Below are 288358 nucleotides of genomic sequence, written 5' to 3'. Positions count from 1 at the left end.
GCGCCTATCTGTTACATGTCACCAGACTACAGCTGATGGCAGTCAAAGTACCGAGCTCGGTTGTTGAACTGGCTCATAACAGCACCTCCTCTCCCTTGACCTCTACCTCAATAATTGCTCGCTCGCTGCACACCGATCCTGTTTACATTAACTTCAGCTCTGGGTCTAGTGGGAGGCCTATAATCTCTCCTAGCACTCTCTTCCTCTTTAGAAAGGTTCTCAACTATTTCCAAAAAGTGAACAAACGGGTCAACATCATCCCTAGGTGCAGAAATTATTTTGTTCCTCCAATACAGTGGCATCTTGTTTTCGATTCCCATAATTATTTGCTCCATTTCCTCTTTAGAATTGAAGTATCACAAAGTCTTAACCCACTTTTGTACAAATATTTTATCACTTTCCTTATTAGGATCATACTTCTCCCCTGACCAGAATTTATTCAAAACCTCCATTTGTTTTCTTTTTCCCCAATACTCATCAAAAAAAGCGTGTTTGAACTCCACTAATCGGTCATATTTATCTGAGGCCAAGCTTCCCCAAATTTTTGCCTCCCCCATAAAATGTGAAATAATGAATCCTACCTTTTGTTTATCATTCCAAGATTTAGGCAAAGAACCCTCAAAATCACTCCAAAATTCCTTTAGATGAACATTTTTACTAGGCTCAAATCTCAAAAATTGGCGATGTGTTACATAAGCTATTTCAGATAATTCTACTACACCATTAGCTACTACACAGCCACTATTGTTGTTCACATTTTGCTCTACTGGCATTAGTCTACCATCATGCTCACCCAATTGCTCATTCACACTGGCACTGAAGTGCTGGTATTAGTTTCTGTGTTAGTAATGTTACTAGCCACTTGCATACTAAACTTAGCACACACATCATGTCCATCTTTAACTTGACTTTCTAATGCAACATGGCTATCCTCACAGTGTTTTTCTATATTCTGAACCTGTACATGAACTTCATTTAGTTCTGAATTTACTTGCTCTTCCAATTGTTTGCTAACCTCAGCAACTTGCGTAATCTGAACAGTCAGTTCATCTTTTGCTGTTACAACAGCCTGGTTACATTCTTGTTTTATTTGATTAATCACATTTTTACTGAACAAAGTCATATCATTTTTCCAAAATATCATTGAAATTCGAAATTTTATCTTCCATACTGGCTTCCATTTCTATTGACAAGTTAGTAAACCCCTGATCAACTTCAGTATGTAACTCATTTATTTCAGAACTTAAGGAAGTTTTTATATCTGAACCCATTTTATTCATTTTGGTACCCATATCAATACCTAATTTGTTCATTTTGGTTTCCATATCAGTACCCAATGTATCAATTTTAGTGTCAACATTGGAACTTAATGATGTTTTAATTTCACTACCCATTTCCTTCAAATTAATATTCATCTGATTCATATTCTTTATAATATTTACTAACATATCTGAAACACTATCTCTTGGTTCACAAGCCACTGATACTGGTTCCTGCTCTTTCTTTTACAGTTACAGGTATGTATTTAGCATCGGCTTCCACCATGCTCAGTTCATTATCTACTTCATAGTTAGATGACCTTAACTCAGGTAAACCACTGTCCTCTGTTTGTGTTATATCAAAACTGAAATTACCAATCATGGAGTCATTTTCGTAATTTACATTACCTAAATGTAACTTCAGTTTCTCATCTATTGTCTCCTAATCATTTTCAGCCATTTTGCAAAGTTTCTTGGCACACACGCCCAAAACTCTTAGTAGAACACTACTTATCTTTTGCCTCGACCAGCTGACTGTACGGTGAGATGAAACAGCAGGTCCATACACCAGGCCCTGCTTCCATCGATCCAGTTTACGTGCCAGCCAGCTGCTGGCCAACTGTTCCATCCGCCCAGCTGCTACTGTAGAATGTCGCCTCTCAAAGTTCAGCAGTCGTAGACGTAGCCTGCCACCTCATTCCACTTATTGCCGTTTCCCGACGAAAGTTCATTTCACTCGCGCCTATTGTCTTACTATAGTTCCTTTACCCACATGTGTGAATACTTCCCGAGCTCACTTGACACTGCTGCCTTTATAAATTTCCTACACATCCGAACTGTTCTCCTGTTTTTTCCGGCCAATGCACCAATTGTGGCAAGGTGGGTTATAATAAAGTTGTTTGCTCATTCGTTGTACTGTTCACTGCAAATGTTCCACCTTCCTCAGTATGGCAACAGCTCCCCATCTCAGTTCTCTGCATATGTATGTACTGTTCAGACAGCGTAAAAGCCGCATTGATGAAAACGTCGCCGATACTTACATAGCAAAGTCTGCCTAACTCTAGTATCCAGCTATCCTGTGAATATCTTATAATAAATTTCGGGCGGAAGATGGTTGCTTCATTCTTTTAGTAAAATGTCAAAATTCTGATACAAGTCTTTTTATTTCCTTTAGCTCAAATGAAAAAAAATCTACCATCAAGTCCAAATGTACTTAACTAACAAAACCACTGTTCTCATTTTAACAGCTCATGAACCCAGATCACACGCAAAGTAGCAAGAAATATACATGAGTCCGACCTGGTTAATTACGCGATTTCACAGTTACAGTTCTGCTACTAATAGTGAGTTTCACTCTCAATCCTTTTCAGTGGATTTCTTTAACAGAAACTGCTCGCCAAATGTTATATATTTGAATACAAAACATGCCACATGAAATTTACACACAGGCCGAAAGTTCACACGTGGCTATTTTTCCAACAAAACAATTCCAACTTTCGCCAATCTCTCTGTAAATGCAACTGCTTTCATGGCAACAAAATCTGGATGTGGAAAACCAATTACTACTTCATTTCACACACAATGCAGACTGAAACGTTCAACATGAGCTGCATGTCCAGTAGCTAATTAGCAACTCCCCAGATACTGTCTCTTCCACAGCATATCTATCTAGCAGTGTGCGGGTACTGCTTAACTCTGATTGGCCGATCATTTTGGCTGGCCAATCAGAAGAATTGTTTGAGATCATTCTCGTGCCAAAACTGGTCTGCGCCAATCACTATTCACAGATGCATTTACATCATTCCAACATGCATACACTAATATAAGATTTAATAAAACCAAGAAAAAGAAAAGTAATCTTGAAATAAATTTAGAAATTGATTTTACTTTATACCAATATTCTGGCTGCTTCCTGTGAGGTAACAGGCGAGTTGTAGCACCCTGGAAATATTGTGTGTTTGGAGTTAGGGTTGCCGCACAGGACTCTTCACGGGCGCGGTCTGCTCAGCAGGCCGAACATGTGGTGCCGGATGTTGGCCGAAGCAAGAGGAGTCCAGCGGTCGCATGGCTGGCAATTCCATGTTGACACTTTGACGAGGACGGTGCTTTGTGTCGATGGAGGAGATTTCTATGCTAGGAGTGCCAAAGATAATGGACTTTGTGAAATCTTAATGGCAGGCATTTCACAGTTCGTATAGAAATTGATAGTAGCCAGAGGAATCATGATACCTCAAAAAGAAACATATACAATACCATTATTTGCATGATGATTCTGATGGTATAATCAGATTTTCAATATCTTTATTAGTTTAAAGTTATGTATATGACTGTAAATTAGACAAGGAACACCCAGCAACGAATTTCCAAAATGTAAACGCTTCATCCAATTTCGTCGATTGACATGTCTTTAGAAAGCTATTAGTGTAAACCTAAATTGGTATAAATTACAGGCATGTAACTTGAATAGTACACGAGTTATAAGAGGTCAAAGTGGCCGATTACTAACAATCGCATCAGGCCGTAAGTTCTCCACAGCTACACTAAAAAACAGTAGCAGCATGCTTATAAATATACTTACTCATCTGTGTCTATGTTTGTATCCTGTATATACTATTCATGAAGAAATTGGTTAAATATTTACTGTGTCTTACAAAGCACAGAGACATTAGGCTACTGGCCTACCTTTTGTTCTATTTCTTTGATATATGTTTATTTAATTTGTGTATGTATCTAATAATGTGTGTTAGAGCGTGTTTATGGTCCAGCCATAGGAATATTTATTTAATTTCGAGTTACTTAAATGTAACTCCAGTATTTTGTATGTTTCATTATGTTTGTGAGTGGCCGTTGGCTTGAAGACAGGGTGGGAGCGCTCTAGCCAATCACAGAAATCATCTCTGGGGAAGACAGAAGGTAGTTATGAGCAGTGCGGCAGTTCTGGAGAGGACGGGACAGGACACGGAAAGTGCTGGATGTGACGGTGCGACGGACGCTGGGTCGCGTCAGAGTCTTGGGGAGTGTGGAGTGGTTTGCGCATGGTCGCGCCATATAGAAATACTTTATAGTGCCAGCTTTCGCACTTGTGAGATTTCCGTGTCTTCTACAGTGAAGACGTAGTGTGCATTAGATGTGAATATCTCGCGAGCTGTGTTGTTATTCATAACTAATTATGTGAAGTAGGAATCTATTGTTTCCCTGTTATTCAACTTATATTTTATTTAGTTGCTGGAACATTGACACCAATAAGTGTTTTACAGTAAAAAAGGGCAGTCTTCAAGGTACTTCGGCTATCACATTCATCATTTAAAGTCGTTAAAATAGTACCTGCAGATTTTATTTAATTGCAATCTTTCATTTATAAATTTATATGTTGCATTCATAATTTGCAATTACCGAGTGATAGAAACCTTCGACCATTTGATTCATGTTTGTATTCTTATCGTTTACTGTAGACTCAGCAGTATTAGTTGTGTAATATGGCAACTATGTATCCCAGCCCCTAGACAACAAAACCAGCCAAAACTTTTAATATTTCAGCTCTGAGGCAGTGGGTACGTGGTTGAGGGCCACCATCATTTCATTTTATATTTTTGAAAGCCCACACTCCTTACAAAAGCAAGTACACTTAGACATATGTCATCAGCAATGTGGGTCAAACATCTTTCCCATGCTACGATTGCATAATGCATTACATAAAATTAATCTTGAAATTTAACATATGTTTCTCATACACACATTTACTTTCATTTATTCCCACAACAACATAAGACACAAATAATAATTTTATCTGATTTTTATATTACAAAAATGAAAAGTAGTTAGTTTTTAAATTAAAACCTAAATTAAATAATTCTGCCCATTGAGGGTTCTGGTTATGTTTTCAAATGAAAACAAAAGGTAAACTGTTATAATACCTAACTGAATTTAATTCCCTACATGTCATTTTTTGTCTTTTTAAGTGATGTTTTGTATCTCTGTTACTATGATAGTTAAAGGGTTGAAATTTTTATACAATCTTCTCCTGAATAACAAAAGATAGTGTACTGATTTTGCAAATGATTGAATAATATTTATTATAGTTTATGTAGGTTCATAGGTGGCATGAAAATACAGTCGCTTGCAGTGATGCAGATACCGTATCTCATGGCTAGCATTAGCGGCAGGTGCGAATGACTCATCGCTAAGACACAACTTGCTGTCTCCTTCACAGCCAATGGCTCCAATACTGCAAGCAGTACTGCAATGTAGCTTACTGCAATAATTGTTCACACACATTAACTTGCGATCCCACGTACGTTGCATATACTCCAAAAAATAATTCAAATAGAGTGAACCCAGTTGATGAATGCGGTGTGGCATTATATACAAAAGTGACAAAATGCAACCATTCATCCCAGTTTTCCTGTTTTGTTCCAACATAACAGAGTAGATATTCTGTTAGTGTTCAATGCAGTCTTTCGAATGCTCCATTTGTTTGCAGACGGTATGCATGTGATTGAGATGATCTAATCTTTAATCTGAGGGGTGGTCGAAAAGTTTCTAGCCCGATATAGGCACTGTGATGTCTCGCACAAACACCATCATCTACTTTTATGGTGACCCTTTTTGGGTATGCAAGTCAGATTTCTCAGCTCCAGCTTTGTTACTTTTGCTGCTAGGATGTGTTGTATACTGTAGTGTAAGCAAAATGGTGAATATCAGGAGAATCAAGAACTGTGCTGTGTTGAAGGGAATCATGCCGGAGGAAATTGCAGAGGACATGTGGAATACACTTAAGGACACTGCTCCATTTTATGCATCAGTGAAAAATTGTCTAACTTTGGAAGAATAAATGTGGAAGATGCACCAAGGAGCAGAAGGCCTGTCACCGTTGCCACTAATGAAACAATGACTGCAATTCACGATATGATTTGGCAGTATCATTGAACAACATTGCAGCACATTGAAACCACATTTGGAATCTCCCATCAGCGTGCTCATGACATTGTTGTGCATATGTTGGGAATGCGGAAAGTTTCATCTTGGTGGGGCGGAAAGACTTCAATACAGGTCAGAGACAGGAGCGTGAGCAGTGTTGTGAAGAAATCGTCCACCAATTTGAAGCGGATGAAGGCAGCTTTCTTGCAAGGTATGTGACAATGGATGAAACATGGGTTCACAACTTTGGTCCTGAGGCGAAACAGGTCATAACAGTGGAAAAAGCCTTCATCCCCTACCCAAAAAAAAATTCTGGATGCAAAAATCAGCCAGTAAGGTGGTGACATCAGTCTTCTGGGATGCAGAAGGGATAATTTTCGTGGATTACTTGCAAGGGGGCTAACTATCAATGCATCATACTATTGCAACCCCCCCTCCCCCTGCACCACTTGAGAGAAGTAGTACAGAAAGAAAGATGTGGAAAAGTGGCGCGCAGAGTTCTTCTGCATCAGGACAATGCACCAGCACACAAAGCCCTCACAACACTGGAAATTCTGCACAACTGTGGGTTCGAGTTATGTTATCCACCATAAGCTCCAGATTGGGCTCTATCAGACTTTTTTCTTTTCCCAAACTTAAAAAAAGATATAAGATTTGACAATGATGATCCCATGATTGATGGTGTGAATGCTTCGTAGGACTCGAATTCGAAGGAAGACCTTTTATTTGAATGGTTTTCAGAAGTTATCTGAGTGTGCCCGCAAAGGTATTATATTGAAAAAAATTGGTATTATGAAATTTGTGCCATTTTTCATTTGTTAGGCTAGAAACTTTTTGACCCTCACCCCTTGTAAATGACAAACTTCTCTTTAAGATGTTACTTAGGACATTATTGATCCTGGGTCACTCAATAGTAGTGATGTTATACCTAATTGCAAATTATTCTGGGTACTAAGAGGTGCACTATTGGCACCATCATATTGTACCATAATCTCTGCTACCACAAATTTTGTGAGGGCATCCAGAAATGTTAAGATGTATCTGTTCCATTTCTCTGTTATCTGAAGGACTCCAACTATGTCTATATCACAATGAGCAGATACCTGGTTAGGTATTTCAGTCAGCAATAAGTGTTCTTTACCTTATTGTGCATAATCTAGTTTTTCACACTTCTCTTGCAACTTCAAATGCACTCCACTATATCTTTCTTCAAACTTCATGTTCTGTACCCTTTAAGACAGTTGTATGCCTGGCTGATTCCTTGGTGTCCACCAATTTGCAGATTGTGAAATTTCTTAAGGATGGCTCATTTTTCCTCTTCAGTAATCACTCCATACTGGTCACTTTAAGGCCAGTTCACATGGGCTGTAATGTCATGTCTTGTCAAAAAATTCTGAGGTGGATTTCAAATCGCAGCATCCATTCTGGTCATCACAGCACTGTCAAGGTTTTTGAGGAAGAAAGTTTGGATGCTGACATCATCAACCATTGTTGATCACGTGACCTCAAAGCTCATTTCCTCCCAGCACACAGCCATGCACTCATCTCCATACTTCGTTTCGTCATGTTTTTCATGATTGATATCAGTGGTTATTCAAAGTCATTACTTTTGTTATATGTTATAAATTGTTTAATTTTGTTATTTCTTTTGTTAAAATTTATAAGTTCATACTGAATGACAGAAGATAAATTGAAGCAGTGAGGTAGCAATGTGAAATGTATGACATGGTCGTACCAAATTACTTGCTATTTCCTGGGTTGCATTTTTGTACATACCAGTACAATATTTAATGTTTTGTAATGAAATGGATTGCAGTATGGCTGCAACTTGAAGTTCAAAAGGCACTTTGTGTAGAATCAGATTTATTAGTAAGTGGAATTTATTTGTATGTTGTCAGGCCTTCGTAAAGTTTGATAAAAAATGGACTGAAACCTTTACACATTGCAACAATGGCAACATGCTTATTTGCGAAGTATGCATCAAATGATACATTACAGTTGTTTTCTTAAATATTTGTCTGTGGAAGGTTTATTCATTGTTAAGTAGCTCTCAGGATTGTGTGTGAAACAGTTTTGTAAGCATCAGTGGTCATCATTCACGCAGTTTCACTAATCAACCTATTACTTGAAGTGGTAAAAGCCAAATACAAGATGTAAAGGATATGCACAAATCTTGAAGGAAAAAGTATAGAGGGAGGTATGACTGTCACACAAAAATGTGCACTGGAGTGGCAACTGAACTTAGCCCTAAACAAACCAATTTCTCATAGGGTGTAATGGCAGCTCATATCAATGTGTTCCTTTTAGTAATTCTGGTTGCAGTTTGACATAACAACTGATAAAATTGGTGCCCAAATTTGAAAAATATTTATAAAATGCAGATTCTTCCTTGAGCTCATAGTGTTTACCATGTAATGACATTGTTTGGACCTAAACTTTTATTGCACCCAAACTTTTTTGCATCATGTTGCACTTCCGTCTTTCTTCTCTAATATACAAGCCAACCCTACAAGCTGCAAACTATGTGAGTCCACTAAATTTCATTTACGTACAAATGTGGACTCCATTATCAACATACATAAGTTAACGTGTTTTATATGTTCATTTCGCACATAAAATCAGTTAAGAATCATATTGCAAAAGAATCATCTTGCAAAGACTGCAATTCCCACCAAAAACAGTAGATGACAACTGTGAGAGTTAAGATCACATGTCTTGCGTTCAAGTGACGTGTCAGACAGTGTGAATCCACCTGTACATGATCATGCCATGAGGGCCAGTGTGAATTGGGCTTTATTCTTCCTCTCTCAATCTCTTCCACATTTCTAATGACTGCAGCTGGCTCTCCTTGTAAGCCTGACAATCCATCTGCTACTGTGTTGGGCAGTCCCCTTTTGTATATTATCACAATCATATTCTCCCAGTTTAATCCTGAATTTCATTAATCTTGATGACAGATCAGTTTATGCACCAGTCATTTCAAGGGTTTTTGATCAATACATACAGCAAATTTTCTCCCATACACATAATATTGGTACTGTTTTACTGCCCACACTGTGGCTAGGAGCTCTCGCTTGATTGTAATACATCCTCTCTCTGGCACACTTGAACATTCTGGACACAAAGGTAAATCCTTTCCTAAGTCTCTTTGACTCAGTAAGGCACAGTTCGATGCCTTGATAGTGTCTGTTATAATTAAAAACTGCCTCATAAAATTGGGTTACAGTAAGATCAGAAGGCTAACTATTTTCTCCTTTAGTTCACGGAAAGCTCGTTGTAGCTGAGTTGACCACTCATAGTTTACTTCTTTCTTCAGTAATTCATTTGACAGCTTCACTATATGACTGAAGTCCTTGATGAAACAATGATAAAATGACACATTCCTTAGAAAGCTCTTCAAGTACTTCTTGTTACTGGGTCTTGGATACTCTTTTATTGCACTCATCTTCTGTGGGTTAGGTTTTAATCCTGTCATAATTACGTGAGGTAAGTAAGTTACTATTTTCCATAGGAACTCATACTTGTCAACCTGTAACTTTAAATTCTGCAGTAAGAACCTCTCAAACACTTCTCCAAATCTGATATTATTTATGCTCTTCTAAAGTAGCTCCAGACATGACCACATCATCAAAATATACGACGATCTTGTGTACATGAAATCTGGTAGTACTGTGTTCACCAGTCTCAGAAAAGTGTCTGCACTCTCGGTTATTTCCATTGGTAATCTTTTGTATTTCACAATGTTCTTCTGTAGTGGAGGATGCTGCTTCCTCCCTTATCATCCTCATTCAACTGTAGCAGGTGGTATACCCTTGCACATTCTTAAGGGATGAAGTACTTGGCTTTTCCTAAGCTATCTAAAATCTCATCAATATGGGTTAGTGGAAATTCAGTGTTAATACAGATGTCATTTAGTATCTGGTCTGCAACATTTCTTAACTTTTGTTTACCTGAAATGTCTGTATGTCTTTGGGATAATCAATAACAGAAAATTCCACCCACTTGTGCTCAGCATAATATTATCCTCCCTATCATCACATCCATTTCATTTCAGAGGGCTTCCTTTTGGACCTCTCATAGTTTATACAACCAGATATTTATCATTTTTTCTTGCACCTCTGGTTTCAACTTAATTTTGTGCTTCACTGTTTCATTGTATGTTGATATATCTCCAGGCAGGTAAAATACTCCATGATACACAATACAGTATTCAATAATCAGAAAGTCCTGTCTTCTTTGTTTAAGTGATTCATGTGAACCATTTCCTTTACAGTACTAATCTGTGACCTTGTATCTTGATTGTGTAATCTGTGATTACTCTTAAACTCTTGCAGAAGTCTCTGATGAAGATTCCTTCATACAGGATGTCTAACTCGCCGTCCCCTGTATGACACTGATGACATCTTCATCTGTCGTCAGCATTTACATGATAGCTCTGTGTGTGTCTATTACCTCGTTTGCATCCTCAGTGTTAACGTCATGGGTCCATGTGTCTGTATTACTTCCTTAGTGATCCCTTTAACTTCTATCCTTTTGTCAGTGTTACTGCCCATCGTACTCTTCAATGCTGATTCCTTTATCACCCTCACCTGATCTGCAATGAAATATGCAATTCCCATGCTTTCCTGTGTGCGTCTTATATTTATGAAGTCACATTCAGTACAACTGTGTGGCACATGTCAGCTGCATACTTATTCTGTTCTTTCATTTGCCAGTTTCTAAATCTTCTTATTCGCTAGCTGGGCATCGATATCACACTGTCAAAGTAAGGGTCCCTGGTTCTTACTAACGTAACATAGCACAGATCATGGCTCTGGATGCCCTTGAAGATTGCATCGATGGCACATTCTCAGTCACATGCTTCCAGTTTCCTGTGATGACCTCTGCATATAGTTTCCTCTATCCTTCTCAGTGGTGACAGAGGATGGGATGGCTGTTTCTCTGCTCCTGTATGACTTGACTGCCTGGTGCCTATTTTCATGGCATGTTTCTTCATAATGCCAATCTTGCTTGATGGCCTCCTCTCTTACATAAAAAACAATAATTTCCCTGGCAGCAAGATCCACCAAACTTCTCTTTATGAAAGGCAGTGGTAGCTTCTGCTGTTAATGCTAGATCCTCTGCGTGTGCTGATGTTAAATTCTCTCCTTGTGCTCTCACAGCTGTTTTAACCATTTCATCTCCAATTCTGTATTTGAATACTGCTCTTGCCAGCTTCTCAGTTAGAGCATGGTTACCCAGGTTGTCTGTTCCTGGTCACTCTCAGGACGGCTTCTCAAAATTGGTGCTGCACTGTGTCAACATGGCTCTCCCATTCAGCCATACTTTCAACCTCGTTCTGCCTAGTAAAGAATAATAAACATGCATGGTACAAAGTCCATTTTGACTCTTAGTTCCCCAGTAAAATTCCTTTCAAATCTCCGCAAGTTGCTGTCAAATTGTGTAAGAGTAATTTACTTAGAGTTGCATCCATAATTCTAGTTTTAACAAATTTTAACAACACACTATTACTATGGCTTGGCATTAGTTTGAATGCTAGGTTACAGTTGCCCACGAATTCCAGAAGTTCATTTTTATTTCCATCAAAAACTCTCAGGGTTGACTTAAATGCATCAGATGAGACTATATAATGAGCCAGCATATCACTACCTTCCAGATTCATATTAGCTTTTTTTGTCCCCCGTTTCTTGCTGTTGTTGACCTTGAGTACATACTCTGTTGCGATCCACTTACTGCATTTTTCAGTCAGCTAGCGGAGCTGTTTTGGTGTCACATGCAGGTGTAAGATTGGAATCTGGTGTGATCAGAACACCTGGCCATGGATTTAGGAGTCGGTGGACCCGACCTCAGTTTTGTGACTACTGCGAAGACACCATGTGTTTTTTACTGCTGCTTGCTGCTCACTGCAGTCTCGTAATTCTTTGATACAAGATGGTGACTACTTCTTTTTCTTTTTTCTTTCCTGCTTCTCTCCTGCTGTACACTAAAATGGGTTGCACATCCTGTGCACTGTACCTGCTCTACCTTGAAATCTCAAGCCAGTTCATCGTAAGACAGGACTTGCTAGTTCTCCTAAAAGAAATTCCACTTTTCCATACTCTAAGGCACCTTACGACGTAGTAAATATAGTATCAAGTCCTGGACCCCACATCTGACTCCAGTTTTACATGTCGTAACCTGACATGGGACATGGCATACTTGGTTATAAACTCACACTCAGATCAGAGGTGAAATGGGATTTTTGGTCATCAATTTGGTGGTAAATGAGTGGCTGCATTTTTTTTTGTGTGTCTGTAGTTGAAGCCCCCCCACCCCAAAAAAAAAAAAAGAAGGAAAAAAAAGGAAAAAAAAACCACATGGACCTTGCTGTAGGTCGGGAGGCTTGCATGTCTCAGTGATACAGATAGCCATACCGTAAGTTCAACCACAATGGAGGGATATCTGTTGAGAGGCCATACAAATGTGTGGTTCCTGAAAAGTGGCAGCAGCCTTTTCCGTAGTTGCAGGAGCAACAGTCAGGATGATTGAAAGAGCTGGCCGTGTAACATCGACCATATCAGCATTGCTGCACTGGTATTGTGAATAGCTGAAAGCAAGGGGAAACTACAGCCACAGTTTTTCCCCAAGGCATGCAGCTTTACTGTACGGTTAAATGATGATTGCATTCTCTTCAGTAAAATATTCCGAAGGTAAAAAAAATCCCCAAGCATATCTCTGGCCAGAACCTACTCAGGAGGAAGTCGTCATCAGGAGAAACAAAACTGGCATTCCAGCGTGGTATGCCCGATCCCTTAATCGGGCAGGTAGGCTAGAAAATTTAAAAAGAGAAATGGATAAGTTAGTTAGATATAGCGGGAATTAGTGAAGTTCGGTGGCAGGAGGAACAAGACTTCTGTTCAGGTGAATGCAGGGCTAAAATACAAAATCAAATAGGATTAATGCAGGAGTAGGTTTAATAATGAATAAAAAGAATAGGAGCATGGATAAGTTACTACGAACAGCACATGGAACGCGTTACTGTAGCAAAGATAGACACGAAGCCCACACCTACCACAGCAGTAAAAGTGTACATGCCAACTAGCTCTGCAGATACTGAAAAGATAGAAGAACGATATGATGAAATAAAAGAAATTATTCAGACGGTTAGGGGAGACAAAAATGTAAGTCATGGGGAATGGAATTCAAAAGTAGGAAAACAAAAAGAAGGAAAAGTAGTCGATGAATGTGAACTGGGGGTAAGGAATGAAAGGGGAAGCTGCCTGGTGGAATTTTGCACAGAGCATAACTTAATCATAGCTAAAACTTGGTTTAAGCTGTATACATGGAAGAGAGCAGGAGACAACGGAAGGTTTCAGATCGATTATATAATCGTAAAACAGAGATTTATGAACCAGGTTTTAAATTTTAAGACATTCGCAGGGGCAGATGTGGACTCTGACCACAATTTATTGGTTACGAACTATAGATGAAAACTGAATAAACTGCAAAAAGATAGGAATTTAAGGAGGTGGGACCTAGATAAACTGAAAGAACCAGAGGTCCTAGAGAGTTCCAGAGTGAGAATTAGGGAGTGATTGACACGAACAGGGGAAGCGATACAGTAGAAGAAAAATGGGTAGCTCTGAGAGATGAAACAGTGAAGGCAGCAGGCGATAAGTTAGGTAAAAGGGCGACTGCTAGTAGAAATCCTTGGGTAACACAAGAGATGTTGAATTTAATCAATGATAGGACAAAATATAAAACTGCAGTAGATGAAGCAGGTGAAAAGGAATACAAACGTCTCAAAAATGAGATCGAGAGGAAGTGCAAAATGGCTAAGCAGGAATGGCTAGAGGACAAATGTAAAGATTCAGAAGTGTATAGCGCTAGGGGTAAGATAACTCCGTTGGAACTACTGGAAGCCATGGGAGAGAAGCCATGGCAAAACTCTTCCATGTGGTGAGCCAGATGTTTGAGACAGGTGAAATACCCTCATACTTCAAGAAGAATATAATAATTCCAATCCCAAAGAAAGCAGATGCTGAGAGGTGTGAAAATTACTGAACTATCAGTATAATAAGTCACAGTTGCAAAATACTAACACAAATTCTTTAGAAATAAAAGGAAAAACTGGTAGAAGCTGACCTCGGGGAAGATTAGTTGTTATTCCGTAGAAATGTAGGAACATGCAAGGCAGTACTTGACCCTACAACTTAACTTACAAGATAGGTCAAGGAAAGACTGACATATGTTTATAGCATTTGTAGACTTGGAGCAAGCTTTCGACAAAATCGACTGGAATACTCTTTCAAATTCTGAAGGTGGCAGGGGTAAAATACAGGGAGTGAAAGGCTATTTACAATTTGTACAGAAACCAGAGGGCAGGTATAAGAGTCGAGGGGCATGAAAGGGAAGCAGTGGTAGAGAAGGGAGTGAGACAGGGTTGTAGCATATCACCAATGTTATTCAATCTGTATATTGAGCAAACAGTTAAGGAAAGAAAAGTAAAATTTGGAGTAGGAATTAAAATCCATGGAGAAGGAATAAAAACTTTGAGTTTTGCCGATGACATTGTAATTTTGTCAGAGACAGCAAAGGACTTGGAATAACAGTTGAACAGAATGGACAGTGACTTGAAAGGAGGATATAACATGAACATCAACAAAAGCAAAACTAGGATAATAGAATGTAGTTGTATTAAATCAGGCCATGCTGAAGGAATTGGATTAGTAAATGAGACACTTAAAAGTAGTAGATAAGTTTTGCTGTTTAGGAAGCAAAATAATTGATGATGGTCAAAGTAGAGAGGATATAAAATTTAGACCATGGAAATATCAAGGAAAGGGTTTCTGAAGAAGAGAATTTTTAACGTCAAGTATAGATTTAAGTGTCAGGAAGTTTTTCTGAAAGTATTTATTTGGAGTGTAGCCATGTATGGAAGTGAAACATGGACAAAAAACAGTTTAGACAAGAAGAGAATAGAAGCATTTAAAATGTGGTACTACAGAAGTCTGCTGAAGATTATATGGGTATATGGTGTAACTAATGAGCAGCTACTGAACTGTTGCTAGGATACGTTCTGAGGCACCAAGGGATCACCAATTTAGTATTGCAGGGCAGCATGGAGGGTAAAAATCATAGAGGGAGACAAAGAGATGAATACACAAAGAAGATTCAGAAGGATGTAGTTATTCAGAGATGAAGAGGCATGCACAATATAGAGTAGCATGGAGAGCTGCGTGAAACCAGTCTTTAGACTGAAGACCACAACAACAACAACAACAACAGTTGAAGAAAGTACTGATAGATGTTAGGCTATAGAGGTGGGAATGGTGATGGTAGGGAAAGGATACTGTGAGTTGGTTTACTGGTGTGCTTTTTTAGTGCTTCTTCACGTGTTAACAAGCAGAAAAGCACAGGAACTGCTCTATAAAAACATAGATGAGGCTTACTAGATTCTCCAATAAATTTCTAGAATAAAAGGCCTCCCCAGCCTATAACTTTACTCAGATCTGCCTATACACAGTAATGTCATGTACTACAGACCAGGAACCATGGAAGTGCCAGATTCTGTTGCTCTAATCAAGCCCTTAGGTTTAAGTAATCATTGCAATACAAGTGACATACAGACATAGCTACATGTGGAAACTAATTACCCCAATCCAGAGGTACTTACAGGCAAGATCTGTTCGTCCTCAGTGTACAAAATTTATAGAGTTTAATACTCACTTGCACAGTATCTGGTGCAGAGTTGTTCATTTGAAGCTGTAGTCACTGGAACTCTTGACCTCAAACTCTGCCTTGATTGGCATTGAGGGCATCTGTACGTGGCATTTGGGACTGTTTGCTTACAGATGGGATGTGACTGCATCCCTTTTTATCTCCAACTGACCATTACTGAACATGAACATGAACGCATGAAATCGGCAGTTTCTCAGTGCGTATGATCTCTTAATGGACTGACAAATGGTACTTGCCCTGTATGCCTCTACCTAAGTTAAGCCTTACAGCTAATATTCATACTCCAGTGACCTTTTTTTTTTCTGGCAACCTTTCATGATTTGGTCATTACAGTCATCCTAGTTTAGAGTTCCTGTGCTTCCCTAAATATTTCAAAGAGAATCCTGGAATCATCCTTTAAACAGGCAACAGTTGATTTCCTACTCTATCCTCTGAGCTTTTGTCCAATTCTTAATGACCTGTTCGTTGACATGCCATTAAATCATAATGTTATTTCCTTTCGTATTTTTGCCCTTTACCTAAAAATCTGTGGGTGCACTTTCGGTGTTTGCCACTAGCCAAAGGGTGGTTTTAACAGTAGCCATGTTGCATAGTTTCCTGACCTTCCTCTCATAAGTTGATGCTAGTTGCCACATCAACAACATGTAAGCCATGAAATGATAAGGAGTCACACAGTCATAGTTAGTGTCAAACATGAACAGACCTGTGTGAACACTGCTCCCCAGCCACTGATGGTTCATGTGAAGCACTGTAAACAGAAATGATGGTGTTAGTGGTATGTTGCTGTAAAGCAGAATTGTATTTTTAGAATTTTATACAGGGCGAAGAAAAATTGTCATAAAATTTTAACCCTAGATAGCTGATGCCAGGGTAGGAACCAAGATTACTGATAATGTGTAAGCCAACAATGCACAATTTTTAAACTATGGAAACTTGGCACCACATGCTGAGGTTGGCCGTGGGGTGCCCTGTTGCTGGATGCTCTGGACAATGCACGACTGTGAATACTTTGCCTGCCAGAGATTGCGATGTATCCAAGGTGGCCCACACGCTCGGAGGCAGTATCCCAGCCTTCCATTCTGGGGGCCTGGGGACGAACCTGCCAGAGTCCCGACACATCCATCATTGTAGTTCCATCATGAGATTTACCAGGGACAAACCCATCAACAGCTGTTAGTTCGCATACAGAAAGTCTCTTATAAATTGTGTCGGCCCTGAAAAGGGCCTTTTTTGTAGCTAGGACACTGTTTACTTAAAGCAGGTGCTTGAACTGGTGACCCTCTTGATGTGACACAAGCTTGGTAACATCAAACGGTGTTTTGCCAAACTCTTTCAATGACTCCTGTCATTGCCCTGATGTGATTGGCGGCATGTTGAATGCGATCCATTAATTCCTCTTCATTTCTAGGTGGTTCGTATCCGGTTGGGTGAACTAGAACCTCGAAGAATCCCCACAGGAAAAAGTTCAATGGCGTGAGGTCTGGTGATCATGGGGGCCATTTTCTACGAGCACCTCTGCCAATTACCTAGCCATCGAAGAATTCATTTAAATATCTGTGCATAGCATGACCGTTAGGTGCAGGCACCCCATCATGCTGCAACCACATGCATAGCTGTATGTTCAGGGGAACGCCTTCCAGCAGGCCTTTTCTTGCAAAAAGTGAAGGTAATTTGTTCCAGTAAGTCGAGGAGGTAGGCAGACTGGCCCAATCAAATGATCATCCACAATGCCTGCCCAAATGTTGAGCGAAAATTGTTCCTGGTATCCGTGGACGTACGTGCCGTGAGGATTTCCCCTTGCTCAGTAATGAACATTTCAAGTGTTGTAAAGGCCACCCCGATCGAAGGTGCACTTTTTGGAAAACAACACAATGGTGCGGAAGTCGGGATCTTATGCAACACAATGCAGAAACCACTGACAAAATGCTAGCCTATGTTTGTAGTACACCATAGGATTTAGGTCTTTGACAGGGTGGAAACTAAATGGATGCTGGCCGTCATCCCTCAAAACCTCCAAGACTAACTGATGAGTGTCTCCCATGTCATGTCCAACCGCTCAAGTACTTGTCGCAGGTGCTTCCTCGAAGCACTCGAGAACAGTCTCTTCAAATGCAGCATCCCATCATGTTCGAGGTCTCCCAGCATCAAGATGATATCCCGCTAACAAACCTGTTTCACCAAGTCACTGTAAACATTTGGGGGTGTGGGTGACATCTTGCTGGGTACCGTTCCTCATACAACCATCGAACTTCATGTGCATTACCGTTGGCTACTCCATAAACAAAAACTGTCTCTCGTTGTTCTTCAAACGAAGGCTGTGCTGCCATGCTTACCGTATAACTAGATCGCAGGTGACGTGTGTATGCTAAGCAAAGCTTACCTGTGAATGCCTCTGATGTGAGGTGGAGACAAACAGCTAGACCTATTCGACACATGTGCATATCATGTTGGGGCCGTGACGGGGCGAGGGACGTTTGTATGTGTGAACCGACAACCATAGTGCTGCCTGTCAACCAACAAACAGCAACAGGCAATCCCATGGCCAATCAGAGCGCTTGGCACCGAGTTTCCATAGTTTAAAAATGGTGTGTTGTTGACCTACACAACATTAATAATTTTGGTGCCCTCTGGCATCAGCTATCCAGGGTTAAAATTTCAAGACAATTTTTCTCCACCCTGTATAGAGTGAAGTAATGTAATGAAGAGGAATACTTCGGTGTCATGTACCTAAAAATTGTGTGAAGAGTTTGGCAATTACTGATAAACTGTATGTTCATGTTCAGCTGGCAGGAGTCGTACAGAAAATTACCACACAAATAATTTGACACAAAGTCTATAGAACTACAGTGATTACTATGTCTTGCTTGTAGTGAGTAGTCTGTCACATGTATTTAATGTTAATGGCAATAGTGCTTTGTCAGTTGACAGTGGGGCAATGTCCGGGACAGTGGCGACTTGGGCTCAGAAGTAATACTGAAGCATTTGACTGATACTATTCCATATACGAGTCTTGTCAAAACAAACTTGCATGTAGCTTCAACTTCTGTCTTGGAGAATCTGAGTTTCTTAACTGCTACAACGAATACACTACCTCCATTTTGCTTTAGCCAGTTGCCTTGATACAGCTAGATTTACCCCAAAAATCTTCTGTTAGAGGCTTTCGCAAAACTGCAACCACATGTAGAAAACTAAAGAAGCAGTTTAGGATTGTCTTAAGCTTTACAGATGTTACATTTAGTCCTGCTATCTTAAGATGATATGTACATAACTCACACTATGCATGGATACAGACTTCTGCAGTAATAGTTACTTTGTAGATAAAAGCCCATGCTGATGCAGGTATTGACAGCAATAATTACATGGTGGCCAAAAGTTACCACTGTGTAAATATTATTGTTGGTGTCTATTTGCATTACATGCTCTCACTAATAATAATTATTGTCTTAAGCCACTGTTATTAGCAATTCAGGATGGAGTTCTATTATATTGGCTTGAATGTCTTGTTTCCTAGAGAGCATAAATGTATTATTGCCATGTGCTAGGGCTAAAAATGACGTTGTGCCAGCTACCCTATGTCTCATCATTTCGATTTAATTCATGGTAACAGAGATAGTTGACAAGGTGGGCAAAAATCTGCAGTTGTTTGCTGTGTTGTACGGGGTGGCGTCGAAGTTGAGTTACTGTAGGAAGACACAATTTCTAGTTCGTGTGATGAATGGCAGCTAACCTGAAATGCAGAAGAATGTAAGTTAATGTGGATGAGTAGGAAAAACGAACTCGTAATGTTTGGGTACAGCATTAGTTGTTTCCTGCTTCACACAGTCATCTAGTTTAAATATCTGGGTGCAATGCTGCAAAGCAGTGTGAAATGGAATGAGCGTGTGAGGACTGGTAGGGAAGGCACATGGTCAACTTTAATTTATTGGGAGAATTTTGGGAAAGTGTGGTTCATCTGTAAAGAAGACTGCGTATAGGACGCTAGTGCAAGCTATTTTTGAGCACTGCTAGAGTGTTTGGAATCCATATCATGTCGGATTAAAGGAAGACATTGAAGAAATTCACAGACTGGCTGCTAGATTTGTTGTTGTATGTCCAAACAAAACACAACTGTTATGGACATGCTTTGGCAACTCAAATGGGAATCCCTGGAGGGAAGGCAACATTCTTTTTGAGGAACATTATTGAGAAAATTTAGGGAACCAGCATTTGAAGCTGCCTGCAGAGTGATTCCACTGCCACCAACATACATTTTGCAAGAGAGTCACGAAGACAACATACAAGAAATTAGGGCTCATATGGAGGCATAATGTTAGTGGTTTTTCCCTTGCCCTATTTGCAAGTGGAAGAGGAAAGGAAATTAATAGTAGTGGTACAGGGTACCCTCTGTCATGCACCATGTGGTGGCTTGCAGAGTATTGATGTAGATTTAGATATAGATGACTTATGCTGTCATCAAAAACAATATGAAGGTTGTTCTAGGACGCTTCAGCCACTAAAATATTTCCTTCATGGTTTCAATCATTATTGTGTGTAACATACAAGAACAAAGTCTTGTATAAACTCAATAAATCTAACAAATCCTTAATGCATTGAGATGTGCAGCATGTTAACAAGACTGATTAATGTACATGATAGACAAGCACGGTTATTAACATCTTACTTTATGCAAGATGTGACAGTATCTCATAACACAATTTCATTTGACTGCCGAATGTTGCAGAAATGTTCCAAAGGAAACTATGTAAAATTTGTTTCAGTAATTACCACAAAAAGTTGTAACATGCAGGATGTATCAGAAATATAACAGGTGATAGTCTATTTATATGTGGTCATGATTGGGGTCTGCGTTGTTAGTCTGTGGAGTGTAAATTACGAGACCTGATTTTAGCAGACAAAACTTTAGTCCAGGCACAGGCCTATTGGCAGAGGTCTGGTGTGCATAGTGAATTGTTTTACAAAATCATAATATCCACAGATATGGCTAAATGACTTATGGGTAAGGGATTTGTGATGTGAATGTGCAGATCTGTATACAAAATCTTTTTCAGTTTGGATGTTGGATGATTGAAGACATACAAAATAGCTGACACAATATTTGTGACAGAAGAAAGAGTACTCTACATTTTACATGAAAAAGTAACATTGGAAAGGTTTTGTGAAACTTGAGTGCTATATCAGTTGAATGCTGATCAGAAGCTGGCGTTAAAACAAATATCTGTGTTGTGTGAACCATTGTAAATAGAATTCAATTGATTTTGTGTGTCCATTTGTTACTCTGAATCAAATTTGGATCTGCCTCTTCACACTGGAAGTGAAACAGCAAATGAAGCAGAGGATGGAAACCAATAACCCTGCACCACTGAAGGCTAAGTATTTTTCATCTGCCGGAAAAATTACAGCGAAAATTTTCTGGGATGCAGAATGGATTCTTGTTATTGAGTAATTTGCAAAGGGGAAAAAAATAAATGCAAGTTTCCTAGACCAACTGAAAAATACAAAAGAGGAGGTATAAGTAGAATGCGGAAGGAAAAAAAATCACGCTGAGCCACTCGCAGCATCATACTTTGCTGGACCCTATGTTATACATTTGCGTCCACCATTGTCGAAGCATGTCTGTGGCTGGAGTACTATAAACTTGTCCCTTTAAGTGTCTGCACAAATATAAATCTAGTGGATTAAGATCTGTGGAATATGGAGGGCAGATCATTGGACCTCCACAACCAATTCATTTTCCTATAAATGCTTCATTTATATAGCTAGGCACCTTCATTCTAAAGTGTGGTGGTCCACCGTCATGCTGAAACCATAGCTGTCGCCAAACACGAAGTGGAAGGCTTTCTAATTTGTCATGCAAAGTATTGCAAAGAAACATAAGATACAGGGATGCAGTGAACTTGCCCAGCAATTGGGAAGGGCCCAAAACACTCCTCCCACCATTCCAGCCCACAGATTTGTGCCAAAGCGTGCCTGAGAACCACATTCTCAGGTAAGATGTAGGTTGTGTTCCAGCCAACAATGGCTGTTGTGGAGGTTGAAAATGTTTTCACGAGTGAAGACAGATTTGTCAGTCTGTATAACTGTTTTCATAAAATGTTCATTGCCTTCCACTTGGTGCAAGAGCCGTTCACAAACTGTATTCATTGAATGCAGTCTTCTTGTCACTGGTGTTGAGTTAATGAGTAATATAATGGATGCAGTTCTTCATCGTACAACACTTCAACAGTGAGTCTTTGAGATATGTGGAAGTGCCTTGCAATATCATGGGTACTTCACTGAGGTGATTAGTGAATGATTTTAAGAAGTGCACCCTCTTTGTAGAGTAAATCTAGTCCTCTGATTACCTTTGTCAGTTACTTGTGGATGAAGATTACTGGTTTCCTGAAGACGTTGTTCCAGGCCATGAAAAAACATTCTCATTGGGATGATGCCTTTGAGGTACTGTGTAGCATATGCCCAAGTTGTAGCAGCAGCAGCTGCTGCTGCTTTGTTATTGATGTACTCAGCACCAAAAGCATATCGAGGTATTCACAATTTGTGTACTGCCCTACATAAAATTTACAGGACCAGTTATGGTTGTGCACTGCATTGTTAGTAGACACTTGCATGCAATTTAATGGATCCCACTGTCATGTGATAGGCTGTTGTCATGTGACAAAATGATGTCCTGCTTATAAATAATAAGAACTAAGGAACGGATGTCTAAAAAATAAAAAAATTAACCCAATGACAATTTGAAGCGTAGTTCCATGATGGATGTGGATTTGACGCCCCAACAGCGTACATAGTGAGCTGAGACTGCTGGTACAGTAATGTGAGTTGATACAGGAACCTTTGTACGTTCTGATACTATGCACGATGTGATTGTGTTGCCAGCTCCTCATTTTCATACCCGTGTTTCAAAATGCGCCCGATCTGATTTTGCTTGGTAAACTTTTGTCTTGAATCTGGATAACAATTTGCATGATGATGACCAAGTATGGCATGGCATTTTTTCTACATCCTGTGTTTTCTTCTAGGCATTTTGAGGTGATTGTTTTGCAGGTGTACTTGATTTTCAATATCAGCCAACAGTACCTTTCTGCAACAGCTTTCGGTTGAATAAAACTTGAATGTTAGCTAAAGCTCTTACTGATTAGCAGTCCATATTAATTTGTGTATAGCCATATTACACCTCAACAACAGTCACAAAAGGTGGAGTTACTTGTTTGTTGGTGTCACAATCAAGCTTTGTAGGTGGCCTCAGCTAAGTGTAATACTGATTGGAGATCTGGATTTGTGCATCAGTGAGCAATCCTCTTTCATTTGTGTATGGTGAGCATAATAGAGACCTGTCTCTAAATAAATAAAAAAATCCACTTTATTCCAGTTGTCAAATTCTGTTGTATGAGGTCTGCTGGAATGGCAGTTGCCAAAGATTATCGCTCTCTGTCCAAGGTAATGTACTGTGTGTCTTGCTTGACCACAGTGGAAGCCAACTGGTTTCTTGTCTGGATTCTTCATTTTTCCTCATTTTTCTGAGAGGTCAATTGAAGTCTCAAAGGATCTGCAATTTCATAGTAACAAGACACTGAGAAAACAAGTTCAGAAATCTGTGTCACCTCCTTCTGTTTACCTCTTCTCCTGTCTGCAGCCCCTTATCTTCTTTCTCTTTCCAAATATCTTCAGAATTGTTGCTAAATACAAAAACATCTCAGGAACTTGACTGGGTTCGCTGGATCTACTAACACCAGCTCAGCAAATGAAGTAATGGCTACAGTCCCTTTGACCAAACATCAATAACTAGAACAAGTTCCATATTGTAATGAGAAAAGAAATTGTTGGAAAAGCTGTCACTTTCTACATAATGAAAGCATTGTATAGATCCTCAGCTATTCAACACCCTCTACTGGATAAAGGTCTGCATTAGCCTCTTGCATGCAGGGTACAACAGGACCAGTTAAGCAGTTTTTAGGAGTTACAAAAAAAGAAATTGGGGTATATATAGAAAAAAAAATTTTGTATGTTGGAAGTTAATAGTTCATACCATTTTCTATTCACTCAGTGTTGAAAATAATGTCCTCAAGATGGCAGCCGTTAGCAGAAATACATTTTTGGAGATGATGTCTGATATTTTGAAACGCTCATTTACTTTTTTGCAGGGTATGGCATTTGCATCTTCAATAATCCATACCCATAGCTCTGTTAGGGTGTGAGGGCAGTGTTAAAACATCTTTTCCTTCAGATAATCCCAAAGAAAGAAGTCAAAAATGCTCAAATTTGGTGACGACACAGGCCACTCCACATCACCCTCAAGGAGATGAGACATCCTACAAACATCTCTCTCAAAGAATTAAATTTATTTTGGACTCTGTGCACTGTAATCCCATTATGTTGGAACCAAAAGTCACCTAATCCATGTTCAACAGCCTGTTCCATGCTGGGTTGCAGAAAATTTGGCAACATTTAAACGTAATGTCCAGAATTCATGGCCACACCTTCCTCCTGGAACAAGTACGGGTGTGTCACACCAAATTGTGATACTGTACACCTCACCACACTGTTAGTTTGGAGGAATGTCCCTTGTGAATAATTTTGGGATTATTTTCAGCCCAGTAGCAAAAATTTTGTATGTTCACTATTCCTCCAATGTGAAAATGTGCCTCATTGCCACTGAAGAAAGGTGCATCTGGAGGGATCTGTGCATGCATTTGCTCATACAAATTTCGGCAGTTGGTGTAGCCTGCTGAGCTCAAGTCTTGGACAGTGTTATTTTGAAGGAATGGAAATTCAAATTGAAATACTGAATCCTCTGCAAACTGTAGTCTGAAATCCACACTGCAAAGTCATGCCTTTGAGTAGAATGTTTTGGCAATTGCTCAACTAGTGCTCTCACCAGCTGCACATTTTCTGCTGTTCTGATGGATCTGCATAGGCCATATGTGTATCTTGTTAGTGTGCTACCAGTTTCCCCAGCTGCCAAACCTAGGGCTGATGTGTGTTTGCATTTGGAATGACACTGCTGTGCGGAATATTGAACTGTCACCAGAAAGCTCTTTGCTCACATTCACAGAATGGTTGTTTTCAAAATATACAGGCACGGCAAAGCCCTGATGTGTGCCGGTGCACATCCTATTGGCTACTGAAGTGGGATCACCAATGGATCAAAGGGAGACTAAGTGAGACTGCCTCCCCTTGCCATTGCCCAAGCAATTATCCCATGTAACTGCTTAGTTGGTTCTGCTGCATCCTGTAGATTATGGTTTTCAGTGATATGCATCCATGCTGCTCCTATATACACTCCTGGAAATTGAAATAAGAACACCGTGAATTCATTGTCCCAGGAAGGGGAAACTTTATTGACACATTCCTGGGGTCAGATACATCACATGATCACACTGACAGAACCACAGGCACATAGACACAGGCAACAGAGCATGCACAATGTCGGCACTAGTACAGTGTATATCCACCTTTCGCAGCAATGCAGGCTGCTATTCTCCCATGGAGATGATTGTAGAGATGCTGGATGTAGTCCTGTGGAACGGCTTGCCATGCCATTTCCACCTGGCGCCTCAGTTGGACCAGCGTTCGTGCTGGACGTGCAGACCGCGTGAGACGACGCTTCATCCAGTCCCAAACATGCTCAATGGGGGACAGATCCGGAGATCTTGCTGGCCAGGGTAGTTGACTTACACCTTCTAGAGCACGTTGGGTGGCACGGGATACATGCGGACGTGCATTGTCCTGTTGGAACAGCAAGTTCCCTTGCCGGTCTAGGAATGGTAGAACGATGGGTTCGATGACGGTTTGGATGTACCGTGCACTATTCAGTGTCCCTTCGACGATCACCAGTGGTGTAAGGCCAGTGTAGGAGATCGCTCCCCACACCATGATGCCGGGTGTTGGCCCTGTGTGCCTCGGTCGTATGCAGTCCTGATTGTGGCGCTCACCTGCACGGCGCCAAACACGCATACGACCATCATTGGCACCAAGGCAGAAGCGACTCTCATCGCTGAAGACGACACGTCTCCATTCGTCCCTCCATTCACGCCTGTCGCGACACCACTGGAGGCGGGCTGCACGATGATGGGGCGTGAGCGGAAGACGGCCTAACGGTGTGTGGGACCGTAGCCCAGCTTCATGGAGACGGTTGCGAATGGTCCTCGCCGATACCCCAGGAGCAACAGTGTCCCTAATTTGCTGGGAAGTGGCGGTGCGGTCCCCTACGGCACTGCGTAGGATCCTACGGTCTTGGCGTGCATCCGTGCGTCGCTGCGGTCCGGTCCCAGGTCGACGGGCACGTGCACCTTCCGCCGACCACTGGCGACAACATCGATGTACTGTGGAGACCTCACGCCCCACGTGTTGAGCAATTCGGCGGTACGTCCACCCGGCCTCCTGCATGCCCACTATATGCCCTCGCTCAAAGTCCATCAACTGCACATACGGTTCATGTCCACGCTGTCGCGGCATGCTACCAGTGTTAAAGACTGCGATGGAGCTCCGTATGCCACGGCAAACTGGCTGACACTGACAGCGGCGGTGCACAAATGCTGCGCAGCTAGCGCCATTCGGCGCCCAACACTGCGGTTCCTGGTGTGTCCGCTGTGCCGTGCGTGTGATCATTGCTTGTACAGCCCTCTCGGCGTGTCCGGAGCAAGTATGGTGGGTCTGACACACCGGTGTCAATGTGTTCTTTTTTCCATTTCCAGGAGTGTATTTTCTAAGCTCATCTACTCATTTTCTATTAGGTCTTTGTTCATCTTTGAACCCAACAAGAAACTCGCGTGTTCGATTTACAGTCCATTCAATCTTCTACATTTCTTGCTTATATTCATGTCATTCTCATTAAAGATATAATTACATTTCCACTTCAGCCTATCTCCAGTCCATTTGTTTTTGTGTCTATCATAGTAATTTCCACAAAACATCTCTCCAAGGCTTGATGAGTGACACTGTTTTTGAGTAGTTTTGTGATAGGAAGTCCACATCTTCCTGCCATAATCCAAAACTGGTAATACACGTTAATTGTTAAATTACAGTTTCAAACACACCAGAATCTTCATTCTGAAAACTATGTTCAGTTTACCATATGCAGTTCAGGTCTTTTTTACTCTTTGGCTTACTTATTTAATCCTTTTTCTATTGTACATTTCTAAATCTTCAGTACAATTAAAGATTAAAACTCATGAACTGACATCATTGTCAATTACTTCAAGGTATTTTAATGCCAATATTTTGTTACATCATGCTAGTGTGTAGGGAACAATCTGTTTCTATTGTATTGTGCTTTATTTCATTCTATCTGCATTGATTGTATCTTTATTGTTCCACGCAATCATTCTATGTACAGGAGTGTACAACATAATATGGGAAAAGTCAAACAGATAACATGAGAACACATGCACATACAACATTGTTTCACATGTATGCATCACACTGGAGGTATATTACTGATGTCTTCATAATAATGTAATTCTGAAAATTTTTGCCAAGCAGCCCATGAATCTGAAAACTCATGTACCCCTGAACACTCATGTGTTAACTTTAGAAGAAGCCAGCTTCAGCTGAGATTATCGGTGTATTTCAAGGAGGAAAAGATGGTACAGGAAAGTAAGGTGATCAATAGCAGATCATGTAGCAAAAAGAGACTTATGTGACAAAAGTTTTCTATCATACTTTGCTAGTTTGAACATAGTTTTTGTTCACTAGCACTGGTAGTAACGCAAAGACCAGCAGAAGAAAATAGGCGCTTCCTGAGGTCAGTGACAGTGGAGTTCATGAAGTGAACAGATAACCAAAACAAGTCCAGAGTGTAGCAAATTTGCCTTAATGATATAAAACAGTCCAAGGAGCAATCCAAATTACAACCACAAATCAGGCAAGGTTGAAACTCCACCATTCTATGACACTTAACTAAAGGCTTCAAAGACTAGCAGGAGACTGACTAGCCAGAGACAGGCCATGGTATTTAGTGGTAAACGCTCACCAGAGGGCGGCACCACCTGAGGTGAGGTGCTTGCTGCAGCTGCTACACCTCTCGCAGCCACACAATTAAGTTGTAGTCTTGAGCCTCAGTATCTCTGACTTATTCTCCCTATCGATACTTGGGCTAGACAGGGAATTTGAATCAGCATCAGGTACTGAACCCCCCTCCCCCCCATTTTAATTAACATATATGGCCGAAAATGACGCAGCCTGTATGTGCCGACTTCGCCAAGGAAATTGTGTGTGTGGGGGGGAGGGGGGTGTGGAGCATTGAACATGATAAAGTATAAATCACAGTTTGCGTGTAAAGAAAGACAACTTAAAAAAATCATTTGAATTGTCACCTGTTGGGATGATGTACTATAACTGTAAAACCAATCCATTCCATATTGTAGTGAGAGGTTGGAACTATGGTCCATGGAATATGCAACTAACCAACTCCCTGATGGTTGTGGTCCTTATCCAGCTGTCGATGGTCTGTATTTGTGTCAGTTGTGTTGTCTCTTCAGTTTGTCATGAGGTATTTGGTGTAATCCTATACAGCAGCAACATGAGACAGAACTGGAAACAAAGTTACCATTGTTGTTACTGGCTCTCAACGGTGGCTCAGGAAAAATGATGTGAAACCGCTGTGTGTTGCTTTGCTGTACTGAGTGCAAATGTCTCAAAAAACAGTATTGTATCCCATTACCTTTAACTGGTGTCAATGTACCTCAACAGAATGTCTGCCAATGTCTTATTAAAACATTGCTTGAGGGTGAAGTTACTTCAGAGACCTGTCTTGACAGAATTACTTTTCATTGATCAGGGGTCATTACTCGAAATGATCCATGCTTCAAAATTTTGTCTTCTACATGAAACTTGGTGATTTCAGAAGTTTCAGCAGTTGACAGAACATTGGGAACTGTGTAGCTGTGAAATAGTTGGTGCATTTTACAATACTTTTATTCCCATTTGTCATCTTTGGAAACCTCCGCAAGAGGTCCTTTCCAATCCAGTAATGTAAAGCAGCTGGAGGAGGAAATGGTTCGACCTGTCCTCAGGGTAATTGAAGCTCGTGCTTTCATCATTGATGTTATCTACTATAGCTTACATAATGTCTGTCAGAATGTTAGAGACCTCACCAATGATACCAGTTTTGACTCTGACAGATGAAGTAGGAGTGTCATGAAAATACTTCATTATGGCAGACTGTAAATGAACTAGGATGACAGGCAAGCATTTCTGTCCCCTTGGGTCTCAGTTTCTTTTACCCAGTTAAAACAATGTTCCATCTATTTGTCTCAATTCTCTTTTCGACTGCTTCTTGCTTACCTAAGGCCCGTTTGCTCTTCGGTAATGCTATATCCTTCTCTGTTCACTTACAGTGATCATTAGTGTAGTGGTGACTGGGATATCACCATCATCATCATAATCTTCTAATGGAGTCTACAAAAGACAGTTCCAAATCTTGTTTCTGTCAATTTTTGTGTACTACCCTAAAGCTTCAGTACCCGTGTGGTCAATCATCCTTATGGAGCCTTCAGGCTTGACAGCCAGCATAGAGAGTGATGATCAGTCACAGTGGTGAATGATGTGTCATATAAATATTTGTTCCCCAAAGGAGATGCTGTGTTGGAGCTTGCTTTGTATTGTTTTGGTCCTGATAGGGTTTGGGAATGATATTCAGTTCTGCTGTGACTTCTGCAGCTGTTCTATTATTTTTGGTCAGAATCTTCTTCAATGACCACTATCACTATCACTCAATACACACTTTCATCCACATTGTGACTTAGGAGAATGTTTTTCCACTTCCCCTCTATGCTGTATAGACCTTCGATACTCTGCCTCTTGAAGCACAAAACACTTTGGCTACCTTGGTTATGGGAGCACCCACCATGTGAGCACCAACAATTTGTCACTTATCTCCGATATAATGCACAGGCAACCGTGAAAAATGCTATTCTGACCATGAGTGACACTGGCATCATATTAAGGACATTGCACAGGTGCCATTCATGGTCAGATATAACAGTTCAACCTGCAATCTTGGGTAGCATTGATGTTTATTTTCAGACATGCATTTCTCATGGTGTTTCCATCTTGTTGTCCAACCCCCCGGCCTTGTCTGCTCTCCTGACTTACCTGCAACCTAAAATTGCTGTAGGACAGCTAATTGGTAGTTAGTAATTGCGACATGGCATATTGTCCATCTGGGGCATTTAGCTGATCTTTCTGGACTGGTTTGATCGTCCCTAAGCACATACTCTAAGGGAAGACTTTCCACTCTTAATGGTGGTTGGTGATCCAGAAATCTCCTTTTCAGCTTGCAATATTTATTGTCGTCACTGGCTCACAGATTTCTTATGTGAGGCTGAGTATCATTTTGAACTCAACTAAAGCTTCACAGTTTAATTAAACATCCAGATTGTTGATTTAAACTTGTGTTATGAATGACAGTAGGGTAAGTGTGTTTAGTGGTAGTAGAAGGCCCAGAGCAATTGTTGACTAAACTAGTTTGGCGTAGCTCCGACATTTTGGATCTCAAGTTTCCCTCAGTCTATGACTGCCTGCAATGCCTGAAAGAAGACCCATCAGGTGACACAATTATCCATGCATTCTATTAAATTGGCAAATTTGAAGAACTATATTCTGTTATTGATAGTTATTCTTACAATACAAGTATCTATGTCCTCGGAGTCTTTCGTGGTGGCATTACTGGATAAGATCTTTTTGGTTTCCAAGCCACGTCAGTTCCAATGAAATTCTCAAACTTTCGATGGTTAGCTCCACCATCATTGCAGGACTAAAACTAGGTATATAAGTGGGAAATAGTGCCAGTCCTGGCAGTCAGTAGTATTACTCCTGATGACAATAGCAGAGCTAGTCGTCGAAAGCTCAAGAATTTCATTGGCATTGACGCTGCCTGAAAACTCAGATTTTATCCAATACAAGTTCCTGTCGGCTGGGTGCATTTTTCATTGGCAAGCTTCAGCACAGTGGCCTTTGAATCTCCAAGCATAATATTCCTTTTGTGAAGACAATATTTATATGATATGATAGAAAATTAATGATGCAGAGTCAGCTAGTGCCTGAATGTGTTAGTCGTCGACTGTAACATTGATGTGGTTTCCTGACATGTTGGCACTGCTGTCCATGGAGGACATCTGTCTATGGGAGCTTGACTTCCATAGGTGGTCACCTCACTTAGTATTCCTGATTTGGTTACTGAGGAAGTGGCTGGAACCTCTGTATGGCAATGGGGAATGACAGTGGCATTTTGGAGAGCAACATTCAGAATTCTGCTATGTGCGTTGAACTGTAGGTTGGATGTAGTCATCTACAGCTGTGTGGTATGCACAGAAGTGCACTGTTGGTAGGAATCTTGCTGTGTGATAGTTGCTGAACATACTTCTTCATTACTTAGAGTAAGAGTAAGATGTGCACAGAGGGTCCACGGTGAAAATGTCAGCATGTCATCTTTGTTTTCTGTGTGGCAGATGAATTGTCAGGGGAGCCAACTGTACCTGTGTCATTAAGAACTTTGGATGTTGCCTGAAGGATGTGGTACATGTCCAGGGACTCGACATCTATTCTTTAGTGTTCGTGTATCTTGTAGACATGTATGCCAATAATTGATGAACCTCTTGTCGAATTATTAACAAATACTACCTCATCCTGGCCAAATTCAAAAGTCACAACTGCTCTGTCTGTCAGACTGAGCTCATCATACATCAAAATCTTCCAATCTTGCTATTTGGGAAGCCTAACATTGATTAAAATTATTTTCGAGCTTGTGCTTATTTATTGAGCAGAGTAGCTTCCCCCTGCACCACCCCTCCCCAACCCTCCTACCCCAGTGTGAGGTTGTGATGGTAATTTTCCACTGTTGTCATCAGTATAACATTTGGAAGTTTTTCGAATATCTTTTGTTGTATTCTTTTCTGGTGTATAGCATCAGTGTGCTGGCACCATCTGAAGCTGTCGTGCGATAACATTGATTGAAAGAAATGCTCAATTGCCAAACCTTTCATTACGTTGAAACACTGTTGGCTTTTGCCATATTTAGCCTTCAGGTTGTACTTATGTACGACTGTATCGTCTCCTCATGGCATTGGGCTTTGTTCTTCAGTTGTTCTTTGGCCATATAGCCATGCTGTTAGCTGTTATATGGACATGCTATTAGCTGTTTACTGAATTTTTTTTCCTGGTCTTAAGCATTCCTTTCTTGTTCTCAAATGACTGTTGTGCTCTACTATCCAAGTAAAAGTACACGTTGGTAAGACACATTATGTCATCTAAAATGTTGTGTTTAGTGACAGATGTGTCCCATAAATACTGCTGAATGTGTGATGTGCATTGACACATCTACACTGTTGTTTGCATTGGTATCTCGACAGTTTTGACTGGAGGAGGAATGTAAAAAATTTACTGTTGGAAGTCAGGTTCCTGCTCATGAAGGTGGCAGCTTCTATGTAGTCATAGTGGAGCCATGGGGATGTCACTGTCCAAGATACCCATCATCACCATAAAAGCATTTCACAAGGAATTTGGGAATGTGTACTGTTTATAACTGCAGAGTCATTAACAAGAAGTAACATTTCAAAATGAAAACAGATTTATTGACCACACAAAAGTACAGACAGATCTGTAATACATGCCTCAAAAATGTGTGCTCCTATTATTACATACACAGAGTTTTCTTGTGAAGTCCATTATTCCACAAATAAATTGTGAGAGCCTTCCAGAAATTACAAATGATAAATAATTATAGGCAGCAGAGATGAAAAGTGGTGACCTTCGCATGCCCAACCAGTCATTAAGTGCTACACTACAATGGATGCCATGCAGTGTCCACCTATATTGTACTTACAAAACAGAGAGATTTTCAATGCTATCAGAAATAATTTATACATTACCTAAAATTGTTTGTGAATTTAACAGGAACTGTTAATTATATGACAATTAGTGGCTGAAACAGTTAGTGGCTGCGTTGTCAGTCATTGACTCCATAGACTGAAGCTCTACCTATGATCCATCATGCTTGTTCCAGAATATATTAATTGAAGATTGTCATTGTATTATAGGCTACAATGCTAGTTTTAAGCAAGAACAACTTGCCTGCATTGTGGTTCTCCCTGATCGTGTCTTCAAGATTAATATATGTAGGCACATTTAGTTTCTGAAATTAAGTTGTTTACAAACTAATGTCCAGAACGTATGAGGCATTTTCAAGGAAGGATCCGCTGTTAATGCTGCAGTGCTTTCTCCACAGAGAAAGAAAAACGGATTCATAATAAAATTCAAGATGGCTTTTAAGCTGGCAAGGAAGCTTATATTGCACATGCTGTGCAACAATGTGCTGTCCCATGGGCCACCAGTAATTGCCACTAAGAACAGTAATGAATTTTTGAAATACTAAGTAAATAGAGATGATGAACAGTAAATTATGACTGACTGAAGCAGCTTTTTTGCTGCGGTGAGACAATTTCCTCCTTATTTGCTTGGAATAAATTATTCATTATTTCCATGTGCTGTGCAGCATACAGTATATCATAGTGCCTGGTGTTGTATGGTACAAAAATACACTTGTACAACAATGGGTTATTTTGTTTGCTCTTGGAGGAGACCGGATGGATACAGTAACACATAAGATATTATTAGTTCATTTTCCTACAATACAGATAAGAAGAATTTGTTAACTTTGTACAATCCATTTCCACAGCAATGCCATGAATATTTACAACTGCATCTAAACCTTAACATATCAGTTGATACAGACAAAATTCAAATCGCTCTCTCAGAGTACATTTATTTCACTAGTAGTTCTTTCTAAGGTATTGATGACACTGCTGGCCTACTAGATGATGATGATGATGATGATGATGATGATGATGATGACAGGACGGAGTGGTACTGTGTTCAGTCGTAAGTGGAAGATCCATTGCAGTGGTGTTAAGAAACATTTCTGGGTGGAGCTAGGCTGATGTTGATCATTTGTTGATGCAGCTTGCAGCCATTTATCCTTTTTTTTTTTTTGTGGTTGCATTATGAGGCACCAACCTTACTTCAGAACTTCACTCCTCAGGCAACACCTGCTCCCCCCCCACCCACCGGGGGGGGGGGGGGGCTCACTGCTCTTTGGCAGGTTCATGCTTGTCTACCACAGGTATAGGCCAGGCCAGGCCCAATGAGGGGTGATTGCCTGAATTGTTACCTTCCCAAATAGCCAACAATCACTTAAGGCAAGTGTGCCCCCCTCTGAGGCGGGTCCCCCCAGTTGGAAGGAGAACACTATCAGAGATGTTGTCAATCAAGGAGGATTTTCTTGCAATGTACCAGTCATCATTTTCATAGTCTACATCTACCAAACATAAATGGAATAAGGCTAACAATTCAAAGACCATCCCAGCTACACCTTTGTTCCTTGTAGTGTCATGTACTGAAGACAGTCAGTCCTTTGCTACAGTAAATCCATTATTGGTGTTGATGTAATGCTGGCCCTGTGGAATCCTGCTCTTGCTCATGCAAAGGCACTTCGCTTTTGGAGACTACTTCTGATTCTCAAGCACAACAACTCCTTGTAGCTTCGTTCCTCCCCAGCTACCCTGTTTGTGTCGAGGCCATCGAACACTGAATTCTTCACGAGGTGTTTATTTTTTTTTTCACTGGGCTCCTTGATGGTCTGTCCGAGGCAGAAATCCAGATGTACCTCTCTTATCAGGGCATCATTGCAATCCATCGGGTGGTGAAAAAGGCATATCCATCTTTACTGCACACACACACTCTTTTTTTTTCATGTATGATAGAGTAGTGCTTCCAGAAAAGTAGGTTATGAAGTTATCACAGTCCAATTGTACATTCCAAACCTGATGCGCTGCCACCAGTGTCATTTATACAACCACACTTTAATGTCCTGTTGACATCCAGCCAAACTTGTAACATGCGATAGTGGTGCTCACGAGGGGGTTGTCTGCCTCATTCTCCCGCTGTATCAATTGCAATGGTGATCATGCAGCCTCCTCCCAAGGTTGTCCCATGTATCTTGATGAGTGGGCCATCCGGGAGATCCAGGTGAAGGAAAAAGTGCTTTGCTGTGTCGCTCAGAAGTTGTTGGCTAGCCGGAAACCTGGATTTTACTATCCAGCACTTAAAGTTCTTGCTACAACTTGCTCTACCAAAGGCATGGCCACACAGACACGCACTGCGGTTGTAAAATTATCCAGTGTCATGGTAGTGTCTTTTCCTCCTCCTCCTCCTCCTCCTCCTCCTCCTCCTCCTCCTCCAGCTGTGCATAAAGCCACCAAACTTTTGCCTCACAGGTTGAGGTCATCTGCTACGCAACCGCCAGGCCGGAAAAGACAGGAGGACTACGTCCACAAAGACTTTTTATGTCCTCCTAGCCAGCAAACATCTGAACCGTCATCTGCCACCTGTAAAGGCTCCAAGAAATCAAAAGAAGGCAAACTATCTTCTCCTTCACCGACTTGATTCTCCTCAATGGTGTTACAACGTGATACGCTCACCCGGCCAACCACTGTGTCACCAGTGTGCACCACCAACTGTTTTTCTGCCCTGGACTCTGCAGACTGTCTGAGGGAGAATACCGACACTTCTGTAGATCTCATGGAGCAGGAACCTCCAGCCTTTGCACCCTGTAGCCAAGTGTCTTCAAAGGCTGGCACTCGGCAGCTGCTGAGGTGACACCCCTTCATTTTTTCCCTCCTCTTTTCTCATCATGACTCTCCTCCAATGGAATGTTCACGGACTTGGATTCAACAAAGAGGACTTAGGCTGCACTTGGAATCACAGCGTCCACATGATGTCTGTGTACAGGAAACGAAATTGCGTCCTCACCTCTCGTATTTCTTTCTGGTCCGCTTTGACCTTCCCCTGAGAACGGCATTCCATCTTGTAGGGGAGTCATGCTGCTCATCCTGTTTGACTTTCATAGTCAATCCTTCTCCGTGACTATACTGCTTCAAGCTGTTGCAGTCCGTGTTCTCGTTCCTCACTTCACCTCTTCCCTTTATACCGTTTTATGTTCCTCCATCAGAAATGAGTGGATGAGGCTTGGGTGATACCCCTCACTTCTCAGAATCATGAGTGCTACAATGCTACCTTTACAATGAGGGAGCTAGATCATGCTCTCACTTCATCCTGATCTTCTGCCCCAGGGCTGGATGATGTTCAAATTCAGATGTTGCAGAACCTTTCTCTTGCAGCAAGCACTTTTTCCTTCATATGTGCAATCGCATATGGGCAGTGTGCACATTTCCCAGATGCTGGTGTGGAACCACTGCCATACCCATACCTAAGCTTGGTAAGGACAAACACTTTCCTTCTAGCTGCAGCCCGATTTCTCTCACAAGCTGTGTTTGCCCCCCCAGGGGCTCGCCACCCTTTGGCGGGTTTATGCTTGGCTACCATGGGGCCTCAGCCTTTGCAGCATCTTTTTCTCTTCCGTGCTGCATGTCTATCCTCTTGTTGTTCTTTTTCCCCTCCCTTGGGGAACATGTATAGGGTGCTGTTGGGAATGTTCTGCATTGTCTGTCACTCCCATAAGAACAGTCTCACCACTGTCTCTTGTTTCCTTTTCCTGTCTTTGTTTCCCTTCTCCTCTTGTTCCTCTGCTTTAGCATTTGAGGTTCCTCTTTTCTTCTGCCTCCCTGTGCACTCCTGACGGCCAGCCCACGCGCCTGCCACATAACAGGTGACTGGGTAACACGTAATTTGCAGCGCTGGGTCGACAGGTAGGGTTTGCACGAACCCCCTGGTACACGCCAGGCCCAAGGAGGGGGGATTGCCCGAGCTGCTGAATTCCCAAATTGCTGATTCGTTCCTCTGTCGAGTGTTAGGCAAGTGTGACCTGAGGTTTGAACAATCACGTAAGGTGGTTGCGCCCCCTTGTGAAAGGGCCCTCCAATTGCAAGGAGTGCACCATTGGAGACACTGGAAATCATGGGGGATTTTCTCACAATGAGCCTATCATCTTCACAATCAACATCTACAAAACGTAAACAAAATGAGGCTAATGATTCAAAGACCATTCCAGCTGCACCACGGTTCTTTGTGGTTTCATGTACTGAAGACAGACAGTCCTTTGCAATGGTAAATACGTTTATTATTCAGAAAGATCTTGATGCCATTGCTGGCCGTGTTAAATCCTGCTCTTGTTTACGGAATGACACTTTGCTTTTGGAGACTATTTCTGATTCTCAAGCACAACAACTGCTTGCCGCCTCACTTCTCCACAGCTATCATGTTTGTGTCGAGGCCCATAGTACCCTGAATTCTTCCTGTTGTGTTATTTACACAAGGCTGATAGACAGTCTAACCAAGGCTGCAATCTAATCTTACCTCCCTGATCAGGATGTCATTGCTGTCCACTGGATGATGAAAAAGGTAGATTGCTCCTCAGTGCCCATCCACCCTTTTTTTCTCACCTTTGATAGAGTGGTGCTTCCGTCTAAGATCAAAGCAGGCTATGAAAATCACAGTCCGCTTATACATTCCGAACCTGATTCACTGCGTTGCTACGATTGTCATTGTTTCAACCATGCTAGTGCGTCTTGATGACACCCATCCAAATGTGTAACCTGTGGTAGGGATGTGCATGAGGGTGTTTGTCCGTCTCCTTCTCCCTGCTGTATCAACTGCAGTGGCACCGCCTCTCAGGATTGTCCCATGTATCTTGATGAGCAGGCTGTCCATGAGATCCGGGTCAAGGATAACTGCTTTACCCAGTTGCTCTCAAGTTATTGGCTAGTCACAAACCCTGCAATCTCCCATCTGGCACTTATAGTTCTGTTCTTGTTACCTTTTGCTTCATAAAGGACGTGGCCATGCAGACATACGACCTCAAATTCAGCTCTGAGGTTGTGAAATTCTCCACTGTCAAGGTAGCATTGCCATCCCTCCAGCCAGCTGTGCAACAAGCCATCAAGCTCTCGCATCAGGGGGCGAAGCCACCAGCTACACAACCAGTAGGTTGGATAGGATGGAAGGAGTACTCATGTGAAGACTTCCTACATCCCTCCAACCAAACAACTCCTGAGTCTTTCTCTACTAACTGGAAAGGCTCGAAGAAGTCCAACAAAGGCAAAGGGTCTTCTCCTTCACTGACTTAAAGATGCTGTTCGATGGTGTTGCCACATGATACATTAGCCCAGCCGGCCTCCATGTTACTGGTGTGCACCACCAACTGTTTTTCTGCATTGGACTCCACAGACTGAGAGCACAAGCAAGCCAATGCTTCTGTGGACCTCATGGAGCAGGATCCTCCTCCTTCTGTGCCCTGTAGCAGCGAGTCTTTGCAGGCTGCCACTTGGCAGCTGCTGAGGTGACATCCCATTCATTTCTTCCTCATCATGACACTTCCAATGGAACATGCACGGCCTTCGGTCCCACAAAGAGGATTTACGGCTGCTTTTAGCATTGCAGTGTCCCATTATATTCTACCTTCAGGAAACAAAATGGCATCCTCATGACCACTTTGAGCCTGAACATTTCTTCCCAGTTCATTTTGACCTTCCCCCTGCAGGCTTTCCAAAATAACTACGCACCCTCCGACTCAGAGTTGCGATATTAAAAGTTTTGGCTGGTTTCGTTGTCTAGGGGCTGGGATACGTAGTTGCCACATTACAGGCTAAATACTGCTGAGTCTACAGTATACAATAAGAATACACAGATGAATCGAATGGTCAAAGGTTTCTATCACTCGGCAATTGCGAATTAGGAAAGTAACACACAAATTTATAAATGAAAGATTTCAATTAAATAAAATCTGCAAGTACTATCTTAACGACTTTAAATGATGAGCACGATAGTAGAAGCACTTTTGAGAATGTGGTATATTTCTGCAAAAGACTTATTGGTGTCGATGTTCTAGCAATTAAATAAAAGTTGAATAACGGGGAAACAATAGATTCCTACTGCACATAATTAGTTATGAACAACAACATAGCTTGCGAGATATTCACTTCCAAATGCACACTACGTCTTCACTGTAGAAACCTCTGAAATCTCACAAGTTCACAAGTCTGCACCCTGAAGTATTTCTATCTCTCGCGACCACGCGCAAAGCACTCCACACGCCAAGTCTCTCTCGCGACCGTGCATCTGTCGCCCGTACCATCCCAGTACTTCCGTGTTGTGTGCCGTACTCCATCGAACTGTTGCACTGCTCATAACTATCTCGTTTCCTCCCCGGAGACGATTGCTGTGATTTGCTAGAGCGCTCCCGCCCTGTCTTCAAGCCAACACCCACTAACAAACATAATGAAACATACGAAATACTGGATTTACATTTAAGTAACTTGAAATTAAATAAATATTCCTACGGCTGGACCACAAACATGCTCTAACACACATCATTAGATACATAAACAAATTAAATAAACATATATCAAAGAAATAGAACAAAAGGCAGGCCAGTAGCATAATGTCTCTGTGCTTTCTAAAACACAGTAAATATTTAACCATTTTCATCTACATCTACATGACAACTCTGCAATTCACATTTAAGTGCTTGGCAGAGGGTTCATTGAACCATAATCATACTATCTCTCTACCAATCCACTCCCGAACAGCACGTGGGAAAAACTAACACCTAAACCTTTCTGTTCGAGCTCTGATTTCTCTTATTTTATTTTGATGATCATTCCTACCTATGTAGGTTGGGCTCAACAAAATATTTTCGCATTCGGAAGAGAAAGTTGGTGACTGAAATTTTGTAAATAGATCTCACTGCGACGAAAAAGTCTTTGTTTTAATGACTTCCATCCCAACTCGCATATCATATCTGCCATCTCTTTCCCCTATTACGTGATAATACAAAATGAGCTGCCCTTTTTTGCACCCTTTCAATGTCCTCCGTCAATCCCACCTGGTAAGGATCCCACACCGTGCAGCAATATTCTAACAGAGGACGAACGAGTGTAGTGTAAGCTGTCTCTTTAATGGACCTGTTGCATCTTCTAAGTGTCCTGCCAATGAAACGCAACCTTTGGCTTGCCTTCCCCACAATATTATCTATGTGGTCTTTCCTACTGAAGTTGTTCATAATTTTTACACCCAGGTAGTTAGTTGAATTGACAGCCTTGAGAATTGTACTATTTATTGAGTAATCGAATCCCAACGGATTTCTTTTGGAACTCATGTGGATCACCTCACACTTTTCGTTATTTAGCATTAACTGCCACTTGCCACACCATACAGCAATCTTTTCTAAATTGCTTTGCAACTGATACTGATCTTCGGATGACCTTACTAGACAGTAAATTACAGCATAATCTGCGAACAAGCTAAGGGAACTGCTCAGATTGTCACCCAGGTCATTTATATAGATCAGGAACAGCAGAGGTCCCAGGACGCTTCCCTGGGAACATCTGATATCACTTCAGTTTTACTCGATGATTTGCCATCTATTACTACAAACTGCGACCTTCCTGACAGGAAATCACGAATCCAGTCACACAACTGAGACGATACCCCATAGGCCCGCAGCTTGATTAGAAGTCGCTTGTGAGGAACGGTGTCAAAAGCTTTCCGGAATTCTAGAAATATGGAATCAACTTGAGATCCCCTGTCGATAGCGGCCATTACTTCGTGCGAATAAAGAGCTAGCTGCGTTGCACAAGAATGATGTTTTCTGAAACCATGCTGATTACGTATCAATAGATTGTTCCCTTTGAGGTGATCCATAATGTTTGAATACAGTATATGCTCCAAAACCCTACTGCAAACCGACGTCACAGGAGTACCCCTACTACTGCGCAATTTTCCAATCTGTAGGTACAGATCTATCGGGGAGTGAGCAGTTGTATATGATTGCTAAGTAGGGAGCTATTGTATCAGCGTAATCTGAAAGGAACCTAATCGGTATACAATCTGGACCTGAAGACTTGCCCGTATCAAGCGATTTGAGTTGCTTCGCAACCCCTAAGGTATCTTCTTCTAAGAAACTCATGCTAGCAGCTGTTCGTGTTTCAAATTCTGGAATATTCCATTCGTCTTCCCTGGTGAAGGAATTTCGGAAAACTGCGTTCAATAACTCCACTTTAGCGGCACAGTCGTCGGTAACAGTACCATCGGCACTGCGCAGCGAAGATATTGACTGGGTCTTGCCGCTTGTGTACTTTATATACGACCAGAATTTCTTCGGATTTTCTACTAAATTTTGAGACAGTGTTTCATTGTGGAACCTATTAAAGGCATCTCGCATTGTAGTCCGTGCCAAATTTCGCGCGTCTGTAAATTTTAGCCAATCTTTGGGATTTCGCGTTCTTCTGAACTTCGCATGCTTTTTCCGTTGCCTCTGCAACAGCGATCGGACCTGTTTTGTGTACCATGGGGGATCAGTTCCATCTCTTACCAATTTATGAGGTATGAATCTCTCAATTGCTGTTGCTACTATATCTTTGAATTTGAGCCACATCTCGTCTACATTTGCATAGTCAGTTCGGAAGGAATGGAGATTGTCTCTTAGGAAGGCTTCTACTGACACTTTATCAACTTTTTTAAATAAAATTATTTTTCGTTTGTTTCTGGTGGATTTGGAAGAAACGGTATTGAGCCTAGCTACAATGATATTGTGATCACTAATCCCTGTATCAGTCATGATGCTCTATTAGCTGTGGATTGTTTGTGGCTAAGACATCAAATGTGTTTTCACAACCATTTACAATTCGCGTGGGTTCATGGACTAACTGCTCGAAATAATTTTCGGAGAAAGCATTTAGGACAATCTCGGAAGATGTTTTCTGCCTACCACCGGTTTTGAACAAGTATTTTTGCCAACATATCGAGGGAAGGTTGAAGTCCCCACCAACTATAATCTTATGAGTGGGGTATTTATTTGTTATGAGAATCAAATTTTCTCTGAACTGTTCAGCAACTATATCATCGGAGTCTGGGAGTTGGTAGAAGGAGCTAATTATAAACTTAGATCGGCTGTTAATTATAACCTCCACCCATACCAATTCGCACGGAGTATCTACTTCGACTTCACTACAAGATAAACCACTACTGACAGACACAAACAGTCCACCACCAATTCTGCCTAATCTATCTTTCCTGAGCACCGTCTGAGACTTCGTGAAAATTTCTGCAGAACTTATTTCAGGCTTTAGCCAGCTTTCTGTACCTATAACGATTTCAGCTTCTGTGCTTTCTATTAGCGCTTGAAGCTCAGGGACTTTCCCAGCACAACTACAACAATTTACAACTACAGTTCCGACTGTTCCTTGATCCAAGCGTGTCCTGTATTTGCCATGCACCCTTTGAGATTGCAGCCCACCCCGTACTTTCTTGAGGCCTTCTAACCTAAAAAACCGCCCAGTCCACACCACACAGCCTCCGCTACCCGTGTAGCCGCCAGCTGAGTGTAGTGAACTCCTGACCTATTCAGCGGAACCCGAAACCCCACCACCCTATGGCGCAAGTCAAGGAATCTGCAGCCAACATGGTTATGAATAATATATATCGGATATAAACAAAGACATAGATGAATAAGTATATTTATAAGCATGCTGCTACCGTTTTTTTGTGTGACTGTGAAGTACTTGTGGCCTGATGCGATCGATAGTAATCGGCCACTTTGACCTCGTATAACTCATGTACTATTTAAATTACATGCCTGTAATTCATACCAATTTAGGTTTATACTAATAGCTTTCTAAAGACATGAAGATCGACGCAATCGGATGAAGCGTTTATATTTTAGAAATTCGTTGCTGGTGTTACTTGTATAATTTACCATCAGATACTAAACTTTAAACTAATAAAGATATTGAAAATCTGATTATACCATCAGAATTGTTGTGCAGATAATAGTAATGTACATGTTTCTATTTGAGGTATCACTATTCATCTGGCTACTATTAATTTCTATACGAACTGTGAAATGTCTGCCATTAAGGTTTCACAAAGTCCGCCATCTTTGGGACTCCCAGTGTGTCTCCTTCATCAACATAGTGTCACCATGGAATTCCCAGCCACGCAGTTGGACCCCTCTTGCTTCGGCCAGCGTCTGGCACCATGTGGTCGGCCTGCCAAGTGGCCTGCGCGCCAAGCGGCCCGTGCGGCCACCGCTTCCTCCGAACTTGGAATATTTTTTGTGCATTACGACTTGCCCATTACGTCACACCCCTGAGGTTGGCATTCCATCTCATGGGGGCATCATGCTGCTCATATGAGATGATGTTCATCATCAGTTCATCTCCTTCACTACCCATCTTCAAGCCGTTGCAGTTCGCCTTTTCCTACCTCACCTCAGTTTCTCTCTCTGTATCATTTATGTCCCTCTGTGATTCAATGTCACCAGGGCAGACTCTCTTCAGCTTATTGAGCAACTACCTCCCCCATTTCTGCTACTCGGTGACATTAATGTGCATCATCCCATTTGGGGCTCTCCCAGAACCTGTCAGAGAGGTGCCCTGTTGGCTGACCTTAATCATCGTAACCTTTTCTGTCTTAACACTGGAGCACCCACATTCCTTTCAAACTCCTCGCACACCTATTCCCATTTGGACCTGTCCTTCTGCCCTGCCCAGGTTGCCCACCATCTTGAGGGGTCTGTTCTTTCTGACACCTACTCGAGCGACCATTTCCCAAGTGCTATCCATTTTGTGACTCCTACTCCACCTGCGTGCACACCAAAATGGCAGCTTACTAAGGCTGGCTGACTGCTTTACCCCTCCCTGGCAGCCTTCGAAGAACAAGATTTCCCCAGTTGTAATGATCAGGTGGAATATCTCACAAACATTACCCTCACTTCTGCAGAACCTTCCATTCCTCGCACTTCCTCTTCACCACGCCATGTCCCTGTCTTTTGGTAGACTGAGGCTTGCTGCGACGTAATTTGCATGCGGAAAATTGCTCTCCAGATTTTCAACTGCTATCCTACAATGGCAAACTGCAATTATTATAAACAGATGCATGCAAAGTGTCGTCACATTCTATGGGATAGGAAAAAAGCTAGATGGATTTCATTCACCAGTTCTTTTAACAGTTCCACCTCTTCCTCTGTCATGTGGGCCGACCCCTTATGGCTCTCTGTGAACAAGATCCAGTCTCCAGTTTCCGTCCTGACAGTAGTAGATGATGTCATCATGGACCCTATTGCTATCTCCAACACCTTGGGCCGCCATTTTGCAGAAATTTTGTGAGCTCTTCCCACTATCGCCCTGCCTTCCTCCATTGGAAACAAGCGAAGGAAGCTCGGGTGATACCCTTCTCTTCTCAGACTCGTCAGTGCCACAATACCGCCTTTACTATGAGAGAGTTAGATTATGCTTGGTTCATCCTGATCCTTTGCCACAGGGCCAGACGCTGACCACATTCATATGTTGCAGCATCTTTCTCTTGTGGGCAAGCACTTTCTGCTTAATACATATAACCACATATGGGCGGAGGGCACATTTTCTGGGCGTTGGCATGAAGCCACCGTCATACCCGTACCTAAGCCCAGTAAGGGCAAAAACCTTCCTTCTAGCTACTGCCCCATCTCTCTCACCAGCTGTGTTTGCAAGGTGATGGAGTGTATGATTCATGCCCAGCTGGTATGGTGGTTCGAGTCTCGCAATTTACTAACAACTGCAATGTGTGGATTTTGAGCGTACCATTCTGCAGTTGACCATCTTGATACTTCGTCCACTCATGTCATGAATGGTTTTCTGCGGAAACCCCAGAATGTGGCTGTGTTTTTCAATTTGGGGAAGGCCTATGACACCTGTTTGAAAACTGATATCCTCCATTCTCTTTACGCATGGGATTTCTGTAGCAGCCTGCCTTGTTTCCTTCAGGAATTTTTAAAAGACCGAGTTTACAAGGTGTGTGTGGGTTCTGCCTTGTCAGACCTCTATCCAGGAAAACGATGTGCCTCAAGTGTCGTCCTCTTTGCTATGGCCATTAACCCTATAATGATCTGTCTACCACCAGGAATCCCCAGCTGCCTTTTTTGTTGATGATTTTGCCATCTATTGCAGTTCTCCTTGGACCTGTCTCGCTGAGTGGTGTCTTCAGCGATGTCTTGATCATCTTTACTGCTGGAGCATCAACAATGGCATTAGTTTTTCCACAGACAAAACCATCTGTAGGAATTCCTGGCAGCACAATGGGCTTCTCCCATCATCTTTACATCTTGGGCCTGTTGCTCTTCCATTCACTGAAACTACAAAATTGCTGAGGCTCATTCTCGATAGGAAACTCTCTTGGTCCTCCCTTTTGTCTTACCTGGCAACCTGCTGTACGTGCTCCCTCAGTGTCCTCAATGGTACTTACTGGCGTGCAGATCGAACCACCCTCCTCGGTTTGTACCGGTCCCTTGGTTGTTCGAAACTCTACTATGGGTGCTTTGTTTATGCATCTGCATGTCCGTTCCTCTTGCCCTCTCAACACTATCCACCATTGTGACATCCATTTGGCCACTAGTGCCTTTTACACTAGTCCGGTTGAGAGTCTGTATGCTGAAGCTGCTGAACTACCACTGTCCTACTGCCGTGACTTTCTCCTCAGCAGGTATGCGTATCGTTCGTCTGCCATGCGTGGCCACCCATCCTATGCCGCCTCCTTCGATGAGTCCTTTGATCACCAATATGGGGTGCATTCCTGTTCTCTGTTACCTCCTGTTATCTTCACACTACCTGCAACTTTCCCAGTGGCTGTGAACCATTCACTGCCTTGGCTTCGTGAAGCGGCCCATGTTAACCTTGGTCTTCATTTGCTTCATAAGGACACTACTCCAGCCTCACTCTATTGCCTTCAGTTTCACCACCTTTGCATGGAACTTTGCAATAGTACCTTCGTGTATGCTGATGGCTCTCAGACTGACGTTGGTATCAGGTGTGCGTTTGTTATTGGTGCCCACGTCTTTCAATATTGGATATTGGATACTGGCACACTGCTCAGTATTTGCAGCCAAGCTCTGCACCCTATATCAGGCCATGGAGCACATCCGGTGACACAGAGTTTTCAGTTGTGTCCTCTTCTCACTATCTCAGTGCCCTTCAAAGTCTGTGTGTGCTGTACATTGCCCGTCCCTTATGCAACGCGTCCAGGAAAACAGTCACTTGCTCACTCTTGGTGGAGCCACTTGTGATGTTCATGTGGGTTCCTGGTCATGTCGGTCTGCCAGGAAACAAGGTTGCTGACACAGTTGCCAAGGCTCCAGTCCTCATACCTCAGCCCACTAGTTCCTCATTCCCTCCAATGACCTCTGTGTTGCCGTCTGTCAGGAGGTGGTATCCCTTTGGCATTGCCATTGGTCATTGCTTCATGGGAGTAAGCTGCAGATTACTAAGCCTCTCTCAGCGGCTTGGACGACCTCCCCTCCCGCCCGGAGGAGGTAATTTTAACTAGTTTACATATTGGGCACTGCCTTTTTAGTCATTGTCATTTGATAAGTGGCACTCCGCACCACTTTGTACACATTGTGCCCAAATTTTAACTGTCTGCCACTTCCTGATGGAATTCCCATTTTTTAATCGTTTACGTTCCCACTTGGCTTTGCAGTCCGAGTTATCGGCCATTTTAGCAAATGATGTGCAGGTTATAGATGGCGTTTTACTTTTTATCTGTCAAAGCAATATGGCGAAGGCCATTTAATTTTTAGTTTTGGATCTCCATTTCTGTATGGTGTCTTTTGTAGGCCTTTCTCCGCGTCCCTGTTTTTAGTTACCTTCTCTTATATCAATTGGGACTTATGTGTAGTTGATTTTCAACTCCTATCTGTCTTCACGTTTTATAATTTTGACTTGGGCGCATATGACCACAGTTGTTTTTGTGCCCTAAAACAAAACAAAATAAGCTGTGTTTGCAAGGTGATGGAATATATGATGTATGCCTGGCTCATATGGTGGGTAGAGTCTCACAATTTACTAACCACTGCACAATTTGGATTTTGAGTGTGCCGTTCTGCAGTTGATGGTCTTGTCACTTTGTTGACCCATCTAATGAATGGTTTTCTATAGAAATAGCAGACTGTGGCTGTGTTTTTTGATTTGGAGAAAACCTGCGACACCTGCTGGAGGACTGGTATCCGCCATACTCTCTACATGTGGGTCTTCCAAGGGCACATACCCAATTTCCTTGAGTTTTGCCTTGTCGGACACCTTTATCCAGGAAAACAGTGTGCATCAGAGTTCGGTACTGAGCCGCATCCTCTTTGCTATCGCCAATAACCCTATTGTGGCCTGTCTACTGCATTGCATCTCCAGCTCCCTTTTCGTTAATGAATTTGCCATCTATTACAGTTTGCCATGGACTTGGCTCCTTGAGCGCTGTCTTCATTGTTGTCTTTACTTGTGGAGCATCAACAATGGCTTTCACTTTTCCATTGACAAGACTGTGTGTATGAATTTCTGGTGCGCAATTGGTTTTTTCCACCATCTTTACATATTGGATCTGTTGCTCTTCTGTTCATCAAAACCTCAAAATTCCTGGGGCTGATGCTCAGTAGGAAACTTTCTCGATCCTCCCGTATGTCTTACCTGGCCGTCCACTATACACAGTCCCTCATTGTTGTGCATGTTCTCAATGGTACTTCCTGGGGAGCGGCTCGGAGTACCCTCCTCTGTTTGTACCGGTCCCTTGTCCATTTGAAACTAGACTATGGATGTTTTGTTGATAATCCTGCTTTCGGATTTGGGCTCCAGTGTGGTTGTATTGTGATACTGTGTGATGGGGTACTTCAAAACATGTGCATCATTGTGGCTCCAATTTGGCAACATAAAAGCTGTCACCTATATGGACAGGTACTGAAATACAAGCAGTTCACCATTCCCAAGTTCTGTATGTTCAGGAGACCAATGGATTCCAAACTAGCAATCATTCATCTACACTTCAGGCATCCATCAGTGTCCTCCAGGTGTGCTGGCCAGGACCCAAGCAAATGGCAGAAAGGATTTGAATGAGTTGTCAAATACAATAGGTGGAATGACAACGTGTTAGGCTTATGTGTACTCTGAGCCCAGCAGTTGTCAGAGAACAACAAAGAGAAGCTTAATAGCTAGGACAAATTCCAGACTGAACTGAAGAAAACATTTGTTGAGAATCATCAGCCACTCCACTTAGCAGTAGAACAACTAAAGAATCAGACCCAACACCATGCTGATAAAGCACAGTCCTACATAAAGAACATTTTGGCTCTATGCCACATTGTGAATCCAAATGTCACAGAAGCTGACAAAATCTTGCACTTGAGAAGGGAGTTACTGAAGGCAGTTACCAATCTCTTCTGGTAAAGGATATCACGACTGAGGAATTCATCAAGTGAGGTAAGCACATTGAGGTAATACAACAGAAAAAGTCAGATGAAAGAAGTGTAACTGACTCCCAAAATTGGTTCCTATCACAGTTGTGGAAGACCATGACATCCTCTCATGTACACCAAATAGTGAGAAAAGAGGTATAGTACGTTACTGGCAACCATAACTGTCGAATTGAGTAAGCTGTGAATGTTGAGCCGATACATCAGTAGGCAATAGAGAATGTTGAAGGAAAGGTACATCAATCCTTAGCATCAATCTCAGCTGCCAGCCAAGTGCACCAGGAAGAATGGACTCGACCTACTCAAAGTTAAGCCACAGCTATCAACCAACCACCTAGCACCCAACACACACAGGTACAACCAGCCCATATGTCAAGTATTATGCTCCCAAAAAAAATGGACATTTGTAGGACAAAGGACAACATGCTAGTATGTTTCCGCTATGAAAGTCCTAGACACATTGTACACTACTGCAGAGAAAGCAAGCTAGTTTCTGATGACTACTGTGCTGCTAGACATCAACAGTCAAAACTGTTCTGTTCATGCCAGTCAACTGCTCATGATGATAAGCCTATTATTATGTCCTGGGTGAGGTCGCTCCCCAACATGCTTTAGCTGTTCCCAATTGACCTGCAGTAATACCAGCCACTCTCCTAGCTGATGGCTTCAGGTAAAGTAAGTTAGGTAACCATCTGTCTAGGCGAGGTTACCATGGATGCAAATCCTCCATGGACTACAGACCAAGCAGAGTAGCCCATTGGATTTGCATTCTGGAAAACGATGGTTCAAACCTGCATCAGACCTTCTTGATTCAGATTTTTTGTGGTTTCCCTAAATCGCTGTAGGCAAATTCTGGGATGGTTACTTTGAAAGGGTACGGCCGCTGTCCTATACCATACTTCCGTACTATGAGCTTGTGCTCCCTTCTCTAACGACCTTGTTGCGATGTTAAACACTGATCTCATCCTCCTCCATGGACTACAATCACCAAGACATCAAATCTCACTGGTGTTGTTATTGATGGCCCACGTGTCTGAGTGTTAGTCACCTCATACATTCTTTTCCATTATGTCAAATGCTTTTCTGCAATATGAAAGCAGTTGTGTTGAAAGTCACAAGTGGGAAATACCTCCAGCTAACAGGAACATGTATTTCAAGAATAGCTATGAAAAACAAAACAGTCATTTGAATTTGTCATTTTAATGGAATATAGTCATGGTGATATTATCAGGTGGGAGTTCTTGCAGGTATCAGAAGCTGTTATAGACTGTGGAAGATCAGAGTTCCAGATTGATGAAGCTGTTCCAATGATCACATATATCAAAGATTGCTCTATGTGTTCATTTGCAGTTGAAGATGATGTTGACCTGCCATTATTAAGATGGGCTTAGTCATCAGTCGAGATGCTCAGTTGACCTGTGAAGCTTTCCTTGATTGCAAAAAGCTACTCAGGAGCACAAAAGAAATGTACGTCAGTGAAGGTAATAAGCCTTGTAGGTGGTGAAGTAACTTTGGCTCAGTAATTATCTGGTACAGCCACAACTCATCGCTGAAGGTGCGTAGGGACAGCTGATCTGTTCAGGGAGGGCAGTTTTGTGTCACTGACAAAGAATTGTGCTCCACTGTTGATACAGCCAATGCAGGGGAGGAAACTGCTATCGAACTGCCTACAGGATCTTGCGTGACCCAGAAGCAACACTGATGAGTAGTAGCTATCAGTGTCAATTTTTGGATGTTTTCAAATCTAGAGTGGAGAAAAGACAGACCAAGTAGCCTGTGGTAAAACACTATATCCACACAGGCTGAATGATGGATAATCTGGGAGCAATTGGAGAAGGTGCTGCAAGATGACATCACTGAATATTCAGTGTCTCTTTGGTTCTCTCCTGTGGTTCTTGTGAAGGAGGAGGACAGCACATGACATTTCTGTGTCAACTGTCGATGGCTGAACAAAATCACAAAGAAAGAAAGAAAGAAAGGTGTCCATTGCCGAACTTTGATTGACTCCCTAAATTGCCTGAAAAGACCAAATTATTTCCCAACTATGGACATGCAGAGAGACTATGGAAAATCAGGGTTGACAAGGCTGACTGGGGAAAGACTGCATTCCTAACTTGTGATGGCCTCTAAGAGTTGAAAGCTATGCTCTTAGGACTGTGTAATGCTCCACCCATATTTGAACATATGATGGACAACCTGCTTCAACACTTTAAATGGACAACATGTCTTCGCTGTCTGGATGACTTTGTCATTTCTTTGAAGGCATGTGGAGAATATCTAATGCACCTGGCAATTGTGTTGAAGTGTGTTCAAATTGCATGCCCCTGCACAAATCCAAAAAAATGCCCCTTTGGTGCTCAACAAATGGAATATATATTGGGGCATCTAGCAAATGACGATGGAGTATATCCTGATAAAGAGAAATTAAGAGTAGTCACAGATTTCTCAACTCATCAACGCACTTGTGATAAGAGAAGTTTTCTCAGAATGGGCTCATACCACACCAGCAATTCATAAAGGACTTGGGTAGCAAGACATGTCTTCTGCAAGAAGAACTGCAAGGAAATGCTAAATTTTCCCAGAACTAGGTGCAAGAAGGATCTTTCCTTGTCCTTAAAGAGATGCTATCATCATCTTCAGTCCTAGCATTGTATGACAAGAATGCCGAGATGGAACTTCACACAGGCTCTAGCGGTTTTGGATAAGCACAATTCTAGTGCAAATTGAGGAGGGTTCTTATGCTTCCAAAGTACTCTCAAAGTCAGAGATGAACTGCTCTACTATTGAGGAAAAGGGCCTTGCAGTTATTTGGGCCATGAACAAGTTCTGGCCATATTTGTTTAGCAAATCATTCACTTTTGTGATGGACCACTATTCTCTATATTGGCTGACTAGCCTAAAGGATTCGTCACATTGAGTAGCAAGATAAGCACTGAGGTTTCAGAATGACATAACACTATACAAAAGTGGATGCAAATACAAGGATGGCATTTGCATTTCAAGGAATCCTTCGACAGAACACAGCAGTGTGGATGAAATTTGTCATCAGTGCATTAAATGATATTGCTGTTGAACAGGGGTAAGATCCAGCACTGCTGAAAGCCGTAGAAGCATTGGAGGAGGATGAACCAACTGAAGGAGAATTCCAATTATTAAACAAAACATTGTATAAGAGGAATTATGATCCAGTGGTGCAGAAATGTTTGCTTGTCATCCCCGCAAATCTGTGGCCAGCTGTCCTAAAGTATTTCCAAGAGGCTCCAACATGGTCACCTGGGATTCTGAAGACTCTGGACAGAATCAGACGAGGTTATCACAAGGTCAGGTCTCTACCAGTTCACTAGCAAGTGTCACAGTTACCTCCAGGACATCTGGTACCAATCCCTCTTGCAGCAGTGCCTTTCCACTGAATTGGAATCAACCTCTTGGGAGGTTCAAAAAGTCTAAAAACGAGAATTGATGGATAATATAGTCTGCACTGACTACCTCAGCCACTGTCCTGTCGCCAAAGCTGTGTTGACTGCTGAAGCTCCAGAAATTACAAAGTTCATGATAGAAGGCATCATTTTTAAGGTATGGAACACTCCATGTTACGATCTCTGCTTGTGGAAAGATTTTTCAGTTAGAAAAGTACCAGTTGTAACTTCACTTTTCAACGTCACCCACAGGATGAAAACTGCCAACCATCCTCAGATAATTGCCTCAATGATCTGTTTAATAAGATGTTGGGCAGAAATGTTCTTGATGTATACTGATGGGTATGATACTACCCGTCATGACATTCACATGCAACACGGTGATGCAAAACAACACAGGCTTCACACTGTTCTTTCTGCTCAGCAGTTGCAATGCTGAAACACCAATGGATACACTGTTCCCCTTCCAGCCAGATGATACTCAGGGGGTCTGCATGAAATACCTCATCACAAGGACTGAGGAAGCAAGGCAGTGGGCTCACATATAGACCCTGGACACCCCAAGAAAGACCGAGAGCACTGTAATGCCAAGCACCAGCCCATGAGATACAGCCCGGGTGACTTGGTATTAACTTTTACACCTGTGCAGAAAGTGGGACTACTGAAATAGTTACTAAAGTGCTGTTTTGGGCCATATCACATCCTTCATCACTTGGTTGGTGTAACATAGGAAGCTGAGGATTATGACCCTACATCAAGAAGACAAAAGTGCAGAGACGTCATCCATGTCCTCTGTATGAAGCCCTACTGCAGTTCAGAGCAGATCATTTAAGGGAGTTTAAAGGAAACTGAAGACCCACGTGATGAGAGGGTGTTAGCCAGATGATAATTTATAGCTGATCTTTCTTTTGTATTTTTCGAGTTGTTTGTAAGCTATGTTTATGTGAGGTCATATTCCTCTGGTATCTGAAGTAATTGTGTTTTATTGGCAGCTTCAATCTGCCCAAGTCTGAATGTGGGAAATGAATTCAATTTCAGTACCAGATAACTATTTTATGTTAAAATCTGTCACAATTCAGTATTCTTCTTTCTCCGTTGATTCTCATTGCTATGTCAATGAGCAGCAATCTCTTGTCAACTAACTTTCAATATGCTACTGGTATTTAATTGATACAGTAAGTCTTTTTAAATAGTCTATTTTGTCCATTGCTATACTGTAACTAACTGATATGTGTCCATTAAACTCACTTGAAGACTGGCATACCTGCAGGTGTAATTTCACTTCACAGGACATGTTACAGTGCACCTCTTCGTTGACAGTTACTGTCTCTGAGACACAATGTTATTCCCTCAGTAAAGTTTGTAAAATCATTAAATTGCCTTTTCTGTTATACACTGGCCTTAACTTATACAGTATCGTGAAATGTGTTTGATCATCTCGATTTTTGTGCAAACAATTGTAAAATGTAAACTTTGATAGTTGGATATGTCGTATTTAATAAAATGCTCTGGGCTATTATTCCATGGTTGAATGTATTTCACAATTAAATCCAACATTTTGTCCCCATCTGCAGATGAAATTTTCATGGGGGATCATGCTTCTTTTAGTGTCCAATTCACACTTTGGCTCCCTACTGACTGCAGCAAAATTCCATTTTGGCGTGCCTCCACTGAGTGGCACGACGTCACGTGTTTTGAATGTCCAAGCGCAATTGGTCTTTGTTGGTTATAACCCGGTGGCGGAAGAGTGGTACACATCATCTTCAGCACCTGAATGAAAGTGTCATTGAGTTTCACACTCTCCTCCTTTTGAAATTCATGGTGTGTTTTATAATCTCTATGGCGTTTCTGTATAGCATGTCATGCTGTCCACTTGTGGCTGCCAGTACACGAGTCCTTAAAATGAATGTGGTGGTCTCCTGGCTGCAAAGCACATTCCGCAATAGCTGATTGATGAGTCTCCCTTCTGTAATTGCCCTTGGGCTCTTCCAGTTTTTTATGACCATTCCTTTTGTTCCAGGTGGGTTTGTAGATTACCACGATGTTTCCAGTTTTCAAAGATTTTTCCAATGCAGTCAATAATGTTCTTAATGAAAGACAGGAAAATTTTCAATTTCACATGCACTTGTGCAGTGGTCTCAATGTTCTTTTTACCTCAGTGGATGAATAACCGCTCCTCTGCAATGCATTGATGATATTTTTAATTCTGTGTCAAGAAGCTGTGGTTTGCAGCTGTTCTTTCCTCTATTTGCCAATATTTTTATGAAGCCTCATTTCTGGTGTGGTGTTGGTTGGAATCCCAGTGTAGATAACAGTCTGTGTGCATTGGTTTATGGTAAACCATGTAGTCATAAGCTGCCATCCTCTTTCTTGAAAACTAGCACATTAAGAAACTTTAATCTTCAGCCTGCCTCTTACTTCGAGGTAAACTGAATTTTCGGATTGATACTGTTGATGTTTGTGAAAACAATCTAGTTCCTTTCTGCTATGCCTCCACAAAATGAAACATATCATTCACATAATGGAACCAAATATTCAGTGAGCCAAATATTCAGTTTCTTGTTGGCAGTTTTCAGTGCCTGCTCCTTGAATTTTTCCATAAAAAAATTCACTGTAACTGGGCCTAAGGGGCTTGTCTTAGGCACGCCATCCGTCTGTTCATTGAACTCTTTGCTCCATTTGAAATATGTGGTTGTGAGGCAAAATTTAATTAGTTCAGCAATATCGAGAGGAAAAATCCAATACAGCTGTAGCAACACCTTATTGAGTGGAACCATAGTAAATAGTGATACCACATCAAAATTAATATCTGGCTGAATCACTACGCCACTTAATTTACTGATAAAATGTGCTGAATTCTTCATATATGAATCCGAACAGTCTACATACAGACATAATTATATTGTCAAGAACTTGGCAATTGAATAGGTAGGTGAACAAAAAGCACTCACTGGAGGTCTTAGAGGAACATCATCTTTGTGCACCCTCAGCAACCTATATAGTCGTAGTGGTAGCACAACTGAATTTAACACTCTCTTCTGAATTCTGTGTTCCATAGAGGACTTTTTTTTTTTATCAACTGTGTAACCGCTCTAAGAAATGTGTCAGTGAGGTCTTTACTCGGTTTCCTGTACGTATGAGGATCTAATAAGTCCTTAATTTTACTATGATAGTCACATTCAAAACAGCTGTTGCATTTCCCTTGCAGTGGGGATAATGATAATACTGTCATTCTCATTCTGGCATTTTATGACATTTCTCTCACCCACAGTTAAATTACTTTTTGGAGGCTTTGTGCGATTACTTTATGGAGAATAATCACTAATTTTGCTCTAGTGTCTGTTATTTGACATCATGAGGATTTGGGGGATCAATAAACATTTATACACACTTGGAAAAGATACATGTAATAGTTGTAAACTACCTATCACCATACGTAATCACCAGTCTATGTGAAACACTTATGGTTGTCCAGCGCAATGTTTTTGTTTTCTATCAGATACTATATTCTTATTAGTTCCTGAGCCTCTTCTCAATGGAGTTGATCTCTCATCCTTCTCATAAATCTAGTTTTGTAATATATTCATGGCCATCAAGTATCATCATAAGTAATGTTCAAACATCCACTTGTTACAGCCCACATGCATATATCTCATTTTTGTTTCATATTACTAATGCTAGCCATGATATCCTATCAGTCTTGTGAATTCCTCTTTTTCCACTATTTAAGAATGTCTTCAGTCATTTATATAGCATACTTTAAGGGTATTGTGTTCTTAGAAATTATGATTTTACCAGTTTATTAACAGAAATACTGTCAGCCATTGTGGCTACAATACAGTCAGATCCTCCCTTTGTTATTAATCTTATGGACACTGAATTTCAATTAGTTTGCATCAAATAAAATAAAACCTATTCTTCCAATAAACTATATCTTAGCTGAGATTTATGTTTTTGCTTTACTTATACAAGAAGGAACGTTACATTCCACCTTTTAGTTAACTACCATACTAGAGTATTCTCTGTTGTCCATAGTCCCAATCCGAGAATATGCGTGATATTACATTCCTTTTTTTTAGAAGTGATCTTAAATACGCATTGAGTACTAGAGGCTGTTAGTAGAGGTCCACTACATCTGTAATTAACTTTGATGAGTTTTATAGACCTTTACTTAAAATCAGCTTAACAGTACTACTTTGGCAGTTTCAATTTCAACAATACAGCATGCCTCTTCTTGAATGGATTAGTGAACTCTGTTGTTAGTATGTTTAACTACATTATCTATAATGTCTTAGTGATGGGGGGAGGTGTTGCTGGGGGGGGGGGGGGGGGATGAAGACACCACGTGCATGGCACAGTCTGGATGCCATCTCCACTAACCAACTAGAGCTTGCTGATTTTGAAAGATTTAGCTGCATGTCCCACTATGTTTGATCTGATTGCTACTTACAGCTTTTTGGTGTATGCCTAGTAGTATTATTTTTTAATTGCACAGCAATATTATTAGTGACACAGCATTTAATTCATCTAAAATTCCTGTGGATGAATCAGAATACGCCACACTGTATACACCTTACTCCCCCCCCCCCCTCCCCCACACACTTTGCAAACATAATCTTAGTACCATTTCCTTTTCTAATAACTGTGCATTCTCACCCAAACAAAAAAAAAAAAATTTCGGCTCCTGCTAACACAAAAATCCTTTGTGGTTTCTCAGTATTTGCAAACACAATCCATCACAGTACAATTTCTTTAGTGGTAGCCAATAGTACTCTCTGTTTTAATTATGTTATAAACTTGGTTCTGGTTTTGTGTAACATTACTTAATATTTATATTCACATGACATTTATGTTTGTTGTCATCTGCTCTAAGTAGCCATCTTAGAGTCATGAACCTACTGTGATCAGCGCTAACTGACCACAAACATTTACTCAACTCCACCTTTTCCTCGTGGCAAAGGTCCGAAAAAAATAAAGTGTACATAAATCCCATATGAGGGTGGTTTCAAAAGTTCTCAGAATCACCATGAGAGGTCAGCGTTAGCACAACAAGTTGTTCACATGATATTCATTGGACTGCTGCCTGTAAACACATGCCATCTCAGTGCTCTTGGAAGAGAGCTGTGGCGGCGATGTGGCTCTGTTGTTCTTCCTGCATAGTGATATGTGGGGATGGAAAAAAAAAAAAAAAAAAAAAAAATCAAGATTCGAGCAGTGATTAAGTACTTCGTATGGAAGCAAAAGACATTCATGCTGATTTAAAGAATACACTGGGGGACTAGGCTCCTTCATATTCAACTGTTGCCAAGTGGACAAATGACAATTTAGTCAGGAGAGCTTACATGATGATCCATGCAGTCGGCCAAGATGTGTCACTACTCCAGAAATCACTGCAAAAGTGCCCAAAATGGTCATGGAAAATTGCTGATTGAAAGTGTGTGAAATTGTTCATGCTTGCCAGATGTCATCTGAAAGGGTATATCACATTTTAACTGAAGGGGTGCCACAACTCTTGACACTGGATCAAAAACACATGAGAATGGACAGATCAGAACAATGTTTGGCCCATTTTAGGAGAAACAAACAAATTTCTTGTGCCAGTTTGTGATAACAGATGAAACTTGGGTGCACTGCTATACCCAAGAGATAAAACAACAGTCAAAGCATTGGAAACATACCGATTCTCTGCCACCAGAGAAAGCAAAGACAATTGCTTCAGCAGGAAAGGTCATGGCATCAGTGTTCTGGGATTTGAAGGGGATTCTTTTTGTAGATTGCCCAGCGGGGAGATAAACAGTTACTGGAGATTTCTATGCTAACCTCCTGGACAAATTGCAACAAAAGATGTGAAAAAAAAAAAGGCCAGGTTTAGCAAGGAAGAAAGTCGTCTTCCATCAAGACAATGCGTGCCTGCACACGTGCCGTCACCATGGCAACATCACACGAGCTAAAATACGAATTTTTGCCACACCCACCTTAGTCACCTGATACGGCTCTGTCAGACTTCCAACTCTTCCCAAAACTGAAAATTTTTCTTGCTGGACAAAGATTCACTTCAAAAGAAGAGTTGATAGCCAGAGTTCACAACTATTTAGCAGGCCTGGAGGAAACTCATTTTTGAGATGGGAGAAAGGGACTGTAACATTGTTGGACCAAGTGCATTAATCTACAAGGGAGTACATTCAAAAATAAAAAAGTTTGCGATGTAAATAGTTTTTTCTATTCCATTCCGAGAACTTTTCAAACCACCCTCGTATGATAAACAGTGTAAAATTCTGCCTCACTAACCTTCCTAAGTTTTTGCAGTGGTAATATTTACTCATATGACTCACACATTTTTTATGCCGAAGTGTGGCCATAACCATGGTGAATATGAGAGATTAGCTGATCTATTGTTATCTGCCAAGAAACACACATTTTCCACCATTTTCCAAAACAACATACCATTAATTATTAAGCAAACATCAGATTTTTTGGTCATCACCTGTAACAATAGGGTACCTTCAGTGTGTGTTTTTAGTTTGTTCTTCCATATATTAAGTGTGAAGTATTTTATTTGCATTGTTATGAACCAAACCCTCGTGATATATCACTCTTACAATTTTATTCTGTTTCCTATAGTCTCAGTTACATAGCAATTATAGTTTGCCTTAAAACTTTCATTGTCCACAAAGACCAAAACACCAGTTGTCAGCACCAACCGAACTCGCCCATAGTGAACACTCTGAAGATAGTTCTCCGACTTTAGCCAATGCCGAACGTAACAGGACTGCACTAGTGAATTGGTACAGCAACTCACAGTGGGTAAAGGCAGCTTGCAGAGTTCCCTGTCTCAAACCCATGGTGGTGGAGAGACAGCATTTAGATGCAACTACCATGAACTCGAGGGAGTGCAACAGCTCATAACTGCGCTAGCTCCAATGTACATTGTAGGCAGCTGGTAGGGGGTTCAACACACTTGATCGGCTGTCTCGATCACCACCTGCACAAACAAAATTCCCTATTCCACAATCTTCACCTTCTTCTCTTCAGACTTCGTAGATTTCTTGCTCCTTGTCTCATCCAAATATCTTCTATCTTCTGGATGGAGTTTTCTTTAGAGATGACTGTATTCCAGTACTCTCATTCCTTCCCACACTGCTTGTCTTTCTTGACAGTCACCAAGTACACAGGGGTACATTCATTGACCAGTTAGTATAACTGTGTTAGTTAGTTAATAATTTGTTGCTGATCTGTCTTATTTTTCATGTTGCTTGCAAGATACATTTATGAGGTCATACACCTGCTGTATCTGAAGTTACTATGTATATTAGCAAACTTGATGTCTGTCTGCACAGACCTGAACTTGGGAAACAAATTCAATTACACTATCAGACAACTCTTGTATGTTCAAATCTGTTGCATCCATAATTATTTATTCTCCGATGATTTCCATTAGTATATCAACCGTCAGTGGTCTCGTCTCCACTAACTTCAAATGTGTTACTGCTTGATATTTAATTGATATAGTAAATCCTTTTAAATAGTCTATTTTGTTCATTGCTTTACCAAAACTAAGTGAGACATGTCCATTAAACTCGCATGAAAACTAAGTGGCTTAGTCACAGGTTTAATTCCACTTTAACAGATACGTTATAGCTTGCCTCTTTGTTAACAATTGCAATCTCTCAGATGCAATGTTATCCCTTCATTAGAGTTTAGAAAATCATTTAATTGTGCTTTTCTGTTACATATTGACTTTATTAGCATACAACATCTTTAAACATGTTTGATTGTCTCTATTTCTGTATAAATGATAGTACTGTTGCGGCGGCACGGTTCTTTCCGTCCCTTTTACGACGAACCTGCACCTACCTGTGAACATTGTCTCAGCAGATCCTCAGTAGAAAAGCCAAGTGAAACCTACTGTACTTAGACATGAACCAGGCTGCAATTAAAGTCACTAATCTACGTTTTGGGAGAAAGTTTTCACACGAAATGAAAGGTTGGAAATTTTGTCCTCAATTAATATTACCTGAAACTTAGGTCAACAAGTATCACTGCCAAGCCCGTGCTTGTCTTAACACAGTCACTCACAATCCCTTTCCCTCACGTTAGCAAGTTTATGGTGTTGCATTTCCCGAAACCGTAATAACTACAAAAATACTGATTGTTTTTGATTGAGAATGCTTGCCAAATATTAAGTCTATTGGTTCCAAATGCAGTCACAGATTTTAGCCACCGACCTGCTCAATACGCCATGCAGAATATATGTCTTTTCTTGTCACAAAATTCACTTAAAAATTCCGAAATTTCTACACGCCCATCTGAATAATTATGCTGTCACTTTACCACACTTTTCTACACCTACATCTACATCAATACTCCGCAAGCCACCTGATGGTGTGTGGCGGAGGGTACCTTGAGTACCTCTATCGGTTCTCCCTTCTATTCCAGTCTCGTATTGTTCATGGAAAGGAGGATTGTCGGTATGCTTCTGTGTGGGCTCGAATCTCTCTGATTTTATCCTCATGGTCTCTTCGCGAGATATACGTAGGAGGGAGCAATATACTGCTTGACTCTTCGGTGAAGGTATGTTCTCAAAACTTCAACAAAAGCCCGCAGGAGAGACACATACTCATCTAATGCATATTGTATGATGGTTTTGAACTTTGTCCACTGATCCTCAACACTATATGTACTTGAGACAAAACTTTTGTGTTGAGCCGTCAGGTACTCTGTAATCTGCTTTTTGTCACTTTTGCTAAACAGAAAAATCTTCCTACCTTTTTTAATATTTCTATTTACGGCTGAAATCTTCGATGCAGCAACCGCTTTATGATCGCTGATTCCCTGTTCTGCGTTAACTGTTTCAAATAGTTCGGGTCTGTTTGTCACCAGAAGGTCTAATATGTTACCGCCACGAGTCGGTTCTCTGTTTAACTGCTCAAAGTAGTTTTCAGATAAAGCACTTAAAAAGATTTCACTGGATTCTTTGTCCCTGCCACCCGTTATAAACGTTTGAGTCTCCCAGTCTATATCCGGCAAATTAAAATCTCCACCCAGAACTATAACATAGTGGGGAAATCTACTTGAAATATTTTCCAAATTATCCTTCAGGTGTTCAGCCACAACAGCTGCTGAGCCAGGTGGCCTATAGAGACATCCAATTACTATGTCTGAGCCTGCTTTAACCGTGACCTTCACCCAAATTATTTCACATTTCAGATCTCCGTCAATTTCCTTCGATACTATTACACTTCTTATCGCTATAAACACGCCTCCCCCTTCACTGTCCAGCCTGTCTCTGCAGTATACATTCCAATCTGAGTTTAGGATTTCATTACTGTTTACGTCTGGTTTCAGCCAACTTTCTGTCCCTAGTACTATATGGGCATTGTGACCGTTTATTAATGAGAGCAGTTCTGGGACCTTTCTATAGACGCTCCTGCAGTTTACTATTAGCACATTAATATTGTTATTCCCTGTTGCATTTTGCCTACTCCTACCTTGCCGCGTCTCATAAGGCGTCTTGTTGGGCCTAGGGAGGGAATTCTCTAACCTAAAAAACCCACATGTGCAGTCCACACGTACTCCGCTACCCTTGTAGCCGCTTCCGGCGTGTAGTGCACGCCTGACCTATTCAGGGGGACCCTACATTTCTCCACCCAATAGCGGAGGTCGAGAAATTTGCACCCCAGATCTCTGCAGAATCGTGTGAGCCTCTGGCTTAAGCCTTCTACTCGGCTCCAAACCAGAGGACCGCGATCGGTTCTGGGAACGATACTACAAATAGTTAGCTCAGATTCCACCCCGCGAGTGAGCTTTCCGCCTTCACCAATTCCAGCAACCGCCTGTACGAACTGAGGATGACCTCTGAACCCAGACGTCAGGAGCCATTGGTGCTGACATGAGCAACAATTTGCAGTCGGTTGCACCCAGTGCTCTCTATCGCCGCCGGCAGGGCCTCCTCCACATCTCGGATGAGACCCCCCGGCAAGCAGACAGAGTGAACACTGGCCTTCTTCCCCGACCTTTCCACTATTTCCCTAAGGGGCTCCATCACCCGCCTAACGTTGGAGCTCCCAATAACTAATAAACCCCTCCCCCCGTGTGCCTGCTCGGACCTTGCTGAAGGAACAGCCACATGTCCACTCACAGGTAGAGCGGGCGATGCCACATGGCCAGCTTCCACATTGACCCTCCGCCTCGTGCGCCGCGAACACCGCTGAACCCACCACTCCCCTTGGGGAGAGGGTGGCCCAACCGCACCCGGTACCCGCGAAGATGTCTTGACAGCAGGGACAGTGGGTGAAGCATGTAACACCTGGGGTGTACCATGCGACGCACCAGACTCCCCACTGCCGCTACACTCCGAGGCAGCAGCCTGAAAACGGCTGACCGCGGCCATCAACACGCTCAGCTGTTCTCGAACAGTGGCCAGCTGCTCCTGCGTCCGTACACAGCAGTCACACATCCTATCCATCCTAAGAAATCAATTTACTGTAGAGAGTTAATCAACTTTTAACTAGACTGCTAATTCACGAAAGGTAAACTGTGGTTACTAGACACTTCTTGTAGAAAACAATGAAAATAGCACTACCTGTCTCTGGACTGTATTGAGAACAAACACTAGCACTACTGGCACTATGGTTGACTAAAGGAACTCTCTTTGACTGTATTCAAAACAAACATGAAGTCTATGGAACACTATTACTAGCACTCAACAATTAAAGTTTCCTAAAAGCAAAAACACACGGAAGAAGTGACAAGTAAGAAAAATACACTTAATACTTATATTAACGTAGCTCGCTGCACGGCAGACGTGAAGCAGATGGTAGTTACGACAACACTGACACTACTGGCACTATGGCTGATGTATGAAACACTGCTAGATCGGGCAACTTATTGTTTCCATCAGAACTACAACTACACATGTCCGAACTGTTTCATGGCTAGTCTCCCACTCTTCTCTAGACTAGTCTAAGTCTTCTGTACCAGCAGGGAAAGGCGTGCGAAGAATATTACTTTACCATTGGTCAGTTTTCTCAACAGCCAATAGCAAAACAACATTCTCCCGCATCAGTCCGCGCTTTTCATCAATTACCAATCGCAAAATAGTAAACCTAATGACTGCACTTTTTACTGATGTAATTATCTAATATGCTGAAGTTTTGTTTATGCATAAAGTTATTTACTATTGTTATTTATACCTGAATGAACTTTCCCTTTACCATAAACTTACTTTACAAATCTATTCTACAAAAATCCCCTTTGTCCATATCCATACTACTTCGAAATGTTCCCACACTAAATCCCACTACATAACTCGTTAAACAATTATCTTCATATTAACCTTAAACCACACTCATGCATCATTCATACTGCTAAAACACATTTATAACATTTTACATACACAAAAAGACATTATAACACTTTATTAAAATACTAGAACAGTTTATGAAAAACATTCTATTACTTTAATGCATTGTAGTTGGCACAATCGAAACTAAAATCACAGCCCCCCTATCCAATATTGTCCTCTATCGGCTGATACATAAACTACGTCTGTGTCCAGTCTCACCTCACCATCTGTCAGTATCCAGCCCTGAGACACATCTCCCACTTAACCGCCTCCAAGGCAGGATCGGTATACGGCACTACGCCTCACACCCCCTATGATTATAAAATTTTATTCCAAAAAAATTTAAAATTATACTAATATCTATCCTGACTTAAAATTACAAAATATTTCACAAAACATTCTCATTCTTATAAACTAAAATCACAAATCTCTTACTTCGGACTTGGCAGTCTATAACTAACCTAGTCTAAAATCTTTAATTTCTTTTATAATAATCCTCTTACTTGAAAACATTCCTGACTGTTTTAATAACTTTTTACATTTACTTTTTGAATGTCTTTTTTCAGGCACTGCGGTTGGTGTCCTACTATTTAATAATAGTATTTTGTCCTACCTTAAAAGAACTGCACGTAACTATCACCTCTTTGTCGCACATTTTTCCGTGAGTCTTGAGTATGGCACCTTGAATTGTAGCGTTCATAACACACCTCTATTCTCCAATTATTGGTGCCTGCATGGTTTACATGCATTGCTGTCCCTGAAACCATACTTATGTTTAAGCCTACTTCCTTTATATTCATCCTAATATACAATTACTTATAGTATAGGAGATTATTTACATTTTTTACTATTTAGTTTAACTTGCATTCAAATGAAAGTAAATTAACAGATTATTGCTTACTCAAATCAGCAAGATCAAATCTATTCGAAAATCTTTTCTAAAATTTACTTCTTTTTCAAAAAACGTAATGAAAAAAAAACTAGTTGCTATTGCAAGCAAACGTTACATAAATTTTTTCTGTTTAACTTTAGCTCAACTTGAAAATATTTAATTGTAAAGAACACATTCCCTATAAAGTAATTATTTACAAACATTTTTATAGTACATAGTTACCACTTTTTATGTAGTGTCTCTTTTCATCACTTCTTCCTCATAGTTTCACCAATGTGTAACAGAAATCAAGAACTATATTTACAAAATATGCATATATTCTGCACATTCATTCATACTCCACTTGTAAAAAATATTCTTCACCTAGATCTCCTTTACTAACTGCCCTTGTCATGTCCGGTTATTCTCATATTTGTACATGTCACTCAGCTGTCAATCACAAACTGACCCCCCATCTCTCTCACCACAAAACTTACTTCATCTTAATTCCAGGACTCCATCTTACACCTACAATCACACCTTCCCTGATAGAGAAGAATATTACAGAACATAGATTCAGCTCAGAATGATTAGAAGAGGAAGACTGGCAATACGAAAAGAAAATGAAATAGCACTGCCAGTAACTTGAGCACGTGGTGTTCGTCAAACACCTAGCATTGCATAGGTAGCAATGCTCTCCTAGGCCTCCAAGCTTAACTCACATCTACCTCCTGACTAATGTATCTTTTTAAATCAATAATATTTCTTGAACCCAATGGTTTCCCTGACTTCCAGTACACTAATCTATATGCATTTGGGTGTGGTTTTTCAGTAATTCTAAATGGACCCATATATTCATCAGTGAACTTTTTCGTTTCTGCTGTAATCTTTTTTGATTTCTCCCTTGTTTTAACTAATACCAATTCTCCAATTAGGAAACTTGTCGGTGGAGCCTTAGCATCATGGCGTCTTTTATGTTCCAATGCTTTTTTCTTAATGTTTCATAATGTTTTCTCTAGCAATTTTTTCTTTTACGCTCAGTGCCACGTCTGCAATAACTGGAAACTCTACCAAGTAAACAGCAGATTGTCTGGTCTTACCCCCCACATCAATTCACACAGGGCGAACCCTGTAGCCTCATGCTTTATATTATTGATGACATTCTCAAAATATTCTATATACTGTGTCCCTGCCATATGTTTTCTATGGCAATAAGTACGACATAACCTTTTCAACTCCTTCATAATCCTTTCGCACGTTTCCGTGTGGAAAATATGCTGAAATCTTTATGTGCTCAATGTTCCTGCTTTCTAAACATTCCTTAAATTTGTTGAAGACAAACTGCGGACCATTGTCTGACAAGATAGCTTTTGGAACTCCTACCACCACAAAATACTCTTTCTGCAAACGATTTACTAGCACTTTCGCATTAGCCTTCTTAATTGGGTATAGTTTCACAAATTTTGTGAACCTATCCACCAACACAAAAACGTATTCACAGCCCCCTTGAGACACAGGCAAAGGACCAAACAAATCACAGGATACCAGGTCTAATTTATTCTGTGGCTCAACACTATACATGTCTCCTTGAACTATTTTGTTATTAGCTCTCACTTTTTGACATCTGTCACACATTTCAACCCTTGCTTTTACTCGTCTCCACATATTATTAAAAATTACAGTTTCACTGAGTTTAGTTACACACTTTCTGGCCCCATAATGCCCAAACTTCTTATGAATATAGTCAATTGATAAATTCACATGTTGGTCAGGAAAACAAACCTTCCATTGACTATCAGTATTTTTTCTCCGATGGAATAAAACCCCTTGATGCATTTTATAATATTCGGCAACTTTAGGATAAGCTGGATTACCTAAATAACTTTTTACTATTTTCAAATTGTCATCTTGGTTCTGTTCCCTTCTTAATTCTTTACACACTTTTTTCAACTGTCCCTCCTCCTCAATTTTCATCACAGTTGCAAATACATGAACCCCTTCTTTGTCTGTCAACATATTTCCATTATCCTCATTATCTTCTACCCCCCTGGATAACACATCAGCCACCACATTCTCAGATCCTTTTATGTACTTAATTTCCAGATCTTATTGTTGCAAGTATGAAGACCACCTAGTTAGCCTGGAGTGTTTTAATTTGCACGTCTGCAGATATGTCAATGCCCTATGGTCACTGTGTACAAATACTTTGTCCCAACAGGTATTGTTTAAAATTTTCTAATCCAAAGATAATTGCTAATGCCTCTTGTTCTGAAATGCACTAATTTTTCTCAGACTGTTGCAGTGATCTACTCACAAATGCTATGGTTTTATGAACCTCCTTATCTCCTCCTTCACACACTTGAAACAGCTCTACTGCAATCCCGTATCCACACGCATCTGCCATTAAGCAAAATGGTTTGGAAAAATCAGGATGATGAAGTATTTGGCTTTCACATTAGGTTTTCTTTAGTTCCTCAAATGCAATTTGACATTCATTGGTCCATTTGTATGGTACATCTTTTCTCAACAAATTTCTTAAACAGGTTGCATTAAATAATTGCCCTGGTACAAAATGCCAGTAAAATCCAAATAATAAAAACATCACTTTTAAACTCTTTCTACTATTCGGAGCTTTGTATTCCATAATAGCCTTCAATTTTTCTGGATCCGGCATTATTCCTGTCCCACTAATGATGTGACCTAAAAATTTTAATTCTTTCTTAGCAAAATCAGTTTTTTCCAATTTCAATTTCAATCCCCCTTTTTCAATAGCATCCAAAACCTTATTTAACAAAACACAATATTCTTCCCATGTGGCAGTTGAAATTAATATATCATCTACATAGACTGTTATTTTCTTAAGTAGTTCATCACCCAACACTTGTGACATGGCTCTGACAAAAGCACACACACTTGTATTTAATTCAAAGGGTACCACCTTATATTGATAACACCTGCCTTCAAACAAAAAAACAGTATATTTTCTGGATTCCTGGCCAGCGGCAGATTCCAGTAACCAGAGGTCACGTCCATAGATGTAAAATAATTAGATCCCTCAAATTTTTGCAGTAACTCATCAATGTTTTCTGGCCAGTCACTTTCTGGTAACACAACTTTATTGATGATGATGATGATGATGTTTGGTTTGTGGGGCGCTCAACTGCGTGGTTATCAGCGCCCGTACAATTTCCCAACCTTTGCTCAGTCCAATTTCGCCACTTTCCTGGATGATGAGGACAACACAAACACCCAGTCATCTCGAGGCAGGTGAAAATCCCTGACCCCGCCGGGAATCGAACCCGGGACCCCGTGCTCGGGAAGCGAGAACGCTACCGCGAGACCACGAGTGGCGGACCACAACTTTATTCAAAGCTCTGGTATCCAGCACTAGTCTTACAGATCCATCCTTCTTCGTAACCACAATGACCGGATTATATACACTCACAGCCTTTTCAACAATCCCCCATTTAATCATATTCTGTATAAGGTCCCTAACAGCTTCTCTGTGTCTTTCCGCGATAGCTATAGGTTTTTTGAAAAAAAAAAAAGGAGTGTCATCTTTTACATTTGAATAGCATTCATACCCCTTGACTAAGCCAGGTTTATCAGAAAAAACATTTTTATGATCTAGTAAGACTACTCTTAACCGGTCCCTTTGATCCTCCTCTAAATCTGGCACCTCTTTCACTTTTTGTTCTATTTTTTCTTGTACCACCCTCATTTCCTCAGGGTCCACCCCCACATCAACTCACTCATTGTAGTCTTCCAAATCCTCTGTCCTTCTACAATATCTAACTGGTATACTGGCTACTTCTTCATCGATCACATAATCTTATCTTTCCCATTTATTTAAAAAATTATCACACTTTCTTTAAAATTTAATCTCCCTTTGTAATGGTTAAAGAAATCTACAGCAATCAACATATTTATACACAGATCATGAATTATAAGGAAGTTATGGAATACTTCCACCCCATTTATTTTCACTGGCAACAGAACTTCATGTCTAACAGTTTTTTTCACTTTTCCAGTAGCTACAATAATCTGTACCCCCATTACAACCATAACTGCGAGATCATTCACTTTTTGCAATGATTCTAACCAACCTTTACTCACAGCACATAAATCACTACCTGTATCTGCTAAACACTGCACCTCATCATCACACACCTGCAGACTAATTATTGGTTGGCTCAATACTTCCTTTCCTTGCTAGTATCAGCACCCTCCTCCAACAAGTCGTTCACAATCTCTCTTCTATCGAAACCTTGCCTGTTTCCGGAAATTACACAGATTTTTGCAGAATCACTGTCACCACTTTTCTCCCCCATACTAAGTATTCTATTCACTTGTGACAACTCAAAACTCCCTTCTGGCACTTCGCCATTCTCCATTATAGCCTCTCTCTCTCTCTCTTTCTCTCTCTCTCTCTCTCTCTCTCTCTCTCTCTCTCTCTCTCTCTCTCTCTCTCTCTCTCTCTCTCTCTCTCTCCCCCTTTTCTCCGCTATTAACTGGTCGACCCCCATTTTAGTCACCATCCTCCTGCTTCTCCCTAATAGCCTCACAAATGTCTTCATTTATAGACGCTAATATTTCCTCCACATTGGCATCAGTAATTTCCTGTAATTCTGCAGCCTCTGTACTTTCACCTTTCTCAGAACATCAGTCGACTTCAGCTTGGTTGCTAACCACTTTCTTGCAATCGGATTTTGTCACATCTTCCACTAATACACCATTCCTCTCGTCTGCAATATAGTGCTTATCTTGTTTATGTCTATCCAAAAAAATCCTCTAAACCTCCATTAAACGTACAGATTTTTACGTAGCTCATTTTGTCTGTTGCTACTACCTTCACCTGTACCTCCGTTACAGTCCCAGTCTGGTTACTATTAACACATACAAAAGGTTTTGCAAACTACTACTTCCCACCTGGAAAATGCTAGCCCTTTCACTGACTGCATTTAGTTTGACAGATTCTGTAGTTCGGTATCCTTTCTTACGTTTACCCCTCTCTGCTGCTGCCTTTGCGCAACATCATTCTCTTGCACTGGAGAATATGATTGATAATCGTGCACCTGTTCCCCATTACTTCTTCTATCATTTGCTGGATAGCATCACCTCCCGGCACCTCTGCCCCTGCCATTTCCACGGAACACGCCAATTCTCTTAATGTTTACATTATGTCGCGGTCCTGCATCATTTGGTGGTCTGTCATTAAGATTTGCATATTCCTCCTCGTGCAATAACTTCTCAATCCTCTCCAAATGACTAATGAACTTACGTACAACATCCCTCAGTGCTGAAATAAGTTTGTTCTGCCAGTGCATAGGCAGTTTACCTTCCAAACCCATAACAATTTGCTCTGGCTCGATTTTGTTGTTTAAGTATGACAAATTTGTCATCCACTTTAACGTGAACTTTTTTGCACTTTCCCTTCTGGGATTAAACTTTTCCCCCACCCAGAAGCTAATTAATAGCTCCATCTGTTTTTGCTTACCCCAATATTCTTTCAAAAATGCCTCTTTAACTTTATCCAAAATATCGTACTGTTCAGTAGCAATAACCCCCCAAGTTCTGGCCTCTCCTAAGAATTTTGACGTAATAAAACCTATTTTTTGTGAGTTTGACCACAAACTAGGTACACACCTTCAAAATCATTCCAAAATTCTTTTGGATGCACATTTACTGTTGGATCAAAACTTAGAAACTGTCTGTTAGTGATGTGTGAAATTTCAGATGATTCTACCACAAAACTACACCCACTACTGTTAATTCCATGTTTGAGGTTAGTTTCAACTTGGCATAGTCTACTGTCATGCTCATCAAACCTACTTTCCACCTCTTCTACTTGGTTAGTTAGCTGAAGAACATTTTTATCAGACTCATCCACTCGTTCTGACACAGTTTTTACTTCATTCATACATTTGTCAGATTCAGAACTGATTTTTCTGGCTAACACTGTGTGATCAGTTTCACATACAGATTCTACAGCCGCTATTTTAACCTGTACGTTTTGTATACCTTCTTTAATTTCATCTACTCTTTGTTTGTTTTCAATAGCAACTCTTTTCAAAGCCTCTGTTAATTCACCTTTTACAATGCTAACAGATCTTTTGAAATTATTCTCAACTCGAGAAATTTTGTCATCTACTTTATTTTCTAATGACTTCAATTCATTTTCCCACATTTCTTTTAAAACAGCAGTCTGGTTTTCAAGTTTTTCATTAAAACCATTATTAAGTTTACTAATTTTTTCAGTAAAACAACTGTCAAGTTTTTCAAGTTTAATATTAATTCTTTCAGTTTGTCCTTGTATAGAGCCCATTAAAGCAACAAACATTTCCTGCATACTTCCTAGTTTCATTTTTGGCATCACTGTTTCTTGTTTACATTGTTCCACTGGCACTGTACCAAATTTGGTATCCACATTGGTACATTTGATTCAGTAACATTCCCAGCACTATCATCACACACCTGATCATTACTGAGTTCATGCTTAATGTCATTTTTTGAATTAGTATTATCCCCACTAGTTACTTTAACAGACATACTTGGAGCAGACTCAAATCAACTGTCTGTAAATAACATAGAAATGTCATCAAAAACATCCCCTTTTATTTTAACATCTACTCCTTCTCTCTGTTCAGGTGTGCTAGTGTGTGAAGCACTCACACTGAATGAAAGTACTCCCTCCTTCACCGTATTCACAAAATCTTTATCACTTGCCATGTTTCTCAGTCTTTCAGTGCACACACACGCAACAGATGTAACAAAGTTGACACAGCTTTTGTCGAATGCTGCAGCCTCGGCATGTTGAAATTGCGAGTCCGACCCCCTGCGGCTGCCGTAACAGTTTCCGGCCCCCCGCTCGTCGTGTAGGCTGGCTGTGCTGCCCCATTGTACTGCTCGCTGCCACCGCTAACATGCCATCTGCTGCTTCGCTGCACTCCCGTTGCTTCTGTAGCCGTTGCGGATCATCATCTTTCTTGCAGCTCCAGCAACTCAAAACGGGTTCCGTTCAAACTTCTGCTAGTACCGATTCACTAAATTCTTTCACTATCGTTCACTGATCGGTCCATCAAAATCTTTCTCTCAACCACGGATTCAAAATACTACGACTTTAGTGTTTCCCGGCACCGATGCATCACTTGCAGCGGTGCGGTTCTTTCCATCCCTTTTACGATGAACCTGCACCCACCTATGAACATTGTCTCAGCAGATCCTCAGTAGGGAAGCCAAGTGAAACTTTCGGTACTTCACTGTGAACCAGGCTGCAATTAAACTCACCAATCTATGTTTCGGGAGAAAGTTTTCACACGAAATGAAAGGTGGGAAATTTTGTCCTCAATTAATATATTCTGAAACTTATGTGAACAAGTATCACTGCCAAGCCCGTGCTAGTCTTAACACAGTCACTCACAATCCCATTCACTCACATTAGTAAGTTAAGGTGTTGCATTTCCCGAAAACTTAATAGCTACAAAAATACTGATTGTTTTTGATTGAGAATGCTCGCCAAATATTAAGTCTCTCGGTACCAAATGCAGTCACAGTTTTTAGCCACCAACCTGCTCAATATGCCACACAGAATATATGTCTTTTCTTGTCACAAAATTCCGAAATTTCTAAACGCCCATTGGAATAATTACGCCGTCACTTTACCACACTTTTGATGTATGAAACACTGCTAGATCGGGCAACTTATTGTTTCCATCAGGACTACTACTACACACGTCCGAACTGTTTCATGGCTAGGCTCCCACTCTTCTCTAGACTAGTCTAAGTCTTCTGTACCAGCAGGGAAAGGCGCGCGCAGAATATTGCTTTACCATTGGTCAGTTTTCTCAACAGCCAATAGCAAAAAAACATTCTCCCGCCTCAGTCCACGCTTTTCATCTATTACCAGTTGCAAAATAGTAAACCTAACGACTGCACTTTTTACCGATTTAATTATCTAATATGCTGAAGTTTTGTTTATGCATAAAGTTATTTACTATTGTTATTTATACCTGAATGAACTTTCCCTTTACCATAAACTTACTTTACAAATCTATTCTACAAAAATCCCCTTTGTCCATATCCATACTACTTCGAAATGTTCCTTTACTAAATCCCACTACATAACTCGTTAAACAATTATCTTCATATTAACCTTAAACCACACTCACGCATCATTCATACTGCTAGAACACATTTATAACATTTTACATACATAAAAAGACATAATAACACTTTATGAAAATTCTAGAACAGTTTATGAAAAACACTCTGGTGGGCACAATCTAAACTAAAATCGCAGTCCCCCTATCCAATATTGTCCTCTATTGGCTGATACATAAACTACGTTCGAGTCCAGTCTTTTGTCACCACTTAACCGCCTCCAAGGCAGGATCGGTATACAGCGCTACGCCTCACTGTCTCTTTATAGCAATTAATTTCTTCGCAAAAGAACTGCCATAAATCCAATGCACCAGAGATAATCACCATTTCATAGCCATTAAATCCTATCACCTCTGACCTCTGTAACCAAAATGTTAATTTAATGAGAAGTCACATTTATAACTGAATCTACTTCCCAAGAATGTAGTTACATTTATTGCCGTTCATCGTTCCCTTTTTAACTTTAACTTTAAATTTGCCTTCCACAAACTTAGTTGCTTCTCCCCAAAATAACCCTTTAATATTTAGTCACTAGACTGCAGATTATTCTATTGCCAAAGATCTTACACATTTTCAATCACCATGATTTAAACTTGAACTATAGTTCAATTTGGTGAGAAATTCCTGTGATATGATCTTTTCAAAATACTTTATAAATTACAATATTGATACTGATAAAAAAAATCTACTCACCAAGCGGTGGCAGGGAAACACACACACACACAAAAGGAACTTTTACAAGCTTTCGGAGCCAGTGGCTCCTTCTGGCAGAAGAGTTGAAGGGATAGGAAGAGGGCTGAAAGAAAAGTTCTGGAGAGGCTGAGGGAAAGGGGTACAGTTTAGAAGTTACCCAGAACTATGGGTCAGGAGAGATTTACTGGATGGGATGAGAAGGAAAGACTGATTGTTGGAACTGCACCAGACGAGATTTGAAAACCTCCAACAGTCTGTCTTTCCTTCTCATCCTGTCCCGTAAGTCTCCCCTGACCTGTGCTTCTTTTCTAAACTGTACCCCTTTCCCTAAACCTCTCCAGTCCTTTTCCTTCATCCCTCTTCCTTCCCCTTCAACTCTTCCACCGGAAGAAGGAGCCATTGGCTCCGAAAGCTTGTAAGTGTTACCCTTTTGTGTGTGTGTGTGTGTGTGTGTGTGTGTGTGTGTGTGTGTGTGTGTGTGTGTAATCCCTTGCTGCCGCTTGGTGAGTAGATTTTTTTATATGTCCATTTATATTATCAATAATTGATTATTTTTGTTGTTACAATATTGATATTGCCAGATTTCACAAAAACACTTTCTCATCGCAGTTTTATTGGCATAACACTATAGCATTTGTAATTTTTTTTTCTTGGTAGTGCTACCTGCAGAATTTGTTTGCTGGTTTGTTTGTTTTATTTCAACTAAAAACAATGTTACGTAATAGTGTATTATCACTACATTGTGAAACACACACAAGTTGTGTAAGAAGAGATTAACATTAATTATTTACAAAAAGAAGTCCATGATAAAATCAGTACAGTCATATTTCTTGATCTTAATATCAAGAGAACTTTCACTTAGATCCTAAACTCTATGTCTCGTCCTTAAGAGACCTGTCCAGGGTACTGTGCTTCATGAGCACTACGATGCCACAGACCTATCTACCAGCTACAACCTATGCCTCTTAATTCAACTCCATTACACTCCCTAACATATTCTTGTCAGAATTCCCTAATACCAAATGCATTCCCCCATTATGCCGTAAACTGGTTCTGACAGTTATCTTTGGTAGATTCTCTGCTATCATGCTGACTGAACCTCGAGGGACCAAGAATGGTATACCAATGATGGCGTAGCCAGTGACCCATCTCTTGTGGTATCTTTTATGCACATTAGCCAAACTTCTTGCTGTACTTGTTGTATGTCCATCACCATTAGAAATGTTGTTTGATTTACCTACACTGTATTTGGCGTTGTATGCATATAACTTTCATGAGTTACGTTTTTCTCAGCTACATTAAAAAATTGCTAAAAAGATCCATTGTATTGTTGGGAATTCAAGAATTTTCATTCAACTAAGTGTTATTAATATTCTTTCTGCTATTTTCTTTTTCTTATTTTATAATGTTTCAACTCTATTTTATTTTATTGTGTGAATTTCTTGTGAATCTGTCAGTTTCCAATATTGTGGCACTTTTTGCTATGCTCCACAGTCATGCATTATACTTTCTAAAAATCGATCAGTTGACAGGCTTTATTGCTCATTGTAGAAATAGACTCTCATTTCTAAGCACATGACCTCTTTTTACACTAAGAGTGTTTCAGTTGTTTATGTAGGTTATTTTTAAATTTCTATTTTTAAGTGGGAAAGCTACAAGGACAACCCCAGAAGTGAGGTCTCCTATTTTTAGGGGATATAGTGAAACTGATAATACGGTTGTTGGTGACATTCTTGAGTCCTGTTTCTTTCACTCCTAAACAGACATGCACTTCACTTGAATGTTACTTGTAATCTCAGTCTTGGCTTGACAGCCATTCAAAAGGGAGCTCTCATTGAATGCTACTATCAAATGAGATGTTAACAGTTATTCAATTTTTGAATGCAAAAAGCATTAAACTGGTTGAAATTTATCACTAGTCACTGCAAAATCCGTTTGCAGCTTTGAATTACAGTGCACCAGCTCAACAAACATTTTAAAAACATGCAATATGCAAAACAAGCTACTGCAGGAGCGGTAGGGTGTCAGTTTCCAAAGAGGCAGTCGTGAAGGCTGTAGAAACCATGCACAAAGGTCAGAGGATCACTCTGGATGCTCACTGAATTTTGGTTCCTGGGATTTTCTGAAGCATCATCCAAAGGCTTTTAACAGATAAATTGCAATATCTGAAGATGTGTGCAAGGTGGATACTGCATACCCTGACAGAAGACCACAATGGCAGTGAGTTGATTCTTCCTGCGCATTTCTTCACCGCAGTGAAGTCAAAAAGGTCAGCTCCTTGGACTCGATTGTCACATGTGATAAAAGTGGTCATTCCACTTCATGCCTGAGCTGAAACAATAGTCATGTGGTTTGTGGCATCTGGCATCCCTCTACACTCAAGCCATGAAAATTCAAACAAACAGTGTCTCCCAGTAAAGTCATGGCAACTGTGTTTAAGGATCAGAAGTGGGTACTGATGGCCGACATTCTGTCTGCTGGGACAACAGTGAATGGTGATAGGTACTGTGAAACACTGAAGAAACTCAAAAGGGCAATTCAGAACTGGAGAAGATGAATGTTGACCAAGGCCATAAGCATTCTCCATGAGAACGCCCACCTACAGTTCGCCTGTCAAACCGTCAGTCTCATGCAAAAACTTTGTCATCCACCCGCCATACAGTCCAGACATGGCACTCAGTGACTAACACCTATTCCAAAAGTTGAAGGAACATTTGTGTGAATGGTGGTTCTGCTCTGATGATAAGATGAAAGATGAGTTTCACCACCATGTCCTTCAGGAAGTGTTGAGCTTGTATGACATACGCATTGTGAATAGTGTATAAATGCTTCAACTCCCTTTTCACTGTAAAATCCAGTTGATCTAGTTCTGGGCGTGGTTGGTTTGCTGTTCTGTGATTAATTACTTTACAAGTGGAACCTTGTGGTTTGGCCATAGTAGTATTCTACCTCTGCCTTGAGTATATGTGTTTCTGATTTGTATTGATGCTGAAGGACATTAAGTATTATTTAATTGAAACTGGACTTCTGTGCAAGAAGTTCCTCATGTTTGGTAATGCAACTTGATTTCTAGGTTGTAAGAGATGAACAGATTCATTATCTCAGTTCTTGCACTCTGCGTTTTTTTACAGTCTATATTAAAGTACCTACAAATGAATAAGGTTTCGTCATCTTTTTCTTTTTTAATGTACATTGCCTGATACAAAGAATGTGGAGCACCCAGAAGTAGTAGTTGGATGTCAATAGAGCTTCCTACACTTGCACACGATTGTCAGGTATGTAAATTCTCCACGACAGGCAGAACTGCATTATTGTTGTTTGTGTTCAGTCTTTTTACCAGGTCTGGTAGGGTATATAAGGGGCATGAACAGCGTCAGATGTCGAGTGATCACTCTGGACTCCATGCAGTGTTCTGTTCCATGCTGCACCATTGGTGCAACAGCTGGACTAGGAAATTGCTGCACAATGCGTAGGTTGCTGTTAACATCACAACACAAACAATTGCATTTGGAGTGGTGCTATGACTGGGGAGCATGAACTACAGAGGCATTGCACTATATTCAGCAATGAATAGTGGTTCTCCACTATCCCAAATGATTATTGTTGGCAAGTATAGTATCAATCTTTGGAGAGGTCGTATTTTTCAAATGTTTTGAAGAGGCACAGCAGTATTATTGCAGGCATCATAGTGTGGGGAGCCATCGGGTATGACTGCAGGTGACTGACTGGTAGTGATTTAGGAATGCTAATGGTGCAACAGCATATCATGAACATCCTGCGTCCTGGTGTGTTACCTCCGGTACAACAGTATGGTAGTGTCATTTTTCAACACACAGTGCTCGTCCACACATGGCACATGTGCCTAGGAAGCTTCTGTAATGGTGAGGTACACCCCTGCCCAGGAAGATATCCAAATCTTCTGAGGCATCAAGGGATCACAAATTTAGCATTGGAGGGCAGCGTGGAGGGTAAAAATCATAGTGGGAGACCAAGAGATGAATACACTAAGCAGATTCAGATGGATGTAGGATGCAGTAAGTACTGGGAGATGAAGAAGCTTGGACTGGATAGGGTAGCATGGAAAGCTGCATCAAACCAGTCTCAGGACTGAAGACCACCACAACAACAACAATAACAATTCATAGGTCTCTAATTTACTGTCACTGATTCATCCTCCCTCAACAATTGCTCAATTAGACACTTGGCATAATCATTTATTAATTCAATTATAAGTATAATTTCAAATTAATTTATTGCATGGAGAATGAACATTTGATGGAAAAACATAGTAATGTATCATTTCTCAGTATTACATGGTTGAGCATTTACCAGTGTTTTTCTTTTGATTCACAATCTTTTTCATGTCATCTTCTTCTGTACGTAAGCCTACCACCATTTTTATGAAATTAGTGTTATGTGATACTTTTATATACCAAAGTTTTTCACTATGGGGTCATAAGGCGTATATTTGTCTTTTTCAGCCAGCACATCTGATTTTTCACTCCCATCAGACCATATTAGTTTCTGACTGTTTTGCGGATATGAGTAAACACCTTGAATATTACAGACACCAACCTAGTTAAATGCACACCATCTTCTTATAGGCACCTTAAATTTAGAAAATTATTCACATCTGTGAAGACTGCTCCAAGGTAACCACATTCACCCACTGATCTCCTTTTTGTGTTACTGCTTAATTATAAACCTTGATCATACATACAGGGTGTTACAAAAAGGTATGGCCAAACTTTCAGGAAACATTCCTCACACACAAATAAAGAAAAGATGTTATGTGGACATGTGTCCAGAAACGCTTAATTTCCATGTTAGAGCTCATTTTAGTTTCGTCAGTATGTACTGTACTTCCTCGATTCACCACCAGTAGGCCCAATTGAAGAAAGGTAATGTTGACTTTGGTGCAATCACGTCATCGACACAGATTTTCTGTGAACGTTTCGGCAGGCATTGTTGGTGATGTCTTGATTGGGCCCCATGTTCTTCCACCTACGCTCAATGGAGCACGTTATCATGATTTCATAAAGGGTACTCTACCTGTGCTGCTAGAACATGTGCCTTTACAAGTACGACACAACATGTGGTTCATGCACAATGGAGCTCCTGCACATTTCAGTCGAAGTGTTCGTACGCTTCTCAACAACAGATTCGGTGACCGATGGATTGGTAGAGGCGGACCAATTCCATGGCCTCCACGCTCTCCTGACCTCAACCCTCTTGACTTTCATTTATGGGGGCATTTGAAAACTCTTGTCTACGCAACCCTGGTACCAAATGTACAGACTCTTCGTGCTCGTATTGTGGACGGCTGTGATACAATACGCCATTCTCCAGGGCTGCATCAGCGCATCAGGGATTCCATGCGACGGAGGGGGGAGGCATGTATCCTCGCTAACGGAGGACATTTTGAACATTTCCTGTAACAAAGTGAAGTCAAGTTCGTACGTTCCTTTGCTGTGTGTTTCCATTCCATGATTAATGTGATTTGAAGAGAAGTAATAAAATGAGCTCTAACATGGAAAGTAAGCGTTTCCGGACACATGTCCACATAACATATTTTCTTTCTTTGTGTGTGAGGAATGTTTCCTGAAAGTTTGGCCGTACCTTTTTGTAACACCCTGTATACACTTCTGGTTTAATGAACCAGGTTTCTTGTCTCATGAATAATTTCGTCTTCACTGCTGCTTTTAGTGGATTTGTCCCAGTATGTATAACAACAAATTGAAGGCTGCTAACAAAGGTAGGAGCACATGGAGTACGTTTACAGAAATGTGTGTGGCTTGAAGACTTCGTAAGTAGTAGAACCCAGTAGTTGTCCTCAATGGCAAGTGTTCATCAGACAGGGATACTGTCAGGAATTCCACAGGTAAGTGTGATAGGACCATTGTTGTTCTCGGTATCCATAAATGCTTTGGCGAACAGAGTGGGCTGCAATCCGCTGCTGTTTGCTGATGATTGTGTGTTGGACAGTAAGGTGTCAAAGTTGAGTTAGTGTAAGAAGATACAAGGTGACTTAGACAAAATTCCCAGTTGATGTGATGAATGGCAGCTAGCTCTGAATGTGTAAACATGTAAGTTAATGCAGATGAGGAGAAAGAACAAACCTGTAATGGTCAGGTACATTATTACTTGTGACCAGCTTTACACGGTCAAGTTCTTTAAATATCTGGGCATAATGTAGCAGAGCAATATGAAATGGAACAAGTGTGTGTGAACTGTTGTAGGGAAGGCAAATGGCCAACTTCAGTTTATTGGGAGAACTTTAGGTAAGAGTGGTTTACCTGTAAAGGAGACTGCATATAGGATGCTGGTGTGACAGATTCTTGAGTAGTGCTAGAGTGTTTGGGATCCATTCTAGGTTGGATTGAAGGAAGAAATCAAAGCAGTTCAGAGGCAGGCTGCTAGATTTGTTAGCAGTAGGTTCAAACAACACTAGTGTTATAGAGCGACTTCAGGAACTCAAACAGAAATCCCTGGAGGGAAGATGTTCTTTTCGAGAAACACTATTGAGAACATATAGAAAACTGGCACTGACTGCCAAACTATTCTACTGCCACCAACATACATTGCTTGTAAAGACCATGAAGATAAGGTGTACAAAAAAATGAGGGCTCATATGGAGGCATATAGGCAGTCATTTTCCCCACACACTATTTGTGAGTGGAACAGCAAAGGAAATGACAAGTAGTGGTACAGGATACCCTCCACCATGCACCATACAGTGGCTTGTGGAATATCTGTATTGATGTAGGTGTAGAAAGACACAGCTGCAGTAACTTATTTTGCATTCTACATAATTTTGAAATGTTTGCTGAGCTGTTGCATTGTAATTCAAAGTTGCACATGCAGTTTGTAGTTGCAGTTTGGGGTGGTACCATTATTCGGAAGCAAAACAGAAATTTAATCATGCTTAACAAATCGTCCTCCATATTGACATGGAGGAACTTGCTTGTGATCTTAGTTGTCACATCCATAACAAACAAAACATAAAATTAAATCTCTACCCATAAAAAATATACTACACTAATAAATAAAAACCTGAAAAAGAATATTTTGCCCTTAACTGCCAATATCAAAATATGTCAATAACAGACAACCATAAACTCTTCAAATATTAGTATCACTAACAGCAGTCAGAGACTCCAGTGGCACTAACAACACCCACAAATGTTTCAGAAACACAAACATCCCTCACTAGTGTGTGCCATTGCATACTCCAACACACCCTCTGCAGACCCAACACCTTTCAAATATGCCACACCAGCAGGATATCACACAACACAGATATGTCATGGGTCAAAGCAGACAAGTGGTATCTAACACTTGAGTTGACTCTTGCTGCACTGTTATATTGGAAACATCTTAATGAAATTGTTACTATAGCTGTCTGTGTTTCTGTTGCTTACAGGTGCCTGGTGACAAGTAAACATGATCATCTATGTAACATCCACCACAGTTGACAGGGAGTGCAACTCAAAGCATTAGATAACCTGTAAAAGCAGTTTATCACTATGGATGCAGTAACTAAACACAAAGAAACACTGCTGTGAATATGAGGATGTCAGAAATCTATAAGTAATTTAGTAATGATCCAGTGTGATTCAGAAAGTGACAGTGATTGAAACATTAGTAAAATCTTTGTGCTACAGTAATTACACTTTGCAGTTAGAATGTGACTGGAATGTTCAAGTTAAAGTCAGTCTGATGTGTCCAATACAGATGATTTGCTCTCAACCAACTGACATGCTATACAGCTGTAAATATATACAGGGTGTTTCGCTAAATGTGTTTGTCTCTGTAAGTTACGAAGTAATAGGCAGTGGAAATATTTATTGCGGTAGGTCACCATAAGAAATATTACACTGTCTGCAGAGCTGTGAACATAGTTTATTGTGTTATTATCCAAAGAGTTACAGCAAAAATATACAATTTTTTAAATGGAACAATAGTTGTTTCTATCATGCACTGGAATCAGTAACATCAGCTGTATGTACATCAATTTAAATTACATTCCTATCACTTTTAATTTGGTAGCTACAACCCTTCAAAGTTTCAGGGGCAGATACCACACACACTGCGCGTAACGCAATGCACCTTCTACACGTGGTGTGGCCAAGTTGAAATGTCGCCAGTGTCACGGAGCGAGAAGCTTCCTCGATGTGCTGTTAGACTGCGGAGTGTCACCACACACGGCCCTATACCTGACAGTTTGAGCCACACAAACAAACGGGGATCAGTATACCACAGTTACTGGCATTGGATGAATATGGCATACACAAACAATGAGTACGTTTACATGTTGCTGATGCTCAGCGAGTGCCGACACGATGTCACTGAAGCAGCCATGGCATATGCTGTGAGATATCCTAGGCGAAGAGATCTGGCAGCCATTACATTCTTATGGAGTTGGTTTTAGCTGCAGTACACCATGATCCACATGTCAGCTTACTAGCCGTTGCTGCAGTTGCTGGTGTCAGTCTCGCATCTGTGTGGTGTATAGTACACGCCTACAGGTTTCACCCGTACTGCCTGTTACTGACCCATGAGCTGCATGGGAATGATTTCCATGCAAGAGTTACATTCTGTCAATAGGCCGTGCGTAATTTCACGCTGGAGTCCTTACAAGGTGTTAGTTCTCAGATGAGTCCACGTTCACAAATTATGGTGCAGTAAATCGCCATAACATGCACTACTGGGCCACAGACAATCCTCGGTGGGTACGACCTGTCGACTGTCAATGTAGGTGGTCTATTAACGTATGGTGTGGAATCGTGGGGATGAAATCATCGGTCGAGACTACTTCCCAGGTACACTGACAGGTGAATTATATTGCGCATTTATAGTCGACAGTTTGGGTGGTCTCCTTGAATGTGTGTGTCTACACACGAGAGTCCATATGTGGATGCAGCACTATGGTCACCCAGCCCATTCTGCGCATGCTGTTGTGGAAGAACTAAACAACAGGTTTGCGGGAAGGTGGTTGGGATGCCATGGTCCTCATTCATGGCCTGCAAGATCACCCGATTTAACACCATTAGATTTCTTTTTGTGGAGATATCTAAAGGATCGTGTTTATGTCACTGAGCCCACATCCCCAGATGATGTGAAACGGCACAGGATGCATGTTGCTCTGTGACACTGGCGATGTTACATCTCGTCCATAGATCCTTTAGAAAGTGCACTGCATTGTGCATTCAGGAACATGGACACACATTTGAACATCTCATTTAAATCAACTTCCCACCTCCAGAACATCCATCACCCACAACACAGCCATGTATTATGTGCAGCGTGTGGTATCTGTCCCTGAAACTTTGAAGGGTTGTAGCTCCCAAACTAAAAGTGATAGGAATGCAATTTAAATTGATGTATACACTGCTGGTGTTACTGATTCCAGTGCATGATAGAAACAACTATTATTCCATTTAAAGAATTGTATCTTTTTGCTGTAACTCTTTGGATAATAACACAATAAACTATGTTCATAGTTTCGCAGACAGTGTAATGTTTCTTATGGTGACCTATCACAATAAATATTTCTGTTGCCTATTGCTTCGTAACTTAAGGAGGCAAGCACATTTAGTGAAACACTCTGTATATATCAAGCTAACTGTTAATCTTGTGGCAATATTGAGCAACAACAGATTAACTTGTAAGTTATTTTGAATGAAGTGTAGGCAATGGTAGATACATCTAAATTGAATTGTATGGAGGTAGGATAATGCTGGATTACACATGATTGTTGACTGTATTGAATGGGAAGCTCGTACAGGGATTGCTAGGTTCCTGTGCTGGAAGTTGCTTTGTGTAACAAGTCCTCTCTTACTGTAAAGTTTGAGAATATTTGAGCATCTTCTATTTGTTGCAATAGTTCCATTTATTGAAGACCGGGATGTTGGAATAAGCATTAGTATTGTGAATTTGTTTGACCCCTCACCTCCCTCCGTAGCAAATGCCCAATTCCATTGGAAAACACTGTAGATGCTTCTGTAAATGGTAAAAAAAAAAATTTGTTATTAACTAGACAGCATAATGTTCACCCTTATGCTTATTTAATATCTCAGCCTGATAATTACATACACTCCTGGAAATGGAAAAAAGAACACATTGACACCGGTGTGTCAGACCCACCATACTTGCTCCGGACACTGCGAGAGGGCTGTACAAGCAATGATCACATGCACGGCACAGCGGACACACCAGGAACCGTGGTGTTGGCCATCGAATGGCGCTAGCTGCGCAGCATTTGTGCACCGCCGCCGTCAGTGCCAGCTAGTTTGCCGTGGCATACGGAGCTCCATCGCAGTCTTTAACACTGGTAGCATGCCGCGACAGCGTGGACGTGAACCGTATGTGCAGTTGACGGACTTTGAGTGAGGGTGTATAGTGGGCATGCGGGAGGCCGGGTGGACGTACCACCGAATTGCTCAACACGTGGGGCGTGAGGTCTCCACAGTACATCGATGTTGTCGCCAGTGGTCGGCGGAAGGTGCACGTGCCCGTCGACCTGGGACCGGACCGCAGCGACGCACGGATGCACGCCAAGACCGTAGGATCCTACGCAGTGCCGTAGGGGACCGCACCGCCACTTCCCAGCAAATTAGGGACACTGTTGCTCCTGGGGTATCGGCGAGGACCATTCACAACCGTCTCCATGAAGCTGGGCTACGGTCCCGCACACCGTTAGGCTGTCTTCTGCTCACGCCCCAACATCGTGCAGCCCGCCTCCAGTGGTGTCGTGACAGGTGTGAATGGAGGGACGAATGGAGACGTGTCGTCTTCAGCGATGAGAGTCGCTTCTGCCTTGGTGCCAATGATGGTCGTATGCGTGTTTGGCGCCGTGCAGGTGAGCGCCACAATCAGGACTGCATACGACCGAGGCACACAGGGCCAACACCCGGCATCATGGTGTGGGGAGCGATCTCCTACACTGGCCGTACACCACTAGTGATCGTCGAGGGGACACTGAATAGTGCACGGTACATCCAAACCGTCATCGAACCCGTCGTTCTACCATTCCTAGACCGGCAAGGGAACTTGCTGTTCCAACAGGACAATGCACGTCCGCATGTATCCCGTGCCACCCAACGTGCTCTAGAAGGTGTAAGTCAACTACCCTGGCCAGCAAGGTCTCCGGATCTGTCCCCCATTGAGCATGTTTGGGACTGGATGAAGCGTCGTCTCACGCGGTCTGCACGTCCAGCACGAACGCTGGTCCAACTGAGGCGCCAGGTGGAAATGGCATGGCAAGCCGTTCCACAGGACTACATCCAGCATCTCTACGATCGTCTCCATGGGAGAATAGCAGCCTGCATTGCTGCGAAAGGTGGATATACACTGTACTAGTGCCGACATTGTGCATGCTCTGTTGCCTGTGTCTATGTGCCTGTGGTTCTGTCAGTGTGATCATGTGATGTATCTGACCCCAGGAATGTGTCAATAAAGTTTCCCCTTCCTGGGACAATGAATTCACGGTGTTCTTATTTCAATTTCCAGGAGTGTATATGGCGGACCTGATAATTAAATATTGAAATTTTTCAAATGCCTGAGCTTGGGTCGTGCTGCTGTTGTGTGTTTAACCTACGTGTGGGGTTTATAACCTCCTAGCTCAAATAGGAGTGGAGATACGGACTCAAACGTGTTTTTTCCAGCCTATGATGTATAGGCCGCACTGCAAGACAGATTTGCTGTGTGGGAACAGAACCAGACTGCCAAATCCACCTGGTTTGCAGGTAAGTGTACATGTCAGGGGGCAAGAAACTGTTTTGTGGGCCTTACCATGTAAGCTAACCTGCATGACAGGTGTCTTATATTGTAGTATTGATCAGCTTTATTGACCTACTTTGCATGGCACCCTACTCATCAGGGGCAAATAATTAATTGAATGAAGCAGATGGGAGGTGTAGAGAGGTGGTGGGCAGGTGGAAGAGGAGGAGGCAGAGATGGAAAGAGGAAGGGGGAGAAGGATCCATTACAAAATATATTAAATGTATTCGCGACTGCATATAAGGGCAAGCATAAGCTGGAGAATGGAATGATGACAATGAAAATTCGTGCTGTACTGTGACTTGAACCCGGATTTCCTGCTTATCACGAGTGGTCTCATAATCAATAGGCTATCTGAGCAGGACTCTTGGCTATACCCTGTCAAAAGCATTCAAGATGTGAAGAATACAGTCTACTGTGATAATTTTGATAGGGATGTAACACAAGACACTAATAGTTAGTGGAGAATAAAGTAGCAACTGAGCCAAAGCTCCTCACAACAAATGGGAAAAGAATCAAATTTTCAGTCTGCCGTCACATTATGAAGACTGTTGCATGCAATTGGGTTAAGATGGAAAACACGTGCTAGCAACAGTAAAATTTTGATTGAATACCTGATTGTCACTTAGCAAGCAAAATACTTCAGTAGCATCAGAACTTTCCATTCATAAAACAAGAACATTGTTTTAGATGAGTCTTGGGTGAACAGTGGTATTACATGTAGTAAATGCATGCAGAGCAAAAGTATAATGGGTTCACTACAAATACCAGGAGCAAATTTGTCAGTGGAGCAGAACTGATTTTTATAGAGCCTGAAACCCTAGTGATGTTTATCACAGGTAAATGAATGATATAATTGTGATAAGTGGGTATAGGAACAATTCCTCCTCCATCTACTCATTGGTAGTATTATAATTTTTGGTCATACTACTTATTATAGTGCGGAAGAAACAAAACACCCACAAAATATGCTGTTGAAATCACTATGATTGATTAACAACAAAATAATTATGTACCATGTGGAGGAAAAATTAAGTTTGAACTGATGCAGAAGTTTGAAAGTCCTGTAAAGAGGTACTGATTTGACAAATTAGTGAAATGCCTTGGCTGCACAGTTTGAACTGATTCAGAAGTTTGAAAGTCCTGTAAAGAGGTACTGATTTGACAAATTAGTGAAATGCCTTGGCTGCACAGTTCTCATGTTAGCTCCATATGTGTGTGAACTGAATGCCACAGAGATAGTATGGGTGAAAATTGAAAAACATGTGTGGTACATTTCTGTAGAGAAGCTGTTAGAAGCTTGCAATTGCATCTGCTATTGTAGCTGATGCAGAAAATTTTGGTTAACATGTCATCAAAAGAGAGAATATGTTTTGGGAAAAGAACAGGTTAATAGATGGCACCATGTACGTAATACTCAAAAACTATGCTATAAAGATGTTACAAAAATTTAAAGTTTTGTACCTATTAACATTTTTATGTAATAAAATTTGTTTTAAACCAATAATTAAAAGAACTATTCCCTTTTACTGCCATAAACCCAGAAACCACACCCTTGATATGAAATATATGTGCAGTAAAATTTATTGTTTTTGGAACATAATAACTTCCTTATTGCAAAATCTGTGTTCCAAAAAGTTACAAATTTGTTTCAGATAAGGAGCTAAGACCTCCCAAAGATCACACCACAAGGCCCGCATCTCGTGGTCGTGCGGTAGCGTTCTCGCTTCCCACGCCCGGGTTCCCTGGTTCGGTTCCCGGCGGGGTCAGGGATTTTCTCTGCCTCGTGATGGCTGGGTGTTGTGTGCTGTCCTTAGGTTAGTTAGGTTTAAGTAGTTCTAAGTTCTAGGGGACTGATGACCATAGATGTTAAGTCCCATAGTGCTCAGAGCAAAAAAAAAAAAAAAAAAAGAAGAGAATGTGGTTAATACAGATCTGTAACAAAAAGATCTGTAATGTTGAAAGTGATTTTTATTTTTCTTCAAAATTTTTGACATACATGCTTAGTCCTCTCACTCCTGTTTTCTTTTGATAACTTGGTTGACATCACCTGCAGTTTTTCAGTTAATTAACCAAATACCATGTCCTACTCTATAAATGTTGGAGTCTTCATTGTCACCTTTTTTTTTTTTTTTTTTTTTTTTTTTTTTTTTTTTTTTTGTGTATGTTAAAGGTATAATTCACTTGTGCCTAGTGAAATGTGTGTTCATACACTGTGGACAGTCTGTTGACCTCATTTCAATCATCCTCAATCATTGGGTAGAGCTAGGTCTGTAGAGACATTGGTCAGAGTACTTGTCCACTACTGCAATAGTAACCTTTTCAGAGAAAATGCGGAGACTAATGGAAATAATGTAATTTTCGCAGCATCAGATCTTGTACAAACTGGTTGATATGGTAATGATACCACAGAATAACTTAGTATAGTAGAGACTGATGGTCGTGATAAAGGCAGCTAGCTTCACTTGTGAGATCTCTGCACAGTGATTGATTTGTGTGCACAGTGATTGATTTGTGTCCACTTTCCGAGGACTGATTATGCCCTCTGGAGAGTCTGAACCAGGGGCTTCACTGGTTCTGTTATGAGATAGTAAATGTCTTGACTGAGTTACACAGTGGAAACTTGTAAATCCTCCATTGATAGGTCAGGTGTGCACTGTACTTTGCCTGACAACTGCCTCAAACTACTAATATGACAACCTACACACAAAATAAATATTCTAGACATCTTAATAACAGAACCAATCATTTTGAAAGTGTCATCAATGGAGAAGGATTAGCAACAGTGTGCAGGAACAAGTCACTAAGGTAGCTTGGAAAGTATTTGTCTAAGACATCATCAATATATTTCAAAGACAAACTGAGAACATTTAATTCATGTCTGGCAAATATGGATTAATTGTGGTTAAAATTGAAATGTTTGAAGGTGACAAGGTAAGCACGTAGCAAGTAAGGTAATGAGATGGCAAAGACCCACCATGACTTAATGGTACCATTCATATAATGTTGCTCCAAGAAAAGCTGCTGTAATGGAGATAAAGAAAAATTAATAGCAACTCATGGGTATGTGAGATGGGCCGTGCTTGAAGCCTACGATATTCATGGTCAGGTCCTGAGAAAAGGTCCTGGTCAAACATAATGTCAGTGAACCTTTCATTCAGTTTCTCGTGAAGCCACCTAGTGTGCAGTCTGGAGACAGCAGACAGAAAACAGAAAATTTAAATTCTGCATATAAAAATGTGTCCACACAACACCAGTCTTCCACAGTCAAACAGGCCATCCAGTCTGTAGTTGTACATTGTTGCCTCCAGTTTGGTAGCCAAGGAGGACAAAATCTCAAAATGGTTTACAGTGCTTACTTGTTGATTTTTTCCAGTATTCCTCATACTGTCACACTATCAATCCCTTGTAGGAAACACAGTCATTTCACTTTGACCCTGTCTCGCAGAGTTGAACTTAGAGAATTTATCTCTTACACAGCTGTTAAATGCACCACACATTTCCATGTTTAACATAGTTTAGACTACATCTCCAAAAAATTGTTTGAACATAAAAGATTATTTTAGGATTTCTGATGGTGGTAACAAGAGCGTTTGAAATTTCAATTTTTGCCTTTTATTCCCTGCATAATATTGCTAAGGCAGTCTGCATCCTGGTTGTATGACAGCAACTCTCGCCCATATTCAAACAAAATTTTCTGTCTTTATTGGAGTCTGGTTAACAATTTCCACATGGTTTACAGGTGAAGCCACACTCATATTCTGGTTCAACAATTGAGATTTTCGGAGGTTTCCAATTATAATTTTAAGGTAATAGGGACCAGGACTACAACCTTCATGAGACCACCTCAGTTTTAGAAAATGACTGAACAGTTTACAACTGAAAATGCAGTATTATTCTTTAACTAACTATGGTTTCTGCTGCAGGTGGACTTTGGTGCAAGCAAAATATAGTGCAGATACTTGTTCCAACAGAATGCAGGGTAACCTCAAAGACTTAGAGAATGGTACTCAGGGAAATTTGTTTTTTGGAGGCGACACAGATCATAGAACATAGGAAATTAGCAGTTGTAGTTCGGGTAGGGGAAAGTAATATCAGTTACAGTTCCATTGAGTTAACATGTTAAGCATGTAGTGGTTAGATGTGGAGTGGCCAGGATGACCTGTCAAGCCCTCAGGACTACTGTCACCAGTGGGGTTGTAATGACATCAGTGAACATTGATTCCGAGTGTGAGAATGTGGGAACCAAAAAGTTGTTTGGTAATAACACTGAACTTCAGTCAGAGCTCATAACATGGATGTGGTATGATTTAACGCCATCCTGCGCTCCTTAGGCCCATATTTTAATGCAAACTCAGTCTCACAGGACTGCACTTCTGCCGAAGATGTAGCTATATGTGTCATGTGAACACAAGACTTTCTCATGGGATTTCTAAATTATTTCTGGCAAATGTCTGTGTGGTTCCTTTAACAAGGTGACTACCGGTACTGATTTATACCTTTTAATTACAGACAGTCCATGGAGAACTTAAGGTAGCTAAGCTGATTGACTAAATAATTACCCCCTGCTGACATTATTACATGTTAACATCAAGCTGTTACCATTGGTTAAAAGGTGACTGACATGCAAGTCTTGGGTACACAGTGTCCTGAGATCAGTTCCTGTCCCCGTCCAGAATTGCAGACCTTAGATTCCATTGCGTTATGTTATTGTATAAGGATGAGGCATTTTGTAAAGTTTGATATCAAGAGCACAGCTTGAAAAAATGAGATTCTTGGGTTTCTTGCTCAGATAAGCTTGAGCACCTAGGTGATTATTCTCTCGACATAGACGGAGCTACCTAAAGTTGGTGAACATATGTTAGTGGATAGAAAATCTATGGTGCTTTTGAATGGGATGAGTACGAGCTAGCGAGCTACTGACATTCAGAATCAGCAGGTCGCTGACGGACGAACCTTTCTTTGTATCATAGTCACATGACTTTTAAAGTAATTGAGGTATCTGAAGGTGAAGCTGAATTACATGCATTTACCGGCAGTCGCGATCAGAGTAGGGGGAAGTTGCCTATATTGTGACGTATCGTATTTTGTACCACCAAAGTAAGATTCGTACCTCTTGTACTGTCTGACATTCAGTGTCGTCAACATAAACCATGTGCTTCTAGGAGCCATGTTGTCAGCAATGAGTTCTGTGTCTTGAGGATGAGATCATCTGAAGACACCATTGATTTTGTTGTAATTTCGATCTAACTTTTTGTGCACCAATGGAAGACAGTTACTATTATAAGATAAATTTTAACATAATGTTTTACTTATGGGTGAGTTTACATGTAATAACTTTAGTTTTCAGACAATAATGAGTTTGTATTCGTTATGGTTCGTTTATAGGAAACTAAGAAAGAGGAAATGACGACGTAAGTTCTAGGGGACTGATGACCTCAGAAGTCAAGTCCGATAGTGCTCAGAGCCATTTGATCTATAATGAGATTTAAAAATTGAATTCAGTATTGTTAGTACAACATTATGTTTATAATGGTGTGCTGAATTTTTAATGTGTTCTTCATCCTAAGTAATTAAATAATTATTTTTTATTGCACTATCGCAACAGGAGGGCGTTACAGGAAGTGGGGGACAGATGGTAACGTTACAGCTGACTTCAATATCTTTAAATGGGGACCAGGGGTTAAATGAACATGCACACATATAAAATGTGCCTAAGCCAATGATTCAGAGGCTATTTCTGAAAATAGAAATGAAAATGTAAACGGGGATCGAAAATTTTTTGCTCGTGGTATAGTGTTTTCCAACTAAGTTGAAAACGAATTGGAACATATTCTTACATCTGAAGAGATGATGTTCGGTTTAATTATGTCAGATGTAAGAAAACTTACGTTCGACATTGCAGTACGAAACGGATTGCCCATAATTTCAGTGCAGAAGACTCCATAGCAGGCAAAAATTGGGCTACAGGTGTCCGTCCAAGAAATATCACCGAATCTGAGGGAATCGTGGAAGCTCCAAGCAGAACACGAAGGCCTAGCTAAGAAACCTCGGGGCGTGGTCTGCACAAGCTCTTTGTAGTTTTCTGGATGTATGTGGCATAAAGTGTTCACATGATTCCCGTAAATTGCAGGCGCAGAGCCGGCATCAAATAGCATCCCTCGGGTTCAGATCAGAAGAGTTTGGCTGGCAAGACATCAACATGAACGCTCATTAAATTACTATTGCATGATTCTGACTATGAACTACGGATAGTTAGCCAGTTGGAAGATGTCAAGCATGAAGTGGTGTGAAAATCGGGTTGGAGGTACTGAAACGAAAGCCTGTGGGAGTGACTCTAGGTACAACAGACTACGAAATGCATACACACAGTATGGTGCACACATACAGCGAATTTTACTAAAAATTTATGAAGTTTGTATTTCCTCTGTAACTGCAGTGTCACTGTATAGCTTTACGTAGAGAACTCGCAAAGTTGGTTGTTATCAATACGCACCTCTCTGGTCGATATGATGAAACCGAGGTTCTTGGCAGAAAAGACGGGAGTACAGCGGCGTTTGAGGTCTGAACTTAAAATAATGCTGCAGATACCGTATTAATGCTGCAAACAAGAACAGAATACTTGTTCACCCCGATCTGTCACAGCAACTAGCAAACAAGTGGCTAGAGAAACGTATGCATAACGTAGTACTGAGAGAATCTCACATTCTTCGTCAAAACTTCACACACAATTATATAGGTTGGGTAAAGTAATAAGTGGTATGAATAATCTCTCTTCTCTGGAGTGTAATATCTGAATACCTGTTAGACACATACTTGGTCGGTGGCCATCTGTAGGTGTCAGTGAATCTGCTGCTGATGGTGTTAATAAGCCAAAACATCAGACCTAAGACGCTGAACGAGGGCAAATTTCCAGTAAAATAGGAGATAATCGTCGCAAATATTTTAGAGGCATGTAGAGATATTGTATCCAGTGTTAAAGCAGCGTACATGGTTCATGGGGAAACATCATAAGCTACGTGTAATTTAGGAAGAATGACTAAATTTAGTTGTATGCTTAGGGCGGCACTAAAGAAGACTTCAGTCATTCTAGACTGTGGAGGTAACGGCTTGGCTTAATGTGTGCGTATAGAATCTTATCAACGAAAAGCCGAGACAGTAACTGAAGAGAACATATATCCGTAGTGTCATAGTGATGCTATTGTCAAATCTCGTATAAACCAGGCGAGTACAAAGAGAGTGCTTCAGCAGCGCTAGAAAGCCAGATCTTAGCATACCAACGAATGAAAACATGTCATGTTTGCCAGCGACTATTCCTTAGCACAAGCTGGATTTAGATGCTGCTTTAGACGACGGTTTATTCATTGCCGCAAGATTAACCCCCCTCCCCACGAAAGGATTAAATATTCAAACTCTTATAACCGAAAATATCTGAGACTGGTTTGACATCCGTGACGTTGAAATGTCCGTCTCCTCTGATTTGAAGAACTATCACATTTGAATATTAAAATGTCGTCGACGTGTGTAATTTAATAATAGTGACTGCCCTCATACTTATCCCAGCCAACTCTCAAGTAACTTGGATAGTTCCTTTGCAAGCAATGATAAAAGAGTATATATACGTCTAAGACATGTATGAATCGATCTCCAGGACACTGAGCTGTTCTGCCTATCAAAGGAGGTTCTACAGAATTTTGTGTGGGTGTTAATTTTGTCTTCTCCAACCATTGTGTAGCACTATGCCGTCTTTATAACACCAGACTGCCGTGTGTAATTTACAGTAAAACGAAGCTGATGTGCTAAAATAAAACGGCATAGTTATCTTTTATTCGTTACGTGATGATGATGAGGTCCCATACTCCGAGAAGCGGTAGGGGACGATGCGAGAGACCCGCACCGCCGTACTAGGCAAGGTCCTAGCGGAGGTAGTTCGCTATTGCCTTCCTCCGACCGTAATGGGGATGAATGATGATGATGAAGACGACACAACACCCAGTCATCTTGAGGCAGGAAAAATCCCTGACCCCGCCGGGAATCGAACCCGGGACGCCGTGCGCAGGAAGCGTACACAAAGAAAAATGTGCTTTAAATTCCACTCACAGAACACAACATTCCTGGCTGATCGCCCACCTCTAATAGTTATTGGCATTCCAATATGTCACAAATCATAACCACTACAATATTGTTATAGGGACAGTTATATAAAGAGAGTAAACACATCTAAATTATTATCGCTAAGCAGCATATCATTTTCGATGTAGTGCATATTACCAATATCAGTAACAAGACTGTCGATTTTTTCCAGTAACTCTACCCCATATTCTAGTGGAATTTGCGTACAGGATTTAAAATTTTTACCACTTTAGCAAACAAATGGCGGTTAAATACGTAAGAGGACGATCAAAAAGTTTCCGTTCGAAGGGCTGCACATCGTCGTCCGGCAGGAATCATCGACCCTTTAAGGCCTTTTTGAAGGGACAGAAGTCGTGATAATCGCATGGGGAGCGAACAGGACGATAGGGCGGGTGCTCGAGTGCCTCCCACTTGATTTAGCTCCAATTCTGCTTTACGACATTTGCGATATGGGGTTTGCGTTATCACGAAGCGGCAGCACCCTTTGTCGCAGTTTTCCCTGACGTTTCGTCTTAATTGCTGTCCCATACACATTCTTCGTTCTCCGATGGATGTCTACTGGTGTTTATACTTCGGCAGCCAGGAAAAGAATAACAGCATGTTGATCCTGTTAGGGCACATTTGGTACTGCGTATGCGCTGTAGCAACGCCCTCAAGCTAAAACTTTTTGATTGCCCCCTACAGTTATTCCACCAGTTCAAAACACTGTGAATGGCTTTTCCGTTGTCAGATGCACGATGTCGAGACAATCACATTTAGGTACAATGTAACCGTCCTTTTTCAAGCAGGGCCATATGGGAATGGTAGTTTATGAACATTTTTCGTAATGTAGTATACGTCATTCGATGCATTGTTTTTCCATGATGACTGCAATATATTGTTGCTTCCTGACGAAACAGGCCTATGAAACTAAACACAATGATGTTACGCATCAGTTGGTTGTGATGATACGTGTGTTATGAAGTTGAAACTACGTTGGTGCACTCCAGATTCACCCCCAGATATAACCGAAAACATTTAGAGTAAACCCCAGTGTGCTAGTATGAATGTTCCCCAGCCAAATCCTCAGCTTCGGAGGATACTTTAGTCACTGTATAATTGTTTGGGAATATTTCCTTCTTGTAAGTGATGGGTGTGACAAAACATCCTGCGAAATATTTCTAAAACACTATGCAAACTGCCTAGAGCAGGTAGTTTGGAAGACTGCTCATGACAGATCTAGTGGCAACAGATAGACCTGAACTCTTTGAGGCTTTGTGTTTTGAACCTGGCATCATCAGCCACAAGACAGTTTTAGCAGCACACATCCAGAGGAACAGATACCAAACATTCACAACGTTCAGTGTGAGTGCATATTTATGTTAGACTTCGAGCTGGAATCTAAAATAAGCGAGTATGGAGGACATGGACGGGGACTGCAGAATGTGGCACTAGGTGGGAGTGTGAGTCGACCAGGGACTGTACCATGATAGTCCGCGCATTTGCAATAAACAATGTGTCCGGGTGGTGCAGTGGTTAACCCAACTGCCTAGTAAGTAGGAGATCACTGGTTCGCGTCCTGGTCTGGGACACATTTTCACTCATCGCCGCTGATTCCGCATATTAAGTCCCAATGGATCTGGTATCATTAGTTCCTTTCCTTCCCTGTCATTTCCTTTCTCCACCTTCAGTTTGCGTAATACGTATCACAGCTGTGGATTTCGCGTGGTGTGTGTTCTTTCAGACATGTCCGAAGGAACAGATACCACGCATTCAGCTAAGTAAATGAAATGTCGCACTCAGCAAAATACTTCAGTGAAGGAACGAGCAAAGCCGAGCCTTGGCCTACACGCGACCCGCACACCTTACCATGTGAAGCTTGGCACGCCGTGGTCGGACCTGGTTTACACTAATACACAGCTGGTAGCTGCGTGCCTAGCATGTGTCTAACACGATCAGAACAAGCAAGTGTTTTCACGAATAATGTCTGCAGCTTCAGCCAAATTTAGTGGAGTGTCTGTCGGTGTCTTGTACACCAAACGCTTCATGTCCAACCAAAAAAAGGAAAAAAAAATCTAGGAGGGGTCAGCAACACCTCTAAGACAACGTTCATCATATGGCAGTTGGAACTCCGTCTCTGAATATCATTAGCGTCAAAACCTTCATGGACCACTAGCTGGGGAAAAGTGCACCTGTGACATTTGTGACATAAAAGTTTCTTTTTGTTTCCCATGAAGAACCTAAAATTTTGTATACGAAGTTATTTTTGCGCTTCGTACTGATCAGAATAACTCCAGCGGTGCTCAGAATTATCTTGTGATTTTTTTTTCATTCGCTTATAATGCAGGTAGTTAGTTGTGTGGTATTTTTAATCCTAGAAGACTTCATTGAAATTTAAATTGTATGCTAAAATGCTCTATCCCAACACAAATTTTGTTAGAGGAAATTCTGTATTTTTAAAAAATAAGGATTTGACTGGGAAATGATCGAAAGGGCCTCGAGTTACCCTACTTGTTTGTGAAAGTAACTAGAAACGTGAGGGTGCTTCTGACATTTTTGTCTGATTACCGTGTACGCCACTATATGTGACTGTACTGTCCAGTAACTCGAGCGATAATTCTAGGAACGTTTCGGAAGATATAGGATGAGAGTGTGAAAGTATGACTGCCTGAAAAAATAATTTTAATGCTCGATAGTTTTTGCCATAATTATTTCACATCGAGTGGCATTGCTAGTTTTTAACTCAGTTCGCATCAGTTGTGACTGAGAGTACTGATCTACAGATCTGTTGACAAATTGAAAAATGGAAAATGATGCCCACCGTACTCTGCCCATCAAAGTTTTACGGTGCGAGACCGTAGGCAGGATAATCGCAACAAACGACTTTATCATTTTGAATTTGTTAATACGTTCGCTGGACGCAAGACCTGGAGCTCATCAGTTTTTCCTTCGCTGTTGTTGGTTATCATCTCTAACCTATAGAGTGGACGAAAGAAAATAAAGAGTTAGTTTGCGATACAGTTGTTCTTGAGGGCTCATAGTGAATGGGCGCTTCTACAAAAGAAACGTAGCGCTGCTGCATTCCAAAGTTATTTCTCCTAGACTATGTCCTAGATCACGTAGCCTTCCTACGTTGGTCATTTACATTTGTACGAAAACGGTAGGGAAAGCAGCGGAGGAAGACCACGCGTCTGTTCATACTTGTAGAAGTCTACGTTAAAGTGAGGAACCTTTGTCCATTGTGGTTAAGTTCTTGGTTGACGGCCGGCTGGCCTCTCTCTGACTGACACCTGCTTCTGCGGCCGCGGTCATGGGCCGCGTTTAGGGCGGTAATTTCCTCCGTCGGCGTTGCACTGCGGCACGGTGAGTACGTGGGATGTATTTGACAACTTTGTGGGGTTTAACTATTAGTTCAGTTTGGCGATCTGTACAAAATAGTTTTTGCCACTGAAAGACTCGTCTGCAGAAAGAGTAGGCGGACAGTGCCGCCACACTGGCAACAGTAGCAGTTTGACGGGTAAATTCAGGGACGGACGGGCAGTCCCATAAGGATCGCAAGGAAGAATGCAATTGGTGTTATTCTGGGCTATTTTCGTGAACAGGTCCTGTTAGGACGAGGATTTCCATGCAGGCAAGCTGAGATATCACGGAAGTTCCTACAAAAGCGTCTGTTAACTATTTCTATGACACTTTACAATTTCCGAGAGGCTCACTTGGCTCTTACTCAAAAAGTCATGATACCTCAGTACAACATTGAGAACCTTTTAGGTGGTGAGTCACTACGCTAACATTTCGCGGCGATGTGTCAGCTTGCATGTCCCATTAGGATCGCTAGGGACAATGCACCCTGAGCTATTCTGGGATGCATTGGAATAGATTTCTATAGCGCTGGACCCGCAGCTCTGCGTCATCACGCCAGCAATGGTGCCTCGTATTTCTATAGGTATTTCTCAGGTGTCATGTATCAAAGGGACGCCGCCGCCTCATCCTTGCGGGACCCGAGCTGACAACTGCACGTGGATTGGCAGCTGACGGCCGCGTCGTCACTTTGCGGGGGCCGCCGCCGCATCCTGACTCTTGGGAGCGTGTGCGGTGGTGTTCTGTGCGGTCCGATGAACATGAGGTTGAAAGATTTGCCAACGTAATAACGTGTGATAGGTGGTCCGTGACGGTATTCCTTGCGCGACCGGAGTAAAGAAAGAAAAGCAATCTATGTAATTACTTCTTATAAGACCTACATCCATCCAAACACCAGAGAATGATGAGAAACAGAAATCCAACCCCTGCAAACTGAATTTTTATAAATAAACAACATGTCCTTGAATTTCCTGTCATGAAATTCTTCGTCTCCACCACAGAGCAGCAAATTTTTGGGAGGGAGGGGAGGGGTTTACCAGAGGAGGAGAGGTTAATTAATTGATCAATTTAATTAAGTAGTCTATCAAACTGATAAGAGTGAGAGGGGGCTATTCCAATAACTTAGACCTGAAAGTGTACTTTTAGCAGCGAGAGGCGAGGTTTCCTGATGGTTGGGATGAGGGTGGGGGGAGGGGGTGGGGGAACAATAGGTTAAGGACCTGTCAGTCAAAAGGAAGGATCCTTTTAGAAGAAGAATGGGTTAAATACCTGCCAGTCAAAGGAGAACAATAGGTTTGCCCCCTGAGTCCATACCTGCCCCTGATGTAGGCAACCCACACTAAAAAATGGGCTCATACATAGTATGCTCTACTACCCCTTTCAGATCCGTGATACACAAAATCAGTGATGTGTTTCGTTCCAATGAACGCAGAATCAGTGATGTATTTCGTTCAAATGATGGACACACAAGCTATTAAGCAGTGGTCATAATGTTTCGGCTCATCAGTGTATACACATATCAGAGTGTGATAATTGTGGATATTCATATAGACAGGACTGGAAAAGTTCTTATAAGATATATCAAACGAACAAGAAATCGTGTTAACTGACTACTAATCACAAAGTTGATATGTTCGTGATGATAGCCTCAGAAGGTTAGTGAGTAAAGAGAAATACAACTCCAAAGAGTAAAATCATGGCTTAAAAGTCACCAGTCAATGAGAGATTAATCAGTCTGAACCAACATGCCTGTCATTCCGTACGAATTGTATACACCGTTCTGCGACACATCATTTTTCATGAGACGAAGCATTGTGGGGTTTCAGGTGGGGTTGGACGCTAGCATGACGTGGCCCATCTGATCATGAACTGCCTGCCCCCTCTTGCTGTGAAGAAGGCCGTTCTCTGCATATCTAAGCCTCGTGACGACCAAGTCCATCTACTATGGCTCCAAGCAGAGAAATGTTGTCAGTGGCTTCCATTGAAAAAGTGTTTACTATGGCTCCCAGCGAGGCAGTGTCTGATACTGTCCTCTCCTGCCGCTTCAGGGTGTAAGCCTGCCAAAACTGCCATTTTGGGCAATCTGAGACGGCATACCACGTTGTTGCTGCACAATATTGCGATGTTACCGCACGGGACACGCCACTTGCGTAGGTGGTCTGTCGTTCGGAGAAACTTTCGGTACTATTATTCGCCAAACAGTGAGGACAGGGTGAGTTCGATGATCTCTTCTTTTTCAAGCTCTGCTAATTTTGTCAGAGATGTACGCTACCCTATGCTGCGGTGAAAGCGACAATAGGTTGCCGCGCACCAGACTCAGGTGGCCCACATTACACTCCAGCGTGCGTCCAGTCAGCTACCAGGCCAAGGTGAGCTGAAACTGTTTAAGTGCCATGTTTTCACCTCCTGATAACTGCCAAATTGAATTAAGCATGAACTTTAGAATTAAGGGAAGTTAATGGGAATCCTGTAAAATTATCACCCACTCCCAGCTTATACACTGCTCTTTTGCTTATACATCGGAGTTTATTGATTTATTAAACCTGTCTTATCGAGCGTGCTGAGTAAAAAGGAGAATCAAACATGAGGCTGGCTACAGCCTAGCACGTTTCATTACCTACCAACCCAGTTGTAAGAGCTGCATTGAGGTTGTTTTATCAAGACTTGTCCAAGTATGGTAAACTCAAGCTAATCTAAAAATTTTGTGCTACCATGTCCCGAGTATGTTGTAAGAGGCTAGGTGAGAAGGGAAGTGCTTAACTGTGCCCTACGGTTTGATTTTCTTTATGACTGTTTCTGCCTTAAGCACTAGCCACATCATCTCCCTCTGTCAGTCGAAGTTGGTACAATTTTAACTTTACATATAGATTTGAGCAAGATACCAACACAACAACACATATACCATGTCTCTGGAGCTGGTTTCGGAACAGATTCAATGAGGGACACACACACACACACACACACACTCCAGGCTAGATAGGGCAGAAAACCTGACATAACTATTCTAACTCGTACTCTTTCATTCAAACTAGACATTGCTTTCTCAAGTAAGCACTCGTAACTCCGTAAGATTAAAATACGTATGTTAAAATACAGCAATAAGGAAACATCATCAGTACGTGAACATGTACATAGCACTTATCCTTTGACATATTTACATCAGCGACCCAAGTGGGCGTCCATATTAACAGAATGTGTACGAACAGATGTAAGCTACCAGAAAAATACTCATATACTAAACTACACAGCATCTATCGCAGAAGAGAGAACCAAATTTACTGTAGTTACTATAGATAAGACCTCGAAAAACATCACAGTACCGGAACGTACATCAAATTTACGACGTCATTCGCAGAAGGTAACGACCAAAATTATTGACTGAAATCATGTAATTCACCGAAAAACATCACAGTACCCGAAAATACATTAAACAACGCAACGTAAATCGCTGAATGCGACGACCAAAATTACTGACCAAAATTACTGATTTACCTAAGGTAAGACATAGAACAATCGTCATGATACAATAGAATACGCTAAATTATCCTATGTGAGTCACGGAGGCCGACGACCTAAATTACTGACTGAAATTAAAGAAGAGCGATGGCAGGCCACATACAAAACACAAGGATCTAGAAGTTCCTTATTGTACATGACGAAGTATAGCGCCTAATCAGCGTCCATGACCTGAAGACAAAAACTACTGTTACTACAAGTACGAAGTGAGGCATAGCACTTGCATAACCTGTAGGAAATATCATTAAGGTGATTAGAGACAAAATACGTTTTATGTCACGTGGTAAGTACGTACGCAGATTTTGAAACCAAGTATCTTTTAACATAGATCTGTGGAGTTCGTTTGGCTGAAGGGGGTGCGGCCTATTCTGTCAACGACTGCGTCTGCTCCCTCTTGAAGTGAGCGTCGTCATGGCCACCTACCATCACGGGTTCCTCTCAATCTGCTGGTTGCCAGAGCGTTTTGGGCCTGTGTTCTTAATGTACTATGCCGCTACACGTTGCCTTAGCAACAATGATGACAGATTCTCATGCATTGCACCCAACTTCATTCATGAAGTGCTGCATGTTTTACTCGACCAGGGAGCGACGGGACTATTAGCTCTATGAACTGAATATAGACCAGGCGGCCAAAGAATACCAAGGTATACAAACTAGCGATACGAGAGGGTCGCAGCTTAGTGCTTTCCCAACAAAAAGAAGGGTATGTTGAAGGGGAGACACCTGACGTGGTTTTCCGACCAAGAATGTATTAAGAGTAGCTGGTTGCTCGCGCCAAGATGTCTTGGCAGATGAAAGTTGTGACCTCTCACACTGAGAAGACAGTTGACTTGAGCACTGGCTTCAGTCATGTTTTGTGCCATCTGAGTGAGTTATTTAATTATTGAAGCGGGGTATTACTGTTGGGGCCAACAACTCAGGTATCTTATCAACATGCACAGGCACATATACTAATGTCCATTTTGCGCTAAAGTGACCTAGCAGAAAGTTGGCTGGACGAACAGGTGCTCTGGCGGATCATCTATCCGTCGTCTATGCTGAGTCTGCTGGTTCATCTGTTGACAGGTAGCGTAGCGTGTGCCATAGCGGCAAGCCGGTTCTGAGCGTCTGTAATCGGTCGCTTGTGTAGGATTAGGTGGTTCTCGGTTTACAGCCAGTGACGTGTGACGCAGTAGCAAGCTGGCTCTGGAGGGCGCATCTTACCACTAACACTCGCGCAGAGCGGTTCAGGCCCCATTGGAGGGTGGGTCGCGCTACTCTCCCCAGCAGTCAGCCATTCCACTGGTCGCACCCCACGCCCCTGTGTGTCACCACGTGTCGCCTCTGCGCCTCCATATATCCAGAACCGCATGCCATGCACGCAGTTCTCATTGACATCCACGTTCCTTGATCACACACACCATCTGCACAGATTAGTTACTCAGTTCTCAGTACTGGCTCCTCACATACTGGATTACAATACTACATGAGTGACTTTATGATTCAATCAAAGCAAGTCCACGTCTACGCAGGTGTAGAGTTGTATCATCTAACTAATCTTCGTTACTTCATTATTAAGTAGTGGAGTGGCATCTTGTGCCACAGCTCTCCTGAAGGGACTTCAAGAACATATTATAGGTCTACAAGGGCGTCCTTAAGCGACATGGTTAAAATGTTTGCATCTTAATCAGAAAAATACAAATTATAAAAATATAAAATAATAATAATTCGTTGATTTTCGTCCTTAACTAACAAAGGGTCAACCACCTGCAAGATTCCTGAAGGGAGACAAAACATCATTAGTGAGAACCATTATAGTGTGGTACTACAAGCAGATTAATAAACACGTTCAAGAAGAACAAGCACAACAGCTGCAGCCAAATAATTCTGATACTCGAACCCACCTCTTATTGCCAAATATACTGCTGGACAAACCAAACATTATTTTGTCGAGTCTCGCTCGTTTCGTAATTCCATGAGTACGACATCTGACTTATGTGATCCATTATGTCATATGTAACAATCCAAAAACCAAATAACACACGCGGATCGCCAAGGAAAACAAGCATAAACTCCTCACATAGTACATGTATTATGGCCATTTAGTAACATTTTAAAAAAACAAACGACGAGCTACTGCATATTTCCCGAAAACCTTACCTCATCTTACAATACCCAGTTTTATAATACCCCTTCCAATTTTCTTTTGGCGTGAAACATGAATGTCGTCGCCACTTGTCCTGGCTATTTGTGCATACGTGAACGTCTGATGCTGCATATTATATGGCATTCTTATCTGCGAGTCATGTCTTTTTATTAGTCCCTTATCTGCTACTTCACCTCCATATCACGTGATGGATCTCCGTCATCAACTATTAATTGACAAAGAAGTACGTAAAGTCGTTACCGGTATTATGTCTCTAGTCTCCGTGATTGGCAGTTGCACGCCATACAGCAACAAGGATTCTCTCTTTCATCTGGAAGCTTGGTAGTTGCCACTCCTCTCCTATTGTCATTCACCGCTTCATTGAGACACTACAAGAATCATTACTCTGCAAAACGTCGACACCTCCCTTGGAGCATGCAACTCCCTTGAAGTTCGCCTAATCAACGTCACCTCATGTATTACCTCCAACACTCCTTGACACGCGTACAACTACTTCATTCATGTATTTACTAACCTAAAACAGCAGCAACTCCCGAACAACACGGACTACGTCAGAATGCCCACATAGATTGTGTAACGAAAATTCCGTCAGACACGAGCTACCACACTCGCAGTACACCGTTTTCCCTGTATCGAACACTTGTGAACTATCACATGCGAAACTACTTCACCACTTCCACAAATAACTTTTGGGCCACACCTCGTGCTCTGTAGAAAATATCTCATCTTCATTATATAAGTACATCTTTATGTACCCTAACATCAAAAACTAAATAATCACCGATGGTCAACCTCAATAACTTTAACCAATTCCACATCGACAAACAGCAAACACAAACAAAATTCGTCGATTTTTTTCGTGGCACAGCTTCACGTCCCGCACCCCATAATACTCAGTACTCATGACACTTATGAGACCCTGAAACCAATAATTGCAAACAGATGTAAAGATCAAATTATCCTTACTGTCATACCCATTTTTATTCACAAAATTTGTTTTAACGATGTTCATCGCTTAAACCTATGACATTACTCTATGAAGGATTTCACGTTGCGCAAATGGTGCATACCGCGGGTTTTACGTGATTTGATTGTTTCAGCTTCAGTAACATTGGTGTTAACAAAACGTCGAATGCACAGAAGCCCATTCTAGAGTGTGAAGAATTTCGAATACGAGGCCTTTAACTTGTTGGATCGACTGTGAGATTTAATAAGCACCTTTTACCCTACGTGATACTGTTAAAAAGTCCAATTTTTACGAGCTCTTTGCTTACACTTTCGTCCAGCTTCATGAATCCTTTGTAATTATTTCTTTATGCCAGTGACGCTCACTGGGCGGAAATTGCATCAGCTCCCTGATCCTATCTACTGACAGCTGATTCGTGAGTACAGTGATGGGTGGCATCCAGGTGGCAGTATGAGGAAGATTCTTCATCACTTCTTGGCAGTCTGCAAGGAAGACGTCCCGCGACATGTGCTGTTTTCCACACTATAGGTGGTAGAGAGTGGCCATTTGACGCATGATTCCGTCGGCGGAATTCGAGCTCTGTTGAAAGGCCGAAATAAAAACTGCACGAATCCTGTCTCTCCTTAGAATGGTTTTTCCAGCACGAAGATCGAAATCGTGTACCATAGTTAGAGATCAACTTCTCCACTCTTCCCATTTGTTGTTGAAATCGGCGCTGTAATGCAGTGGACACCGTTTTACTCGTTGCTTAGCGTAAAGCAAGCAAAGTTAAAAATTTTGACATCATTTCCGTTGTAACGAGCGCATAACAGTATCTGTTCCTCATTTGCGGAAGGTGTCCTAGGAGGTAACTTTTCCTGTACAGTGGGAAACAGCGATGAGTGATGGGATGAAGTGGCGGGTTTGGCCTTCTGACACCGCTTGCATCTTGCCAACACCCTCCCGATTCGGCGTTCCGTATTCCGAAAATAGCAAGTTTCCCGTGGCCCAAAATGCGTATACCAGATTAATTTGTTAATGAGCTCTTCTGGGATAAAGAGTAACCAAACTGATTCGTCTATATTTCGATGGCGGAACAAGATGTCTTTTCACGGAAGACAGAACTGCCGGATGGCCGTTTCTTCAACGTCTCGTATTCTTTAACTTCTTCAGTGCTGGGTCACGGTCCTGCTCTCTCACCATTTCGCGGTGCGAAGACGCCGCGAAGTCCTCGAACACCACATTTTTCGTATGTAAGAGGCTACTCTGGCTATCTTCTAGCTCTTCAAGGGCATTTCCTTCTAAGCCTACGGGAGAATGTGGCAGTGCATCATCTAGATTGTTTGCAGAACGGATGATGTGAGTAACTGTGAAGTTAAATTCTTGAAGGTAGGGTACCCATAGAAGAAAGCATCCAAGCGATAACTTCGTGGTTAACAGGAACTGCAAAGCCTTTCGGTCTGTTAATACTTGAGTCCTAGTTCCGTATAAGTGATACTGGAATTTCTTAAAGCCTCACACTATTACGAGTCCTCGTTCCGTAATCGAATAGGTTTTTTTTTTTTTTTTCTTCCACTCTTCGACCGGACTATACTGCCCAATGCAGTCGCTTTTCTCAACAGCTGTCAATCTTAATCGAACTCCTGGAACAGCTTCATGCCCAATCCCATCTTGGCACTATCCGTAATCATGCATAATTCGTTAGAAAAGTCAGGATGTTCAAGAATTTGTGGGTTTGATAATACCTTATTTAGGGGCTGAAACTCGTTTTCCCACACCATTGTCCCATATCCATAGCTACTTCTTTCCCGTCACCTCACATATGTGTGGGGTGGAGAATGCCTCCATGTTGATGAAATGCTCAAACTCTTATACAGGTTTATGAGTCCCAGAAACTCACGTAACTGCTTATTTGCAGTGGGTGTGGGATACTCACAAGTAGTAGGGAGGTGGCAGCACCACTCCAGTTTCGGTATAAAATCGATATCAAATTGATATGCAAATTAATTAAATTGATCAATTAATTGGCCCCACTTACACCCAACTAGGCACCCACCCCCGAACATCCACCCACCCCCACCCCCAGATGACACCATGTGTTTTTCTCCGCTGGCGCATGGTTCCCCTCTCCCTCCCCCTACCCCCCTTCCTCTCCCCCTCTCCTACCTACTCTGTTAACAGGTATTTCGACTTTTGGCGGAAATTTCGAATTTTGTTGGGAATTTCTAATTTTGGTGGTAATTTCTTTGTTCCGTGGTTGTGATGACATCCCACCCCATTCCTCAACTGGGAATTGGAGTGAAATTAAAAATGGCAGTGCCCTTTCCGGAACTCGAACCCAGATCCTTCTGGACGGAGATTGCAAGTGCACCCCCTCAAACATGGAAACTGTCCAGATGCTGGAGAGGAAAGTTAGGTTGATATAATTTATTTTGGTTGGAAAACTGATGTAAAGATCGGTCCTAATTACGTAAATAAAGGTCAATCCTAATTACACAAGTATGTGGCTAGCGCTACACAAGGAGTTCCTAAAATCGCAATACACCACAAAACTTGACGATGCCATAGAACTGGTGTTATGCTCCTGGGAAAAAAGTTGACAATACCACTCGAAACTAGTGGCAGACGTACTCAACCTCTACCCTTCACTTACAAACTGGTGGGAAAAAGACTGGCGTGGGAGGTACTATATTTTTTTGGTGGGAATTGTGTCTGACTGACAAGATGCTGGTGTTGGACAGAGAGGAGTTTAATGAGTGTATTACCTGTAAACGTACAGCTGAGGACTGTATCTTTCGCTGTTTGACATCAGAGTTCGCTACAGACGCCTCACCCAGAAGCTGAGATGATCGAACCGAAAACATGCCACCGCAACTGATGGAAAATTCTTGTCTGTTCTACTTACACACCGAAATTGTTGCGACAGAAAACCAGCACTCATAATGCAACACATGTACTAGGGAAAATCGTCATCCCAAAAGATTTTAGTGGGGCAGCAGTTGAAGATACGTTCTCCTCGATGTACAGCCTAGAAGTAGTGGAATTATAGGCACTTCTAATTCCTTTCATCCCTTCCTCACTCCCTCCCTCCCTCCCTCCTTCCACCAACGGTGGGGCACAAGCCTTTCAGATGTTCAACTGCTGTTTTTCTGTAACCTATCGGCCTTCCACCAGAAGACGAGTGGCACCCAGCTAGCCTTGAGGTGATGGTCCTTCACCAACACAAAAGGATGTAAAGCCAATTAAACAACACGAGATAAATGAAGGACGCCCTACCCACATGCCACACACTGGTCGAGGCACAGATACCTAGGGTGAGAACACACACACACACACACACACACACACACACACACACACACACACACTGCCCCTACAAGTGTTCTCCATTCTAAACGTGGAAACACTGCACCATAACAACTGCATTTAACGTCAACGACCTCCTATAATCAAGGTTCTATTAAAAAGGAAGACACCATCGTGAGGATAATAAATGTCCTCTTTCCACAAAAGTAAGAGCACTCCATTTTCTTTTAGTTTTATGAGCGAAGTTTGCGTAGTTTTTACATGCAACTGCAGGATACAATTATTTTGCAACATCCAATGAAGTGAACCACAGTGGATTGCAAATGAACAAAACTCAGAGATCAGGCTATACACTTCCAATACATGATCCCCCCTGCATAAAATCAGAAAAAAACTTCCACTATTTTGCTGTGAAAACTACCAATCACTGCAGAATGTCCTCGCTACAAGCAAATTCTTTCAGCATGATGGACAAATTACACGACCTGAGAGCATTTCTCACATTACCAGATGCCAAGTTTGTCTTATTTGCAGATGATACGAACATTGCAATAAATAGTAAATCAAATATAAATTTAGAAAGGGCAGCTAATCAAATTTTTACTGACATTAATATGAGATTCATAGCCAACTCACTGTCACTAAACTTTGATAAGACCAACTATATGCAGTTCAGAGATTTCCTTCTGGTGTGTGTATAAAATATGATGACATGGAAATAGGAGAAGTTGAGAGTGTAAAATTCTTTGGATTACAACTTGATAATAAATTCAGTTGGGAGCAACATACTAACGAACTGCTAAAGCACTTAAACAAGTCTGTGTTTGCAATGCGAATGATGTCAGACATAGCAGATATAAATATAAAAGAAACGCATATTTTGTTTATTTTCACTCCATTATGTCATATGGTATCATATTTTGAGGTAACTCCACAAACAGAAAAAAAATTTTTTTAGAGTACAGAAGCGTATAATAAGAGTAATGAGTAGTGTAAATCCAAGAACATCATGTCGAAAGCTATTCAAAGAATTTGGTATATTAACCACAGCTTCTCAGTATATTTATTCCATAATGAAGTTTGTTGTAAATAATACATCTCTTTTTCCAACTAACTGCTTAGTACACAGTATCAGTACTAGGAATAAGAACAGTATACATAAAGATTTAAAATCACTTACTGTTGCCCAGAAAGGAGTCCAGTATTCAGCAATGCATATTTTCAATAAATTACCAGTAACCATTAAGAGTTTAGTTTCAGATAAGGCATAATTTAAACATAATTTAAAAGAATTTTTGGTGGCCAACTCCTTCTATTCCATCCATGAGTTTCTCAACAAGTGCAGTAGACCATTTTAATGAAAATTTGTTATACTTTAATTTGGACAATACATGGTTGTAACAGCCAAGTAACTACACACTGTGTGAATGATGGATGTATGGAAAGCAGATGTAAGTCTTAAGTCTGTAGTATTGGGGAAGTTTAATCTTCAATCTTGCACATAATCTGACTGTTCTTAACTGAGGATCACTGAAATGAATAATTTACTTTATTTTTGACAATACTTGGTTGTAATAGCCAAGAAACTAGCAAATGTCTGAATCTGTCTGATTTAATGAAAGCAGATATAAGTATTAAACCGGTAAATATTAGAAGTTTAAATTTAATTCATGTACATAATTTACTGTTTATTGACTGAGGATAATTAAAATTAATGAAACTCAAGTTTTTCTAATTACATTTTTGTAATGTGTTTACCTGACATGTTCCACACCCAGGAGGATTCCCTCTTTTATGAGTTTATGGAATGAATAATTAATCTAATCTAATGTAATCTTATCTTGCATTCAAATCAGTGTCTGTCAGTAAACTGTGAAGCACATGTGTAATACGAACATTTCAGACACATGAAATAACGTTAGAGGATACAATCTTTCACGCCATTTGATCACATGTCTGAAAAACACAATCATTTTACGTTCGACAAAAACAAGTTATAATTCAAAACGACGCTGCTGTTTTGTACACTATGGCAGGTCCCATTTTACCAATGTGATTTGATATCACATTGGCGTTTACAAAGCAAATCATAACAGCCTGTCTTGTAACAGAACCTCCTATAAGATTTTACTGCGTATCTTTCTTCCAGTACATTAAGAACAAATACCGTCTGCATGCTTACATTTGACATTTTTGCTTCATACTCCACTGTATCAACATGTCCGTAAAGTTTCCATTATACAGTAGATTCTTGCATTCTACTTTTGTAAGCAATTTGATCATCACAGCCTGTTTCACGTAACCTACTAACATGTCGAGAAAAATACTGTCATTTCGAGGTTCCACAAAGAACTATAATTCAAGTGGTGTCTACTTTATAATTAGAGGTTATGGAATATGAAATAATATAGGACTTGCAGTAACATCTATTTTTAAACACGTAATCGAGACAATAATAATAAAAACAGTAATGATTCCACAAGAATAGATACAGCCGAATTCTATTAGTTTTATGAGCAAACTTGGTGTAGTTTTGAGTGAACTGTATGAATCCAAACCTTAACAAGTCATACCACACCTTGTAATAGAACCTCGTATAAGCTTTTATCACATATATCGAAAAACAGATATCGTCTGCTTGTTGGCACCGAGCGTATTACATATACATATATCGCTCCTTTCGAGCAGATGGCCAGTGGTCTAAGTTGCTTGCACATACCTACATAACGTTTTGTTTACTGCACTGGAGGAAGGCTGTATTCAACAGACTATCGATCACAAGAGAGGGTTTCTGTATTGTTCCTTCATAAGGAGTTCAATACATTGTTTGTTTGTCTGTAACACATCCAAGCTGTGTAGGACTACAGCTTTGTACATCACCATACATATTGTTTTTCTCCCATGACTTTAAGATCTGTGTTAGGTGCTAAATCAACATTAACACATTTCGATCCGTTGGGTTTCACAGAAAGCTGAATATCACGTAGTGTAAAACTATGCAGTTTCCTGCAACACACATATCGTAGAAATGAAACACAGAGGTGATGTTTCTCATTAACAAAACTGTGGAAGACATCGCAACGTATGAAAAATGAAGAGTTTGCGGCATTGTAGAGCATATCCAACAGATATCTGAAGGTGATGACCTATACAGTTCATCTTCCACAGCGGTGGGGTGGCGGATGTCTCAGTGCTCCATTTCGAAGAGCATTGTTTCCTCATTTTGCAGTCATGTACATGATTACTGTAGCCAGAGTGGAGGAGCCAGACGACGTGTGTCCCACAATGGCCCACTGGTCCTCTTTACCTGTCCCAAACCTGTCCTTACTCAGTCCTTTTCCTGCCATCTCAAATCATAATAAAGGGTAAGGGGGACTCTTAGGCGTAGGGACACCAGCCGCCCTAGGGGAATAAACCCTTAAAAGAAAATCGGACAAGTCTAGAGGTTCTTAGGTGGCAGCCCCACAACCAGAGACTAGGGAGCTGTGGGTCAATCACCGGCACTCCCAAAAACAAATGATTAAAGAAACAGCAGAAAAGAACAGCCGGATGGACTCAAATATGACGACCTTTGGCATGAAAAGGAAAACAAAAATAGGTTTCTGGAATATTAGAACACTAAGAGAAGCCAGCAGACTGAAATAGGTTACAAAGGAGATGACGAGTTACAGGTTGGACATTCTCGGACTTAGTGAGGTACGATGGCTAGATTTTGGAGAAATCCAAACACAAGATGGATACACATTTTTATACTCTGGACCTGCTGGAGAGGATGCAGAGCACAGAAAGGGAGTTGGACATTTGTTAACCAAAGGAGCGAAAAAGAGCCTTATGGAATAGAAACCGGTTTCAGAAAGACTACTGACAGCATGTTTAAAGACAAACATTCGAAATGTCACCGTTATCCAATGCTATGCTCCTACAGAAACCTCAGATACTGAACAGAAAAAAAGAGTTTTACCTCTCCTTAAGTGACATCATTAAAAGTACCAGTAAGAGAGACATCTTGATTATTATGGGAGACCTAAATGCAAAAGTTGGCAAGAACAATGAAGGCCTAGAGCATGTGAAGGGAGTCCACGGTATCAGAGAAATGAATGAAAATGGGGATATTTTTTCAAATTTCAGTGCCAGTCACGATTTGGTGATTGGAGGTACATTATTCCCACACAAGAATTGTCATAAGGTTACATGGGTATCCCCTGATCACAGAACGGAAAACCAAATTGATCATATAGTGCTAAGCAAAAAATTTAGAGGGTCATTGATGAAAGTGAGAAATAAACGTGGCGCTGATGCTGGCAGTGATCACTACCTTATTGTTGCAAATTTTAGACTAAAAGTCATGGCTACAAATAGAAAGTTCGAACAACAGAACAAAAAATATGATGTGGGAAAACTTTGAACAACAGCAAAACAAGAACCTTTCTGTATTGAGCTAAGGAACTGCTACGAGGCACTCCAAGAAGCACAGAAAAATGATGAAAATAGTGTTGATGATATATGGACTCAAATTAAGGACGTCTACTGCAATGTAACCAAACAGGTCCAAGGCTTTAAAAACCATTTGAAGAAAGATTGGATGTCTGAGTGTACATGAAATTTGATCAACTGTGGGAAGGAGATTAAGGTAAAACTAAACACAAGTAAAACAAGACAGTAGAAGACTCGAAAGCAAGCCGACTATGCAGCAACTGACGCTCAAATAAAGAGGAGTATGAGAAATGATAGGAAAAAGTGGATGGATGAGCAAGCTCTGAGAGCAGAGACAGCCACAGAAAGGGGTGATACAAATGAACTGTACTGAATCAGTAGAATGTTGTCCAAAAAAGGTTTCAACAAGAACAGACCTGTTAAAAGCAATGAGAGTCGACTGTTGATGACAGAAGACCAACTTAGAAGATGGAGAGAACATTTTTCTGAAGTCTTAAACAGAGAGCAACCTGAAGAGAGGGAGAGGCAATGGAATTTTCCAGATGCCAGTAACAGGATCAATGTAAACACGCCAACTAAGACTGAAATTAAAATAGCTCTCAAACAGATAAAGAACGGAAAGGCTCCAGGAATGGATAATATTGCACCTGAGGTGCTAAAAGCAGACATTGACACCACTGTAAATCTACTACATCCATTGTTTGAGAAGATATGGTCAGCAGATAAAATAGCAAAGGATTGGAAAGAAGGGCTGATTATTAAGTTGCCAAAGAAAGGGGATACTACCGAATGTAATATCTGGCGAGGCATCGCCCTCCTATCTATACCATGTAAAGTACTCTGTAGATTGATGCTAAATCGTATCAAGGACCCAGTCGAGGTACGACTGAAAAGAGAGCAAGCTGGGTTTAGAGAGCACAGACGTTGTGTCGATCTCAACACACTGCGTATAATATTTGAGTAGAGTGCAAGTTGGCAGAACACACTCTACTTTACATTTACTGATTTTGAAAAGGCATTTAACTCTCTTAATAGGAGAGTTATGTGGCATACCTTGGAAGAATGTGGAATACCATCAAAGACAATAAATATTATTAAAACCATGTATGATGGATATGAATGTAGGGTGCTACACAATGGGAAACTTACTGAATCGATCCAAACAAATGCTGGGGTGAGGCAGGGATGTATTCTGACACCTACCTTGTTCTTGTTGATACTGGACAGCGCAATGAAAAGCGTAGTTGATCGTAGGAGAAGAGGTATTCAGTGGGGAATGCAAGACAGACTTGAAGACCTTGACTTTGCTGACGATATCTGTCTGCTCTCGCAAAGATTGGGTGACATGGAAGAAAAGCTGGAAAGATTAAAAGAGGAAGCAGAAATAAAAAGAGGTACTGCTATCTTATTGGTGAAAAAGAAAAACATGTGGAGGGGATTGCAGTATATTGAAATAGAATGAGTCTGTAGCATTGAGGAATACTTCCGAACAACTGTCTGAAGGAGATGACCTCTGCAATTAATCCAACACTCTACAGCGACAAGTAGCAGATATCTAAGTGGCATCAGTCAATCATTGTGTGGTAATCAACAGCACACCAGTGGAAGAATAGGCGAGAAAGACACCATTGATAAGGGACGATGTACTGTAATATGAACTACAGTTGATAGTGTGATCAGTGTTAGCAATTTTACCAGTTGTTCCATAATTTCAACACCATCCAATGACACACCAGTTTGGTTTCCAATTTCTGTAGCATTGCTAAATCACCCCTCCACTACTTAGCAAACACCATATACTAGATTGCAAATGCAGATAAATGACTGTGCAGTACATCCACTCACTCATGTAGACCCTATACTACATTGCAGTACTGTGCAGTATGTCCATTCAGTCATATAAAACAAAGCGTACCAGTTGTTCTGTAATTTCAGTGCCAGCCAATGACACAGCTGAATGCTTCCTGATTTCAGTATCATTGCTACAGCACCCATCCACTACTTTGCTGGTATCATATAATAGACTGCGAATGCAGATATATGACTGTGCAGTATGTCCATTCGGCCATGTACAATAAACTGTACCAGACAGCGTCCTATACTGATACATTTTGGTTGTATATATATTTCCATCACATTGATCATAGCGTAGAATTTACTATAACGACTTGCCATTTTTCCCTGTGTGGATGGGCATCACAGAGTATTTTTGCATTCGTAAGGTAAAGTCAGAGATTGACAGATCACTCCTACATTCTCCTCGACGAATCCTCCCTGCAACTCGGTCGCCAATTTAACCTGCAACAAACTGGAAGTGTGAGGGTCCAACGCCCACTACATTCCATATCTCGTGAAGGAACAAGGTGAACTGTGTTCATAGCTGCTGGTCAGTAAAGACTGTTCTGCACCAATCTTACACATGGAACCCATCCAAATGCACAAGTTCTCTCCAGATGCATGCATGTTGAGGAGTGTAGCAACCCTTTTGTTGGTGTACAGTAAACATGAGTATGTTGTCGTGATTTATCAGACTGTTAAGAAGAAACATGTGGTTTATACAAGATGAAGCTCCTGATAGAAGGAGTTTGAAACATTTCACGTAAAACAACCGTGCTATCAATTCTGAAGCATTATGCCACTGTCTGGAGTCAGAACCAAGAAGCTACTGGCATGAGAGAAATGATCATGGAGCATAAAAACACACTCCTGGGGTTACATGGTCCTGCACCTAATAATGTTATATTGTTAAAACCATATGGTTTCCGAAGTATTAGTTGTGCAGAATGCAACACTCTTAATATTCTAATGCAGGATATATTTGCTCAACATCAGATGTACAACAACCCCACAAGTTTCCTGCCCCAATTACTACAGTGATAAACTTTAAAATGATAAAACTACTTCGTTTGACAATATGTTTGGCTTATAAAATAGTACCTAACTATGTAACCATAACTGTAAACAACATGTCATCAGCAGGACAGCAGACAAAACGTAAGGCTGAAATCATGTGCATAAAGCATGAAATTCGGTCGTTGCATTCCAGAAAACAGGCTCTGAATATTGAACTATACAATTTGCATATAGAACTAGCAAATCAACTACAGTATCCACCATTTTTTGATGAATTGATGTATGTGGTTAGAACATACACAGATATCCTAATAGGCAGAAAACAGACAACTCAACAAAAGAAACTCACCAAAATGATAAACCACACAAACACCAATCCCACCACCAATACAACAAACACACCTTTCACACAAGAGTGATTAACAGACATAAAATTATCTGAACAAGGAAGAAGCCTACTGGAAAAGGATCCCAAACATAACATAAACACAATGGTGTCACACAGGACAGTAGAAAATATCAGAACAGAAACTGAACACAGCATAAAGCAACAAGAAAAATTAATCACACCTGAATTCAGTGCAAATGTAACAAGAGAACTAGTTGCTGAGGAAATAAGTAACATAATCAAAGAGAGCAAAACCACCATAAAAGAAAACACAAGGAGTGCTGAAGATAAAACCTACAGAAAACTACAGAACAAATGAACACAAGAAAATGCCATCATTACAAAATCTGACAAGATTAATTCAGTAGCAGTCATAAACAAACAGGAATACATTGGCAAAAGATTAGAATACATCCAATGCAACAACATCACAGAATTAAGAAGTGATCCAACAAACCGCTATCAAAGTAAGTTACAGAAAACCCTGAAAAACATATAAACAATTTTCGCAGAAACACAGATTAAAAGAATGATACAGAAAAATCCAAGGTGCCCACCCTAAAATCATTGCCTAAAGCTCAACAACCTGGAATATCTATTCTTCCATTGATAAACTTAGCAAAGCACCAACATACTACTTAGCCAAACACACACACACACACACACACACACACACACACTGGCTGCAGACAATATACAAATACGCAGAAAACAGAAGTCTAAAAAACTCAAGTGTCTTAATAGAAAAAATGAGAAATGAAAACATTCCAAACACAGCAACATTAGTTTCATTTGGCATAATTTCCATGTACACACACATCCCAACTGAAGAAACCATCAACATCATAGAAACAAACCTCCAACTACAAGGAAACATACCCACTATAAACATACAAGAAATATCAGCCATACTCAGGCTCATCACAGAGAAAAACTGCTTCACATTCAACAACAGATTTTACTGTCAACAAGATGGACTACCCATGGGATTCCCAATCGGTGGCCTCCTATCTGACATTTTCCTCAATCAGATAGAAAAACAAATATTTGACAAAATAGTAATACCAAAACAGTACAAAAGAATATATTGGTACAGATAACATGGTGACATAATTTGCTTAATAGGTGAACCATAGCCTTGCATAAAAGAACTTTATGACAACATAAACTCCATCCACCCACAAACACAGTTCACCATTGAAACACAAACAGATGAAAAGCTTAATTTCTTAGATCTCACCCTACACAAGAGAAACAACAAACATGAATTCACAGTCTAGAGGAAACCCTCAGTCATCAGCACCATTATTCATAACCAATCCAATCACCCCATAACTCACAAAGAAGCCAGCTTCGGATAGAGACTGAAGAAAATACCCATAAAGAAACATGAAAACACAGAAGAACTGAACACAATAAAACAAATTTCAGAGGAGAATGGTTATGATGCAAAGAGAGTAGGCAAAATAAACCACAAAATACAAAAATGAACAACACATAACCATGAAACACACACACAATCAAACACAACACAACACACAACAAATCAGCAGACAGTAAGCAACAAACGGCACATAATGATTTACAACAATAAAGTCAGACACAGGGTGGGTAGTATACTAAAGAAACAAGGACTCAACATAGCATAAACAGCCAACAACACAATACAAAACAGACTTTGATGAAATACCACCAACACTGACAAATACAGCCAGTCCAGTATATACCAGCTTATTTGCAACTACTGTTAACCTGTATATGGGGCCAAACATGCAGGAATTTCAGAACCAGGTATACAGAACACCTCGCAGCACTGAAAAGCAATAGCTCAAACTCAAAATTTGCAGACCACCTGATAGCACACAATCACCATCCAACAAACATTGAAGCTGACTTACACATCCTTAAAACTAGTAGCAGCTTATATAGCAAAAATTAACGATAGAAGAAAACTATCACATCCAAAAATCAATAGCCCAAGACATTGTTGTTACATATTAAAATTTAGCGAAACTTTTGGTACATAATATTTACAATTGTGAATGAATAATTGTTGTAAAATATTATACAACATTCGTTCATAGTTCACAGTTGAGATATGCGTTAACGACTTGATGCACTGAGTGCTGTTAATAACATTATGTCAAAGTTCTACTTACAGCTTAACTGGCAAGAAGAGTGTATGTATGCATTAGTTTACATACCTTACACGATGTTATCGGACATTTATTATGGTAGCTACTCTTCTACACAATCTACAACTTCTCATCTGCAAATAGCAAAATGTAATTTTTATTTTTCTGTTTATTATGCATTTAAAAACGGAAATGAGTGTATATTACGTTTTTTGTGTGTAACTTATGGTTTTGATATTGTGATGCTTTCTCATATGTTGTTGGCGAATTGAATAGCCTGGTTTCGTGACCTATGGGCGCTTCACACTGCACTTTCTCCGATTTTTCAAAACATAGGCAGAGTTTTCTCCGCCATTACGTATTGTTGTGGCTGTGTAGTATTTATTTGTTTCGTAACGTGATTGGCTGGGTGAGGCACGTGAGTCTCAAGTCTATTTGGCGTCTGTGGTTGTGTGTGTGTGTGTGTGTGTGTGTGTGTGTGTGTGTGTGTGTGTGTTCAGGACTGGGGCGGAGAGAGAGAGAGAGAGAGAGAGAGAGAGAGAGAGAGAGAGAGGGGGGGGGGGGAGAAAGAAATGTTTTTTCCCCATGAGTAGTTTCAGTGTGGGTGTTATTTGTATAGTTCTTCTATTCTGGCGAAGAAGGTTTTCTTGCACAGTGATGTGTATTCATTGAATACCTCGTCACCTGAGCTATCCAGTCATGCCTCATCGCCTAATTTAAAGAATCAGTCTGCTGATAAGACGAGGAATTCTACTTTATGCAAGACACCTTTTTTGTTTTGTTTCACCCAGACACGTTTCAGCACTTTTTGTGCTTTCTTCAGTGGGTTACTTTTTATTTTCTAACTGTAAAATTGTTTCCTTCCTTGGGTTTGAATAAGGCAGAATTTCTCGTCCTATCGGCAAACTGATTCTTTAAATTAGGCGATGAGGCATGACTGGATAGCTCAGCTGATGAGGTGTTGGTTACTCATTGCATATTCTCTAAATAATAATGTGTCTGTAAACTGACCTACTTTAATTTACATACTACTCAGTTTTGTTTAAATTACAAGTATTCACCTCTCCATACATATATATCACATAGGGTCGTATGTCTAGTCATTCTTTAGGCGCTCCATTCTTGAACAGAAAGAACAGAATGGGTAGAAACTGTGGGGTCCTGCCCGCTCGTCTCTCATAGGGTGCATAAAGGATGCCGCTTTCTTGGTTAGCTATACAACAATTGAAGCAAATCACATTAATGGTTATTATAATAAAGTAGACTGACAATTCTTAACTTCTGTTTACAAGAACGTGTCGCAAGTGATTGGCGACATGCAAACAGTCAGTGTCCTTCGCTAATTACAATGCCCATGTAAGTTATTCACACTCGCTCATAAGTCACTGCTATCGTTAATATCACTGCCTCTCTGCTAGTGCCTCTGCTGACATCCGTCTTGTAGTGTCCGGGCCTGCTAGTGCCGGTCTAGTACTGTCCGGCCGAGGCTGGCAGGAGCGACGCTTATATTCTCTTCGTACAGAGGCCGCCCCTGTCGTTGTGCGGTGCTAGTCAGCGGGCCATTGGCTGACGTTGTCTCACAGCCTTCTCTGCTCTTGCGTTCTTCATCTTCGTGCCGGCGCTTGCCGTTAAGCCGGAAGAGAAACCTTAATCTATGATACAATAACAAGAACACACTTCATGGTGATTTGCGGAGTATAGATGCAGATGTCAACGCTTGATCCTTCCAACGGCCAGACTACCTTTACATCCATATGTTTATTCTGCAATCCACTCTCAAATATTTGTCAGTGGGTGCATAGAACCACTTTCAGACTATTTCTCTATCGTTCTGCTCTCGAGCAGAAAGTAGATAAAATGAACACCTAAATCTTTCTGTGCGAATTCTGAATTCTCTTATTTTACCATGGTATTCATTTCTTCCTATTCAGGTGGCACTCAACAAAGTATATTCGTAGTCAGAAGATAAATCTGATATTCGTAATTTATCGAAAAGATCTCCTGAAATTAAAAACGTCTTTGTTTAAATCATTGTCACCCTAACTCATGTATCATATCCGTGACACTCCTTCCCCTGTTTCATGATAATACAAAGCGAGCCGTCCGCCAAATCTGTGTAGTAAGGATCCCATACCACGCTGCAGTACACCAGACGAGGATGGACGTATGTAGTGTAGGCACTCTCTTCAGTAAATTTGCTGAATTTCTAAGTGTCCTACCAATAACACTGGACTCGCATTCGGGAGGACGACGGTTCAATCCCGTCTCCGGCCATCCTGATTTAGGTTTTCCGTGATTTCCCTAAATCGCTTCAGGCAAATGCCGGGATGGTTCCTTTGAAAGGGCACGGCCGATTTCCTTCCCCATCCTTCCCTCACCCGAGCTTGCGCTCCGTCTCTAATGACCTCGTTGTCGACGGGACGTTAAACACTAATCTCCTCCTCCTCCTCCTACCAATAAAATGCGGTCTACGGTTCGTCGTCCGCCACGACGTCTTCTGTGTGAAGGCTCAAATTTAGGTGTTCGTAACTGCAATCCATGGTATTTAATTGACTTGACAACGTTTAAATTTGCCTTTGTCGTGTAATGGAGATGGACACTATTTTCTTTTGTGAAGTATTAAGCCGCATTCGTTTGCTCGTTTTGAATTGGCGCCGCGCTGCGCGCAGAGCACCGAATGCCGCCGAGCGGCGCTGCCGTCGGCAGCACTGGCACCGCGGGGCGGCGCCTAACATATTGGCAGTAGTGCTGAGGGGTCGGTGAAGTCGCGCGGTGCATCTGTGCTGTAGTACTCAGGTCAGATATTTTTTCCGCAAATGTCACAGCCTATGGTTGCGGTTGCGGGGCCCAGCGGCGTGAACCCACGCCGTCGAAAGTTAGTCGACCAAGATGTTCCTGCTGTATTGCGCTCGAAAAAAGCTAAACGAGCGCGGCTTTCTCGTCGCCAGCGCAAGCAGCGCATTATTGAAGAGAACGAAAAGTACGAACAGCTTGTACTCTTCTGGATAAGAATCATCAAGTACTTCATGAATAAGGGTGAGTAAATCAGCAAGGCTCCGTCCACTCGTACAAGCTTTACCACGCGCCTATCTGTACATTACACTTTGTTACGGAAAACTTTTGTGTATTTCCGTGAAGACTCGCGGCAGCTGATAAACGTCTTGGATAAACATTCAATTGCTGAAGATACTACATGCGCAAACTCATTTTGCACGGTCAAGCTTGTACTTGTTGACGTGATCCGTCATGAAGTCCAGTCTTTTGTATCAATATTTTTGTTTTATGACTGACCCTGTTGAATAATTACTATTATGGTTTTGTAAGGTAACAAAAGAATATAGACCAAAATGAGAAAAAATTTGAGGGAATAAAGTTTATAGTCATATTGCATGTTATTTGAATATTCTTTTCAGTCTTCATATTTGTTGTAATGTACATTATTTACGTTTAAATTCGTAAAGTGCACTGAACACAAATTTTGCATGGTTAACTGTTGCAAACAGTCATTTATTGTATTATTTGTTTTTGTTCTGTACTAAGCGTACTGGAATTCAAGAGTCTTTTACAGCAGCTTCGTTTTCCTTTTATTTACAAAGCATCATCGGTGGTGGCTGTTGTTTATTACTCCTTCACATATGTTTTAAAATCGACAAATTGTCCCTTCGTTGTTGGAATTGGTTGCAGTAGAGAACACTTGGTTACGCTTACTCCCTTTGCCGTTTTTCGGTTGTAGGAACCCTCTTTCTCTTTGCTGCTCCCGCGTTGTTTTGCACACCACTTTCGCAAAACCTCACGCAAGAAAATTTACTGTGGTTTCACCCGCTTTGCAGGACACAAAAACGCTGTGCTCAGTACAAAACAGGTGAAAGAACTATAATTATGTCTATAGAGGCAACCTGTATGAAGTTTAACAAAGTGCAGTTAAGTGCACATAACACAAATGTAACAAAAGGAAACCGGATCCTAAAACCGAAAAATCAGGAAACGTGACATTGCAACCAGCTTTTTTTCTAGCGACAGCCCCAGCCAACAACGAGGAAAAATCCTCAGAAGCTATGAAACGGAGGAACTAACACCAACCACCACTCATGACATTTGTTAAAGAAAAGGGAAACGCATTTGGTGTAAAACTTTCTTAAACTGCAATACGCTCAAGACTGAGAAAAACGAGTAATAACTGACAAATGCATTAGTACTATTTGAAGGATAATTTTTTCATGTCTTTTAGCTTCATCTGAAATTAAAATGACAGTCATAGACAAAAATGCTTATCTTCAAGAATTTCAACGTGTCTTTCAGTGCTGCTCCAGAAAAAATCGTCGAATACACTACGGAAATTATTATACTACTGTTACTATAAGTATATCGGTAAACGCTTCTATTATAAGGTGTTATCAACCAAACAATGTGCAATGGAATTAATTTCATTCCAAAAGTTATTATAGCGAAATAGAGACCTAAATAATAGATAAGTTGTATAGTGCTGACACTATATCTTGGCAGTCAACAAACGAGGGCTTTGACCTCCGGATGGGAGAGGAGCGGAAAGGGAGAGTGAGCCCCACCTCCCTCTAGCAGCCTCCTTCCGTTTTCTCTGTTCCTGCGAAAACAGAACCTTTGTGTTGTACGAGTCGTACTCGAACTCCGTCATGGATCGTTCCAAAATAAGAAAATAAATGACGTACGACACAGACATGGACGTTGGCAGAAATTAATCCAGCTGGAGGGAGGGAGGTGAACATAAATGAATTGGCCAGGTTGAAGACGTGTCATGCCAAGAAAAGTAAATTTTGTAGGTGACACATAAAACTTCCAATATCCGAGAGAATAATCGCGGTTATCCATTCAGTATATGAATAAAAACTCTGTATTCCAGATTTGGGGGCGTGACGATGAGGCAAGTGTCCCCCTTACGGACATAGTCCACTCTGTAACCTCTAGAAGTGTGTAACGCCCTGTATGACGGATTGAACCCTGCTGGAGGCAATATCAATGTAGTATCTGAAAGTCTATCGAGGAAAGCCATCCCACTCTTCCTCAAGAGCCGAAAGCATAGAAAGTAGTGATATTGGATGTGGGTTTGGGGCGAAGCCTATGTTGTAACTCATCCGGGAGGGGCTATATTGGGTTGACGTTGCCATTCCCTACAGGCGAATCTATTTCAGAAATATTATTGTCTACAAACCATTGCCTCAAATATGATGCTTAATGACAGAGTACATTGTCATGCTAATACAGTCATTGACCTCGAAGTTTCCTGTACTGTATACAGTACACAATGACGTAAATTTGTTCATCTACTTCCACATTTAGCGTTTCCTTGAGCTCAGTTACGGGTCCACATCATTACCACGAAAAACGCCTCTGGGAAACGAAGATGGACGAAATTTTTTCTCCAGAATAGAGAAAAGTGGCAACTTGTCAGGGCACTAGCCGAACCGGGACCACCAAAGAGAGCAATACGCGGCTCAGATGGCCTCATATACGACTCGCTTGGCCATGCTGAATTTTATGCCGACATATACGAACACCACATGATAGCTCTGCCCCACAGGATGCAGAGGACGCAAGGGATGATGCGGTATCAGGCAACGAATCGCCGACTTTCTCCAACTCCCAACACAACAGAGGCCTTTTGTTACCACTACCGTTAAAAAAAAAAAACACCAACAACAACTCATCAGATAGACGAATAATTCGTCGCATATCAAGAACTCTGTGAGCAACGCCGATCTTAAGCATCTTCCGAGGAAGGCCATCATTCTCTTAACTCGAATTAGCAACAGGTGCTTACTCAACGGTTACTTCCCTGCAATCTGAGGATGGTGATGACGATCCCTATTCCCAAAAGAGGAAAAAACGCAAAGTTGCCATACAGCTACCGCCCGATTAGTCTGTTACCCACACTCGGTAAAATATTGGAACTAGTGCTGCTACAGCGTCTCAAAGACTATCTGGAAGAAAATAAAATCATCCACCACGAACAGTTTGGCTTCTATCCACGGTTATCTTCGGAGCTTCAGCTCCTTCGGATCACAGAATCCATACAACTCAACCTGAACAGACGAAACTCCATAGTTGGATTTTTCCTAGATATCGAAACGGCATACGATCGGGTGTGGCGTAATAAGCTTATAGTCAAACTAGGCGACTGTTACATCAAGCTGATTAACAGCTTCCTGCAGGACAGGCGTCGTTTTGTACAAATCGATGGGAAGAAGTCATCACTGAAAACTATCTCAGCTGGTTCATCTCAGGGATCGGTGATCTCGCCATGCCTTTTTTAATTTGTGTATTAACGACATTCCCAACATTCAGCAAGACACCGCCAGTCTGTACGCCGATGACACGGCCTTCCTAACCTCTGGGTGGAACATCGAACAACGTGTCAACAGGATGCCGCAACAACTTGACGTCACCGAACAGTGGGCGAAGAGCAATAAAATCATCCTAAACCCTACGAAAAAATACTGTTTACGAAGAATCAGCCGCAACTGAGGATGCGACTTGCCATCAATGGACAGTCAATACACTGGACTACGACGACGAAATACCTGGGGGTGATATTGGATAAAGGGATGACTTTTACCCCACACGTACAAGACAGAAAATTGAATACTATGAAGATGATACGGGCACTCACGCCGTTTTTCACGGGCAGGAATTTAAACCCATAAACGAAATTAAAACTTTATTGAGCAACAGTACAACCCTCACTACTGTACGGCTCGACGTCTTGGGCAACAACATGTGACTCTAATATACGTAGTTTGCAACCACTACAAAACAGGTGTTTGGAGTTGAGCCTAGGCAACCCAAGGTGGCCAGGACGAGAGAAATACACGAGCTGACTGGAGAAAAATACGTCGCTGAGAAGATAAAAGACCAGACAACCCGTCTTTTCCACAAACGAGACGAGTACCAGGGTAATGTCCGCCAACTTGCGAATGTGGGCCAGGCCCAGCCACGACATTGCCACAAATACAAGGTGCCTCGAGCCATTATTGCACCCCCACAGCACCAGCAAAGATGGTGCAATGTTCAGTTTTTCGGTATCTTACATGTAAATAATTACAGTCAATCACTCGTACGATTACCTAACCAACGCACTCAATGGCCTTAAGGATCCACATAGAGCCCAAGTTCCTTTGCAAGCGAATGCACAGTAAAGCGAAACTATGTCACATACCTTGCTTCCCCAGAAGAAAAAAAACGCCACACTTTAGACAAAATATGCAAAAAAAATAAAAAACAGAAAAAAACACTCCCATACCTCAACACCATCTCTTCCGTACTTCACTGATGATGCTAAACATGATGGCAAGTACCGCTCTCCAGTCATTCGTCAAACCGAAACCTTACCATAAGGTAAGCGTAATTCATCACTCCAGATCATTTCTTTCTAGTCATCCACTGACGCCGGCCTGAGTGACCAAGCGGTTCTAGGCGCTACAGTCTGGAACCGCGCGACCGCTACGGTCGCAGGTTCGAATCCTACCTCGGGCATGGATGTGTGTGATGTCCTTAGGTTAGTTAGGTTTAAGTAGTTCTAAGTTCTAGGGGACTGATGACCGCAGCAGTTAAGTCCCATAGTGCTCAGAGCCATTTGAACCATTTCATCCACTGTCCATTGGCGTTGGTCTTTACACCACCTCAAGCGTCGCTTAGTGCTGACTACAGAAATGGCTTATGAGGAGCTGCTCGACCGTTGTACTCCTGACGCACAGTTACTGTGCTAGCTGGACTGCTGTTAGTACTTTGGATCTCATGAGTGATTTCTTTCCCTGACTTCATGCGATTTTGTTTGCCACCATCCTCGGCGATGCTGAACGATCCCTGTCCGTCAGTACATGAGGTCTACCTCGTCTTGGCTCAGCTGTGCTTGTCCGTTCGCGTTTCCACTTCTCAGTTACATCAGCAACATTTAACTGGAGCAGATTTAGTGTTCAATCCAGCCCAGTCGTCCAGTATTGGGTGTCTAGGACACCTGCTTTATCGGATCGCTAAACAACAATCAAACAAATCGTATTAATGAGATTTATTATAAAATGATTTAATACAACACTTAACTTTCTGTTACACAGATGTGTCGCAAGCAAAGGGCGAGAGACAAAACAAAATCTCTCTTCGGTATAACAATTCCCAAGTCCGTGTTACAAGAGATTAGAGTTGACGCTTCTACCCACGTTGCTAGTCTTCAAGCTACTCTTCAACTGGGCCGTGATCAGTCGAGCGCAGCCCTTGTGTCATCTTCGCATAGATGCCGCTGCTGTTGTCCTCCTGGAGAGGGGTCGGTCAGCGTGCAATCAGCTAACGTCTTCTCACAGCCCTCTCTGCTCTGTAGTTCCCGACTGGTGTACCAGCACTTGACTTTACGCCGTGACATTCACAACAGTTGAAATGTCCCTGATGCATTTGTTACTCAGGTTACATCCAATGGCTAGTCCGCGTTCGAAGTCACTGAGCTCTCCTACCTGATACCTTCTGGCGTTACTGCTCCTCTACCAACTGCCTGCCTCCTTTTACAATTGGAAGTACGCCTCTCGTGACATCAACTGATCAGTTCCGCACTATATAGGTATTTATGGATACTCTTGATCAGATAGTACGAGGTGCATTCAAGTTCTAAGGCCTCCGATTTTTTTTCTAATTAACTACTCACCCGAAATCGATGAAACTGGAGTTACTTCTCGACGTAATCGCCCTGTAGACGTACACATTTTTCACAACGCTGACGCCATGATTCCATGTCAGCGGCGAAGGCTTCTTTAGGAGTCTGTTTTGACCACTGGAAAATCGCTGAGGCAGTAGCAGCACGGCTGGTAAATGTGCGGCCACGGAGAGTGTCTTTCATTGTTGGAAAAAGCCAAAAGTCACCAGGAGCCAGGTCAGGTGAGTAGAGAGCATGAGGAATCACTTCAAAGTTGTTATCACGAAGAAACTGTTGCGTAACGTTAGCTCGATGTGCGGGTGCATTGTCTTGGTGAAACAGCACACGCGCAGCCTTTCCCGGACGTTTTTGTTGCAGTGCAGGAAGGAATTTGTTCTTCAAAACATTTTCGTAGGATGCACCTGTTACCGTAGTGCCCTTTGGAACGCAATGGGTAAGGATTACGCCCTCGCTGTCCCAGAACATGGACACCATCATTTTTTCAGCACTGGCGGTTACCCGAATTTTTTTTTGGTGGCGGTGAATCTGTGTGTTTCCATTGAGCTGACTGGCGCTTTGCTTCTGGATTGAAAAATGGCATCCACGTCTCATCCATTGTCACAACCGACGAAAAGAAAGTCCCATGCATGCTGTCATTGCGCGTCAACATTGCTTGGCAACATGCCACACGGGCAGCCGTGTGGTTGTCCGTCAGCATTCGTGGCACCCACCTGGATGACACTTTTCGCATTTTCAGGTCGTCATGAAGGATCATGTGCACAGAACCCACAGAAATACCAACTCTGGAGGCGATCTGTCCAACAGTCATTCGGCGATCCCCCAAAACAATTCTCTCCACTTTCTCGATCATGTCGTCAGACCGGCTTGTGCGAGCCCGAGGTTGTTTCGGTTTGTTGTCACACGATGTTATGCCTTCATTAAACTGTCGCACTTTCGACACATCCATAACTCCATCAGCACATGTCTCCTTCAACTGTCGATGAATTTCAATTGGTTTCACACCACGCAAATTCAGAAAATGAATGATTACACGGTGTTCAAGTAAGGAAAATGTCGCCATTTTAAGTATTTAATACAGTTCTCATTCTCGCCACTGGCGGTAAAATTCCATCTGCCGTACGGTGCTGCCCTCTCTGGGACGTATTGACAATGAACGCAGCCTCATTTTAAAACAATGCGCCTGTTTCTATCTCTTTCCAGTCCGGAGAAAAAAAATCGGAGGCCTTAGAACTTGAATGCACCTCGTATATCAAGGATAGACGTAGATGATATTTATGTTCTCATACTGTGGTATAGTCCGCCCCTGCTAGCTGAGTGGTCAGAGCGACGGAATGTCATACCTAACGGCCCGGATTCGAATCCCGCCTGGTCGGAGATTTTCTCCGTGTAGGGACTGGGTGTTGGGTTGTCCTTATCATCATCATTTCATTCCCATCGACACGCAAGTCGCTGAAGTGGCGCCAACTCGAAAGACTTGCACCAGGCGACCGGTCTACCCGACGGGAGGCCCTAGCCACATGGCACTTCCATTTACTGTGGTATAACAATCTGTTTCAATCTGTTAATGACCAAGAAACAACTCGAAAATGAATATTAAAATCTAACGAATTACTGTTTGTTTCGTTTAGTTATGTTATGTTCCGTAGATCATTTTCACGATTATTTTATCGATATGATGTGAAAAAAGTCAGATTACAAGATATACAGGGTGAACCAAAAGTCCAGAAACACCCTCATAAAATTCAAATGGAGTAGCAAACAAGGAAACAGAGTCCCTACACACGAGGAACGGGAAGGGGGAAACTTTATAGGCTATGCCACCAACATGGCGGCCATCTTAAAAGCCGCCATCTTGGATTCAACTCCAAAATTTCAAATGGGAATGTGGTCATGTGACATATCAAACAGATAGAGAATTTCACCAGAAAACCAATGCTGTTGTTATTTTAAACATAGCTTTATTTATTCTCGGCTTATAGCCAGTTACATGTGGCAGTGGTGGGACGTTCGGCAGCATGTGTGTTATGTGCCGAAGAGACATTACACTGATGTTACACAGTCCTGAGAGACCACCAACAGTCATAGGAATGGCTTGATGTGTTGTCCATTATGTTGGATTGTTAATGCTATCCTCCAAACCCAGTCCTGACGAACTTTGGTCACGTGGGATTAACCGAGCGGTCTTAGGTGCTGCAGTCATGGACTGTGCAGCTGGTCCCGGCGGAGGTTGGAGTCCTCCCTTGGGCATGGGTGTGAGTGCTTGTCCTTAGGATAATTTAGGTTAAGTAGTGTGTAAGCTTAGGGACTGATGACCTTAGTAGTTAAGTCCCATAAGATTTCACACACATTTGAACATTTTTTTGATGAACTTTGACCAACACATCTGGCTGAATTTAGCCACACGCATTAACAATGCGCTGCTTTAGATGATGCAAATCCCGTATTTTCACAGAATAAACCAGTGCTTTGACATGACCCCAAAGATAAAAATCCAAAGAAGTCAAATCTGGTGAACGTGGTGGCCACTCCACAGGACCCCTACGACCATTCCACTTTTGAGGGAACTGCACATCCAGGTATGCTCGCACATTGTGCCCATAATGTGGTGGGGCTCTATCATGCTGGAAGAATTCCGGAAATGTCCCGTCCTCCGTTAACAACGAGGGAAACACTTCTTCATCCAGTAACCTCAGATAACCGTTGGCTGTTAACGTACCATCAATAAAAAAAGGTCCAACGACTTTGGTACCCCACACCCCACACCAGACCATCACTTTTTGTGAGTCGACCGATTTGGAAGCATCAATCCAGTGCGGATTTGTGTCGGACCAGTATCTGTGATTCTGCTTGCTCTCTGTTGCTTCATCGGTGGCGGATTTTGGTCTTCCAGCCTTAGGTTTAGCTGCGACAGAACCTGTTGCTCGAAATTTGGTCAAAAGCTTGGCAACTACGCTGTGAGTGATGGGCTGTCTGGTTGGGTGACGACTGTTGAAATCCTCAGCAATGACCCGTGTGCTTCCTTATCCTGATATCAAGATGATTTCAATGCGTAATTCATGTGTTAAGGATATTTTGTAACCTATAAATAAGGAAACAATGATTAAAACGTTAGCATGAGTAAATGATACTTAACAGTTAAACACATGTAACATATCAGGCATGGGATAGTCGCTTTGCACCGTTTCAGACTCGATTTTATGATTTCTCAGTACGTAATACTCACGCTGCCAAGCGTCCCACTGGTGCCGCCAGTAATTGGCTGTAAACCGAGTATGAATAAAGCTATGTTTAAAATAACTACGGCATTGTTTTTCTAGTGAAATTCTCTATCTGTTTGATATGTCACATGACCACATTCCCATTTGAAATTTTGGAGTTGAATCCAAGATGGCGGCTTTCAAAATGGCCGCCATGTTGGTGGCATAGCCTATAAGGTTTCCCCCTTCCCGTTCCTCGTGTGTAGGGAATCTGTTTCCTTTTTTGCTACTCCATTTGGATTTTATCAGGGTTTTCCGGAGTTTTGGACCACCCTGTATATACACACATGAATAGTGCCAATATAAACATTACTGAAATTTTTAGTTCTACCCATGCAACTACATTTAGAGGTACAAATAGGTTTTTTTTCTGCACTTTTAGGACACCCATTACACCCTTTGGGTCTTCTTTTGGAGCCAACATTTCCATTTTTCAGCACGACTGAGTGCAGTGCACGGTCGACGTGTGCACGTGCTCGCTCTGTTGCCGTGTGGGTGTGCGCTCAGGTCCCTGTAGTGGCGAGTTTGGGGCCTCATCAGTCTCACAGGGATAACTGCTTCTTCCGTAGGCAGTGGTCTTACGGTCCGTTCAGAGGCTTTTAGTTTACGGCCTCCGGATCGTTTCTTACTGAATGACTCCAACAGTTTACATTCCTCATCATTATCGCCCCACTGCTGGATACAGGCTTTATTCAGACTTTTCCAAGCACTATAGTTTTCAGCTACTCACATCCAGATCGCTCGAACGTGATTCCGAACGTCGTTTCTTCCACCTTCCATTATGTCTTTTCTCCCTCACGTCTCAAGTCGTGGAATCTTGCAAAGAACTTCCTTGGTCCATCTACTAACCATTCAGCTCGTTGCAAGACCCGCCCAACTTACGTCTTTTTCATTACGGTCGTAATTACGTCTTCTACCTGAGTCTCTCCCCATAATTCCCAAAATACATATCTCGGTTGTTTTCTGAGCAACACACAGTTTTTAATCGTTCTGTCCAGTACCTGTAGAAAATGTTGGTTGTGAATTTTTATTTTCAAATACATCAAAACCCCATTTCGAAAATGCTTTTTATTGGACCAAAAGCACTGCAGGCTATTTTAGTCTTCTACCTGTTTCTTTCTTGTACCTCCAGTCCTTTTCTTCAGCTTCCTAAATACAGAAGACCAATCAGATGGTTCTACGGTTTCACCGTTAATGAATTTAATTTGTACTACGTTTTTTCGACATGTTAGTTACACATTAAGTTCATTTTATAGTAGATGATTTTCAGTTGTACTCTTACGCTTGCCAAAAACGTACAAAATCCCCGATGATATCACAAGTAAGCGCAGTGAGAGTAGGTGAGCTTGAGAGAGGTTGGCTTGACGCCACCATTCCGACAGCGACAGAACATTCTTCCAGGGAGTCCTTGACGTTTCATAAAGATGTGCCGATCTGCTGCCGTTCTGCGACAGCTGTTGTGGACGCCAACATTTGAGATGTGAATCTGACCTTACGGAAACCACCAAACACTTTAACATGGATGCTGGCCCGAGCTTTGAACCCTGGTTCTCCCGTGCGAGAGACCAGTGTCTGAAATAATGGGCCTCTCCGCTAGGTGGCACGCCCGTAGGTATACATACTCGCGTACAATATGGATATTTGAAGAAGGTTAAAACCTATTTCATCCATATATATCACTTTTTAACTTCTACTGTATCTTCCCGTTTTTTCAGTAATAATATTTCAGCGACAGTGTTCGGCAGAGAAATAAAAAATGGCCATGTTCCAACTTGCTAAAATGTCTTTCTTTATCCTTGAATTGGTCCGGCGTGCAGAATAAAGAAAAACATTGTTAGTTTCAGTAAGAAACGTTTGTGAAACAAACGTTTCCGTATTGTCTGACCTGAAATGATGTACCCTACAGAAAATATTCCAGTAATATTTTGCAATTAGAAACACAGACATTAAAATTCTGGCAAGAACTACGTCCCAATGAACACATAATTCATAGTGGATATCTAAACTATTACACTTTTACCTTACCACATTTACCTCGGTCTTCGTTACTTTTGGCGCCTGTAAATTTTCGTCTTTTTTATTGTTTCCTCTTTCACTGTGGAGCCTCGCCGATGGATCATCTGAAAATAACATAATGTTATCGGATCCCGTATGGTATTCAGGATGATTTCCCCCAACCAGCTCAATCTTGTGCAATAAGTGTGTCAGTTATGTAACAGCTGATTGCTTTCAGCCCGTTCAGAGGTCAGTAGAAAGTTCGTAGCGCATTTCCGGAACTATTCTGCGACTCAATGAGACGTATGGCCACCTGCTGGGTACAAGGAATACCTCTTCAGATTCAGTTCCTGACTGCACAGTGCAAGAACATATAAATCTTCAACTTCATTTATCCGTCGAGATTTTTTTCTACGTAGTTCTTCCTTGTGAATACTAAAAGGAACATAAAATACTACCGAATATACTATCGAATGCTGAAGTAATTTATAGAAACAGTGCAGCAAAAAATTCTGAATTGTCGAGGTAGTTTCCGTACTGACCGCGCAGAAAAATATTTGCCATTAGCCTACGATTATTCCCCTCTTAGAATATAGGAATGTAGACGTTAGGAGTAACAAGCTAATCTCTTAGACATAGTCAGGCGATGTTCTTTTACTCTAGTCTTTGATCACGATATAAATTCCTTCGGCGATGACCGGTTTCAGTCAGTAATGGCCATCTTCAGCAGTTTACAGAGCCTTTTGACTCTGTCGTAAGCCAAACATGGCACTAGTTTCACCAGCTGAATCATAGTCGCGAATATAAACCGTGAGCCAGGTACTGTGAAATGTTTGTTTGTTCCAGTCATTGATCACAATATAAATTCCTTCGACGATGACCGCTTTCAGTCTAAAGAGGGTCATTACTGACTGAAGCTGGTCATCGGCCAAATGAATTTATATTGTGATCAAAGACTGGAATAAAAAACATTTGACAGTACCTGAATCACTGTTTATATTCGCGACTGTGTCGCAGCTGGTGAAAGTCAGGGGAGGTGGCCCAGGGATTAAGACATTGCTCTCGTTATGGGGAGCGGGCTTAGGATGTACATCTGGCCATCCAGATTTAGGTTTTCCATAATTCCTCAAATAATAGTGGTGAACGTCTAGTAATTTCGACATCTTCGCTACCGGTCTAAGACAGACGACTCTTATTTGGGGCAAATCCTCTTCCGGCTTCCGAGATTCATGTTTCCTGTTTCTATAAATTACTTCAGACAAGTGCTAGGATAGTCCCTTCAGGAAAAACACATATGATTTCCTTCCCTCTCCTTGTGCAGCTGAACTTGTGATCCGTTTTTAACGACGTCAGTGTCGGTGAGAATTAAATTCTAACTTATCCTCATTTGCTGCATGGAGTAGAGGGGAGCTCCTTCTGACTGGTTTGATGCAGCCCACACGTCTTCCTCTCCTGAGCCAAACTCTCCATCTCAGAGCAGTACTTACACCGTCCGTTATCGACTATTTGTTCAACATATTTCAATATCTCTCCTCCCCTACGATTTTTGCCCTCTACGACTCCCTCTAGCTATTCCTTGATGTCATAATAAATTTTCCATATTCCTGTACCCTCTTCTAATCATATTCTGAAGATAACCTCCTCATTTCTTATCGTATCAGTCCCCTTAATTTTCAGCATCGTTCTCTATCACATCATCCCAAACTCTTCGATTCTCTTTTCCAGTTTTCTCATAGTCCACGATTCAGTTTTATAGAACGCTGTGACCCAGACACACCTTCTTCTTCCTCGGGTTAATGTCCATTTCTTCTTAGTAGTGGACTCCTTTAGAGAGCAATGATTTCTGTGCTTGTGCTAGCCTGCTGCTTATATCAGTCTTGCTTCATCAGTCAGGCTTTATTTCACTTCCAAGTGAACAGAATTCCTTTATTTAGTCTGCTACATAGTCCTCAATTCTGATGTTTATCATGATTCTCATTTCTGCTACATCTCCTTACTTTCTTTCATTCTTGTCATTATACAGCATTCATTAGGCCGTTCATTTGATTCAACAGGTCCTGTAATTTTTCCTCAGTTTAACTGACAAGAAGTGTCTTCAGCTAAACTTGTCATTAGTATTAGGAAAAAGTCTGTTCTGCCCCACTCTGCATTGTTGCCAAATGTATCCAAGATGGCGGCGATCACGTAATGGCAACAGTACATGACGTCATCTAAGATGGCGGCCATGATGTAGTTCAAGATGGCGGATTTTGGCAGGAAGATTGAATTTTGGCAGAAAGAAGATTAATTGGGGTACCTCCACTAACCTAACCGCCCTCCCCTCCCATCCCCCAGAAAAACAGCAGGTAGTTCAAATTCCAACAGGATAATGCATCACACCACGGTTATCTCTACTAACCTAAAAAAATCGTGGAAGATGGGTCACTTGGGTTACCTCCACTAACCTAAGTCATATGACCGCCACCACTTCCTAGGAACTGGTGCCAAGTTTGAATTTTGTGGTAAAGAAAGTTCAATTCACATATCTCTACGAAGCGAAGAAAATGGCGCGAAAGAAGGGACACTTGTACTACCTCCACTAACTTAAGTCTCCCAACCGCCACCACCACCTAGCGATTTGTGGGAAAAGAACTTGACCAGTGCTGGACATAAGTCTTTATTATTTTGCATGCAGCAGTCTTTAAACAATTTCATGGCATACAGCCATCCAGTCTGTTCACCACATGTTCCAGAATCCGACTAACCTAATACACACAACCACCAGCAGAGGGTACTGTCGTTCAAGATGGTAGATATGACATCAGCTGATGACACAAGTACTGTTATCCAAGATGGCGGCAAACAGTGTGCTCACCAAGAAGTCAGGACCTAGTACACAGTACTACCACCAGAGGGTGCCAACGTCTGTTCCATGACGTAATCTAAGATGGTGGGGGGAAATGGCGGGAAAATGATTCTGCCTGTGGTGGACATGAGTTTTTATTTTGCAGGCAGTGTCTCCACCATGAGATCTAGAGTTCAACTGACATAGTATACAATGCTGTTACAAGAGGGTGCTGTCATCTCTCGTGTGATGTATCCGAGATGGTGGTCTGGATGGGAAAATGGTGCGAAAATTACTCAGCCTGCGGTGGGCTGCAGAGGAGAGTGAGGGAGGAGTGTACTGTATTTATTTTGGAACATTTTATTTGGGGATGGAGTATGTTTATCACACTGACGCAAAACACTCGCCCTGATGTACTTGAGGTAACAATACACAGGCTGCAAACCAGTAAACTACTTCTAAACAACACTCTCCAGATATGCAAACAACTCCTAATTTACCGAAATCATTTCAGCAAAGACATGCAAACTCCTCCTAAATAATGCAGTACACTGATGTGCAGGCAGGAAATCATAAACTGTCCAAATAACGCTTAGCACAGCCTACAGACCTGGTCGCAAAATAATGCAACAGACACACAATCAACATGCACAAGCATTGCCCCCACACCCTGCCCACTGGACCGCACGACCACACAGGAAGTTAGTGGCAGCCCCCGTGAAGTCACATGGCCATCAACTGTCAAACCACACACAGACGCCGATTAGGGTCCCACATGCTTGAGGCGGCAGCTTCCCTTTCATACTTAACACCAGAGAAATTTCTCTCGAAATACGTGTTCTCCTAGACACCATTGATTATGCAACAAGGCCAGGGTGTGGTCGCTCCAGGGGCGTGCGAGCCATCACAGCCACAAGCTGCTCCCAGACGCAGGTGAAAGTTGTTTCTATTTTTGGGTATACAGTCAGCATTATACCGACATCACAGAACTCCAAGGCACACTCATGCTGGTCTCATGCATGCGATGCCTCTGGGCAGCATGTGCGTTTACCACTGATTACAGAGTAGCACAGGGAGCATTGTTCCTAGTGCAGCATGAGAGACGTGTCTAACCCTGTTTAACTGTCCAGCGTGAGTGATGCAACACCGCGAAGTGCACGCTACAAACCTTCGCAAGCACATCTAACAAGGTTCTTAATCTTATACTGCTGTCACATGACTATGTAAAAAATAAGTACCGAGTCGACCTCACGGAAATTGTATAGTGATCCGAAAATAGTCAACACTCACTTTCTTGATGTCACAGCTTGTATGCAGGACATTTATTGTCCTAACAGAACCTGTTTACGAAAATAACGCAGAATAACGTCGAATACAGTCTTAGTTGTGGACCTAATGTGTTACCCAGTCCATCACATGTTACCCTTCCTGCTTTCAACACTCACAAACGTTCAGTCTGCTATGTAGAGCCTCCTATATTTCACCACAAAGAATGTGAATGAATCAAGCATTATGATTGGCTCTTATCGAATTTACCCACCGAATTACTGTTGCTGCCGGTATCGAAGCACTGTCCGCCTTTTTTCCTTCTGCAGACGAGACTTTCTGCTGTTATTTTACACAGATTGCCAAATTGCACTGGCAATTAAATGTTACAAACTACCATACATATCGTCAAATACGGAAAGACTCCTACTCAACTACACTGCCCTCCCACGGAGGACAGGAGCTTGAATATTAGTGCGCGAAACTGAACTCCAACCCAGCAGTATATCACCGCATACCATGTTGAGGTAGTAAACATACAATTCATATCCTGTGCCAAATAAAATCATCCCTTTTACATCATTCGTATATATACCGCGAAGATGGACAGTACTGTATATACTCCTCGAGATTATAGTATACCATTTTCGCAGTACTTCTTGATATCAAGCACTAGACAGCATCCTACCGATCGCTAGCACAACATAATTCCCAAGATACAAACTGGAAATTATTTCTCTACAAATCCGAAACTTTAGCTAGGTGGGACAAGCTGTAAACCAATGACTAACTAGAAACTTGTCACATCTGCGAAGACATTTACTCTGCAACTCGAGACAAATAGAGCAAACTGATATTTCACTCTCAGATACCGATTTCGGTGATGTAGTAGATTCCAAATCATCCCTATAATTTACAAGGTCAACTAAAGTGTTTCTCATGTCTAGAGAATTGGCAAGCGTGCCTTTCACACACTAGATGCACACACCACAGTCGATCTTTTCTCATCTAAATAAAGGCGCGAAGTTTGCAGAAGCAGTCAACTGAACCAATTTAAATGGGAGGGAATAACGATCCAGCAAAAACGCACCTCCATATTCAATATTCTCAAATTTCCACGCAATCACAAAAGCAATCCAACACATACTAAGTATTAGTTGGCTATTGGGTCGTCTAGAGGACAACATGGTTAATTTTTTTACATTCCCACACTCCAACAGGCATCTCCAGTCTGATGGCTCCTACCGTTAACAGGAAACGTGAATCACCCACATAGTGGTCACCGGCGCTGCAGGCCGAGCACACACAGGTAGAATGTTTATCCTAAGATATTAGTCACATATATGTTTTATCCCTATACTTACAACTAAATGCTATGATCGTGGTCTCAGTTGAACGACACTGGACAATGAGTGAAGTATCGGAAATACATTCTGTTGATGGCTGTGGCTCTGGAAATAGAAACATCAGTACCATTCTTATGACTTGACATACTCTTCCTAAGTTATCACAGTGCTCCACATCAAATCCATGCATTCCTTATGACTGGACATAGTCATTCCCTTTGCCCATGACAGAACACAAACACATACTTTATAAGCCTGATGCTCAACGCGAACATATCATGCAGCCCCTACTACTAAGTATAATACTTCATCAATAACTGATCGCTGGCGATACGAAATAATCCTGAGAGAAAATCAACCATGGGTGGACATATCTCATAAAATTTTCTTGCGTGTCCTAGAAAGAGAGACGTAATCGGCCAGATGTTAAAAAAACTCAGTCCCGACAACTACTGCATGTTACTGTCACAAGCGGTTATGGTTCTACAGGTGCACACAAGTATCCACGTTAAAAGCTATACTGGCTTTATAAATCGAGGTACGACATTACCTCTGAATGAGGTGGTTTTTCTATCCGGACAAATACCAAGACAGTGATCTCTGGAGTGTATATTATCAGATCAGCAGCACGCTTACACTTAGCCCACAACGCAACATCATGATAAAATCGCAGAATTTTGAAAGTTATTCGGCTAAGGATCGTGGTATAAATAGGTATTTGCGACGCCCTGGCGCCGCTAGATATTTATTCAGTATGTGTAACATATTCAGTCTCGATACCATGTCAGAGTTTGTGCTAGCTATCCACTGAGCTATAGGTGTTGACTGAGTGAGAAGGATCACAAACAGTAGTAACTCGTGTGCTTATTGAGGTCGTAAGAAATGTACACTAGCTTTTCAGATCTCTAGTGTTACGCTATCCACTAGAAATGCTGTTGCGATTTGGAATCAAGTCCTTCCAGTCAACAACAAACCTGCGCTAGATCATAGCCACAACTGAATAATATTTCTGGCACCTGCCTCGAACCTGTCTTCTACAATAAAATTACAACCTGGTTTTAGTCATTACCTACGCATCTTGCAACTGCTTCCATTTCTACAGCTTTGCGGATGTGATCGTTCCATTTTAAGTTGGAACTGAGGAGAAGTCGGTGAAAACCGTATCTATCACCTTCTGCAACCCGTATAGAAACACAGCGACACGAGTTTGTGTGACAGGAGCATGTTTTGACCATCGGTGGAAATGTGCGCATTGTGGTGCGTCCCCAAACTACATACTACATATCCGTGGCCATTCTAATCTATCAGACCAACACGCTATCATCGTTATTCTCTACCCTTAAACAGAGAAAAATTAAGAACTATAGAAGCTCCACTAACTTCATGCGATACAGAACTCACATAGGCCCCATTGCTCGCGCGATGACGCAAAGCTGCGTTGGGGCTCCAGCACGGAGAGGGATATTTCGCAATGCTTCCCAGAAGAGCTCAGCGTGCCGCCCTCCAAACATTCCTCACCTAATTTACACCTCAAACTACTGCTGCCAGTGTGGCATGATCCTATTAAGTATACAGGCACTGCAGAGGCCACTTTAAAGTTTGATCACCTACACTCTAGGCGAATGATCGTATCCCACAGACTATACTAAGTCGCAAGAGACGCCTCCTCTGCTGCTGTTTAGTTGTTTGAAACACTGTTTTCTAACACGCTTTTGTACAATGCCAAACATTTCGTTTTTCCGCCATGACTTCGAGGCCTGTGACAGGTTCGAAACTGACATTAAGACGCTCTGATCCACGTTTTCTCACAGAAAACTAGACATTGGACAGTGTAAATCATTTTCTTACTGCAGTTACCATAACACGCGACACACGGTGGATGATTTTAAATAAAAGACAGTTACAACGTAAGGAAACTAGAACAGTTTGGCTGCGTTGTCGAGGGTTTCCAAACTGACTGTCTTGATGCAATAATTTACCAACAGCCGTAGGATTTGTAGAAGTTTATTTTATTTTATGAACTTCTATGTGCTACCAGTTTCGGCGTTTTATTGACGATTGGGGCCTGAAGATGGCATCAATGTAATGCCGAATCTGGTAGCACATAGAAGTTCATAAAATAAAATAAGCTTCCACAAATCATGCGGCTGCTGGTAAATTATTGCATCAACAAGTTCATTCCGGCCGTCGTCCCACGATCCATAATGGATCAACGAAGGTTTCCAAACTGATGCCCGAAAGTGAATGACTATCTCTACATTTAAACTCATCTGTCACAGTGTCAGAATAGATGATAGCTCTAAGTTCCGTTCCGACTCATTCCTCATATTGCACTTACGTACGCGATCACTGTTTCGCTGCTAGCAACCCCCAGAAGGGGTCACCCATCCACAAAACTCTCTCTCCAACTCAAACAAGCGACTTCATTCAATCATTATGTGGTAAACAACAGCGCAACAATGCACGGATAGGGTGGAAAAGACACCGCCGATGTACTGTAATAATAAGCATCACAGTTGATAGCGTGAACAATTTTAGCAATTTTGCATTAAATTCAACACCGGCCAATGATGTGACAACATGTTTCCCCAATTTCAGTATCATAGCTAAATCACCCGTTCTCCACTTTATGGGTATCATTGCGAACATGGATAGATGACTGTGAAGTATGTTCATTCAGTGTTAATTCTCTAACACAAAAATAATCCAAGTATACCTGACAGGGCATAACCAGTGTTTTAAGGAATCAATTTTCTCGTTTTATGGATCGATACTGTAGTTTATCGTTGAGAAACCTGGAAGAAGGATGTATGTCATGCGCTTAGAATATATTTCTTACATTGGAATATTAACAGCGCTACATTCCATACGACTGATATGTCGGAAGTGCAGGCGATCTATCATTACAGCCCATTTTAAGTGCTGAACGTTGTAGCCTTAGGATTGCGTGTGTTTATGTTCGCTCTTGCCAATACCTTCCAGGTACTGATCCTAGACTGTAGAACAATACTTTAGAGTTGATAGCTTGGTTTATTTACATACAAATGCGTCGAACTCCACCCATCTGGAGCTCCATCACGCATAAAAATCAGTCTTTTCTTGTTTTTCGTAACCATATGCTATTACATCACGTCACTATGAAATCTGTTACTATACATCAATAAAGAGTGCTAAGCTCCTCGACATAGGCACATCTCGAGAAATATTGTGCACTTGGATGAGCGAGGACTCGGTAAGCTCCATTCATTCGCAATACATGGAATGTAGCGGCCTATTTCTAGTCGAATGCAGATTAAATCGGTAGCAGTGCTGGTGCTGCAGGGTGGGCTGGTCAATGACAGTGCGAGAGGGTCTTTCACAATCTAATTTCACCCTAAGACAGTGGGAATGCTCTGTGACTCTCATCAGCATAAATTATGCACTATGCTCGGAGTGTTAGAAATATGTGTAGCCCTGTCAGGTATACTTGGATTATTTTTGTGTTAGAGAATTAACACTGAATGGACATACTTCACAGTCATCTATCCATGTTCGCAATGATACCCATATAGTGGAGAACGGGTGATTTAGCTATGATACTGAAATTGGGGAAACATGTTGTCACATCATTGGCCGGTGTTGAATTTAGTGCAAAATTGCTAAAATTGTTCACGCTATCAACTGTGATGCTTATTATTACAGTACATCGGCGGCGTCTTTTCCACCCTATCCGTGCATTGGCGCGCTGTTGTTTACCACATAATGATTGACTGAAGTCGCTTGTTTGAGTTGGAGAGAGAGTTTTGTGGATGGGTGACCCCTTCTGGGGTCTGCTAGTAGCGAAACAGTGATCGCGTACATGGGTGCAATATGAGCAATCAGTCGAAACGGAATGTAGAGCCATCATCTATTCTGTCACTGTGACAGATGAGTTTAAATGTAGAGGTTATCAGTCACTTTCGGACAACACTTTTAAAACTCTCGGCAATGCAGCTAAACTGTTCTAGTTTCCTTAATTGTAACTGTCTTTTATGTAAAATAATCCACCGTATTTGGCATGTTATTGTAGCTGTAGTAGCCGGCCGGAGTGGCCGTGCGGTTCTGGGCGCTACAGTCTGGAGCCGAGTGACCGCTACGGTCGCAGGTTCGAATCCTGCCTCGGGCATGGATGTGTGTGATGACCTTAGGTTAGTTAGGTTTAATTAGTTCTAAGTTCTAGGCGACTGATGACCTCAACAGTTAAGTCGCATAGTGCTCAGAGCCATTTGAACCATTTGTAGCTGTAGTAACAAAATGATTTACGCTGTGCAATGTCTAGTTTTCTGTGAGAGGCCGTGGATCAGAGCATCTTAATGTCAGTTGAGAACCTGTCACAGGCCTCGAAGTCATGGCAGAAAAACGAAATGTTTGGCATTGTACAAAAGCGTGTTAGAAAACAGTGTTTCAAACAATTAAATAGGAGGAGACGGGGCGTCTTTGGCGACTTAGTATAGTCTGTGGGATACGATCATTCGTCTAGAGTATAGGTGATCAAACTTTAAAGTGGAATCTGCAGTGTCTGCCACACTGGCGGCAGTAGCAGCTGCAGTTTGAGGTGTAAATTCGGTGAGAGACGGGGTATACCGCTAGCAATGTTTGGAGGGGTGTACACTGCACTCTTCTGGGAAATTTCCCTGCGCTGGAGCTCCACAGCATCTTTGCGTCATCGCGTGAGCAACGGCGCCTAGGTGATAGGTGAGTTCTATATCGCATGAAGTTAGTGGAGCTTCTATAGTTCTTAATTTTTCTCTGTTTCGTGGTAGAGAATAACAATGATAGCATGTTGGGCTGATAGAGTTTAATGGCCACGGATCTCTAAATCTTATATGTAGTATGGGGACGCACCACAATGCGCGCATTTCCACCAAATGGTCAAAACATGCTCCTGTCGCACTAACTCAGGTTGTTCTGTTTCTACACGGGTTGCAGAAGGTGGTGGATATGGTTTGCACCGACTTCTGCTCAGTTCCGACTTACACTGGAAGGATCACATGCGCCAAGCCGTACAAGTGGGTCCGCAGCTCGTGGTCGTCCGGTAGCGTTCTCGCTTCCCGCTCCCGGGTTAGCCGGCCGGTGTGGCCGTGCGGTTCTAGGCGCTTCAGTCTGGAACCGCGTGACCGCTATGGTCGCAGGTTCGAATCCTGCCTCGGGCATGGATGTGTGTGATGTCCTTAGGTTAGTTAGGTTTAAGTAGTTCTAAGTTCTAGGGGACTGATGACCTCAGAAGTTAAGTCCCATAGTGCTCAGAGCCATTTTTGAGCTCCCGGGTTCCCGGGTTCGATTCCCGGCGGGGTCATGGATTTTCTCTGCCTCGTGATGACTGGGTGTTGTGTGATGTCCTTAGATTAGTTAGGTTTAAGTAGTTTTAAGTTCTAGGGGACTGATGACCAGAGATGCTAAGTCCCATAATGCTCACAAGGGAACCTCCCCATCGCACCCCCCTCAGATTTAGTTATAAGTTGGCACAGTCGATAGGCCTTGAAAAACGAAACACAGATCAATCGAGAAAACAGGAAGAAGTTGTGTGGAACTATGAAAAAAATAGCAAAATATACAAACTGAGTAGTCCATGCGCAACATAGACAACATCGAGGACAACGTGCGCTAAGGAACGCCGTGGTCCCGTGGTTAGCGTGAGCAGCTGCGGAATGAGAGATCCTCGGTTCAAGTCTTCCCTCGAGTGAAAAGTTTAGTTTCTTTATTTTCCAAAGTTATGATCTGTCCGTTCGTTCATTGACGTCTCTGTTCACTGTAATAACTTTAGTGACTGTGTTTTGCGACCGCACCGCAAAACCGTGCGATTAGTAGACGAAAGGACGTGCCTCTCCAATGGGAATCGAAAACATTTGATCGCAACGTCATAAGTCAACCGATTCCTCCACAGGAAAACACGTCAGATATATTCTACGCGACACTGGTGACGGCATGTGCGTCACATGACAGGAATATGTTGATGACCCACCTAACTTGTACACTTGGCGAATGGGTAAAATGATTCTTCTACCTTGCCCGAATTAGGTTTTCTTGTGGATGTGATAATCACTCCCAAAAAAGTGATGAAAACATAACGGACGGACAGGTAATAATTGTCTGAAAATAAAAAATTAAACTTTTCACTCGAGGGAAGACTTGAACCAAGGACCTCTCGTTCCGCAGCTGCTCACGCTAACCATGCGACCACGGCGCTCCTGAGCTTATATCATCCTTGATGTGGCCTATGTTGCCCATGGACTAATCAGTTTGTATAGTTTGCTTATTTTTTCATAGTACCACACAACTTCTTCCTGTTTTCTCGATTGATCTGTGTTCAGTTTTTCGAGGCCTATCCACTGTGCCAACATATAACTAAATCTGAGGGGGGTGCGATGGGGAGGTTCCCTTGTCAGAGCCATTTTGTACAAATGGGAGCAGTTGCACGATGAGTAAGGACTAACTAAAACCAGGTTCTTATTTTACTGTAGAAGACAGGTTTGAGGTAGGTGACTCATCGCGAGATATGAGAGTGCCAGAAATATGATTCACTTGTAGCTGTGATCCAGCGCAGGTTTGTTGTTGACTGGGAGGACTTGGTTCCAAATCGCAGACAGCGTTTCTAGTGGATAGCGTAACACTAGAGATCTGAAAAGCTAGTGTACATTTCTTATGACCTCAATAAGCACACAAGTTACTACTTTTTGTGATCCTTCTCACTCAGTCATCGCCTATAACTCTGTGGATATATAGCAGAATCTCTGACATGGTGTCGAGACAATATATTACACATACTGGATAAATATCTAGCGGCATCAGGGCGTCACAAATACCTATTTCATACAACGTTCCTTAGCCGAATAGCTTTCAAATTCAGTGATTTTATCATGATGTTGCATCGTAGGCTAAGTGTAAGTGCGCTGCTGGTCTGATAATATACACTCCAGAGATCACCGTCATCGGTATTTGTCCAGATAGAAAAACCACCTCATTCGGAGGTAATATTGTACCTCGATTTATAAAGGCAGTATAGCTTTTAACATGGACACTTGCGTGCACTTGAAGAACCATGTCCACGTGTGACAGTAACATACAGTAGTTGTTGGGATCGAGTTTTTTTAACATCTCACTTTCTAGAACATGTAAGAAAAACTTGCAAGACATGTTCACCCATGGTTGATTTTCTCTCAGGATTATTTCGTATCGCCAGCGATCAGTTATTGATGAAGTATTATACTTAGTAGTAAGAGTGCGTGATATGTTCGCATTGAGCATCAGGCTTATAAACTATGTATTTGTTTTCCGACATGTGCAAAGGGAATGACTATGTCCAGTCATAAGGAATGCATGGATTTGATGTGGAGCACTGTGATAACTTAGGAAGAGTATGTCAAGTCATAAGAATGGTACTGATGTTTCTATTTCCAGAGCCACAGCCATCTACAGAATGTACACTCCTGGAAATTGAAATAAGAACACCGTGAATTCATTGTCCCAGGAAGGGGAAACTTTATTGACACATTCCTGGGGTCAGATACATCACATGATCACACTGACAGAACCACAGGCACATAGACACAGGCAACAGAGTATGCACAATGTCGGCACTAGTACAGTGTATATCCACTTTTCGCAGCAATGCAGGCTGCTATTTCCCCACGGAGACGATCGTAGAGATGCTGGATGTAGTCCTGTGGAACGGCTTGCCATGCCATTTCCACCTGGCGCCTCAGTTGGACCAGCATTCGTGCTGGACGTGCAGACCGCGTGAGACGACGCTTCATCCAGTCCCAAACATGCTCAATGGGGGACAGATCCGGAGATCTTGCTGGCCAGGGTAGTTGACTTACACCTTCTAGAGCACGTTGGGTGGCACGGGGTACATGCGGACGTGCATTGTCCTGTTGGAACAGCAAGTTCCCTTGCCGGTCTAGGAATGGTAGAACGATGGGTTCGATGACGGTTTGGATGTACCGTGCACTATTCAGTGTCCCCTCGACGATCACCAGTGGTGTACGGCCAGTGTAGGAGATCGCTCCCCACACCATGATGCCGGGTGTTGGCCCTGTGTGCCTCGGTCGTATGCAGTCCTGATTGTGGCGCTCACCTGCACGGCGCCAAACACGCATACGACCATCATTGGCACCAAGGCAGAAGCGACTCTCATCGCTGAAGACGACACGTCTCCATTCGTCCCTCCATTCACGCCTGTCGCGACACCACTGGAGGCGGGCTGCACGATGTTGGGGCGTGAGCGGAAGACGGCCTAACGGTGTGCGGGACCGTAGCCCAGCTTCATGGAGACGGTTGCGAATGGTCCTCGCCGATACCCCAGGAGCAATAGTGTCCCTAATTTGCTGGGAAGTGGCGGTGCGGTCCCCTACGGCACTGCGTAGGATCCTACGGTCTTGGCGTGCATCCGTGCTTCGCTGCGGTCCGGTCCCAGGTCGACGGGCACGTGCACCTTCCGCTGACCACTGGCGACAACATCGATGTACTGTGGAGACCTCACGCCCCACGTGTTGAGCAATTCGGCGGTACGTCCACCCGGCCTCCCGCATGCCCACTATACGCCCTCGCTCAAAGTCCGACAACTGCACATACGGTTCACGTCCACGCTGTCGCGGCATGCTACCAGTGTTAAAGACTGCGATGGAGCTCCGTATGCCACGGCAAACTAGCTGACATTGACGGCGGCGGTGCACAAATGCTGCGCAGCTAGCGCCATTCGACGGCCAACACCGCGGTTCCTGGTGTGTCCGCTGTGCCGTGCGTGTGATCATTGCTTGTACAGCCCTCTCGCAGTGTCCGGAGCAAGTATGGTGGGTCTGACACACCGGTGTCAATGTGTTCTTTTTTCCATTTCCAGGAGTGTATTTCCGATACTTCACTCATTGTCCAGTGTCGTTCAACTGAGACCAGCATTTAGTTGTAAGTATAGGGATAAAACATATATGTGACTAATATCTTAGGATAAACATTCTACCTGTGTGTGTTCGGCCTGCAGCGCCGGTGACCAGTGTGGGGGTGATTCACGTTTCCTGTTAACGGTAGGAGCCATCAGACTGGAGATGCCTGTTGGAGTGTGGGAATGTAAGTGAATTAACCATGTTGTCCTCTAGACGACCGACTAGCCAACTAATACAAGTATGTGTTGGATTTCTTTCGTGATTGCCTGGAAATTTGAGGAGATTGAATGCGGAGGTGCATTTGTGCTGGATCGTTATTCTCTCCCATTTAAATTGTTCAGTTGCCTGATTCTGCACATTTCGCGCCTTTATTTAGTTGAGGGAAGATCGATTGTGGTGTGTGCATCTAGTGTGTGGCAGACACGTTTGCCAGTTCTCTAGATATGAGAAACACTTAAGTTGACCTTGTAAAATATAGGGATGATTTGGAATCTACTACATCACTGACATTGATATTCGAGAGTGGGAATGTCAGTTTGCTCTATTTGTTTCGAGTTGCCGAGTAAATGTCTTCGCAGATGCAACAAATTTCTAGTTAGTCAGTGGTTTACAGCGTGCCCCACACAACTAAATTTTCGGGTTTGTAGAGAAATAATTTCCAGTCTATATCTTATGAGTTATGTTGCAAACCATGTGAAAACACGTGTGTTCTTGTAACCCCCGAGTCTGGAGATGTGTGTAGAAAAGTGAGTAAGCAAGGAAGCACGTTCGGAGTAGAAGCAGTAATGTGTTCGTGCTGAGGGGAAATAAGCTCGAATTTGTAGAGCAGCTCTGAGTGTGAGTTCGGTCCACTGAGGGTTCTTTGGTCGCATATTGGGGGCGGATGACTTGTGATCGTCGGCTGCAGGAAAATATTTATTGCTGTGAAGAGTATATATGGTACTGTCCAGCTTCGCAGTATATGTATGAATGATGTAAAAGGGATGATTTTGTTTGGTACAGGATATGAATTGTATAATTAGTACATCAACATGGTACACAGTGATACATTGCTGGGTTGGAGATCAGTTATACGCACTAATATTCAAGTTTCTGTCCTTGGTGGGAGAGCAATGTAAATCATTAAGACTTTTTCCATATTTGACGATATGTATGGTAGTTTGTAAGTATTAATTGCCAGTGCAATGTGGCCATCTTTGTAAAATAGCTGCTGAAAGTCTTGTCTGCAGAAGGAAAAAAGGCAGATGGTGCTTTGATACTGGCAGGAACAGTAATTCAGTGGGTAAATTCCATAAGAGCCAATCTAATTCTCGATTCATTCACTTTCTTTGTGGTGGAATATAGGAGCCGCTACACACCGGAGGGAATTTTTGTGTGTGTTGAAAGCAGGAAGGGTAAAATGTGATGGACTGGGTAGCACGTTAGATCCATGGAGAAGACTGCATTCGACGTTATTCTGCGTTATTTTCGTAAACAGGTTCTGTTGGGGCAAGAATTTTCGTGCATACAAGCTGAGACATCAATGAAGTGAGCATTAACTATTTCTGGGACACTATACAATTTCCGCTAGGTTGACTTGGTTCTTATTTTTAACATAGTCATATAACATCAGTATAAGATTGAGAACCTTGTTAGATGCGCTTCTGAAGGTTTGTAGCTATGTACGCACCCCTTACGGTGTTGCGTCAGTCATGCTGGGCAGTTAAGCAGGATTAGATGCATTTCTCATGTCGCACTAGGAACAATGCGCCTTTTCTACTGTGTCATCAACCGTAAAGCATATGCTGCCCAGAGGCGTCTCGCATATAAGACCGGCGTGAGCATGCCTTGGAGTTTTGTGATGTCAGTATAATATTGACTGTATACTCGAAAATAGAAACAACTTTCACCTGCATCCGGTGGCGGCTCATGGCTGTGATGGCTCAAATGGCCCTGGAGCATCTGCGCTGCTGCCTGCTTGTATCAGCAAAGGTGCCTAGGTGAACACGTATTTCAAGAGGAATTTCTCAGGTGTCAGGTATGAAAGGGATGCCGCCGTCTAGTGCATGTGGGACCCTAATGGGCGTCTGTGTTTGTTTTGACATCTGACGGCCACAGCACTTCATTGGGACTGCTGGTAACTTTTCTGAGGTCCAGTGGACTGGGTGTGGGGGGGTGGTGCTTGCATGTGTCGATTGCATGTCTGTTGCATTATTTTGTGACCAGGTCTGTAGGCTGTGCTATGTGTTACTTGGACAGTTTACGATTTCATGCCTAGCCATCAGTGTACTGCATTATTTAGGAGCAGTTTGCATGTCTGTGCTGAAATAATTTCGGTAAATTAGGAGTTGTTTGCATGTCTGGAGGGCATTATTTAGAAGTAGGTTATAGGCCTGCAGACTGTGTATTATGCCCCCAAGCACATCAGGGTGAGTGTTTTGCGTCAGTGTGGTAAATATACTCCATCCCTAAATAAAATGTTCCAAAATAAATAGAGTACACTCCTTCCTCACTCTCCTCAGCAGCCCAGCGCAGGCTGAGTCATTTTCACGCCATTTTTCCCCTCTAGACCACCATCTCAGATTACATCACAGGAGGGATGAGAGCACCCTCAGGTGGCACTTCTGTGTACTAGGTCAGTTGGAATCTAGATCTCATAGTGGAGTCACTGTCTGCAAAATAAAAACTCATGTCCACCACAGGCAGAATCGTTCTCCCACAATTTCCCCCCACCATCTTGGATTACATCACAGAACAGATGACGGCGCTCTCTGGTTGTAGTACTGTGTTCTAGGTCCAGACCTCGTGGCAAACACACTGTTTGCTGCCATCTTGGGTAATGGTACTTGCGTCATCAGCTGATCTCATGGCTGCTGTCTTGGACAACAGTGCCCTCTGATGGTGGTTGTGTGTACTAGGTTAGTCGGAGTCTGGACCTTGTGGCGAACACACTGGATGGCTGTACCATATGAAATTGTTTAAATAAAGACTGGTGCATGCAAAATAATAAAGACTTATGTCCAGCAAGGTCAAGTCCTTTTACCACGAACCCCTAGGAGGAGGTGGTGGTCGGGTGACTTAGGTTAGTGTAGGTAGTCCAAGTGTCCCATCTTTCACTCCATTTTCTTAGCTTAGCAGAGATACACGAATTGACCTTCCTTTACCAATAAAATTCGAACTTGGCGCCAGTTCCTATGAAGAGGTTGCGGTTGGATGACTTAGCTAACCCAAGTGACCTATCTTCCCAGGATTTTTCTTAGGTTAGTAGAGATAACTGTGGTGTGATGCATTATCCTGTTGGAATTTGAACTTCCCACCGTTTTTCTGGGGGATGGGAGGGGAGGGCGGTTAGGTTAGTGAAGGTAACCCAATTGTCCTTCTTCCCTCCAAAATTCCTACTAAAATCCGCCATCTTGAATGACGTCACAGCCGCCATCTTGGATGACGTCATTCGCTGTTGCCATGTCTACACGCTGCCATCTTGGATGAAGTCATCGTCGCCATCTAGGATACATCTGCCAAGAATGCAGAGTGGGGCAGAACTTACTTTGTCCCAATACTCTCATTGACGCCCTTTTACCCTGAATTTTAACCCCATCCCTGCACCTTTCTTTTATTTCTGTCAGTGCTTGTTTGATGTACAAGATGAACAGTAGGGGAAGAATGCAATAGCTTTTACTTATTTGTCTGAAAGCCGAAAATATCTTGCAGTAATGTTTATTGCAGAAAGCTTTGCTTGAGAACAGACACATTAAGAGTGTCTTGATTTTTCTGTAGTCTTGCCTCTGTTATCAAGGGTAACGGCCGGACTGCCTCTCTGGTTAGGCAAGACTGACCGTCATTTAATAGCTCCTCAATATTCGGTTCTTTTCATATTTTTCTTATCAGCAATTTGGTTCAAAAAATGGTTCAAATAGTTCTGAGCACTATGGGACTTAACTCCTGAGGTCATCAGTCCCTTAGAACTTAGAACTACTTAAACCTAACTAACCTAAGGACATCACACACATCCATGCCCAACGCAGGATTCGAACCTGCTACCGCAATGGGCGCGCAGTTCCAGACTGTAGCGCCTAGAATCGCTCGGGCACTCCGGCTGGCAGCAATTTGGAAATGTGACTTATTAAGCTAATTGAGCGATAGTACATTTGCTGTCTAACACAGTAAAAGTAGACATAAATACGTCATTTGACTATTTACAGGAGAACACATTTAATGACATCACTGAGGATGGGACCCTAAACCCAATCTTCCCAATTTATTATTCTTTCAAAAAAAAAAAAAAAAAAAAAAAAGAAAAGGTTCAAATGGCTCTGAGTACTATGGGACTTAACATCTGAGGTCATCAGTCCCCTAGAACTTAGAACTACTTAAACCTAACTAACCTAATGACATTACCCACATCCATGCCCAAGGCAGGATTCGAAGCTGCGACCGTAGCGGTCGCGCGGTTCCAGACTGTAGCGCCTAGAACCGCTCGCCCACACCGGCCGGCACTATTCTTTCCAAAACACCTACTTCAAGAAAGGAACCCTATGTCTCCACTTAGACACAGTTTGATTGCATTAAACTACTTAGTTTGCTAATACACAGATCAAAAGTACGTCAACACCTTTATGTGGACATTATGGGGTGTCTTCACCGTTCGCATTTATGTCGGGTTGAACTCTGTTGGGGAACTTTCACTGAGGTGTCTTAATGTTTGTGGAGTAAGTTCTGTGGGGCCTTGACTGGAGTCGACGTTCCCGAAGGTGTTCCGTTGGGCTCAGGCCTGAACTCCGAGCACGCCACTCCCTTTCAGGACTGTTCTTATCTACAAACTGTTGCCTCCCAGATTATACTTTACGAGTGGGTGAACTATCATGCTGATACAAACAGTCATCGTCTCCAAATTGTTTCTCTAATGTATGCAGCATATACTTCTGTGAAATATGTTTATATCTTCCACAATTAGCTTTTTCTTAAGGGTAATAAGGTGACAACACCCTAACCACAAAAATAACCTCATATCAGCACATCACATCCTCCATACTTCACAACTGGCACTAGACGTGACGGCAGGTAATGTTCTTAAGACATTCGCCAAAGCAAGCTCCTCCCTATGAATTCCAAAGGATATAGTGTGGGTCATCACTCCAAATCACTCGTTTCCAGTCATCCACTGACAGTGGCGTCGCTCTTTACACCACCTCTAGCATCGCTTAGCATTGACTACAAAAATGTGTGACATATCAGGACATGATCGAGAACTGTACCCGATTATTCTTAACTACCAAAGCACAGTTATGCTTGAGGGACTGCTAGCAGCACTTTGGAACTTCACTGTCATTCTTTCTGCAGATTTCGTGCGATTTTTTACAACCACGCCTCTGCAGTGCTCGATGGTCCCTGTCTGTCAGAACATGAGGTGTGCCAAGTCTTGGTTTAGTTGTGGTTGTTCCTTTGCATTTTCAATTCACAGTTACGTCACCAAAATTCGACTTGGTCAGTTTTAGAAGAGCGGAAAAGTTCTTGATGGATTTGTTACTCGGATGACATCCAATGACTAGTCCACGTTCGAAGTCACTGGGCTCTCTTTACCGACGCACTATGCTGTTACTACTTCTCAATTGACGACAAAACACTCCCTGCCTCCTGTTGTACTGTCGGGTGTGCTTCTAGTGACATGTAGTGGTCAATTTCATATTACAAATGGGTGTGCGGATACTTTTAATTAGCTAGTGTAGATTTATCTGATAGTTTGTAATACATTCAAGAAATCTTTCTGGACCGATGAGCCAAAACATGATAACCACCTGTTTAATAGTGTGTTGGTCCACTATGCACACACATACAGCGGCGATTCTACTTGGTATGGATTCTAAAAGTCCTTGATGGGATTTCAGAAGTATGTGGCACCAAATGTCAATGCACAGGTCAAGCAGTTACCGCAAATTACGGGCTGGGGTTTAAGTGAGACGCAACTGGCAAACAATGTGTGTTCCAATGGGTACAGATCAGGCACATTTGCTGGTCAAGACAACAGTCTGAGTTCACTATCATCTTGGCCACGACATCTTGGTAGATGATTGTTGCAGTGTCTGTGTGTTTATGGGTTGCATGTTTTCATATGACTTGTCAAGCAAATGGCAGCACGGCATCTCTTGCCGCAATTGTCACAAGTGTATCTGGCTGCTGAGGCAGGAGCAGTGGTAGCATTGCGAAGCTTTTTCTGCCTTAATCTGTCTAACAGTCTTTCATCATGCTTCGACATTCCAGATGATATATCATCACGCTACTCTGGTCTCATGCTAGCCCGTGCCTCCCATCTGTTTGTGTTTTTTCCAAAGCTCTCCACATCTCGTTTACAGGAGTCCTTGAACCTCAATACAGGACGTCCTACAGGTCTTTTGGCTATAGAGATCTCTCCAAGCATCACCTCACGTGGTAATCTGTCAAGATCCATACAGTGGACGTATTCCAGCCAGCGGAGTCGTCATTGCTTCGTGATAGCTGAAATAATGTTGCGAGTTCACTATAATGCCCCTAAAACCACTGTAGCACAATTCTGACCTTGCACGAATCATGCACCGCCACATAGATGCAGGCTTGTGAGGGCGGACCTATGCTGGGGGGTACATTGAGTTGGGCTTCCATGGGATTTGTGATCCGAAGTAATGTGCAGGTAGCTAATGGCTATCATGATGCCTTCGATTACCATCACAGATCCCATGGAACCCCTACTCAATGTACCCCATAGCATAATTCTACCCTCACTGTCCTACAATTGTGGCGTGGTGCATGTTTCGCGCAGCCATTCGATTGGATGACAGCGTGTAAGGACCCACCCATCAACTTGGTGTAACAAGAAATGCGATTCATTCGACAGACGACATGTTTCCATTGATCCACAGTTAAATATCAGTGACACTGTGCCCACTGCAGTCATAAATGACGTTGTTATTGGTTCAGCATCGCAATACATAGGGATCGTGTGATGTGAAGCTCCATGTTCAACTATGGCCTTTGAACGGTGTGCTCTGAAGCGCTTGTGCCTGCACCAGTATTGTACTCTGTCGTCAGATCTGCCACAGATCTATCCTGCATTACACAGTGGGTGGTCCTCCGACCTCTACGTTTTGTGATGAGATGTGGTCGTGCAATACCATTCGGCCTACTCGTTAGTTCACCTCTCTTCAAGCACTTTCCACAGGTGCTCACGGAAGTAGTACGCAGACGGGTGACCAGGTTCGCCGTTTCAGAGATTCTCGTTTCCAGCAGCAGCGCCACAACAATGTTCCCTTTGTCAAAACCTCTTATATCAGTGGATTTCGGCAATTGCAGGCCGTATCTTCACTATAATGACCGCCCATTCGTGTCTCTTCCACTTACATTCTTTCCTTACTGCATCATGTGGCTGCACAATCATCAGGAGGCAGTCAACCCCGCGGTGGGTAGTGGTCATGGTGTTTTGCCATATCAATGTATGTATAAGAAACATATTTATTCGATCAACTTCCGTGCTCTCCAGTGTCTCAATATTGCATAAAGCTCTGAATCGCCCTGCTTAACTGTTCAGACAAATGAAGCTCATATTCTCTATGCTCCCATAAAGTTGAGTATATTTTGATTCTTCAGCTCTTCAAAGAGTAATTTACGACGTAATATATCAGGAGTGAGCGGTTCAGACGTCGGTGTACAACGGTCACAATATTTCGGAAAGGAACCACGTTGCCGTCTCCAGGTGCTCTGGTTACCTGACTGCTTACGGGCTCGCGCAAAGCTTTTATCTTTACCCTCCCCCCCCCCACCCTAACACCTGCCGCTTTATCTGTTGCCCTCGCTCAGGGATGGGACCTCATCCAGCATCTCCTCCCCTCCTCCTCCCAGCGACAAGTTGCACCGACCGCGGTTCGCGCCCTGGGGCGTGCGCTGGCGGTATTTCCACTGATTCCCCGCCTACATCCGGAGCCAGTTCCTTGTGGAATATCTTCTTCCTCTTCTTAATGAGACTAACAGCGCGAAGGCCACAGGCACGGCCAACCTATTCGGCTCATATTTTGTAAGGTTAGGTTAGGGTAGTGTTGTTTAACGTCCCGTCGACAACGAGGTCATTAGAGACGGAGCGCAAGCTCGGGTTAGGGAAGGATGGGGAAGGAAATCGGCCGTGCCCTTTCAAAGGAACCATCCCGGCATTTGCCTGAAACGAGTTAGGGAAATCACGGAAAACCTAAATCAGGATGGCTGGAGACGGGATTGAACCGTCGTTCTCCCGAATGCGAGTCCAGTGTGCTAACCACTGCGCCACCTCGCTCGGTCATATTTTGTAAGTCTGTTGTGTACAACGTACGAGTAAAATGAAAGAATGTACGATATGTTAGGCTCAACAACATTATATTTGAGAAAACTACCCATAAAACTCGCCAATCACAATCGAATCAGAATTGACGGGGTCAATAGATGTCTGAAAACTGAACATTTTTCATCAACATATATATGGGGCTCTTAAAGACATTTTTTCCCTAGAAATCGAGGAAATAAACTTTTTCAATTGCTGCTTCTGTACCAATTACGCGTGGGCTGTTAATCGAAAGCGCCGCTGGCGTAGTGACCAAGGTTATCTGGCTCGGAAGCAGAGAACCTGTGTTCGATTGACAGTTGTATTTAGCAGTTTCTTTTTTTTTCCTTCATTTGTATTTCTCCCGCATCAAAACTTGTAGGTTCAAATGGTTCAAATGGCTCTGAGCACTATGCGACTTAACTTCTGAGGTCATCAGTCGCCTAGAACTTAGAACTAATTAAACCTAACTAACCTAAGGACATCACACACATCCATGCCCGAGGCAGGATTCGAACCTGCGACCGTAGCGGTCGCTCGGCTCCAGACTGTAGCGCCTAGAACCGCACGGCCACTCCGGCCGGCCAAAACTGGTAGGAATGGGAAGGTTAAAAAGCTAAGTAAACATATAAGAAATAATAACAAAGTAGGCGCATGAAATTCTCAAATGACTTGAAGTAGCAAAGAAACAAAGTTTTAAGCCTCGTTGTATGAAACTAACTCAGGGTAAGATTGCTGTGAAGACGAGCACTAGGCGCACGTTATCGCACAAGGGATAAAAACTAAACCCTTGTCGCAGTTGGTAGCGTATATAAAATAACTCATTCGTAGATGGCGCAAAATTCCATCACAGCAACTGAAAAATTGTTGACTAAAGCTTTCTTGCGTTTACAAGAAACGAATGATTAATTTGGCCCTAGGGGCAGGGAAGAGGCCAATCACTTAACCGACTAGTTAACAAATGTTTACCTCACTTCCAAACCAGAGAAACAGCAGAATTGAATTTACAAAACATATCTTAAAAACATTTAAAAATCATTCGTTGCTGATAAGTTGTGTCTCATGTTGGGTTCCTGGGGTCCACAAACTAATGCCGTCATGTAGGATAGCAAGTTTATAAATGACGAGGGTCAACCGACTTGCACGATAGAAGTAATACCGCCAAATTGCACTCCATTGTGTTAGCTATGTGAGTTTTGTTTATATCGCCGAGTAAAAAACTCATTTCGAGGCTTGAAAATTAGAGTCTGCTCCTGGAAACCCAGCGGGAATTGAATTACACAACCGAGCGGATGCAAGAACGATTCACAGCAGAGTTCCTAATCAACTTTCATCGCAGATTTTTCAAACAATGTTATATGTGTGGTACGCCCCCAAATTAATATCAGAAAATTATATATTTTTAAATGCCAATCAAATTTGTTTTCCTCCGAGTCTTCGGAAGAAACGATGTAGTTAAATGTTCTTGTTGCAACCACTACATTTGCTTCGAATGTTTGTGTGACAAGTATCATCCATCTAGTTGTTCGAAGGAAACTGAGGACATGTAACTACGAGAGAGTCATTGTAACGCGACCAGCATGAAATATTTAACTCTTTACTAATCCAAGTCGTCTGAGTAATTTATTTGCCGACCTTGTTATTATTCCCTATTTCTTTACTTACCTAATTAACCCTCCTATGCCTACTACGTTCGACGCTGAAAAATACAAATAAAAAAAAACCTTTACAATGCTACTGGGAATCGAAAAAACATTCTTCGCTCTGCAGCCAAATGCCTTGATTGCAACACCAGCGGTGCTTCCGTTGAACACCTCTAACTTTATGAGCATATAAGTTCAAATGGTTCAAATGGCTCTGAGCACTATGGGACTTAACTGCTGTGGTCATCAGTCCCCTAGAACTTAGAACTACTTAAACCTAACTAACCTAAGGACATCACACACATCCATGCCAGAGGCAGGATTCGAAACTGTTAACCGTAGCGGTCACGCAGTTCCAGACTGTAGCGCCTAGAACCGCTCGGCCACTCCGGCCGGCAACATATAAGTGTTAGTCAAAAGGGTTTCTTCGATTTCTAGGAAAATGTGTGTTCATTGACCCCATATATGTTAATGAAAAATGCTCAGTGTTCGGTTATCTCTTAATCCCGTCAGTTCTGAGTCGACTGAATGACATGAGATTTAGGGACAATTTTCTCAAAAGCGGTTTTTTTTCTTCGAAATATCTTAGAGTGTTTCATTTTTGGTTGTACACAAGCTACTAGCCAAATACCTGCAGAATCGATTGGTCGCGTCGGGTGGTTGTTCCTTCTAAGAGCGGGTTCACATACCTTCTTAAGATGTAACCACTATCAAGATCCATCAACGGTTCCCTCAATAGAAACTCGATAGATTCTTTTATGATACTTCCCAGAAGTCAGACGTCTACTTGGAACCTTAGTATGGTCATAATCCATTCAGCGCAATTCCGATAAGTAATGTTCTACAACAGCCGACTTGTTGGGCTGCTGCAGTCTGGTGTACCTTTAGAGTTCTCGGCAACGATCTTCGAAAGTACGCACCCTCTGAGCTGTTGTATGTCATGCGATATTGGCAGTGTAACTGATAGCCCCCAGATTTCTGAAGCTGGACGTCGTCCTTGACACTACCAAGCAATACGCGTGCTTTAGGTGTTGCGCGGAAGACTGTTTTCATTTGGTTTATCCGTGGAATTCGTTCTCTCTTTCCGGATAATGCACCACAAAGTCGATTGTCTGAATACGTAATATGCAGCGCAATTCTAAAAACACCCTAGGGCTCAGTAATAACCTTGCGATGGAACATTTAATTCCGTCGCAGCTACATTGATGAAATTCACCTTTGCCTCCAAGGTGACCTGCTCGCCTTTTGCTGAGGAGTAACAGGTGGCTGAATTTCTGTATTTAACGCTGCTGACTGTGCTGGATATTGGGATAATATCGCCCAATAAGAATCACTGTATTACATGGAACAAGGCAGCTGAGCAGAGTCTGTCTTCTGTCGTCATTGCATAAACAGTACACACATATGTGCTGTTTGAGGCTTTCCCGGCACTGCATCTGCTTGATAGGTTCCCGGGAATTACGCCGGATAATACTGTAGAAACCGCACAATATTTCAGCGAGACAACTGCCCGCTATCTTCAGGTGCTACTGTCGCGTCGCTGAGAAGCTCGCCAATTTATATGCTGGCTTTCTAGAACAGCGCAGGCGCCAGCGGGGCATAACGTCATCGAAGATCGATCGTAGACAGCGTCGAATACCAGAGCCCTCTGCTGGAGAAACGGGTCGCGGTCTGCGGAAGCGCGCCGCGGCATGGAAAAATGCGGCTGGGAGCGACGGACCCCGTTCGCGCGCGCGAGGTGTTGGCGCGCGATTTAAGGTTCAAATGGCTCTGAGCACTATGGGCTTAACTGCTGAGGTCATCAGTCCCGTAGAACTTAGAACTACCTAAACCTAACTAACCTAAGGACGTCACACACATCCATGCCCGAGGCAGGATTCGAACCTGCGACCGTAGCGGTTGCGCGGTTCCAGACTGTAGCGCCTAGAACCGCTCGGCCACACCGGACGGCGCGCGATTGAAGTATCTGCGCTAAAGCTTCCCATCTGCGTTGACTCGGTGCAGTTGCTAATCTGCGGCTGACGATTCCTGAGTGCCGCCAAGGCTGGCTCCCAGTCTTTGCTCAGGTGAAACCCCGTGTCTCTGTTTATTAGGTCACTGCTTATACGTATTTCGACCGCCTCTTTGATGATGTAGTTCCAGTATGTGGAAGCATGCGAGAGGATCTTGGTTTCTTCATAATTCATGCCGTGTCCCGTGTCAAGGCAGTGTTCAGCAACCGCAGATTTCTCTGGCTGACCCAACCTCGTGTGACATTTATGTTCGTCACATCTGTCTTTAACCGTACGATACGTCTGGCCAATATAAGACTTCCCACATTGGCACGGGATTTTATATATTCCTGGTCTCCTCAGGCCGAGTTTGTCTTTAACAGAGCCCAGCATTAATTGCACTCGTGCTAGAGGCCGGAAAACACATTTAATCCGGTATTTCTTGAAAATTCTGCCCATCTTAAAAGACACGCCACCGACATACGGTAGAAAAACCAACCCCGTGGTGTTCTCTGCTTCTTCAGGCTGTTCTTGAGGTTTGGAGCGTGCTGGTCGAAATGCATTCCGGATCTGCTTCTCGCAGTAGCCGTTCTGGGCAAACACAGAGCGGAGATGGCTAAGCTCTGTCGATAAGCTGTCCTGATCTGAGATGGCTCTAGCCCTATGCACTAGCGTCCGTAATACACCGCAGCGCTGTGAGGGATGATAACAACTCGTAGGTTGTAAATACAAGTCTGTGTGCGTAGGCTTCCGAACACACTGTGACCCAAGGAGTCGTCTCCTTTCCTACGAACCAAAACATCCAGAAACGGGAGCTCACCATCTTTCTCTACCTCCATGATGAAACAGATGCTTGGATGGAGGGAGTTCAGATGTTCCAGAAAAGAAGGAAGCGTTGCTGTCCCATGCGGCCATACCACAAACGTATCATCTACACATCTCCAAAAACATTTGTGTTTCAAAACCGCCGTCTGAAGTGCTTTGTCCTCGAAATCTTCCATAAAAGGATCAGCTACTATGGGAGACAGAGGGCTACCCATAGCAACACCGTCAGTCTGCTCAAAATACTGGTCGTTAAATAAAAAGTAAGTCGAGGTAAGCACGTGTTCTAAAAGGTGTAAGACGTCCTCTTCCAGCTTAGCTCCTATGAGTTATAATGAGTCCGCAGTCCATCAGAGGCACCCGTGTGAACAAATACCTATGCAAGCCATGCTTGCTTCTCTGCATGCACCACGGAGGCACTTTTGAAGGTTTTGTGTCCTAAGCGTTCCTGCTTGTAGGTATGACAAACATGGCAACCATATTAGCGTCTCTTCAAAAATGAGACCTTGAAAGCTTAAAAACATTTTAAATCAAACAATAGTACCAGCGATAAATTAGGATATCGAAGAGAACTATTAAAAAATTCAGGCAGACTGTCTTCTGGGACGAATTGTGAAGCACGGTCCTTTGAACCATTCCTTACATTCTACGAAAAGTGGCGGTAATTGACCTCTGGAGCTGTAAATGAAAAGTGTGAGCTGAAAAAATAAATCATCCACAAATAGTGAGTACTGCAAAGAGTTCCTTTTGTGGATCTTACCCTATTTATCGCACTAGTGAACCGAATTACATTTAAAATGTTTCTGAAGTACATTAATTTCCGAATAAATTGCTCTTAGAAAATTATCTTATCTTTGCTGGAAGAACATATATCTACATCAACATGATTACTCTGCAATTGACAATTAAGTGACAGGGGGTTCAACGAAATATGTTTAGTCTACTTCTCTACCATTGTACTCTTGAACAGCACGCGGGAAAAACCAAGACTTAAATCTTTCCCTACGAGCTCTTATTTCTGTTATTTTATTGTGATGATCATTTCTCTCTACGTAGGTGGGCACCAACAAAATATTTTCACGCTCTGAAGAGAAAGATGGTGATTGTAATTTCATTAGAAGGTCCTGCCGCAGCAAAAAACGCCTTTGTTTTAATAACTGCCACCGCAATTCGTGTATCATATCCGTGGCACTCTGTCCCCTATTTTACGATAATACAAAATGAGCTGCCCTTCTTTGATCTTTTTCGATGTCCTCTGTCAATCCTATCTGATGCGGATCCCACACCGCACAGCAGTACTCCAGGAGAGGGCGCACAAGCGTAGTGTAAGCAGTCTCTTTAGTATTCCTGTTATTTTTCTAAATGTCCTGTCAATAAATTTCATGGCCGAGCGGTTCTAGCCGCTGCAGTCTGGAACCGCGCGACCGCTACGGTCGCAGGTTCGAATCCTGCCTCGGGCATGGATGTGTGTGATGCCCTTAGGTTAGTTAGGTTTAAGTAGTTCTAAGTTCTAGGTGACTGATGACCTCCGCAGTTAAGTCCCATAGTGCTCAGAGCCAATTACAGCCAATAAATCGCAATCTTTGATTCGCTTTCACATAACATTAGCTATATGATCGTTCCAAATTAAGTTAGCTGTAATGGTAATCCCTAAGTGTTTAGTTGCGTTTAAATATTTAGCTTTGTGTGATTTATGGTGTAACTGAAATTTAGTGGCTTACTTTTACTGCTCATGTGAATGATTTCACACTTCTCACGATTTAATGTCAACTGACACGTTTCTCACCATACAGATATTTTGTCTAAATCATTTTGCAAATAGTTTTGGTCATCTGATGACATTACACGACGGTAAATGACAATATCATTCGCAATCTAAGAGTGCTACTCATATTGTCTCCTAAATCGTTCATATAGATAAGGAACAACAGAGGGCCCATAACACTTCATTGGGGAACGCTAAATATTACTTGTGTTCTACCCGACGACTTTCCGTCAATTACTATGAACTGTTAACTTTCTGACAGAAAATCACGGATCCAGTCTCACAACTGATACGATACTCCACAGGAACGCAATTTCATTAGAAGTCGCCTGTGAGGAACGTTGTCAAAACCCTTCTAGAAATCTAAAAATATGGAATCATTTTGAGGTACCCTGTTGATATCACTCATTACTTCGTGGGGATAAAGAGCTATTTGTGCTTCACAAGAACGAAATTTTCTGAATCCGTGTTGGCTACTTGTCAATACATCGTTTTCTTCGAGGTGATTCATTGTGTTCGAGCACAGTATTTGTTCCAAAATCCTTCTCAAATCGATGTTAGTGATATGGGTCTGTAACTCAGCGGATTAATCAAATTTCCTTTCTTGCGTATTTGGTGTTATGTTATGTGAACCGGGGACCTAGAAACGACGGAGAGGCTCCGTCCCCACCGTAGCCGCAGTGGTCCACAACCCAACGACAACTACCGCAGTCCACTTCACCCCTCCGCCGCCCCACACCGAACCCAGGGTTATTGTGCGGTTCGGCCCCCGGTGGACCCCCCAGGGAACGTCTCACACCAGACGAGTGTAACCCCTATGTTTGCGTGGTAGAATAATTGTGGTGTACGCGTACGCGGAGAACTTGTTTGCACAGCAATCGCCGATATAGTGTAGCTGAGGCGGAATAAGGGGAACTAGCCCACATTCGCCGAGGTAGATGGAAGGTTTTCCACAGACTGGCCGGTTCACCGGACCTCGACACAAATCCGCCGGGCGGATTCGTGCCGGGGACCGGCGCTCCTTCCCGCCCGGAAAGCAGTGCGTTAGACCGCACGGCCAACCGGGCGGGCCGCGTATTGGTGTTACTCGTACAACTTTCCAGTCTCTGGGTATGGATCTTTCTACGTGCAAGCGGTTGCATATGACTGCTGAACATGGAGCTATTGCAACAGCATACTCTGAAAGAAACCTGAGTAGTATACAAAATGGCTCTGAGCACTATGGGACTTAACTTCTGAAGTCATCAGTCCCCTAGAACTTTCGGGTGAGTAGTTAATTAGAAAAAAAAATCGGAGGCCTTAGAACTTGAATGCACCTCGTACTATCTGATCAAGAGTATCCATAAATACCTATATAGTGCGGAACTGATCAGTTGATGTCACGAGAGGCGTACTTCCAATTGTAAAAGGAGGCAGGCAGTTGGTAGAGGAGCAGTAACGCCAGAAGGTATCAGGTAGGAGAGCTCAGTGACTTCGAACGCGGACTAGCCATTGGATGTAACCTGAGTAACAAATGCATCAGGGACATTTCAACTGTTCTGAATGTCACGGCGTAAAGTCAAGTGCTGGTACACCGGTCGGGAACGACAGAGCAGAGAGGGCTGTGAGAAGACGTTAGCTGATTGCACGCTGACCGACCCCACTCCAGGACGACAACAGCAGCGGCATCTATGCGAAGATGACACAAGGGCTGCGCTCGACTGATCACGGCCCAGTTGAAGAGTAGCTTGAAGACTAGCAACGTGGGTAGAAGCGTCAACTCTAATCTCTTGTAACACGGACTTGGGAATTGTTATACCGAAGAGAGATTTTGTTTTGTCTCTCGCCCTTTGCTTGCGACACATCTGTGTAACAGAAAGTTAAGTATTGTATTAAATCATTTTATAATAGATCTCATTAATACGATTTGTTTGATTGTTGTTTAGCGATCCGATAAAGCAGGTGTCCTAGACACCCAATACTGGACGACTGGGCTGGATTTAACACTAAATCTGCTCCAGTTAAATGTTGCTGATGTAACTGAGAAGTGGAAACGCGAACGGACAAGCACAGCTGAGCCAAGACGAGGTAGACCTCATGTACTGACGGACAGGGATCGTTCAGCATCGCCGAGGATGGTGGCAAAAAAATCGCATGAAGTCAGGGAAAGAAATCACTCATGAGATCCAAAGTACTAACAGCAGTCCAGCTAGCACACTAACTGTGCGTCAGGAGTACAACGGTCGAGCAGCTCCTCATAAGCCATTTCTGTAGTCAGCACTAAGCGACGCTTGAGGTGGTGTAAAGACCAACGCCAATGGACAGTGGATGAAATGGTTCAAATGGCTCTGAGCACTATGGGACTTGACCTCTGAGGTCAGCAGTCCCCTAGACTTAGAACTACTTAAACCTAACTAACCTAAGGACATCACACACATCCATGCCCAAGGCAAGATTCGAACCTGCGACCGTAGCGGTCGCGCGGTTCCAGACTGAAGCGCCTAGAACCGCTCGGCCACCCTGGCCGGCCGACTAGTATACAATCTGGACCGGAAGCCTTGTCTTTCTTCTAACTTTCTTATGATGGCAGTTGTTCTTCATTCGAATTTTGATACAGAAAATAGGAACAGAGCTACTTATTCAAAGAAGTTTCGGGCTTGCTGCCGATCGTTGTTAACTACAATCCACGATATTTCTACCCACAATACCTTGCGGGCAGCGCCTTCGATGGTAAAAGTGCGGAACTCAGCTGTCCTCCCTGTTGTCACACACCGCTGCCAACGGCGTTCTTGGCCCTCTGCGCCCAGAGAAAATCGTAGAAACGATGAGATTCCACGCATTATCCAGCTGGTAGAAGGTATCACGTTTCATCGGATTTCCTATTATGTGTATTTAGTAGTGGTGTCCCAAAGTGATTATGCTGTGGTCAAAACGATTGCTTTATCGTACTTTATCTAATGTCTTGTGGAGATAAAATGTTAAGCAATAGCATACTTGGTTGGTTGCGTGAGTTGAGTGCAGCGTTGATGTTTAGTGCATCGTTCTTCCATGGTTCGCGTGGTCTGGCGTACATAAACCATACAGCACTGACTAGGCATTTTGTGGATTCCGGTCTTCCGCAATAACAAATCGTTCTTCATTAATCCGAGGAGGCCTAAAATTTGAGATGGTGGTCGGAAAACAACTTTAACCCGAAATTTCTGGAGGATTCTGGCTATCTCGAATGAAATATTGCAAAAGAGGAAGAAAATCTGGGGATTTTACCAGCATACTAACCTCTTTATTCGCTTCCTGGTTTTTGATTAATTGGCAACGCTCATTTGATCTGCTGGCTAGAATCTCTTAGCTTAACACTCTCGTTAGATGGGCAATCTTTTTAGGCAAACTACTTGTATTAAGCTCTGTGCAGAAGTATTTTAACTACACTCTTGGTTTGCACAGGGCACTGTGAGTTAAAGGCGTTGTTCCAAGTTGGATAAAGGAGTTGGATAAAGAGGGTAGCGCGCCGGTAAAATCACTACATTTTCTTCCCTTTGTTGTAAACATTTCCTTTAAGACAGACATAATAATCTTCAAATTTCAGGTGGAAGTGGTTTTCCGCCCACCATCTAAAATTTCATACCTCATGAGATCAGTGAAGGACGATTTGTTATTGTGGAAGGCCGGAATCCTTAGAATACCTTATGAATGTGGTATGATTTACGTAGGCCAGACCACACGCACCATGGAAGAGCGCTGCACTGAACGTCTAACACTGCATTCACCTTATAAATCCTGATTGCTGAACAGTTTGGGTTAGGAAACATCATTTTGGAACTCCACTATTAAATAAACATGGCGGAAAACCTAATGAACCATCATAGTGGGTATTTGTTGGCTAATGCGTGGAACCCCGTCATTACACGATTTTCTCCGGTCGAAACAGCCTCCGTAGCCGAGGTCGCAAACGCACGCTGTGATTGTGCTTTGTCTCTGATGATATAGTCGTCGACGGGACGTTCCCTTCCTTACGTTGCAGACCACATCTTTCAGAATGACTCATATGTCGTCTACAAAGAGGAAACCATCTGAACCACTGGCGGTGTTTAGTGGTTAGCGTCAAATAATACATAACACGAAAAATAACCAGTACTCCAGCAGCTACTACGCAGCACTGTTGCGAGGTGGTAGCAGTCAGTGCGGGCCAGTGCAGCACGTGACTCTCTGCTGGAGCGCTATTTAACCATTGTGTTTTAATGTACCTGTTAATACCCATCAGTAAAACAGTCATCACGAGAGACTAACTAGGGACCGCTCTATGGAGTGGGCTCTTAAATTACGCTTTATAAAATCATTTCGTTTGTAACGGTAAAATACCAACGCTTTCCGTCGACGTTGGACGTCTCATGAAGAACATAATGAGCAGTATTTCTTTGGGTTGACTCCAGCTACACATTACACAACCTAAATTGCAACACTAGAGAAAATACGCCTGACGGTTCTTAGGAGGGACACCTGGTACATATACTGTCGGAAAAAAGACCCAACATCACCAAAAAGTAGTTGTGTGACATAAACGGAATTTTGTAGGCATGTTTCTACGTCTGAAAGGTGTCTCTATTCATATTTTTCACCAGTGGTATAGGATTGGCGCTGTTAGCACCATTATGAGAATTCTAATCAGGTTTGTTTTAAATACACGCTGTAACGGTCGTAGCCGGCCGGTGTGGCCGTGCGGCTTTGCGCTTCAGTCTGGAACCGCGTGACCGCTACGGTCGCAGGTTCGAATCCTGCCTCGGGCATGGATGTGTGTGATGTCCTTAGGTTAGTTAGGTTTAATTAGTTCTAAGTTCTAGGCGACTGATGACCTCAGAAGTTAAGTAGCATAATGCTCAGAGCCATTTGAACCATTTGTAACGGTCGTGAGCGTTATTTACCTCGGAGATTGTACATAGTGAGCTGATGTTAGTCAATAATGCCTTTAAGGCGACAATGACGCCATTATCAACACCTCACTGAGTTTGAATGAGCTCTTTTAATAGGGTTACGAGAAGATGGATGTTCCCTCTGCGATATTGCAGGAAGTCTTGGCGCCGCGCGGGGTAGCCGCGCGGTTTGAGGCGCCTTGTCACGGTCCGTGCGGGTCCCCCGTCAGAGGTTCGAGTCCTCCCTCGGGCATGGGTGTGTTTGAATGTTGTCCATAGCGTATGTTAGTTTAAGTTAGAGTAAGTAGTGTGTAGGCTTAGGGACCAATGACCTCAGCAGTTTGGCCTAGTAAGACCTTACCACAAATTTCCAAAGTCTTGGCAGTAATGTAGCTAGTGTACACGTTAGCTGGCAGCGGTCGTCGCGAGAATGTACGGCTGCAGGAAGTCTGGCTTCCGGACGGTCACGTGGCACAACCGAGAGAGAAGATCATCGTGTTTGGTGTATGACTCCGGCGCACCGTAGTGCATCTACAGCAGCAATCCTAACAGCAGCGGACACTACAGAGACAAAACGAAGTGTTAGAAGTCGTTTACTACAAGGAATGCTCCAAGCCAGATGCCCAGTAACATGCATTCCACTGACCCCAAACCACCGCCATTTGCTACTTCAGTAGTGTAAAGCTCATTGGAGGGCAGGATCGACGTCTGTTGTGTTTTTAGATGAGAGGTGGTTCTGCCTCGGTACCAGTGAAGGCCGTGTGTTGGTTAGAAGGAGGCCATTTGAGGGCCTGCAACCAATCTGTCTGTGTGCTAGACACACTGGACACACATGTGGGTTTATGGTCTGAGGTGCAATTTCGTATGACTGTGGGAGCACTCCCGTGGTTATCCCACGCACCCTGAGTACAAATTTGTACATCAGCCTGGTGATCCGACCAGTTGTGCTGCCATTCATGAACAGCATTCAAATGGTTCAAATGGTTCTGAGCACTATGGGACTTAACATCTATGGTCATCAGTCCCCTAGAACTTAGAACTACTTAAACCTAACTAACCTAAGGACATCACACACATACATGCCCGAGGCAGGATTCGAACCTGCGACCGTAGCAGTCGCGCGGCTCCGGACTGAGCGCCTAGAACCGCTAGACCACCACGGCCGGCAACAGCTTTCCATGGGGTGTTTTTCATCAGCATAACGCTCACCCACATACCGCTTTTGTGTCTTTCAATAGGATAACGCTTACCCACATACCGCTGTAATAATCAAATAGGCTCTGCTGAATGTCGACATGTTGCCTTGGCCAGCGGAATCACCAGACCTGCCTCCAGTCGAGCACAAATCGCATGTATGCATTCAACGATCTGGCGGTTACACAGGTTATTAATGTACCAGCATTTCACATTGGATCTTATCTCGCGCTTACATTAACCTGCGATCTTGCAAGTGTTAATCGCTTAAATATCCAATCAAGTGTATTTCCGAAATTAATTTACTCTACATTAATTATTCACTGGTGTGACGGTTTTTTTTACCGTCAGTGTATATAGGGTGTTTGTTTTAACTTGGGGCAACTGAATATCTCAAGGAAGACACATCGTAGGAAAAAAGATAAAAAATATTCTACGTGAAAAGTTAATGTGAGGCAGGGTGACTGTCTATGCTACAGCTGCTTACCTCCTAACTACCCCTCCTGAGTGGGCAGGAATAACTTTGTACTTTTAAATAGGAACCGATATATTGTTATTCCATATTCGGATTCTGCGCCAACAAATCCATATAGTCTAACCAAACCATTGTTTCCTTTCTTGATATATGGTACTGTAATCGACAAGCATCACGTGTGCCTGTCTTTGCAAGTTAGAACTGATGCATTTAATTATACATTTCCTTTACTATGTAAATATAACCTTTCTGTTCTAACGATTGATATTTACGCTCGAAATTTACTTTTGTTTTGCAAATTTGATTGCACAATAGAATATGGTTAGTAGGTTCAATGTCTGATTAGAAACTACGTTTAGCGTGATAGAGGAAAAATTACATGGATTTAGTACTTTTCTGTTCCCATCGGGATGCTTGATGTAGGTGAGTCCTCTTCCCTCTTACCATATCTTAAATTCACAAGGCTTTTAAGGTATGTGCATGCATTTCAGGCACGAATTAATAAATGTATCGAAATGGAAGGTCGGCAGTTTGAGCATTAATTGTGAATTACAGTTATGTTGAGAGGCAATGGGACTCACCAAAACCAAGCACCCCAATGCTGAGAGGTAAGGGGACGCACCGAAATCAAGCACCCAAATGGTGAAAAGACAAGGGGACTCGGCGATATCGAGTATCCCAGTGGGAACAGAAAACTATTACATCCACGTCGTTGTCCATGGATCACGCTAAAAGTAGTTTCTAACCTGACACTGAAACGGCTAACCACATTGTACGAGGTACATTCAAGCTCTAAGGCCTCCGATTTTTTTTCTCCGGACTGGAAAGAGATAGAAACATGCACATTGTTTTAAAATGAGGCCGCGTTCATTGTCAATACGTCCCAGAGATGGTAGCACCGTACGGCAGATGGAATTTTACCGCCAGCGGCGAGAATGAGAACTGTTTTAAATACTTAAAATGGCGACATTTTCCTTACTTGAACAGCGTGCAATCATTCGTTTTCTGAATTTGCGTGGTGTGAAACCAATTGTAATTCATCGACAGTTGAAGGAGACATGTGCTGATGGAGTTATGGATGTGTCGAAAGTGCGTTCGTGGGTGCGACAGTTTAATGAAGGCAGAACATCGTGTGGCAACAAACCGAAACAACCTCGGGCTCGCACAAGCCGGCCTGACGACATGATCGAGAAAGTGGAGAGAATTGTTTTGGGGGATCGCCGAATGACTGTTGAACAGATCGCCTCCAGAGTTGGCATTTCTGTGGGTTCTGTGCACACAATCCTGCATGACGACCTGAAAATGCGAAAAGTGTCATCCATGTGGGTGCCACGAATGCTGACGGACGACCGCATGGTTGCCCATGTGGCATGTTGCCAAGCAATGTTGACGCGCAACGACAGCATGAATGGGACTTTCTTTTCGTCGGTTGTGACAATGGATGAGACGTGGATGCCATTTTTCAATCCAGAAACAAAGCGCCAGTCAGCTCAATGGAAGCACACAGATTCACCGCCACCAAAAAAATTTCGGGTAACCGCCAGTGCTGAAAAAATGATGGTGTCCATGTTCTGGGACAGCGGGGGCGTAATCCTTACCCATTGCGTTCCAAAGGGCACTACGGTAACAGGTGCATCCTAAGAAAATGTTTTGAAGAACAAATTCCTTCCTGCACTGCAACAAAAACGTCCGGGAAAGGCTGCGTGTGTGCTGTTTCACCAAGACAACGCACCCGCACATCGAGCTAACGTTACGCAACAGTTTCTTCGTGATAACAACTTTTAAGTGATTCCTCATGCTCCCTACTCACCTGACCTGTCTCCTAGTGACTTTTGGCTTTTTCCAACAATGAAAGACACTCTCCGTGGCCGCACATTCACCAGCCGTGCTGCTATTGCCTCAGCGATTTTCCAGTGGTAAAAACAGACTCCTAAAGAAGCCTTCGCCGCTGCCATGGAATCATGGCGTCAGCGTTGTGAAAAATGTGTTCGTCTGCAGGGCGATTACGTCGAGAAGTAACGCCAGTTTCATCGATTTCGGGTGAGTAGTTAATTAGAAAAAAATCGGAGGCCTTAGAACTTGAATGCACCTCGTACTGTACAGTCAAACTTGCAACACGAAAATAATTTTCGAAATTAAATATCAACCGTTAGGAAATATTGATTACGTTTACCTCGTAAGTGAAATTTAGGGTAAAATTAGTCGGTTCTTATTTGCAAAAGCAGTCACATTGGATATTTGTCGACTACAGCGCCATATACCACGAATGGGAAACAATGGTTTTAGTAAACAATACTGCATCAAACCAGTCTCAGGACTGAAGACCACAACAACAACAACGAATTTTTTGGCGTACAATCCAAATACGCAATAAAATGGGGATTCCGTCGTTTTCGAGATATTTAGTTTCTTCAAAAACCTTGAGTGGTTCCCCCAAAGGCGGCTAGAAGGCGCACTACCTCCCCTCCTGGCAGCTCCTGCAACCGTAGTGATACCGGACGTACTGGGTTCACTTTCCTCTGGACACTATAATTTAGTTCGAGAGAGAGACCATAATGATTGGGCGATTCGTTTGTCTTTATATTTACCTCTCAGATATGTAGCATCCTGGGGAGAGCACTTCAGTAATGTCCAAAGACACCGACACAACACTGGGAGAAGCAGTTACCGATCATCCAAGCTCTTGTTTGATTGGCGTAAGTCTAGAATACCGGGGCACTTACGAAGCTCGGAAAGCTCATTGCATCTTACTGGTCAGCTATCGCCCGCCTCAAGCTGGGCAGCCCCGATCCAATAAAATGCTGTCCCAGATCCACTCGCCTCCATCATAGATTGCGTGGAGCTTAGACGGAATGTTCGATAAGTTGACTGATGTAATAAATCTACCAAAAACGAAAAGGAAATAATAAAGAAATCACCATTTCCTATTGCCACCTGCAGTGTTAGGACCATATGTCTAAGTTACATTGACGATATCCAAGACGTTGATTTCGTTCATAAGACTGCTGTAATTAACAGAGAACTCCTTCGCTTGAATTTGGACATTGTGGGACTGCAGTAGACGTTGTTTCCTGATACGGGCTCTATGAGAACGAGTAACTAAGCATTCTTCGAGCAGGGGAAGTCTCAAGACGAGCCAAAACTTTAGAGTGTAGGATTCGCAGTTAAAAACACCCTCCTGAACTGTATTGTGCCACCATCTGGTGGAATGAAGTGAGCTTTTACTTGACAAACGTGCTCTTCAAGTGGTACTATCAACATCTTGAATATGTACGCTCCCATTTTATCATCCAGCATTTTATCTGTTTTGTGATTTACTCAGCTACAGAGTAGCCTAAGTTCCTGGCTCAGAGTCGCTGTATGTTCTAGGGGACTCAAATGCTCGAGTTCGATCAGGTAGTGACATGTGGCTGTCTTGCCAGGGTCATCATGAAGTGGAAAAAATGAATGTAAAAGGCTAGAGACTGATGAGAGTCCTCTGCTTTCATGGACTGTGCATTACGGACACATATTTTCAATTTAAGGATCGACATGAGGTGTCCTGGAGACACACCGCTCTCATCACTGGCTTCGACTTGGGTTTGTCATAGCTAGGTGTACAGATCTTAGAAGCGTTCTACTTACACGAAGGTATCATAGTGCTGACTGCAGCACTGCCGACGGTCTGGTGGTGTGCACAATGAGGGCCACCCCTAACAAATAAAGCCATCCTAAACAGAGACGTTACCCCCGGATCAGCACATCTACATCTACGTGATTACTCCGCTATTCACAATAAAGTGCCTGGCAGAGGCTTCAAACAATCTAATAGGACTACTCAGATTGTCTCCTATGTCGTTTATAAAGATCAGGAACAATAGAGGGCCTGTAACACTTCCTTGGGGAGCGCCGGGTATTACTTCTGTTTTATTCGATGACTTTCCGTCTATTGCTACGAACTGTGACCTTTCTGACAGGAAATCACGAATCCAGTCACTCAAATGAGGCGATATTCCATAGGCACGCAGTTTGGTTATAAGACGCTTGTGAGGAACGGTGTCGAAAGTCTTCTGGAGATCTAAAACTATGGAAACAGTTTGACATCCCCTGTCGAAAGCACTCATTACTTAACGATGTTTTCTGAATCCGTGCTGACTGTGTGTCAATAAACCGTTCTTTTCGAGGTAATTCATAATGTTCGAACACAGTATATATTTCAGAACCCTACTGCAAATCGATGTTAGTGATATGGGCAACTAATTCAGCGGATTACTCCTATTTCCCTTTTTGGGTTTGGTGTGACTTGAGCAGTTTTCCAGTCTTTAGGTAGGGAAGTTTCTGTGAGCGAGCGGCTGTATATAATCGCTAAATATGGAGCTATTGTACCAGCATACTCTAAAAGGAACCTGACTGGTATACAATCTGGACCGAAGGCCTTGTCTTTATTAAGTGATTTAAGCTGCTTTTCTACACCGAGGATATATACTTCTATGTTTCTCAGCTTGGCAGTTGTTCTTGTATCGAATTCAGAAATATTTACTTGGTCTCCTTTGGTGAAGGAGTTTCGGATAACCGTGTTTCATAACTCTGCTCTTTGGCACTGTCATCAGTGACTTCACCGTTGTTATCGCGCAGTGAAGCTATCTTGCCACTGGTGTGCTTTATGGCTCTGAGCACTATGGGACGTAACATCTGAGATCGGAAGGAGTGGGGACTGTCTCTTAAATTAGGCGTTCAGAGCATTTTTATCAGTTTTTTTTAAAATAGATATACTTTGCGTTTCTTTTTGATAGTTGTAGGTGTTACGGTATTCAGCGTAGCAGCAACTGCCTTGTGGTCGCTAATCCCTGTGTTCGTCATGACACTCCCTATTTGTCCAGGATTATTTGTTGCTAAGAGACCAAGTATGCTCTCACAACCATTTACGCTTCGAGTGGGCTCATGAACAAATTGTTCAAAATAATTTTGTGAGAAAGCATTCAGTACAATTTCGGGTGACGGTTCATGCCTGCCACCGGCTTTAAACGTATAATTTTTCCAGCATATCGAGGGTACATTTAAGTCACCACCGACTATAATTTTATGAGAGGGGTACCTCTTTGAAATGAGATTCAAGTTCTCTTTGACCTGTTCAGCAGCTATATCTTCTGAGTCCGAGGGTTTTTAAAACGATCCAATTAATAGTTTAGTACGATAGTTAAGTATAACCTCTACCCATACTATTCCACAGGAGCTATCTACTTCAGTTTCACTACAAGGTAAACTACTTCCGACAGCAATAAATACTCCACCACCAATTTTCTGAACACTGTTAGATCGTTTGAAAAATTTTTGGTTGAGCTTATTTCCAGCTTTAGCCAGTTTTCCGTACCTCTAACTATTTGAGCGTCAGTGCTTTCTGTTAAGGCTTGGAGCTCTGGTTCTTTACCCAACATAGCTACGACAATTTACAACTACAATACCGATCGTTTCTACAAATGGTTTACTCTGTTTTCCCTGCTCCCTTTTAGACGGACACCATTTCTGTGGTTTTCTGAGACCCTCTAACCTAAAAAACCGTCCAGTCCCTTCCACACAGCTACTCGTGTAGCCGCATCCTGTGTCTAGTGACTGCTGACCTATTAACCAGAACCTGGAAATCCACTACCCGATGGCGCAAGTCGAGGAGTCTGCAGCCTACACGGCCACAGAACCGCCTGAGCCTCTGATTCAGACCCTCCATTCGGCTCTGCACCAAAGAACCACAGTCGGTTCTGTCGATAATGCTGCAGATGGTGAGCTCCGCCTTAATCTCGTAAGCAAGACTGGCAATCTTTACCATTTCCGCTAACCGCCCGAAACCAGAGACAATCTCCTTCAATCCAAAGCGACACACGTCATTGGTACCGACATGAGCCACCACCTGCATTTGGCTGCACCCTGTACTCTTCATGGCATCCAGAAGCACCCTTTCCACATTCGGAATGACTCCCCCCGGTATGCACACGGAGTGCACACTGGCTTCCTTCTCCTCCTCGGCAGCCATGTTCCAAAGGAGCCCCATTACGCGCCTGAACGTTGGTGCTCCCAACTACCAGAAAACCAACCATCTGTTAATACCCAGACCTTGCAGGCCGAGAAGCTTCCTCTGGAATAGGGTGGACGACTGCATCTGAGTTAGAGACTTCGTCAGCCACAGATAACTCCCCAGCCTGTTCGTCAAACGAACCGGGGAGGCCCTACGATCGGCCTCTTGGAAAAATTTTCGCCGCCTGCCAGACTTTGGAATGATCTCCCACTGGACCATGGGTGAGGGGTCAACCTCAGTGCAGGCAGTACCTGGGGCGGCTACAGCAGTGGACCGATCGGGGGCTCTTTGGGACATGCTCGATGTCCCTCACATACCTGCGTCTGACCGCCCACAGTGATGCCCGTTGGCAGCAGCCTCAAGCTGAGTGTCGGAAACCAACACAGCCTGGAGCTGTGAGCGAAGGGTCAACAACTCAGCTCGCATCTGTACACAGAAATCACAGTGACTATCTATTACTGAAGTTGCTCCTGTTTGAAGCTCGTAAAAATATGTAATAAACGAGCGGAGTACTCGCCTTATTGGCAGCAGGACCTTGCAGTGCTCTCTCACTGACGGTCTAACAGACACATATCATGTTCATGATTCACAATGGGAACAGATACTAGGCAGTAATTATGATAATGCTGAATTTATGTGCAGGTATATACAGGGTGGTCCATTGATCGTGACCGGGCCAAATATCTCAAGAAATAAGCGCCAAACGAAAAAACTACAAAGAAAGAAACTTGTCTAACTTGAAGGGGGAAACCAGATGGCGCTATGGTTGGCCCACTAGATGGCACTGCCATAGGTCAAACGGATATCAACTGCGTTTTTTTAAATAGCAATCCCCATTTTTTATTACATATTCGTGTAGTACGTAAAGAAATATTAATGTTTCAGTTGGACCACTTTTTTCGTTTTGTGATAGATAGCGCTATAATAGTCACAAACATATGGCTCACAATTTTAGACAAACAGTTGGTAACATGTAGGTTTTTTAAATTAAAATACAGAACGTAAGTACGTTTGAACATTTTATTTCGGTTGTTCCAATGTGATACATGTCCCTTTGCGAACTTATCATTTCTGAGAACGCATGTTGTTACAGCGTGATTACCTGTAAATACCACATTAATGCAATAAATGCACAAAATGATGTCCGTCTACCTCAATGCATTTGGCAATACGTGTAACGACATTCCTCTCAACAGCGAGTAGTTCGCCTTCCATAATGTTCGCACATGCATTGACAATGCGCTGACGCATGTTGTCACCCGTTGTCGGTGGATCACGATAGCAAATATCCTTCAACTTTCCCGACAGAAATAAATCCGGGGACGTCAGACCCGGTGAATGTGCGGGCCATGGTATGGTGCTTCGACGACCAATCTACCTGTAATGAAATATGCTATTCAATACCGCTTCAACCGCACGCGAGCTATGTGCCGGACATCCATCATGTTGGAAGTACAACGCCATTCTGTCATGCAGGGAAACATCTTGTAGTAACATTGGTAGAACATTACGTAGGAAATCAGCATACATTGCACCATTAGATTGCCATCGATAAAATGGGGGCCAATTATCCTTCCTCCCATAATGCCGCACCATACATTAACCCGCCAACGTCGCTGATGTTCCACTTGTCGCAGCCATCGTGGATTTTCCGTTGTCCAATAGTGCATATTATGCCGGTTTACGTTACCGCTGCTGGTGAATGACGCTTCGTCGCTAAATAGAACGCGTGCAAAAAATCTGTCATCGCCCGTAATTTCTCTTGTTCCCAGTGGCAGAACTGTACATGTCGTTCAAAGCCGTCGCCATGCAATTCCTGGTGCATAGAAATATGGTACTGGTGCAATCGATGTTGATGTAGCATTCTCAACACAAACGTTTTTGAGATTTCCGACTCTCCCGCAATTTGTCGCCTACTGATATGCGGATTAGCCGCGACAGCAGCTAAAACACCTACTTCGGCATCATAATTTGTTGCAGGTCGTGGTTGACATTTCACATGTGGCTGAACACTTCCTGTTTCCTTAAATAACGTAACTATCCGGCGAATGATGTCCAGGATACCGAGCAGCATACATAGCGCACGTCCGTTGGGCATTTTGATCACAATAGCCATACATCAACACGATATCGACCTTTTCCGCAATTGGTAAACGGTCCATTTTAACACGGGTAATGAATCACGAAGCAAATACCGTCCGCACTGGCGGTATGTTACGTGATACCACGTTGTTATACGTTTGTGACTATTACAGTGCCATCTATCACAAAGCGAAAAATGTGGTCCAACTAAAACGTTCATATTTCTTTACGTACTAAACGAATATGTAACAAAAAATGGGGGTTTCCATTTACAAAAACGCAGTTGATATCCGTTTGACCTATGGCAGCGCACATCTAGCGGGCCAACCATATCGCCATCTGGTTTCCCCCTTCCAGCTAGACATGTCTCGTTCTTTGTAGTTTTTTCGTTTGGTGCTTATTTTGTGAGATATTTGGCCCGGTCACTATCAATGGACCACACTGTAGAGGGCGGCCGATTCTGGGGACACCAAGGCATTTCCGGCCGGGGTGGCTGAAAGGTTCTAGGCGCTTCAGTCTGGAACCACGCGACCGCTACGGTCGCAGGTTCGAATCCTGCCTCGGGCATGGATGTGTGTGATGTCCTTAGGTTAGTTAGGTTTAAGTAGTTCTAAGTTCTAGGGGGCTGATGACCTCAGATGTTAAGTCCCAAAGTGCTCAAAGCCATTTTTGAACCAAGGCATTGTATGATCATATGAAGAAAGCTGGTTGAACTTTCAGAAAAACAGCTCCTCTGAAGTCGAAGACAGGTGAATTCATTCCTGATGAAGGCAAGCAGATGGACCGCTGGATTGACCACTACTCCGAGTTGCCCGCAGCAGGGAATGAAGTAAGCAGGGGTGCACTTGCCGCCACCAAACAAATGCCATCATGACAGAACTAACTGCAATATCTACTATAGAAGAAGTCAGTAAAGCGGTAGATTCCTGTGCTAATGGAAAGGCTCCAGGTGAAAGTCATGCATGTGATGCGATTCCATTTCGTAGCTTCCAAAATCTACCTAGAATCTCATTGCAGCAACAGACCTGGTCGATCAACCGTGGATATGGTCATCTCCCTGCGACAGCTGCAAGAGAAGTGTCGTGAGCAGCAGAGGCCACTTTATATTGCTTTTATTGACCTTTTTAAAAAAAAATTGATTTAGTGAGCAGGAATGGACTCACCGAGTTGTCGTAAAAGATTGGATGCCCACCTAAGCTGCTACAAATAACTGTCTGCTTAAATGACAAAACACAGGCAACACTCTGCTGCAACGGTAAAAACTCTGAAGAGTTCTATACATACTAGGTCTGATGGAAATCTGTTCAGCATTGTCCTCCTCAAGGTCAAGACCATATTAAATACAGCTGTTATTCATACGTTTTTATACGCAGACGATGCAGCTCTGGTACCAAACACAGAAGATGAATTGCAGTGTCTAATTAACAAATTATCACATGTGAAAAATTTGGTATACCTTCAGCCTCCAAAAGTTTAAGATCATGGCACAGGGCACCACCAACCTTCCATACATCGACATTGACGGCAATTCTCTCCAGGTAGTTGATGACTTTACCTACTTGTTATCTACGGTATGTAGCAACTTGTCCGTGGACGCTGAGATTACTAACAGAATCTCAAAAACATCATCTATCATGGCTGTACGGAAAATCAGAATTTATAACAATGGACTGCTCACAATAAAAACTAAATTACATGTATAAACGCTTTTGTTATTAGCGCCCTTCTCTTTAGATGTGAGTCATGGACATGTCTTGCTATGCACGAATCTCGACTGAATAGCTTTCATTTCCGCTGTTTTTGGAGGATTCTTAAGATCTCTTGGAGAGAGAGAGTACTCAACACCGAATTCTTGAAGTTCGTAAGCACATCCAGTATTCATGCACTCATGAGCCACCGACGTTTAAGGTGTTTGGTACATGTCAGGCGCATGAATTATGAGCGAATACCGAGAATGCTGCTGTACGGAGAACTTCAAAAGTGTGCGAGGCAGTCGGAAGACCGCACCTTCGCTTCAAAGACGTCTACAAAAGAGATCTGACCATGGTCAGTATAGTCACCTTGCTGGAAAAGTACTGCTGATGATCGTGTCATGTGGAGATTAACTGTGCGAAATGGGGTTAAGTTTGCAGGGGACGAACGCACACAAGAACAAATCAGGGCCGGCCGCGGTGGCCTTGCGGTTCTAGGCGATGCAGTCCGGAACCGCGGGACTGCTGCGGTCGCAGGTTCGAATCCAGCCTCGGGCATGGATGTGTGTGATGTCCTTAGGTTAGTTAGGTTTAAGTAGTTCTAAGTTCTAGGGGACTGATGACCGAAGATGTTGAGTCCCATAGCGCTCAGAGCCATTTTGAACAAATCAGGAAGACGACAATACGTAAAGAGAGATCAGCTTCTGTTCGAAGTACCTCACGGTTCACGTGCCCAAACTGCAGTATGGACTGTCACCCTCGAGTGGAACTTTTGAGACACAGCAGACGTTGCACACTCTGAATCAAGTATGGTACGCCATCATCCTTCGAGGATGGACGGATGCCACTATAATATGTACGTTGCTAAATAGCAGAATATTTCTAATGTCCTCAGCTATTACGTAGTCCTGGCACATTAAATAATAAATTACATTTTCTGTCGCTGCCCCATTCCTGAAGCCAAATTGCATGTCTCTCATGGAGGTAATGATAACTCTTTGGAAAGGTAGCGTCGACCATAAGAACAGCAGTGGTGTTAAGCATACTGAGACACCCAAAATCAACTCTCGATGCCGTTGTATTATGAGCCATGGCCTACAACAGCCACACACGGTCGGCGTTTCTTGAGAAAACGCTGTACAATGCAGTTTAGAGCTAGAATATCATCCAGTTCATTCGGTTGCCATTCCTGCAACGTGAAGGAGTCTGATAAACAAACTCTTAGCTCTACCCATGGCACTCTCCAGGATGATCGTACAGACCGCAAGATCACCAGACCTGTCCCTGTCTGAGTATTCGTTGAAGATATTGCCCGCTCTGCGATACAGGCAACAGATCATAAACGTTTACGAAAAAGCGTGGAAGTAGCGTGTAACAGATTCATGAAGACGATATCTGACACCTTTGAAAGATCGTTTGCACACAAGAATGCAGGATTTTATTTTTTGCAGACAAAACTATGAAAGGACTGAAACAATAGTAGAAGACTAATATGTCCATAAGTGTACAGCCCTGTAAGTATGACTACGTGCAGTACACGAGCTGTGTGATATGTGAAAGAGACACATTGAGCATGGTTGACAAGAATGTTAACAGATCAAACCTGATGAAGGATGTTTGGATGCAATACAGTGTAAATAAAGAAGACGAAGTTTTAACAAGTAATTGTCACAGGTTTACTTGGTGAGGAAACTGATTGCTGAGTGGTGAAGGGAAATACGAAATCTGTTTGAAACTGTATCGATTTTTGTTTTCTACGGACGCCAATACTCTAGAAGTACTGCGATTAATGAAGCAGTAGGTGACCCTAACTACCATGTTGTGTTTATGAATGAGAATGCGACCATACCGTTGTTTTAGTGTGGCACAGTGTCACAAATAAGTCATAGTGATATAAACACTTCCGCTAGACCACCCCTTCGGCAGTAAACATGACTTTGTACTTTGAGGGTCAAAAGGCAGAACGTCTTACAGATCTATTTGTTATCCAGTGATCGCGACTGATTGCCACGATCGCCAGTAAAGAAACTGGAGTTAGCCGCTGCGTAGAGAGGTCTTGTCTCCTATGAATGTAATCCTCTGGTGCCTCCGTGGTTGACGTTTTCGGATATAGGTTTACGTACAAGGTCTATTTTTCTCCTGAATCCTTCTATATTCTTCAATGGTTTTCGGTACACAGGAGGAAAAATAAACGCTCAGTAGTGTCGTTGGAGGACGTTTCTGGACACAGCCTCCTGTCCTCCATTTGTCCCTCAAGACATCCTCCAAAACCCCTCGAAGTTCGTCGCGGCAGTCCTGAGACACCATGTATATTGTCAATGAACAGATCGAAACTTCCATTGAATTCCTCGTCGATCAGTGTTGGAACTCAAGATAGCAGACAGGAAGCAGGAATGCTTAAGTACGCATTGAAACATTCGTTTACACATGAGAATACAACAGTACCAACGTTTGATTGTGGCACAGGGTCCCAAATAAGTGGCAGTGATAGAAACACCTCCAGTATCGAAAAACAATTACTACCATTTAAAACGAGCAAGGAATCATATCCTGATAGAATTCTACATACATTTTACATTGAATACAGTACGTAATTAGTCCCTTTCTTAACTCATATTCATTGAGAATCTCTTGTGTACTTCGCAGTAGAAAGCTGTCTCTCTTTCTTGAACTAACCACATTTGTTCGTACAGTAATATGAGAACTGTTCATGCGCTAATACCTGCCATAAAACTGAAAATATGATGTATGGATAACGTGACCTGATTTTTACTAGTAATAACAAGATCGCAAGGCTTCCACAATGTACAACAATGGGGCAATGGTGCTCGTAATACCATTGTAAGATTGAATGTGTAGTGGAAATCGTAAATTCCACGCTACACGAACTCGAAGTGTGAAAAGGTGCACCTTAAAGTCCAATTAGCTCCAGTAATGTAACTTTCTAATAGTCATCTATCACCGGATAATAAGCTGAGAGCGTGATTCCTATTGATGGAAGTTATTAGCTGTTAGTGCTTACTGACAAAAGTTATTAACTGTATATTGGTCGTCTCGACTTTTGGATGATCTCGGAGTGCTATATCAGCATCGGATTTGTTGTGTTCAACTTCGTACGCAATGGTAAGGAGATGTGGACTACTGAGTACTGCGGCAGCTGTCGTCGAAGGGAAGTTGCAGAGTAGCAGAAATGATTAGCGAACAAGTTGATACAATAACAGAAGACTTAACTTATATTTATCCAAGTGTGCAAAGACTCATTCCAAACAATGCAAAAAGAAATAAATCCAGCAATTTCAACGTCAACAAGGATGAGGTTCACTGAACTTAAGCACGAACAACGATGACAGAGCTGTGACTGGAAGGCGTCTGGTTATCGCCATGTAGCGAAGAGGCGCCGAGTGAGAGTGGGCTGCGTGGCTGCCAGCAGCCGTCCTACATTGCGACAGCAGAGGGCACTCACGGTCCACATCCGCTGGGGGTGTGACTCAACGAGCTTGCTTCATGGGGTCCGTCGGATTCCATACGGCTGTTATGGCTGTCTGACGGAAACTCATAATCCCATTGGCAGCTTTGACGCCTGTGGGATGGCATCGATACTTGATACCGCAAAACCTACTTTAACTGATTGAAATCGCTTGCAAAGAATAAATTCTAAGGGAACATCCTTGTGAAATGTTTCCCTTCTACATCTACATCTACATACCTACTCCGCAATCCACCATGCGGTGCGTGGCGGAGGGTACTTCGTACCACAACTAGCATCTTCTCTCCCTGTTCCACTCCCAAACAGAACGAGGTAAAAATTGCTGCCTATATGCCTCTGTACGAGCCCTAATCTCTCTTATCTTTGTGGTCTTTCCGCGAAATGTAAGTTGGCGGCAGTAAAATTGCACTGCAGTCAACCTCAAATGCTGGTTCTTTAAGTTTCCTCAGTAGCGATTCACGAAAAGAACGCCTCCTTTCCTCTAGAGACTCCCACCCGAGTTCCTGAAGCATTTCCGTAACCTACCAGTAACAAATTTAGCAGCCCGCCCCTGAATTGCTTCTATGTTCTCCCTCAATCCGACCTGATAGGGATCCAAAACGCTCGAGCAGTACTCAAGAATAGGTCGTATTAGTGTTTTATAAGCGATCTCCTTTACAGATGATCCACATCTTCCCCATATTCTACCAATGAACCGAAGACGACTATCCGCCTTCCCCACAACTGCCATTACATGCTTGTCCCACTTCATATCGCTCTGCACTGTTACGCCTAAATATGTAATCGACGTGACTGTGTCAAGCGCTACACTACTAATGGAGTATTCAAACATTACAGGATTCTTTTTCCTATTCATCTTCATTAATTTACATTTATCTATATTTAAAGTTAGCTGCCATTCTTTACACCAATCACAAATCCTGTCCAAGTCATCTTGTATCCTCCTACAGTCACTCAACGACGACACCTTCCCGTACACCACAGCATCATCAGCAAACAGCCGCACATTGCTATCCACCCTATCCAAAAGATCATTTATGTAGATAGAAAACAACAGCGGACCTACCCCACTTCCCTGGGGCACTCCAGATGATACCCTCACCTCCGATGAACACTCACCATCGAGGACAATACAGCTTATATTTAATAGTTATTTAGTCCCATGGGACCAAGTTTTGAAATTCCATCATGTATGCAATTACAATGAAGAGCCAAAGAAACTGGTACACCTGCGTAACACCTCGTAGGGCCCCCGCGACCACGCTAAAGTGTCGCAACACGACATTGCATGGACTCGACTAATGTCTGAAGTAGTGCTGGAATGAAATGACACCATGAATCCTGCAGGGCTTTACATAAGAGTATGATGGGGTGCACATCTCTTCTGAACAGCATGTTACAAGTGGTTCCAGATTTGCTCAACAATGTTCATGTCTTCTGGGGAGTTTGGTGGCCAGCGGAAGTGTTTAAACTTAGAAGAGTGTTCCTGGAGCCACTCTGTAGCAATTCTGGACGTGTGGGGTGTCGCATTGTCCTGCTTGAATTGCCAACGTCCGTCGGAATGCACAATGGACATGAATGGATGCAGGTGGTCAGACAGGATGCTCACGCACGTGTCACCTGTCAGAGTCGTAACTAGACGTATCAGGGGTCCCATATTACTCCAACTGCACACCCCCACACCATTACAGAGCCTTCTCCCGCTTGAACAGTCCCCTGATGACTTGCAGGGTCCATGGATTCATGAGGTTGTCTCCATACCTTCGCCTCCGAAGCCCACATCGATGATGTTTCGTTGAATGGTTCGCACACTGACACTTGTTGATGGCCGAGCATTGAAATCTGCAGCAATTTGCGGAAGAGTTACAATTATGTCACGTTGGCCAATTCTCTTCAGTCGTCCTTGATCCCATTCTTGCACGTTCTCATTCCGGCCGTAGCGATGTCGAAGATATGATGATTTACCGGATTCCTGATATTCACGATATACTCATGAAATGGTCGTAAGAGAAAATTCAAGCTTCATCGCTACCTCGGAGATGTTGTGTCCCATCGCTCGTGCGCCGATTGTAACACCACGTTCAAACTCACTTAAATCTTGATAACCGGTCATTGTAACAGCAGTAACCGTTCTAACAACTGCGCCAGACACTTGGTGTCTTGTATAGGCGTTGCCGACCACAGAGCCGTATTCTGCCTGTTTAGACATCTCTGTATTTGAATACGCATACCTATACCAGTTTCTTTGGCACTTCTGTGTACATATTGTAGAACTGGAAAAGCATGAAAAATTGGATGTACAGAACTACGGATTTCTATCGCCGATGTCCGTCTGTTGGAGCATTCGGAAGCATATTGTAATTCCAAAAGATATGAAGATCGTAGAGCAAAAGCAGCATTTCTCAAAGAATCCGCATGTAGTCAGCAAAAAACCACTTGTTTGAAACACAGCTTTCTTTACTCATGCACAATATCTTGCAATCTTGCGATACTGGTCAACACGTAGATCCCGCCTTCTTGATTTCCAAAAAGCGCTCAACACTGTACTATACGGCCTACTTCTGACCATGACTGTCATATGTACTAATGTAGTAACTTCACAAATATGTTTGGTTCGCCAAATATATGGTTAATAGCACCCAGTCTGCTATACAGGACAGCGAATAAGCCTCAGGAACGAGAGTAACATCGAGGGTGCACCAATTATGCGTAATAGGATCTCTAGTGCAAGTACTATAAATACTAGATTTATCTCGTAGGGTCAAGAGCACTAACAAGTTATTTCTTGGCGATGCTGTTGTCTACCGAAAATACTGTCTTTGGGCGATCGTAAGGAAGTGCAGAAATACTTCCATATACGAGGGTGTGCTGGAAATAATGGCTAGGATATTTTATGTGAAAACTCTTAAAACTTTTCAAATGAAACAAACATCATTAACATTTTACATCCTCATTCATCATGTCTACATATTTATTTCCCGATATTGTCACTCTGGCGATGAATAAATGTCTCCCAACGACAGACCATTTTGTTGATACGGCCACTGCAGAATGTTTGACATTGTTGACGGAGCCACCACCTCATTTTTGCTTGCACCGCTTCAGCACTATCAAAGTGAAGTCCTCAAAAGTGTTCTTTAACTTCTGTAAGCAGATCAAAGTAAGATGCAGCCAAATCGGGAACTTACGGAGAGTGGTGGGTGACAGAGAACCCAAGGCGTCGGATTGTTGCAGATGTCGCAGCGCTCGTGTGTGGTCCGGCAATTTCATGCTGAAGGAGGGAGTGCCCCATGTGTGGACGAACTATTTGAATTCGAAAATCGATTACAGCATGCTGTTTCTTACGCATGACATAGTTACGTTACACGCCATCATGTTACACGCTACAATTCGGAGCCCTCCAGCGGAAGAGGCAGCAAATATGTGAATATGAAGAACAAAGGTGTAGAATGCTAACAACGTTTGTTTTATTAAAAAAAGTTTTATGGGTTTCCACATAAAATATTCTGAGACATTATTTTCCAGCGCGCCCTCATACTACCAACATTTAGAAACTGAGATGACAAATTTCGAAGAAAAAACGCAGTTTATTTTCGTTCATGAAAGATGGAACAATAAACACAAGTTCTGTCAGGTAGAGCCCTAGGAGCAATAAATTTCTAAAGCAAGAGAGAGAGAGAGAGAGAGAGAGAATAATGAAGATCGGGAAAAGAAAGTGGTGTGACGAATAGAGAACTGAATTTTAGGTCGCCTGTCTACTTTGAAATACATACTCTGCAAACCGCTGTGAAGTGCACGGAAGAGGGTACGTAGCATTGTACCAGATGTTTGAATTATTTCTCGTTACATGTGGATGTTGAGTGTGGAAATAATGACGGCTTAAATACCTCTTTACGCAGTGTAATTAGTCTAAAATTGTCCGTGTCTCTTCGGAAACGTTGTTTAGGGGGCAGAAGAATATTTGTAAACACTCAGTACTGGTTCTAGAAACTTTCTAAGCAGGCTTTCGCGGGGTAATTGGCGTCTATTTAACGATTCAAGTTTTTGAGCATTTTAGTGACTCAACCATGAGTGAAACAAGCTTGTTACCGTTCGCGCCGCTCTTCTTTGTACACGTCCAGTACTCCCTGTTAGCTCTACTTGGCATGGGTTGCACACAACTGAGCAATATTCTAGTGTGGGACGTTCAAGTGTTTCTTATCGTTCTCGTTTGTAGATTGACTGCATTTCCCCAGATTCTTGCCAATTAACCCATGTCTGTAACCTGCCTTACCTATGACTGAGCCGATGTGATCATTCCATTTCATATGCCTACAAGCTGATACACCTGAGTAGTTGTATTGGTAGACTGCTCCATTTTTGATTTACTGATGTTGTAGTTATAAGATTCTCTTTTCCTGTTTTTCGTGAAAAGCACAGCCTTATATTTTTGTACATTTAAAGCATTTTGTCAGTATTTCCACTTCCTTGAAATCTTAACAGCCATTACTTCGTTACAGATATACTTCTTTTTAACAAGGTACCCTTTTTCCATAATAATGCGAATGTATCAGCAATGACGGTCGTTTTGGTATCTCCATGGTTCAGGTCTCGTGATAGTGAGAACGTGTAGGTAGGCAGCAGAACGAGAAAGTTGGCTTGGGCGTAAGGGTGGGGTGGCCACCCCTTGGCCACCCCTCCCCGACTCGGGCGGAGCTCGCGCGTCGATATCAGAGCGCCAGCAGGCACGTGCCTGCGTCCGGTGACCTCTCAGCTCGCGGAAAATACGCGGAAGCGTGCAGGCTTGCTCAGATCGCTTCAGCCTACCTCTTCACTGTTAACCTTTGTCAAATCAGTAGGAATGATTCAGTGTACCTCTCTCACGAATACACTTTACCAAGTACGTGCTCACCATTAAAATCGCTAAGCCAGGAGGATACCAAATAACGAAATTTTACTTGTTGCGCGTGTATAGTATATTAGGAAAAATACGTGATTAAATTGATAGGTAATTTGGGGGTATACAGGGTGCGAAATTTAGTAACAGAACTGCGAAATCTGGCAGCGACAATGACTCCATCCCAGCTGGGCATCTAGTTGAAATGAGCTTGGATGTTGCTTCAACTCTATGCCAGTATTGAGCATTCGTAACGGCTTGCAAGTGGTGGATTGCCAGTCTCTCGATAACCCACAACTAGATGTTTTCCTTTGGTTAGAGATGTAGATAAAATTCTGGCCAGGGCAACAGAAATACATCCTCTGCACTGAGGTAGGTTTGGACAGAACGGAAACTCTACAGCCTTGCTTTATTTTGTTGGAATATAACGTCACGGGTATCTGAAAACTAACGACAGTCATCGGCCTTAACATAACAGAAAGGTATGGTTTCTATATGAGTTACTGTCTATGTTCAAATAGCTGACACTATTGGATATACAACGTCACTCCTTACCATGAGGCCAGGTTCTGGGCTTGTATGACGATGTCAAATACAATTTGGCAACATTCGTTCTCCTCAGAGAACACAGACACACCCGTTCTTGATGTTTCATGCAGAGCCGGGACTCGTTTGAGAAGACGATGTAGTATCATTGCTGAGTCCAGCGATTTCGTTGTGAAAGCAACTCGTGGCCCAACTGTCTCTGCTACCGCGTCCAGGGAAACCGCAACAATGGTTCTACATCTACATCTACATCCATACTCCGCAAGCCTCCTGACGGTGTGTGGCGGAGGGTACCTTGAGTACCTCTATCGGTTCTCCCTTCTATTCCAGTCTCTTATTGTTCGTGGAAAGAAGGATTGTCGGTATGCCTCTGTGTGGGCTCTAATCTCTCTGATTTTATCCTCATGGTCTCTTCGCGAGATATACGTAGGAGGGAGCAATATACTGCTTGACTCTTCGGTGAAGGTATGTTCTCGAAACTTTGACAAAAGCCCGTACCGAGCTACTGAGCGTCTCTCTTGCAGAGTCTTCCACTGGAGTTTATCTATCATCTCCGTAACGCTTTCGTGATTACTGAATGATCCTGTAACGAAGCGCGCTGCTCTCCGTTGGATCTTCTCTATATCTTCTATCAACCCTATCTGGTACGGATCCCATACTGCTGAGCAGTATTCAAGCAGTGGGCGAACAAGCGTACTGTAACCTACTTCCTTTGTTTTCGGATTGCATTTCCTTAGGATTCTTCCAATGAATCTCAGCCTGGCATCTGCTTTACCGACGCTCAACATTATATGATCATTCCATTTTAAATCACTCCTAATGCGTACTCCCAGATAATTTATGGTATTAACTGCTTCCAGTTGCTGACCTGCTATTTTGTAGCTGATAGTGCGCGTTGCTCCAGATATCGTCGCAGTATCCTCGCAGATTCTTGTCTTGCTGCACGCAAGCCCATTTACTAACACAAGATACGTGACGTGACTGTACGACACTGCACGGTGGAGCGAACAACATGTTATTTCACTCCGGAGCTCGTCACCTGTCGCTCTTGAAATCCTCCGCGGTGTAGAGTGTGCAAGTGCTGAAACCCTTGATCCCATATTCGCATGACAGTCATGTAGTCTCGACCAATGCGAGCAGCAATATCGCGGAACGACAATGGCGTCTCGATAGGTCATGATCCTGGGCTTTCCGTTTCCGAAACGTGCTGGCAGTCGTCTCTTCTTCTTACATGAGGCAAAACGTAATCTTCTCACACACGCTGGGTAATATTCCTTATATACAGAATGTAGATGGCAATGTTCGTACCTATTTTGTGTGGTTATTCTGAAATTCTAATCATTTTCTTATACTAGTACTTAGTACATTTCATGCCAGTTTGACAAATGTTCCATGGTGCCTTCACTGCAATTTTAATGGCCAGCAGCGTTTGAAACGATTTTGAGGGGCCGGGCTAACAGGCAGATCGTAATATTGGTCGAAGGGCTCTTCGTAACAATTCCTCACGATGTTTCTTAATTCAGCATTCAAACCCAAAGAATGTGTATACTGACGTGACAAAGTCAAGTAATAGTGATATGCACATATACAAATTGCATAAGTATCGTGTACATAATGTATAAGGGGCAGTCCATTGACAGGACTGTCATTTGTATTCATGTGATATATGTGGAAAGGTTTCCGAAGTTGTTTATGGCCGCAACAGGGGAATTAACAGGCTTCCAATGCGAATGGAAGTTGAAACTAGCATGGGACATTCCGTTTCAGAAATCTTTAGGGAATTCAGTATTCCGAGATCCACAGTGTCAAGCGATTGTAGACAATGCAAAGTTTCAAGAATTACCTCCCACCACGGACAACGCAGTGGCCGACGGCCTTCACTTAATGACCGAGGGCAGCAAAGTTTTCGTAAAGTTGTCAGTGCTAATAGACAAGAAAAACTGCGTGAAATAACGGGAGATATCAATATGGGACGAGCGACGAACGTATCCATTAGGACAGTGCAGTGGAGTTAGGCGTTTATGGGATATGACAGCAGACGACGCCTTTGCTAAGAACACGAAACCGCTTGCAGCGCCTCTCGTGCGATCGTGACTATATCGATAGGGCCCTAGACGATGGGAAAACCGTAGTCTGGTCGAATGAGCCCCGATTTCAATTGATAAGAGCTGATAGGAGAGTTGAAGTCTGGCGTAAACCCCACGAAGCAACAGACTAAAGTTGTCAGCAAGACACTGTGTAAGCTAGTGGTGGCTCTACAGTGGTGTTGCCTGTTTTTACATATAATAGACTGAGTCCTATGGTTATATTCTACTACTGGAGACCATTTGCAGCCATTCAGATTCATGTTCCCAAATTAGGATGGAATTTGTACGGATGACAATGCGCCTCGTTACCGGGCCACAGATGTTGGCTATTCTTTTGAAGAACATTCTGGACAGTTCGAGCGAATGGTTTGTCCACCCAGAACGCCCGACGTGAATCCCATCGAACACATATGGGACATAATCGAGAGGTCAGGTCGTACACAAAATCCTGCGCTGGCAACACTTTAGCATTTATGAACCGTTATGGAGGCAGTGTGGCTCATTATTTCTGCAGGGGATTTGCAACTTGTTGGATGAGTTGCTGCACTACGCCGCATAAAAGGAGGTCCGACACGATACTGTGAGGTATCCCATGACTTCTGTCGACTCCGTGTAGAGTGCACTGAGTTTATTAATTTATTTATTTACACGTCATGCTCCGTAGGACCAAACTGAGGAGCATGTCGTGGAACGTGTCAGTACATGAAATTACAACGTAAAAGTAATAACAGATAAAATAAAATGTTTATGAACCCAAAAAAGTCAAGCCGTAAGTTTAAGTGAACGCAGTGAACAATACAACAAGAATCAGCTTAATTTTTCAAGGAACTCCTCGACAGAATAGAAAGAGTGACCCATGAGGAAACTCTTCAGCTTTGATTTGAGAGCGCGTGGATTACTGCTAAGATTTTTGAATTCTTGTGGTAGCTTATTGAAAATGGATGCACCAGTATACTGCTCACCTTTGTGAATTAGAGTTAAAGAAGTTCGATCCAAATGCAGGTTTGATTTCTGCCGAGTATTAACTGAGATTCTTGGGAATAAGGTGATATTGTTAACAAGAAATGACAGTAAAGAATATGTATATTGAGAGGTCAATGCCAAAATACCCAGACTAGTGAACAGGTGTCGACAAGAGGTTATTGAACTTACACCACTTATTGCCCGAACCGCCCATTTCTTAGCCAAAAATATCCTTTTAGAATGGGAAGAGTTACCCCTTAATATAATACCATACGACATAAGCGAAAGAAAATAAGCAGTCTAGCGTGATTCATCATTCTAAAACGTTCGATTCGAGTCATCCACTTTGGAGTGAATTAGCTCTTTACACCACCTCAATCGTCTATTAGTACTGACTACAGAAATGTGTGGGTTATGATTAGCCGTTCGGCGATTGTACCCTGTTCTTCTTAATTCTTTATGTACAGTCATTGTATTACCTCGTCTGTTGTTAGTAGGACTACTTTGGAACTCACGAGTGATTCCCTCCCCGGATTTCATGCGATTTTTATAGCTACCCTCCATGATGCTCGACGGTCCCTGTCCGTCAGTTTGTGAAGTCTTCCTGGTCTTGGTTCAGCTGTGGTTGTTACTTCGCGTTTCACTTCACAATTACACCACCAACAGCAGACTTTTGCAGCTTTAGAATGGTTGAAATATTCAGGTTGGATTTGGCACTCAGATGACATCGAATGTCTAGTTGATGTTCGAAGTCTATGAGATCTCCTGATAGACCCATTCTGCTGTTACTGCTTCGCTGATGACAACAATACTCCCTGCCTCCTGTTATAAAGGCGGGTCCGCCTCTCGTAACATCTAGCAGGCAGTTCCGCATTACTTAGGGCTGTCCGAACACTTTCGATCAGGTGTGTAGTTTCGAGCACTGGGCTTAAGTGATACTACCCCACGTATTTTGCCAAGAGACTAATATCCTCACAGCTACGGGAACGTCGAGCAGTCCGAACAACCACAGTCAACAGAGTTGTCAAGTTGTACAGACTGACGAACCTAGAAATCTGTGGGCAGTTATGCGTATTTTTTCAATAGATTTGCACTGAGGTGAGAAAAGTCATGGAATACCTCCTGTCGGACCTCGTTTTGCCCGGCGAAGTGCACCAACTCGATGTGGCATTGGCTCAACACGTCGTTGCAAGTCAACTACAAAAACATTGAGTCGTGCTGCCGTCCATAACTGCGAAAGGGTCGTCGGTGCAGCACTTTGGCCGGCCGGTGTGGCCGAGCGTTTCTAGACGCTTCAGTCTGGAACCGCGCGACCGCTACGGTCACAGGTTAGAATCCTGCCTCGGGCATGGATGTGTGTGATGTCCTTAGGTTCGTTAGGTTTAAGTAGTTCTGACTTCTAGGGGACTGATGACCTCAGATGTTAAGTCCGATAGTGCTCAGAGCCATTTGAACCATTTTTTTGCAGCACTTTATGTACGAACTCACCTCCAGCCTGTATCCCATATATATCGACGGTACTCATGTCGGTCGACCTGTGTGCCAAACCATTCTATCGAGTTGTTCAGAATGTTCTCCAAACGAATCGATATCAATTGTGTCTGGGTGACACGGCGCATTGTCGTCTACAAAATTCCGTCGTTGTTTAGGGACATGCAGTCCATGAATTGGACTTTGTCTCAAATTGTCTCTAGGTAGCCGAACATAAAGTTTTCCAGTCAATTATCGGTTAAACTGGACCAGAGGGCCGAGTCAATTCCACGCAAACAAAGCCCACATCATTATGGGGCCACCACCAACTTGCACACTGCCTTGTTGACAATTTGAGTACATGCTTCGTAGGGTCTGCACCACACTCGAACCCTACCATTAACTATTATCAACTGAAATCGGGTTTCCTCTGACCAGTCCACGATTTTTCAGTCGCCTAGAGTCCAATTGATGTGGTCACAAGCCCAGGACAGGCGCCGAAAGCGATGTCGTGTTCTTAGGCACTCGCGTCGATCGTTTGCTGCCATAGCCCATTAATGTCACATTTCGCCGCCGTGTCCTAAAGGATATGTTCGTCGTACAACTCACATTGATTTCTGCAGTTATTTCACGCAGTATTGCTTGACCGTCAGCACTGACAACTCAACTCAAAACTCCGCTGCTCTCGGTCGTTTTGCGAAGGCCGTCGTCAACTTCGTTGTCCGAGGTGGAACGTAATGCCAGTAATCGGTTATTCTCGCCACACTCTTGACACTGTGGATGCCGGAATATTGAATTCCCTAACGATTTCTGAAAAGGAATGTCCCATGCATCTAGCTCAAACTAGCACTCCGTGTTCAAAGCCTGCAAATTCCCATCTTGCGGCCATAATCTCGTAGGAATCATTTTCACGTAAATAACATGAAAACAAGTAATGACAGTCCTACCAATGTATTTCCCTTTTATATCTTAGGTACGCGATTCCTTGACTTAGTCACCTCAATGTAATTACTATAGCGGCGAGTGAGTTTTCAATCGTTAAAATCTATTTATCGAAGAAACGGCAGTGATTTATTTTTTCATTTTAGCTGTTTGGACTTGGTGTTAGTCTTACTTTTACAAGTGGAAGAAACGATATATCCGTTTACTACACAGTAAAAATGAAATTGAAATCTCGTTTTGAACATTTTTTAACTGTGGCCTTAGGCGCTGTTGTTACGTTATTATTATTATTATTACTAAAATTATTATTATTATAACGGTTATTACAATTATTATTAGGGTTAAATAATCAAAGGGAACCGTGCACCATCGGCATAGCAAGTGAAAATCGTCTCTAAAGGGCAAAACCATTGAGAGAAGTATGCGACAATCATGGTGAGGGAACACCATCTGATGATGCATCAATTAGTGTCTTAAAAAATTGCCGAGGTGTTCAGTGACGGAACTTCTTCGTATTCAGTGGGATCTGAGTTGGTAAGGCGAGATGAAGAGAAGTCTTTGAACGGGGCACGTTACTAGGTCACATAATAAACGGCTGGTTGTTGTATCTTGAATTATCACATCACACATGATGAGCCTGCTACTCTGAATTCATAACCATTCGCCGTCGGTATCTCAGAGGTAAAATATTTATAGTGTATGATCTACCCATCCACGGTCATCACGCATTGTCCAAGCATTCAGTTTGCCATATTATACACTCTTGAGCAACTGACTACTATAGCAGCTCTATTTACAGACTGCGCGTCAAATGGAATGGTTAGCCCTGTCCCGTGGCCAGGGTGACTGACCGTCGTCGTCATGGTCGAAAGCAAGCAGTGCGAGAGTCAAGCTGCGAGTTGATATGACCACGTCCTGACGGTGGATGCCCGTCACAAGAGAACAGGATCTCCGAGGTAGTGCAGACACTGGGATTCTCACGTGCCACCGTGTCAGGCGTGCACCGTGAGTGAACAGCCTCCACCCGACTCAACCGACACTGGCCACAACGTGTTTGTGACAAGGATTGCTGTCTGCTAGCGCTTACTGCTCAAGCGGAAAGACGGACAGATTTGCAGCATATCATCAAACAATCGAACAACAATTGGAGAATAGTCGTACAATCTAGAATCACTTCCTCACTGTGGGATGCAGAAACCGTGTCCCACGTGTATTCTGCTTTTTTTCTGCACGGACACCGCCACTGGACATTGGAAGCCCGAAAAGCAATCCCCTGGACTGGCAAGTAGCTATACACATTGGTACAAGACGAACGAGTACTTCAAAAACCAAATTAGGTGATGTACCCCATTTGATGGCAGATAACCATTCAGACAGTTGGTGGAGGCATTCAAGGGTGGCTATGACAATATGAGATTAAATGATGCTCATGATCCTTTTGCCCTCGTCTTTCACCGCACACTGATAGAAGAACCTCCTCTCCAACCACGTGTATTCACCAATTGCCTTCAGCACCCTGCAGTCCAACTCAGTCTTCAGCAAGACAATGCATCACCTCTTCGCTCCCGAACTGTGTCTTAATAAATTGAGGAGCACTCCAAGCGCATGAGAATATTTCTGTGGCCCCCATCTCACTGCTACTGAGAACGCCCAGGATGATACCGTGCAAGATGATACGTTTTGGACGCAGCTCCAAACAATGGACGTTAATCATCTTGTTGGGATTGGAAGCTATTGTTGACTTTTTTCTCCTTGTTTGTTAATGAAGTCTGAACTTTTAAAACTCTCCCGTCTGCACAACGGGTTGTGTTTCTGTTTTCTATTCCTTATCTAAACATGTTTCAACATCCATATGTCATTTTCAATGGGTATCGTTTTATTACTGTAAAAATAATAGACTAAGTTCGCAGTTTGTTCTATATTTTAGGGCTAAAAAGATAACGTGTGCATTTCTTTAAATACTCAAATAAAACTGCATTATTTCTGAAGATGGAGCTTTACAGGTTGATTTGCTCTTATGCATTGTATAGATTGACAGCATGTTGTCTGCAACGTAGTCGGAAGAATTATTTAAAGGGCAGAACATACCTTCGAAATGATGAAAATATGAAATTTCTTTCTTATTGATGACGATGATGGTTTGAACTATGCTTTGTGCGAATATAAGTATTTCGGACCAAATCCACACTTAAAAGTCCTAAATGTTAGGTTAAATGACAGCTTGCAGAGTGAGACACACCAACTAGTTGTTCTGTGGCTTCTCGATTTTGAATTAATAGTTGTGTCCTATAACAACAACGTAGGAAGTGAGTTTCTTGTTTCTGCGCAAACAAATGTCTAGATCGATCTCCAAAGTTCTCATAAAAGGTCTAGAGGACGCGGAAGAAAGAAAATAGTGAAAATATAATAAAAACAATGTTAGGTTTGTGTAGGGCATGTGTACTAATGGAAAGAAGTTTATAGCAGAGAAAACTTTATATGCCATTATCAAGTTACTAAGCTCTCCTACAAAATTTCGGAAATATAATTCTTTACTGCATACTGCTTGCAAATTAGTGGCAGAGAAATCTATACAGATGGGAAAAAAATCGCAACACCAAAAACTCATTAATGTAGAGTAATGAAATTTCGGCAATGCGTTTGTCTAGGTAACATATTTAAGTGATTAGCATTGCAAGATCACACGTTTAGTATAAGTGCGAGATCTGCCACTGCAGATTTGAGATGCTGGTACATTAACAACCAGTTTAATCGCTACACTGTTGAATGCAAGCACGCAAACGTGCGTGTATTGTGTTGTACAGGTGCTGGTTGTCAGTTTTTGGGATGGAGTTCCATACCTGTTACATGATCGGGCAATGGAGGGACGGTTAATGCTTTTGTGGATGACGCTGGAGCTGTCGTCTGATTGTGTCCCATATGTGCTCAATTGGAGACATCTGGTGATCAAGCAGGCCAAGGTAACATATCGACACACTGTAGAGCACGTTGAGTTACAACAGCGTTATTTTGGCGAGCGTTATCCTGTTGAAAAAACAGAACCCTGGAATGCAGTTCATGAATGGCTGCACAATAGGTCTGCTCACCAGACTGACGGACACATTTGCAAAAAAATGGTTCAACTACTTAAACCTAAATAACCTAAGGACATCACACATATCCATACCCGAGGCAGGATTCGAACCTGCGACCGTAGCGGTCCCGCGGTTGCAGACTGTAGCGCCCAGAACCGCTCGAAACATTTGCAGTCACAGTGCGTGGGATAACCATGATAGTGCTTCTGCTGTCATACGAAACCGCAGCCCAGACCGTTACTCCGTGTGTAGCTCCGGTGTATCTAGCACAGAGACAAGTGGTTGCAGGTCCTCAACTGGCCTCCTTCTAACCATTACAGAGCCTTCATTGGCACCGAGGCAGAACCAGCATTCATCAGAAAACACAACAGACCTGCATCCTGCCCTCCAATGAGCTCGCGCTTGACACCACGGAAGTCGCAAATGGGGGTGGGTTAAGGGCAGTGGAATGCATGCCACAGGGTGTCTGGCTCGGAGTATTCCTTGTGGTAAACGATTTGTAACAGTTTGTTGTGTCATTGTGGAGTCAACTGCTTTTCAAATTGGTGTTGCAGATGCACTACGATGTGCCAGGGCCATACATCATATATGATGGTCTTCCCTCTCAGTCTAGTGCCACGTGGCCGTCCAGAGCCCAGTCTTCTTGCGGCTGTACATTCTCGTGAACACCACTGTCAACAATCATTTACAGTGGCTAAATTCCTGCTAAACCTTTGTGCAGTATCGCAGAAGGAACATCCAGCTTCTCGTAGCATAAATACACGACCTAGTTCAAGTTCAGTGAGATGCTGCTAATGGCGTCTTTGCCCGTTAAAGGCATTCTTAACTAACATCAACTCACTACGTCCAGTCTCCAAGGTAACTAACGCTCACGACCCTTATAGCGTGGTTTTAAAGCAAACCTCATTTGCATCCTCATAGCGGTGCTTCTAGCGTCACTCTTACGCGGCTGACGCGAAAACTGAATAGACAACATTTTTCAGATGTAGAAACACGCCTACGAAATTTCGTTTATGTCCCAGAACTCCTTCGTGTTGTGACGATCTTTTCCACAGCTTATAACAGATACAGTGAAAGAAGCTGTGAATTTAAATGTTGATTACTTAGCAGGAATTGATTAACAACACTGTAAGTCCAATAAAATTTCAAATTCTGTTTTCGAACTTTTTCTTCCTTAGGCTAATGCACCATTTCTCTGAAACTATTTACCTTAGCGTAATCTAATTCTAACAGTCAGTTTTCATAGTTCACATCGCTAAAGTGACATTCTTTTTTTAGCTTCCTAACTATAATATAAGGGAACCTATGACACTTTTATTTCAGAATTTTGCATGAAAACAGGGGTCATTACTAAAACGGTTTTCAAAGTTATAATTGTATTGTATTAGTCTTAAAACAGTGTAAACATATGCTCTTGTAAATATATGTGAAAAAAATGTCAACGTTCTACCGTTAAAAATTCCTGAGAAAAGGTACACTGAAAACGGTCAATTTAACACGCCGGAGGTACCTTCTTCCCTTAAAGAGTTACTACTGTGAAGATCCAAAGGAACTGGTGCACCTGCCTAATATTGTGTAGGTCCCCGCGACCACGCAGAGGTGCCGCAAATGACATGGCATGGACTCGACTAATGTCTGAAATAGTGCTGGATGGAATTGCCACTATGAATCCTGCAGGGCTGTCCCTTAGAGTATGAGGTGGTGGAGATCTCTTCTGAACAGCACGTTTCAAGGGGTTCCAGATATGCTCAATAATTTTACATCTATATCTACATCCATACTCCGCAAGCCACCTGGCGGTGTGTGGCGGAGCGTACTTTGAGTACCTCTATCGGTTCTCCCTTGTATTGTTCGTGGAAAGAAAGATTGTCGGTATGCCTCTGTGTAGGCTCTAATCTCTCTGATTTTATCCTCATGGTATCTTCGCGAGATATACATAGGAGGGAGCAATATACTGCTTGACTCCTCGGTGAGTCATGTCTTCTGGGGAGTTTGATGGCCAGTGGAAGTGTTTAAACTCAGATGAGTGTTCCTGGAGTCACTCTGTAGCAATTCTTGACGTGTGGTGTGTCGCATTGTCCTGATGGAATGCCCAAGTCCGTCGGAATGCACAATGGACATGAATGGATGCAGGTGATTAGACTTACGTATCACCTGTCAGAATCGTATGTAGACGTATCAGCGGTCCCATATCACTCCAATTGCACACGCGCCACACCATTACAAGTCTCCACCAGTTTGAACAGTCCCATGCTGATACGCATGGTCCACGGATTTATGAGATTGTCTCTATACCTGTGCAAGTCCATCCGCTTGATACAATTTGAAACGAGACTCGTCCGACCAGGCAACATGTTTTCAGTCATCAACAGTCCAATGTCAGTGTTTACGGGTCCAGACGAGGCGTAAAGCTTTGTGTCGTGCAGTCAACAAGAGTACACGAGTGGGCCCTCGGCTCCGAAAGCCCATGTCGATGATATTTCGTTCAATGGTTCGCACGATGACACTTGTTGGTGGCCGAGCATTGAAATCTGCAGCAATCTGCGTAAATGTTGCATTTGTGTAACGTTGAACGATTGTCTTCAGTCGTTGTTGTCCCGTTCTTGCAGATTTTTTTTCCTGCCGCAGCGATGTCGGAGATTTAATGTTTTACCGGATTCCTGAGATTCACGATACACTCATGAAATTGTCATACGAGAAAAATCCCCACTTCATCGCTACCTCGCAGATGCTGTGTCCCATCGCTCGTGCGCCGACTATAACACCACATTCAAACTCACTTGAATATTGATAACCTGTCATTATAACAGCAGTAGCCGATCTAACAACTACGCCAGACACTTGTTGTCTTACATAGGCGTTGCCGTCCGTTGGTCCGTATTCTGCCTGTTTACATATCTCTGTAGTTGAATACGCATGCCTATACCAAATTCTTTGGCGCGACAGTGTATTTCCGAATGCTGTTTCCGAGAGTAACAGTGACTCAAGTCCTGTACTTGTATTCTCCGTTTATTTTACAGCTCTGGTCTGTTTTATTTATATGTTGTGAATGAACTGCCGGAACAAAAATTAGTACAATTAGTACACGTGGAAAGATGTCGATTTTGTTCCGATGGCAGCATATGCCACCTGGGGGCTAGTAGATGTACTTATACTGGATTTAATGTCGTTCGCCAGCAGTCATCTGTGTCTAACCTTTCATAGGGATTGCTTTCAGGCAGAAGGATCTTTGTGGTGCACACATGTGAAGCAAGCAAGCAACCATACCGCGGAGACACACGCGTTCTTCCTTCAGCCAACTAAGCGAATCAGGAAGGGGTTTAATTGTGGCCTTCCGACTGGCGGCATGCCACCAAAGTTGGACGCGCTGTATCAGTAGTACAGCGATGCTCGTATCAGTAATCACATGAACATTCTGACACCTGTACGTAAGGTTCTAGACGTCCACGCACCACAGACTCCCGCCGGGGTCGTCGTACTCCAAGGGCAGCAGTGGCAGATCGTACAGCTACCATAACAGTGATAAGACGCCTTGTAAGCCCAAATGTGTCAGCAGGAAGTGTTGCGAGCCGGTCAATAGCAGTGGGCCTAGGGGCACACACAGCTGTAGCCCGTCTTCCACTCACGCGACAGCATCGATGTGCACGGCTCGACTGGTACCGTCGGAAGATAGCTTGGGATATGGCATGGGAGCCGTGGTCTTCAGCGATGAAAGCAGACCTGCCTGCACGCAAGTGATCGTCGCTATCTCGAGAGTGCATTCGACCTAGACACACCGGCCACGGCCGAGGCCTCATGGTCCCATCTGCGATAAGCTATACCTGGTGCACACCTCAGGTGTTTCTGGAGGGGACGCTAACAAACGCTCGGTACGTGCAGAATGTTGTTAGACCCGTTCTTCTGGCGTTATTGCAACAGGAAGATGATGTTTTGTTACAACAGGATAATTCTTGCCCACACACTGCCCCTGAAGCTGAAAGCGCTCTGCAAAACATGCAGCAACTTCCGTGACTAACGCGATCTCCGTACTTGTCTCCAATCGAGCACGTTTGGGATACGATGGGGCGAGAAGTGACTGGTGCGACTTGTCAGCCAACAACTCTTAAAGAATTACGTGAGCAGGTCGGGCAGGTGTGGCATAACGTGTCGCAGGTCAGTGTTCGCCATCTGCATTATCAACTGGATGCCAGAGTGAGCTCCTCCATTGCCGCCCTTGGAGGCTACACCAGTGTTGCAGCATGCGTCGATATTTGAAACCTCAGAACCGCTTGTGCTACTGTTTTAAAAATGTAATTATTTCAGGTACTCCAGATGCACTCATGCGCAACAATAAATCTTGAGTGAATTGAAATCATGTAATAGTGTGTACTAACTTTTTTCCTGCAGTGTATATACACTGGTTTTCCTACATTTCTTATTTCACTCTCAACTAGTAGCACACGTTTTCATACACGAAAGAGATGAGGAAAAACCTCATTTCACCATACTCATCGAGAGATGCTATATTATTGTCGCTGATCACTTGTTCATCGTTTTGGTTTTGTTTTGCGTAGCACTACTTTTAAGTATTTAGTGCGAGTTTGTGTGCTGCTTTTTATGGGGAAAATTGTGTGTGTGTGTGTGTGTGTGTGTTTGTGTGAAAGAGAGAGAGAGAGAGAGATAGAGGCAGAGAGAGGGAGATAGAAGGGGGTTGGAAAGCCACGTGTTTTTGGAAAGCGGCTTTGTGTAATTCATTAAGTGCAGTAAATAGTGTTTCACTGGATGCGGTTATGTATTTCTTTTTCCATGTACTTCTGATTTTTGTGTATAGAAATTCTCCTCTGCTCTCAGTTTCTGGTTTTGTTATTAGCGCTACACTGGACAAAAAGCCAGTGAGCGGCGGCAGTGACATAGCGTCTCTCGATGAGTCTCGCGACATAAGATTTTTCTACATCTAGTTGCTGTGTATTAAAATGAGTGATACCCGATGAGAATGAAATGAGAAAGGTGGAGAAATTTATTAAATTAATTTAAATTATTAAATTAATTTTTAAATTAATTTTATAATTACAGTCAACAAAGAAAACACACCAAAGATGTACAAAACGTCGAAAAACTTAATTACTGTCTATTAAATAGCAACTTAGATACAAACTGATTTTAGACTGGTATTATGTTGAAATATTTCTTTACGTGATACGTTTTTACGGAATAATTCTGAATATAATTATTTTTCCCGTGTAACACTGTGACAAAATTAACTAATTGCGCAAGTAATTCAAGCATATAAGATTACAGACATTGAATTATGATACAAGATATTCTCAGGATATCATATTTAGTGAAATCTGTTTCAGATTTCAAGTTTTGTACTGGTTGTAGAGACGAAAACAGAGTTCTATATTCCACGGGCAGTTTGTAATTAATTACACTATCTCAGAACGCCCACTGATCGACTAGGAGTTTCACCTTATCGCTAGTTCCTCTCCATGTCTTAAAAACTCCGCAGACGTTCTCCAACGATGCTGCAAGCCCAGAGCCCTCGAAATGGGTGAGCGAAACTTCAGTTCTCCATTCCTGCCGTACAAGTTCACCGAAGAGGAGAGGGCAACATGAATGCAAACTGTCGAGGATTTCATTAATAGTGTTATTGGCACCTGTGACCGAGATTCATCCTTTCCGAAAACCACAGATTAGGGCCTCCTGTTCAGTCCGAAACAAGACACGAATGTATTAAAGTCGCAGTGCACAGCACACCGTATAACATTTCGAAGGACAACCGAAGGCCAGATTACAAATGAAACCTTCACTGAGAGCTTCTAGCAGACTGAACTTCATAGTCATTACTTATAAGTGAAACATGCAATGGTTACTGTACTGGCCTCTCTTTCGTCTATACTGTTATTCATTTTCATTGGTTTTTATAAATAGATTAAAATATAAAAATGAATTACGGGATGTTCATTTGAAGAACGGAAACTGACGAATTCCTTCACTATTTTTGCCGTATCCGAGAGTGTGCTCCGTCCGTCATGAGCCTGTCGTTGACAGGACGTTAATCCCTGCTGTTCTTTCGACCTCTCTGGTTCCTCTCCTCTTACCTCAGATGCAGAGATGATCAGCATGATCTGTAGCACCCGTACATATTTCTGAGGGTTAAATATATGACAATCGGATGTTTAACATATGTTCTTGTTGTGGTCTTCACTCCGCAGACTGGTTGGATACAGCTCTCCACTATTACTCTATCCTGTGCAAGCCTCTTAATCTCCAAATAAATACTGCAACCCACAACCATTTGAACTACCTAACTGTACTTACTTCTTCGTCTCCCTCTACAAGTTTTTACCCCCCTCACCCTCCCAGCCACACACACACACACACACACACACACACACACACACACACTCAGTGTTGTGCACCATACTCTTCAACTGTGGAGCCAACCTGTTTGTAAAATATAGGACATAAGGAAAGGGTAATGCACTGTTTATAAAAAGAGTAGTCGCGATATGTGTAGAATTAAAACGCTGTGACAGGCAGGTCAGTAGCGTAAAAATATAAAACATGCCCACTCTGCGAAAAGACTGAACCCTCCAAATTGCGAGCACAGGCGGGAGTTCTGGTAAGACAAAATCTGGAGGAGTTGGAGGCACTCGGCCAGAGGAAAACACCATACGTCAAAAGACAAAGCCCCATTTATATACGAGTATGGATGATGTCATTTTGCTATTATAACGTGATGGAGGTGCACATAGGGTGCACTGTTGGCAGCACTGTTTGTGTCTTCTTTCTTCCTACTGCGACCACTAATGCTTCATCCTCAGACAGAACTATGAGATAACCGATTTGAGGGAGACTACAGTGTTTCCGTATAAACCTCCTTGATCGCTGTGCCATCTTGCTTTAATCCCTTTGTTGCAGCTAGCAGAGAGATACAATTTACTTGTACTTTTGTAGCAAGAAAAGGAAGTTGTGGACGTTTTGAATCACTTAGGTACATATAAAACATAAACAATCATGACAGAATTACGTAGATTCTTTCATAACACGAGCAACAAAATAATGCGTTTGCATTTTCTGGATGGAAATCGGTGTAAAAAAACTGACTATCCAGTTGTTGATGGGTGTTAGTATTTTTTCCAACTTGCGTTTTTCCTAATTACCTAGAAAATTCTCTTCGGCATTGATTTTGTTGAGGGTTTGCAGTTATTGCAGTGAATATGTCGTCCATTCTTCTCATATTGCTTTCTCTGGCTCACATACGGGCTCAATTTGCGTTCCATTGCAACAAAACCGCGTTGCAAGTATTTTCCAAAGGTTTTTCACATGGTTCAAACCTAGGCCACGTACAGCCTAGGGAAAGACATCGATCTCTTTACTTTCAAACCATTTTGAGTTGTATAGACACCTGCACAGATGCATTGCCTTCTTGAAACATTAGACTTCGTCCCGTAGGTCCTCATAAATTATAATCCATTCTGTCTCTAGTGTCTCATTGCACATATTATAGTTAATTCTACTGTTCACTCAAGCAGTGCATGATTTCCTTTAGTGCATAATGCAGTCTAAATTATAACACTTCAACCACCAAAACGTCTGCTTTTTCTTACATGTTCCTCTGTTCTCGGGTCATGGCAGTCATATTGAAATCCATCCGGAGCATCTAAATTAAGCTTCATATCATCACTGAACATCAATTTATCCCATTGTCAAGTCCATGACACAAGTTTTTCAGCAAACTCGAAGCTAGCCGGTTTATATTTGTGTTAGAGCTGGTTTCTGCAGTTTTTCTTGAATGCAAAATGTTTGTCTTGTGACAAAATTTGTTGTAACCTCTGTTAGTTACTAGCAACTGTAAATCAGCAACATGATGAGAAGAATAACGGTTTGTGATCCTTACTTTGCGAGATAGTAACCGTTTAGATGCATCAGATAATATTCTACTTTCCCTATGTTTTTATTTCTGTCCATAGCGTGCACCGAATCTAACGAAATTATACACTCCTGGAAACTGAAATAAGAACACCGTGAATTCATTGTCCCAGGAAGGGGAAACTTTATTGACACATTCCTGGGGTCAGATACATAACATGATCACACTGACAGAACCACAGGCACATAGACACAGGCAACAGAGCATGCACAATGTCGGCACTAGTACAGTGTATATCCACCTTTCGCAGCAATGCAGGCTGCTATTCTCCCATGGAGACGATCGTAGAGATGCTGGATGTAGTCCTGTGGAACGGCTTGCCATGCCATTTCCACCTGGCGCCTCAGTTGGACCAGCGTTCGTGCTGGACGTGCAGACCGCGTGAGACGACGCTTCATCCAGTCCCAAACATGCTCAATGGGGGACAGATCCGGAGATCTTGCTGGCCAGGGTAGTTGACTTACACCTTCTAGAGCACGTTGGGTGGCACGGGATACATGCGGACGTGCATTGTCCTGTTGGAACAGCAAGTTCCCTTGCCGGTCTAGGAATGGTAGAACGATGGGTTCGATGACGGTTTGGATGTACCGTGCACTATTCAGTGTCCCCTCGACGATCACCAGTGGTGTGCGGCCAGTGTAGGAGATCGCTCCCAACACCATGATGCCGGGTGTTGGCCCTGTGTGCCTCAGTCGTATGCAGTCCTGATTGTGGCGCTCACCTGCACGGCGCCAAACACGCATACGACCATCATTGGCACCAAGGCAGAAGCGACTCTCATCGCTGAAGACGACACGTCTCCATTCGTCCCTCCATTCACGCCTGTCGCGACACCACTGGAGGCGGGCTGCACGATGTTGGGGCGTGAGTGGAAGACGGCCTAACGGTGTGCGGGACCGTAGCCCAGCTTCATGGAGACGGTTGCGAATGGTCCTCGCCGATACCCCAGGAGCAACAGTGTCCCTAATTTGCTGGGAAGTGGCGGTGTGGTCCCCTACGGCACTGCGTAGGATCCTACGGTCTTGGCGTGCATCCGTGCGTCGCTGTGGTCCGGTCCCAGGTCGACGGGCACGTGCACCTTCCGCCGACCACTGGCGACAACATCGATGTACTGTGGAGACCTCACGCCCCACGTGTTGAGCAATTCGGCGGTAGGTCCACCCGGCCTCCCGCATGCCCACTATACGCCCTCGCTCAAAGTCCGTCAACTGCACATACGGTTCACGTCCACGCTGTCGCGGCATGCTACCAGTGTTAAAGACTGCGATGGAGCTCCGTATGCCACGGCAAACTGGCTGACACTGACGGCGGCGGTGCACAAATGCTGCGCAGCTAGCGCCATTCGACGGCCAACACCGCGGTTCCTGGTGTGTCCGCTGTGCCGTGCGTGTGATCATTGCTTGTACAGCCCTCTCGCAGTGTCCGGAGCAAGTATGGTGGGTCTGACACACCGGTGTCAATGTGTTCTTTTTTCCATTTCCAGGAGTGTACAATAGCGTGACATTCAGTATACAGAAAAATGCAGTCAAGTAGTATCGCTTTTGATGTCAGTAGCACAACATATAACAAGACATCAACGATTCAGGTGGTAGTGGATGGAACTTGGTATGAAGGCAGTCGGCTCTGCCCAGAGTCAGTCTGGGTGTACGCACCTTTCCTGCTGGTACAATACAGACACCATTACTAACAGTGCGCATTGTGTACATAAATCACGCAAAAAGCTGTTAGAATGCAATGAAAAAGCAAAAATCGATGCGTAGAAGGAAATGGGATTCTCTAATCGCTTAACTGCCAAAAAGTTGAACTGCTCAAGTAAAATTATGTACACTCCTGGAAATGGAAAAAAGAACACATTGACACCGGTGTGTCAGACCCACCATACTTGCTCCGGACACTGCGAGAGGGCTGTACAAGCAATGATCACACGCACGGCACAGCGGACACACCAGGAACCGCGGTGTTGGCCGTCGAATGGCGCTAGCTGCGCAGCATTTGTGCACCGCCGCCGTCAGTGTCAGCCAGTTTGCCGTGGCATACGGAGCTCCATCGCAGTCTTTAACACTGGTAGCATGCCGCGACAGCGTGGACGTGAACCGTATGTGCAGTTGACGGACTTTGAGCGAGGGCGTATAGTGGGCATGCGGGAGGCCGGGTGGACGTACCGCCGAATTGTTCAACACGTGGGGCGTGAGGTCTCCACAGTACATCGATGTTGTCGCCAGTGGTCGGCGGAAGGTGCACGTGCCCGTCGACCTGGGACCGGACCGCAGCGACGCACGGATGCACGCCAAGACCGTAGGATCCTACGCAGTGCCGTAGGGGACCGCACCGCCACTTCCCAGCAAATTAGGGACACTGTTGCTCCTGGGGTATCGGCGAGGACCATTCGCAACCGTCTCTATGAAGCTGGGCTACGGTCCCGCACGCCGTTAGGCCGTCTTCCGCTCACGCCCCAACATCGTGCAGCCCGCCTCCAGTGGTGTCGCGACAGGCGTGAATGGAGGGACGAATGGAGACGTGTCGTCTTCAGCGATGAGAGTCGCTTCTGCCTTGGTGCCAATGATGGTCGTATGCGTGTTTGGCGCCGTGCAGGTGAGCGCCACAATCAGGACTGCATACGACCGAGGCACACAGGGCCAACACCCGGCATCATGGTGTGGGGAGCGATTTCCTACACTGGCCGTACACCACTGGTGATCGTCGAGGGGACACTGAATAGTGCACGGTACATCCAAACCGTCATCGAACCCATCGTTCTACCATTCCTAGACCGGCAAGGGAACTTGCTGTTCCAACAGGACAATGCACGTCCGCATGTATCCCGTGCCACCCAACGTGCTCTAGAAGGTGTAAGTCAACTACCCTGGCCAGCAAGATCTCCGGATCTGTCCCCCATTGAGCATGTTTGGGACTGGATGAAGCGTCGTCTCACGCGGTCTGCACGTCCAGCACGAACGCTGGTCCAACTGAGGCGCCAGGTGGAAATGGCATGGCAAGCCGTTCCACAGGACTACATCCAGCATCTCTACGATCGTCTCCATGGGAGAATAGCAGCCTGCATTGCTGCGAAAGGTGGATATACACTGTACTAGTGCCGACATTGTGCATGCTCTGTTGCCTGTGTCTATGTGCCTGTGGTTCTGTCAGTGTGATCATGTGATGTATCTGACCCCAGGAATGTGTCAATAAAGTTTCCCCTTCCTGGGACAATGAATTCACGGTGTTCTTATTTCAATTTCCAGGAGTGTATCATACAGGTCTTTTTGGTTGAAATTTGTTGGAACTGGTGGTCTAGTGGTAAGGTAAGTGACTGTAAATCGAAACGCCACGGGATAAAATCTCAGATTGGCCACAGATTATTTCAATGTATCTCTCTATGAGGTGAAGATCTGTCACGAACGACAGGCGGTTCGGCTTCCACGTTTAACTGTTGATCCCATTTCCTCTATGAGAATACAAGGTTAGGTGAGTGACACACAAGCCGCTGAAGTGGCGTTCAATTGAAAGCTTTGCTTCCGGCTTTTGAGCCACATGGAATTATTGTTATTAGTTGAAAATTTTAAATTCACTTATGCTGCCCCACCTCCAGCCTTCTGGAGATCGATTGCAGTTGAAGTGTCGTTGCTACGTGGTCAGATAATGAGGATAATATGAAAAATCGTCCAAAAAGAACCAAGCCAAGTGGTGCAAAGCTTATGGCAGTCGTATCGCGTTCGAGGGGAGTGACGGTTAGATTACGACCTGGCCATCTAGATTTAGGTTTTCCACTGCCTGTTCTCCGTACATAATAAATTTGTCTTGAACGGAGTGTTAACTTTCATTTCACTCGTCTTCTGCTAATACTAATACCTCTATGGACATCGTTGTCTTTTTCGGAACAGTCTGACAGCTTTGACCGTCCCAGTATCGTAGGCCTTCTGGACACATCTCCCTAAAACAATGTTAGAAGATTACATTTGAACATGAAATTACACACCCTGTTATGTAGTCGCTTGCGAGAGAATCAGGTAATTGTTGAGGGAGCTTTATCTCCAGAAGCTCCTAAAGCTACAACGAATATGCCACGCTAAATTCTATTTCGCCATGTGCAAGGATGGAGGATGGAATTAGCAGAAGGGTACACAAGGACAGTGAATTTTACCAGTGTGCGAGGGAGCTGGTCTGGGTAAGGGAGGTGCCAAAGTAACTGTAAGTAAGTGCTCTACAAAACGTACTTTACACCCATATTAACATCTTCATCGGAGACCTGGGGAACAAGAAGAAGACAGGAATGTAAAGTACAATCTTCGGAAATGAAATCCCTGAGAAATATATTCGGGAAAACGAGGAGAGACCGAGTGAGAAATAACATAGGAGTTGGATACAATGATTTTGACATTTTAAGAGAATGGACGATGGAAGGATCCCAAAACGAATCATGGTAGCCAAATCTGAGGGCAAGAGGGAAACCATCATGATGCTGTAAACAGAACTTGGATTCATCCGAAAAAAATGACGTTTTGCCATTCGTTTACGCAGGGTCGTCGTTGAGTACACCAACGCAGGCGCTCTTGACTGTGATGCAGCGTCAAGGGTAACCGCGGCCATGGTCTCCGATCTGATAGTCCATGCTGCTGCAAACGTCGTCGAACTGTTTGTGCAGATGGTTGTTGTCTTGCAAACGTCCCCATCTGTTGACTTAGGGATCGAGACGTGGCTGCACGATCCGCTACAGCCATGAGGATAAGATGCCTGGCATCTCGACTGCTAGTGATACGAGGCCTTTGGGATCCAGCACGGCGTTCCATTTTACCCTCCTGAACCCACCGTTCCATATTCTGCTAACAGTCATTGGATCTCGACCAACGCGAGGAGCAATGTCGCGATACGATAAACGGCAATTGAGATAGGTTGGAAACTTTCCTCATGTCAGCACGTTGTAGGTGTCGCCAGCGGCGCCAACCTTGTGTGAATGCTCTGAAAAGCTAATCATTTGTATATCACAGCATCTTCTTCCTGTTGGTTAAATTTCGCGTCTGTAGCACTTCATCTTCGTGGTGTAGCAATTTTAATGGCCAGTAGTGTACGTAGCTCAACAATTATGGGGCTATTCGCACAGATCATCTCCCCATTTGGGATTCATGTTTTACCGGTTTTTGTCAACATTAACACTCTTCAACATAGCCCAAAATATGTTCATTGTGCCAGACATTGACGCTTCTTACCGTTCTATTCACGGAAGGATCGTGAAAGGAATGATTGTACGAAGCCTTTTCGAAAGCAAGAGGCGTTTAGTTACAGTTAAATGTTTGCAGCTCTGAATGAGGTTGCAGGAGTACAGTAACATGTGTCGTTTTTTAGGTTGTCATAAATGTAACTATTGTTACTGAATAATCATCTGGCTTTTAGCGATAGAAGACAACATTGACTTACAAAATCGTTACTCCGAGCGCTCAGGAGTTTTGCCTACTATATGGGGCTGGTGTAATGAGTTAGTGAAATGTCTGACAATGGTGTCGAGATTTTACAAGGGACCGTATGAATGTGCACGAGAAACAAGTGGATTCACGGTTTTGCTAGCACTGTTCGAAGAATTCTTCGTTAACGTCGCTGCCGCTGATCACCTGGTGCCTCCGGTCGGTCGACTGTTCTTGGAAGATATCGCCACTGCCAGACGTAATCGAACCGATGTAAGACCGGGAATCGCCGCCCCGCTGAAGCTGGTTAAAGGAATCTCCCCCGTCGCCGTAGTCGTCACCATAGTCGCTACCGCCCGCTTCTGACACATTGTTTCACTCAGACGTGTTACACGAAGAACGACGTGGGACGGTAGCACTAACATACAACTGACACCGTCTCATGTATAAGCAGTTCAATCACAGCCACTGCCCTTACATCGTTGTCGTATTTTGACATCCTCCCATCCCTCTCTGTCTTCCTCAGTACATAAAGCGTTAATTGCTATAACACTGTACGTAATACGTGCCGCGGCACAAGGCCACCGGCGCGCTACTCTTCGAATATTCCAGCAACGGCGACCTGCGGTCAGCCCCATGAGTTGTACACACGGCGCGCTATCCGCCGCGCCGCCTACCGGAGGGCTCCTCTTTATAACCGCAGCGCAGCACGCACTCACCCTCATATTGTGTTCATACTTACCGTCAGTACCTAAATTGTTCCTATGTTTACGTGCATGTTCTCAACTACTGTTCCCTTGTATGAGGATCAAGAATTATCATTGGATGAGTGTGGCCGTAGTGTTGACGACAGAACTGACGGTGATTAGGGTGCTCACTTCCACGTGTTCAGTTTGTTTAGTTCCTCCTTCGGTTCTTCTGTCCATGGATGCAGTGCTTCAATCTCTACTCGAACAGCCGCAGCAGCAGCAGGCTCTTGCGGATGCTACCTCGAACCTGTCGGGCGCATTGACTAGGCAGGCTTTCACGCCGACGGCGTACCCGCCGCCATTTCTCCCTTACGAGGATGCGGTCGAAGACTGGAAGGCTTACGAGAAGCGGCTGTGGCAACACCTGATATCACTGATACAAACATACTTAACGCTTTGTTTCTTTCTTGCATTTCTGCTCGGATCTACCAATTATTGTGCCAGTTAGCCTCGTTCCAGGACCCGCATCGTTTTCGTTCGACGAGAAGTGTTGGTTTACCGTAAATGCAAACTTGTAAAGTTCTATCGTTGTCCACAAGTACTACCGCGCTTCGGCGGTCGAACTCCAGTCGCAGATTGCTACCGATGTTCATCACGACTCCCGTGCTGATTCTATGGTCAGTGACGCCTTCATTCGGTTGGCTCTTGACAAGGAGGTGCGTCAACACTCACTAGAAGTCATCTTTGGCTGAAGTGTTAAATATTGCTCAACCTTTCGAGGTATCTCGTGCTGCTGGTGACCAGATTGAGGCTTGGTGTGTCACCGTCGCTGTGTCTCCTGTTGCTGGCCGTCAGACGCCGGTCAGTTTTCTGGGGGAAGGGGGGACGGTGTTGGACGTGGCATCTGTACAACCGCGGCTCCGCGCCGCACAGGACATCGACAAGCCAAAAACGACAGCAACGGCAGCGCTCCGCCGAGCGCCCGTCTTCCCCATACTGTTTCGCGCATCATGTTTGGGCCGCGTGATCTAAGCACTGGGCGATGTGCAACAACTGAAGGAAAAAAGGCATATAGCGTCTGCGGGTCGTCCTCAGCCGTAATCGAACCGGCTGGTCACGTGTGTCAGTTGTCTCTAATGCTTACGAATCATAACAAAAAGCTATTTCTCGCAGTGCCAGTGATGGGCAAGTGCCCTCACTACAAGTGGACATGGGTGCAGCCATGATTTTACTGAACTTACAAACTTCTGTGGATTTACGATCTCCGTCGTTGTCTCCAGTTACTCGACATTTGGTGAGTTACAGCAAGCATCATATTCAAATTGTGGGGCAGTTTACGCCGCCCACTGTGTATAAATTGTTGTTCGTTCCTTGTAATTTTGGTAGAGGATGATGCTGATACCTCAAATTTGTTCAGCCTGGATGCTTTCAGTACTTTTGGTTTTTCCATTCGTCCCTTTTGTAGGGTGGTTTAGGTTGGATCACTTATTTTGAGGTCCACATTACTCTGAAACATACTGGGCGGCCGCGCTTTTTCCGTGCGTTCCGTATTGAAGTGGTTTTGGGTGATCAAGTGTTATTAGAATTGGGCAGTCCATTACACCGAGTGACTGTTAAAAAACCGACTGGTCAGCTTCACCTTTGAGCTGGCTTTGAAGTTTCAATTAACCCTCAATCGATTACTGACACTCACCCTTTACTCGATCCAGACGAGTTATTGGCTAAACTCGTCAGCAGACAGCTTTTCTTAGAAACTGATTTGTCTGAAGCCACCTTACAGGTTCTTTGGATGAGGATTCTAAACAGTTCCTTGTAATTAACACGCGCCGCGGGTCGTACCTTTATCAGCACCTCTCGTTCGGTGTGGCTAGGGCCCCCGGCGATTCTTCAGTGTTTTTTGGAACGACTGATGTCCATTCCGGAGCCCATCAATTACCTGACTTCCTTGTGATGGGTTCATCCCTGGCAGAGTATTTACGTAACTTACGCCCCTTGTTCACGGTCTTACATACTGCAGAGTTGAAATGTAACTTGGCCAAGTCAGCTTTTTCAAACATCACCGAGCGAGGTGGCGCATTCGTTAGCACACTGGACTCGCATTCGGGAAGACGATGGTTCAAACCCGCGTCCGGCCATCCTGATTTAGGTTTGCCGTGATTTCCCTAAATTGCTTCAGACAAATTCTGGGATCTTTCCTTTGAAAAAGCACGGCCGATATCCTTCCGCATCCTTCCCGAATCGGAGTGTGTGCTCCGTCTCTAACGATCTTGTTGTCTGTGGGACGTTGAACACTAATCTCTCCTCTCTCCTCAAACATTCGTATTGTAGTTGGAGTTTTAGGTTTCTTGGGAAGGTGTTACTCCTCCATGCTATCATATGACTACAGTCAGAACTCTGCCTCGCACTAAAAATGTCAAAGAACTCAAGGAATTTTAAGTAAAATTGCTTACTACTACAGATTTCCGCCGGAAAAGGCTGTGTTGGCTCATTTCCTCCATGTGTTGTTGCACATGAACGTTCTTTTTCAATGGACGTCGGTTTGAGAGTGCATGTTCTCGCTTTTGAGATCCAATTTACATTCTTCTCCTTCTCTGGCTACTTTCCGTCATGGCCACCACCTGGTTTTGGCTAGATGCCTCTCATCTTGTGTTCACTGGTCGTCAGTAACTGCTGGTATCAGTACACGAATTGCTTCTGTGTTTGTGTCTATGTTCTCATCTATTGTTCACTTGTATTGTAATTGTGGCTGTGCCGTTGTTTCTCTTATAGCACAATATTAAACAGAACTCTGAAATTTTCAGCCGCAAGAGCAAAAGAAGAAACAGAATCAGCGCCAACTTCAGAGTCCGGCCCATCGTCAGGGTCCGGCCCATCATCAGGGTCCGGCCCTTCATCAGCGTCCGGCCCTTCGTCACCGACCGGTACTTCTTCAGTGACATTGGAGACATCGGTGGCATCACAGGCATCACACAGTGGTCTGTATGTCAGAGGAGTTGACCAAAAATAGAAAAAGCTTTAGATATAAACCTGAATTTTTATGTAACAGTTTTTGAGGTCGCTGCTTAGAAATTCCATATTATAGTTTCAAAATTAAAAATGACAAGTAATGCTTATAATGAATTTTATCCATAGTGGATGCTGTCGAACTCCGTGACTGTTCCTTTTTAGGGTGTAGAGGAATACCTGCTACCAGTCACAATAAAGTGTTATTTATTTGTCACACGACCGGTTTCGGGTTTGCGCCCATAATCTGGTGTTAATACACCCATGTACATGTTTATACTGTTGGAGATCAGTGTATAAATACAAAAAATATTTGCTGGTGACTAAACAAATACAAGTGGCAAGGCAGCATTTGACGAAAATATATCTGTACTTACATGAAGATGAGGCACCATTATTATAGTTACGCCGTGGTGACAGTTTTGCCACTTAGTTACACACTTTTTACCATTTTCACGTCCATATATCAGTTTTACCAAGTTTAGCTGCATATTTCACTATTACAAGGTGCACTTGTAACATACACTACATTTACATACAAACATGTGGGCTGTGGTCAAAGAACTTAGACATAGCAGATGTAAAGATGTTGCTCGTACAGAAACATGTAGGTTATGGTCAAAGAAATTAGCCACAGGAAGTGCAAGGGTGTTGCACATATAGAAACTTAAAAAGCTATTAGAGACTGCGAAGTTTTTTAATACATACTATGAAATTTTTTTATTCACATTTTTGTCGGAGAACTTAGATCTAGGAAATACAGTGATGTTATATATATGAAATTACTAAAAGCTATTACAAATTAAAAAATGACAGCTAGAACTGTTTTGAGCCACACTGTTGTCAGAGAACTTAGATCTAGGAAGTATAGTAATGTTACACACATGAAATTTTGAAAGCTATTACAATTTATAGAATGAAAGTTACAGATTGTGTTTACAATATGACTATTACAAATTACGATAATGACACTTGGACTGTTGTATGACTGCTACATCGAATTTCCATAGAATATTACTTTGTTATTATATCAGAGGATAATTAGTTTCTGTTTTTGAATATTTCGTGAAATATGTGAAGGTAGGATTTGTTTGCAAGCTCCACTTGTTCGTTGAGAATAAGGTATGGTGAGTTAGAGCTGTGGATATAAATTTCTAGCTCTTCAAGCAGATTCATTTTCTTTCCTTTGTTCACAGTGTGTAGTATTTATAGGTTTTCTGTAATGGCTGTGGCTGAGTGACCATGGTCTTTTAGATGCATTGAAAAGGTGGATTTATCAAAATTATTTATCCGGAAGGCACCCATATGCTCACATTATCTTATAGTGAAACTCCTTCCAGTTTGGCCTATGTAGAACTGTGGGCAATTGTCACATAAAAGTTTTTAAATACCTGATTTGTGATGGCACTGGTTGTTTGTCTTACTGTTGTGGATGATGTGCTGATGTAGCTTGCTGTTAGTGCTGAAAGAAATTTGAATACCAGTTTTCCGAAAGAGGTTGGCAGTTTGCTATGAAATTTTACCTATGAATGGTATGCGCGCGTATGTGTCTTTTCCATATTGTGAATCTGATTTAGTAGGTGTGCATTGTTTCTTTTTGATTTTATTGTTAAGTTTATCAATTACATCTGGGCTGTATCCATTTCTATGTGCAATTTCTTTGATAATGTTAATTTCTTTTTGTTCATCATGTGGGCTGAGTGGGATTTTATGTATACGATTGAGTGAGGATCTGAAGAATGCCATTTTGTGTTATACTGGATGACATGAGGAGTTGTTAATGACAAGGTCACTAGTGGTAAGTTTTCTGTAAATCTGGATGGCATGTTTGCTGTTTACATTAGATATTGTAAGGTCAAGAAAATTGATGCGTTTATCTACTTGATGTTCTACAGTTAAGTTGATGTGCATGCTGCTGAGGCCTTTAGCAAGTTTCTCAATCTACACAGTTTTACCATTGCACAAGATAATTGTATCATCCACATGACCATTATAATGGTGCCTCATCTTTATGTAAGTTCAGATATATTTTCGTCCATTGACCACATGATCATTATAATGGTGCCTCTTTTTTATGTAAGTACAGATATGTTTTCGTCAACTGCTGCCTTGCCACTTACAATTGTCCCACTTGTATCTGTTTAGTCACCAGCAAATAATTTTTGTACTCATACAGTGAACTCCAACAGTATAAACATGTACATAAATGTATAAACACCTGAGGATGGGTGCAAGCCAGAAACCAGTCGTGTGACAAATAAATAACATTTTATTGTGACTGAAGTGGATATTTTTCTACACCCTAATGTTTATAATATTTTGAAAACTGTTAACATTCCAGCTATTATGTAATAATATGTACACTAAAAAAACGTAAATCAGAAAAAAGTCATAAAAATCTCCCACTCTCAGTGTCGGGATAGTTATAAAGTCTAAAATCAAAGTCCGTTCATACTTATCAGTAATTTATTAAAAAAAATTAGACTCATCATCAGGAAAAAGCAAAAGCTGTGGGGCGTCCGTTGACTAATTTTTACTGTTGCTGGGTTTCATTTTGTTCATGCTCAAAACAAGTGGATTTGAAGATACTGAGAAGTAACGAAAAACACCTTCCATTGTATTTATGCTTGAATTTTTCCTGGATAACCCTGCACGAGAAATTTCATATAACTGATCTATTTGCAAAATTCTTGATTCTGTTGTCTAGGCACCGTGAAGTAGGACTTTGTGAACTGTCGTACACATGTAATACCAATGGAACTCGTCTACGTACATTTCCACAGTATCACGACAATGGTTTTTTAAATTTTTCGAAGCTCAAGTGATAGGCACATGACATGACCTGCAAGATAACGCGAAACTAAAATATGAAATTTTCGTCCGGTCCCAGAATTTGTGCAAACACTGATGATTAATGAAAAAAATGACGAGCAGTGTTGCTATCGCTGGAGTTCCTATACCGAGCCTTTGAGCGATCAACAAGAAAATCTAGCTACCTTTGAAACGCCTTGTGAAGTGCTTTTTCCCGAATCTCAAGATGATTTTTCTCTTCCGTTGATCGCAACTGACAATTTTTTTACTCGCAAGTTTATATCCAAGGTGAAGTAAACACTGAAAGCAACGAATGTAGGCATGTAAGGCTGATAATCCATAACGTATATTCGGTACATGTATCACTATATTTTTTTACGAAATCGAGATTATTAAAATGTTTAGATGTTGCTGCACAGAGGTAGAAACGCATGGATGATGTAAAAGATCACTGCGAAAACTGTTTGATAATGAATTATTATTACTTTACAATCGCAAATGATTTGAAACGAACTAGTGACACAATCTGATCGTCAATATTTTTTTACCCATTTGAAGTAGACTCTGTGTGTCCATACAAAAATTGTAGCCTCGTTGGTCTACGAAAACGAAGTGACAAAGGCTTACGATTTCTTCGTATCACTCCTTTTTTTTTTTTGTAACAGACTGTCTAGATGCTAGCTGCAATAGAACCAATGATGTAATTAAAACATTAACGTCCGAATCTCTTCCATTACTAACTTTTGTTTGTGTTCGATGTGCCGAAGAACTATCTAAATCCTATTTTAAAATCAACCTGACATTGAACATATAAAATACTTTCTGATATGATTTAAGCGTACTTGTACTCTGACTTTGGAACGAGTTTCGATTATGTATATATCTGATAGGTGACACCGAATTTAGCTTCTACCATTTTTTCGTAAGTGGGTTACATAAAAGCATTGTGTTTTTTCACTGAATTCCTAATAATCTTGTACTGGTATTTAGATAACTTTCCGTCGATGACTTCGGAAAATGTGTCATCGGCAGACGTTTTAATACTGTGTGTGTTGCTGATATTTTAACGCTGCTTTTTATTTATCAGTCTGCAATGGTGACTCTGTCAAGGTTTCATTGACAGTCCTGGCAATTTTAGAGACAATGGAATAACGAAGACTCATTTGATTAGCCAGAGGCAATTCCTGTTATATTAATCAGTGGCTGATTGATTGACTGATTGATTTTAACAGGAGAGCTAAAACAGCTTAGGTCTGACCCGCCACTGCCCGCACCGAAACTAGGTTTATTGCGCGGTATCGCTCCCTGTATATCTAGTAAAGCCAACCAGTGCCCTTAAATAGTGCAAAGGGTCCCTCTACCAGGTTTTTGTTAGACACAATTTCTTCAGGTCTAGTTGTCCCGAAGATTCTGCATCTTTTCCTCTCCAATGCCATGCATTCAAAGATTAGGTGTGATGCAGTTTCTTCACCATCATCACAGATCCTACATTTCCGTTATACCCATTTTGTGTAGGTGTTTTTTGAAGTTCCCATGGCCTGTTATCAGCTCACTCATGAGTTTGATCTCTTTCCTGTTCAATCCCAGGATCACAGAGCTTCTTTTAAAATATGGGTTGGGCATCATTACCTTACCATGTTTTTGTTTGTGGACCTTGGTCCAATATCCTACGTGCTGTTTCTTAAGCCAGTTCCGTAGCCGGCCGGGGTGGCCGAGCGGTTCTAGGCGCTACAGTCTGGAACCGCGAGACCACTACGGTCGCAGGTTCGAATCCTGCCTCGGGCATGGATGTGTATGACGTCCTTAGGTTAGATAGGTTTAAGTAGTTCTAAGTTCTAGGGGACTGATGGCCTCAGCAGTTAAGTCCCATAGTGCCCAGAGCCATTCGAACCAACCAGTTCCGTAGTTCTAATTTGATCATAGCCTTGGTGATTGTCAAGACAGGTTCCGGTCCAATAAATGGAGTTTTTGCCCCCATCCTAGCCAGTCTATCGGCTTGTTCATTGCCACAGATCCCTGAGTGGCCAGGAACCCACACTAGGTACACCCTATTGCTTCCCCCTAGCTCCACCAGAGCCCTGTGTGGCAATCTGCAACAATCTTATATCTTGTTGTAGGAGCTGTCAATGATTTGATGGCCGCCTGGCTGTCTGAATAGATGTAGATGCTACGGTCATTGTAGCACCTACTCATATTCTCCTCCACACATGCCCTGATTGCAGTAATTTCGGCTTGGAATACAGAGGCCAGTTTCCCTACAGAGATGCTGCTCTTCAGTCTTGGCTGAACCCCTTACAACCCAGCCCCAACGCCTTTATCTGTTTTCGACCCATCGGTGAACCAAATGATGTCCCCTGTACGATGTCGAACTGTTTTCTCCCACTGCTCCCTACTTCCAATTATTATGTTGTAAGGCTTGACGAAGCAGTTGGGAGTTATTATATAGTCGGCGGGCATTTCCCCAGCCATACCTATATTTACCTCACTCACTATGTTAGTGTGTGATTCTGGAAATCCGAATGAGACCCAGTTTTGGCGAGTTTTAAGTCTGTATGCCCCATATGCTGCCTCCATCTTAACCCAAAGGTGAAGTGGAGGCATATCCAGCATGACTTCCATTCCAGCGGTTGGTGTGCTGATAATTCCGCCCGTTATGGCTAAGCGGGCCAATCTCTGCACCTTAGCAAGCTCTTTAGCAGCAACCCACTGTTCTACCTTCTTCCACCACACTAAGGCCCCATAGGAGATCCTAGGTCTAACCACTGTGGTGTATAGCCAGTGCATACCCTGGAACTTTGGCCCCAGTTTTTGCCACAAGCCCTCCTAGTACTCACTAAACTGCTTTTTGCCTTGGAGCAGATACTCCTAGTATGAGGGATCCAAGCTAGCTTCTCATCCAAGGTTACCCCTAGATATTTCACTGTCCCCTTCACAGGTAGAGTTTCATCGAAGAGCTTAAGATTCCAACTTGCATGCTGAATATGTCTCTTCGTAAATGGCACCACAACAGTGTTCTTAGGATTAACTCTCAGATCCTGTTTAATGCACCATTTTTGCACAATGTTCAACCTTTGCATATTCATTCTTGTGGGCAGCCTCTAGTGGTCTTAATTACCATCTTTTCATTCATCATGGTAGCCTCTGACTTCCTTCCACTAAGCATGCCTTTGGTCCACCTACATACAGTGGTCCCCAGATCATGCACCTCTTCTGCCCTTACCATGGAATCGAAGGTCATGTTACACGATGTCCAGGAAGATGCAGAGGGCTATTTCTTGGAAATGAAGTGCTTTTTCCACCTTCCAGACGAGTTAGTGGAGAGCTGTCTCACATGATTTACCTGGTTGGTATGCATGTTGGTTCAGGTGTAGAGGGACCCTACTTAGCCTCCTCTCCCCAATGTATACATTAACCAGTTTTTCCAATGTTTTGAAAATGAAGGTGGACAGACTGATTGGTCTCATACCCTTGGCTTTGGTATGAACAATTTTCCATGGCTTTGGAATGAAGACAGCTTTTACTGCCCTCGAAACACTTAGGATGATTCCTACTGGCAAGCTAACCCTGAATAGCCTGCATAGGATTCTTATAAGCTTTCCTCTTGCCTGTTGCAGGAGAGCTGGAAAAATTCGATCTGGGCCAGGTGACATGAACGGTTGGAATGTTCCCATCACCCACTGGATTTTGTTGAAGTTCACACACTCCTTGGCCAATTCCCAGTCCTCTCTTCGAGTACCCGAGAGCCGTTGTCTCTCTGGGGTCACATACTGCTCTGTGTTGTCCGGCAGAGCATATTGAGGAAAGTGAGTTTTGAGGATCAATTCCAGTGTCTCATGTGCTGTCTTTGTATATTCCCCATCCTCCTTCCTCAACGTACCTCCTGGATTAGTTGGTACTCTAGTGAGAATCTTGTGAATTATGGCTTGTGCAGCCGTGCCTTCCACTTCCTCACAGAATGCCTTCCACGATGCCCCCTTTGCTTGTCTTATTGCAAGATTGTAACTGACAAGGGCTTCACGATATTTGGCCTATTGTACTTCACGTCTAGTAATATTAAACAGTATCCATACCTGTCTTATTTGCGTTTCCAATTTGTTATTCCACCAAGGAACACTCCTATTTGTGCACTTTCTGGTGATTGTGCAGCCTCTGCTACTTCCTCAAATTCTACTAGCTTCCTTATTGCGGTTTTAATTTCCGATAAGCCTAAGTGAAGATCCCTCCTATATGTCTCCCAGTCTGTTTTCCTGGGATTTCTATAAGTCATGGTCTATCTGATTCCCATTTCAACCTTGAATTTAATGTTCATGTGGTCCGATGAGGATGGCTCCAACACCACATGCCATTGTTTGGCATAGCTACCCATCATCATGGAACAGCTGTTATGTTAATTACTTCTTCCCTTCTTCTATTCCTGAATGTAGGTTCATTGGCCCTATTCAGGACCTCTAGGTTGTTAGCTAAGAGGAATTCAAGAAGGTACTCACCTCTACTATTGGTGTCCTTGCTGCCCCACACTAGGTTGTGGGCATTGGCGTCGCACCTCACCAGCAGTTGGTCACCTTACCGATGGCAAGTCTCTACGTCTCCTCACCTCCAAGGGAGGGAGAAAACTGTCTTCGTAAGGAAGATATGCTGAGACCAAAATAATTTCCCTCGTGATACCTTCCTCACATTGCTGCATTTTGATGGTCACTAAGTCCCTAGAGCAAAAGTCCATCATTGACATGAAAGAAATGCCATTTCTAATATACACTCCTGGAAATGGAAAAAAGAACACATTGACACCGGTGTGTCAGACCCACCATACTTGCTCCGGACACTGCGAGAGGGCTGTACAAGCAATGATCACACGCACGGCACAGCGGACACACCAGGAACCGCGGTGTTGGCCGTCGAATGGCGCTAGCTGCGCAGCATTTGTGCACCGCCGCCGTCAGTGTCAGCCAGTTTGCCGTGGCATACGGAGCTCCATCGCAGTCTTTAACACTGGTAGCATGCCGCGACAGCGTGGACGTGAACCGTATGTGCAGTTGACGGACTTTGAGCGAGGGCGTATAGTGGGCATGCGGGAGGCCGGGTGGACCTACCGCCGAATTGCTCAACACGTGGGGCGTGAGGTCTCCACAGTACATCGATGTTGTCGCCAGTGGTCGGCGGAAGGTGCAGGTGCCCGTCGACCTGGGACCGGACCGCAGCGACGCACGGATGCACGCCAAGACCGTAGGATCCTACGCAGTGCCGTAGGGGACCGCACCGCCACTTCCCAGCAAATTAGGGACACTGTTGCTCCTGGGGTATCGGCGAGGACCATTCGCAAACGTCTCCATGAAGCTGGGCTACGGTCCCGCACATCGTTAGGCCGTCTTCCGCTCACGCCCCAACATCGTGCAGCCCGCCTCCAGTGGTGTCGCTACAGGCGTGAATGGAGGGACGAATGGAGACGTGTCGTCTTCAGCGATGAGAGTCGCTTCTGCCTTGGTGCCAATGATGGTCGTATGCGTGTTTGGCGCCGTGCAGGTGAGCGCCACAATCAGGACTGCATACGACCGAGGCACACAGGGCCAACACCCGGCATCATGGTGTGGGGAGCGATCTCCTACACTGGCCGTACACCACTGGTGATCGTCGAGGGGACACTGAATAGTGCACGGTACATCCAAACCGTCATCGAACCCATCGTTCTACCATTCCTAGACCGGCAAGGGAACTTGCTGTTCCAACAGGACAATGCACGTCCGCATGTATCCCGTGCCACCCAACGTGCTCTAGAAGGTGTAAGTCAACTACCCTGGCCAGCAAGATCTCCATATCTGTCCCCCATTGAGCATGTTTGGGACTGGATGAAGCGTCGTCTCACGCGGTCTGCACGTCCAGCACGAACGCTGGTCCAACTGAGGCGCCAGGTGGAAATGGCATGGCAAGCCGTTCCACAGGACTACATCCAGCATCTCTACGATCGTCTCCATGGGAGAATAGCAGCCTGCATTGTTGCGAAAGGTGGATATACACTGTACTAGTGCCGACATTGTGCATGCTCTGTTGCCTGTGTCTATGTGCCTGTGGTTCTGTCAGTGTGATCATGTGATGTATCTGACCCCAGGAATGTGTAAATAAAGTTTCCCCTTCCTGGGACAATGAATTCACGGTGTTCTTATTTCAATTTCTAGGAGTGTAGATGCATGTTCTGGAGTTTCTTAGATTCCTAGCACAGATCAGCTTACCTCCAGTGCCTCCGAGGCCCGTTACACCCCCTTTGTATAAATAGGGTTTATGTATCAGGGCCACGTCCACGTCTTGTCTCCCCAGGCAGCTACTCAGGGCAGCAGAGGCCCCTTTACTGAGCTGCAGATTAATCTGCAGCACGTCCAGGCTCTGTCTTACTGCCATCTTTGAGAACCATGACGGTGACCTGCGAGAACCCTAAAAACAGTTACAGGTCCTGCTCCCGCATTGCCTTCAGGGACTTCTCACCAACCTCCACCACCAGGGTTCGTCCTTCCGGAGCAACCTTCTGGTTAATCACTCTCCAGTTTTCTGTCGGGACTTTTGGGTTCTGGGCCCCTATTTTCCCGAACAGAGTCTTGGGAGGGACTTCCTTAAGGATCTTGTGTACCCATAATGATATCTTTGTGGTCTTAAGAAGCTCTGCTGCGGTCTTAACTAGCAGCTTCGCATCTTCCCACAGGGATATCATGGGCACCTTGTCCGTGAGCCATGTGCACCCCCTCACAGACAAAAATGAGTGCACCACGATCTAGATAGACCTTCCTGAAGTTGGGGCTTGGGCCAGCGTCTCTCCCCCCTCCCCCAATCTTTACAAAGACGGCCATCTGTACTAGTTTCTCCTGCTGCGAGGTAATGGCCACCAGGGGGTAACCTTCCTGGATAACTGCCATCCTAAAAACCGAGACTGCAGTAGTATAGTTCTATTTCCCTATTTATTGCCTCGGTTTTTTCTGGACTCGCTTATCCAGGGAGGAGGGCGTCTTTGATTCCTCCCTTATCCGCTTACTACCTGTCTTTGACGTTGTGGGGGTCTGCGTGTCCCCTTCAACCTGAGACAGTTTTTTCCTGGGGGTCTTGGACTCTAGTCCCTTTAATTCCCTCCACTTGTGTTTAGGAGGCCATTCTTTTCCTTCCTTTCCCCTCTGTTCCCTGAGTAGCTTCCTCTTTTGGGCCCCAGACAAGCCTTTGATCTTAATCTGGTCTAGCTTCTCGGTTATAGTTCCCACTTCTGGCTCAGGTCTAGACCCTGATTCAATAGTGGAAATACCTTCTATCGGTTCAGTCCCCGATGTTTGGGTATCTGAGGTCTCAATTTTCCCCTCAGTTTCTTTTTCTTTTTCTGTAGTCGTGTCCATGTTGGCCCCACGAGATTTGTGGATCTAGGAGGTCGACACCACGAATACCCCACACGGTGTAAGGCTAATTACTCAGGGAGGTCGTCCAGTATCCCTGAGGCTCTGCTTGCGACACATCTTCCCATGTGCCTTGCACCCGTCAGCACGGATCTCATCACACCTTGGGTTGGGTTGGGTCAGGGAATAGGGTAGGACTAGGAGTAGATAGGGAAGATGGGACGTTGTGGGACACTCTTAGTCTGATCCATCGGCTGAGGCCTTTCCGGCAGTAGGTCTTCTACCTTCGGCATAGCCCTCAGCTTCCAGAGGATACGCAAGCCTCTCCAAGCACACGGACAGTGTGCTTCGTCAAGGTGGTGTCCCCCGGAGAGGTTAATCAGTGGCTTGTTTTCTTTTGTTTCAATCTGTTTCTTTCTTGAACTCCATATTTGGTCAACCATGCTTCTTCCATTCCGTGGATTCTGGTTTCTATGTACTGGTTATTCCTGTATTCTAATTGGCAGATGTTTTATAAAAATGATAAAGATTTAATAACACGTTAAAATAAAGAATCTGGTGTATATACAATATGTAAAGTATCCGGACACCTGTCTGAAAATGACTTACAAGTTCGAGGAGCCCTCCATCGTTAATGCCGGAATTCGATATGATGTTGGCCCACCCTTAGCCTTGATGATAGCTTCCATTCTCGCAGGCATACGTTCAATCACGTGCTGGAAGGTTTCTTGGGGAATGGCAGCCTATTCTTCACGGAGTGCAGCACTGAGGACAGGCATCGATGTCGGTCGGTGAGGCCTGGCACGAATTCGGCGTTACAAAACATCTCAAAGGTGTTCTGTGGGATTCAGGTCAGGGCTCTGTGCAAGCCAGTCCATTACAGGGATGTTATTGTTGTGTAACCACTCCGTCACAGGCCGTGCATTATGAACAGGTCGAAAGATACAATCGCCATCTCCGAATTGCTCTTCAACAGTGGGAAGCACGAAGGGGCTTAAAACGTTAATGTAGGCCTGTGCTGTGATAGTGCCACGTAAAACAACAAGGATTGCGAGCCCCGCTCTATGGTCTAAGGCGCCATGTCACGGATTGCCCCCCCCCCCCTCCCCCCCGGAGGTTCGAGTCCTTCCTCGGGCATGGGTGTGTGTGTTGTTCTTAGCATAAGTTAGTTTAAGTATTGTGTAAATCTAGGGACCGATGACCTCAGCAGTCTGGTCCCTTAGGAATGCACACACATTTGAACACTTTGAAAAACACGACCACACCATAACACCACCGCCTCCGCATTTTGCTGATGGCACAACACATGCTGGCAGATAACGTTCATCGGGCATTCGCCATACCCACACCCTGCCATCGGATCGCCACATTGTGTACCGTGATTCGTCACTCCACACAACTTTTTTACACTGTTCAATCGTAAAATGTTTACGCTCCTTACAGGAAGCGAGGCGTCGTTTGGCATTTGCGGATGTGATGTGTGGCTTATGAGACCTCGCTCAACCTTGAAATCCAAGTTTTATCACCTCCCGCCTCACTGTCATAGTACTTCCATTGGTTCCTGATGCAGTTTGGAATTCCTGTGTGATGGTATGGATAGATATCTGCCTATTACACATTACAACCCTCTTCAATTGACAGCAGTCTCTTCAACTGTCGGCCTGTATGCTTTTGTGTCCCTTCACGTTTCCACTTCACTATCATATCGGAAACAGTGGACCTAGGAATGTTTAGGAGCGTGGAAATCGCGCTTATAGACATATGACACAAGTGAAACCAATCACGTGACCACGTTCGAAGTCTGTGAGTTTCACGGAGCGCCCCATTTTGCTCTCTTACGATGTATAATGACTACTGAGGTCGCTGATATGGAGTACCTGGCAGTAGGTGGCAGCACAATGCACCTAATATGAAAAACGTATGTTTTTTGGGGTGTTCAAATGGTTCAAATGGCTCTGAGCACTATGCGACCTAACTTCTGAGGTCATTAGTCGCTTAGAACTTAGAACTAATTAAACCTAACTAACCCAAGGACATCACACACATCCATGCCCGAGGCAGGATTGGAAACAACTGCCCAGTGTGCCTCGGCGTCGTGTATTTCTAACGTCGCAAGTAGAGAGACAGAGACGGTCAGAAATTTCTTTCACATTCTACTACAAGGCAATACAAGTTAAAAGCGTCACGAAGGGAATTCCTGAATAACGCTGAATACATATCTTTTTTTCTAATTTTAGTTTTACAAGGAAGATCTTTTTGCAGTTCCCTATTTGACCTGGATTTCTAACACTCTGTAGTGCAAGTCAATGGAAACATTTTACACGCTAAATTTTTCTACGTACCTACAGTGATACCCTCAATCAAACTGAATTCAGTAAAAAGTTATACACACTTCCAATAAGAGTGGTATTTATGCGTCATTACCTTCCGTTAACGCTGTGCCGAGAACAGTAACTTTGAGCTAACGTAGCGTCTCGAGTATCAAAGATACGCTACTTTCCTATTTAAGTAACATGCACTAGAGCCTCCTCTACAAGATTCTATAATAGTCAACTTATTCAGTAACTATCACTTTTTTCAGATCCAGAGCAGTGTGCATTGGCGGCATTGGCACCATCAGCGGCATCGGCACCATTGGCGGCAGCAGCAGCTGAACAGCCCAAGACATCAGCTGAACCACCACTACCGCCAATATCAACACAGCCACCAGCACCACCAGGATCTCTGCCAGACACAGCACCATTAGCACCACTGTCGCCAGCATCTGCACCATTAGCTGCAGTACCAAACGAACAGCTCATCGTCACCGCAGTGCCGTCATTGCCATTTCCAGGTAACATTTGAATAGATACTTACCTCTTATCTTCCACTCTCCAACAAACCACATCCCATATCCCTAGTAAGCCTCCGAAATGTAACAGCCCACAAGCCCATTTGTCAACAGGGCCAAAAATCTCAAGCGATAAGTGGTTACAGATTACATGGTCACAACACCCACCTAGAATACTCTCTCCCAACCATCCATTAATAATCCAGCTACCGATATTTTTAACCAAATCTCCCAAACAGATATAGCTTTGTTATCAATATCAGAAGCCAAATTCCTAAACCCAAAGACTCTCCTCCATGAAATCTATAATTAAATACTCTATTTCAAAAGAATTCCCAGGAGAAATTCAGTTATCATAAAATTCACTGATTCAAATCCCTTCAAGAATCTAAGCCAGTAAGTGTTCTATTTGTACCCATGCCACCTTCACCCTGCTGTCCCCTTGCAGGTCAAAACCACATTTGCCTCATTGCCCACCGATCCTCATTGATGTTGTCAGTTAGGTAGACCCTGAGATCACCGTAGAAAGGTTGTGTGGAAATTAAATTCCAATCCCTACCTTGAGCCGGCCGCGGTGGTCTAGCGGTTCTAGGCGCGCAGTCCGGAAAAGCGCGACTGCTACGGTCGCAGGTTCGAATCCTGCCTCGGGCATGGATGTGTGTGATGTCCTTAGGTTAGTTAGGTTTAAGTAGTTCTAAGTTCTAGGGGACTGATGATCACAGATGTTAAGTCCCATAGTGCTTAGAGCCATTTGAACCATTTGAACCCTACCTTGAAATTTGCATCATTTTGCACTCTGTGGTTCTTACCAAGGCCATGCTTATTTAGCCCTTTCACCGAATCAGCAAACACAAAAAAAAAAATGGTTCAAATGGCTCTGAGCACTATGGGACTCAACATCTTAGGTCATAAGTCCCCTAGAACTTAGAACTACTTAAACCTAACTAACCTAAGAACATCACACACACCCATGCCCGAGGCTGGATTCGAACCTGCGACCGTAGCAGTTCCGCGGTTCCGGACTGCAGCGCCAGAACCGCTAGACCACCGCGGCCACAAACACCACTGGCCACCTAATCCGTAACGGAACCTTCCTATGCCTCAAACGGTATGCAACTGAACTGGGACTCGCCAGTCCTAATCCATCCGACGCCCCCATTGCCTACTGTATAGTGATCACTTCACCAGTAAATGTAAGAACCCTCAGTCCTTCCCACCTGTCCACACTGACAACTTCACAAAGACTTTTCTAATCTGAAATCTCTTCTCACCTGTAAAACATGCAACGAATCCTATCCCTTTTGTTCCAACATGTGTACAACCAAAGCACCTATCAAAAAGGGCAAACCAACCTCACGGATCTTATCTTTTAATAGTCCAATCCATACTAGCAGCTCCAAGTCAGATGTGCGTTAGTTTATAGATTACAGCTTATGTAAAGAACGGACTGAACTTGCAGAATGTTTCTTTATTGGAATATTGTCTCTGTTTCTCCTTTCAGGTGAAAATGCAGGCAGTGCTGATGTGGTGTTGGTGCAGGGGTCTGACGAAGACTTGATTGTGGAATATAACGATTCCATACCATTGTTCGAGAGCGATACACATGATGTAAGTAACAGCACTGTAGATGACACAACGTTGATACTCTCACAAACGCCATCTTGGTTGCGGTATTGATTGTCACGCGGGTTTTTTTTGAATTTTTTTAGAACTATGTCGGCATTCTTTAAGCGGTTATCCACAGTTTCGGAGGTAATGCTTCATCTACCCTTTACCAAACTATGTCCATCCCATAGCATCAACAACGAAAGAGAAGTTCTTCAGGTATTTCGATCACGCAATTTACAGACTGCAGTACTAAATGTTTTCAGTGGCCGTCTCTCCGTGCGAGAACAGAATGTGGCTGAGTTAAGGATGTAATTTTATCGGACCTAGTGATTGTCAAGCAGCAAATTATAACTTTTATATAATTGTGTTACGGTTCTTTTTCCCCAACAACTGGTTTCTCACTATAAATACTTCTCCCTTCGACCACCTGCACCACATTTAGCTTCCATGCTATGTTTTTCATTCTTGAGATTAAATTTCAAAGATCTTGGTTCATGTTCACCACCGTCTACAAATCTGTGGGTTGTTCGTGAATACCATGAAATGTAGAATGATGTCACGTATGTTTTCGTACAAAATTACCTTTCATACTCGTCATATCTGCAGTTATCGTTGCGGATAATGGTTTTCATTTGCGGCAGCACCTTTCGTAAAGAGCGAAAATTGTATATCTCACTCATAGCCTTTACCTACTACAGTTCTTGTCCGACATGCCTCGGGTTCCGTTGCCTCGTCCGGTAAAATGCCTACATTTTTATAACGATGTAGGGGTCGGAGGCTGGTTAGTGAAGTTGAAATAGTTCCTGTGAATTACTATGGGTAGAGGTTATACTCAACAGTCATACCAAAATAATAACTGGCTCCTTCTACCGACCCCCCGACTCAGATGATGTAATATCAGAACGCTTCAAAGAAAACTTGAATCTCATTACAAATAAGTACCTCACTCATACAGCTATAGTTGGTGGAGACTTCAATCTACCCTCGATTTGTTGGCGAAAATACATATTCAAAGCCGGTAGAAGACAGAAGACGTCTTTCGAAATTCTACTAAATGCTTTCTCTGAGAATTACTTTGAACAGTTAGTTCCTGAGCCCACACGAATTGTAAATGGTTGCGAAAACACACTTGACCTCTTAGCCACCAACAATCCTGATCTAATAGAGAGCGTCATGACGGATACAGGGATTAGTGAACACAAGGTCATTGTAGAGAGGCTCAAAACCATATGAACCAAAACCACTAAAAATGAACGCAAAATATATATATTTAAAACAGCAGATAAAAATTCGCTTGATGACTTCCTAAGAGAGAGTCTCCATTCCTTCCAAGCTAATTATGTAAGTGTAGACCAGATATGGCTCAAATTCAAAGATACAGTATTGACAGTAGTAGATAGATTCACACAGCTTAAGTTAATAAGAGGCGAGACTGATCCACCATGGTACCCAAAACACGTCAGAACACTGTTGCAGAAGCAACGAAAAAAGCATGCCAAATTCAGAAGAACGCAAAATCCCCAAGACTGGTTAAGTTTCACGGAAGCTCGAAATTTAGTGCGGACGTCAATGCGAGATGCTTTTAATAGTTTCCACAATGAAGTCTCAAAATATGGTAGAAAACCCAAAGAGATTCTGGTCGTATATAAAGTACACCAGAGGCATAAAACAGTCAATACCGTCACTGCGCGATAGCAATGGAAATGTTACCTATGATGGTGTCACTAAAGCGGAGTTACTAAATAGTTTTCCGTAATTCCTTCACGAAAGAAAACGGAGTAAATATTCCAGAATTCGTAACCAGACCAGCTGTTTGCATGAGTGACATAAAATGAGATATCTTAGGTGTTGTGAAACAAATCACTTAAGTAAGGCAAGTCTTCCGGTCCAGATGGTATACCAATCAGGTTCCTCTCAGAGTGTGCAGACACAATAGCACCTTTCTTAGCAATCATATACAACCGCTCAATTAACGAAAGGTCTGTTCCTAAAGACTGGAAAGTAGCACAGGTCACACCAATATTCAAGAAAGGAAATAGGAGTAACCCATTGAATTACAGACTCATATCACTGATCTCAATTTGCAGTAGGATTTTGGAGCAAATACTGTACTCGAACATTATGGATCACATTGAAGAAAATGACTTACTGATACATAACCAACACGAATTCAGAAAATGTCGTTCTTGTGCAACACAGCTAGCTCTTTATTTCCATGAAGTAATGAGTGCTGTCGATAAGGGATCTCAGATCGATTCCATATTCCTAGATTTCCAGAAGGCTTTTGATACCGTTCCTCACAAGCGACTATTAATCAAATTGCTTGCATATGGAGTATTGTCTCAGTTGTGTGACTGGATTCGTGATTTCCTCTCAGAGAGGTCACAGTTCTTAGTGACAGATGGTAAATCGTCGAGTAGAACAGAAGTGATATCTGGCGTTCCGCAAGGTAGTGTCATAGGCCCTCTGCTGTTCCTGATTTATATAAATGATCTAGGTGATAATCTGAGCAGCCCCCTTAGATTGTTTGTAGATGACGCTATAATTTACCGTCTAGTAAAATCATCAGACGGTCAATTCCAATTACAAAGTGATCTAGAGAGAATTGCTGTATGGTGCGAAAAGTGGCAATTAGCACTAAACAAAGAAAAGTGCGAGGTCATCCACATGGGTACTAAAAGAAATCCGATAAATTTTGGGTATACGATAAATCGCACAAATCTAAGGGCTGTCAGTTCGACTAAATACGTAGGAATTACAATTACGAGCAACTTAAACTGGAAAGACCACATAGATGATATTGTGGGAAAGGCGAAACAAAGACTGCGCTTTGTTGGCAGAACACTTTGAAGATGCTACAAACCCACTAAAGAGACAGCCTACTTTTCACTTGTCCGTCCTCTGCTGTAATATTGCTGCGCGGTGTGGTATCCCTACCAGGTAGGATTGACGGAGGACATCGAAAAAGTGCAAGGAAGGGCAGCTCGTTTCGTGTTATCGCGCAATAGGGGTGAGAGTGTCACTGCTATGATACGCGAGTTGGGGTGGCAGTCACTGAAGCAAAGGCGGTTTTCTTTTGCGGCGAGATCTATTTATCACTGAAGCAAAGGCGGTTTTCTTTGCGGCGAGATCTATTTACGAAATTTCAATCACCAGCTTTCTCTTCCGAATGCGAAAATATTTTGTTGACACCCAACTACGTAGGGAGAACCGATCATCAGAATAAAATAAGAGAAATCAGAGCTCGAACGAAAAGATTTAGGTGTTCCTTTTTCCCACGCGCCATTCGATTCAATTCAATTGTGGGAAATATTATGGGACTTAACTGCTACAGTCATCAGTCCATAAGCTTACACACTACTTAACCTAAATTATACAAAAGACAAACACACAGTCCCATGCCCGAGGGAGGACTCGAACCTCCGCCGTGATCAGCCGCACAGTCCATGACTGCAGCGCCCGGGACCGCTCGGTTAATCCCGCGCAGCGCGCCATTCGAGAGTGGAATGGTAGAGAAGTAGTATAAAAGTGGTTCGATCAACCCACTGCCAGGCTCTTAAGTGTGAATTGCAGAGTAGCCATGTAAATGTAGATGTACGTTCTTTTCAATATCATCTAGTTCGAACAGTTTTTACGTTTGCGTAATGTATGTATCTCCTATGTTTCACAATGTTCCAGATGTCAGCATTATTTGCTCCTTTTTGTTCATTCAGTATGTCCCGTGCTGCCCATTACTGCTGAGCTTTAGTTGTTACTGTTAGCATCCCATTGCTTAGTATACAGATTTTCTCACATTCTTTAAAAATGCACATTTACTTCCAATACTCAATAATGTCTCGTTCCTACTAACGTCTAATCTTTTCTCGTAGTTTGTCTACTGGGAATCGATTAATCGAATCACACATACTAGTGGAAAATGAAAACGAAGGCTTGTGACATAGTGGGCTCTTGTTCAAACTTTTTCAACTTGGGATACCAGCGTCACACGTTCGCCTCATCAGTGTCTACGTCGAGGGATGGACATTTGACGTGGGAGCTGCAAATATCTTGTCCACCGTTCGTCTAATTACTGCAGGCGTGCCGCAGGGCTCTGTGCTCGTACACCTCAGACGCACCGAAGATCGATCTCGTACAGCTCACTCTTTACGCAGACGATACGACGCTCTACAACAGAAGTCTGAACGGCCATGTACTGCGCCGTAGATTGCAACTCGCTGTCGACACACTTGCAGCACGGGGCGTCAATGATGTCTCCAGTTCAACGGCGGAAAAACGCCGTTCCTGTCGGCGGCCAGGCGCATCAACACTGCACGCGTGTCGCCGATTCTCGTCGGTGGAAGTGCCGTTCCATGGCGTCTTACGGCACAATATCTCGGCGTCACCATCGACCGCCGCCTTACTTGGCGCCCACACGTCCAGGTGGTGAAGAAAAAAGCCAGGAGCAGACTCACCAAACTCTACCCCTTACTGATTTCGAACTCGAGGCTTCCCTCGCGGCTGGGCGTTACGCTGTACAAGGCTCTGCTCTGTCCTATCCTTGGGTACGCTTTTGTCATTAGGTATTCGCTGCCGACACACACATGAAGACGCTTCAGACCGTGCAGAGTCGTGCCATACGGCTGGCTCTGCAACTGCCATATGATTTTCCTGTCACACCACTTTATGACATGGCAGAAGTTCCTCTGCTTCGAGACCGTTTGAAAGTGACCACCTGCATCTTCTAAGAACGTGTTGGACGGTCCCGCAACAGCAAGGTACACAGACTGTGCCGCAAACTGCCGCGCAGCGTCGCCACGCGACGGCCGCATCTGCTTACTGTTTAGGTAGCTCCGAAGAAACTGCGTAGAGGACAACGAGAATACAGTCCAGAACGAAGACGCCCAACACATCACAAACGTGGAAGGCAAAGCAAGAATTTGCTGCGAGCTGCAACATACGTTGGAGGGACAAGTGGTTTATCAGTTAAGTCCTCGAACTGGGCCAGTTGGATGCTCCTGCTGCTATATCAGTTCCGGCCAAGGGATCTCTCGTCTGCACTAATAATGGCAATCGGATCCCAACACATCGGTAGAAATATCAAAATACTGCTAGAAACACACACCTACATTACGATGAACTCCTCCCCTGTACTTGTTCGATATCGACGATAGGGTACGGTATTTATCATGTGATCACAGCCGCCAGGTCGTAAACTAGAGAGAACCACATGTCTGCCAAAGACTATGCCATACCGTTTCCTAGGCATGGTAGAGAAATTGACACTACTTAAACAATACAGGATGTTCATTTTCACAGAAGACATTGAAATATCTCCAAAAATACGCATCAGATCCAGAAACGTCATAATTCCAATCTGCTTGTGTTGGAAGGGGACATCCAACGATACCAAATTCGATCCCACCCCAGCCCGTGCCCGAGTGGCGGGGGCAATTTTGAAATCTTCAGTGGTAGCCCCAGCTTTTTATTGCAGATTACGATTCTCGGCAAAGTCTACATCCGTATTTCCCGAAGTATTTTCTTCGTTTCGCAACAGATGACGCTGTGATCGGAGGAGTAGAAATGGGTACACAATCGTAATTTACGACATACTCTGCAATGGCCCTTGAATATCCCATGACACGTGGGACCCCACCTCCATGCTGCGGGGGTAGGACAGGCCAGTATTTCATAACTTCTAATCGGAAACCAAATTCGCAACGCTGTATTCCTCCGACATGTCGGACAGGGGACTACTCGAAGCGCCACCGTGGCCGTGTAGCGAACTACGATGTATAATAACAGTCAGTACACTGTGACCGTTGCTCACGTATCGTGCACACGTAGAACAGATGGCGGCTCTAAACATAACGATACTTGCGCATTGTTTATTGTCTGCTCACCTACCTACATTTCGGACAACAGACGTGCAAGTGGATGATGAATATTGCAACCACACAAGGTAAGACTGATATGATCCTTATTTACGATGAACGTAGGAGAAATGTTGAGGCTGCTGTTGCCTTGTATGCTAAGCGTTTTCCAGAGAAAGCTCGCTGTCGTTCGCTCTTTTACAAGGCTGGGGACGCCTTTATGTCTGATTGCAACGCACAGACCGGAAAAAGGAAACAAAGCCACGTGTTGCAGGAGGTGCTAATGAAATAGCTGCACTAGTGGTAGTGCACCACAACCCATGGATAAGAGCCCGCCAATTACACCACGATTCCTGTATGCCGTAGGTAGTATTGTCACAATACTGAATCGTCATATGTAATATCCATACTACGTGTCATTCCATCGAGAACTTCATGGCGCCGATTTCCATAACCGGTAGTGTTAGGCGTCAGCAGGCGCGTCAGCAAACGACTACCATGTTCCTTGCCGAGGTATTATTTTTCGATGAGTCTACATTCACAAACCCTTGGTAGCGTTCACCGGCATTACATTACTGGAGTGTAGACGATCCCCGCTGGTTACGGCAAGCTGACCATCAACAACCTTGATCGGTTAACATTTAGTGTGTGTGGTCTTTCAAAATAAAATAATGAAATGAGGTGTGATGTCCCTCAACTACATACCCACAGACTCAGAGGTGAAATATTAAAAGTTTTGGCTGGTTTCGTTGTCTAGGACCTGGGGTACGTAGTTGCCTCGTTACAAGCCAAATGCTGCTGAGTCTACAGTATACAAGATGAATATACACATGAATCGAATGGTCGAAGGTTCCTATCACTCGGCAATTGCGAATTTTGAACGTAATATAGACATTTATAAATGAAAGACTGCAATTAAATAAATTCTGCAGGTACTATTTTAACGACTTTAAATTATGAGTGCGATAGCAGAAGTACCTTTAAGACTGCCCTTTTTTACTGTAAAACACGTATTGGTGTCGATAGTCCAGCAACTAAATAAAATATAAGTGGAATAACAGGGAAACAATAGATTCCTACTTCACGTAATTAGTTATGAACAACAACATAGCTCACGAGATATTTACTTCTAAACGCATACTACGTCTTCACTGCAGAAGCCACGGAAATCTCACAAGTGCACAAGATGGCACTACGAAATATTTCTATCTCCCGCGACCACGTGCAAACTGCCCCACTCTCCAAGTCTTTCCCCGCGACCGTGCGTCCGTCGCGCCGTACTGCCAAGGACTCTCTCATGGCCTCTCCCGACCGTCTCCCAGTTCCATACAGTCTCTCCACGTGTCCTTTTTGGAACGATCACGGTGATTGCCTAGAGCACTCCCGCCCTGTCTCCAAGCCAATGCACACTCACAAAGGTAATGAAACACATTCGAAATACTGGATTTACATTTAAATAACTTGAAATTAAATAAATATTCCTATGACTGGACTATAAACACGCTCTAACACACATTATTAAATACATACACAAATTAAATAATATACACAAATTAAATTAAATGAACAAAGGAATAGAGCAGAAGTATGCCAGTAGCCTAATGTCTCTGTCCTTTCTAAAACACAATAAAAATTGACCAATTTCTTCATGAATAGTATATATCGAATATAAACAAAGACATAGATGAATAAATGTATCTATAAGCATGCTGCTACCGTTTTTTCGTGTAACTGTGGAGTACTTATGTCCTGACGCGATCTATAGTAATTGTCCACTTTGACCTCCAATAACTCGTTTACTATTCAAGTTACATGCCTGTAATTTGTAACAATTTAGGTTTACACTAATAGCCTTCTAAAGACACGCCGATCGAAAAAATCGGACGAACCGTTTAGATTTTGGAAATTTGTTGCTGGGTGTTACTTGTATAATTTCTCGTCAGATACTAAACTTTAAACTAATAAAGATATTGAAAATCTGATTACACCATCAGAATAGTCGTGCAAATAATGGTAATGTACATGTTTCTTTTTGAGGTATCATGATCCCTCAGGCTATTATTAATTTCTAAGCGAACTGTGACATGTCTGCCATTAAGGTTTCACAAAGTACGCCATGTCTGGCACTCCCGGCATGTCTCCTTCATCGACACAGCGTCACCATAGAATTCGCACTTACACGGTCCTTGGACCGCGTGGTCTGGCATCACGCGACTGCTAACGAGCCGCGGTTTGCCGAGAGGCACGAGCGGTGCCCACCAGCTCTGAACTTAGAATATTTTCAGGGCGCCACAACTCGCCCGTTATCTCACATGTGGCAACGAGGGGATCAAACGCATTGGTCCATCCATATGTTATCGACGGCACGTTGAATCGACGCCAATATGAAACGTTTTTGGGATAGAAAGTACCGGTACTGCTATTGGACATTAGACAACGTATGTGATTTCAGCATTACGGTTGCCTAGCGCATCTCGCAACTGACGCACGGGAGTTATTAGGCCATGTTTACAATGGTCAGTGGTACGGCAGAGATGGCTCGAGATATTTAAAAGATGAAGTGTACTAGCAAGTGCCAACCGGTCGTAAAGACATGGTCGACCGCATCAGAAACATCTGTGCTGACATTCTCACAGATATGGTACTGTTGTCCTATGTCATTTTAAAAGCGGATAGCTAAGTGTATTGAACACATACTCTAATTGGAAAAGTAGAGTAGCGTTCGCCTCAAGCTACGGGCACAGCGGAGCGTCGAGTAGTCCCCTGTTCGATATATCGGAGGAATACAACTTATACAACTTTGCGAATGGGGTTTCCAATTAGAAGTTATGAAAGACTGGCCTGTCCTACCCTCGCAGCATGGAAGTGGGTCACACGTGCCACTGGATGTTCAAGAGCCATTGAGTAGCATGTCATGAATTACGATTGTGTACTCATTTCTATTCCTCCAATTACAGTGCCATCTATGGCGAAACAAAAAAAATACTTCGGACAAAAAGTATTTAGAGTTTGCTGTAGAATCGTGATCTGCAATAAAAAGCATGGGTTCCCACTAAAGATTTCAAAGTTGCCCTGGCCAACCGCGCACTGTGTAGGGTGGGATGTCGACTCTGGTATCGTTGGGTGTCCTCCTCAGAGACCGACAAATTGGAATTCTAACCTTCTTTGATGCGATGTGTAGTTTCAGTGATATTTCGATGCCTTCAGTTGAAATGAACGCCTCCGATGCGAGCGATAATTATGGTGGCGCAAATGGCACTCCCTCCCCTTTCTCTTTAGACCAATCAGAAACAGGCTTGCCATCCTCTACTCTCCTCTCCCAACAATCATGCTCTTGTAACTTGCATGGCTGACTCCAGTTACAGCCAGGTAGCATCCCCAGGTTGAATGAAGCCAAATTACAATGTCTAAGCAAAATAAACCGTGCAATGTTATTACTATATGAGAGATTGCTATAAGTCTTGTTTAGTAATTACAGGACAGTCATGGTATGATCATTGGTATTAATGTAATTTCGACTGACCCATAGCCAAAGACACACGCTTGACATCTAGCACACTGCAATGTTTAAAAAATGGATGCTGCGTAAACTTAACTGTGATTAATAGTAAGTATGCTTAAAATGTGGGCAGAACTCATATATGACAAGCAATAGTTCTGTGCGACGTCACTACAAGACTCGTAAATAAACTGACGAAAAGAAAGCTCAACGCCGGCCGCTGTGTGTCGAGTGGTTCTAGGCGCTTCAGTCTGGCGCCGCGCGACTGCTACGGCCGCAGGTTCGAATCCTGCCTTGGGCATGTATGTGTGATGTCCTTAGGTTAATTACGTTTAAGTAGTTCTAAGTCTAGGGGACTGCTGACCTCAGAGGTCAAGTCCCATAGTGCTTACAGCCATTTTTCAAAAAGCCCAACGCCAAAATATAATTAATATATACCAACGAATTTTTGGAAATACATTAGTTTCGGTGGCATATTTAAGTGATTAATATTGTAAGATTTCACATTAGTGTAAACGCGAGATACAACACAGAAAATGTGAAATGCTGATACATTAATAAATGGTATAACCGCCAGAATGTTGAATACAAGCATGCAAACGTGCGAGTATTGTGTTCTACAGATGCAGCACGTCTGTTTGTGGGATGGGGTTCCCTGTATGTGGCACTCGGTCGGTCAACACAGGGGCGGTTAAAGCTGTTTGTGGATGACACTGGAGCTGTCGTCCGATGATGTCCCATCTGTGTTCGACTGATGACATATCTAGTGATCGAGCAGCCACATTCTGTAGAGCACGTTGGGTTACAACAGCGTTATGTGAGCGAGCATTATACTGTTGGAAAAAATCCCGTCGTGTGCTGTTCATGAATGGCAGCACAACAGGACGAATCACCAGACTGACGTACATATTTACAGTCTGGGCGCCTGGGATAACCACGAGAGTGCTCCCTCTGTGATACCAAACAGCATCCCAGTCCATAACTCCAGGTGTAGGTCTAGTGTGTCTAGCACACATACATCTTGGCTGCAGGCCCTCAACTGGCCTCCTTCAAACCAACACACGGCCATCACTGGCACCAAGCCAGAACCAGCTTTCATCAGGAAATACAACAATTCGGGCTAAAAAAAATGGTTCAAATGGCTCTGAGCACTATGGGACTCAACTGCTGTGGTCATCAGTCCCCTAGAACTTAGAACTACTTAAACCTAACTAACCTAAGGACGTCACACACACCCATGCCCGAGGCAGGATTCGAACCTGCGACCGTAGCAGCAGCGCGGCTCCGGACTGGAGCGCCTAGAACCGCACGGCCACCGCGGCCGGCACAACAGTTCGGGCATAGGCGGTAAATATACAGGGTTGTTTCCTACTGGTGAGGGCCCCCATGAAAATCGAGTGAACCTAGGACAATGAAGCTTTCTGGAAACATTCTCAAGGACTTGCGGAAGAGAAATAAAGAATAAGCCATTGAACGAAACACATTTTAATTTCTACGTGAGAGGGTAGCATTTGTTAATTGCATATCATGTTTACGTACGATGTTACAAATGCTGCTCAATGTGACGACCATCAGTACCCGCGGCAGCCTGGAACCCCACACGAGATACCGTTTCACTATTGTTTGCAGCACTTTCCCAATAGTGGACCACGGAAGGTTCAGCTGTCGTGACACATCTCGTGCACACCTTGCAGATCGCAGATTGCGTGCAGCATTATCAGTCATGGCAGCAGTAACTGCTTCAACAACTGGTATAGCAGTTGGTCATTAGTCTCTACCGGGAGCAAATTCCCAAATCGCCAGTTAATTCTAACTTCCGTACCACGTTCTTCAGTCCCGTTGTTGAAAGAGAACTCTGCGTAATGCGTCGATTCTCGAGAAGAGCAGCATCATTACTGCTATTGTTTTGGCAAAGTAGTTTCAACTGTGAAGCCCTCCTCAGTGCGTCCAGACTCATGTTGAATGTTTACAACTGTAATACACACTGATGTTTGTGTTTTAGCTCTTCGTCGCCGTACCAGCACTGGTCCTAACGGCAAGTCATGGCATTAACACTGGTACGAAAGCAAATCCTGCAGCGCATAGACTGAACATTATTTCTATAAATCTAGACACCCTAACGGTAAATATTTTTCCGTGTACACTGGCTATTGTAACGAATGTTTAACTGAAAGCAACCCTATAGTTTTGGGCAAATCTCAGTGTTCGGTTGTTAATCAGATAAAATTACAGAACTGGTGTGACCGGACCGTTAATAGTGCGTGAATTGCGGACGAAGCCGTGTGTGAAACTTGACGTGGCACCACGCCACTTCGGTGAATGAATCAAAAGTAAGTTTAATTGTTTCTACTCCGTTAACCCGTACCAAATTTATTTTTGGCCTTCCATCTCTTTCTTCAAAGGGTGTCGATTTTCCCAACATGTGAATCACCAGCATTCCACGTTAATAGTAGTAGAATATTCTTTTAATTTACTTGTTGCTTCTATATGAACATATTACTAGATTTAAATGATCGCTCTATTAAACGTAGCCGCGGGGGATTAGACGAGCGGTCTGAGGCGCTGCAGTCATGGACTGTGCGGCTGATTCCGGTGGAGGTTCGAGTCCTCCCTCGGGCATGGGTGTGTGTGTTTGTCCTTAGGATAATTTAGGTTAAGTAGTGTGTAAGTTTAGAGACTGATGACCTTAGTAGTTAAGTCCCATAAGATTTCACACCCATTTGAACATTAAATGTAAATCTGCAAGACTGTCAGACCTTGAAGTGATGTCACCACGAAACTTAAATATTTCAGTGCTTTTGTTATTTCTAATTACGATGCGATGTTCCTTTGGAGATGCATGCATGTCCAAAGGAAAAGGTACTGCGCTGACTATAGCCGTTGTGAAATGCAACATATGTATTTGCAATTGCGAATATGGACTACCATCAGCTGTATAACGGAATGATGTCAATGAAAATTCCTGCCGCGCCGGGACTCGAACCCAGATTTACCGTTTATCGCAAGCGGTCGCCTAATCATTAGACTATCGGAGCACGACTTACGGCGAGACACCAACTTCCATATGTTGCCAACTACGTGTCAGCAACCTGTACTCGTACATCTATTGCGTACATTCCCGTACAGGCGAGGAATATTGTATCGTAATTCGAAATAGCACGGTAAATGCACTTTCGTTGTTTATCCGCCGACACAGGGCAAGCGACTTTCAAATAAAATGTCACGCCTGTATGGGAATATACATAATGAGAGTACCGGTACAGGTTGTAGACACATGGTTGACGACATATGGAAGTTTGGGTCTGGCCGTGGAGCGTGCTCGGATAGACTAATGATGAGGCCAACCTCTCGCGATAAGTGAGAAATCCGGATTCGAGTCCTGTTCCGACACAAATTTTCACTGCCACCAATCCATTACACAGCTGATTTGTGTCCATATACACAACTGCAAATCTGTACTCAGATTAAAGAATATGGTGCTTCTCGAAACCGTTTCCAGTGGAGTAGATGTTAGGACAAGTGGCAGTTAAATACATACTAGGAGTGGATGTACGGAAATCCGTCCCGAGAGGAGTCGAGTGACTAGCGCCGCAGAGCGTAGCCAGCCGCGGCAGGGATCAACATAGAAATAGCGGCCGAGCTCTGACCTGCTGCTACGTCTTTTTAGCAGCAGCTACCTAACGAAAAGCCCAGATGCCTATAGCCGGCCGATGAGGCCGATCGGTTCTAGGCGCTACACTCTGGACCTGCGCGACCGCTACGGTCGCAGGCTCGAATCCTGCCTCGGGCATGGGTGTGTGTGATTTCCTTAGGTTATTTAGGTTTAAGTAGTTCTAAGTTCTAGGGGACTGATGACCTCAGAAGTTAAGTCCCATAGTGCTCAAAGCCATTTGAGCCATTTTTGAGCCCAGATACCTATAACTTGAACTGTTAACCTTACGTCAGCACACTCTACGATGGCATGTCAATCGTATATGACTAGGAAGAACAGCTGATTGATTACGATGGTGCGCCAGCATAACAGGCCGAGCATACATTAAAAGAAAGCAGATGGAAAGCATTATCCCGCCGTGAGGCGAACTACCTACATCAACATTCATTCGACGACTTCATTGGAATGACTTACGATACAGCTATTTCGGTGGTAAGAGACATATTGGAATTTAAGGATGAGAGCTGAGATAAGGTAAAAAAGAAGGAAGTGACGACATAACAGGATCAGATTTCTGCTTACATTACAAAAGAAATACAGTAATATAACAGCAATCAGTTACATATGTTTAATGAACTTAATTTTGGTAACCCATTAATTTCTGAGTTATGAAGTATGAACAACGTGTTAGGACTTCGTCGTTATTATATTCTTCATAAGTAGCAAGTCTTTTTTATTAATGGTTACCGATTTATAACCAACAAGTCGGCAGTGATGTAAATAAAGTCACACTCTACTGAGAAATATACTGACAGTTTCTGGTCACTACAGTAGAACATAGAATGAGGTGACAAAGTCAAGGAACAGCGATATGCACATATACAGATGGCGCTAGTATCGCGTAGACAATATATAAAAGGGCAGTGCATTGGCAGTGCTGTCGTTGGTATTCAGGTGATACATAAATAAATGTTTCGGACGTGAGTATATCCATATAACGGGAATTAACGCACTTTGAACGTGGAATGTTTATTGGAGCTAGACGCTTGGGGCATTCCATTTCGGAAATCGTTAGGAAATTCAATATTCAGAGATCTACAGTGGAAACAGTATGCCGAGAATACTAAATTTTAGGCATTACCTCTCATCACGGACAACGCAGTGGGCGACGGCCTTCACTCAACGATCAAGAACAGCGACGTTTGCGTAGAGTTGTCAGTGGTAACAGACAAGCAACAATTCGTGGAAATAATCACAGAAATCAATATGGGATGTACGACAAACGTTTTCGTTTGAACAGCGAGGCAAAATTTTGCATTAATGGGCTATGGCTGCAGACGACCGACCCAAGTGCCTTTGCTAACAGCACGGCATCCACTGCAGCACCTTTCGTGAGTTCGTGACCATATCAGTTGGACCCTAAACGACTGCAAAGCCATGGTCTTCTAGGAGGCCGTTTGGAGCCACTCATGAACTTTATGTTCCAAAACGACGATGGACTTTTAATCGATGCAGTGCGCCATGTCAGAACATTCTGGACAATGTGAGCGAATGATTTGGTCACCAAAATCATCCGACATGTATATCATTGAACATTATGGGGCATAATCGAGAGGGCAGTTCGTTCACAAACTTCTGCGCCGGCAACACTTCCGTAGTTATGAATGGCTATGAAGGTAACACGGCCCAATATTCTACAAGGGACTTCCAGTGACTTGTTTGAGTCCATGCCACAACGACTTGCTGCACTACGCAGTGCAGGAGTAGATCCGGCACGATGTTATGAGGTATCCCATGACGTATCAGCAAACTGGACAGAGTACACTTTTACGTGAATGAGGCGTAACTCATTCGTGAAAATGCCTCCTAGCAGCTACCGAGGAACATGAAATGCTTAAGTTGCATTTCAATCAGAAGATGATCAGTAAATGCTTCAAGACATCCATGGTTTAGGGAATTAGATTCCTTCAACACTTGTGACTATTTCCTGCCATTTCAGTACAATATATCCTTCAGAACAATAAATTTATTCATTGAGTATGTGCAGATTATAGCTCTAGTAAATGTTCAGAGGACTGGAGTTTCATTCTTGACAAATTACGCCGTTGATTATACGTCTTCCTGCATTAATATACATGTTTCAGTGGGTTAAGCAACACCATGGCGCTCCTAAACTGGAAGTTTACGACATATTCGTCGACCACAGTGTGAATGCATCTACAACTGAGGACGTTTTGGTCGGCCTATAGTGATTCTTTATCGTGGTATTTCACGGGGGCACGCTGAACCACTTAATGATATATGCACAACTTTCTTAAAATGATTCACTGTGCGACGAGCTTTCTTTATTCACCTTTTCACTGGAGGTCATTGTCGGCTTGTAGGTAACTATACAACATGCAAAAACTTGTACGCAGTTAACGTTACTTTGTAAGTGGTCTCCCTCACAATATCGATTTGTGATCGTATCATCTGGCAGCGCCATCGTCAGAAACACGTTAGTCAGTATACATTAGTCACTATGTAGTATACAGCGTGTTTCAAACATACTAATCGCATGCCACAAGACTACATCTTCATTTATACAGGAGACAGATATATGGGGTAAATTTTAAGTTACACATCGAAGAAAAACGTTTACCTTGAGGCCAGTTGTAAGCTGGAAGATGTTGTTGCAGAGGTCACCTCATCTCACAGTATGCGATTCTACTTTTTTGTGAAGGTTTGTGAAAATCTCCGTGTATGTGCCTACCCTTCCAACGTATTTGAGTGAACTGTTACCCGCATACATTGAATGCATCAACTCCAGCCATTCTTTCAAAAGTATGGGACGAATCTGACAATCGTCTGTATGTTTGTCGTTCGTTCGGTGAACAGCATATCGAACAGTTGTGAAAGGTGAACGATAATTTAATTCCAAACGTATCTGCTGATGGTACCAGGGTTACATGTGCATGCATTTAAAAAATACCATTGTAAAATCGAATGGTTCTTTCGATTAAAAACCTTAAAAACCTACACATAAGTTAAAATTCACCCTGAGTTTTTGTTTTCATTCTGTATAGGATAGAGTTTTACGATTTCGGATGTATCTTTCTCAAACAACCTGTGTTGTATGAGGACCTCAATTCAGGTAATAAAAGAAAAACCTTTCCTGGTGGAAATATAATTGTTTTCAAATTTTTACCTTTAAAATTTATTTACTTTTGAATGCGATCGAACCAATTCGGGAAATATTTTTCAACTCTGATATTCAACCTCAAAATCTTGTCTTTGGAAGGACTCAAACTTCTTGAGATGAAAAGCGTTATTCAAGCAGATTTGTTTACCATTAAGGAACAAAAACTCGTTAGGCGGCAAGTCAAGTGAATACTGCCAATGATATATTAGTTCTATGTTTTTCTCCATAAGATATTCAGTTGTTTAACATACTGATTTGCATGAGGAGGAATGAGGCGTCGTTTTCGGTTTTATTGCCTAATTTCATCGATGACTTGCGGCACGTGGTAGTATTGCATCACATGATACATTGCTGAGAGAATAAAAATGCATACAGGAGCAAGCTTCAGGTATGCGTATAAATAAATTAGGCATGTAGAAATACCGACCAAATTATGAACCATGCACATCCGGTACTGACAAACAATATTTTTTTTAAATATATTCATTAGTTGTTACTTTCGGTACCTATTTTCATTTTGCTTGGTAAGAATTTCTCAACCAACGTACCTAGAGTTGACAGATGTTCTACAGTAAAACTTGTTCAAAATGGAATCGCACGCGACTAAAGTAATTTTCAAAATTGGATAAATATCCATATTACATAAAACATTCTAGGCTACATAACATTTGTCAATTACCATGCACAAAACATTGAATTTGTAACTATGCACGTATTTATTTATCTTTACTCCTATACAGTAGATGGTCACTTAATATTTAGTCTACTGTAAAATAGAACACTAGGCTATTACACTAGCTGATACATAATTACGGCATGTCTGAATTTTACTGTAAATTGACATTTTTATGTTGTTGTTATCACATTTAATTCTTGTGTTTATTTTATTTACATTTCACTTTTTTCGCCACATACCAAGGAGAGAAAGCTGTTAATTTACATGTTTAAACTTTTTTTCTATGTATTTTTTGCCTTATACAATAGTTCAAACAGGTTGGGACAATTTTCAATTGGTGAAAATCGGATAACATCGTTTATCCATGCAATAGCTTCTTCTGGCGCATTAATTTTTCTAGCTACGTTATTTTGCTCTTCTTATTCTTATTTTTCGTCCTTTTACTCTACCTTTGTCTCCATCTCATCTTCAGTGTTGCGGATTTCTATCAGATCTGTTGGTCAAGTACTTGTAAAAGTGGAGTGAGTTGACAGAAAGAAAGTCATCCCTTCGGATTTAGTCGCCTGGAATAAGTGAAATGCTTTTTATTTGAGTTAATACAGCAATTGCTGTTGCATTTCCTTGAGCTTCGAAAGAATACAGAAGCGTCTTTTTCATCACCTCCAGACCCCGCTTCGTTGATGCACTTGGTGACAGTTTCGACTTTATTTACAGTTTTGGCAAAATAACTCAGTTTACCGTATCCAGGACAGACCGTGCAAGAAAAAAATGCACTTTTGGCTTCTTCAACACTTACAATAAGAGGCTGCATCAGTAATCGGCCATAATGATACTTGAATGTGTAAATAACACGATGGACAATTGGTCGTGATAGACTCGTTGAACCTGGCCGAAACAAAGCCAATTTCACGTTTGTAAATGTGACTTTTGGGTGGCATGTTGCACTGTCTAGGTAAAGGTGAACTTGGCTGTTTCCCTTTTTCATTTTCGCTCTGAAAGGGCCTAGCAACGCTTCCGGAAACCACTTACTACGCACACCTTTTTGTTGCTTCGCCTGGAAGCTTACTGACGTCTGTTTTTGCCACAACTGGGTTTTGCCGCCTTTCCAATCGCTAGTGGCTTTGCTACTTGACCAGTTTCCAAACAGCAGTATACCGATTCTTTCCTTGAACCTTTTTGCTCCGATTTACTTTTCATCTCGAATTGCTGGAGGTTTTGAAGGCAGTGTACGATAAAATAGTTCCGTTTCATCGGTATATGACCATTTCCTTCCGGTCATTATCCTTATGTAGGTAGTGCATTATTGTCTTCCATTCTGTTATTACACTTTCCTGCATATCCTTAGCTTCCCCACACACTTCATTCTACACGATGGTGTCTGGCTTGGAAACTGTCTAGCCATCCTGTGCAAGCCTTAAACTCCATATTCAAAAGCTCTACAGCGACTTTCAGTACCTAAATTTGCAACGCGGTTAGAGACAAAAATAAGTTTTTTTGCCGTGCACTTACGAACCATTCCCATAACATCTCGTTAACTTTTTCATCTCCTTGTCTTGATTTGCCTTTTTGTCAAGTTGAAATTTTCTTTCATTGTTTCAGATGTACGTGATTGTGGATGATTCAGATTACACCTTCGAATTGCCCTTTGAGTGTATGGAGAGCGGCAGATATGCTGCTGAAGCATATATGTGAATTATTCTCATCCTCAACTGAAGATCTTATACCTTACATGTTTTACTATTTTAAATTATTCCTAAATATAAACATTTTATTGCCTATCATAATATAGAAATAGTGTCTTGTATAACCTATCATATATTAGTGAGAAATAAAGTACTTTCACCCTTTATTTGTAGTCACTGTAAACAACCAACTGAGACTTGTGTTACCTTATATGGTGGCTGTGGACTGTGTGACAAAGGGGAGGGGCCGGAACCCCCACAACCACTCACTTCACTCACCTGTTAGTTGTGCTCTGTGGAATGCTGTTGAATGTGCAATGCGCGATGTGTCCTCGGTTTGGCACAGCTACTTTTAGAGTTAAGACTCGCGTACGAACCGGCAGCAACAGGCACGCCGCGTCTACCCAGCCACCAGGTAAGATAACGTTAAGACTCAGCAGCTCTCCTGGTGATTGCAGCAGTCTTCTACTGCAGGCTGTGCACCAATGTGATTAGAAAAAAAAATATCGGCAACCTGCTTTCAATTTATCGATGTAACATAGTTCGTTAATTCCTGTAGACTTGTACTAACATACATTTTAAAGAGGTATTGATGTGTAAGCAGGGTTGAGAACCTGAAAGTTTCTTTTAACTCAGTCTTCGCAATATCGAGTTTTCAGTAACGAGTACTACCCAGTTGGGGGTACTTAATGATCACCAAAAAATTAAATAATTAAAATTTCATTAACTGTTGTTGACTTTTACTCACAACATACTGCGTAAGCTGATACTGATATATAAGTAAGGTCCTAAATTTGAAAAAGTTGAATATGACTTTCAATGTACAAAATTTCATCTCTTACTTAACGTATATTTTTGGCCCAAGTAAACTGTAAATTTTAAACATTTAAGGAATCTGATAGAAGAAATCATTAAAACAAATATTTGTTTTGGAGACGCACGGTGTTGTTCCTTGCACAACTTATTGAGGATTATGAGACTGTTGGCAGTGCGATTTGCCTATTCAGTTCGTGAAGATAGTACAGCATTCAGCCTAACTGCTTGTTCTAACTACTGCCAACCTTGTGATGTTTGAAAGAAACCCGGTCGTGACACAATAAATGGGTAGTAATAAAGACGTGATGATTTTCATTAATCATTAATATTACTGCCAAACAGCTGGGGAGCTCAAAACGATCAAGATGATCTTGACAGTACGCTATACACAGAAGCCAGAACAGCGAAAAAGAAGCCACAAACAAAATACTCTTCAACGTACGAGAACAGCAGAAACAGTAAGATACTCTTACGGAAGAATATTGCGACACCAAAAATAATGTGAAATGCTGATACATTAATAACGGTGTAACCACCAAAATGTTGAATGCAAGCATGCAAACGTGCTTGTATTGTTTTCTACAGGCGCTGGATGTCAGTTTGCGGGATGTAGTTCCCTGCCTGTTGCACTTCGTCAGTCAATACACTGACGGTTAATGTTGTTTGTGGATGACGCTGGAATTGTCCGATGATGTTCCGTATGCGCTCGATTGGAGACGGATCTGGTCATCGAGCGGGACAAGTCAACACGTCGACACTCATTAGGGCGTGTTGAGTTACAATAGCGTTATGTGGGCGAGCTTTACGCTGACATACAAATTTGCAGTTAGGTTGCGTGGGGTAGCCACGACAGTGCTCCCGCTGTCATACGAAATCGTACCTCCGACCATAACTCCAGATGTAGGTCCAGTGAGTCTAGCACGCAGACAGTTTGGTTGCAGATCCTCAACTGGATTCCTTCTCACCAGCACTCTGCTATCACTGGCACCGAGGCACAACCAGCTTTCATCAGAAGACATAACAGATTTCCACCATGCCCTCCAATGAGCTGTAGCTTGGCGCCACTGAAATCGTAAATGCACATGTTTGGAGTCAGTGGAACGTGCGCAGTCTTCTCTCTCGGTAGTGCCGCGTGGCCGGTAAGTGCGCGATATTGTTGCAATCGTATATTCTCGTGACTATCGCTACCAGTAGTCGTGTACGCTGGCTACAATCCTGCCAAGCCTTTCTACAGTATCGCAGCAGGAGCATCCAGCTTCTCATAGCCCTATTATACGACCTCGTTCAAACTCAGTCTAGTGCTGATAATGGCTTCTTCGTCGCCTTAAAGGCATTGTTGACTATCATCAGCTCACCACACCCTATCTCAAACGTAACAAGCGCTCACGACCGTTACAGCGTGTGCTTAAAGCAAACCTGCTGCCTCCACTCTTATGCGACTGACGCGAAATTTGAAGACACACAATCTTTCACATGTAGAAACACGCCTATCAATTGTCTTCTACGTGGTACTACTCCCCCTTGGTGCTGCGTGTACGTTGTAAGTGTATAACGTGCTGTCAGCTTATAAAACTAGCGGTTGGGAACAGTAGCAAGCACCAGAATTCAGACATAATGGTATCTACCAATTAAACAATCAGAACTGCAAGATCTGTATCTGGGAACGATCAGTATAGCTTTTGACATATTTCCCAAAGAACACATCAAATAACTTAATGATATACATTTCACTCGTCACTCGTGGAACTACTGAAGCAAGTAGATCACTCACCATCAAACACTACATGGAAACAACTGGAACAGTAAGCAGCAGACATCTTCGTCTTCTGGAAAACTACCATACAAGAAGCAGGATCACCTAACTGGGGGAAGAATGATAAAAGTGATTCCTGTACACACCGATTATATTGCATATAAAATAAGTCACACAAGAGTACAGGAACAAAAATCCTTGTCCGTTAAACAAAGATATAGTATATGCTGTTCGTTGTGAGTTAAGTAGGCATGAATATGACCTTATAAAGGCAAGAAACAGCTCTTCAGTTTCTGCGTTTAGGATCTGACCTTCTGAAACTGTGGTTTTCTATGAATCTTAGCGTATTAGATTTCACAGTGGCTACTAAGAAAACGTTGAAACATGTTCTGACAATGGATTTTCACAGCTCTACTGGCGAATCACAAGATTTTATCAAAAACATATAACGCGACGAAAAATTGATTTACTTGCTGTTCGAAGCCTGCTAATGTGCCTCACTTTGGTGAGCTACGAAGAACAGGCAGTAAATTTACTCAGTACAGCAGGTTTTCCTACTTTTGACTTTCCTGTTGGTGCATTTCTTGTAGCACCAATTTTCCAATCTATTGCTGTGTTTACCCCAGTCTATGGCTCACGAAAAAATACAAATGGCAAACCTACAAAAAATTAACACATACTGCGAATCGAAGTTCCACCCACCGTATACATTCTTTAAAAAGAAATTTACCTGTCATTGGAGGTTTACTGTGAACGTATTTGCCCCTTTTGATTAGAGATATCTTTCACATTCATATCTACATCGAATGAATTTTTGAAAATGTTATTCTGGTTGTAATTAGTGACATACACAGGAATACCATAATTGTTAACCTTTCCAAATATTAACACTCTACTGCTAAAATAGTATTACCATTTATCTAGGTCTATAACATATATACTACCCCTCTCTCCATTTCTCTCAAATAGGATAATAAATACATACCAACATAAATGAAGCGACATAGGACACATATACAGAGCATAGATCAAAAGAACCGCTCTGACATAAATCGGAAATACTGCTCGCACAAAATGCATAGACATAGGTCAGTCAGAGTAATGTAAAAAGACATTTCTGTATAATAGTGTTGCAACATTTTGTCATACTATCGATTATGAAATATGTAGTGCTGTAAGTCCGTGAGCGAATAGACGAAAAAGACAATTATCAAATGCAAAAATGTGTGAAACATGTGCATGCTGAAGACGCTTCCAGACATGAGCAAAACAGACGAAATGAGGTAAGTAAAACTAAGCAAAACTCACACTTCAGTAGCCTATGAAACGAACTGTTTTTGGATCTAGAACTAGAACTAAATATGTTAGATTCCAGACAACTGATGATGTTCTAAATGAATAACCGGAAACGTGATTGTGAAATCAATATACATTTTTAGTTGCTGTAAAGACAGCTTTGAAATACCTCAAGCACTTATATAGTAGCTATGGACGCCATGACTACAGAATTGAAGAAAGACAGTATTGTTCCATACATAACTAACAAGCAAACCCTCTGATTTATTTCTGAGTAAAAAAATATCACAGTATTACTACAGTCATATATTTAGTAGAAATATTTAGACACTACAAACGTTTATTTAACATTTCTTAGAGAAATCTGCAATAATTTTGACTGAAAAGCAGTCTTTGAAGTTTTTAATGCAACTGTGATAAAGAAAAGCATAAAGCAAAAAGTTACTGCAGGTTGTACAGGAAGAAGTCTCCAGTTATAAGAGTCGAAGGACATGAAATGCAAACAGTAGGTGTGTTGTTCCATCTGTATATAGAGCACGCCACACAGGAAACCAAAGAGAAATTTCTAACAGGAATTAAAGGTCAGGTCCTGTGCTACAGGAGATCGCTGAGGACTAGATAAATAGATCGGGTAACAAATGAGAAGGTACCGTAAGAAACTAGAAAAAAAAGAAATTTGTGGCACAACTCGAGTAAAAGAAGCGATCGCTTGGTGGAACACAACCTGAGGCATAAACATATCATTATTTTGGTAAAAGAGAAAAGTGTGTGGTGTGAAAATTGTAAAGAGATATCAAGCCAGGAAAGCCGATCAAATCATTCTTCAGACTGAAGGCCACAACGACAATATGTGCATCACATTCACGCGAATACTGCTGCATATCGTTATACCACAAAGAATGAGTACCTATACAAAGCAAAAATAGCCAAACACGATGTATACATCCAACTGACGCCTGAAATATTACCTCTGTCTTCCAACGATACTGATGTGTCGTGGACACATAAGGAGGCCACGGATGCCCTAACTGTTACGTACTCCTCGACTTTTACAGGGATTTCAAACGCTAACGTCTTAATATGGGCACACTGGAGGAATAATAGAAAGGAATGTGATTCAGAGCTGGTAATCAGGTGGAAAATCCTGCTAGTAGAAACTAAGAATTCTCAAATAAAACCCATTAAAAGATATACGAATGAGATTAACATAATTAAAGGTAAGTTTTCCCGCACGCACATTACAATTAGTTGGACTGTATGTTCACTGCCACTCGACATGTGACGACTACTTCAATAATTTTCAAATTCAATAATAAATATTTACTATGATGAAATAAACACTGCTTGCAGCGGAAGTACAAAAATGATAAAACAATAGATAACTTGTTCAGTTTTGGAAGAAATTCTAGTGAATGAAAATCGTTGGTGTAAGATAGTTATACGAGAAAAATAGCTAGTTATTTCAGTTATTTGTGCCCTTATGATGAGTCATATTAAATATGCTTATCATTAACAACGAATACGGGAACGTTATCTAACTAGATTGTATAAGGAAAGCGCTGTTAATTACTCTTGGACTCAACAACACTGCGACTAGTAAAATTGCTGACACATTTTCTAATGTTTATTTTCAATATAATTTAAAACTACATTCTGAAACAAACACAGTGGGAATAAATACGCAATATCCATATAATTTTATTGGTAAAACAATGTATTTCAGAGTAATAAATCGAAAGTAGTCCAAGGTAGACAGTATGAATGATATTACTACGTTACAGTAACTCGAAAGCTTACTTACGGTGCTTATATGCTTGGTTTTTCATTTTTTTTAAACGGAGAGTGGTTAAAATGCGGCATATAATGTCTTTTTACAAAAAAATTATTGTGTTTATATTTTTCATTTTAGTTCTCTACTCATACAGTATATTTTTTGCATCTTTCATGCACACCATCATCTGATTTGCACTTTTTTTAGTTTTTTTTTATATTTAAAAGAGTAATCTAAGTTGCTGAATGCCAATTACTTGATCATTTTACAGCACACAAGAACAACTGTCTTTCCGTTGTCAGTACTTAAGAAACCACAGGAAGACAAGAAAAGATCAACAATAACCATCTAAATGAAGGGAAAATATCTGGAGTGTAAAACAGCAAGTATTTGGTATAGTTTGGTGGAAGTGTTCTGTCTGAATCTTCCCTTTTACATTTAGCCATTTACAGCTTGATCTCTGCCTTTAGATTAGAAATTCAGTCACTTTCATGCTCCTAGCTACTTTATAACATTTTGTAACCAGAGTTTTAGCATCACTAATCACTGATTCAATGTGCGTTGTTGAAAATGAACAGATTTTTGGTAGAAGTGTGTTCAGGTTGTAGAGATGGATAACGTCTTTTGAGAATCTGTTTTATAAATAGGTGTTTATTGTGTCAAGAATAGGGATAAAGTCATTAGCCCTAAAATAACTTTCCAAACTTTATGAAGTAACGTTAGGCCTGTTAACTTGTTGAGATATGCCTTTGGATGTTTGAATGTTGATTCCCGTGGTATCTGCCAGGTTCTTTTTTTTCTGAACGTTCCACATTTTCCGGCTTTGTTTTCAAAACTAAGAAAGCATCAGTCAAGATTTTAGTTCCTTTGATAACAACAATAATCTAATGTTGGAAAGCCCACTGAGAGGTAATGTTTGGGTGAGTACATCACCAAGGCACAAAATAATTATGATGAATTCTCTTTTAGTAATTGCGTATAAAAGGGTCGTAGCTGTTACTCTAGAAGTATCACTTGAAAAGATTGACCACTCATAAATTTTTTAAGGGATAACGATTTTTTCAATGTTAATTTTTTACAAAACACGCTACCAACCTTGTTTCACACATGGAGGGTTGCTGACTGCATACGTGCCTTATGAGTACAACATTAATTTTCGGTGAACCTGTAAACAAAGAGACAACCGCTTTAACGATCCCAATTGAGTTTCGCATTAATTGTACGTCAGAGCACTTACAAACAGACAGTTCTAAAGAATAATTAAAACAAAGAGTTCGTCCAGCGTCATTACCTTCTTTCCTTATTGTCATGACTGCCCTGACCCTTGGAATTCATAGCAGAGCTCCCACATGTTGCAATACCAATCGTTTTATTAAGATCGATGTTAAAGACTCCTCATAGTGTTTAACATAGTTTTGTGTCAGTTTATTCTAATCATTTGGGGATCCTTATTCTGCTCATCTGCCTCATCTTTATTACAAATGTTGGCATATTTGTCTTCTTCAAAGGCCTAAGGTTGATCACTGTCACTTTCAGATGTTGAAGAGAGATATTCGTTTACTTTAAGTTTGCGGTGACCTTTGAGAGTTTATTCCACAGATTTGTTTTCTGACTCCTGCAGATTTAAAAAAAAAATCTATGAAATCTTCTCTGATCATATCTTGTAAAATATATCTCAGAAAATTGATCTTTTAAGTTCTGTGCCCCATCTCAGAGGTCTTGGCTCTGAGCACTATGGGACTTAACTTCTGTGGTCATCAGTCCCCTAGAACTTAGAACTACTTAAACCTAACTAACCTAATGACATCACACACATCCATGCACGAGGCAGGATTCGAACCTGCGACCGTAGCAGTCCCGCGGTTCGGGACTGCGCGCCTAGAACCACTAGACCACCGCGGCCGGCATCTCAGAGGTCTCATCATACCCAGTATTACAGAGTTCTGTGAAATATCTGCGAAATAATTTCTCTGCCACAGCATTCAATCAAGTCATTTTGTACTGTTTTACGAAGAAGTCTACCTCTTTTACTATCAGAACTATACTGTCCAGCTAATCCAGTATCTCACATACTCCGACATTAAATTTCATGAGTTCTTTGAAGTTAACTTTATTTGATTGTCTGGATCCTTTCAAGAAGGCACAGCAGTCATCATGATGCCCTCTAAAAAGAATCTTCTGCCTCTCAAGAAATATAATAATTTGTAAAGAAAAGACATTTTCGGTTTCTTTTTGCTCTTTCATTCTGTGCATGTCCACTTGACTTTCATCGATTTCTCTGGGTCTTTGTAAGAAACTAGAAAGTCGTTAGTACGTATAAAAGCCTGCTGATGACACAGCGTTTCGCTGTGTAGCAATCTAAGTCATTGTCATTTCCTAGTAACATAGAGAATTGGGTTTAGGCTGTAAGGCGCCACTGGCTTACGGCTCTAGTCAATTTGTTTTGCCACTGACATGTTCCTATTACCCCTCTCGAGGTGCAAGTCCTCCACTACAGGCCAAGTGTTTGTAAAGGAATTGTGAACACAGAAATGGAAGGAAAAAGTTGGCCTTAACACATGAACTGTAGTTGTACATTAACAATTACTAAGTAGTTGTGGAGACTATCAGCTACTGTAATGAAACAATGTTTACAAATTACGTAAATTTGTTGTTATGACTTCAGTGATTGCTCAGAACAAACAACGATCAAATATTCACATCGAGAGTATGAGTGCATACACTGAAAATTCAAAACATTATGACGTCTACACCCCGTGACGTTGGATGCCGCCAGGTGGCGTTGAGGCCACGTAACGCCGTTACGTATGTAAGCAAAGCAGACATGGAGTGGGGATCACCGTAGTGGTTCAAATGGCTCTGAGCACTATGCGACTTAACTACTGAGGTCATCAGTCGCCTAGAACTTAGAACTAATTAAACCTAACTAACCTAAGGACATCACACACATCCATGCCCGAGGCAGGATTCGAACCTGCGACCGTAGCGGTCGCTCGGTTCCAGACTGTAGCGCCTAGAACCGCACGGCCACTCCGGCCGGCTCACCGTAGTGAATACATGGGCTGCAAGTGAGGAAATCCATTTAAATAAGCGACTTTGACAAAAGGCAGATCACTATCACACATAGTTTGCGAACGAGTATATCGAGAACGGCGAGGATGTCCGAAAATTTATGTGCTGTTGTCGTGAGCATCTATGTAAAGAGGTAGAAGGTCAGTAAAACTACCACTAGGCGCTAAATTGTTGGACATCCACGACTCCTAACAGAACTTGGCGTTCGGAGAATTGTTTGCTCTGTAAAGCAGGACAGATGGTGATCTGTGGCATCTCTGTCGAAAGAACTCAGTGCTGGTGCACGCACGAGTGTTTCGAAGCATACCGTTCATCGAACATCGTTGAACATGGAGCTTCACAGTAGACCACTCTTTCGTGCTGACCTGTTGCCGCAACGACATCGCGTCGCGTTCTCATTTCCCGAGCACGGGGTCCCGGGCTCGATTCCCGGCCAGGTCAGCGCTATTTTACCTGCCTCGAGATGACTGGGTGTTTGTGTTGTCCTCATCATTTCATCCTAATTCATGAAAGTGGCAAGATCGGACTGAGCAACGGTTGGGAATTCTTACGGGCGCTGATAACCACGCAGTTGAGTGCCCCACAAAGCAAACATCATCATCACCGTCACCAACGACATCGTCAGTCACGACCGCAGAGGGTACTGGATCATCGGGATTCGACTGTCGATCGATGGAAACGTGTTGGCTCTTTGGATGAATCACATTTTTGCTACACTACGTTGCTGATCGTGTCTTCAAATGCTGTCATCAAGGTGAACGGCAGCTCGAAATGTGCAGCACGCCACGGACGCAGGCTGGTGGAAGCAGTATTATGATGTGAGAGACATTCTCCTGCGCTTGCATGGGATCTGTGGTAGTAACCGAAGACACGCTGACAGCTTCGTACCACCTGCATCCCTTTATGCTTCATTATCTTCCCCGACGTCGATGTCATGTTTCAGCAGTATAATTGTCCGTGTCTCGGAGCAACATCCGTGCTACAGGGGTCTGATAGCATGTCTCGGTGACCAGTTTCGCCTGATGTAAATGGTATGGAACCCATCTTGGTCGCTGTCAGCCGGGGACATCGCGTACGCAAATCAGCAGGCCCTTATTTAATCTAATTACATGACAAGTGCATAGACACGTAATGCCGTAGTACTCCACAAACCCAAAAACAAACTGTCTGATCCCTGATAGGCACAATTAGTGGCGTATTTCGTTCCAAAGACAGAGAAACAACCTATTAAGCAGCTGGTCGTAATGTACTGGGTCATCAGTCAATGCACATATGAGCGTGTGATAATTGTGGCTCTTCGTATGGAAAGGACTGGAAAAGTTCTTATAAAATAGGTGAAACGAGCAAGAAATCGTGTTAACTGACTACTAATCGCGAAATTGAAATGGCGTGGCTTAATTTTGTCAGAGATCCACGCCGCCCTCTGTTGCGGTGAGAGCGACAGCGGGTGACCGCACTCCGGACTCAGATGGCCCACGTTACCCTCCAGCGTGTGTCCAGTCAGCCGCCAGGCCAAGGCGAACGGAAACTGTGAGTGCCGTGTTATCAATTCATGGTAAGTACCAGACTGAATCCAGCATGCACTTTAGAATCAAGACATCGTATGGGAGATCTTCTACAATCATCAACCCGTTCCGATGGAGAACACTGTTCTTTTGCTTATACACCGTGATTTATTGATTAATTAGACCTGTCTTATAAATGGATTAAGTGTGCATAGTAAAAAGCAGAATCAAATGCGAGGCTGGCTACAGCCTGACACTTTTCATCTCCCGACAACCCATTTATAAGAGTTGCATTGAAGTTGTCTTATGAAGACTTTCCCAAGTACGGTAAACACAAGTACGTCCTAAAGTTTTGTGCGAGCATGTCCCTAGCCTGTTGCAGGACGCTAGGTGAGATAGATGGGAAGCGCTGAACTTCACCTTACGGTTTGATTTTCTTTATTATTGTTTCTGCTTTAATCACGGACCAAACCATCTCCCTCTGTCATTCGAAGTTGTTTCAGTTTTAACTTTACATACAGATCTGAGCAAGATACCAACACAACCACACGATACCTTTGTCCTAGAGCTGGTTTCAGAACAGGTTCAACTGTGGGACACACACACTTCAGCCTAGAGAGGGCACAAAACCTGACGAATTTTTTCTAACTCACACTCACTCATTCAAACTAGAGACGGTTTTCTCAAGTACGCACTCAAATCTCCATAAGATCAAAATACATACGATGAAATACATCAATAAAGAAACATCATCAATACTTGAACATGTACTTCGTGCTAATCCTTTGACATACTTCATCAGCGACCCAAGTTGGTGTCCACATTAACGGAAAGTGTACAAACAGATGTAAGCCACCAGAAAGACATACTAAACTGCACCGAATCAGTCGCGGAAGGGGCAGCCAAATTGCCTGAGTTACTGTAGGTAAGACATCGAAAAACACCACAATACCAGAATGTACATCAAATTACTCAATGTCTATAGCAGAAAGTAATGACCAGAATTATTATCTGGAATTATGTAATGTATCGGAAAACATCACGGTACCAGAAAATAAATTAAACTATGCAGCTTTAAACGCTGAATGCGACGACCAAAATTAATGATTTACCTTAGGCAAGACATCGTAAAATCATCATAATACAAGAGAATACGCTAAATTATCCCACGTCGCTCATAGAGACCGACGACCAAAATTATTGATTGAGATTAAAAAAGAGCGATGGGAGGCCTCGTACAATACATAAACATCTGTAAATTTCTTCTTATTGCATATAATAAGCGACCAAGACCTGAAGACAAAACTACTGTTGCTAAAACTATCAAATGAGGCATAGCACTTTCATAATCTATAGGTAAAAACAGTAACATGATTAGAGACGAAATGCCCATTTTATGTCACGTGATAAGCGCTTTACAGCTTGCGAAACTAATTACTGTTTAGGATAGGTACAATTGACCATGGTGCTCTGTTAAATTACGAAGGAGAACAACACATTACATAATACATACGAAAATGGTTTACACCAAATAAACGCACCGAAGTCCTATGCAGATGAGGTAACGTCAAACCTACGGCGTCACTACCTTCACACCGCACTGACACTCGACACTGACACTTGGCGGCAGCTGAGTCTGTGGAGTTCGTTTGGCGGAAAGGGACGGCTCCTGTTCTGGCAACGACTGCGTCTGCTCCCATGGAATAGAGGGTCGTCATGTTGTAACACTAATATCGATTAGAAGTAGGTTTATTTTAAGTGACTGTGTATCTGTAATTTATGAAATGTGCATTCTATGTTGTTTGAACTCCTTGATATTTGGCAAGAAAATTAGAGTTTTGTAATGTATGTATGAAAAAAGCAAAAGGATATGTTGAAATTTTAATTTATTATCATATGAATATGTTTATGAAAGAAGTATGTTTGTTAAAAGCTATTTCATTCTTAGGGCACTTGTATTTGTAACATCTAAAGGGCTGTAGAGAAGTCCCTCTGCAACGAAAGTGGCATAGCGCGATGTAAAAGGTTGGTTTGGCGGTCGAACTGAGCGGCTCTTTTGTGTGAAGTGCACGCAGTGTGTGGCAAGCCTGAGCACGGTAAACCCGACGGTGCTAAGAGAGGTAAATGGAAGCTGCATTATAAGGGATTTGCCTTGGATGTGGATCTGGCTATTATTTAGTATTCACGGAATAATGGAATGGCTCTAATATGTTCAAAATCCGACGCCGAGAAGAGATTTTTTAGACCATTCGCACATCAAGAGCCGTGAGTACAGTTAGCCGCCATTTCGCCTGCCACTAATCTTCGCCACTGTTTCACAGACATCCTACATTCAGTTACGTAACGTATACTGGCATAGACCAGTTACTTTTGTGTGTTGTTTCAATAATAAATCGTGTTCGAAACCATAAATTCAATCCTGATCATGAACCTACGCAGGGTCCTCACCTAAGTACTACTAAAACCGAGTATCCTGATTTAGATGAACAATTCTGGCATTCATGTGTTTAAAAATGATTTATTGTCTAAAGTAAAAGGAGTAGCAAAAGTTAAACTAAGAGTAAAATTTGGATGCTTTGCTTGTGGACTACTCCAAGTAAAATTGTTAAAGTTGGAAGTTTTAGTACAAAAATTTAAAGATCAATCAATAGGAAAGTGAAAACTTTTATTATTATAAGCTAAAACCATAAAAGTGAAGTTGGATGGGCTTTTGCTAAAGAATCCTTAGTTGACTATAAAATACAATTTTGGAGGATTACAGTACAAGATTGTGTAAATATTACTGCCAAGAATACCTGCCTCACAGGTGACTAAACTACAGGTAGATATAAACCTTTCTTTAACGAACCGATTTGAGGTAGTACTATTAGAAGTGAAGTTACCCAGATTTCCAAAGATAGTGTGGTTTTGGTACCCATCATGAATGGTTCCTTTTGAAGTTAATTAAGCCCAGTGTTGCATTTTATTGCCTTGCGAAGTAATTTAAGTGAGTGATTAGCTTTTAAAGATAGTTTTTACTTTTGCGATAATCAAAGAACCTTGGCTAGTGAAACTATACCAGTTTATGGGTCCCCATCATATTGTCCTGCTATTAAGAAAAGAATGAACTATTACTGTTATTCTTCTTTATTTGTGTAATGTATGCCAGTCAAAACAGAAGCCCCTCATGTCCAAAATATGTTCTGCACTTCATGCAATGATGTTGATTATTTTGATTAAGTAATGCTATTGATTGTGGCCGTCATTAGAATAAGCTTGGTTCAATTTTGCCCCCATAATTTACTGGGGTGTGTGTTATCGGTAACTGCTGCTGCACACAGTACAGAGTGCACTGTGTCAGTTTGTAAATTTGAAATTTGTGGTAAGGACTATGGGACCAAACTGTTGAGGTCATCGGTTCCTAGCCTTACGCACTGCTTAGTCTAACTTAAACAAACTTATGCTAAGGACAACACACATCCCCATGCACGAAGGAGGACTCCAACCTGCGACGGGAGAACCGCGTGAACTGTGACAAGACTCCCCGACCGCACGGCTACCCCGCGTGGCATATCAGTTTTTATCCTGTTTGCTATTCAAAGGGAAATTTCAACAAAATTAACTTCAATAACTAATATCCAATTTTCTCAAACGTATATTTCCAAATTAATGTGCCTACTTAGGCTGGTGACCGTCCTGTCAACTTCACAAAATTCGAAATTATAGTCCTATACCCTTTCCCATTAGACACACTCACGGTCGAATTTTTGAAATCCTCTCAGCATGTTTCACGGTACTTTAGTGCTATACATAGCTTTTCCCGTGACAGAATTAAAGGTTCAGTTATCAGGGAGTAGTGTTATAATGTCCACCAACCATCACGATTTCCTCTCAATCTGCAGGGTGCTAGAGCGTTTTGGGCCTCTATTCTTCATGTAGTATGGCGCTGCAGGTTGCCTCAGTAACAAGGATGGCAAATTCTCATCCATTGCACCCAGCTTCATTCATGAGGTGCTGCATGTTTTACTCGACCGGGAACCGACAGGACTGTTAGCAGTATCAAGTGAATATAAACCAGGCGACCAAGGAATACCAAGATGCAGAAATCAGCAACATCAGAGGGCTGCAGCTTAGTGCTTTCCCAACAAAAAGGAGGTATGTGGAAGCAGAGACATATGGCGTGGTTTTCCGGCCAAGAATGTATTAAGAATAGCTGGTTGCTCGAGTGACGATGCCTTGGCAGATGAAAGTTGTGACGAATCACACTGAGAAGATAGTTGACTTGAGCACTGGCCTGAGTCATGTCTTGCGCCATCTGAGTCAGTTTACTTTCTCACTGAAGCAAGATATTACTGCTGGGGCCAACAACTCAGGTACTACATCAACATGCACAGGTATATATACTAATGTCCATGCTCCACTACACTGACCCGGCAAAAAGTTGGCGGGACGAACAGTTTCCCGTGTGCAGCATCTATCCGTCATCTGTGCTGAATCTGCTGGTTAATCTGTCTTTTCGGCGTCCGCAGCCAGTCGCTTGTATAGGATGACATGTCTTTGGGTTGACAGCTAGTGACGTGTGACGTAGCAGCAAGCTGCCTCTGGAGGGCCGCACCTTAGCACCGCCACTTGAGTATTTCGGGACTCATTGGAGGATGGGTCTCTATTCCCCTGCTGTCAACCCATTCCACTGGTCGCACGCCACGCCCCTGCTTGTCACCACGTGTCACCTCTTCGCGTCCATATGTCCAGAATCGCATGTTGTCCACGCTGTTCTTATTGACTTCCACGTCCCACACACCACCTGCGTATATCTGTCACTCATTTCTCAGTACCGGCTCCTCACATACTGGTATTGTAATCGTACATGGCTGAATCTACGACTCAATAAAAGAAAGACTACGTCTACACAGGTGTAGAGTGATGTCATCTAACTCACCTTCATTACTTCATTATTAAATAGTGGAATGGCATCTATTGCCACGACTGTCCTGAAGGGACTTCAAGGATATAAGATGTACAAGGATTTTGGCATGATAACCACAAACCTCCACCTTATAAAAATATAGAATAAAAAGAACGATTCGTTGATTTTCGTCCTTAAGGAACTAAGGGTCAACCACTCGCAAAACTCCTGTAGGGAGACAAAAACATCATTAGTAACGATCAGGCTACTATGTTAATTAAAGCAGGTTAATAAACGCGTTCAAGAAGAATAAGCGCATCTGCTGTAGCATAATAATTCTGATACTCCTACCCATCTCATGCTGTCATCTATACTGTTGAATAAACCAAACAGTATTTTCTTGAGCTTCGCTAGTTTCGTATTTCCCTGGGTATCACATCCGACTTACGTCATCCATCTACATCTACATCCATACTCCGCAAGCCACCTGACGGTGTGTGGCGGAGGGTAGTTTGAGTACCTCTATCGGTTCTCCCTTCTATTCAAGTCTCGTCTTGTTCGTCGAAAGAAAGATTGTCGGTATACCTCTGTGTGGGCTGTAATCTCTCTGACTTTATCCTTATGGTCTCTTCGCGAGATATACGTAGGAGGGAGCAATATACTGCTTGACTCCTCGGTGAAGGTATGTTCTCGAAACTTCAACAAAAGCCCGTACCGAGGTACTGAGCGTCTCTCCTGCAGAGTCTTCCATTGGAGTTTATCTATCATCTCTGTAACGCTTTCGCGATTACTAAATGATCCTGTAACGAAGTGCTCTGCTCTCCGTTGGATCTTCTCTATCTCTTCTATCAACCCTATCTGGTACAGATCCCACACTGGTGAGCAATATTCAAGCAGTGGGCGAACAAGTGTACTGTAACCTACTTCCTTTGTTTTCGGCTTGCATTTTCTTAGGATTCTTTCAATGAATCTCAGTCTGGCATCTGCTTTACCGACGATCAACTTTATATGGTCATTCCATTTTAAATCACTCCCAATACTTACTCCCAGATAATTTATGGAACCAACTGCTTCTAGCTGCTGACCTGCTATATTGTAGCTAAATGATAAAGGATCTTTCATTCTATGTATTCGCAGCACATTACACTTGTCTACATTGAGATTCAATTGCCATTCCCTGCACCATGCGTCAATTCGTTGCAGATCCTCCTGCATTTCGGTACAATTTTCCATTGTTACAACCTCTCGATATACTATAGCATCATCCGCAAAAAGCCTCAGTGAACTTCCGATGTTATCCACAAGGTCATTTATGTATATTGTGAATAGCAACGGTCCTACGACACTCCCCTGCGGCCCACCTGAAATCACTCTTACTTCGGAAGACTTCTCTCAATTGAGAATGACATGCTGCGTTCTGTTATCTAGGAACTCTTCAATCCAATCGCACAATTGGTCTGATAGTCCATATGCTCTTACTTTGTTCATTAAACGACTGTGGGGAACTGTATCGAACGCCTTATGGAAGTCAAGAAACACGGCATCCACCTGGGAACCCGTGTCTATGGCCCTCTGAGTCTCGTGGACGAAATGCGAGAGCTGGGTTTCACACGATCGTCTTTTTCGAAATCCATGCTGATTCCTACAGAGTAGATTTCTAGTCTCCAGAAAAGACATTATACTCGAACACAATACGTGTTCCAAAATTCTACAACTGATCGACGTCAGAGATATAGGTCTGTAGTTCTGCACATCTGTTCGACGTCCCTTCTTGAAAACGGGGATAATCTGTGCCCTTTTCCAATCCTTTGGAACGCTACGCTCTTCTATAGACCTACGGTACACCGCTGCAAGAAGGGGGGCAAGTTCCTTCGCGTACTCTGTGTAAAATCGAACTGGTATCCCATCAGGTCCAGCGGCCTTTCCTCTTTTGAGCGATTTTAATTGTTTTTCTATCCCTCTGTCATCTATTTCGATATCTACCATTTTGTCATCTGTGTGACAATCTAGAGAAGGAACTACAGTGCAGTCGTCCACTGTGAAACAGCTTTGGAAAAAGACATTTAGTATTTCGGCCTTTGGTCTGTCATCCTCTGTTTCAGTACCATTTTGGTCACAGAGTGTCTGGACATTTTGTTTTGATCCACCTACCGCTTTGACATAAGACCAAAATTTCTTAGGATTTTCTGCGAAGTCAGTACATAGAACTTTACTTTCGAATTCATTGAACGCCTCTCGCATAGCCCTCCTCACACTGCATTTCGCTTCGCGCAATTTTTGTTTGTATGCAAGGTTTCGGCTGTGTTTATGTTTGCTGTGAAGTTCCCTTTGCTTCTGCAGCAATTTTATAACTTGGTTGTCGTACCACGGTGGCTCGTTTCCATCTCTTACGATCTTACTTGTCACATACTCATCTAATGCATATTAGACGATGGTTTTGAACTTTGTCCACTGATCCTCAACACTATCTGTACTTGAGACAAAAGTTTTGTATTGAGCCGTCAAGTACTCTGAAATCTGCTTTTTGTCACTTTTGCTAAACAGAAAAATCTTCCTATCTTTTTTAATATTTCTATTTACGGCTGAAATCATCGATGCAGTAATCGCTTTATGATCGCTGAATCCCCGCTCTGCGTTAACTGTTTCAAATAGTTCGGGTCTGTTTGTTACCAGAACTTCTAATATGTTATCGCCGCTAGTCGGTTCTCTGTTTAAATGCTGAAGGTAGTTTTCAGATAAAGCACTTAAAAAATTTCACTGGATTCCTTGTCCCTGCGTTTGAGTCTCCCAGTCTATATCCGGCAAATTAAAATCTCCACCCAGAACTATAACATGGTGGGGAAATCTACTCGAAATATTTTCCAAATTTTCCTTCAGGTGCTCTGCCACAACAGCTGCTGAGCCAGGGGGCCTATAGAGACATCCAATTACCATGTTTGATCCTGTTTTAATCGTGACCTTTACCCAAATTATTTCACATTTCGGATCTCCGTCAATTTCCTTCGATACTATTGCAGTTTTTATCGCTATAAACACGCCTCCCACTTCACTGTCCAGCCTGTCTCAGCGGTATAAATTCCAATCTGAGTTAAGAATTTCATTACTGTTTACATCTGGTTTCAGCCAACTTTCTGTCCCTAGTACTACGTGGGCATTGTGACCGTTTATTAATGAGAGCAGTTCTGGGACTTTTCTATAGACGCTCCTGCAGTTTACTATTACCACATTGATACTGTTATTTCCTGTTGCGTTTTGCATACTATTACCCTGTCGCGTCTCAGGAGGCGTCTTGTTGGGCATAGGGAGGGAATTCTCTAACCTAAAAAACCCACATGTGCACTCCACACGTACTCCGCTACCCTTGTAGCCGCTTCCTGCGTGTAGTGCACGCCTGACCTATTCAGGGGGACCCTACATTTTTTCACCCGATAGCGGAGGTCCAGAAATTTGCACCCCAGATCTCCGCAGAATCGTGTGAGCCTCTGGTTTGGGCCTTCCACTCGGCTCCAAACCAGAGGACCGCGATCGGTTCTGGGAACGATACTACAAATAGTTAGCTCAGATTCCACCCCGCAAGCGAAGATTTCCACCTTCACCAACTCCGCCAATCGCCTGTATAAACTGACGATGACCTCTGAACCCAGACGGCAGTAGTCATTGGTGCCGACATGAGCAACAATTTGCAGTCGGGTGCACCCAGTGCTCTCTATCGCCGCCGGCAGGGCCTCCTCCACATCTCGGGTGAGACCCCCGGCTAGCAGACAGAATGAACACTGGCCTTCTTCCCCGACCTTTCCACTATTTCCCTAAGAGGCTCCATCACCCGCCTAACGTTGGAGCTCCCAATCACTAATAAACCCCTCCCCCAGTGTGCCTGCTCGGACCTTGCTGAAGGAGCAGCCACATGACCACTCACAGGCAGAGCGGGCGATGCCACACGGCCAGCCTCCACATTGACCCTCCACCTCGTGCGCCGCGAACGCCGCTGAACCAGCCACTCCCCTTGGGGAAAGGTTGGCCCAACCGCGCCTGGTAACCGCGAAGATGTCTCGACAGCAGGGACCGTGGGTGAAGCATGTAACACCTGGGGTGTACCATGCGCACCAGACTCCCCACTTCCGTTACACTCCGAGGCAGCAGCCTGAAGACGGCTGACCGCGGCCATCAACATGTTCAGCTGTTCGCGAACAGTGGTCAGCTCCTCCTGCATCCATATACAGCAGTCACACATCCTATCCATCCTAAGAAATCAACAATTTACTGTAGAGATTTAATCAACTTTTAACTACACTGCTAATTCACTAAAGGCGGCTGACAGCTGACGAAACTCTGGTTACGAGACACTTCTTGTTGGAAACAATGAAAATAAGCACTACCTGGCTCTGGACCGTATTCAAAACAAACGCTAGCTACATGTGTAAGCAGAAACAGCATGTATCATTTTTAGTTACTAGTTCCTTTAATCATTCATTTATGTTTATGTGGTTTATGTTCAAATGTATGTGAAATCTTATGGGACTTAACTGCTAAGGTCATCAGTCCCTAAGCTTACACACTACTTAACCTAAATTATCCTAAGGACGAATACACACACCCATGCCCGAGGGAGTACTCGAACCTCCGCCGAGACAAGCCGCACAGTCCGTTATGTGGTTTATGTTGTAATTTATATGTTAAAGAGTAAGAAGGAGGAGATAATATCACCATTAAAAGATCTTAAGATCTGCTTCAGGGGGTAGTCAGACAGCGCCAAATCTTCATTTTCGCATTCAGTATTTTCGGTTGCACACATTCGTTTTACACCCGCCTGGTGAAGCATCTTGGAACCTTGCCAGTACAGTACGAAACAATGGTAGCTGATGGGATGAAATAGCGGGTTTGGCCTTGTGACACTGCTTGCATCTTGCCAGCTCCTTCCGGATTCGACGTTCCATATAACGAAAATAGCATGTGGCACGAAGTTTAAAAAAAATAATTGCGTGGCCCAAAATGAGATGGCTTAAAAGCGTATACCAAATTGATTTGTTATCAAGCTCTTCTGGAATACCGAGCAACCAAAGTGATTCGTCTATATTTCTATGCCGGAACAAGTTGCCTTTCCACAGAAGACAAAACTGCCAGATGGCCGTCTCCTTAACGTCTCGTCCTTTATTTTTTAACTTCTTCAATGCTGGGTCACGGTACTGTTCTCTCACAATTTCGCGGAGCGACGACGCCACGAAGTTCTCGAGCGTTTTTCATATAAAGGAGGCTAAACGTGTTATCTTCTAGTTATTCGACGGCATTTTCTTCTAAGCCTGCGGGAGAATGTGCAGTGCATCAGCCAGAATGTCTACAGAACTGGGGATGTGGGTATCTGCGAAGTCAAATTCTTGAAGGTAGAGTACCGAGAGAAGCAAGCGTCTGTGTTAAAACTTCGTGGTTAACAGCAACTGCAACGCCTTGTGCTCTGTAAATACTTGGGTCTTCGTTCCATACAAGAAATACTGGAACTTTTTCGAGCCCCACACTAATGCCGTCCTTCTAGTTCAGTAATCTAATAGTTTTTTCTCACACTTCGACAGGACTATAACTGCCGAATGCGGTTGGTTTCCTCAAAATCTATCCATCTTCCTCGTACTCGTGGAACAGGACCACGCCCAATCCCATCTTGACGCTAATAGTAATAATGCAAAATTTGTTAGCTAAGTCTGGATGTGCAAGGACTAGCGCCTCTAACGATGCCTTCTTTAGGGACAGAAATTGTTTTCTACAGCATGCTCCCATATCCATACCGACTTCTTTCCCGTCAGCTCACATATGCGTGGGGTGGACAAACCCTCCATGTTGGCGAAATACTTAAACTCTTATGTACTTTCACGAGTCCTAGAAACTCACGTAACTGCTTTTTGTGGAGGATGTGGGGTACTTGCGTACTGCCTGAAATTTAGGTGTGTCTGGGGTGATGGAGCCCCCTGTAATCACGTCCCAGAAACCTGTGTCACTTCAAAACTCGATTTCTCTACATCGGCCTGACGCTGGTTGATGGATATGAGAAAGCCAATGAATGTTTTTATTCTCTGTGGGAACAGGTAGGAAATTGAGATGAGTGATTGAATGTGATTCATTGAATCATTGATCTATAAAGCAATGGCACTGAAGAGATCCAAGCTCTCACTGCATCGCCCACAAGGATTAATGTTGAAAGGGACGCTTCTTGGTACTGAACACAAGAGCTGAAACGATTGTCTACCTATATGGTGTAATTACCACGGCTTACCGACTGCTTAGGAAAATGTTGTAGTGCAGGGCATCCTAGGCAGCACAGTAGTAGTTGAAGATCCAGAATCAATTTGAATAAAAAATGGACAACGCTGATGACCACCTCCCATGCGAATAAACTATCAGAGGTGGGGTAGACAACCTTGACATGTGGGATATCAGGACCATAGACACCTTCATCGTCGTCAGAATCAGTACCCCTGGTCCCAGTTGGGCACAATCGACATTCATCTCCGTGGACATTCAGCGTACTTTAACTTTTTGTCCATTTCTGCCACGAAGTAGCACTGCTGATGATGCTGTTATACAATAAAGTTACTGCCTTAAAGTACTTTCCGGGTGTACTATCCATCCACGGCATCTTTGTCTGAGGAGGACTTCACCAATGAAGCAGGGTCGTCAGGCTATAGGGCTAACCGTGGGTCCAGCGAGTTGCGCGGGTGGCAAACACATCACAATATGTCCTGCAGTGCTTCCAAGGACCTAGTGGACTTTTCAAATGGCCGGATGATGAGAAAACAAGAAGCGTAATATGGATGGTTGAGTTTTATGAAGTCAGTCCAGTTTCTGCCTGGAGAGTGGAATAGGTAATATGCATAACCAACGATTCCACGTAAGACTATTTGCACTGACAATAAGAACCCAGGAAATGGTAACCTGTAGAAATATCTTGCAAATGGGCTATCCATTACTTGTATGACTGACTTATTATTTTGTGCCTGCTAAAAAACTTCTGGTGGGCGGCTGCTACTTATGCATCAAAATAGCCTATAAACAGGAGTTTAAACATTTTTAAGGCCAAGCCTGAGGTTCGACCTCAGGATTGAGCTGCTACAACAGGTGATAGATTATGCCCCTGTTTATACAAACAAATGCTCTGCACCGTATATCATGTGAGATCTCTTGGGAGATGAAGTGCTGTTCAAGGTGGGAGAGACAGTTGTCACACAGCTCCGTCTTTTTGTTAATCGCCTTTAACAGCAGGGGTACCATCTGGTATCCCTTTACCAATGAGTCGATGCAAGACAACAGTCATGTGGAGATTTCTAATGATGGCTGCCATCTTCTCCAACATCAGCTCCTGAATGTGTTCTGTGTTTTGTAGAAGCAGTAATACCATGAGTGCCCACATCTGTAGATGCAGACGTACTGGAAAGAACAGCAAATGTAAGTCTGTCAGAACCTTGTAAAACACACCAAGAAGCACTGTCTACCTCAGCCGTAATGGAAACGTGCAGACTGAGTCCACAGAATAACTCATCACCAATTGAAATGGCCCATTCCCGGTTAGATGCAGAGCAACCAAATTCCAGGTAGATAACTAAAGGCTATGGACATTCTCGTTCTTTGTAGATTAATTACAAAGCACAACAAACAGTTTGCAGCTGACTATCAACGTTTCAGGTGAGTGAGATGGTGTGTGTGTGGGACCAATACCCATGGAAAACTGAAACACAGTTATTGGAGTCACAGTACTGGTTCAAGTGTAATTGATTGTCTCTGCTTATAGAAAAACATTGTAGCACTAAAATGCTGAGGCCTTGGATGTCTGCACTACAGAGGTCAAGTCTCGGTGTAGTCTAAGCACTACTACTAGGGATTCTCTTCGCATCAGAGGCAAAGATCAAAGGCACCTAAACTGTCGTCAGATGATAGGCTCTGGGAGGACTCCAGGAGAGTGTGAAAGATGACTCTGGTGGGACTATTTAAATTATTGAGAATCAGGGCAAAATTTAGTTTGCTAATAACATTTATTTTTCCAAAACAGACATAAATTATGCTAAAGAAGTTATTGATTGAATACCGTATACAACTATCAGATGATTTAAGACTACATTGGGTGGATCCTGGTCTGCAGAGACAGTTTAACTAGGTGAACAGTGAGTCAAGTACTCTGGCCCTAAAATGTGGATAACGGTAGCTGAACTGATCTGAAGCTGAGTAGACTTTGATTGAACAAATCTACTGAAGTTTCTCTACATAGGAGTAGCTGAGAGCAAGTAGCGATTGAGATCTGTACGCCCCGATAATGCTGGAGTGGCAGTAAGTTACCTGTTTGCTTCGTGTGGGGATGTCACTTGCAGCTGGCGAGATGTGTGCGGCGGAGGTGAGACGTGGAGGCGGCACCTGTGAATCGATCGCGACCAGGACAGAAATGCAAAAATCTCATGGTCTAGCGATCAGGCAGATGGATCACAGTTTACTCTCTACCAGAGCCTGAAATCACGGCAAATTTCAGTGTGTGACACACCCATCCGCTGGTCGTACCAAGGACCAATTTGGCTCACTTAAATGGCAGAGTGCACAAGGGTACCAAACGTCAAGACTGATAAACCAAAAATAAATAAGTGTGCCATCGACAAATGAGTAGTCCGAGACGTTTGAAGTCACACTGTCGGTACAATAAGAACTTCACCACAGGCTCCTCAGTCTAAACTACTCAAGACAGGTCCAAAGTAACAACCATACATGCCGAAGCTTCGACTAGAAGTGCTAACCATACCAAAGTCCCTCACCTGAGTGCTTCGCACCTCTCCAGAAAAAAAAATCCATTTTCTTGCAAAGTGCACAAACGCCAATCACAGATCTTTAGAGGCGCTAAATATCTCCTGCCAGACGACAGCACAAACTCATGTCGAACAAGACTTAAGAAACCAGCGCCTCAAAAAAAAAAAAAAAAAAAAAAAAAAAACTTACTGGCTTTTTTACGTTATCACAGAGGGGGAAGGGATGATTTTTTTCTGAAGTTGTGTCTCTTCTCACGGCAACAAGTGAACAAATACAATCTCAAAGATCTGTATCTCCAAACGATTTTCATGTGCCAGAATTTTCTTATACAACTGAGGTGGCTGGGGAAGTGGTTCACTCACCTATTTTATTACATATGGCTCTGCATAAAATGCCCAGTTTACGACTCCACTGTGTAGATGCGTTCCTTTAGACCATCACCTTAGCCCAAGCTTCTGCTGGTGGAGCAGCAGGTAGCGCGGTATTGTTCTGCTGAAGTCCTGTCTCGATGAGGGGCTACCTTTCTGACCTGTACAGCTGTGGAGCTGTCAGGCAACACTTAAAAGGGAAGGGCTCGCCGCCAATTGCTTTCAACTCCCAACAAGCCGTTTCTATGAGCGAAGAATCATAAAAATACCTCATGCCTTCAGGGCCCTACCAGGCTCCATCAACATCTGGTCAGGTCGTTAACTGTCTAGAACGTCACTCAAGATGCCTCAGGTTGTAATTAAATCTAATAATTTTCCATATACGAAAAACAGGTGAGAGAGTAACTTGTCCTCTCTCACTGCCACCTACCTGCCATTGATTTCTGCATGGGTAGTGTCTCACTTCAATATTGTTTAGTGTGACACAAACCAGAGGAAATCATGGCAAATAGTAGGAGAATCTCATCCTTAAAAGTGACATATACAGGAAAAACGTAAATTTGCCAATCAGGATTGCCCATGGCTGAAACACATCCTAGCTTGACTTCATTTATTCCAGTGGTCATACACTTACATGAAGCTGCAAGCCAGCAAGAGTACATGTAAACACTGCTGTGAGTAGTATGAATTACATTAGACCCATGCATCATTGCTACAACACAGACTTCCGTTAAACATTTGATATGCGTTTAAAAGGCCTTGCAACAAAGTAATGTTCCCAGTCACACCATATCCTGAGGTCAGAGATGTCTAATCTTCCTAATTATCTACAATGTCCTCGAGTATGAACTGTTTTCTACTCATTTATATATCCCTGCTGTATCACCCATTTGGTGTCAATCGTCAAACACATACATTCTCAAATTCTCATTGAAGGAAATCACAGTATAATCTGTTTTATTATTACCTAAGTTGTGTAAATTTGTGTATTATTTACTATAACATCAAAAAAATACAGGCACATAATCAGTGTCGAGAGCATTAATTAATGTGCAGAAAAACATAGACCTCACAATCGGAGCAGTTTAATTGATACAAACAAAAACACAAAATGACATTACAGAATGATATTACAGAAAGGTATCCTATCGCTCCCTCCACAAGGGTCCCTGGGGAGACGAATTTGACAACAGAAAATGTCACACGAATTGAGAACATGGCACTTATGCACACACACAAACCATGACTGGTAGACTGAAGAACAGCAATTTGTGCCAGTGTGGAATTGCCTCTCACTCAGCACATGACATGGCAGAAGTGGTGGCAGGTGTCTCTGGCATTCCCTCTCATCTCTGGCAGCATCTGGTGTCTGGGCAGCATCTGGCATGTTTGGCAGTTTCTGGGCTGCAGCTGGATCCTTGGCCTCATCGTGGTCAGGTCACAGTCAGCCATCAGGGACTGACATGACAGCATTGTATTTGATATAAAACCTGCCCCTAGTGTAGAAATCCATTCAGTGTTAGTGGCACATGGGACACCCCTACTCTTCCCGTCCATCTCTGCATCGGAACACGCACCTGCCGGCAGGGTACATTGGATTAGCTCTCCTTTTGTCAATGAGACACGTCACTCTCGACACCCTTCTCAGTCAGTTCGGCTTGGTGTGCACGTTGACAGTGGTGCCACGGGACTCGTTTGTCCCTCGATCAGCAGCCTGGCAGGTCATTGGCATCCAGCGGTTTGTTGCTGGCATGAGGTGGCATCCCACTGTCTGTGTTGTTTTGAAATGTGCCACTTCCACTGGGGTTGCGTGACATAAATGTGTCAGCTGGCAGTGGCTGGTTCAGTTGCAGTGGGTGGTCCAGCCCCCCTCACCTGGGCTGTTACAGCTGACTCATTATAGCTGCCTGCTCCGCTCGCCTTTTGCTGGCTGGCGTGAGCTGTAATGTCCAGTCTGCCATATTGGTTCTGGAGTCTACACAATCCTCTAGTGCCATATTCTCTCACAAATGTCATTACATCGATATAATCAATTTACAGAAAAGAAAATAGTGATGAGTAAAAAACATTTCTACTTAAAATATTTATTTATTTAATTTTTTTATTACTAAGGACGCAAATCCAAAAATAAATTTAATGACTGCAGGGCCCTGTAGTATTGTATGGACGTAAATTATGTGGTGTGAGGTGTCTTTGTTTGTGTGTGCTTGTGTTTACGTTAGTTTTTGGTTAGTTCTACTCCTAACATGCACCCTAATTTTATGCTGGCGCTACCCTTATACCTCCACAAAACGTAATGACTTCTCCCAATACTAAATACTATCTTAATGGACTACTGTATGCCTTTGCTAATACTACCAAAGCGAAATTTCATGCATTTTATTGCTTGTATACTCCTCTTTTATTTTTCGATTTCCGGCGGTGTTGTCTGCTGATGCGTGGTCAGGAAGTGCGTCTACTCAGTCAGGTGCTGGTGATCTGCCCGAGATCTTTGTAGTGGCATTTCCGATTGTGTATATGTAATTTTAGATAGTACAAGAATGCCTCCAGTCTCTTCTGTCAGGATCGCTGCTGCTGAAATGAAATACAAGCATACTGCATTGTATTTTCTAATGAGAGTCTCATACATGGTCCATCATTTCGTTTCTGCTACCTGTTTCCAGGTCTGGAGTTCGCCACTCCATCGTGACTTGCACTTGTGTTAAATCCCCATGCACAATATTTCACTGACGGCGCTCACATGGCGCTGGCAAAATTCCACCACGAAACAGGCTACACCGCACTACAGGCAATGGCTCATAACACACCGAGTCTTTGCGTCGACAAGCGCCGAAAGCGTGGACCGTTAAAACCATAGGAAACACATCTGAAAACCGAGACGCACGTGCTCTATGGCACGATTTACCGTCTTCACACCACGAAAAGCATAAAGTGACGTACATCCGTCCCTTGGGCAGCGTACAAGAAACCACGGAAAGTAAACAGAAACAGTTTCATTGGCCATGGTGATACTTGTGAAGGCTCTTCTACGAGAGTGCTACGACAGAGTACGATGCTCAATTACGGTCAAATTGCAATAGATCTCCTTGCTCTCCTAGGAGCGGAAATCGGACAACAACTGTCAGTTGTTTGGAGTGCTCAGTATTGCAACGTGCCTGGATTGGCATGCCATAAAAAGTGCCAATGGTTGATGAGATGTAACTTGCAATGGAATTTTAATTCAATCTGCTATCTGCCAGTGAATGTTGGCATTAATATGTCAAAAATACGCAACTCATTTGACCACGTTCAACAAGAACTCATGCTGAAAGCTAATGTAAATGACAACAAACAAACTAACACCGAAATAGATCGCCGGCCGTAGTGGCCGAGCGGTTCTAGGCGCTACAGTCGGGAACCGAGCGACCGCTACGGTCGCAGGTTCGAATCCTGCCTTGGATATCGATGTGTGTGATGTCCTTAAGTTAGTTAGGTTTAACTAGTTCTAAGTTCTAGTGGACTGATGACCTCAGAAGTTAAGTCCCATACTGCTCAGAGCCACTTGAACCGAAATAGATCAAGCGGAAAATTAGACTAAGCAACACAATATCAACATTAAATTACGTTAAACAGTTCATCCATGGAGATTACTCGCATACTGCACCTTCTTTTCCCGTAGCATTTTTTCGTGTCTATGTACTCCAACACGTTAATATCGCTCGTTCGGTTAGTTTCTGCGGCATTGTTTTGAGCTGAGTCTGGAGCGGCTGTGTATCAATTCTTGTTTGAATTTTCTCTTCGTGACTCCTGCGATGAGTTAGGTGGCCTCAATTCCATATATTCGCTACATTGGTCATTCCACTGACCTCGACTGTTGTATGTCCTGCTATTGCTTTGCTGTTGGTCCCTAGAATCCTGTTGGCGCTGGTTCGTGTTCTGTTGCTCTCTTCAGTTTCCGTTGCGTCGGTTGTTGTTGTTGTGGTTGTTATTATTATAATTTCCTCGTCTTCTTCTATATTCCCATGATAGCTAGTTATTCCCACTGAAGTTCGAATTTTTTTTCGATTAGATCGATGTTTTTACACATTTCGTCCATCGTCATTCCTTTCTGGCGAATCTGGCCAGTTACGGTCATTATTTCTACTTCTTTCCCGCGAGTTGTGAATTTCATTCACGTACTCGAGTTCTCACAACGCACTCTTGAAAGCATCGAATGAATGTCTGCATCTACCGATGAGCAGTTGCTGGTAATGTATAGGTAATGTAATGTAGCAGTGCCTTATAATTTCTTTAGGAGTGTACTGGTGATCCAAGAATCGATTCTTCTTGAGCAGGGATTCGTAGAATTTGACAGGACTGCGGAACCCTGACGCTTCTAAGTCCTTTCTTAACATGATCTCCTATTTTATCTTTTCCTGTGTGTCTTGCGACCAGTATATGCTAAGGAATGTGTCCTTAAATTCTTAGTAGGAGCGACAAATCTCCGCAACTGCAATCGACTCTTCTAAGAAACCACAGTTAAGCTGGAGCTTGTATCTCAGCGGCCAAGATTCTGGTAGCACGTGATCGTACTGTGCCATCCAGGTCTTTGGATGTAATGCGTTGTTTACCTCCTTGTAGACTTGAAAATTCTGGACGGTCAAGAAAAATTTGTGGTCGAAAGGTTCGACGTATCTGCCGTACGAATTTTCCATCTCGTCTGCAGCGTGTGATTCCATGTATCCGCGCCCAAACGATCCTCGTGCACTGTTATGGTGTCCCCTCGTGTTGTCATATTCACGTAATAACGCTTCTGACCTCCGTAGACGTGTACTGTTTTTTTCCGGCTCGGTCTGTTACATGCTGCGTGTTACCGACGGAGCGTGTTCTATTACGCGTTTCGTCGCGACAGGAGCATAATCCTGCTGTATTCGCTCATGTGCTGGGGGTGTGTCCTCATATAGCGGTTCGGAGAGTCGCAAAACATTTTCTTCACTTCTGTAATGCTCTAGATGGCGCTCTACCGGGCGAGATTGTGTTTGCAATTGCACGACCCGCTCATGTGCCTACCGAACGTCCTTAGTCTACTCGTTTTATTGCGCTGCGACTCGGGTCTGCTAATCTTTGACTTCAGAGATTTCGGCCTGTTTTGTTTCTTCCTGTCGATTCGCTTGACATTCTGACTCATTTCTTCTTGTGTTTCTTGAACTATTTTTTTGTCTTGCTTTTGGAGAGTTGCAAGTGCCTTTTTTGTCTTATACACCTCAGTTGTTGCCAGTTTAACTTGCTCTTTGGCCACTGATGGCTCCTTTCGTGCTACCTGCGCTACCAATCGCGCTGTTTTGGCATCGCGCTTCGCCTGGTCCGCGACCTCACGCAATCCTGCTGTCGTTTTCTAGACTTTCTCTAGTTCTTCTCCGATTCCTGCGATTTCGTTCTTGACTCAATCTATACCGTCTGAGACCTTTCTTATGACTACTTTGCGGTTGTCCTCCTCTTCAACCCGTCTCTTTTTCTCTGCCTCCTCTCTCTTCCTTTCTGCCTCTTGCTTCTTCCTTTCTGCCTCAAGCGTGAATTGCATGAGAGCCTCAAACTGAGTTCCACCACTAAGACCTTCCGTACTAGATGAAAGAGATTCCATCATTCTGTGACGTTACGTTCGTTATTCCGTTCTGCCAGTCTCACTGATGGTGCGTCTCGTACCAACAGCGTCTGTATTTCGTTCTGCCGCGGTGTCCCATTCACTTTCGTCATCTGACTGAGACATGTCGTCATAGTCTGCGGGCTCTACGTTCATTTTTTCTGCCCGGTCTGCAACTGCATTTACCTGAGAATCCCGTGTAATATCTGCCTGGTCACCGCTAATAATCTGACGTGGATCCATGGTTAAGAAAATACAATTACTTCCGCTACTCTGTAGCAAACGTGCCCTACTGCTTGTAAGGATGCACTGTAATTCCGACCCAAATGAAATTAAACACTACAAATTCCTGTGCCACACAGATTCCACTCTAAATTACGCTCCCGTTAGCTACTGATTCCTAGTTCCTGACAACTTCAAATAACAGTACGCTCGTCTATACTCCCAAACGAAAATCTCAATCAATCCAAATGAATCAGCACAACGCCGTTTGCCATCAGACACAATCAATCAAATGACACAGAAGTCACAAATACAACATGAAAATACACACATACAATAATTAAGTATTAGTATTATGTCTAGGCGCCAGCAACACGAATCTACTCTACCTAGTGCACCACATTAAACATTGTGAACAGAACCTTCACTAGGCTCAGAAGGCGCCATTAACTCAAAATTCTGCGCAAGGGACATCAAATTGAATGACTACTCTAGGCAACGCGATCAGGTGGTCACAGAAGGTGCCATCAATCCGAGATCATGGCATGGGACGGCACAATGAAAGGTAACCGTGGTGGGACTACTAAATGGTTGCGAATGTGGGCAAAATTTAATGTGCTAACAACATTTATTTTTCCAAAACAGTCAAATTACGTAAACAAGTTATTATCGAATACCGTAAACAACTAACAGGTGACTTAAGAAACTAACAGGTCACTTAAGACTTCATTGGGTGGATCCTGGGTGGCAGAGACAGTTTAACTAGGTGAACAGTGAGTCAAGTACTCTGGCCCTAAAAATGTGGAAAACGCAAGCTGAATTGATCTGACGCTGAGTAGACTTTGATTGAACAAATTTACTGAAGTTTCTCTACATAGGAGCAGCTGAGAGCAAGTAGTGATTGAGATCTGTACGCCCTGACAATGTCGGAGAAGCAGTATGTTACCCTGTTTGCTTCGTACAGCGATGTTACCTGCAGCTGGCGAGATGTATCTACATCTACATCTATACTCCGCGAGCCACCTTACGGTGTGTGGCGGAGGGTACTTATTGTACCACTATCTGATCCCCCCTTCCCTGTTCCATTCACGAATTGTGCGTGGGAAGAACGACTGCTTGTAAGTCTCCGTATTTGCTCTAATTTCTCGGATCTTTTCGTTGTGATCATTACGCGAGATATATGTGGGCGGTAGTAATATGTTGCCCATCTCTTCCCGGAATGTGCTCTCTCGTAATTTCGATAATAAACCTCTCCGTATTGCGTAACGCCTTTCTTGAAGTGTCCGCCACTGGAGCTTGTTCAGCATCTCCGTAACGCTCTCGCGCTGACTAAATGTCCCCATGACGAATCGCGCTGCTTTTCGCTGGATCATGTCTATCTCTTCTATTAATCCAACCTGGTAAGGGTCCCATACTGATGAGCAATACTCAAGAATCGGACGAACAAGCGTTTTGTAAGCTACTTCTTTCGTCGATGAGTCACATTTTCTTAGAATTCTTCCTATGAATCTCAACCTAGCGCCTGCTTTTCCCACTATTTGTTTTATGTGATCATTCCACTTCAGATCGCTCCGGATAGTAACTCCTAAGTATTTTACGGTCGTTACCGCTTCCAATGATTTACCACCTATGGCATAATCGTACTGGAATGGATTTCTGCCCCTATGTATGCGCATTATATTACATTTATCTACGTTTAGGGAAAGCTGCCAGCTGTCGCACCATGCATTAATCCTCTGCAGGTCTTCCTGGAGTACGTACGAGTCTTCTGATGTTGCTACTTTCTTGTAGACAACCGTGTCATCTGCAAATAGCCTCACGGAGCTACCGATGTTGTCAACTAAGTCATTTATGTATATTGTAAACAATAAAGGTCCTATCACGCTTCCTTGCGGTACTCCCGAAATTACCTCTACATCTGCAGATTTTGAACCGTTAAGAATGACATGTTGTGTTCTTTCTTCTAGGAAATCCTGAATCCAATCACAAACCTGGTCCGATATTCCGTAAGCTCGTATTTTTTTCATTAAACGTAAGTGCGGAACCGTATCAAATGCCTTCCTGAAGTCCAGGAATACGGCATCAATCTGCTCGCCAGTGTCTACGGCACTGTGAATTTCTTGGACAAATAGGGCGAGCTGAGTTTCACATGATCTCTGTTTGCGGAATCCATGTTGGTTATGATGAAGGAGATTTGTATTATCTAAGAACGTCATAATACGAGAACACAAAACATGTTCCATTATTCTACAACAGATTGACGTAAGCGAAATAGGCCTATAATTATTCGCATCTGATTTATGACCCTTCTTGAAAATGGGAACGACCTGCGCTTTCTTCCAGTCGCTAGGTACTTTACGTTCTTCCAGCGATCTACGATAAATTGCTGATAGAAAGGGGGCAAGTTCTTTAGCATAATCACTGTAGAATCTTAAGGGTATCTCGTCTGGTCCGGATGCTTTTCCGCTACTAAGTGATAGCAGTTGTTTTTCAATTCCGATATCGTTTATTTCAATATTTTCCATTTTGGCGTCCGTGCGACGGTGGAGGTGAGACGTTGAGGCGGTATCTGTGAATCGATCGCGGCCAGGAAAGACATGCAAAAATCTCACGGCCTAGCGATCAGGCAGACGGATCGCAATTCACTCTCTACCCATAGCCCTGAAATCACGGTAGATTTCAGAGTGTGACACACCCGTCCACTGTTCGTACCAAGGACCAATTTGGCTCACTTATACGACAGAGTGCACAAGGGTACCAAACGTCAAGACTGGTAAACCAAAAACGAATAAGTGTGCCCTTGGCAAACGAGTAGTCCGAGACGTTTGAAGTCACACTGTAAGTACAGTAAGAACTTCACCACAGGCTCCCCAGTGTAAACTACTCGCAAGTGAAGTCAGTCTCAGGACGGGTCTCAAGTACCAACCACACATGCCAGAGCTTCGACTAGAAGTGCTTACTAGACTAAAGTCCCTCACCCTAGTGCTTCGCACCTCTGTAGGAAAAAAATCCGTTTTCCCGCAAAGTGCACGAACGACACCGCCTTCACACTATCTTGAGCTAATCACAGGATGTAGGATACTGCGGCGAGATGCAGAACTGTGCGCTGAACCTGGGCTTGAACACAGATCCTTGTTTCAGAGTTTTAACTTCCAGCAGTACCTCTCTGCTAGCTTTCAAATTTAGCAGCAGTTCTCCTGCGTTCTTGTCTGCTTAAAACAGGTCAAACTCATTTGTTGTTAATTGTTTTCTGTACTCACACCATCTTCATCTCCCTCCATTCTACCATGAACGACATCCCCGTCTGCTACACTTGGGATTCTTGCTTCTAGCAAATACTCCTGCCGTCGTCAAGCCACAACTCCACCACGTGTGAAGTCTGATGAAGACGTTGTGAGTGAAAGCACGCACAAAAGTAGGCAATAGTCTACAATATTTATTTATTACATCACAAAACTGTTTTCGGCCATCATCAGTTAGGAAGATAAGTATATGGTTAAGTGTAATTTTGTTGGATCAAAGTTTTTAAACTAGTGCATCCACAGAGTATCTCCATTACCAGAGACGAAAAATGCTAATACTAACTTTTTGAGCAAAAGAAGAGGGTTTATTTCAGTTTAAACACGATGCAAGGTTATTTCACTATAATGAATATATGACTCGGTAACTAATGGATTTTACACAAATCACAACAATTGATCATAGAAGGATATGAATTTAAGAATAAATTTTGGTGACATATCCCAAAGGTCGGACTGAACAAAATAATATCGTGATTAATAGCCTCTAAACTGCATAGACATAAGTTATACTAGTGAGATTAAGCAGGTAAGAGAAGCAGCTTAGATTAGACAAATTAACTGAACAAGAGGAATTATAGTAACTGAAACAATGGAAAGTGGGAAATGTGAGTAACAGGGGCGATTCACTGCATGGCTTGCGTTGCATTGTGAGTAGATTTACAGTTAAAATTGGCGAGTAAGGGAACTGTGTCTCGTCATTCAGTACTAAGTTTGGGCTGATGGACGTATGTTTATCTGCGGTCTGACAAAGTAGAACATCCTTCTCTAATTTTCCAACCTCTGTGGTGTTTCTTCAGTCGGGTGCTCATTGCCCTGCCAGACTGATCTATATACAGTTTGTCACATTTACAAGTGGTTTTATATATTTCACTCTTTTGCAAAGCTGTCTATACCATCGGGAAAAAGTGTTCAACAGCGTCTTGCACATAAATTGAAGTTTCTACGTTCCTGGATTTAAGCTTTCTGCCTGCATCCAGTGAGACATTTCCTAAATATGAAATTGTGGACCACTAATTGCATTTTTCAGGTGGTGGGTAGAGAGAGAGAGTGCACATGTTGTTTCTGCTTTTAGCGCATTATGGAGTCTAACAACGTAGGAGGATAGCCATTGTTTGAAGCTATTTGTCTGATCGTATTTAATTCTTCGTTTGGTGAGGACCCTTATATGGCAACTGCGGTGGCACTCGTGAATAAGCAAGTACGGCGCACCGTAAGGTGCCTTGTGGAATGTATATGTAAATGCAGATTAGACAGAAATGCCTCCATGTTATCGTACAATTGCATAAAGATGGATATGATACCAGTCGACTATACTGTTGGTTGTTGAACTTGTACACACAGCAGGCACACCATAAATCCCTCAGGCAGTCAATATCAGTCGAGTATCAATGTGGAGATCATAGGTTTTTGCATATTTCAAACCTTCTGCTGGGCCTGCTAGCAAAATTGTCTCATCGTCAGTAATAATTTGTTCCAAAATATTTAGAACAACGTCGTGGATACATCAACGTTTTACAGTTCCTATCAGATAAATTTAATACTTTAGCTTGGAGCCACTACAACCTGAAAAATGTTAATGGTGATTTTACTGTGTGAAAATAAATAAACATAATACATTCAACTTATATATTTTTTACGCCAAAACAAGTTTCTGATATGTCAAAAGATGGCGGCGAGTGCGTGACGCGCTTTGGTTTGGCTTGCAAGTTTACCCGAATTTTCGTAGGTGTTGTTAAGCAGTTAGGTTCTTCTATATGTTACGAGAAGCGTGTGGCGAGTGTCTAGAGTCATATTAGTGTTTGATTCTAAAAGTCTATAACCTGGAACTACATTTAAAATAGATAATCGTGGAAAAACGCGCAGCAACGCCAGCAGCCAGTCTGGAGAGAGTGCTGGGTCCAGCCCACACAGCGAGCAGCAGCCCCACCGCCCGGCATCCCCCACGTCACAGCGCTTGTGAAGGCTGAGGTGAGTGCCGCGCTTCGTTCACAAGACACGCTCGGGCTCTTTGTGTATACAATCAATGAAGTAGTGATGGCCAAAGACAGGAGACTCTGAAGACAAACGCGTTCGGTGCCCGTGCTCTGAAAAAAGACTTTAAAAGAAAGTGGGGACCGGGCACTGTAGCACTGATATAGTATGCCATCTACCTACAGAACACGTGGAGGCAAAGCAGCAACCAGTCTAGAGCTCTCTGACAAAGTGAGAGTGCTCTAATAAAATTTAATCAATACTGCTGATAACAGATTTAGCTTTGCCCTTACATTACGATGTGTTTGATATAAGTCACGGGCTTATCGGCCCAGTAGTTAACAATTCGATTTCATTAACTGCGATTAAATCTGTAAGTAGGCTGTTTATGTTTTCTTTATGTAAGTAGGCTGTTTATGTTTTCTTATTGGCAACGTTACGTAGCGCTCTATATTAAAATCACTGGCTGTGCTGTGTGCAGTCTGTGGCTAGTTTGCATTGTTGTCTGCCATTGTAGTGTTGGGCAGCGGCAGCTGGATGTGAACAGCGCGTAGCGTTGCGCAGTTGGAGGTGAGCCGCCAGCAGTGGTGGATGTGGGGAGAGAGATGGCGGAGTTTTGAAGTTTGTAATACTGGATATCATATATTATGACTATTAAGGTAAATACATTGTTTGTTCTCTATTAAAATCTTTCATTTGCTAACTATCACTATCAGTAGTTAGTGCCTTCCGTAGTTTGAATCTTTTATTTAGCTGGCAGTAGTGGCGCTCGCTGTATTGCAGTAGTTCGAGTAATGAAGATTTTTGTGAGGTAAGTGATTTGTGAAAGGTATAGATTAATGTTAGTCAGGGCCATTCTTTTGTAGGGAATTTTGAAAGTCAGATTGCGTTGCGCTAAAAATATTGGTTGTCAGTTTAAGCACAGTCTTGTATAATTTTTTAAAGGGGACGTTTCATATGTCGACCCTTAGCCTAGGATACCTCACTGGAATCTTATGATTTTTTCTTGTAGTTTGTGTATTTAGTGTAGCTTTTGTTTATTGCTAGCGCGTAATTATAGAGAGAATTTCCTTTGTAGTTGTGGTTTTTCATTGTTGCACAGTAAAACAGTTGTGGCATGCATGTAGATTTGCACCAAGTATTTCGCAGCTGCAATTAACTAGATATTATTTTCAGTGCTATGTTAATGTGTTCTCTTATTTTTGCTCTTCAAATTGTGTTTTTCTGTGTTGTAGTGTGAAATATTGTGACAATAATGGCGTGTGAAAAACGTAACACTAGGCTCCAAAGTAAACTGAGAAATGACAGTGAAGACGAAAGCAGTGTGTTAGCGCCACCGAGTAATGAATTAACTAATGTTCAAAGTAGTAATTTGGTAATTGTACATAGGGAAATGGAGCGGGCTGCAAACAATGGTGTAGACACTGAAACAATTAGTGAAGAGAGAAGCATTATCGATCGATCGGTCGGCAACAGCTTGCCTCAGGAATCCGAAATGACAGGACACAATCTTGCAAATACTGTAGATTCATGTTTTGCGTCCTCACCGTTTTCTCAAATGAGTCAAGCCACTTTTTCTGCTTTTCAAACTGCGAATATTGCCGGTTCAAATGCATTGCCGAATAGCACTGAGGAACATGTTTCAGACACCAGTGCATTGTTATTACAATTAATGCAACAAATGGGACAAAAGCTTCAAAAGTTAGACACAATGGAACAAAATCAGAAACAAACACAGCAAAAGCTTCAAAAGTTAGACACAATGGAACAAAATCTTCAAAAGTTAGACACAATGGAACAAAATCTTCAAAAGTTAGACACAATGGAACAACACCAGAGACAAACACAGCAACAGTTACACACAATGGAACAAAATCAGAGACAAACACAGCAAAAGCTTCAAAAGTTAGACTCATTGGGACAAACTCTTGAACAAACACGTGAAGATTTAACTGCTGAGTTACATAACATTGAATCGAAATGTCAAAAAGTCTGTAATGACGTAACAACACAAATTTGTGAGCATTTCCAACCTATTTTTTCGCGTCATGAAAATGCATTACAGAATCACGAAGCAGCCATAAAAGAACTGCAAACTATTGTTCATGAAAATCATGAGACCTTGCAAGCTAAAATGGACTCAGTTGCATCTACCGATTCGGTTACGAAACTTGCAAAAACTCAGGAAAACTTAAAGGACACAGTAGAAAGACACATGGAGGAAATTAGTTCATTATCAGAGAAAGTAGTTGAACTTTCGGATCAGCTAAATAATTTATCTACGAAGGTAGATGATAATCTGAATGACACAATACCGGTAGTCTTTAATGACACAGAAGAGTGCGAACAAATTAGGAAACTGAAACAAAATCTGAATCAAATCAATACACAGTACAAAAGAGAAATGCGGGAAGTACAAGATCAGCTGACACAGGTAATACAAGAATTACGTATTTCAGAGGACACTCGCCCTCCAATACGGGAAGAGGGACATAGAAATACGGAACAGCCACAAAATAATAACACAGGGCACTTCGGAAATTATGAAAGAAATTGGCAAGGTACACCGAAATTTGAGTTGGAACCGCCGAAACGACGTAACAATGACCGACATGCGACTCGCCGACATGATGATTTTGACTATAAGCTGTTCATTACTACACGTAAATTCAAAACGTTTAAGAATTCTGCCAACGACATTCATCCACAAGCGTGGCTCCATCAATTCTCTCATTGTTTTCCTCCCAATTGGTCATTAGAACACAGATTAGAATTTATGTGTGGCTACTTAGAGAATGAACCAGCTGTAAGAATGCGATCTGTCATTCACGATTGCCACAGTGAAGGAGAATTTTACCATGCCTTCCTCTCAGCGTATTGGTCTCAAGCCACACAAGACCGAGTAAAACATGGCATCATAATGATGAAACATTTCGAACAATCTGAATTTTCCAGTCTTGTGAAATATTTTGAAGACACGTTGCACAAGAATCAGTACCTGTCAAACCCATACAGCCCCTCAGAACTCATCCGCATTTGCTTAATCAAATTACCTGAACATTTACGGCATATTATTTTGGCAGGACGTTGCAAAGACGACATTGAAGCTTTTCAGGGACTCTTATAAGAATTAGAAATTGACACAGACAGTCGCGGGATGCGAAAACAGGAAAACAATCACTACAGGTCACATCCGTCACAATTCCCTGACGACAGAAACAATAAATGGCCACGACAAGCCTATTCTTACAACGTAAATCGTGACCAAAACAGATACCACCCGTATGACAACCACTGGCAGAGTAATAGTTACAGAGAAAGATCGCATTTCCGTAGTAATGAATATGACAGAGACAATCATAGAAACAGACAATTTGGCAACCAGAACTATTATTATCACGGGAGACAGAATAACTTCAGATGCAACGGTCCAGCGCGCAGTTACGATTCAGGGAGAAATTCTCCACCACGTGACCGACAAGAAAGAAACTATGGAATCTACCGACATGACGACAGACGATATGATCGTAACGACAGACCTGAATTGCATCAGAACTGGCGGGATTCAAACAGAGCAGAGCACTCTCGACAACGTGAATTTGTGGAAGTTAGGTCTCCTAATCCCAATAACGACGCGCGCCAACAAAGAGACAATAGGCAATGACTCACACCGCTGGCAGCCACAAAACGTACTTATGAAACTGACGACGCAGCTGCCGTAGCTAGTAATTACGTAAAAATGGAAGACATTAGGGACATCTTACTCCAGGAACACGACGTAAAACATAACAACATTGCATATCCTGTGATTCACTTTACTGTAAATGACGTAAAATTTACGGCAGTACTTGACTCTGGCAGTCCCATTTCAGTAATTAGTGAAACAGCTTTTAGCAAATGCAACAAGTCGAACGATTGCCCCACACTTCCGTTACGTAAGATTAAATTACAAGGTGCAATCTTTGGAAAAAGTGTAGATGTACGCCAACAAACCAACTTAGAATTCTTTTGTCAAAGCCACAGCTTCTCTATGAACTTTCTTATTGTTCCATTATTGTCGACGGAAATTATACTGGGAGTAGACTTTTTGAATGAATACAAAGCAATCTTAAGCTTTCACGATGCTGAAATAAGTTTAGAGAAAGAAGGTAAGTCAATAGTTTTGAAATTTGAAGACTGGCTCTCAAACCATGACGATTAATTAATCGGCTTTACCTTCTGTTAGACAACAGTTCGGAATTTTCTACGGAACTAGACACTAACAATCACTCTGCTAGTACTGACAGGGATGATATCGACGGCATATTTGAAACTAATGAGTTAATTCAGAATAAAATTCAAACAATTGAGAATTGTAATGACACTGATAGGCAGGACCTTTTTGAGATTTTACAAGCACATTCCACAGTTTTTACTCACAAAACAGGAACAATCAAGGGATTTCAATACCAATTTCGTGTTCGTGAGCATACTAAATTTTGTGTTACACCATACGTAATTCCAGCACATTATAGGGACCGTGTTAGAACAGAAATACAATCTATGCTTGACGAGGGCATTATTGAGCCTGCAGTAAGCTCATACAACAATCCGTTACATGTTGTTGAGAAGAAAAATGGATCGATCAGGCTTGTCTCAGATTCGAGACAAATCAATACTATCATTATTCCTGAAACAGACAGGCCGCAGACGATAGAAGAACTTCTTCAAAATTTTAATGGTGTAAAAGTGTTGTCTTCCATTGATCTCAGATCCAGCTTTTATCAGATCGAACTTCACCCAGAATGTAGAAAATACACAGCACTGGGTGCACCCGACTGCAAATTGTTGCTCATGTCGGCACCAATGACTCCTGCCGTCTGGGTTCAGAGGTCATCCTCAGTTCGTACAGGCGGTTGGCGGAATTGGTGAAGGCGGAAAGCCTCGCTCGCGGGGTGGAATCAGAGCTAACTATTTGTAGTATCGTTCCCAGAACCGATCGCGGTCCTCTGGTTTGGAGCCGAGTGGAAGGCTTAAACCAGAGGCTCAGACGATTCTGCGGAGATCTGGGGTGCAAATTTCTCGACCTCCGCTATCGGGTGGAGAAATGTAGGGTCCCCCTGAATAGATCAGGCGTGCACTACACGCCGGAAGCGGCTACAAGGGTAGCGGAGTACGTGTGGAGTGCACATGGGGGTTTTTTAGGTTAGAGAATCCCCTCCCTAGGCCCGACAAGACACCTCCTGAGACGCGGCAAGATAGGAGTAGGCAAAATGCAACAGGGAATAACAATATTAATGTGCTAATAGTAAACTGCAGGAGCGTCTATAGAAAGGTCCCAGAACTGCTCTCATTAATAAACGATCACAACGCCCATATAGTACTAGGGACAGAAAGTTGGCTGAAACCAGACGTAAACAGTAACGAAATCCTAAACTCAGATTGGAATGTATACCGCAGAGACAGGCTGAACAGTGAAGGGGGAGGCGTGTTTATAGCGGTAAGAAGTGCAATAGTATCGAAGGAAATTGACGGAGATCCGAAATGTGAAATGATTTGGGTGAAGGTCGCGGTTAAAGCAGGCTCAGACATGGTAATTGGATGTCTCTATAGGCCCCCTGGCTCAGCAGCTGTTGTGGCTGAGCACCTGAAGGATAATTTGGAAAATATTTCGAGTAGATTTCCCCACCATGTTATAGTTCTGGGTGGAGATTTTAATCTGCCGGATATAGACTGGGAGACTCAGACGTTCATAACGGGTGGCAGGGACAAAGAATCCAGTGAAATTTTTTTAAGTGCTTTATCTGAAAACTACCTTGAGCAGTTAAACAGAGAACCGACTCGTGGCGATAACATATTAGACCTTCTGGTGACAAACAGACCCGAACTATTTGAAAAAGTTAACGCAGAAGAGGGAATCAGTGATCATAAAGCGGTTACGGCATCGATGATTTCAGCCGTAAATAGGAATATTAAAAAGGGTAGGAAGATTTTTCTGTTTAGAAAAAGTGACAAAAAGCAGATTTCAGAGTACCTGTTGGCTCAACACAAAAGTTTTGTCTCAAGTACTGATAGTGTTGAGGATCAGTGGACAAAGTTCAAAACCATCGTACAATATGCGTTAGATGAGTATGTGCCAAGCAAGATCGTAAGAGATGGAAAAGAGCCACCGTGGTTCAACAACCGAGTTAGAAAACTGCTGCGGAAGCAAAGGGAACTTCACAGCAAACATAAACATAGCCAAAGCCTTGTAGACAAACAAAAGTTACGCGAAGCGAAATGTAGTGTGAAGAGAGCTATGCGAGAGGCGTTCAATGAATTCGAAAGTAAAATTCTATGTACTGACTTGGCAGAAAATCCTAAGAAATTCTGGTCTTATGTCAAAGCGGTAGGTGGATCAAAACAAAATGTCCAGACACTCTGTGACCAAAATGGTACTGAAACAGAGGATGACAGACTAAAGGCCGAGATACTAAATGTCTTTTTCCAAAGTTGTTTCACAGAGGAAGATTGCACTGTAGTTCCTTCTCTAGATTGTCGCACAGATGACAAAATGGTAGATATCGAAATAGACGACAGAGGGATAGAGAAACAATTAAAATCGCTCAAAAGAGGAAAGGCCTCTGGACCTGATGGGATACCAGTTCAATTTTACACAGAGTACGCGAAGGAACTTGCCCCCCTTCTTGCAGCGGTGTACCGTAGGTCTCTAGAAGAGCGTAGCGTTCCAAAGGATTGGAAAAGGGCACAGGTCATCCCCGTTTTCAAGAAGGGACGTCGAACAGATGTGCAGAACTATAGACCTATATCTCTAACGTCGATCAGTTCTAGAATTTTGGAACACGTATTGTGTTCGAGTATAATGACTTTTCTGGAGACTAGAAATCTACTCTGTAGGAATCAGCATGGGTTTCGAAAAAGACGGTCATGTGAAACCCAGCGCGCGCTATTCGTCCACGAGACTCAGAGGGCCATAGACACGGGTTCACAGGTAGATGCCGTGTTTCTTGACTTCCGCAAGGCGTTCGATACAGTTCCCCACAGTCGTTTATTGAACAAAGTAAGAGCATATGGACTATCAGACCAATTGTGTGATTGGATTGAAGAGTTCCTAGATAACAGGACGCAGCATGTTATTCTCAATGGAGAGAAGTCTTCCGAAGTAAGAGTAATTTCAGGTGTGCCGCAGGGGAGTGTCATAGGACCGTTGCTATTCACAATATACATAAATGACCTGGTGGATGACATCGGAAGTTCACTGAGGCTTTTTGCAGATGATGCTGTGGTGTATCGAGAGGTTGTAACAATGGAAAATTGTACTGAAATGCAGGAGGATCTGCAGCGAATTGACGCATGGTGCAGGGAATGGCAACTGAATCTCAATGTAGACAAGTGTAATGTGCTGCGAATACACAGAAAGATAGATCCTTTATCATTTAGCTACAAAATAGCAGGTCAGCAACTGGAAGCAGTTAATACCATAAATTATCTGGGAGTACGCATTAGGAGTGATTTAAAATGGAATGATCATATAATGTTGATTGTCGGTAAAGCAGATGCCAGACTGAGATTCATTGGAAGAATCCTAAGGAAATGCAATCCGAAAACAAAGGAAGTAGGTTACAGTACGCTTGTTCGCCCACTGCTTGAATATTGCTCAGCAGTGTGGGATCCGTACCAGATAGGGTTGATACAAGACATAGAGAAGATCCAACGGAGAGCAGCGCGCTTCGTTACAGGATCATTTAGTAATCGCGAAAGCGTTACGGAGATGATAGATAAACTCCAGTGGAAGACTCTGCAGGAGAGACGCTCAGTAGCTCGGTACGGGCTTTTGTCAAAGTTTCGAGAACATACCTTCACCGAAGAGTCAAGCAGTATATTGCTCCCTCCTACGTATATCTCGCGAAGAGACCATGAGGATAAAATCAGAGAGATTAGAGCCCACACAGAGGCATACCGACAATCCTTCTTTCCACGAACAATACGAGACTGGAATAGAAGGGAGAACCGATAGAGGTACTGAAGGTACCCTCCGCCACACACCGTCAGGTGGCTTGCGGAGTATGGATGTAGATGTAGATGTAGATGTTATCAGTTTCGGAAACTTCCTTTTGGTTTGAACATTTCTTCGGCAGCATTCATTCGCGGGCTAAATTCCATATTACCTGAGTTCTCAAAACGTCACATCACCTTATATGTGGACGATATTCTGATAGCAGAAGCCTCATGGGAACAACACAATCGCATCCTCAACAGCGTGTTACATATTTTTTCAGAATCTGGAATTACAGTTAACTTGGAAAAGTCTGAATTCGGTAGGACAAAGGTGAAGTTTTTGGGACATATTATTTCTTCTGAACGCATTCAGCCGGACCCTGAAAAGTTAGAAGCAATCAGAGCCATTCCAGTTCCATCCACAAAAGGACAAGTCCGCAGTTTTCTAGGTCTCGTAAATTTTTACCGTCGTTTTCTGAATATGCAAATTCTTTTTACACCAAAACTTTGTTCTCTCACTGGAAAAAATACTATTTGGAACTGGGACGAACAAGCACAGTTGGAATTCAATTCTTTGAAAGAAGCGTTAGTTCACGCGCCAATACTAGCTCATCCAGATCTGTCACAAGATTTATGCCTTAGCACGGATTCTTCTAAAGTCGGTCTTGGTGCCCATTTATTTCAAGAAGCCATAGAAAATGACATTACTGTTCAGAAAACCATTGCTTTTGCTAGCCGAGTGCTAACAAAATCTGAAAAAAAATTATTCCGTTACTGAATTAGAAGCTTTAGCTATCGTTTGGGCATTTAACAAATTCCGTTTCTTTCTTTCTGGTAAGCGCATAAAAGTATACAGTGATCACCGTGCATTACAATTTCTTATGTCTTCAAAATTAAATCATGACAGGTTAAAACGTTGGGCATTGTTTCTGCAAGAATTCCGCTTCACAATAGTCTACATTCCCGGCAAGGAGAACATTGTTGCGGACGCGCTGTCACGCGCACCGGCTGGGCTTGAGAAAAGTAACACAGAAGGCAACCTCGAAAAAAATTTCAGTATTCTTTACATTCAGAAAGTCGCCTTTGAAAACTTCATCACCACATCTTTAAGGGATATTGCTCATGAACAAGATAAAGATCCGATTTGGAAAGACATCAAGAGCAAATGGCATGAAAAGACACACACACAGATTCGGCATTATTATCTGGTGAGAAACAACATACTCTTCAAACGCTGCACTGTTGATGACAAGCTATGGATACTTTGCATTCCACACGATTTTGTTTATAAGCTCATTTGGTACATTCATTTCAGCTACGCACATTTTGGCCCACGAAAATGTTATCATATTCTTCGAACGACTTGTTATTTTAGCAATATGGAAAAGCGAATTCGAAGAGTCTTGTCTATTTGTAAACTTTGTCAAAAGGCGAAACCATCTACTATCTCACATCGTGCTCCGTTGTTTCCTATTATTCCTTCTACATTAAAAGAATTTGCTGCTGTTGATCTCTTGGGCCCCCTTGTCAGAACATCGAATGGATTTTCGTACGTTCTAGTCGCTGTTGAACTTACTTCAAACTTTGTTTCTTTCACTCTGTTACGTAAAGCCACTGGACGGTCTGTATCCAACACCTTTGTTAAAAATTTCTTACGGGAAGTTGGACACGTTAGTAAAGTCATTTCAGATAACGGACCGCAATTCAGATCTGCTGTTTGGTCACGCATGCTTCGGAATCATAAAATCAAACCTGTTTTTATTTCATTGTACTCACCACATTGTAACCCGTCTGAACGGATTATGAAAGAAATCAATAAGCTTTGCAGACATTATTGTCACAGAAAGCATCAGCATTGGGACAGATATTTACACTTATTTCAAAATGTGCTGAATGAAATGCCTCATGATTGCACTGCTTTACCACCTACTCTTGTACTAAAGAATGAAGAACCACCGAACAGAATCAGAGAGCTTGTACCTTTCCCGAATACACGTAAACTTCGACACAAAGACATAATTGATTTGGCTCTTAAAAATATAAAATCTGCAGCAGACAAAAGGAGAAAACTACACGGAAAAGCAAAGGCAAAGAAATTATATATTGGTCAGAAAGTTCTCATTAAAGCTCATTCATTGTCACATAAGAAGAAACACTTGAGTCACAAATTCTTTCTAGTTTGCAATGGACCTTACAGAATCCGATGTATACCGCATGGTAATTGCATTGAAGTTGAAACTCTGCGTACTAGGAAGAGTAAAGATTTACACCACATTTCACATGTAAAACCGTTTATTGAAAGATAATCTGCTTTTTGACTTTGTCTTTGCCATAAAACGTTTCACTTCACATTTCTAGTATGCATTGTCACACTTAGAAACTGTTACCATCCAGTCAAGAACCAAGAGAACTTATTTAAACAGAAATTACGAATGCATTGTTATTGCGAACAGACGACACAGTGTTATTGTGTGTGTACATTCTTGCTTGTTAGTTGCACGATTATGTAACGACTATAAGGCTCACATACTTAGAACATATACTGGTACTGCTAATGAGATTCTAATGCAACATTTTGGTTTACTTGAAAATACATTCCGGATTTAAAGTACTTTCTGAGAAATACCAGATGACACAGTGGTTAGTTTATGTGACAGCTACACGATTATATCACGACGTTACTAATGTGTGACACAATTTACATTGTTGCTTTTGCGGAGTATCTGTTTTATATCTGCACGG

General features: G+C 42.7%; 1 protein-coding gene and 1 long non-coding RNA gene across 2 annotated transcripts in view; both read left to right on the top strand.

Annotated features, from left to right (window-relative positions):
• The window catches only part of LOC126184881 (uncharacterized), a 118744-nt gene extending 38230 nt beyond the window's left edge, over positions 1-80514 (top strand). Inside the window, exon 3 of the long non-coding RNA XR_007536895.1 lies at positions 80019-80514. This is a non-coding gene — a long non-coding RNA (uncharacterized LOC126184881). The remainder of the gene's footprint in view (positions 1-80018) is intronic.
• A 37808-nt stretch (positions 80515-118322) lies between these two features.
• On the top strand, positions 118323-242466 carry LOC126184880 (testis-specific gene A8 protein-like). Its single transcript, XM_049927510.1, has 5 exons — positions 118323-118605; positions 208960-209133; positions 221915-222166; positions 223665-223771; positions 242228-242466. The coding sequence occupies exons 1-5, from the start codon at positions 118386-118388 to the stop codon at positions 242318-242320; spliced, it is 846 nt and encodes a 281-aa protein (XP_049783467.1). The 5' UTR covers positions 118323-118385; the 3' UTR covers positions 242321-242466.
• Positions 242467-288358: the final 45892 nt, after the last annotated feature.

Source organism: Schistocerca cancellata, chromosome 4 (assembly GCF_023864275.1).
Source record: "Schistocerca cancellata isolate TAMUIC-IGC-003103 chromosome 4, iqSchCanc2.1, whole genome shotgun sequence".
In the NCBI taxonomy this organism is placed as follows: Eukaryota; Metazoa; Arthropoda; class Insecta; order Orthoptera; family Acrididae; genus Schistocerca; species Schistocerca cancellata.
Note: the sequence above shows the minus strand (reverse complement) of the source record. Positions and strands in the feature narration are given on the sequence as shown.

Bases quoted from the DNA above. Each gene is read 5' to 3' on its own strand.
- LOC126184880 (XM_049927510.1), top strand. From the start codon at position 118,386: ATGTCACAGCCTATGGTTGCGGTTGCGGGGCCCAGCGGCGTGAACCCA. The intron at 209,134-221,914 runs GTCTGTATGTCA...CACTTTTTTCAG, and splicing joins ATCACAGGCATCACACAGTG to ATCCAGAGCAGTGTGCATTG. The intron at 223,772-242,227 runs GTAAGTAACAGC...TCATTGTTTCAG, and splicing joins TCGAGAGCGATACACATGAT to ATGTACGTGATTGTGGATGA.